General features: G+C 41.7%; 1 long non-coding RNA gene across 1 annotated transcript; it reads left to right on the top strand.

The window, feature by feature from the left end:
• The first annotated feature begins 67,184 nt into the window (after positions 1–67,184).
• On the top strand, positions 67,185–277,061 carry LOC149474372 (uncharacterized). Its single transcript, XR_016309172.1, has 3 exons — positions 67,185–67,418; positions 195,773–195,860; positions 276,986–277,061. It is a non-coding gene; the product is annotated as an uncharacterized LOC149474372 (long non-coding RNA).
• Positions 277,062–288,358: the final 11,297 nt, after the last annotated feature.

Below are 288,358 nucleotides of genomic sequence, written 5' to 3'. Positions count from 1 at the left end.
CTTTTGTTGTGATTAACTGTGATTGGCCAAAGCTCATCACATGTTACAGATGGGCTGTGATTGGTCCTGTCTGTACCATGTGACCAATCACAGCTAATAACACAATTGTATACAATAGATGGCATGAAAAGAAGCTATCCATTGTTTACAATTGTCATGTGATCTTCTGTGATCACAGTGATCACATGACACTGGCAGCGGGCATGTAGTGATCATTCATCAGCTTTGCCCGGTGGACATAGCGGGTGACAGATCACGCTGCTGCGCTGCCCCATGGCCGCATGTACTGCACTTTCTGAGATGATCTCATATGACATCCACTCAGAAGGAGGAGTATCCAGCCTGGCCTATAGCAGATTGAGTGTTAAAGAGTAACTCCACTTTTGTTGAGAAAAACACAATCCCAACTAGGTGATCAATGCACTTGCAGGGATTTAAACAAACTTAGTTGCAGATATCTACCTGTTTTTACTCAAAAAGAAAAATAGCTGTTTGTTTGACCATTTCCTTTGGATACTGATTCTGAATGGGAGTGACTATTTCATTATAATGAGCTTGTGCACTCACAATGTTCTGATGGGAAAATTTGCAGTGTCTGCATCCCTTCAGAAATAATTAACCTTTGGGGAGTATCTCAATAAAAAAAATGTATTTCTGTTGCAGAGAATACCTAAAATCTGACTTGCATCTTAGTGCACACTGCTGAGAAAATCAGTGAGCCAATCACACAAACAGGAAGTGACATTTTTGGAGATGTTCTGTACATCAACTTTGTTCAGCATGCCTCCAGGTTTCCTTAATGCACTGAATTTTAAAGAAAATAACAGCTCTGGAGATTGAAAAGGAGAGGTATTTCTAATAATATCATATTACAATATGGCTTGTGAAACAATGGTATATTCTATTTTTTTGTATTTACTATTTTTTCCCCACTAAAATGAATTTATCCTTTAAATCTGATTAAAAAAAAAAAATAATGAACTTTGTGCGATTTCAATTTGATAATTCTAAGACAAGCTGTATGCAGATGTAATTCACAGTTCTTTTGAAAAGTCTTCTTCTTTTCATAAATGACACAAATGAAAAGAGAATCTTACATGTTTTATTCAAAGCTCCAGCCAATGATTTGTCTCATTAAATTATTCAGTAATATTTAATCTGGGAGCTCACTGTTTCTTCTTCTTTGCAAGGCCCCGTGATAGGTCACCTATATTATATTTTCCTAAATCAATATTCTGTGACTACCATGAATAGAGGAAATATGTAGAATAGCAAACACTCTGAAGAGAGACCCTAAAAAAGTTTCAAAACCTTTAAACCAGTATCCATGCTTTGGTTGCCACCACCTTTCTAAGAAAATGCTGCAACTGTGTCATATCCAAGCCTTGTAAACCGGATTATATTAGGGGATGGAGTACAGTGAAATTTATTGTCACATATGTTCTTTCTTGGCTGCAGTGTGAACATTGGAGTCTCAAATAAACCTGTAAGAGAAGCTCAGTACATGTTGGAACAAGAAGGCTCAATGCAAAATGGGCATTGGCATGCACGCACAAACATATTAGCTTGCGCAAAAAAACTATATGAGCACAATCACTTCCTGTGCAGGCACTGGTGCCAAACACTCTAAGCTGGACTATGACAGAAATGGATTGCTGAGTGGTCTTCAGCTAGTTCCTGCTTAACCTGAGCCTTGACTTGTCTTTCCTGCTTGCCCATGTTTGACTCCTGATCTACCTTTCTCCAGACCTGTCTTTGGATTCCTGGCTGCCTGCTGTGAACTCAGCTTGTATTCTGACTCTACTTCTATCTTGAGCTCCTGTATCTTGCTGCCTGACCATGTACTGATCCCAGCTTGTTACATAGTTACTTAGTTACATAGTTAGTCTGGATGTAAAAAGACAAAATCCATGCAGTTCAACCAAAAAAATAAATAAATTATAGTCTGTAAGGGAATCCCGGTGAGACGATTGGCAAGTAGAAGTGTGCATGCGCAAAGAAATGCGCAATCGCGCAAACACACGCACGTGCACACGCACGGCGAAGATTGGCGCCAGATGGACTATTTAAAAGGTGCCTGTGCTGAGTACTGACTGGTCTTCAGCTGTTCCCCGTTTCCTGCTCGTTCCTGTGTGATTTCCTTGTTGCTGACCCGGCTTGTTCCTGACCTGACTCTGATTACTATCTTGCTTGATACGTGTTCCTGACTTTGGCTCTGCTCCTGACTTTGGCTTGCTTATGATTTGGTACCTCGCTGTCTGCCCGTTGATGACCCCGGCTATTCCTATGACATTGCTCCTGTCTCCCATCCCAGCTTCCTGCCTTGCTCTGGTGCACACCTGGAGACCTACCATACCAGCTCTGCATATCACTACTGTTCCTGAATCAGTCTTTCAAAGTCTCCAGCTGCAAGAGCTGCAAACAATATCTGCTAGCACTCTTGTCCCCTTGGTCCCTAGACACCCTCTGTTCCACTTCCAGTGGGGTCAGGGTTAGTGAAACAAGTGAGGACGACCTTGTCATTTCAGTCTCCAATCCGGTACGTGACATAATCCTATACCCACAGTTGATTCAAAGGAAGGCAAAAAACCCAGCAAAACATGATCCAATTTGCTCCTGCAGGGGAAAAAATTCCTTCCTGATCCCATGAGAGGCAATCAGATATTCCCTGGATCAACTTTACCTATAAATGTTAGTATCCAGTTATATTATGTGCATCTAGGAAAGAATCCAGGCCTTTTTTAAAGCTATCCACTGAGCTGGCCAGAACCAACTCTTGAGGGAGTCTATCCCACAGTTTCACAGCTCTAACTGTGAAGAAACCTTTTCCATATTTGGAGATGAAATCTCTTTTCCTCCTGATGCAAAGAGTGCCCCCTTGTCCTCTGTGATGATCTAAGGGTGAATAACTCTACACCGAGTGTAGAAATTCAGTTCTTCTAATCTTTCCTCATAGCTGAGCTCTTCAATGCCTCTTATCAGTTTGGTTGCCCTTCTTTGCACTTTCTACAGTTCCCCAATATTCTTTTTGTGAATCAGTGCCCAAAACTGAACTGCATATTCCAGATGAGGTGTTACTAATGATTGGAAAGGGGTAAAATGATATCTCTCTCTCTGGAGTTTATACCTCTTAACACGAGAGGATTTTGCTTGCTTTAGAAACCGCAGCTTGGCATTGTATACCATTATTAAGCTTGTGATCTACTAGAGCTCCCAGATCCTTCTCCACCATTGATTCCCCCAGTTGTACTCCCCCTAGTATGTATGATGCATGCATATTCTTAGCCCCCAAGTGCATAATCTTACATTTACCAACATTAAACCTCATTTGCCACATAGTTGTCCAATTAAATACTGCATTGAGGTTGGCTTGTAAGTTGGAGACATCCTGTAAGGACGTTATTCCACTGCAAAGCTTGGTGTCATCTGCAAAGTCTGAAATTGGATTTTTTTTTATCCCAGACCCTATATCTTTTTAAAATATGTTAAAAAGCAAGGGTCCCAGCACTTAACCTTGGGGTACACCACTAACAACCCTAGACCATTCAGAGTATGAATCATTAACCACTACTCTCTGAACACAATCTTTTAGCCAGTTTTCTATCCATTTACATGCTGATTTTACCAAGCCCGTAGACTTTACCTTACACATTAGCCATGTGTGGGGAACTGTGTCAAACGCTTTTGCAAAATCCAAGTATACCATGTCCACCGCCACCCCTCTTGTCCAAGGTTTTGCTCACCTCCTCATAAAAAGAAATCTGATTTGTGAATTTCATGAATCCATGCTGTCTGTCGCTTAAAATATTTTTTCCAGCAAGAACTCATCTATGTGGTCTTTAATTAAACTGTCCAGTATCTTCCCAACTATAGATGTTAAACTAACAGGTCTATAATTACTTGGTAAAGATTTTGATCCCTTTTTAAATATAGGCATCACATTGGCCTTGCACCAATCCAGTGATACTATGATAGTCATTAAAGAGTTCCTAAAAATTAGAAATAGAGATGAGCGAATCGAACTAGGCGAAGTGGAATTCATTTTGAATATTAGGAAAATTTCGATTCGCGACGAATCCGAAAATTAGCATACTTCGGATGCGCGAATCGAAATTTTTCCTAAAATGGCGGCGACATGTGCGGCGACGGAGCGGGGATGTCTGGAAAGGCGCGCAGACAAGGCGCGCTGACCCATAATGCATTCATTCATGACATGTGATCGCATTAGCCAATCAGCAGCCAGCCAGCCAGCACTGTGTAATGGTCGAGCTATAAATGGCGGCCATTTTAGAATTCTCCATTTGCCTCCAGTCATTCAACAGAGGCAGACCTGGCTGTATTCAGGGAGAGAGTTAGGGACACAGAAACGTTACTTAGGGACACGGAAACGTTAGTTAGGGACACAGAAACGTTACTTAGGGCCACAGAAACGTTACTTAGGGCCACAGAAACGTTACTTAGGGACACAGAATCGTTACTTAGGGCCACAGATTCGTTACTTAGGGCCACAGAAACGTTACTTAGGGCCACAGAATCGTTACTTAGAGCCACAGAAACGTTACTTAGGGCCACAGAATCGTTACTTAGGGCCACAGAAATGTTACTTAGGGCCACAGAAACGTTACTTAGGGCCACAGAATTGTTACTTAGGGACAGACACAGAATTGTTACTGAGGGCCACAGAATTGTTACTGAGGGACACAGAATTGTTACTGAGGGCCACAGAACCGTTACTTAGGGCCACAGAATCATTACTTAGGGCCACAGAAACGTTACTTAGGGTCACAGAATTGTTACTTGGGGACAGACACAGAATTGTTACTGAGGGACACAGAATTGTTACTGAGGGCCACAGAACCGTTACTTAGGGCCACAGAACCGTTACTTAGGGCCACAGAAACGTTACTTAGGGACACAGAATTGTTACTGAGGGACAGACACAGAATTGTTACTGAGGGACACAGAATTGTTACTGAGGGACACAGAACCGTTACTTAGGGCCACAGAAACGTTACTTAGGGACACAGAATTGTTACTCAGGGACAGACACAGAATTGTTACTGAGGGACACAGAATTGTTACTGAGGGACACAGAACCGTTACTTAGGGCCACAGAAACGTTACTTAGGGCCACAGAAACGTTACTTAGGGCTACAGAAACGTTACTTAGGGCCACAGAACCGTTACTTAGGGCCACAGAAACGTTACTTAGGGACACAGAATTGTTACTCAGGGACAGACACAGAATTGTTACTGAGGGACACAGAATTGTTGCTGAGGGACACATAACCGTTACTTAGGGCCACAGAAACGTTACTTAGGGACACAGAATTGTTACTCAGGGACAGACACAGAATTGTTACTGAGGGACACAGAACCGTTACTTAGGGCCACAGAAACGTTACTTAGGGACACAGAATTGTTACTCAGGGACAGACACAGAATTGTTACTGAGGGACACAGAATTGTTACTGAGGGACACAGAATTGTTACTCAGGGACAGACACAGAATTGTTACTCAGGGACAGACACAGAATTGTTACTCAGGGACAGACACAGAATTGTTACTCAGGGAAACAGAACCGTTACTTAGGGCCACAGAAACGTTACTTAGGGACACAGAATTGTTACTGAGGGACACAGAACCGTTACTTAGGGCCACAGAAACGTTACTTAGGGACACAGAATTGTTACTCAGGGACAGACACAGAATTGTTACTGAGGGACACAGAACCGTTACTTAGGGCCACAGAAACGTTACTTAGGGACACAGAATTGTTACTGAGGGACAGACACAGAATTGTTACTGAGGGACACATAATTGTTACTGAGGGACACAGAATTGTTACTCAGGGACAGACACAGAATTGTTACTCAGGGACAGACACAGAATTGTTACTCAGGGACAGACACAGAATTGTTACTGAGGGACACAGAATTGTTACTGAGGGACACAGAATTGTTACTGAGGGACACAGAATTGTTACTGAGGGACACAGAATTGTTACTCAGGGACAGACACAGAATTGTTACTGAGGGACACAGAATTGTTACTGAGGGACACAGAATTGTTACTCAGGGACAGACACAGAATTGTTACTCAGGGACAGACACAGAATTCTTACAGAGGGACACAGAATTGTTACTGAGGGACACAGAATTGTTACTCAGGGACACAGAATTGTTACTGAGGGACACAGAATTGTTACTCAGGGACAGACACAGAATTGTTACTCAGGGACAGACACAGAATTGTTACTGAGGGACACAGAATTGTTACTCAGGGACAGACACAGAATTGTTACTCAGGGACAGACACAGAATTGTTACTGAGGGACACAGAATTGTTACTGAGGGACACAGAATTGTTACTCAGGGACAGACACAGAATTGTTACTCAGGGACAGACACAGAATTGTTACTCAGGGACAGACACAGAATTGTTACTGAGGGACACAGAATTGTTACTGAGGGACACAGATTTGTTACTCAGGGACAGACACAGAATTGTTACTCAGGGACAGACACAGAATTGTTACTGAGGGACACAGAATTGTTACTGAGGGACACAGAATTGTTACTGAGGGACACAGAATTGTTACTCAGGGACAGACACAGAATTGTTACTCAGGGACAGACACAGAATTCTTACAGAGGGACACAGAATTGTTACTGAGGGACACAGAATTGTTACTCAGGGACACAGAATTGTTACTGAGGGACACAGAATTGTTACTGAGGGACACAGAATTGTTACTCAGGGACAGACACAGAATTGTTACTCAGGGACAGACACAGAATTGTTACTGAGGGACACAGAATTGTTACTGAGGGACACAGAATTGTTACTGAGGGACACAGAATTGTTACTGAGGGACACAGAATTGTTACTGAGGGACACAGAATTGTTACTGAGGGACACAGAATTGTTACTGAGGGACACAGAATTGTTACTCAGGGACAGACACAGAATTGTTACTGAGGGACACATAATTGTTACTCAGGGACACAGAATTGTTACTGAGGGACACAGAATTGTTACTGAGGGACACAGAATTGTTACTCAGGGACACAGAATTGTTACTCAGGGACACAGAATTGTTACTCAGGGACAGACACAGAATTGTTACTCAGGGACAAAGAATTGTTACTCAGGGACACAGAATAGTTTAATTAAAGAGTATGTCAGACAACATGCAGAGGAGTGGCAGAGGAGGCAATGTTTTAGGAGCTAGCAGACGTGGCAGCAGAGGAAGGGGTCGAGGCAGCACTAGTCGCAGCCAGAGGCCATTGCTCCCGGTGTCATCCAGCGGTCGTGTCTCCACCGACAACCCTGCCGTCATCGATTGGTTGGCTCGGTCGTCTTCCTCTTCCCAGGTCACCTCTGACACCTACAGCCAACGGTCGGTGGGTACGTCAGACACAACCGTTAGTTGGCATGGCCCGGGAGCAAGCCCACTGAAATCACGTGTCCTCGACCTGCCCCTGTCCTTTGGTGTTCCCTCACCAAGCGAAGTATCGCATGCTGTGGGCTCAGCCCCACTGTACAGTGAGGAAGAGCTAACAGAGGGCGGTCAGGAACGGGGGGAGACATCTGCCTCTTCAGCAGCCAGGCGAAGAAGTAGTGGCGAGGAGAGTGGCTCGGTAGCCGGTCTAGAGACAGGTCTGTCTCCTGACCCACACGCAGCCGAGGGGGCTAGTAGTGACGCGGAGACCCTAATTGATGATGATAAGGCTGATCGCACTTGGCAGCCTCGTCGTCATCAGGCTATTGCTTCCGCATCATCAGGAGAAGAGGGTGCCAACTTGGCAGCGAGCAAAACAGTCGGTGGGTTGCCCAGGAGGCAGCAGGGTCGCAGCAGTGTCAGTGGAGGCAAACGGCCACGGAGTAGAGCACCAGCTCCACTGCAGCCTACCACCACGGCCAGTAGTGGTGCCGGTGTGCACGGAGGAAGTAGCAGTCAGCCAGTGAGGAGTATCGGGGGCAAAGTTTCCTACTCGGCGGTGTGGCAATTTTTCGTCAAGCCGCCCGAGGAAGTAAACGTAGCCGTATGTCGACTATGTGGCCAGAAAGTCAAGCGTGGCCAGGGGGCCCATGTTGGGACTACAGCATTGCGGCAGCATATGCAGCGTCGCCATTTGGTGGCCTGGGAAAACCATGATAAAGATACGGCGGTTCTGCCTGCCCCAGCCCCTGCTCCATCACCCGCTCCGTTACTTGCTCCGTCACCCGATGTCAATCGCCCTCTATCAGCCAGTCAAGGCTCCAACACCTCTGCTGAGGGGAGTTGTCGCTCGTTGGCATCTTCCGCTCGTTCAGATGCTCCTTCTCCTGCTACTCCTCTTCACGGATTCCGTCAGCAGTCTTTCTTGGAATCCGTTTCCAAGAGACAACAGTTTGCGAGCACGCACCCGACGGTGCAAAAGCTGAACGTCCTCCTCTCCAAGTTGCTGGTGCTGCAGTCCCTCCCTTTCCAAGTGGTGGACTCAGCACCTTTCCGAGAAATGATGGCTTGTGCCGAGCCGCGGTGGAGAGTGCCAAGCCATCATTTCTTCGCCAAAAAGGCAGTGCCAGCCCTGCATTCACATGTAGAAGAGATGGTGGGCCAGTCTTTGAGCATGTCGGTCTCTGCCAAAGTGCACGGCAGCGCCGACGTGTGGAGCTGTAACTACGGTAAGGGACAGTACATGTCATTTACGGCCCACTGGGTGAACGTGGTGCCGTCACAGCCGCACCAGCAACTTGGACAGGTCACGCCGCTTTTGCCTCCACGTTTGCACGTCCTTGGTCCACAAAAGATGTCCGCCTCTACCACCTCTTCTTCCTTCGTGTCCTCAGCCGCCACCCCAGTGCCAAGTCCCATTACCCGACCGGCATATCACATGTGCAGGGCGCAACGGTGTCACGCTGTGCTGCACCTAGTATGCCTTGGCGAACGTAGTCACACAGGGGAGGAACTTCTCAGTGTAATGAACAGAGAAATCGACAGATGGCTGTCTCCGCGCAAACTGAAAATCAGAACCATGTTGACCGACAACGGAAAGAACATGGTGTCTGCTCTGCGTCAAGGAAGGTTGTGCCATGCGCCATGCATGGCTCACGTGTTCAATCTGGTTGTCAAGCGGTTCCTAAAATCCACCATCCCACTGCAAGACATCCTTAAAATGTCACGTAAACTTTGCATGCATTTCAGCCATTCCTACACCGCAAAGCACACCCTCCTTGAGCTGCAGCGGCAGAACGGAATTCCACAGCATCGCCTGATCTGCGACGTTGCAACAAGGTGGAATTCAACCCTACACATGGTAGACCGCCTTTACGAACAGCGAAAGGCCATCACCGATTTCCTGATGTTACAAGCGGATAAAGGTACTCCCCTGTGTAACTTAGATGTCAGCCACTGGCAGCTCATGCGTGACACCTGCCGCTTGCTCAGGCCCTTTGAGGAGGCCACGCTATTCGTGAGTCGGCAGGACTATGGGATGAACGACGTCATTCCTCTGTTGCACGTCCTGGAACAAATGCTGTTAACAATGGCTGGTCAGGATGCGGTAGACGTGGCGCACAGATCTCAACGCCACATGACCCCTGTGGGGGCAGGACAGGAAGAAAAGGAGGAGGAAGAGGAGGACATTTGTGCTCAGGAATTATTGAGTGAAATGGGTGGTTTTTCCACTCAGCGGACAGGAGTGGAGGAGCAGGAGCATCTGGTAGAGGAGGAGGAGGAGGAGACAGAGGACCCAGACGCACCGTGGCAGTATGCTGTGGAGATGGAGGCAGGGAGTCCCTCGCATTCCTTGGCACAAATGGCCCATAGCATGCTCGGTTGCTTGCGTAGCGACAGCCGAATAATAACCATCAGACAGAGGGATGACTTTTGGCTGTCCACCTTGTTGGACCCTCGCTACCGTTCAAAAATGGTGGCCTTTTTCACACCTGCTGAGAGGGAGGCCAAAATAACGTACTATAAAAACCACCTATGTAGTCAGTTGGTCTCTGCCTTTGTGCGCCAACGTCCATCCTCAGACACTGTGGGCCCTGTGCGCTCGCGTTCCGCTGCCATGGCAGCAGGGGAGGGGTGGGGTGGTAGGAGCAGTGGCAGCTCCACCAGCAGCGGCTGCCTCAGTCTGCAGTCGATGATGAGTAGCTTTCTTCACCAGCGCAGTGAGGAAACTACTAACCAGCCGCAGCAGCAGCAGCATCAGGTGGACCTGGAGCAGGACCTCAAACAACAGGCTTGGGCCTACTTGGACAGCACCCTGCCAACCGAGGTAGACAATCCCCTTGACTACTGGGCAACGAAACTTGACCTTTGGCCCCAACTAGCTGAATTTGCCCTTGAAAGGCTGTCATGCCCGGCCAGTAGCGTAGCATCGGAGCGCGTGTTTAGTGCGGCAGGAGGTATTGTAACTCCGCGGAGGACACGACTGTCCACCCAAAGTGTGGAGAGACTCACGTTTGAGAAAATGAATCAGGTGTGGATTAGTCTGGATTTCAAACCACCAGTTCCTGACACAACTGACTAAATCCGCCATGAATCATGCCCCAAACATGTGCCACTTTCAGGTCTCCTCACACTGCTGGTGTGTTCCATTTTTTGTCATAGGGTGCTGGCAGATTACGGGCCTCCCATAGCTGCTGCCAGGCCCCTAATCTGCCATGGGCCCCTGTACCGCCTCTTCATGCTGCTGCCAGGTCCAGAGTGTCTCATGGGTCCCTGTACGGCCTCCCATTGCTGCTGTCTCCATCGCCACACTCTGCCATGTGCCACTTTCAGGTCTCCTCACACTGCCGGTGTGTTCCATTTTTTGTCATAGGGTGCTGGCAGATTACGGGCCTCCCATAGCTGCTGCCAGGCCCCTAATCTGCCATGGGCCCCTGTACCGCCTCCTCATGCTGCTGCCAGGTCCAGAGTCTGTCATGGGTCCCTGTACGGCCTCCCATTGCTGCTGTCTCCATCGCCACACTCTGCCATGTGCCACTTTCAGGTCTCCTCACACACTGCTGGTGTGTTCCATTTTTTGTCATAGGGTGCTGGCAGATTACGGGCCTCCCAATGCTGCTGCCAGGCCCCTAATCTGCCATGGGCCCCTTTACCGCCTCCTCATGCTGCTGCCAGGTCCACAGTGTCTCATGCCATGTGCCACTTTCAGGTCTCCTCACACTGCTGGTGTGTTCCATTTTTTGTCATAGGGTGCTGGCAGATTACGGGCCTCCCATTGCTGCTGCCAGGCCCCTAATCTGCCATGGGCCCCAGTACCGCCTCCTCATGCTGCTGCCAGGTCCAGAGTCTCTCATGGGTCCCTGTATGGCCTCCCATTGCTGCTGTCTCCATCGCCACACTCTGCCATGTGCCACTTTCAGGTCTCCTCACACTGCCGGTGTGTTCCATTTTTTGTCATAGGGTGCTGGCAGATTACGGGCCTCCCATAGCTGCTGCCAGGCCCCTAATCTGCCATGGGCCCCTGTACCGCCTCCTCATGCTGCTGCCAGGTCCAGAGTCTCTCATGGGTCCCTGTACGGCCTCCCATTGCTGCTGTCTCCATCGTCACACTCTGCCATGTGCCACTTTCAGGTCTCCTCACACACTGCTGGTGTGTTCCATTTTTTGTCATAGGGTGCTGGCAGATTACGGGCCTCCCATTGCTGCTGCCAGGCCCCTAATCTGCCATGGGCCCCTGTACTGCCTCCTCATGTTGCTGCCAGGTCCAGAGTCTCTCATGGGTCCCTGTACGGCCTCCCATTGCTGCTGTCTCCATCGCCACACTCTGCCATGTGCCACTTTCAGGTCTCCTCACACACTGCTGGTGTGTTCCATTTTTTGTCATAGGGTGCTGGCAGATTACGGGCCTCCCATAGCTGCTGCCAGGCCCCTAATCTGCCATGGGCCCCTTTACCGCCTCCTCATGCTGCTACCAGGTCCACAGTGTCTCATGGGTCCCTGTACGGCCTCCCATTGCTGCTGTCTCCATCGCCACACTCTGCCATGTTCCACTTTCAGGTCTCCTCACACACTGCTGGTGTGTTCCATTTTTTGTCATAGGGTGCTGGCAGATTACGGGCCTCCCATAGCTGCTGCCAGGCCCCTAATCTGCCATGGGCCCCTTTACCGCCTCCTCATGCTGCTGCCAGGTCCACAGTGTCTCATGCCATGTGCCACTTTCAGGTCTCCTCACACTGCTGGTGTGTTCCATTTTTTGTCATAGGGTGCTGGCAGATTACGGGCCTCCCATTGCTGCTGCCAGGCCCGTAATCTGCCATGGGCCCCAGTACCGCCTCCTCATGCTGCTGCCAGGTCCAGAGTCTCTCATGGGTCCCTGTACGGCCTCCCATTGCTGCTGTCTCAATCGCCACACTCTGCCATGTGCCACTTTCAGGTCTCCTCACACTGCCGGTGTGTTCCATTTTTTGTCATAGGGTGCTGGCAGATTACGGGCCTCCCATAGCTGCAGCCAGGCCCCTAATCTGCCATGGGCCCCTGTACCGCCTCCTCATGCTGCTGCCAGGTCCAGAGTCTCTCATGGGTCCCTGTACGGCCTCCCATTGCTGCTGTCTCCATCGCCACACTCTGCCATGTGCCACTTTCAGGTCTCCTCACACACTGCTGGTGTGTTCCATTTTTTGTCATAGGGTGCTGGCAGATTACGGGCCTCCCATTGCTGCTGCCAGGCCCCTAATCTGCCATGGGCCCCTGTACCGCCTCCTCATGCTGCTGCCAGGTCCAGAGTCTCTCATGGGTCCCTGTACGGCCTCCCATTGCTGCTGTCTCCATCGCCACACTCTGCCATGTGCCACTTTCAGGTCTCCTCACACACTGCTGGTGTGTTCCATTTTTTGTCATAGGGTGCTGGCAGATTACGGGCCTCCCATAGCTGCTGCCAGGCCCCTAATCTGCCATGGGCCCCTGTACCGCCTCCTCATGCTGCTACCAGGTCCACAGTGTCTCATGGGTCCCTGTACGGCCTCCCATTGCTGCTGTCTCCATCGCCACACTCTGCCATGTTCCACTTTCAGGTCTCCTCACACACTGCTGGTGTGTTCCATTTTTTATCATAGGGTGCTGGCAGATTACGGGCCTCCCATAGCTGCTGCCAGGCCCCTAATCTGCCATGGGCCCCTTTACCGCCTCCTCATGCTGCTGCCAGGTCCACAGTGTCTCATGCCATGTGCCACTTTCAGGTCTCCTCACACTGCTGGTGTGTTCCATTTTTTGTCATAGGGTGCTGGCAGATTACGGGCCTCCCATTGCTGCTGCCAGGCCCGTAATCTGCCATGGGCCCCCGTACCGACTCCTCATGCTGTGACGTTGCAACAAGGTGGAATTCAACCCTACATATGTTAGACCGCCTTTACGAACAGCGAAAGGCCATCACAGATTTCCTGATGTTACAAGCGGATAAAGGTACTCCCTGTGTAACTTAGATGTCAGCCATTGGCAGCTCATGCGTGACACCTGCCGCTTGCTCAGGCCCTTTGAGGAGGCCACGCTATTCGTGAGTCGGCAGGACTATGGGATGAACGACGTCATTCCTCTGTTGCACGTCCTGGAACAAATGCTGTTAACAATGGCTGGTCAGGGTGCGGTAGACGTGGCGCACAAATCTCAACGCCACATGACCCCTGTGGGGGCAGGACAGGAAGAAGAGGAGGAGGTAGAGGAAAACATTGGTGCTCAGGAATTATTGAGTGAAATGGGTGGTTTTTCCACTCAGCGGACAGGAGTGGAGGAGCAGGAGCATCTGGTAGAGGAGGAGGAGGAGGAGACAGAGGACCCAGACGCACCATGGCAGTATGCTGTGGAGATGGAGGCAGGGAGTCCCTCGCATTCCTTGGCACAAATGGCCCATAGCATGCTCGGTTGCTTGCGTAGCGACAGCCGAATAATAACCATCAGACAGAGGGATGACTTTTGGCTGTCCACCTTGTTGGACCCTCGCTACCGTTCAAAAATGGTGGCCTTTTTCACACCTGCTGAGAGGGAGGCCAAAATAACGTACTATAAAAACCACCTATGTAGTCAGTTGGTCTCTGCCTTTGTGCGCCAACGTCCATCCTCAGACACTGTGGGCCCTGTGCGCTCGCGTTCCGCTGCCATGGCAGCAGGGGAGGGGTGGGGTGGTAGGAGCAGTGGCAGCTCCACCAGCAGCGGCTGCCTCAGTCTGCAGTCGATGATGAGTAGCTTTCTTCACCAGCGCAGTGAGGAAACTACTAACCAGCCGCAGCAGCAGCAGCATCAGGTGGACCTGGAGCAGGACCTCAAACAACAGGCTTGGGCCTACTTGGACAGCACCCTGCCAACCGAGGTAGACAATCCCCTTGACTACTGGGCAACGAAACTTGACCTTTGGCCCCAACTAGCTGAATTTGCCCTTGAAAGGCTGTCATGCCCGGCCAGTAGCGTAGCATCGGAGCGCGTGTTTAGTGCGGCAGGAGGTATTGTAACTCCGCGGAGGACACGACTGTCCACCCAAAGTGTGGAGAGAATCACGTTTGTGAAAATGAATCAGGTGTGCATTAGTCTGGATTTCAAACCACCAGTTCCTGACACAACTGACTAAATCCGCCATGAATCATGCCCCAAACATGTGCCACTTTCAGGTCTCCTCACACTGCTGGTGTGTTCCATTTTTTGTCATAGGGTGCTGGCAGATTACGGGCCTCCCATAGCTGCTGCCAGGCCCCTAATCTGCCATGGGCCCCTGTACCGCCTCTTCATGCTGCTGCCAGGTCCAGAGTGTCTCATGGGTCCCTGTACGGCCTCCCATTGCTGCTGTCTCTATCGCCACACTCTGCCATGTGCCACTTTCAGGTCTCCTCACACACTGCTGCTGTGTTCCATTTTTTGTCATAGGGTGCTGGCAGATTACGGGCCTCCCATTGCTGCTGCCAGGCCCCTAATCTGCCATGGGCCCCTGTACCGCCTCCTCATGCTGCTGCCAGGTCCAGAGTGTGTCATGGGTCCCTGTACGGCCTCCCATTGCTGCTGCCAGGAGGCAGCAGGGTCGCAGCAGTGTCAGTGGAGGCAAACGGCCACGGAGTAGAGCACCAGCTCCACTGCAGCCTACCACCACGGCCAGTAGTGGTGCCGGTGTGCACGGAGGAAGTAGCAGTCAGCCAGTGAGGAGTAGCGGGGGCAAAGTTTCCTACTCGGCGGTGTGGCAATTTTTCGTCAAGCCGCCCGAGGAAGTAAACGTAGCCGTATGTCGACTATGTGGCCAGAAAGTCAAGCGTGGCCAGGGGGCCCATGTTGGGACTACAGCGTTGCGTCAGCATATGCAGCGTCGCCATTTGGTGGCCTGGGAAAACCGTGATAAAGATACGGCGGTTCTGCCTGCCCCAGCCCAGGGTTCCATTTTGTCATAGGGTGCTGGCAGATTACGGGCCTCCCATTGCTGCTGCCAGGCCTTAATCTGCCATGGGCCCCTGTACCGCCTCCTCATGCTGCTGCCAGGTCCACAGTGTCTCATGGGTCCCTGAACCGCCTCCCATTGCTGCTGTCTCCATCGCCACACTCTGCCATGTGCCACTTTCAGGTCTCCTCACACTGCTGGTGTGTTCCATTTTTTGTCATAGGGTGCTGGCAGATTACAGGCCTCCCATTGCTGCTGCCAGGCCCCTAATCTGCCATGGGCCCCAGTACCGCCTCCTCATGCTGCTGCCAGGTCCACAGTCTCTCATGGGTCCCTGTACGGCCTCCCATTGCTGCTGTCTCCATCGCCACACTCTGCCATGTGCCACTTTCAGGTCTCCTCACACTGCTGGTGGGTTCCATTTTTTGTCATAGGGTGCTGGCAGATTACGGGCCTCCCATTGCTGCTGCCAGGCCCGTAATCTGCCATGGGCCCCAGTACCGCCTCCTCATGCTGTTGCCAGGCCCGTAATCTGTCATGGGCCCCTGTTGTCGCTTGTTGGCATATTCCGCTCGTTCAGATGCTCCTTCTCCTGCTACTCCTCTTCACGGATTCCGTCAGCAGTCTTTCTTGGAATCCGTTTCCAAGAGACAACAGTTTGCGAGCACGCACCCGAAGGTGCAGAAGCTGAACGTCCTCCTGTCCAAGTTGCTGCTGCCAGGCTCGTAATCTGTCATGCGCCCCTGTACCGCCTCCTCATGCTTCTGCCAGGTCCAGAGTGTGTCATGGACCCCCGTACCGACTCCTCATGCTGCTGCCAGGCCCGTAATCTGTCATGGGCCCCTGTACCGCCTCCTCTTGCTGCTGCCAGGTCCAGAGTGTGTCATGGGTCCCTGTACGGCCTCCCATTGCTGCTGCCAGGCCCGTAATCTGCCATGGGCCCCTGTACCAACTCCTCATGCTGCTGCTAGGCCCGTAATCTGTCATGGGCCCCTGTACCGCCTCCTCATGCTGCTGCCAGGTCCAGAGTCTCTCATGGGTCCCTGTACGGCCTCCCATTGCTGCTGTCTCCATCGCCACACTCTGCCATGTGCCACTTTCAGGTCTCCTCACACTGCTGGTGGGTTCCATTTTTTCATAGGGTGCTGTATGGCCTCCCATTGCTGCTGCCTCCACCGCCACACTGTGGCTCCACACTCTGGTTTTGGCCCCGTGACTGCCCAAATGAGTGAAGTGTGCGGTGATTCTAAGATCGACGGCACTCATCTGCATGTCATACTGACTGACAGTATTATTTCTCTTCCCCAGCAGACTCCAAGGGCATTTAAATTAAAGGTACAGTGTTCTGCACTAATATAAAGGCTCTCTGAAGCCTAAAAACACCCTTTTATAAGTTAAATTCGCAGCGAATATATTCGACTCGAATCGAAATTTTTTCACGAATTCGCCGAATCAGTCGAATCGAATTTTTGAATAATTCGCTCATCTCTAATTAGAAACAATGGTTTTGAAATGACAGAGCTCAATTTCTTAAGGACCTGTGGGTGTATGCCATTCAGTCCAGGTGCTTTATTTATCTTTATTCTGTCTAAACATTTCTAGATCATAGCAGCTATGAGCCAATGTGGATCATCTGGGGCTGTGTCAATACCATGCCCATTATGGACAAGAGCTCCCCCATGCTCCTTTTGTATACACAGACCTGAAGAAGGTATTTAATAAATTTGCCTTCTCTTTGTCTCCAGTCATCCATTCTAGATTATTTTGTAATGGGCCTACATGGTCAGACCTTACCTTTTTACTGTTAATATATTTGAAGAATATGGGGGTTTGTCCTACTATCTTTTGTAATCTGTCGTTCATTTTCAATTTTTGCGGCCTTAATTTCCCTTTTACATATTCTGCTATATTCTTTGTAATATTTAAATGATGATAGTGTTTATTCACTTTTATATTTAATAACAGCTCTTTTCTGATTATTTATAGCTTTTTTAACTTTGGTCGTAAGCCACATAGGTTTGATTTTTAGCCTTTTAAACTTGTTGCCCATTGGAATATATTTTGCAGTGTGTTCACATACAGTCTTTTTGAAGAACTAACATTTCTGTGTTGTGTTCATCGATGCCAATATTCTCACCCAGTCTAAGTCTTGGAGAGCAGCTCTCAGCATTAGAAAATTAGCTCTCTTAAAGCTGAGCAGTTTTATTTTTGCCATATGTGCTTGTTGTTTACAGCTAACAATAAATGAAATCATATTATGGTCACTGATATCCAGATGTTCTTTTATATGGACATTAGTAATAAACTCTGCATGATCTGAGATTAACAGGCCCAGCAGAGCATTATTCTTAGTTGGAGCCTATATGAACTGTACCATAAATTGTACTGTAGTAGGTTTATACATGTTTGCCCTTTAACTGTTCCTGCAGTGCCGTTACCCCAGTTAATTTCTAGGTAGTTAAAAACCCCCATTATTATCACTGTCCCAACCATTGTAGCCCTTTTGACCTGTGCAAGGAGCTGAGTCTCCACCTCCTCATTAACACTGGGTGGCCTATAACAAATTCCAGCAATTACCTTTGTAGTACGCACCCCCATGTGCAGTTTCACCCATAATGCTTCAGCTTCATTACACTCTCCATCAGCTAGGTTCTCTTTCACACTTGCTCTGAGATCACTTCTCACATAGAGACAAGCACCACTACCTTTCCTTTTTACCATGTCTGGCCGAAAGAGAACATAGCCAGAAAGATTATTGGCCCAGTCATGTGATGAATAAAGCCAAAATTCAGCAATACCAATGAAATCATAGTTCTCTTCATGCACCAAAGCTTCCAACTCACCTATTTTGCTTAGCAGACTTCTGACATTGGTGAACAAACACTTTAATTCATTGACACCTTGTGCACACGTATTTTGCATATTTTTTATTTTCGTACAAATAGTACCAATTCCAATGGTTGTTTGTAACATGGACACCTTCTTATCACCTTCCATATCCCTCCCCCTATCTTTCCCTATTCCACCCACCAATAAGGACTGACCCTGTCTAATCTGTCTGTGCCATTATAATCTAATTCTACCTACCCCCTCGGGCCTAGTTTAAATACCTCCAGCCGTACCTCCAGCCGTACCATATACAGTCAGGTCCATAAGTATTGGGACATCGACACAATTCTAACATTTTTGGCTCTATACACCACCACAATGGATTTGAAATGAAACGAACAAGATGTGCTTTAACTGCAGACTGTCAGCTTTAATTTGAGGGTATTTACATCCAAATCAGGTGAATGGTGTAGGAATTACAACAGTTTGCATATGTGCCTCCCACTTGTTAAGGGACCAAAAGTAATGGGACAGAATAATAGTCATAAATCAAACTTTCACTTTTTAATACTTGGTTGCAAATCCTTTGCAGTCAATTACAGCCTGAAGTCTGGAACGCATAGACATCACCAGATGCTGGGTTTCATCCCTGGTGATGCTCTGCCAGGCCTCTACTGCAACTGTCTTCAGTTCCTGCTTGTTCTTGGGGCATTTCCCTTCAGGTTTGTCTTCAGCAAGTGAAATGCATGCTCAATCGGATTCAGGTCAGGTGATTGACTTGGCCATTGCATAACATTCCACTTCTTTCCCTTAAAAAACTCTTTGGTTGCTTTTGCAGTATGCTTTGGGTCATTGTCCATCTGCACTGTGAAGCGGCGTCCAATGAGTTGTGAAGCATTTGGCTGAATATGAGCAGATAATATTGCCCGAAACACTTCAGAATTCATCCTGCTGCTTTTGTCAGCAGTCACATCATCAATAAATACAAGAGAACCAGTTCCATTGGCAGCCATACATGCCCACTCCATGACACTACCACCACCATGCTTCACTGATGAGGTGGTATGCTTAGGATCATGAGCAGTTCCTTTCCTTCTCCATACTCTTCTCTTCCCATCACTCTGGTACAAGTTGATCTTGGTCTCATCTGTCCATAGGATGTTGTTCCAGAACTGTGAAGGCTTTTTTAGATGTCGTTTGGCAAACTCTAATCTGGCCTTCCTGTTTTTGAGGCTCAACAATGGTTTATATCTTGTGGTGAACCCTCTGTATTCACTCTGGTGAAGTCTTCTCTTGATTGTTGACTTTGACACACATACACCTACCTCCTGGAGAGTGTTCTTGATCTGGCCAACTGTTGTGAAGGGTGTTTTCTTCACCAGGGAAAGAATTCTTCGGTCATCCACCACAGTTGTTTTCCGTGGTCTTCCGGGTCTTTTGGTGTTGCTGAGCTCACCGGTGCGTTCCTTCTTTTTAAGAATGTTCCAAACAGTTGTTTTGGCCACGCCTAATGTTTTTGCTATCTCTCTGATGGGTTTGTTTTGTTTTTTCAGCCTAATGATGGCTTGCTTCACTGATAGTGACAGCTCTTTGGATCTCATCTTGAGAGTTGACAGCAACAGATTCCAAATGCAAATAGCACACTTGAAATTAACTCTGGACCTTTCATCTGCTCACTGTAATTGGGATAATGAGGGAATAACACCCACCTGGCCATGGAACAGCTGAGAATCTAATTGTCCCATTACTTTTGGTCCCTTAACAAGTGGGAGGCACATATGCACACTGTTGTAATTCCTACACCGTTCACCTGATTTGGATGTAAACACCCTCAAATTAAAGCTGACAGTCTGCAGTTAAAGCACATCTTGTTTGTTTCATTTCAAATCCATTGTGGTGGTGTATAGAGCCACAAATGTTAGAATTGTGTTGATGTCCCAATATTTATGGACCTGACTGTACCTCTCCCCCAGCACAGCAGATCCCTTTCCATTTAGGTGCAATCCATCTCTAGCATATAAGTTGCACCCCAATGAAAAATCAGCCCAGTGCTCTAGAAACCCAATTCCTTCCCTTTTACACCAGGTCTTTAGCCATTCATTTATTTCTCTAATCTCCCCCTGTCTTTCCTGAGTTGCGTATGGCACAGGTAATATTTCAGAGAATATCACCTCGGAGGTCCTTTCCTTCAACTTGCATCCTAGTTTTTTAAATTGATTCTTAAGGAGTCTTCACCTTCCATGTATTCTGTCATTGATTCCAACATAGATCAAGACAGCTGGGTCATGCCCAGTCCCTCCCAGTAATTTATCAACTTGGTCCAGCACATCCCAAACCCTGGCACCAGGGAGACAGCAAACCATTTGGTTGAGGTGATCTTGGCGACAAATTATTCTATCAGTCCTTCTGATAATAGGATCCCCTATTACCACCAACTGTTTAGGCCTTCCTGCACTACCCTCATCACCCATCCCAGATGGTCTGCCCTCCCGATTGTTAGGGATAGCTGTGACATCCAGGGCTGCCACCACCTGAGCTTGCCACTCCCACATATTCACCCAACTTGACAAATCTGTTTGAGTGCTCAAACCCAGGGCAGGCTTGTATCCTGACTCTGCCTCTCCCTGATTTTCCTGTACCTTGCTGCCTGTCTGTTGATGACATTTTTACTTGTGTCCTGGCTTTGCTTCTATTTACCAATCATGTGTCACCAAGTTCCAGTTCCTGGTTCCTGCCTAATGCTCTATGGTCTTCTGCTTCCTGCTTGCACTGCCTGTTACACCAGCCCTAGTGCAACTCTGGGGTGTGGGACAAGAGGTGCAAGAAAAGCCCCTCTCCAGCTCAATCTCCACCAGGTACGTGATAAAAGCTCTGAAGATGAAGAACTTTCCAATGTGACTAATATTGTTTCTTTGTTTTTTTTTGACAAGCTAATGGTGCACTCTGTCTTTCTGATACTGATTTAAAACATGTCCTATCAATCATCTTATTATAGTACATAACTGTGTGGTAATATGTACTCTATAACAAAAGTTATAACAGTTGCTAAAAATTAAACTTCGTCCCCTAAAGCTTTATAAAATCCTATTTGATATTCACCCCAAAAATACAGCAATATGATTTTGGAATAAAAAGATGCCACATAAAAAATAGTTTAAAAGTCATATATAACATTCAGCCAAAGCAATTGCACGTTGCTCTAAAAGCTCTAATCTAAAATCGTTAAAGATTGAGTCATCTAGAATTACATATTGCTTTTTAAATCAATACACTTCATTATCAATCTTCTCATTAAGTGGATAATTCATGACCCCACTAATTCAATGTGAAATCCAGTGTCAGATACATATATAACAAAATGATGATTTCTCTCTTTGCAGGTTCAATGCACTGCAATACTTTAGAAAGGCATACCAGTAATGTGACATAAAGACAATTCAGTACACTCAAATATGAACAACAGATGCTATATTTAAAAGCAAGCTTGATATATAGATGATAAAAATTGTAATGAAATTGGATATTTAATTAAATCTGGTTAGTAGAAGCTGGTTTACAAGAAAAGTTTAATCATAAGGTTGAATAGGCATATTTAGTCAATTTTATTTCATATCTGAACAGACAGTGTAAGCCTTTGAGCAGAATGGAATTTTTGTTTTTACTTATCTTGTTTTAAAATAAATATCTAGACTTTTACAACTATATTTGAAAGCAGAGAGGAGACATTAAGACTACTATGGTGTTTATGACCTTGACAGCTGCCTTATGTCATTTCAGTTTCTGCATGCAGATTCTCATGTTGTATACTGCAGACATAAATGTAACCTCCTAAAAGAGGAGAAACAAAACAATCTTCTGTTTCTGAGAAGTCGATTGTGCTTTTCGGCTTACAGAAGTTCTTGTTATTAAATTAAAGAGGAGATATAACATTGTAAAGTTAAAGTATTGCTAACATTGGGGTTGATTTCACTAAAGGCAAATAGTCTCTGCATTGCAAGTGCACTTGCTCTAGATATGAGGGGAACAAGCAAGGAATATAAAAAAAACTGCACATGATTGGATGAAAAAAATTAGCAGAGCTTCTCCACATTTCAGAGCTTCCCCTCAGATATAAAGCAGCAACTGCTCTTGCAGTGAGCTTGAAGTGCACTTGCAGTCCACTTGCAGTGCACAGTATATTTACCTTTAGTAAATTAAACCCATTGTTTTCCAATCATGGTTGGATTTAACATTAGGCACATTAGGCCTGTTCCTATTGGACAAGGAAGCAGCTCTTCCGCATGCAGTTATTGCACCAGTAATACCCAAAAATGCTGCTTATCATAGAGGTGATTCTAGTACAGGGCTGATGTATTGGCTGTCAAAGAGTTTGTGTTTATAGGCTACAAAGATGGAAACCCCTCCCTGATTTCAGTATATGTTTGTATTATACTTAAAGTGATTTGAAATGTTTTTCTTTAAATAACAAACATGTTATACTTATCTGCTCTGTACAATGGTTTGCAAACAGCCCCAATCCTCCTCTGTTGGGCTTCTCCTCCTGCCGAGTGCCCTCATAGCAAGCTGCTTGCTATGGGGGCACTCATGCATGCTCACTCTGGCTGGCTCTGTGTGCAGAGAGAGCCGAGAGAGCTCTAGTGCACATTGCTGGATTGCGATTGCGATACCTTAAATTGATTTTAAACCCTAACCTTGTAAAACAGTCCATTTAGTTTAAAATAGAAATTAAAGGTAAAACATTTGTGTATCGATAAAAGAATACATTATGAATACCTTTTTTTCCCCTGTTTTATAAGTGATCACATACCCTCTGTGATCACATACCCACTGCATAGGAGCTGGGGGAGCCGAAACGGCAACACACTGGAAAGACTGTGCAGGTGGGGTGTCTCAGGACAAGTTTGATCACTGAAAGAGAGCAGGCTGAGTTCCAAGGAGAGCTAGAGAACTGACCATGGTGTGTTCTTCTGCTTAGTGTGATCAGTTTTAATAGGAAAGCAGAGTGAATGGATTTCACAGCACTACAAAGAGAACAGAATGCTTTTTCATTCAAGGACATGGTACAGCAGTCACAAGAAATGTTGGGTTTACATATTCTTTAATGCATAGAGTGCTTTTAAGGTAAAAAAAAACAACCTTGTACCTTTAGAACCACTTTAAAACTAAATTGTGATTTGCATTCACCAAAAATAGAAAATCATTAAAGAATAAGTATACTTTCAAATAATATACACTTATCCATCCTGCCTAACCTTAGCTATGATGCATTGCTTTTTCAGGCTCATACAGTTTTCTTTAGTTCAGTTGTCTTTAAGATGTGGCATAAAGTTACGAAAGGTCAGATTTCCTACTTGAACTGAGAGCTGACCTTGCTGTGAGCTGTACAGACTTGACAGTATAATTACTACAGGTTAGTTTTATGAAACATAAAAAGGGTACAAAAAAGTTTTATTCAATGTAACAAAGAAAATTAAGAATTCCCAAGAAAAAAAATGAGAAAATAATCTAAAAGTAAACTTGTACTTTAAAGCCCTGTGTCAGTGGGTTCTGGGCTTGTGTTGATGGCATTGGTTTGACATCATTAATGACGAAAAGACAACCTAAAACGGGTAATGCCCAAAAGCCCCAGTAGATTTTTCCAGCCAGCTGTGTATGCTGCTTTCAGAGATGCAGGTCAGGCTAATCAGACTCAATTAGGATTACAGAACAGTGAGGCTCTGGGCTTGTGTTGATGACATCCATTTGAAACTTCTCTAAGATCAGTAAACAGTTATTAACAATTTCCATTTTGTCTTGCTCTGCTTACAAACATTAAAGAGTAACTAAAGCCCCCCCCCCCTTTTTTTTTTTAATAGAATGGTGAGTGTTTACAATCTCTGGCAGTTATTTTATTTATATATAAGGTTGGTCTTGATGTTCGAGTTGAACATAAGCTCGACTCGAACATTGGGTGTTCGTGTGTTCGGCAAACACACAAATGGTAACGGCATTCAGGTGGGCTGTTCGTCCGCCGTACCCCATGATGCATTGCGCTCTCACAGTTCCTTGTGATTGGCAAAGGCAATGTACCTGACCACAATGCACTGTGAGAGGCATGATTGGCCCAAGTCTTAGTGACTTTGGCCAATCATGCATCACGGGCTACGTCCATGCACCACACTATATAAGGCTGCTAACAACGCAGCCTTGTGTAGTGTGTTAGTGCGGTTTAGTGAAGTTAGTAGTGTGTTAGGAGACAGTGTAGTGTTGGTGTCAGTGAAGTGTCAGTGTTTTTGTACAGCACTTCTTCATCACCGCTGTTCCCTTTTTTTCTTTGTTTATTTTTTTTTCAGCATCAGGTTCTGTTGCTGCATCATTAGTGGTCCTCCTTCTGTGTACCTCCTTCTGTGTCAGCAGTGTTTCCTTTTTTTATTATTTTTTTTATTTGTATTTTTTTTTTTATTTTAGTGCAGCACTAAAAGTGTTTAGGGCATAATTGCTGTTCCACCTTCTGCATCACAGGTGTTCCTCCTTCTGCATCAGCAGTGGTTCCCTTTTTTTTTTGAGGGGGGGGGGGGGGCCTTACTGAATTTTTTTTTCAGCAGCAAAAAAAAAATGTCTCCATAATTGTTGTTCCTCTTTCTACATCACAGATGTTCTTCCTTCTGTGTCACCAGTGTTTTCTGTTGGGCTTCCTTAATTTTTTTTACATTTATTTTATTTAAATTTTTTTTTTTTTGCAGCAGTAAAAACAATATTCTCCATAATTCCTTTTCTCCTCTATTTTCTTTATAAAAAAAAAAAACAATAATAAAACAGTTCATAGTGCACCAAGCTCAATAGTATTGCACCCAAGCACCAAATCCCCATCCCACACTCTAAAATAAAAAGTTATAAAAATCCTAGTAAAAAATCCCCTCGTCCAAAAGGCCAATAAGTAGACGCTCCGCCGACTTCCAAAAGTTCATTGGTGTGGGCTTTTTTCAACACATGTGCAGCAAAATACAGCATTGCTGTATGCAGTCTCTGTCTGAAGCAGATCGAGTGTGGCCAAAACACCAGTTGTTTGGGCATCACATGCTTGACAAGACATATGACAACCTGCCATGCAGCCTGTTAGCAACAGCACCTAAAAGACCCACATCATAAAATCATAAGATCAGTAGCATCATAAGATCATTAGCATTTTTTTACTTTAAGCAATGAAAAATGGCTGCCCCTTTAAAAACTGTACTTTTTGAAAACAAATGTTTCACTGATTCATGTCCTTCAGGGCAGTACCCGAGTCCATATACCCCTTTTATTTCCAATAACTTGCATATAAGCCTTCAAAATGGGCACTTTTGAATTTACAAGTTCAAGTCTCATAAACTTGCAATGAGTTCAAAGTTCGCGGTCGAACTTTTGTTAGGCTTGAATGTTCGACTGCGAACTGAACAGGGGCGTGTTCGTCCCATCACTATATATATATATATATATATATATATATATATATATATATATTTTGCTGAATGTCAGACTTACCTAAAAAACTAATCCCTCCAGCAGCGTGCTATCACTGCTGACAGGGATTCCATCTTCACTCTTCAGTCTTATTTCCTTGTTCGCTGGCCCTGGCCGTTTGAAAGGCTGAGCTGGATTGACATCACTCCTGCGAGCATGGGAGCCACAATCGCAGCACAGCACTATAATGCACCACTTGGCACCCCAACTGGGTGCCTCCTCCAAACGGTGCCTCCCGCCCTCCAAACCCTTACAGTAGACTGATAGCTAATGCCAGTCCTTTACCCCAAACATCATACATAGACAAGAGGTTGAGGTAAAACCAAAGGAATAACTGTTTATTAAAACCCAGACACATACTTTATACCCCCAGGAGGATATTCCCTTCTTGGGGGATATTAGACATACAACCAGAAAAACAAAACAATGCAACCAATAAACAATAAACCAATTAACAGCTAGGCACCTAGACAAGTCTTATCAGTATGGCAAGTAGTCACAGAAATTCCCCACTCTGCCTCCCTTGTCTATGTGCCCATGTTCACAATACGTCTTGATTAGCCAGGGTGTGCCCACCAGATGCCCAGAAACATTTCCACAGCTCCGTATACATAAAGTACATGACACCACTCATTTCTAAATGTCCCACCTCAGATCCATCTCAGATCTAGGTTACCAAGTGGCACATCTTTGGAGGAGATAGCATAAAAAGTTAATAATATAAAGTTGGTAGTAGCTGAGGCAATATGGGCAAATTATGCAGCTCTTGAGGTCCAGCCAGAGCAAGATAAGAAAGAGGAAAGAAGAGTTCCATATCCCCGGCTGGTGAAGGTGTGTCTAAACAATCTGTCCGACACAATTTCCCTGCAGATGCACCATTGTTCAGGGGACTTCCTGGCCGCATAATCCCGGTAGCCAGTAAAAGGGTTTCAGGACCTGGCTCTCCTCCATGCTCTGACCTGGAGAAGCAGCCAAAATCCCCAGTCTACTCCATGGGCCATAATCAATGAGTAGCAGGCTATCCCCTCCAAAAGCCCCTATCCCAGGTGGGTCTGTCACAAGCACTCATAATGGACAGCATACTCGAGTGTGCATGCACCGTAACATCGCCAGCTGCTACACTCCAGAATATCTCCTAAACGGTACACATTTAGAAGATATTTATTATATCTACAGGTAAAACTTATTATAGGCTAGGCTTACCTGTAGGTACAAGCTAAAAATCAGAGTTTGCTACTGCTTTTAAGTGATTATAGTTACAAGGTAATCTGAGCTCTGCAGGCTAGGACAGACCTACCAGAGTATCAGAGAATCCTCCAGTGGTCCCTGAGTATGTGTGGCAAGAATATGCTAAATATGTATGACAGCCTGTCAATCTACTTGCCTGCAGCTAGCCTCTCTGTGCCAGTCCCAGACTCCCATCCCATGTTTTATCAGTTAGTGTTAGCTCAGCACCAGGGAAACAGGAGTGATTGACGACTGCCTGCAATGCAAGTCATCAAACAAACACACAACTCACCCCTGACCTGCCCTCTTCCTTGTCTGCTGTGTGGCTGTGCAAAGAAAGGACAAACATTATAACACCATTCTACCTCCTCCAAGCAGTACCTGAAAACATTGTGAAAACGTCATGAAAACCGAGCAAATGTTTGTTCATCTAAGTAAAGTATCCAATGCAAAAAGAGATTTCAATATAATGTATCAAGGGGTTGTTGGTTGCTTTAGACCTGTCCTTATAATGCAAAATCCCTGCATGTAAGACTTTCTCATTGTAAGGTAGGGAGCCACTGTATGCCAAGTGGCAGCATTTACTGGGTGCTTGACTGCATATGTTCCTTCTCGATGGTATGTGTGTAGTTACTAAAAGGAATTACATTAAGAAGATAAATGACCATGCATGGATATTTTTTATTCCCACTGATGACCCTGGCATAATTTACTATCTCACTTACCCCTAACATGGGGACATTTTTTACTGTCATTAATGTAGGGGCAATATTACAATCACTAACTTCCAATGCCAGAACGATTTTTGTCCTTACTGACCACAGTGTGCCAGATAACTTTGTTTAAAAAGTTTTGGGACCCTTCATCTGATTGTACAGTCCCAACATGACAGTTAGGGAACCCTTCATCTGATTGTACAGTCCCAACATGACAGTTAGGGGACCCTTCGTCTGATTGTACAGTCCCAACATGACAGTTAGGGGACCCTTTGTCTGATTGTACAGTCCCAACATGACAGTTAGGGGACCCTTCGTCTGATTGTACAGTCCCAACATGACAGTTAGGGGACCCTTTGTCTGATTGTACAGTCCCAACATGACAGTTAGGGGACCCTTCGTCTGATTGTACAGTCCCAACATGACAGTTACATATAACATGTTGCAGTCTACGTTCTGGTAGTGTTTTGAAATTTTACCTAATTACCTGTAATTCTAGCAAGCAAGTGATCCATTAACCACTTCAAGTTCTGCAAAATTTTCACTTATGGGCCTATTGATTTGGCTATAATTTTCTCATTAAGATAACAAAGTAATACACACATGATCCCTATAAACTTTTTTCTTCAGAGAAGCCTATCCTGCCTCCACCTAACAACTGTACATGTAATTTCTCCATTGGCTCATTCCTCCCCAGTTATTACCTTTTGTATCACTTGACCCCCCCCCCCTTTTAGATTGTAAGCTCTAACGATCAGGGCCATCTGACTCCTGTATTGAATTGTACTGTAACTGTACTGTTGCCCTCACGTTGTAAAGCACTGCACGTAATGTTGGAACTATATAAATCCTGTATAATAATAATGTTTTTTTTGTACAAACAAAGCTTTCTCTTAGCATGGATGTGTTGTAAAAAAAGATTTCATTTTTCCATACAAACCAGTGTTAGCTTCAAACCAGTGTTAGTTTTAAATCAACTAGTGTGACTGATGATAAAAAGTAATGTGTCCCATTTAAAATTACATTATAATTATGTTTCTATTACAAAGCACAGTAAAACTATTTTCAAATTAAATTAAGGCTTTTTTTCTTATTTTTTTAATGCATCACTAAACAAATTAAGGAACAAAACTAATGGAAACAAAAAATGTTTAACCACTTGAGCTCCTGATGATTTACCCCCTTTAATGACCAGGCCTCTTTTTGCTACTCGGTGCTGCACTAATTCAACTGATAATTGCGCGATCATACAATGCTGCACCCAAACGAAATTTACGTCCTTTTTTTCACACAAATAGAGCTTTCTTTCAGTGTAGTTTGATCACCTGTGTGCTTTTTATTTTTCACGCTATAAACAAAAAAAGGCCAAAAATTTTGAAGAAAAACAATATTTTTTTATTTTCAGCTATAAAAAATATATAGTAAACTCAAAGTTGGTTATAAATTTAGGCCAAAATGTATTCTGCTACATGTTTTTGGTAAAAAAAATCCCAATAAGTGTATATTGATTGCTTTTTGTGGAAGTTATAGCGTCTACAAACTATGGTATAAATGCTGCAATTTACGCCATTTTTTTGCTATACAGCACTGCGCTAGTTTAATGGACAATTGTGCGCTCATGCAATATGGTACATAAATGAAATTTACATCCTTTTTTCCCCACAAATTGAGCTTTCTTTCGGTGGTATTTGATCGCCTGTGCGGTTTTTATTTTTTGCGCTATATAAAAAAAAATCTGACAATTTTGAGAAAAAAAAAACAATATTTTGGACTTTTTGCTATAAAACATGTCCAGTAAAAAAAAATGCAAAAATCAAATTTAGTCATAAATTTCTGCCAAAATGCATTCTGCAACATATCTTTGCTAAAAAAAAACCCAATACGTGTAAATTAATTGGTTTATGTGAAAGTTATAGCGTTTACAAATGACGGGAAAGATACTGGGATTTTTAGGTTTTTTTTATACTAATAATGGCAGCGATCAGCGAATTATGGCGGAGATCAGGGACTTATGGCAGCGACCAGCGACTTATGGCGGGACTGCGGCGGATATTTTGACATTGGGGGGTACTGACTTGGGGTCACTGACATCCCCAAAAACACTAATACAGTGATCAGTGCAAAAAAAAAAAAAACTGACACTGTACTAATGGCAATGGGGAGGAAGGGGTTAACTTTTATTTTTCAGGGAAGGGTTATAGGAGTGAGGGGGAGTGTTTTACTAGGGGGCGGGGGTGTGTACTGGGAGGGACAAGGCTGATTGAGAAAGAGAAACTGTTCTTTCTCGATCAGCTCATCCTCGAGCTGAGAAGGAAGTGACAGACAGCACAGCTACTGCAGCTGTGCTCTCTGTCACTGTTTGCCGCTAAGGAGCGGCTGTGACCCGGCAACTGACATCTGCGGCGGTGATCTGAGGTACAAATAGGACGGCGGCGCGCCTCGCGAGCACCCCCTATTTGTTTACAAAACACACGTCTTAAAACGTGGTTTTGCCTGTGAGTGCCGCCCTGCCGCCGTATATCTACAGTGGCTGGGCGGCATGCGGTTAAACACCAAAAAAAAAACCTAGAAATCATCAGCAAAATAATAGCTAAGAAAACATGGGGAGGTGAGAATTTATTGAAGCTGATTACAGTTTACGTCCTTTTTTCCCCACGAATTGAGCTTTCTTTTGGTGGTTTTTGATCTGCTGTGTGTTTTTTATTTTTTGCGCTATAAAAAAAAAGACTGACAATTTTGAGGAAAAAACAATATTTTTTTACTTTTTGCTATTAAACATGTTCAGTAAAAAAATTTTAAAAATCAAATTTCATCATAAATTTAGGCCACAATTTATTCTGCTACATGTCTTTGCTAAGATCAGAGGAGATAGGTAAGTGTTTAGGGGTGGGGCGTAGAAAAAGGTAATGAAATGTTTTTACCCTAATTCAGGAAATGATCCACTTTAACCGCTTCCCGTCCACTCTATAGCAGAAGTACTTCTACAGGGAGGCACGGGTGCACAAAATCACGTATACTGTATATACGTAATTTAGCAATTCCTGGTAGGGGGCGTGCCACCATTCCCAGCCTCAGCTGTCAATCAAGGTGATTACCTACCAGCACCCGGTGATTGCCGAGCATCTCCGACAGGGGGAGAACTGTTTGTAAACAATACAGTTCTCTCCCCTGTCAGTTCCTGCACACTGCTTACAGTGAAGCACTAACATAGGACACTATGTAAAATGGCACACAGCATACAGTTAACCCATTGATCGCCCCACATGTTAACCCCTTTCTGCCTAGTGCCATTAGTACAGTGTCAGTGCTTTTTATTAGCACTGATCACTGTATTGGTGTCACTGGGGATGTCAGTGACACCAAGTCAGTTCCCCCCAGTGTCAGAATGCCCACCACAGTCCCGCTATAAGTCGCTGATCGCCGCCATTACTAGCAAAAATAAAAAATTAACCAAAAAATCCCAGTATATATACCGCCAATTGTAAATGCTATAACTTTCACATAAACCAAATAATTTGCATGTTTTGGGATTATTTTTTTAGCAAAGACATAGGACATTTTGGTCTAAATTTATAACAGATTTATGATACTTTTTTTACTGGACATGTTTAATAGCAAAAAGTCAAAAATATTGTTTTTTCTCAAAATTGTCTGTCTTTTTTTTTTTGTAGCACAAAAAATAAAAACCATACAGGCAATCAAATACCACTGAAAGAAGGCTCTATTTGTGAGAAAAAAAGGATGTAAATTTAATTTGGGTGCAGCGTTGCATGACTGCGCAATTGTCAGTCAAAGTATTGCAGCGCCGTAATGCAAAAAATGGCCTGGTCAGGAAGGGAGGTAAATCCTCAGGAGGGCAATTGGTTAAGATAGAAAGATAAATTCACTTTAAGCCATCAATCAAAAAACATTTCAGCCCTAATCAATAGAGGGAAATTCAATCAATAGGCATTTCTGGCTAATAAATGTAATAGCAGGCATGTTGTGCTATCTGCTCATAGGCAGGACTTATACTTTTAAATGTTTAAAATTAATTAAAAGAATGTTATTAAATACAGTTTACAATCTAATCAAATAGAATTCCCCTGTGACAGGATTAACAGAATAATTAAGGAGGACACATGCCTGCTTTATATGTGTTGTTTCCTCATTGCAAAGTTCAGCCTTAAGGCTAGGTTCACATCTGTGCGGGTGGTGCCGCTGCGGATCCGCACAAAAATCCGTGCAGCCGCACCACAGAGGAATGCGGACCCACGGGCGAGTGCCATTAGTTCTAATGGCACATCGCCCACACTGGAAATCGCAATCGTACTGGAAACTGAGGTTCCCATGCGGACTGCGTTTTCCAAAGAAGTGCAAGGACTTCTTCCCTGCGTGTCCTGGGGCACGGGAGTCCATTCAAATGAATGTGCTCTTGTGCCAGCACAAAACGCGGCCCGCAGAAATGTGGAGATGTGAACCTATCCTTAAACTTCCAGTCGTTTTTGCATTTTTTTTCCACAGATAATGAAAAATCATTTTAGGCCTGAAGACTGCACAATCCCTAAAAGCAATTTTCTGAAAGAAGACATCCTAGAGAACAAAGTAGTGGTAGTTCAACTTTTATATTATACAATATTACCACAAAGGTCTAGGAAACTCAAAAATGCTGTAAAATATACACTAAAGTTAATTTTGGGGCACAAACAGGCAATACATTACCTCATTTTTGGTAACATATAAGAGATGAGATTGCACTGAGTAAATAGATACCCAACATGTCAAACTGTAAATTTGTGTGTGCCCATGAAATAGCAACAAACTTCAAAACCCTATATTTCCCAGAGGCAACACTTTAAAAGTCCCTTCAGGTCATCAGTTTAGCATTACAGAGGAGGTATGTGTGATAATGGTGCACATGGAGATCTGGACACTGGCATGCATTTTGTCTCCTGATCCTCCCTCCTCCCTTTTTTATGGAATGTGAGTCTGTAAGTGAATGGGGGTCAAAAGTGCATATGCACAGCTGGATAAGCTCCATGGCTGTAAATCCATAATTAGCCTGGTTCCAGAAGGTCTGCTGGAAAAACCACTTTCCTCTGCCATAACTCAGTTGGTCATGACCTGTTGGGCCATTAGAGCAGAGTGTGCCATAAAATGTACATTCCACATGAGTCATTTTTTATACATATTCATAAACTGGGCACATTGATATGAAGTATATATTCGGATAGGTCATTTTAATATGAGTCACATGACACCTTACATCCCTATGTAGCGCCTACAAGAGGGTAGAAAACAATATCTTTCATCCAGGGGGGCAGGACATGCTAAAGTTTGTTATCTGTGCGAGCGGAATATAATTCTAAATATTAATCTGCCAGTTGCTAGGATGCTACCTGTACCTATTGAAGGTTATTGACCATAATATGAACTTGTAAGGGATTTGGTCCTAACTTTGGTCACGGCCTAACACCCATACCCAAATGGGGTGATTGGCTATTTGTTCTCAGGAGACACGCCTTTGAGATAATAGAAAAAGACTAAACACAGACAAACACACGTGAGGGAATCAGGAGCAGCAAGGAGGAGCCTATTAATTTACAGGACATCCTAGTACGATCCACTACCACCAGAGGGAAGGAGCTCTGTATCCAGGCTGTGCACCCGTCCAACCTTAAGGGGACCTCTGGACCTAGCAGTTTAACTACAGATCACCAGGACAAGATTATCTATCCTCAGATGGAAGCTCACCCATTCCGCCTGCCTAAGTGACCTCCGTGGATACTGATTACATGCGCATTATTTATGTGATCACCTCTAGTGCATTAGCTGCTGACATGAGAGCGATCACTTTTATTTATTTATATTGAATAGAAAAAGACTGAAAGCCTGGAAAAAAGCTAGCTCTCCCTTTAACATCAATCAGGAACAATCTTGAAAGCAAAGGTAACTCTGCTCAAACCAAGGACTTTCACAAGTATTCTGCCTTCTGAAACTTTTTCCTTTTATTTCTCTGTTGTTTTATTACTCTCTTTTTATATATATATATATATATATATATATATATACATTTGTTACATCTTTTTCTGTAAATATTTTAATTGCACCATTTTGACCTTTTTAGTAATAAATCCTATTTTCTGAAAAGTGTTTAACTGTCTCTAAAGCTTTTTATGCAAACTAAAGAGTCCCTGTCTCTGAAGAGTGCAACTGTATGTGATAATCCTCTGAATACATCTGTCTGTGGTGACAGGGTGTATTACAGATGCTTATTCTGATATCATATTGTTACTGCTAAGATTTGTGAGTTTCCTCCTTCTCTGTAAAAAGGTGGTGGTGGCAGTGTGAAGGGTTAATTGCGTAATTAACCTGACCCAGTAACAATCACTCTCACCAGAGGATAGGATAAAGGGGAACAATACTGCCTGCATGGTTAACAGTGCAGGAGCCTTTACCAGTGTTTAGAGGAACCTTATCCTGAGCACTCCAACACCAGATCTGGGCTTTAATATGCTGGCCAGCAGGAGAAAGGGTTTAATGTGGACTGCCAGATCCCTAGTATAGTGTTTAGGTATTACTCTCTGTTCCTTTTTTGGCTTTTAACAATATTTTTTCTTTGACATTGTTTTACCTATTTGTTATGCAACTACTGCTGTTTCTATGCCTTTGGCTATTAGGGTGCTGTGTATAAAATTTTGTAATAAAAATCGCCCATCTCCCCTTCCCAGCTCAGGTGTTTCAGAGTGCGTGGTGTTACTTGCAGACTCCTGGGCATGGGAACAAGGGAACTGGGAAACAGAGACTCCTTCGAGACCAAGTGATACAATTACAATGTCCTCTTCTGCATCCAACCCTCTTTCCTTTATAGGGTTAATATAATGAATCTACTTTATAAGCCTGAAGTAAAGGAAAGTGTATATGTTGCCCACGGCATTCAGCTTTCAGTTAGACAATTGAAGTAGACATCTTATTTTATGCTATGTTTAACTCACACATTTTTCCTTTCATTCTGTGGATTCATTTAGAGCTTTGGCATTTAGTAAAACAATCTGATGTAACAGACAGATTCTTTGCCTATAACCCTGGATCTTGGCGCAACACTTCTTCCTATTGTTTTTATGGTTCACTAAACTATGCAAGTAGTGTTCCTGGAGCACACATTTGAATTTAGCTGCTTGGATGAAAGCAGAGCAAAGCCTGTGAACATGAGCTATTATAACTTCAAGCATTTGCGCTTAATGTTTTGTATACCTGAAAAAAAATGTACTGACTCTTTAATTTAGTTAAATGTGGTTTGTCAAGTCCCTACTTTATTGCTGCATGCCGGTGTCTCACCTGACCTTGTTGATCCTGCCTACATAAACTGACCATGGTAAGCATGGCAGCCAATCCATGCTAGCATAGTCAGTTTACATTTTGTGTCGTCCTGATAAAGAGACAGGTGTACTGTGCAAGAGTACAGTGACCTGTATCATCCATAGTCAGTACACAGACACCAATCCCCCCCCCCCAAGCCATCCCTCCTTTAATGATGTACATGCCTCAACACTGGGCATGCCCACCAGCAGGTCTGTGCCCCATTGTGGAAGCTAGGAAGCTAAAGCGACTACGTAAACTGCACTTCTGGAAATAGCTGTTATAGCAAGTTCTATTTTCAAAAAAACAAAAAAGCACACATTCAATATAGGCCTACATTTTTTAAAAATTATTTTATGATTACTAACCACTTCCATACCAGGCACTTTTACCCCCTTCCTGCCCAGGCCAGTTTTCAGATTTCAACACTCTCACACTTTGAATGACAATTGCGCGGTCATGCAACACTGTACCAAAACTAAAATTTTATCATTTTGTTCACATAACTATAGCTTTCTTTTGGTGATATTTAATCACCACTGGGGTTTATTCTTTTTTGCTAAATTAACAAAAACATTTGATTAGCCAAACATTTTGAAAAAAAAAACACGTTTTTCTTTGTTTCTGTTATAAACGTTTGCCAACAAATAATTGTTCATAAATTTAGGCCAAGATGTATTCTGCTACATTTCTTTGGTGAAAATAACCAAAATCAGTATTTATTATTTAGTCTGTAGGAAAGTTATAGAGTTCACAAACTATGGGATATATCTGAAAATTGATCAATCCTGAAGTACTGACAGCCAATCTAATTTCTTGAGGCTCAAAAATTTCAGAACAGTACAGATATCCCCCAAATTACCCCTTTTTACAAAATAGTAGACAGTCCGACGTATTTTTTTGAAGTTGTAATTTTTTTGTCATCATTTTTCAGGACATGAAGAAATAAAAAAAAATATTTTTTTATACATACAGCATCAACATATAACTGGTGTGGCGGTGATCAGGGACACTTACTGGCGACAGTACGAAAAATTTTATTTCAATTGTTTTATTTTTTTTTATTTTTTTATTTCATTTTTTTTTCATATTGCACTATGACCAAAGTAGTATAATGTTACCATAGTAACATTGTACTACTTCGGGGAAGTGATCAGTATTTTTTTTTTTTACACAATTTGATTGCTTATAGCAAAGAATTTCTTTGCTATAAGCAAGCATTTACTGAATGAAATCAAGTCATTCAGGTTTTTTTGTTGTGATTAGCTTTGATTGGCCTTGGCTAATCACATGACACAGATGGGCTGTGATTGGCCCAGCCTGTGCATATGATTGCTGTGACCATTCACAGCTAGACACAGTTGTATACAATGGATGGCATGAAAGGAAGCCATCCATTGTATACAACTGTCATGCTACCTGCTGGGATTGGTCACAGTAGGTCACATGGTACTGGCAATGGGGCCAGTACACAGATCTGTCATTGGCCGTGTCTGAGGTACATGGCCGGTGACAGATCTTGCCACAGCTCGGTCCTGCAGGCACATGCAATGCGCAATCCGGGAAAGATGGCATGTGACGCCCTCCCGGAGGGACGAAGTGCTCGCCCGGCTGTCATTTGACCAAAGGCCGGGCAGCAAGTGGTTAAGGTACCTAACTACTTTAACATGCTTAGAGAACCATTCTGAAACCTTTAAGGCTAGGTTGACATCTATGCAGATAGCGGTTGATGCATTTTCCGGGTGAATTTACCACTTTTTTCACACCCATTTTTGCAGTGTTTTTTTTTCTTTCATTTTTACGCATTTTGTGTTTTGTACTTTATGTGACTTTAGCTGGTTGTCCTTAATGACCAGTAAACAATATGGTCATTAAGTAGTGGGCAGCCGCCACATCCTCAACAAATGATGAGGCATCAGCTGTCAGCGGGGTTTACGTTGGCAGCTGAATGTTGAGAATTGCCAGCAATTAAAAATTCAGGAAAAAAACAGCTTTGGGTCCCCAACAATTTTTACCAGGCCCATGGGGAACCCCTGGTTGTTAAGGATGTGCCCGCTCCTTGACAACCATGTTGTTTACTGGTTGTTATGGACACTGGCAGCTACCCGCTCCTTAACAACCAGCTTAACGTCACACAAAGCGCAAAATACAACATGCAGAAAAAACACAAAAAACGCAACACTTGCGGTTTTGGTGCTGTTGCATTGAAGTCTATTGCACTCAAAATGCAATCTGCGTTTTCAATCTTACCCTTTCAAAAATCTGGACTCAAAACACACAGATAGTAAATAGATCCATAGGAAATTATGTTAAATGGACTGTAGTGTGTTTTTGCAAACCAGAAAACTCGCTGAAATCCACCTAAGTGAGAAACTAGCCTAAAGCAGACCTAGTATGAAAATGCAAGGTCTGCTTTATTGACAGCTCCACCCTCCCATGTGAGAAACATTAAAAAGGAAACCAAAAAGACAGTGCAGGAAGACATTCTTTCAGGATCCTGAGCAAACAGCAGGCAGGGGTGATTCAAGGTGATGACAACAGCACTTCTAGGAGGTGTGGACAAAGGCAAATACTTCCTACCTTTTTTCTAATGGTGACACATTTTTTTGTTTTACTTTAGGGTTGGAGGACTGTAATTAAAGCAGATGTTGCATTTTTATGAAAAGTTTATTTATTTATTTCAGGTACTTATATAGCGCCGTCATTTAATGGGAAAGTATAGAACTTTAAGCTTTTTAAATAAACAGGTAAAGAAATAAACATGATGAAAATAGTAAAGATATCTGTTGATTTTGTAAAAAGCCTTATCAGTTTACAATTAAGCCGGACATACATGGGTCGAATTCTGAAAGAATTTTCTTTCAGAAGTCTTTTCTAAGAATTTTTGTTTGAATTTTGCACCTTTAATAGGTCACTGAAATGGCCGATGTTCGTGTGACCATCGAATTTGAGTGGTCAGGCATGCTGGAAATTTCTGGAAAAATGAACGAATTTCGAATCAATGATGGGAGAATCGTGTAAGAATTATAAAGCTGTGACCTGGAAAGAAAAGAAAATTCTTGGCCACAAAAGTTCTTTTCTGTAGCAACATGAAGAGAAATTGAAGGCTTGGTTGGGTGAATTTCGAAATCAATGGTGGCACCATCGCATTACAAAACGTATAAAATTTCAGATTTTTCTAAAGAAAATTAGTTCAGAATTCAACTCATGGATGGCCTGCATTATACTAGGAGCCAGCCATTTCTGCTGTTTATGTATGAGGGTTCTCCTTCCTATTTTACAGTGCTAGAAAATGTTTGAGCGTTACTCTTTCTTCCCACAATATAAGTCTATTCGTAAGTTATAATAAATAAACAACCTTTGCTCCAACTGAAACCAAAAAGTTTAAATTCAGTAAAGTGATTTTATATAAATAACTGCCTCATCCCAATAAAGTGTATGTACACTTTCAAAACAAATTACTTTAAAAGACAGGGGAGCTATGTATTAAACACATTAATAACCAATCAATCCTCAATAATCAAATACATGCATCAACAAATAAATAATAAAGTGAACAATTGGTGAATTAATTCAAGTTCCCACCAAATCCCACGTGAATGCTGTATTCACCAAACAGTCTTTAGTGAACAATCATATCAAAGAATATTGACACGTGTCCAAAAACTGCTTCTTCTTCTTCACTTTGGTGCAACAAATTACAACAGGTTCCATTTGTGAACAAAAAGCGTAATAAGCCTATCTGTTAGACTTATAAAGAGGTGAACGCAGAACTTTACCATAATAAGGATTCACAAAAAGTCACAATTATCGTTTTGGATCACACAAACACTATGTTTTTGGGACTATCACTTATTCATTGATCAAAGAGACGTTCCTATATACAGTATATATTTATTTTGGATCACATTACTTAAAATATTTTTGGGATTATCATTAGTTCCATTATTCACTCATATTAAGTATATAACCTAATTAATATTTATTAGGTGGCACGTATTGATTTTGTTTTTCTATGGATATTTAAAAGTTGTATTGTGGGAATTGTTTTATCACTGCATGATTTATGTAATATTTGCTTTATATTGGGAGCGCGACATATATGTTTTATACACTTTCTACTCCATGTTATTCTTTTTTCTTGGTAGCCCAGGCTCTCCATAGTTAACAGTGGACACCACCAACACCATCAACAAGCCGACACACTTCAGCTCCTCCGAAATGCCATCACCCTAGGGTGTCGGAATCCCTTTCTGGTGGTGTGGCCCCGGCACAGCTCCCCTCAGCACCCTCAGAGTCCCGGCCAGAATCCAATTACACAGCAGCTCTCTTTCTGATTGTGACACTTGAAGGAAGTCTCCACCCTGCCAGCTCAGTCAAGGCTTAAATTATGATTTGTTTATTATAGTGATGATCACTATTATAAGCAATCATAAATAGTAAGTTGATTGTACATCAACATTGATGATCACCTCCATGTTCTTCCATTCACTTCCAGATGAATGCATGTGCTTTTAGCTTTAGCTGCATTTGCTGCACTGCATTTCTAGTTTCTAATGCTGACAACAATGGACCATGTCTGTGCAATGTGCATCTCTAATGAGAGATTATGTGACAATGTAAGAAGACAAATGGAGGCAGGGACAGAATATTGCCACTCAGGAAGTGTCTGCACGAGGATCATAAAGAGTTGAGAATGACTTTTGTAGTTCCTGTACCATGTTAAACTCCTAGGCTGGAGCTCTATGGTGCTTTCTAAATGCTTGATTAATACAATGAATTCCAGACTAGTATTTACTAGCTCAAATTAAACAACACCATGTATAGGGCACAATGAAAGCATAAACCGAAATACACAAGGCTTACTTAAAACAGAGGCGTGAAGCCTGTTGGAAATAGTAAATCTTCTTCTGCTACATAAGTCAAGTCAATACCCAGTGTAGGTCTCTGTGTTTTCTTGTGAAATATTCTTGATAAGGAAAAGATTATGGTTAAGTGACATTTTCTGACTGTTGGTCATATTGTATGGTATATTTTATGATGGTCTTATTGTGGTGTTGTTGGCTATTATAGAAAAACAAAAAACAAATCTACAGTTTCCGGGAAAGGGGGTGTCCAGGCTAGTCTAGGTCAGGGTTAAGTGAGCACTTGTCCTTTAATTAATTTAATTTTTCCTCATCTGACAGTGTAAAATGTACATGAGAAAGGTCCTACACACGTCCAGATATGCAAATTGGATTTTTGTGCATTCAGATACAGCAAAAAGTAATATGTGAATTGTAGAATCCATAGCAATTCATTGGGATTTCAGTTTCAGTGGCCTGACATCTGACTGGCTGGTTTTAACAGCTGCAGGCAAAGTTTACACTTGCAGTTGGGGGGTCCAAAAAAAAAGGTGGCTGAGCTGCATTTTGCTTGCCCCAACAACTCCCCCCCCCCCCCCCCCCACACACACACACTTTTCCTTAAGCTCCTAAGGCAGCCAGATAGGGGTGTACACATGCTGCAGGTACAATGTTTTGCATCATGGTGTAGAAAAAATTATCAACCCCGTCATGTTTGGAAGGCTACTGCCTCACTGATGGACAAGTGAATGGGACTTGTAAGAAGCAACCACAAGTTAAAAGCTATGTTCATGGTTGCAGCATGGTTTTACCATTCAAACAGCTCGTTGAGCTGTCAAAAAAACCCCAGGCATTTAGGATTCAGTAGTATCTCCTCCTGAATAGCTGTCAGTAGTGCCTGCATCGCTCCTTGAAACACAATCCATCACTCTTCACAAAACAACGCATGTGCAAACGAGCCATGTTCTTTGGACTGGTTTATTATACAAATTTATAAGAATGATCCAAATATTTAGTAACCATTTACTGATGTCAAGAGAAATATTTTGCTGATTAAGATGATTATAATAATTTACAGTTTTCAAATCTTGAATTATGACATAGGAATCATAAATGTATAGCGTTTCCCATTTTATTCCAATCACGTCTCTTCACTTTCTTTTGGAGCCATAATGCTGTAAATCTAATTTTAGGCTTCCTGTCACTTGGTCCTAAATATCCTATTTTTACAGTTCAGTGAGGTATTATTCCTTTATATTAATCTCTATTCTATAGACTAGGAAAGAAAGGAAAAAGACAAATGTTCTACTTGTGTGAATTTTTTCACTTTAATTCATTCATGGTTTTTTCTTTTCTCTTTTTTTTTTTGACAGAAGAAAAGATTAAATTCTATAGATCACTGAACTCTTTCTGCACAAAACTGCTAAGCATGATTATTTTATAGCATGAGAAACTTCTTTCACTGTTTATAAAATAAACTCTCTTAAAACATAAATCCTTATACAGTATCTTTCCTAATTCAATTTAAGAAATTTAAATAAACCAAACAGCTTTTCTTAAAAGTAGTCATGACTTCCTTGGAAAATACACCGCTGATGTAGATCTATCAAATAAGTGAACACCAGCCAGCTTTCAGATAGGAGAAGACAAGTATCAGCAAGTTCAAGAATATTCATTTTTCCACTACAGCAGGAGACAAGTTTGTAAAGTCTCGGTGCTTTGATATGATTTGTAATTGAAAAATAGGATTCTCAGCGCTCTAGACAAATAACCTGATGAAAAGGGGCAAATAGAACTGTACTGGCACTAATTTATAAAAGTGAAAATAAATTGGGACCATCACCCATAGTAAATGGCCAAGCACAAAATAAAAATCTCAGTTGGTCAGTTGACCAATGACCTGATATTTTAGTTTGCATGGATGCTATAGAGTTTGAAAACCTCCTGGTTGTCTCTGAAAAAAATAGACAGGCCAGGCAACTGGCTTCTTCAGCTGAGTAATCAGATGATGTAATGACAGCCTCCTTATTGTTCTCATTACAGGTTTCTGTAAAAGCCATCCAAAGTCATAAAGTAATTATAGGCATATTATGTCTTCACCTCCCTTATTCTGCACATTAACCCCCACATCTCATAAATAAATTATGAGTACATTAGGTATATTGTACCTTCTTCTCCCTTTTTCTGCACATTAAAGTGGTTCTAAAGCAGAACATTTTTTACCTTTATGCATTCTTTGCATTAAGGTAAAAAAAAACCTTCAGAGTGCAATTCCCCCAGCCTCCCTCTTATACTTATCTGAGCCTCATCTCAATCCAGTGATGTGCACAAGAGCTGCAGCTCCCTCCTTTCTCTCCTTCCTCATTGGCTCAGACACAGCAGTGTCTTATAGACACACACAGCCAGCTCATCAGCAAGCTTACACGAGTGCTGCCATATCATCCGGCACTCACCGATTGGGGGAACCAGGAGCACTAGAGGGAGACCCGACAACCAATTCACAAAAAGAACATTGGGGAACTGGAGAAAGTACAGAGAAGGGCAACCCAACTGACAAGAGGCATGGAGGAGCTCAGCTATGAGGAAAGATTAGAGGAACTGAATTGATTCTCTCTTGTGAAGAGGAGATTAAGGGGGGATATGATCAACATGTATAAATACATCAGTGGTTCATATAGTGAACTCGGTGTATAGCTTTTCACTCTGAGGTCAACACAGAAGACAAGGGGGCACTCTTTATGTTTGGAGGAAAAGAGATTTAATCTCCAAACACAGAAAGGTTTCTTCACAGTGAGAGCTGTGAAAATGTGGAATAAACTCCCTCCAGCGTTGGTTCTGGCCAGCTCAGTGGATAGCTTTAAAAAAGGTATGGATTCTTTCCCAGATAAACATAATATAACTGGATACTAAGATTTATAGGTAAAGTTGATCCAGGGAATATCCGATTACCTCTCGGGGGATCAGGAAGGAATCTTTGTCCCTGCAGGAGCAAATTGGATCATGCTTTGCTGGGTTTTTTTGCCTTCTTCTGGATCAGCTGTGGGCATAGGATTATAATTTTTTTTTTTTTTTAATGTTTGAACTGGATGTCTTTTTTCAGCCGGACTAACTATGTAACTATTTAACAGGAGGGTCGGGGTTGCTCTGTGCAAAATCATTGCACAGAGCAGGTGAGAAAAAACCTGTTTGTCATTAAAAACATTATCCTTTACAATCACTTTAACCCCTCATCTCTATCCTCCTACTGTATATGACATGTACACTAAAATAGTAGCTAGCAGAGCTGAATGGCAGACCTGTGCCTTCTGCCCAAACTAATATGTCAGGATCTCATGCCCCCGGGGCTAAATGCCCTTTGAGCCTTCTGCCCAAACTAAAATGATAGGATCTCATGCTTCATAGGCTAAATGTCCATTGTGCATGAGGCCTAAATGCTGCTAAGGACTGCAAACAGCTTACATTAAGGTAAATTAAGTAGCTATACTAGTTAAATTAAAAAATGCTTGACTGATTTGTATTTAAATTTATTCAGATTGTAACATACTAAAAAGAATTCCATACTACATCTTGTTTTAATGCTCTCAAGGAACAAGCGACAAACAAGACCAATTTTTGGGAAATCCGTTCAGTTGCTACCCAAGTTCGAACACTTGCTCACTGTGGATGGATAGATAGATAGATAGACAGACAGGGGTGTAGATAATGGGGGGGTCAGGGGGGTTCAACTGACCCCCCCTCCCCAGAGCATCAATCAAAGGCACAGCAGCTTGGCTAGTGTAGCCTTTCAGCAGCTAGAGGCGCACAACCTGTCTCCTCCACACTGAATACTAAAAAAATAAGCCATTGGGACATGGGAGAGGTGATATCTGGAGGAAGGGAGCTTCAGCTACCCACTTGCTGAGGAGGCAGGGGAGTGGGACAACCTGTAGCGTACAGGCTGCCCCCTCCTCCCACCTGCCTCCTCAGCGAATGGATACATATAGTTCTTTGTCCATCACTGCAACTAAATATTCATTCCGCAGGCTCCCTATATTAGTGCTGGTGCAAGATGGATTGGGCTGGAGTGGTGGCTCTGTTAAGGGGACAAGCCTGCACACAAGTTCCTGTACTGTCAGCAAGTGAAGTTGCAGGCAATGACTAAGGTGAAAGTGGAGAGAGCAAGAAAGTGTTTTCCCCAGTAAAAGCAAAAGAAAAAAAAAAAGTACCTGTGCCCCCTTTAATAACAGCCATTGCAATACCACCCATAATATTGTCCTTTTTACCAGGATGACAGCAACCTGACACTTGTGCAGCATAGATGTCACCTTACCGTCACCATGTTAAACGGACAGGAACATGGGTAGCATTACAACTGTTATTAGGCTGGTTTTACGCTAGCCAAAGCTCTGAACAGCGAACCATGATGGATCACTATTCATTGAGCAGATGAGTGGCTTCTGTAAGGTGTTCAGGAGGCAGTGTTGTTGCTCCCCAAATGCCTGTTTTTTTTTCAAAATTGCATTTTATAATGGTGCTAATTTGCTGCAACCATGAGCCAAATTTTTAGAACACAGTTGTGGCATGGCCCCCCATTAACTTGGATGGCCGAGTTTGATAGTCAGCTCAACATGTCACATTACATTTTTTACAGCCATAATTACAAAGTTACATAGTTAGTGGTTGAAAAAAGACACAAGTCCATCTAGTTCAACCAAAAAAAGGAAAAAAAATATACAATCCCATACGCACAAAACTATACCCACAGTTGATTCAGAGGAAGGGAAAAAAAACCCAGCAAAGCATGAACCAACTTGCTGCAGCAGGGGAAAAAATTCCTTCCTGATCCCCCAAGAGGCAATCAGATATTCCCTGGATAAACTGTACCTATAAATATGAGTATCCAGTTATATTATGTACATTTAGGAAAGAATCCAGGCCTTTTTTGAAGCAATCTACTGAACTTGACAGAACCAGCTTTTGAGTCTATTGCACATTTTCACAGCTCTTCCTGTGAAAAAGCCTTTCTGTATTTGAGTATGCAAAGCATCGCAGCCACAGCATGTGAACAGCCTCCTGCAGCTGTATTTTAGTCTGTAGGTGGGTGACTAGGGGGCAGTAAAACTGGGACTCAGTCACCTGTTTTTACTGCCTCCAGACAACCCATGTGGAAGAGGCCTTAAAAGGGCAAAATTATATGTGTGGAAGCAATGACCCTTTAAAGACCAGTAGATAACCATGCAATTTGTACTTTACAGTATACTCTCCTGACCCCTGATCTCTGTATATTACGTATTCCTGACCCATGCACTTCCTGAGATATGCACTCATGAGTCATAAACTCTGTGCATTACATACACCTGGCACTTGCACTCTATATATTACATATGTCTAATCCCTTCACTAAGTTTAAGCCCCTCCCACTGTTATCACAATTTTTCCACATCCACATGCCATCTCATAATTCTCCTCTGGGTGCCCAAGAGGGAGCACTGCCAAATAGTCTGTACAGGGCCCCAATGATTTCTAATTGAGGCCCTTCCGATAGAAAATTGCAGGAGAGTAGAACTTTGATTCACTGCAAAGACAGCTTAAATTGGCCCCTCCCACTGGCAAGCAGAACATGCAGGGGTCAGTTTGAGAAAGTAGAGGTTATTGATGGGATCCATGCAAGAGAATGCTGCAGAGAGATCCAGCAGGTACTGGGGAGCAAGTGGCCTACAGTACAGGTTGGTGGAGAAAGAAGCCTGCAGCAGAGAGTGCTGTGTACAGAGGCATGAGGAATGTGAGCCAGGGAAGACAGCAGCTGTGCAGGGAAAACACAAAACACCTTTAAGGAGCAGCAGAACCTGAGAACACACAGAGGCAAAGCATCTATGTCTGTACACATTCTGGACACCCAAATTACCCACTTCCCGACCACCCTATAGCAGAACTACTGCTACAGGGCGGCACATTTGCGCAAAATCATATATATATATGTGATTTTGCATTTCCGGGTAGGGGGCGCGCGCCATTCGCGGCCATGGCTGTCAATCACCAGGTCCCGGCTGGTGATTACTCACCGGCGCCCGGTGATTACCGAGGATCTCTGATAGGGAGGAGAACTGTTTTGTTTATTACAGTTCTCCAGTGTTTACAGTGAAGCACACAGACACCACCCCCTAGTAGAACACACCCAACACACAGTTAACCCTTTGATCGCCCCTTGTGTTAACCCCTTCCTGCTCAGTTCCATTAGTATAGCGTCAGTGCTTCTTTTTAGCACTGATCACTGTATTGGTGTCCCTAGGGATGTCAGTGACACCAAGTCAGTTCCCCCAGTGTCAGAATGTCCGCCGTAGTCGTGCTATAAGTCGCTGATCGCCGCCATTACTAGTAAAAATAAAAATTTAAAAATCCCAGTATATATACTGCCATTTGTAAATGCTATAACTCATAAACCAATTAATTTATGGGTATTGGGATTTTTTTTAGCAAAGACATGTAGCAGAATACATTTAGGCCTAAATTTATGACAAAATTTGTTTTTAAAATTTTTTCACTCGACACGTTTAATAGCAAAAAGTCAGAAACATAGTTTTTTTCTCAAAATTGTCTGTCTTTTTTTTTATAGCGCAAAAAATAAAAAACACACAGGTGATCAAATACCACAGAAAGAAAGCTCAATTTGTGGGAAAAAAAGGATGTAAATTTAATATGGATGCAGCGTTACATGACCGTGCAATTGTCAGTTAAAGTAATGCAGCGCCGTAACGCAAAAAATAGCCTGGTCAGTAAGGGGAGTAAATCCTCAGGAGGGTTAAGTGGTTAACCAGCAGCCTGTAGCTCAACCCAGAATATAAAGAGGAGCCCTTCTGTAAAGAGTCTAACAAACTACAACCAAACATTGTAGGCTTTACTATTTGCTTTACTAACAGATTTGCCTGCTGGTGGCGCTGTATAAACTGCATATAGCATCAGGTACATACAATGTACAGCACTATGTTCCAGCAGTGGTACAGGGACTCCCTGTCCTGCTCCTTGCACAAAATCAAGTTAGATTTTATCCACGAATACAAAACTTTCTCTGATTGGCTAAGGTGGGTGGATAACATCACCATCTCCGCCTCATCTCATCAGATTCATTGATGGAATACAAGGCTTCCTGTGAATGGCTGATCAGCAGACGGCTGGACTCGATTCTGTGGCGGCAACAAGTGGTAAGTCCCTGTCCCACTCCTGGAATACAGTGCTCTATACTTTATGCAGCTAATGGTACACACAGTTTGTAGAGCTGACAGCGCATTTGTTCAGAAAGGAAATAGTTCATGTGGAACAGTTTGACCCAAACAAACTATTTAAAGTTGCTCTAAACACTAAACCAGTCTTTAACCCCTCCACTGTGCTATAGGGATAATGGGACCTGCTTATCCCCCTCCATCCAGCCTACAGGATTGCCCATCAGATTTTGCCAGCTGAGCCAGAGGACCAGGTAGATGCTGGGTTTGAGAGGTAGACCCAAAGCATTGGTAGCTACCTCTTGCTTGCTTAGGACAGAGTATGTCAGATTGATCACCATCAGGAGGACATCTGGAGCATCGATGTGGTGAGAGGCCTTTGGCCACCCTTACTGGTTTCATACTTGTTTGCTGCCCCAGGGATTTGTTGCCACCAGTAGAGTTCTGCCTAAAGGGGACTGCATACGCTAGGTTGTATATGACATACTCCTGACCCCTATACTATTTATGCCATATTGTTCAACAGATGCTGGCTGCTCAGTAGTCATTGTGCAGAAAAGCATGCAGTATGCAATAGTAGAATTTCATATCTTACAAATCAATGTTCTGAGGTTTTGATATGTCTGTTAGACTCTTGTTTGTTTCAGTCGCTTTTTGGGTACAAGCACTGTGGCTTATGTTACTGTGTACACTTTGAGTAGGATCAAGTTTTAAGCCCCTCCCACAATTTTGCCACACCAACAATTTGGCCACAACGTGGCCGGCGCGCTGCCTAATTTTTGTCCTCTGGGTACCCAAGCTTTAAACCCCTTCCCCCCCCCCCCACCCCAGGAAAAAAAATATTTACGGCCCTGTAGATAGATAAATAGATAATATTTTTCTATACCCTGAACCCTTTCATGGTTGATAATATACAAATGGGGTCAGATAATGAGTAAGTCAGGCAAGGAGTACAGGTACTGTAGTACTTTCTATCAGATACCACTTGGATATTAAAAGCCAGAAGCTTCTCTCCTTTTCTAGATACAGAAAGTCTAGCTGACAGTAGTAGGGAGTCCTAGCACCCCTTTCCTCAACCCCCAGCTATCAGTTAGCGGAGCTCTAATTTCCACAAGACCCTTGTGTAGTTGCACAGGGTGCACCAATGATATCGCTACACCTGCAGGTAACTTACTTATTGAATTTCAACACAGGGCAACTGACATACATACCCAAATTGTTCGAGGAAGAAAATCTGTGCAATGAACTGGTAACTTAAACTATTAGTTAGTGAGAACAACCATCATCAGTTTGATTTTGCCTTCAAGAATAATTGGGTTTCTTCTAGAATATGTAGTATTTATTATGCCAAGCATACAGAAGATTAGGCCTAGCACTTGTTATTTTAGTTATTTAGTTCATCGCATCATTATCATATCTTTATTATTGTTTAGAACAGGAGAGGTCTGGGCTGTCAAAACTTCCCACGCCTATAGGTAAATTGTTATTAAGACCTATGCTAAATTTGCTTATATTATAAGGCACCAAAGATTTGAATTACAAATTGATTCTCAGTGTGTACAAAGAAAGAAATACATTAAGCAACAATTAAAGTGGACCGTGAATAAAAAAAAAAATATTCAAGTAATGAAATGCACATTCTGCCTTAGATGTGCAAAGTAATTTGGATATGCATAAACATTAACTGTTTCACATGGGGAGGTGAAAAGTTTAGTATCACCCACTCCAGGCTGCCATCTGCGTCTCAGAAAAATTGTATATCAACAAATAGAAAAAACAGAGCTCTTGAACTGCTCATGTAATACCTGATCTCCGCAATATCTCTTATCCTCAGATTTTGTCACACACATTGTCAGCATGAATAGCTTACAGTATATCCTATATTGACCTTGTGTGGATGCAGGAAATCTTTTTTTTTTTTTTTTTTTAACCTGCTGGTTGAATGAGAAAAAATTAAATGTGTAATCCTAGCTTTACTTTTTCAGCAGCTGAATTTAATCAGTTACAGTATGTGGTTTATTTAACTTTTAATCCTTGCCTGTGTTCCAGTTTAGCTGGTGCTATGACAACTGCTTCAGGTTTCCTGTTTAAGGGTAGCTCCCTTCTCTTGCAGCATCCTATGGGGCCACCCTTGTATGCAGGCACTAGAGCTGCGTCTCCCTGCACTGCATAGATCAATAGAACAACACAGCCCCATAGGCTAGGATGGCAAGGCATCCTCCCTCCTCCTACCCTTTCTCTTCTCCAAGCTAACAGGCTGGTTCCAGACTGCACTGTTCACTTGAGTCCTATGGTCACAGCATACACTTTCATTGTAAACCATCATAATTGTAATAGCAATTCAAATGTAGCACCCTATCCTACACAGGAGTTATTGCCCATCTTGTAGATCTTGTGAAGTTTATTCCATAAACTGAGAGAATCTTACAACAATGAACATCTGATAGGTCAAAAGATCATAATGTGACCTGCTTCATGACATGAGGCTAGAAGCTGCAATGCATTACTGGGAAGGGGGTGGGCTATCTATACAACATTAACTAAACCAGAGGAAAGGGAGGAGCAGACACAAAATATAGAGAATACTTAAAGGCATATGACAGTTGTGTGAAACATGACAATCAAAAATATGTTTTTTTCATCCAAATTGTTGGTCTTTTTTGTGTTTAAAAATGCACAGGCGATCAAATACCACCAAAAGAAAGCTCTATTTGCATGACTGCGCAATTGTCAGTTAAAGTAACGTATTGCAAAAAATGGCCTGATCAAGAAGGGGGGGTAAATCCTCTGGAGAGCAAGTGGTTAAACTCAATGCAGCTGTGGATTCTTTCTGCTGCCAGTAGGTATCACTGCTACCTCTGACAATAGTATGAGGTGCCACAGTAAAATTGAATATTTATATTTCCTCCAGCCAACCAGTAGGACGTCTATTGCCACTGGTGCATACTGAGGGATGATATAAATATTTGGGGTGGCCACATGAGCTCTCTCTTCCCTGGGCTGCAGCCTGGGGAGGTGCTTCTGAGAGATTTGATCTGTTAAGCCCAAAGCCTGTGTGGGGCCTAGCATATGCTCTGTAGTGGAAGATAGGCCATAGGTCATCCTGGAAGCTGTACTGCTTGAATGAGGTGAAAGTGTTGCCAAGAAGAAGGATCATCCTGGAGAAGGAAGCCAGAATGAAGGCTGATTTTCTAGCAGGGGCCTGACGACTCTACTGGGGAGGGTGCATGGAAGCTTTTTTGGCCATACTTCTCTTGTGGGTCCAAGGAGGAGCTTACTTTTGCACTCCTGTGACCCAGAATCATCCGACAGCAGGCTAAAGTCCAATGTCGAATGATGTCACAGAGCGGGTCTAGGCTTTGGAAAAATCCCAACAGCAAAATGTCCGAATCCACCCAGCAGCTGGTTCAGCCTCTCAGCAAGCCTGACCCAGCCACTCCCATCCCTTCCACAGCCAGGCACTACAGTGAAAGCTGGGGGGGCAGACTAGAGAGCCGGTGACTGACAGTCACAGCTGTGTGCTCAGAGCAGGCCGAGAACTGAGTGATCTGCAATCATGTGACTGCTCAATATTCTTCCTCCCAGCACCTCTGTAGTTCAGAAGGCAGGCTCTGTGAAATGTGTGAAACAGCAGTGAATACTGGCAATGCATAGTGAATATGTGTCTGTTAGAGATTCTGTATAGAACAGACAGTGCACAGTCCACATGTGTATATCAGCTGCTTCACTGCAAACAAGAAACAGGAACTTTATTAGAGAAAATACAATGAGTTATATCATAGATGCAGCTACAAACTTATAAACACTGCCATCTACTTGTTGATGTAGTTGTTGCACAAAAATACATGATAATTGTATGCCAACACCCCCACTCAACAACTACTCCTTATATTAGTTCCAATTTGGATCTCAATTCTAAAAATCTGTTTCTTGTAAGTGGTTTTGCCAAATGCTCTGATCCACTTTTCTTTCTCATGGGTTGGAAGTCTTTACATCTCCATGAATCTGGCTCTTGTTTTAATGCTATGCGAGTAACATAGGGCAGCCAATTTGGCTGGGATGCCTTGCTTGCTTGTGGTGGATTTCCTGATTGAAGCCTCTTGTGGCCTGGTTTCTTCTTTTACAGTATTTGGATTCTCTGCATTAATTTTTATTTCTGTGCTTATCTTCATGTGACACTGATATAGAACTTCCCTCAGTTTGAAGCATTTGTGTTAGTTTATGAAATTTTTAACACACTGGAGTTTCATCAACAGTTACACTTCTACTGATGGTAACTTGTTTGTGTCTCAGTGTAGAATTCTGTATTCCTTTTTAGATTCACTGTACCACACAAGTACACCTTCCTTTACGTGAGCATCCCATTTTGTATGATTTTTGGGATGTGCACATAGACTTTGCTTCCAAAATTTTCTAGGTGGTTCAAACTCAGGTCTTTTCCATTCCACAATTCATATGGAGTTTTCGAACTTTCTCAGTTGATTTACCTGGTAGTTGATTTTGGAGATCGCATGCCATAATAATTGCCTCCCCCCAGTGTGTGGTTGGCATAGCTGCCTCAAACAGCATGGTTCTTCAACTCTCACAAAGAGTACGGTTCATTATTTCTGCAACCCTGTTTTGTTCTGGGTTCTGGGTTGTATGGTACAGTAGTTTGAAATATTATGCCATGCTTTCTGAGAAAAACCTGTGTGTTATCCCCTGTATATTCAGTTCCATTGTCTGTGCGCAATACACTCGGAATTTTGCCAGATTTGTTTCTTACTTGCGCCAAATACTGTTCAAGTTTAAAATTGAGAAAAATACCTCTTATTCTTCCTGGAGTCAATTTTTTTCATTGGACCGCAAAGATCTGAATGAATTAAGATCAGAGAGGTTTTTTTTAGCTCTGCTGTTACTCTGCTTTGGAAGGCATTTATTGTCCTTTTTTCTGTTTATACAGCTGATGCATTGCATTGTTTGATCACATGGACTAATTTTTATTCTACTTGCATAGTCCATCTCAGTTTCTTTATTATGTTGTCAGGACTTCTGTGCCCAAATCATCTGAGCAATGTGTGCAATTTTAATATTTTAACCACCTCATTGCAGTTCAGCTGACATAGTCCATCTGTAATTTTAGTTTTTGCAAGTAAGATATCCCCTTTTGTGATGGCACAACTTTCATCTTGGAAGGTCACTATATTGCCTTGTTTTGTGAGCTTCTTCATTGATAAAAGATTAGTTTCAAGAGCAGGGACATACAGGACATTTTTCACAGCTATCTTTCTGGTGACACTCTGGGAAATAGGACAGTAAAACAAAATCTCCAATTTCTTCTGATTCCATTATTCGCCCATTAGCTGTGGTGATTTTTCCTGTTTTCCCTGGTCAAGGTGAATAAAGGAATTTCTGTCATTTGTCATGTATCTCATAGTTCCCGAATCAACACACCATGCCTGAAAAGATAAGGTCCAACTTGTGGTTTGAAAAACATATTCATTATCTGAAGAAAAATCAGTTTCTTCCTTCACACTTTTGGCCGTTTGTATTTTAGTTTGTTTTTGCATTCTAGCTTTCCAGATACTGCAATTTGCCTTCAAATGGCTTTGTTTCTTGCATGCAAAATGTTCACGTTTCTTGTTGCATGTTATTGTTTTTATGCTTATTTTTCATCTTTGAAGCAGACTTTTAGTACTCTTTGTTTTACACCTATATTCATCCACAAGTTTGCCCTTAAGATATTCCAATGTCATTTCATCATCTGGAAGTGCATCACGTGCTGTGACAAGTGTTTCATTATTTCCTGGTAAACCAATAGTGCTGCAACATGAAAATCATTTATTTCTTCTCCTATAGCTCTCAGGCATTCAACCATTTCCAAGGTGCACCTTATGTAATCCTGCGAATCCTGGCCTTTCAACAGCTTGGTTTGGTATAGCTTTCTAATCAAATACAGTTTATTGCTGAGATTAGCTCTTTCATGCACCTTTTGTAATCCTTTCCACAGTTCCATAGCAGTTTCACACTTACATATGTATGATTTGATCATCTTCTATGCTAAGAGAGATTGTGATCTGAACTTTCTGATATTTCTCTATCCAGTCATCTGAAGGGTGTTCTGGCCTGACTTTATTTATACATTTCTATTTACCTTTTCTTATTAGCAGCATTTTCATCTTGAATTTCCAAAACTAGTAGTTCCAGTTTGTCAGATTTGCAATTTAAAGTTTTGTTGCAGCTGTGTTGCTGAACATTTTTCCTCTGTTCTGTTGCAATCTTCTTTCTGTTGCTGTATCTTGCACTTTTTTTGCAGACTATTACTGGGTGTCTGGGTAGGTGTTTGAGCTATGCCTATAACCTGTTAGGGATTCTGTTTATAGCCCTACAGAACAGACAGTGCACAGTCCACATTATCTTGTTTATCTGCTGCTTCACTGCAAACAGGAAACAGGAACTTTATTACAGAGAAAAGACATAGAGTTGTATCATAGATGCAGCTACAAATCTATAAACCTTGACATCTTCTGGTTGACGTAGTTGTTGCACAAAAATATATAGACAATGTATTCCAACAGTGTCACAATATTTTAAGAAAGTGAATGTGGGAGGATCTACACAAAGTAAGTTTATAAACATAAAGATCATTCAGAGTAATAGGCGTAAACTAGAAATAACTGGAATATGATGTGGAAATTAATATATGATTTTACATTTTGACCATAGATATAAGTGCTCAGGGAAGCATTACTAAGTGAGCAGAAGCCAGAAACACTAAAAGTTGTAAACTACAAGCTCTGGGGTAAGAAATGTAACAATTTATTGAGGAATGTGGTGAGCTTCAGAGCAGGTGTGTTGGCTGCTACTGTATTAGTGCGTTGGCATGGCACCACAACACACTGCGATGTGAATGGACCCAGATGTATTAACTATTAAAGAGCTACATTAATTTGTGTGATTTTAGACTTCATTCGCAAGGACATACTGCGTTTTGCAGCATAATATGGAGAATTTTGCTGGCAACAATTGCCTACACATTTAAGTTGTCCAAACACTGTAATTATGTAATGTTTGTGTAAGGTGTCATGCATGCAAGTGCACATAGTTAATATGACATATAGGTTGCTAAGTTGTATTCAGCTTCTGCCACCCAGCGTCCTTGCTTGCTAAGAAGCAGACAGCCATTCAGGGCCAACATGTAAATAGCAAGTGTGGTGCTGACTACACTTTGGTATCATTTACATGTCGGCTAGCAGAGGCCAGTAGGCTGCACTAGTGCCATATGCTGGTACACATGTAAATGCTAGCACAAATGTTTACAGCATTAGCCACTAACTGATTGCCAGCAGTACATTTACAGCTGTTGGGCATCTCCTCTAGGCACTGTGGCATACCCATCTGTGGACCAATCACAGCATCACAATAGTAAACGAGTCATGAATGAAAGCCATTCATGACAGTTAAACGACTGCTGTTACAGTGATCATCACTGTAAAAAAAAATCCCGAATCATGCCCAGAGTAGTACAGTATCTGTGTATTTAGTTTTTTTCATTTTTTTTAGGGCATTTTAGGGCCACATGAAATGAGATAGGCTGTCAACACATCAGGACTGATTGATAAAAGAACTGTGCAGCTTTGACTAAAGTTCTCCTCTCCCTCCTGCTGGCTTTCTTCTGTTGCAGAGAGAGCCATACATGGGATTGATTCCACTAATTCACCCCCGCTGCACCCATCACCCTCCCTGTGCACCATAAATTCCCCTTTGCTGCCCAGGGCCCCTGTGTGCCCCCACCCCTGCAGTGCTGCCGGCTTCCCTCCACTCCTTTTCACCGGCAACTGCAGTCATGCAAAAGGTTCCTTCAGGATGGAGACTGAGGAAAGGGTCCAGTAAATATGTCACATTTACCAGCCCCTTACTTTCCTGATTGAATGCAATGAGGGATTGGTACAAATCCCTCATTGTGTTCATTTATAACTGAAGCATAGTAAACTGTGTGTGTTTTTTTTTAGGGGGCCCAGTCAGGTTGGCTGTATGGGGCACCGTGGTTTCTAACAGCAGCCCTGCCTGTACACTATACGGCCTCTAGCAGTGGTGTGAATATGATCTAAAGCTGAACATATACTGTAAATCAGACCATAAAATTTCCTTTATTGTCACTATACATTTTACAACCTGAATGTACAAGTTTTGATACAACCAACTTTAGACTTACCAACTGTAATTTGAGGGCTGACTCAAACTATCCAATCAATTCAGGCAGGACCAAGCACTACATATTTGTTGGTACAGCTAAAGGAAATTGTACGATCAGATTGTAAATGTGTGGTGAGCTTTAAAATAACCAAAACTATGTAATATGATGTAATCAGGTGCTCGCTATATCATTATGCCATTCAGGGACAGTTACAGATGAAACTATGATTAATCTTTTTCCCCTAGTGCCCAGTACTGGGACTGCTACATTACTTCCTGTTAGCAGAGTGGATCCTGGGATCTGTTGTCCTATAGCAAATACATCCTGTGTATTCTGAGTGCTGATTGAACTACAACTACGAGCAGATATATATTCTATAGCAAGGAACTGGCTCACTCTCTTGGTGCAGAATTCACAACTGAACTCAAGGGGACTGCTGTTCTACTCCAAAGACAGATTGCTGGCTACTACTGCGGGACTTTGCGCATCAGTTCCACACAGCAGTGATGCTGATAGCTATACTGGGATCACATCAACTTCTCTGCATCAGGACTATCACTATCAAGTCTTCAGTCAGTCATCTCTGCTTGCCACATTGACGGGCTGTCAGGCAGTAACTCTGCACTTCTTTGTGAACAGCCAAGAGCCTGTGCAAGAACTCTGTTCCTAGGAGGCCATCCATGGGATTCATGGGCAGATGCCGAACCTATTTCTGATAATATTCTAGATACATTGCATGGGAACACCTGTACACCTCAATACCAAGGGATCTTTGCTTTGAGCATTTACCATAGCCTATCTGTTATCTTCATTGAATTACCATTACCCACTACTTCATAATATCACATCAGGAACTTTAAACATCTCAGGACTCAAGTTGCTGTTTCTAGTTAAAGGGACCTCTTTGCATTTAAGCAAATGTTATACAAGTTGAGGTATCTATACCCATTTATGCCAGAGTATATATATATATATATATATATATATATATATATATATATTTATATAATTCTTTGCATTCACCAGTGGCCCAGAGGAAACTGCTGAGTCAACAAACCTTTTTTCCCTCCTGCTGCTGGTATTGTAGTTACATAGTTATAATGCAACATTTGTGACCAAAAAATCTGTTACCCATTGCTATTTGGTTATTTAAACTTTATAAGTGTTTTTCTTTTATGCATTAACTGGGGTTGTGTATCCTAAACCTATGACTGCGGAAGAGCATATGCCCAAACCTTAATACCATGTCTTTTCCCCTCAAACTTACCCAATAATGACACTCAGATGTGTTAAGTTGGAAGGGCAAAGCCACAGCTTTATTGAATTTCACTTAAGCAGTTTCCAACATAAATATTAAACAATAACTTTAAACCTGTGCCAGTCACAGTTAGACTGTGAGCACTCCCAAAAGCGTAACTTGACCTAGTCTAAAGGCCTTTTCACTGGCAAGGTAAAACTGACGGAAAAAGCTGTGATAACCGACCTAAATGAAAAAAAAATAGGGACGGGCGGGCAGGCAACTCTTCCTCCTGCTGCTTCCACAGTGAGTGAGATTTTACTTCATGACATAACTTTTGACAGAATTCAGGCACCGCCCACTCAGTCTCTGCCACCAACTGATCAACCACCTTCAGCCATTTGGGGCTCATCCACTAGCACTGCCTTTGTCACTAGGCCATACTCTCCGCAGTCAAGGCTCCCTTTCCCTATGGGATCAAGGGGTCGGCATGACTGCGGAAGAGCATATGCCCAAACCTTAATACCATGTTTTTTCCCCTCGACCTTACCCAATAACGACACTCAGACGTGTTAAGTTGGAAGGGCAAGGTCACAGCTTTATTAAATTTCACTTAAGCAGTTTCAAACATAAATATGAAACCTGAAATATTAAATAAAAAATATGTAGAACAGTGACAATATGTAAAACAAATAAACCAAATAAAATTGAAATTATGATCAAACTAATAGAGTCGCTGAATCCACTGATAAGTGATCCCACACCCCCAAGAATATGTTTTATTGAGTAGCGCAACACTTTATTATTACATCCTAAATATTAAACATCAACCTTAAAACCGTGTGAAAGTTAGACTGTGAGCACTCCCAAAAACATAACTTGACCTAGTCTAAAGTCTTGTTGTTACCTTCAGTTCCGGACTTCCACTGAAGGGCATAGCCCTTTAAAGGAAAGCTTTTCGCTGGCAAGGTAAAACAGCCACCAGTGAGTCAGTACTTAGCCACCACAGTCAGCGCCTTATCAACACCTCCTTGAAGGCCAAGGTTAAAGATGTCAAGGCCAATGTCATTCAAATGGACACCATCAGGGCATAGTAGATTGGTATTGTCACCTTTGTTGCCCACATAGATGTGGAAAGGGAAGCCCGGAGAGGTTCTAGAAGGAGTTGCAAATGAGGAACCACAAACATTTCAGGCAGGGAGTACCCTAGTGCACAGCCGCTGGAGTAAGGGAGAAGGAAGACAAGAGCAGTGAGCATTAGCCACCATCCACTGGGCCCACAAAAAGGAATTCATCCAGATAATGCAGTAACGAGCGGATGCCAGAAACTTCACTGACCACCCATTGAAGGAAACTACTAAATAGCTCAAAGTAATAACATGAAATTGCACATCCCATGGGTAGGCACATATCTACATAATAATGATCATGAAAATAGCAGCCGAACAAATGGAAGCAATCAGAGTGAACGTGGAGAATGTGGAAAGCGGAATCAATATCAGCCTTTGCTAGACATGCTTCACAACCCGCGGCTCTAATCACTTGAAGAGCTCTGTCAAAAGATGCATATTTGACACAGGATTGTTCACGGCCAATACCATCATTGACAGATGAGCCAGAAGGGAAGGAAAGGTGGTGTATGAGCTGGTATTTTCCCAACTCCTTCTTGGGCACCAAACCCAGAGGAGAAACCCTCAAATTGCTGTATGGAGGGGTATTGAAGAGTCAGGCCATACGCCCCAATTCCAGTTCACTCTGGAGCTTGTCTGCAACGACATCCTCATGCTGCAAAGCAAATTTTAGATTGGCTACCATAGTGGGGTCTTCCAACGGCTTAAAGGGAATCCAAAAATCGCAAGCAAATTTGTATCTCAGTATTAGAGCCTCCCTATGAGAGGGGTACTGATCTAGCCAATGAAACATCCTTGTGATGTTCTCTGGAGTCCTCAGCTTTAGGAAGTTCGAGCTTTGTAGCGGGCCTGGTGATTGGCTGCTTACCTTTCTTAAAGCAGCGAACCGCTGGGTGAGCGCCCCCACAAAGGGAACACTTGCGCTTGAACCGGCACACAGTGTACCACTTATAGTGGCTCTTATTGAACAACCAACAGACACCCCTCCTAGACACTGCTGGCACTCCGGTGAAAATGTCAACAATGAACTGAAAGGACACCGGCCTATGAGAACACATAAGGAGCAGCCAGAGGCTGCCATCCTGGCAGTCAAAACGAAGTTCTTTTCGCACTGCCATTTTTTGCCTAAACTGGGTATCATAAATACACAAGCATTGGCCCCCATAAATTTTGTAAGCCCCCCATATCCAATCTAGGTAACAAAATAAGGACAGGGCCAAATCTGGACACCGTTCGCAAAGTACGCTGGCATACACACAGAAACCCTGCAACCAGCTCCCAAATGTGCGAGGAAGCTGCTTTGGTTTCTCACTTTGTTTTTTGTATTTAAATATTTATTAGTAATTTGCACAGAAATAACAATAGAAAAAAAAATAACAAAAAGACATTTTCATCTCTATCATCATAAATATACGATTATTTCTTATAGTTTCAATAACCCCCCTCTTAAAACCTTGACCCCTCCCCCCCCCCCCGCTCTGCATTTCCTTGTCTTGTATCCAAAGCAAGCATATCCTACACGATTATTCTCTATGACGTTCTACTTTTCACTTTCTCCTACTTGTTACAAAATTTTCCCATTTTTCCCATCTCGCGAGATATATCTCCAGCTTATCTTCCTGTATATAATATATCCTCTCCATCTCCCTAGTTCAGTTTACTCTCTCTATCCATTCCTCCTCTGTCGGTATTTCTTTTTTCTTCCAATATTTGGGGATCAGGCTTTCTGCTGCGTTCAAATAGTACCCTAAACTTAATTTCTTATATTTACTAATTGATATTTCTGAACTATGTAACAGGCATATCCCAGGGTCTAACCTGATGTTCATTTCAATGATGTTCTCTATTAAATATATTATTTTTTTCCAGAATATTTGAATCTTTGGACATTCCCACCAAATATGATAAACTGTCTCCACTTCCCCAAACTCTCGCCAACACCACTGTGATTTCTCCGCGCTTATCTTACCCTCCACACTCGGAACAATGTGCCATCTTGTCAAACATTTATAATTTAATTCCACATCCCTCAAACTTACATTTCCGTGAACTAAACTATTTATTTTCTTCTGTTTTCCTTCATCTAGTACCACCCCCATGTCTCTTTCCCAATTCACAATGTGCAATGGTTTAATATTTGTGCCTAAATCTGTGAGAATTCCATATACTTTGGCTATTCCATGTTTCCCATCACGCCGTGTATCCAACAACCTTTCAAACAAATTCCAATCCTCTTTCATTCTCAGGGGTTTTTTAAGATTTCCCCAAAAACGTTTTAATTGATAGTATCGCCACTCATCCAGCCTAGTGAAAATATTTCCCTTTTCCTTTTCCAGCTCTTTAAAGGTCTTCAATTTCCCATCCCCCATTATATCTCTGAGTTGGACATCCTCCTTTATAAACCATCTACCTGTTATCTCTTCTCTACCTGGTGGAAAAAATTCTGTATTTCTTAGTGGCATAAGTATAGAATTAAATTCCCATCTCATATATTTGTGCATTTTATCCCATTCCCTTAATACATTTACAGTGTACAAACTTAAATCCTCCTTCAGTCCTCTATATTGTGTCGGTAACCATATTATGCTATTCAATTTAGTTCCACTAAGTGTATTCTCAATTTTTACCCAACTTTTCCCCTCTACATTGAACGTCCAATCAAAGATTCTACCTAATATTACTGCTTTATAATATCTCTTTATATCTGGAACTCCCAGACCACCCTTCTCTTTATCTCTACTTAATACCTCATGGGACACCCTCGGTATTTTCTTCCTCCAGATATATCCCGTTATCATTTTTTTTATCACTTTAAAAAAAGCTTCCGGGAGTTTAATTGGTATCATTTGGAATCTGTATAAAATTTTTGGTACAATTATCATTTTTACCAAATTTATACGTCCTAACCACGATGGGGTTCCTCTCTCTAACGCTTTTAATTCCCCTTTTACTTCATTCAATAGTGAAATATAGTTTAGCTTATACAAGTTTTTATACGACGCGCTGAGCCTTACTCCCAAGTACTTTATATCTCTTTCTTTCCAAATAAAGGGAAATTCTTCTTGTATTTTTTCTTGTTCACTTTTTGGGATATTTATGTTTAAGATCTCAGTTTTTGTTGGATTGATTTTTAAATTTGATAATTCTCCATATTCCTTCAACAATTTCATTAGATTTGGGAGTGTTATCCTGGGATTCCCCACATAAAACAGCAGATCATCAGCAAAAGCTGCCACTTTATGTTCTACACTTCCTATCTGAATTCCCCTTATATCTCCATTTTTCCTTATTGTTGATAAAAGAGGCTCTAATGACAAAACATATAATAAGGGGGACAAAGGGCAGCCCTGCCTTGTTCCATTTGACATCCCAATGGGCTCTGTTTTTTCCCCATTTACTATTACCACTGCAGAGGGTTTACTATACAGTTTTCCAATCCATTCCCTCATTCTACCTCCAATTCCTAGGTCTTCTAAGGTGTCCATCATGAAGCCCCAGTCTACTCTATCAAATGCCTTTTCTGCGTCAATTGAAAGGGCCACCGCTGGTACCTCCCCATTTTTACTTCTCTGTATCAGCATCAGGGATCTCAGCCCATTGTCCCTGCCCTCTCTTCCTGGGACAAAGCCCACCTGATCTCTATGTATCCATTTAAGGCATAAACTCCTTCAACCTATTCGCTAGGACCTTTGCATATATCTTGGTGTCTAAATTCAACAGTGAAATGGGCCTATAACTTGAACATTGCGAGACATCTTTCCCTTCTTTATGTAACAGTACCACATGAGCCTGCAAAGATTCTCCCCTCATGTCCATCTCTCCTCCCAGGGCATTCATATATTTTTCCAATTTGGGGTTTAATATTTCACTAAATTTTTTATAGTACCCTGCTGTATAACCATCTGGTCCTGGACTCTTCCCCATCTCCATACTTTTTACTACTATCTTTATCTCTTCTTGTGTAATCTCTGCTTCAAGGGAGTTTAGTTGGTCCTCTTTTATTTTTGGTAATCCCGCATTTTTTAGATAAATCTTCCTTTTTTCCCTTTTTTCCTTATCCATATTATTTACTTCATCGTATGGAGTGATATTATATAACTTCCTGTAGTAGTCCACGAACGTCTTTGCAATTTCTTTATTTGAGTGGACCATTTCTCCCTTAGGGCTTTTTATTTTATCTATATAATTCCTATTTTTTTTTTCCTTAAGGTTCTCATTAAATATTTTCCTGGCCTATCTCCCCATTTATAGTTTTCACTTAACACTTTGTTATACACTCTCCTTCTCTCCTCTTCCATCAGAGTTTCCAGTTCCTCTTTCTTTTTTATTATCTTCTGCTTAATTTCTTTTAGCATTCTATTTTTGTATAGTTGTTCTAACTCCGATATATCCTTTAAGAACCCACTAATTTTTTCTCTTCTTTCTCTTTTTTTTCTTGCCCCAATTGCAATCAAAATTCCTCTTATATATGACTTGTGAGCCTCCCATACTGTTGCCTTAGACACATCCTCCGTCTCATTCTCTTTAAAGAATCTCTCAATTTCCTTCCCAATCCTCTGTGCATTATCCTTGTCCATGAGAAGTGCTTCATTCAGCCTCCAACCTACCCCTTCTGTTCTCCTCTTTCCCCATCCCATCCTCAATACAACAGGGGCATGATCCGAAAGCGTCATTACTCCTATATCTGCTTTAACCATTGAGTCTATAAAGTGATGTTCTATCAATATATAGTCCAACCTTGAATATATCTGATGTGCATTTGAAAAGAATGTGTAGTCTCTATCTTTCATATGCAAGATTCTCCATGAATCTACCAATTGGCATTCATGGATCACCTTCTTTAATAGTCTCAGAGATCTACTCCCCCCTCGTTGCACCTTAGAATTTGTATCAATTTGTGGATCCATACAAAAATAAAATCTCCCGCCACTATTATACAACCCTCTTTAAAATCCATCAACTTTTTTAACACACCCTTCAAGTACTCCTCTGGTTTTTTATTTGGACAGTATATATTAGCTACTGTGCACTCCACCCCTTGTATTTTACCCTTCAAAAACAGATATCTCCCCTCTGGGTCCACTTTTCTGTCCTTCAGTTCAAATCTTATATTTTTTCTGAACCCTATTGCCACCCCTTTAGCTCTCTTAATCGGGGAATCTGCAAAATACCATATTGGGTAATCTCTAGATTTCAGCTTCACCTTAGATTCTATCTCAAGATGTGTCTCCTGCAAAAAAAACACCGAAACTGCTTGATGATGTAATTCCTTAAATAACCTAAATCTCTTCCCAGGACAATTTAACCCCTTTACATTATAAGTGATGACTTGTAAATCTTCCATCTTTTTTAAATCCTTCTTTTTTCCCTTCTAACTAGAGATCACATAACTATCCTCCTTCTCTTTACCCTTGCTTTTAATACCTCTCTCTATCCTGCAGAGTATTTCCCTTATTATCCTTTTCCCTCCCACCCCCAGCTCTCCCCAGCCCCCACCCTTCCTAACCCTCCCCCCCTGCCAGCTCCTCCCCCCCCCTCCCTCCCGCCTCCCCACCCCCCCAGGCTTCCCATGCCTTTGGATCATATTCCACTTTTGATCTCTCTATAGGGGTTCGACTCTGCCCATGACCGCTTACCTCCCCCCCCTCCTCCCCAATGTCCCCTTATCTGTTGATTCTCTATTTCCTCTTTTAACCAGCTGCCACTTTCCTGACCCACAAGTATCCAACTCTCCCTCCTCCACTTCCCAACCAGGTATCATTTGTCTCTGCAGTCCAAGTTTGTCACAAAATTCCTCCATGTCTTCCGGGAATCTTAAGATAGCTGTAGTTCCATCCCTCCACCCAATTAAACTTAAGTCACGACCCCATCTGTATTTCACACTTTGTTTTTTCATCTCTTCTAATAGGGGTTTCAGTGATCTCTTCCTTCTCAGAGTCTCTGCTGTCAAATCTGCAAAAATTTGGATATTTTTCCCTCCATATATGATATTTGATATTTGTTCTTCCTTTGATCTTTTTCCATATCTCTTCTCTATCTCCATAGTTATGAAATTTAACAATTATATCTCTTGGTTTTTCTACCCCTTTTCCTTGTTGATACTTCCCAATCCTGTATACTTCATCCAGTTTGAACATCTCCTCATCCGAGTTGTCCATTATGAAGTTCAAGATTTTGCCAGATAATTCTTTTAGGTCTTCCCCCTTTGTCAGTTCCGGGACTCCTCTTACTCTGATATTATTTCTCCTTTCTCTATTTTCTTGTTCTTCCATCCTATAAAGCAATCTCTTATATTCTTTTCTATCTTCAATTATCCATTTCTCTAATTTTGGGATGGTCTGAGCCTGGGCTTGTACCTTCTCCTCCACTTCCTCCACCCTAGTTAACAGTTGTCCCAGATCTTCCCGGATCATCCCCATCTCTTGCTTTATTGAGTTTTCCAAACCTTTAAACATCTCCGCCATTTCTTTTTTGTTAGGTATTTGCATATCTCTTTCCAACTCTCTCGGTTCAATACCTTCCATCTGATTATTATATACTGGGCCCAGGGAAAGTCTCGGACTATTATCCACATTTATATCCAATTCACTTTTTTCACTTATTCCCTGAGTTCTTTCTGGAGTAACATTTCCTTGTGACACATATTTCTTAATCGTACCAGTTTGGGTGTTCTTAGGCCCGCTCCCTTTGATATTTTTACCTTTCATGTTGTTATTGAAATTTTTACTCTTGTTTCATGAAACTTCGGTTCTCTTACTCCTCCCGATCTTCAGACCTATCCTAGGAATCCCCTAATTCTTTTATTATCAGGATGAATTTTTAAGGCACTGTCTTATTCTGGGCACTTAGGAAACTTCTGGTTTCTCACTTTGGGTGCCAACGTCTATACGCTGGGATTTATCAACAGTTTCCCTGTCAGGGGAAATCAGGGAAATCAAGCCAAATTCCCATTTATAAAATTGTATCCTTAAGCTCTGTATGCAAATGTGTACCGATAGGGGAAACGGCCCATAAAGGACCACCAGAGTAGGATGGGCGAGAAAAGCTCATGCTGGATAACACAGATTTAATTGCCTCAACTATGTGCAGCAAAACTGAGGTGCTGGCATCTGAAACTCTACCCTATACCCCATTACTTTCATACTCACTGAGTGGGGGCTGCGTGCGAGGTCCATGATCTTGATGAACAGCTGAAAAGTCTTGAGTGTGTGATGCAGCAGCATCTTGCATCCGACTCTCCTGTGCAGAAGTTCCATTGCGCACAGCAGTTATAGATGACGATGATAGGGCCGACCACGTGGATGTCAGAGGCGGCCAGTGGGAAGCAACTGGTTGAAGATTCTGTGGAGACTACACTTTAAAGCGGTAGTAAACCAAGAAAAAAATCTCTAAAAAAGCATAATGCGATGCATACTAGCACATTATGAATGAAAATGAAGCCCTCCAGCGGAGCGCTGTCACTGCTCCATGAGGCTTCCACCTTCACCTGGTCTTCCGTCTGAGTTTGCGAGTTGCAGCCATCTCTTTAATAAAACATACTACACTACGATACTGTCTCCGGGCTCGGTCTATGAGCTTGCCCTCTAGGAGGAATACATTTCCTTGGTTCACCGTGGGCTGCAAATGGAGACTTGACTACTCTACTTTTGATTGTTCATTTGGTGTATCACTGGCTTCTGGAGAGATCCCACCTTCAACCAGGTCACCAGCAGGAGGAACAAGCAGAAACACCCCTTAGTGTCATTCCACTCTGGGATTGCTTGTTACTTACTTCTGGTGAGTGCATTATGGTGGAGGTGCAGTGCGGAAGTCACAGAAGTTACTACATTTTATTGATTTGATCACATCACTATTTTTGGGACTATTATGATATTTAGAGGACTTATATATTTTTATTTGTTATACCGTTCATTTTGTTTCTTCATTGGAGTATTCACTATTCTCTATTTCTTTTTTATGATGTTTCCTTTCTCTTTTACTATCACACTGGTCATCATTGATTATAACACACATTTTTATTAGTGCTGCACATTGATATTATATTGTTTTGTTTTGGTGGAGACAGAGGGTTTGCCACGTTGTGCTAGCTGCTTTACTTTTTCCTTTTCTGTCTTGCGCTCACCATTTATTCTTTGATTATAGAGTTGCGGCCATCTGATTGGCCGGGCCGCAATGTTGACACTCCTGCATGCGTAAAGGGAGTTTTGCACACACGCGGGACGGCTCTCTAAATGAATAGCTTCCACCTTCACCCAGTCTTCCTTCTGGGTTTGCGAGTTCCGGCCATCTGATTGGCAGGGCCACGATGTTGTCACTCCCGCATGCATGAAGGGAGTTTTGCACATGGCACGGTTCTCTAAATAGACGGCACGCCGTCCATTAAGAGAGCAGCGTGCATGCGCCGGGGACATCACCAGAGCTTTTAGAATAAATATCTCCTAAACAGTGCATGTTTAGGAAATATTTACAGTACCTATAGGTAAGCCTTATTAAAGGCTTACCTTTAGGCAAAATATGAAAAAAGGAGTTTACTTACACTTTAACTGCTTCCCGACTGCCATATAGTAGAACTACTGCTACAGGGTGGCAGGGCAATACAAAGCAGCATGTTGTAAAACACACACAGCACAGTATGCAAAACAGCACACAGCTAACCCTTTGATTGCCCCAGATGTTAACCCCTTTCTGCCCAGTGTCATTAGTACAGTGTCAGTGTTTTTTATTAGCAGTGACCACTGTATTAGTGTCTCTGGGGATGTCAGTGGCAGTTAGTTAGTTCCCTCCCAGTGTCAGAATGCGCACCGCAGTCCTGCTATAAGTCGCTGATAATTACTAGTATAAAAAAAAATTCCAGTATATATACCGCCAATTGTAAACGCTATAACTTTCACGTAAACCGATTCAATTACACATATTTTTTTTTAGCAAAGACATGTAGCAGAATACATTTTGGCCTAAATCTATGACAACATTAGATTTTTTAAATTTTTTTACTGGATATGTTTTATAGCAAAAAGTCAAAAATATTGTTTTTTTTTTCAAAATTATCGGTCTGATTTTGTTTATAGTGCAAAAAATAAAAAAAATGCAGACCAACAAAAATCTCCATTTGTGGGAAAAAAAACATAAATTTCTTTTAGGTGCAGCATTGCATGACAGTTAAAGAAACGCAGCGCTGTTTAGCAAAAAAAAAAATGGCCTAGTTAGGGAAGGGGGTAAATCTTCTGGTTAAAAAGGTGCACAAGCTTCTATTGTCATGGGCTGGGCAGCCCATTGAAATGAATGAGTTTTCCTATGTGTGTAAATGTGACAGCACAAAATAAAAATACATGTATGTGTGATGCCTGGCATTGCGTGTCATAGTGCGAATGGGGCCGTATCTCCTATTTAACAGTAGAGCACTCATCAAGAAGCATTCCTGCCATTTCGCGCTGTCACCCTTCTATAGAGCACAATATATAGCATTGTGTGAGCTGAGCAGAATGCATCAGGGCACATAACACAGCCTACTCTCTGTCTTTACAATGACATTATACAGCAGACTGGGACAGCTAGGTGTGGATTTCAGATTTACAATCTCCTCCCATTTGCTAAGTAAACTTTAAAAGCCATTGCGAAATTCAACTTGTCTTCCTAAACTTTTCAGTTGTGTGTCATTCCGGCTGGCAGGGAGGGGCCTAAGCTCAGCACAGGGAAAAGTTTCATTCTAACCAGTCTGATAGGTTTGCAGTGACAACTCTGGATGTTTTTAAAGAAATCTCTGCTAAGGTGGATTGGATATTAAAGGCGATTGCTGTTTTAAAGTCAACATTTAATGGAGTGACCGCACCTCTGAATCACGTTATAGGAAATTGAAGCCTGGACTGAATGGACATTTTAACCTTTAAATACAGTAAGTAAACAGAAAACTGCTTGGACTCTGTATGGCGTGACTTTTATTATGTGACATTTTCTGTAATTTAAAAATGAATGTAGAAGCTTTGTAGGGAAATCGATTGTCTAATATATAGAAATACCTTATAAAATGCATAAGATCATTGGAAGTGTTCAATGTGTTTACTTCTTATTTGTTTTTATTGCTGTGTTTTGAAACAAGTGCATCTGTCTAAGAGCAAGATCACACCACAATGCGGTATGGGAAATCCACATCCCGTGTACGTTTCCTGCACCGCATTCAAGACGCAAGCTGCAGCCGGTGTCACTGCAATGCTAACGACACCCCAAATACAGTGAGTTTGCCTGCACCAGATCACATGATAGGATCGCATGGTACAGAAGTACTGTGCAATCCAGTTGCTCTGCACTTCATAAGGTAGTGTATGCCTTATGTGAATGCTCAGGAAAGCACATTGGGGTTTATTTACTAAAGCTGGAGAGTGCAAAATAAGGCTCAATTCTGCATAGAAACCAATCAGCTTCTATCCTCAGCTTGTTTAATTAAGCTTTCGTAATAAAACCTGGAAGCAATCTATGCAGATGTGCACCTGATTTTGCTGGCGATCGCCGAGTATCACTGTCTAGGGAGAGGTCTGAATGTAAACAATACAGATCTCTCCTCTGTCAGCTCCAGCATGCTGCTTTGTATGGATCTGCATAGCAGAGCCATACAAAGCAGTGTTCTTACATAGTAAAGCACAGCACACAGTAAAACACACAGTTAACCCTTTGATTGTCCCAGATGTTAACCCCTTCCTGCTCAGTGCCATTAGTACAGTGTCAGTGCTTTTTATTAGCACTGATCATTGTATTAGGGTCACTGGGGATGTCAGTGGCAGTTAGTCAGTTCCCCTCTTAGTGTCAGAATGCTTGCCATAGTGCCACCAATTGTCGCTGATTGCCGCCATTAATGGTATAAAAAATAAATAAATAAACATTCCAGTATATATACTGCCATTTGTAGGTGCTATAACTTTCACATAACGTTCAGGTCCCTCTCCTGCCCGCAATAACATGCTGCTGTGTATTTCTCTGCACAGCAGTAGAACACACTCACACACAGTTAACCCTCTGATCGCCCAAGATGTTAACCCCTTCCTGTCCAGTGTCATTAGTACAGTGTCAGTGCTTTTTATTCGCACTGATCACTGTATTAGTGTCACTGGGGATTCCAGTGACAGTTAGTCCATTCCCACCCAGTGTCAGAATGCCCGCTGCAGTACCGCTATAAGTCGCTGATCGCCGCCATTACTAGTATAAAAAAAAGGTTCCAGTGTATAGACCTTCATTTTGTACATGCTATAATTTTCACGTAAACCAATTAATTTACATGTATTGGGATTTTGTATAGCAAAGACATGTAGCAGAATACATTTTGGCCTAAATTTATGACGCAATTTGATTTTTTTTTAAATTTTTACTGGACATGTTTAATGGCAAAAAGTAAAAAAAATTGTTTTTTTATCAAAATAGTTGGTCTTTTTTTTGTTTATAGCGCAAACAAATAAAAATACAGGCGATCAAATACCACCGAAAGAGAGATCCTTTTATGGGCGAAAAAGAATTGGGTGCAGTGTTGCATGACCACACAATTGTCAGTTAAAATAATGCAGTGCCATATCGCAAAAAATGGCCTAGTCAGGAAGAGGGGTAAAGCCTCTGGAGGGCAAGTGGTTAAGCTCACCACACACATTACAATCTTCATTAGGTCTTGTTTGATTGGATACAGATTGATTGCATAGTCTAGGTAGGTGCTCATATTACATAGTTTTGGTCACTCCAAGGGCTTGCCCTCTGAGAAGCGATCTGCGGTGGGCTTGCGATATGTCACCTCATCACCTGCTTTAACCCTTGAAGCCTGCACCACTGTGCAGCAACTGCCTTCATTGCACGTGGTTGCAGGGCAGTTATGACACAACGCCATTCAGTTGAATAGTTTGAGTTCGGCAGTACTGGTCACTGAATGCAACAGGGTATGAAGCAAAGCAAGTATACAGCTCCGTCCAGCTGTCTTTGCAGCTTAAGGGGTGGGGGTAAAAAAATGCATCTCAACCACTTTTTTTTTTTGTAATACGGGTCCCACCCTCCTCTTGATTGTAACATGTGTTGTGACCAGGGGTGAACTGACCATTTGGAAACTCAGGCACTGCCCGAGGGCCCTGGGTCAGAAGGGGGTCCCATGAGATGCCCCTGGTACCTTTTTCATAGGCTTTTTTGAGTTTGGACACAGGGGCCCCATGATCCCCTATTGCCCGGGAGCCCCATGAGTTGTCAGTCCGCCCCTGGTTCTGACCTATAGCAACGAAGAGAACTGCATGTGACATGCATCCATTGTCACCCACCTGATTCTCTGCTATTCAGACAGACATGCATTGAAATATTTAGGTGAATTAGAGATTTGAAATCCCAAAAGTTTCTGATCACCTGGATATTTCCATGCAGGGCTGTTTGATCTGCAGAGCTTTGCACAGTTCAGGAATCCAAGCAACTGTGATTCATGAATGCTTTGAAAATTGGATGAGCCTGCAGTATACGAATATGTTTAGTGACACAAATATAAGCAATTCACTGATTAGCCTAATTTTGGAATCAGTTTTTTGCTTTAGATAATTTTGGTTTAGATTTATATAAAACCATGTAATATGAGGTCAAAAATAAACAACACTTTCAATTGTATCCAATCAGGCACACCCTTGCACTACATAGTTGAAGGTGAATCTAAAGGAAAGTGGGCAAAAATTGGACAGAAAATTGTATAATGTATGGCCAGCCTAAGGCTACATTAACAGAGGTGACTAGCGCTGGGGTACAGTAGCAGGCATCTGCTGATTTCTGCAACCGGTTTTCCCACCTGTGACTGGCTAGTGAACTTTGTGTACCTCCAGCAGTGATCACCACAGTCAGGATGGCAAGCAGAGAGAGATCAAGAAATCTCCCCTGTGATCAACGAACCCGAAAGTGCTCAGCTCTGAGTGCCTCCAGGTTCAGGGCTTTTAGAACCTGGTTGGCTATTGCCAGTGCACAACATATCAGGACTCTGTGTCCTCTATTTGCTTACCCTTCAATGCAGGGAGACATCAATGGTCTAATAGACCTATCATGTGTACACAAAGTGGACCTATCATGTTGTATTTACTATTACTTGATATGAACTAATAACATAAAATAAATAAACTATAATAAAACACAAAAAAGTTTGAGGTGGTATCAAAATGTTTTGAGACTAGTTTTGTAGCACACCAACAGATGGAAGCATGCACAGTCACATGGAGCGCCAACCTTCATAAGTCAGTGCTCCAAAAGTCCTGTGTACATCAGGAGCTGTGCAACCGGTGCTTTTCTGACCATGTGAATGACCACGTCTGCTATTTCATCATGGAGAGCAAGTTAGAACAAAGAGTAAGCATGAAATTCTGTATGAAACTGGGCACATCACTGGATATCTGCAATGTTGTTAAAATGGTGACCTTTGAACTGGGTTGTCATCTTTTGGAAGAGGGCATTTTCGGGGGTTGAGCTGGGTGAAGGTCTTCATGATCTCTTGTTGTCTTCCAGTGATGTTCTTTCACTCTTGAAGCATGTGTGCCACTCAAAACCCCTCTTAACGACTCATTGCAGCATTGCTGTAAACTTGCCGAATCATTCCAAATTTCTCTGTGGAAAATTTGCACAGTTTCACATTTGCCCTTTTGTTCTAATTTGCTCTCCATGATGAACTAGCAGACGTGGCAACGCACACGGTCAGAATAGCACCAGTTGTGCAGCCCCCGATGTACACAGGATAATGTCTTTTGGCTTACTGAATTATGAAGGTTAGTGCTCCCTGTGACTGTGCGTGCAGCCTTATGCTGCCATCTGTTCGCATGTTTCAAAACTAGTCTCGAAACCTTTGGTTAACAGCTCATATAGTTAACTGTAATCTGATGAGCTGTAAAGGCTTTTAAAGTGTTCCCTATGGACAAGTTTGGACATCAGTTTTTTGTTGTTTCACAGGAGTACAGAATGTTTAAGCTTGACATATTTGGTACCTATTTTCTTGAAGCAGTGGTATCTTTTATATTTATTGTAATATTTGAAGATAATGTGTTTGTGGGTACTATAAGAGTTTCAGTTTTGTTGAGAAAAAACATTCCCCTCTGGGTGACCTATGTACATTGCAGGGGTTTTAACAAGCTTTGTAGCAGATTCCTACCTTTTGCTATTCTGAAGAAATAGCTGTTTGTTTGGCTGTGTCCATGTGCAAAATGATTGTGAATGGGAGTGACCGTATAGTTATCAATCAGCTGCTGCACTGTGCAGAGTTAAATGACGGTATGAATCCCTTTAAACGTGTTTTTCCCTTTTGGAGTATCTCAAAAGTTACAAGTGATGCCCAAAATCTGATTTGTATATTGGTGCAGACTTCTGGGAAAATTTGTAAGCCAATTACACAATCAGGAAATGATGTCTCTGGGGGCGTTCTGTACACAAAGTGTGTATAGTGCTCTTCCAGTTTGTCAAATTGCATTGCATTTTACAGAAAATGACAGCTCTGCAGATTGCAAAGGAAAGGTAATTTTTAATACCATTCATTTACACTATGACTTATGTTGCAATTGTAATGGTTATATAATTTTTTTTTTTTTTGCTATTTTCTTTCCCACAAAAATGGAGTTACCTTTTTAATTTGTACTACAATTTTGGATTTGATACAGGTATGGAAAAATATGAAATAAAAAAATTGCACTTACCATTTATTTTATTCTATGGGTTCATCAGCAAAAGGATTTAAGGCCCATGATCTTGAAAAATATTGTACTCTGGCAACTGTATGTGATTAATATCTGTAATGATAGTGTATTCAGTATATGGATTACCTTTTTATTGTACAGGTCTTTTATTTTTATATTTATGGTGTGGGGATGATATCTCTGCAGTTGGACTTTGCATTTGATTGCAACATCTGTCATTTCACTGCAGCACCCAAGTTTGCGACAAATACACGCAGTTAGGAGCCACATGCAGTTTTTCACTCTGAAACCTATAATGAAGCTGCAAGATAGCTGGGATGTAGTTGTTATGGCAACATTATTTGACCCAAGCCTCCATTTTTCTATATGAGGCCCATGGCATTTCTTTAGAGTATTGACCTCTTTCAGTTATTTAAAAAGAACCTCCAGTCCTAGTTCACCCTTGCACCTTTTATTGACCTAACAGCATCAATCGTACATAATTAAAGCCCAACTGGTCTAGCAGCGCAAAGGATCCTGTGAGAATGGAAAATCAGGTAAGTAAAACGTCTTTACTCGGTCTACTAGATATAAACAAGCATTCAACCCTTGCAGTGTAGGCGCAGCAGTGCAGCAAGGAAAGATTTTTAATTTTCATGGCGTTTAGCTTTATTTTTATACAGTATTAGAACATATATAATGTAATACAGTATATTTAAAGTGTTACTAAATCCAGGACCCTGCATTCCCCATATCTGGTCTCCCATAGTATACAGAACATGGAAAGGCAATTATTTTAGTAAATATAAACTGCTAAATACCTCTTCTAATCAGCAGTTAGAGCAGTCTTGTGACTTCTATCAGTGTCTAGCTGTGCACTGGTTAAAGCTTGTAGGAGGAGTTTTCATTAAACTCTGACTGCCCTATGAGATTGCATAACCCCTGACTCTTTATCTGGACAGTGCTGATTGGCCCTGTGCTAATTACTTGCACCCTCCCAAGAAAAAGTAAAAACTCTCTAGCAATGCACACCAAACTGAGCATGTGCAGAGTGTCCCCGAGGCTCTGGTCTGTCAGGAGATGTAATGGGGAATGTGGAAGAAGGGTAAGATCAGAGAAGTCAGGATCAAACATCCTTTTAACACAATGCAGAGGATTAACCCCTTAAGTTCCACAGTGAGTATAACGAGCATGCTTTACTGTATATACAGACTGATTTTACAGTTGTGGGTTTAGTAACACTCTAAGGCCTAATAAAGGACGTTGTTTTTCTTTCCTGTAGTAACCACTCATATTCTACCCTTTATTTTCTTCATAATGCATTTATAGAAACAAGACTAGCATTTGATGTGAAGAAATGGTATTCCTTAACAAACGTTTGAAGCTTGAAGTCCTACTTATTACTGTATACGTTTCCTGTGTATAATAATTTACAACCCATTCCTATCCAAAGATTGGGAGATAAGAGTCTGTGTATTTGTTAAAGTGCTGATCTACAGTATGTAAGGCTTGTGGTTAGTCATATGATGGGATCATACCTAAGGGTTATTGGAGATGACATAACATATGACTTCCCTTTTTTACTTTTGTTTTGCCTTAATGAAACATGAAATAAGGATGTAAATTGTGCACAGTCATGTGTATTGTAATTTGTTTATTACATTGAATTGTACTATTTTTTTTTTTTGTTAGAGTAAGCCCCCGTTCACACCAATGCAATTTGTTCAAAATCGCATGACAAGTCGCACCCTATCTGTGCCTATGGAACCATTGAAACTGGTGCTACTCAGACTTTGCTGTGTGGCACCGATTTTTTAAAAATGCTTCCTGCGCTATTTTGGACAATTTCATGTGCGACTTGCATAGACATCTGTGCATGAAGTCACACAGATGTCAGGCAAGCCGCACATGAAGTCAAAATGACTAGTGGCTTTGAATTCATGCTACTTCAAGTGAAGTAGCGCAATTTCAATGTCGCATTCAGCCTGGGTTCACACTGATGCAGTGCGGATTCGCACAGGTTTTTGTGCGAATTCCGCATCATAATCGCACACCGCTGCGGGTGTGTATGTTAAGTTAACAACACCCCAAAATTGGTTCGCAAAATGTGGTGCAATGTGCAGAATAGGCTGTGAATACCCATGTGATTCAATTCTAGTGCAGCCAAAAAAAGGGTCCTGCGCCTTTTTGGTTCAAATTGCATGTGCGATGTTCCTCACCGCAGAGGTGCGAACCCAGGCTTAGTGTGAACCAGGGCTAAAGGAGAGTTGTAACTTCTGTCATTGTTTTGTTTTTGACATCTGTATCCTATTGGGGAGATTTGTGTTCACGTTATATCCCATAGCCTACACAAGAAGAAAGAGGAAACCCCCCAAAGTGAGGGAAGTCCCTAGTAGTCACAAGTGTCACCAGACCTAGTGTCACAATTTAGGATTTCCCCTCTATGTGATGACTATTCAAAATTTGGGATTTTTTTTCACTTTTTGTCGATAACAGTCACCAGAACAAATAGTGAGCGTGAATCTTTGTAAAGGGACACCATCAGCAATAAAAACCTGCCATTTATAATCTCACTCCACTCTGTCCAGAACTAGAAACATGTTTAGCCTCCAGTTACACTTTAAGATATAGAATATACTGTACTTAAGATAGTACACACTTATTATATTCAGTGATCTGTCACTTTAAAGCAGACCTTCACTAAAAAAAAATAAAACATAAAATAAACACTCTGACTTTTAACATCATTCTAATCCCCCCCCCCCCGCTTCCCTGTTTGTGGGGGGGGGGGTACCTGTTTTTTTACAGTAAAAACACAATATAAACCCTTAGGCCTCTTTCACACAGTCTGTCCGCTGATCCGCTGCTGAGTAGAGCAGGGCTGGTTTATGACAGATCTGTGTCTGCTCAGTTTATACAGAGCAGACACAGACATGGCCTGCTCTATGGGCAGACTGCCCTTCAATAATATCCACCTAGGTGGGAGGGGAATGGATCCCCTTCCATTTTCTTTTTCTAGTGGACCTCATCGGATTGGAGGTAAGCTCGTGAAAACGGACACAAGTCAATTTACACCATCCGGTCCATAAAAACTGACAGACCTGATCAGATCACAACTGTGAAAGGGGCTTTGCTTTGTAAAACAACCCATTCAGTTGAAATTTGAAATGCAAGGCAAAATGTTTGTGTAAATGTATATTTTCTTTCCCCCCCATTTTTTTAACCACTTCCCACCCACAGGAGATCATATGACATCCTGTTCCTTGAACGGAGATACTGGGATGATGCCAGCGATGCTTTGTAATGTAAAAGCAATCCTAGTGGCCAATTAGTCACTGGATTGATTTTATGAGTGGTGGGAGGGGTGACCCCCCTCCCACCACTCTCTGGTGCTTTCACAGGCTCTCCTGTCCAATCGTAGAGTCTAGGACTAAAGCCAGCGTTTCCACTGACTTACCACAGAGTTAAACGGGGACTGAAACATCCCTGATCAGCTCTATGATTTAGGAAGCTGAAAGCGAGGAGTATTTTGTAATTTTAGTTTTTTTTGGATGTAAATAAAGCCAAATTTGGCTTGGGAAAGCATCCGATTATGCTGCTCCATCCCAACGAGCTCAAATGGGACCGCCTGCATAGGGATGTATAGCAAACCTGTGCATCCCCATGCAGGAAAACACGGCCCTTGTATGAGTATATGCTGTAGTACACCCTTGTGAATGAGGTTACCATTTCAAGAGTAAAGCACTGCAGTTTATATAGGTTGTTGTTGTTGTTAATGCTGCCAAGTGTCCTACAGGACTAGCCCAGGTATTTAACCAACTTCTGCCCAGCCTCATCATCCCATTAACAGGCTTTTAGCACAGGGGCCAAGAAGGACGGCTGATTACGTGCCCACAATTATGATTAACTGTTACAGTGGTCACACGATCAGGAGGAAATGTGTGACCCAAGGGTCCCAATTGTTAGTAGAGACTGAGAGCTGTCTTTGACAGCCTGGTCTCTGTGCAGGGAGCACTCAAAGAATGCTCTAGGCATAGAAAGCTTTGCCGCTCATGGATGTATATGTGTGGCATGTGGGCATTAAGGCCCACCCTCTTTGCTATCGCATATATTTGTTACGTGGGCAGCTTAAGACATAGGCTCTTATTGCTTTCCCAGTTTTGGCATTCTGGATTTAAGCAAGTTTCCCACAGTCTGTTACTTTTTTGGTTTACAGGTTATCCTATGCAATAACAAAACCATCTATCTACCTATCGAGCCAAAAGTAAGGGAATCAAAGATAATGTTTAGAACTTTTTTGTATATCTTTATTATTTCTTTAAGTATTTTATGGTAAAAAAAATAAAGTATGTTTCAGCACCTAAATATATCATATAATAAATATATCATATTTGCCACTGCAGCTACAGTCATGGCCAAAAATATTGACACCTGCATTACTGTCAGATAATGCACCACTCCACCCAGAAAATTGTTGCAATTACAAATGTTTAGGCATTCTCCTGTTTATTTCTTAAAGTGGACAAAATCATTGGCATCTTCTCAAAATTATAAGAAATAACCAAATTCCAAGTTTGTGATGCTTCTGTAATTTGTAATTAAACTCACCTGTATTAAATAACTGGTGCTGACAATATAGGAATCACACTACTCAACCTTTCTGTTGTGTGTGTCTCTGTGTGCCACATGGAGCATGGAGAAAAGAAAGAGCAGCAAAAGAATTGTCTGAGGATTTGAGAACAAAAATTGTGGAAAAGCATGGACAATCTCAAGGTTACAAGTCCATCTCCAGAGATCTTCGTGTTCCTGTGTCCACTATGTGCAACATTGTCAAGAAGTTTATAGCCCATGGTTTCTGTAGCTAGTCTCTCTGGACATGGACCAAGGAGAAAAAATTATCAAATATTACAATGAAGGATTGTTCAAATGATGGCCAAAGAACCTTGATCAGCTTCCAGACAAATCCAAGCTGACCTTCAGGCACAGGGTACAACTGTCAGCTCATACTATACGTTCCCATCTGAACAATTATGAAGAGGGATGCTATAGTAGGAGACCCAGGAGAACCCCCCTGCTAACACAGAAACCTAAAAAAAGCTAGATTGGGGTTTGCTAAAACTCACCTGAGGAAGGCAGAATCCATTTGGGAGAATCTGCTGTGAACAGACAAAACAAAATTAGAGCTTTTTAGTAAAGCCCATCATTCCACTATTTTCAGAAAAAGCAATGAGACCTTTAAAGAAAGGAATACAGTCCCTACAGTCAAACATGGTGGAGGTTCACTGGTGTTTTAGGGTTGTTTTGCTGCTTTGGGCACTGGATGTCTTGACCATGTGCCTGGCATTATGAAATCTGAAGACTACCAAAGAATTTTGGGGTGCAAAATTCTCCCACCACTCGTAAAATCAATCCAGTGGCTAATTGGCCACTAGGATTGCTTTTACATTACAAAGCATTGCTGGCATCATCCCAGTATCTCCGTTCAAGGAACAGGATGTCATATGATGTTCTGTGGGTGGGAAGTGGTTAAAAAAATGGGGGGAAAAGAAAATATACATTTTTAGACAAACATTTTGCCTTGTATTTCAAATTTCAACTGAATGGGTTGTTTTACAAAGCAAAGCCCCTTTCACAGTTGTGATCTGATTAGGTCTGTCAGTTTTTATGGACTGGATGGTGTAAATTGACTTGTGTCCATTTTCACGCGCTTACCTCCAATCCGATGAGGTCCACTAGAAAAAAAAAAATGGAAGGGGATCCATTCCCCTCCACCTAGGTGGATATTATTGAAGGGCAGTCTGCCCATAGAGCAGCCCATGTCTGTGTCTGCTCTGTATAAACTGAGCAGACACAGATATGTCATCCACCAGCTTTGCTCTACTCAGCAGGGGATCAGCGGACAGACCGTGCGAGAGGGGCCTAAGGGTTTATATTGTGTTTTTACTGTAAATCTCTATTACAGATGCCATAGCCTGAGTAGAAAAATGTGTCCCCTGCCAGCATGCTGCAGAGGAGGACTCTTGCTATGTTTGAAAACAGTGCTCTCCTTGCAAAGGTCTGAGTCAGAATTAGAGCAGTCCAATCAGTGGGGAGCTTGCTCAGCAGAGTAGCGTCTGACCTTTGAGTTGAGGTAACTGCTTCTACACAGAGAGCAAAGGTCCATTTTTGCTGTATGTTGGCAGGGGAAAGACTTTCCTATCAGACTGTGGCTGCACAAAGTTGTGGCTGACAAAATTCTATATCCACCATATCTAGTTTTATAAATGGTTTTTGTGCGCCTGTCAATTATAAATCTTTATGTGACATATTTCAGGTCACGTCTTTTTTGTTATAAACAATAACATAGCTTGTGTTATTTTTCTCTAGATATATGAGGTGTGTGTTTTTGTTTTTTGTTTTGTTTTTTTATTTTGCTGTAGTAAGAAGCATCCTTGAAATTTCAAGTAACATGCATACTTTTGTTGTCACTGCAACAAACCAGAGAAACAGGTTTGGCACTAATGAAGGGAATTACTGTATGTAGGCTCAGAAGCCTGCAAAATATATACTGCATTGTTCCTTTAGACATATTAGATTGGGATCTGTACCATTCTAGAAAAAAATAACAAGTTAGGTTTCTTTTTAAGACTAGCTCAAGCCATAACATTCAATTTGTTTTTTTTTTTCTTTGATTAAAATGACTTTCATAACTGACATAAGCAACAAATGTATGCACGTTTCCCATTACCTTTGCTCTTTGCCTTTTATGCTCTTCAGGCAGTGCATAACTAAAGACACATTGTAGTAGTGATGTCCTAGGACAGTGGTGGGCAACCTTTTTTTTCAACTGAGCCAAATCTCGCCAAAACCACGATTGAAATTTATTTTGAGAGCCACATTTTTATATTCAAATGGTTTTTATCGAAAAATTTTGTCAACATACAAAAGGGTAAACATATTAACATATTATCATGAAACTAGAAGGGTTCACTCGAAGGATCATAATGCATGAGTAAAGAAGTAGGAGTGGAAGATCCCCACCAATAGGCCGGGGATACTTTAGGTTCCAATTGTGTACATGAGAGGTATGCTCATTGTCATGTGAACCAGTCTAGAGAACGAAAGATTATAAGTAGGGGGGGGAAGTGGAAAATGGGGAGGGAAGGGAAAGGGAGGGAGAGGGCACCAGTGGATGACGGGTTACTTGTATTACAATGGGTATAATTAGTAATCATTTTACAGAACAGTTTGGGTTTTTTAGCCATCGAGACCATTGGGTATTAAATTTGTGAGAAGTGGAGTTTTGTAAGGCGATCCTTCTTTCCATTTCACTTTGAAGGTTGAGATCGGAAAAGAGGCGAGACAAAGGGGGAGTGGTGGTAGAGCGCCATAGTCTGGTAATATTGGTTTTTGCTGCTGCTAAAGTATGTATAACAATGGTACGTGTATTTGTAGGAAAATTATCTACGCCAATATGCAGGAGAGCTAAAGCGGGGTTTGGTGTTACTAACGTACCTGTAATTGAGGAAATTATTTGAAAAATTTTGTTCCAGTAAGATTTAATTGACCTTCAATTCCAGAGTATATGTAATAGCGTACCAGACTCTCCGCAGTGTCTCCAGCAGGCTCGCGAGTGTTGTGGATAAAATAGTGATAATTTAGTGGGAGTTAAGTACCATTCATGTAAGATTTTTAAATATGTTTCCCAGTGGGAGGAACATTTCGAGGCCTTGTACGTAATGGTAAATGTTTTTTCCCACATGCTTGGGGATATTGATTGGTGGAAATTTTTCTCCCAGTTGGTTAAAGAGGAAGTATATGTTGTAAATTGCCTCTCGGTTATAAGTGTGTAAAAGACAGAGATTCCTTTTTTTGGGTATTTGGTTCTATGAAAGAAATGATGCGCAGTTGCAGGAATTTCTGTTGTGTGCGGGATACTTGTTTTGTGGAGTGCATGGGCTATGCGCATATATGTAATTGTTCATTGTCAGGAAGGTGAAATTTGCTTTGAGTGGTGTAGAAGGAGTCCAATTTGTCTTGAATGTGACGTATGCCAAGGGTCGTCCACTTTGTTAAATTTAGATGAGGTATGATGTGATGCAAGGACGAAAGTGGGGTAGGGGTTTGAACATTGTTTTTCCCTAATTTATTGTAGTCAACAAAATCGTGCCATACCATTAAGGAGGCCTGTATGCATAGGTGTTTGTGAAGCTCTTGAATCTGAGCCGCTCGAGGTAGACATAGTATGTCCGTTATCGTGTATGGAAGGTACAAAGATGTTTCCAAGGTGGTCCATATTTTTTCCAGGGAGGGGTGCCACCAGAAGAAGAGCTGGTCTAATAGAACAGCTTGGTAGTAGGATTTCATATGTGGGAGGCCTGCTCCACCTCTGGCGGTTGGACGTATTAGGAGATTCGTGGTGCATCTGTGTTTTTTTGAGTTCCATAGGAATTTGTTTAATATGGCCTGGAGTTTAGTGAAGAAAGAATATGGGACTGGGATGGGGAGTGTTCGGAAAATGTATAGTATCTTAGGAAGTATACACATTTTTAGTGTTGCTATTCTACCTAATGTCGATAGATTAGATGTGCGAAAGCTCTTGAGATCCCGTGGGATAGTTTCAAGTAGCGATCTGTAATTAGTTGGGTAAAGGTGAGTAGTAGTAGGGGTGAGTCTAATCCCCAAATAAGGAATGCTGTGTTTTTCCCAGGTAAAAGGGAACTGTTTAGAGAGTAAGTCCTGGGTAATAGAAGGCGTATATAAATTTAATATTGATGATTTGGATTCATTAAGTTTGTAATATGAGACCGCTGAGTAGTCTTGAATGTGTGTACGAATCGTCTGGAGTGATTTATATGGATTTGTAACCATCAGTATAATGTCGTCTGCGAAGAGACTGATTTTGTGTTCAGTGGTGAGGTATTTGACTCCCGTGAAGTTTGGATCGTTTCTAAGGTTAGTCGCTAGTGGTTCTAAAGGTAAGGCAAAAATGATGGGGGACAGAGGGCAACCTTGTCTGGTTCCATTGGATATACAAAAGGGCTGTGAAAGCGTGCCATTAGTTAAGACTCTAGCAGAGGGTTTAGAGTAAAGGGCGAGGATCACCGACAAGATCCAATCCGTAAAGCCAAACTTTTGTAATGTAAGTGTCATAAATTTCCAGTGAATTCGGTCGAAAGCCTTTTCCGCGTCTAGTGATAAAAAAAGGGAGGGACGTTTGTCAGTTTCAAGGTGGTGGAGTAGAGAAATAATTCGCCTGGTGGCGTCAGGAGCCTGTCTACCAGGTATAAAACCCACTTGGTCTGGATGGATCAATGTAGGTAGGAATGGGAGTAATCTTTGAGCAATTATCTTGGCGTATGTTTTTATGTCTGTATTAAGTAGCGAGATTGGTCTGTAATTTTGAGCGAGTTGGGGGTCTTTACCTGATTTCGGGATGGTTGTGATAATTGATTGTAGCATGTCAGGGGGAAATTCCCCGTCAGATGCCACGTGATTGTAGAGGGCAGAGAGATGTGTCTTAAGGTCGGATGTAAATGTTTTGTAGTATTCATTAGTGAAGCCATCGTTCCCTGGTGATTTATTTAAAGGTAGAGTGGTTATGACTTTTTCAATTTCTAAGGCTGAGATTGGTACCGATAGAGATTCGAGTTGAGAAGGGGTGACGTTGGCGAGATTGGTTTTATGCAGGAAGCGTTCAATGGAGGGGATCGTTGGTTGGGTTGTATTAGAGTCGTCTTTTATGTTATATAGCTTCTGATAGTATGTTGCAAAAGCGTTAGCAATATCTAGTGGATTTGTAAGAGGAGAACGTGTGATTGGATGCTGGATCGTAGATATTTTGGTCTTAAGTCGTTTTTGTTTAATAGTCTTAGCAAGAAGAGAGCTAGCTTTATTTCCGAGCGCATAAAATTTGGTCTTTGTTTTTTGGAGGTTGGTGTCATAAGAGTGGAGTAAAAGGGTGCGTAATTTGTTTCTATCTTGGTTTAGAATTGCCGAAATAGCAGGGTTAGGGTATTTTTTGTTAATTTCCTCATTTAGGTTAATGGAGGTTAGAAGCTGGTCAATTTGTTGAGTGCGCTGTCTATTTATACGGGAGTTTAATTGTATGAGGATACCTCTCATTTAGGCCTTGTAAGTTTGCCAAAGTGTAGTAATTGAGATATCCGGAGTAGTGTTGGTAGCAAAAAACAATTTGTGGGCTTCTAAAATATGTTTCTGATTGTCCGGATGTTTCAGGAGCGAAGAGTTGAGTCTCCAAATCGGTGGAAGCGCCGAGCGTCGATCGTCATTTAGGGATATACTGATTGGTGCGTGGTCTGACCAGGAAATGGTTCCAATGTTAGAGGAAGTCACTTGTTGTAATGTCCATTTGTCAGTGATAAACATATCTATTCTAGAGTATGAGAGATGCGCTGGGGAGTAGTAGGTATATCTATTCTAGAGTATGAGAGATGCGCTGGGGAGTAGTAGGTATATCTATTCTAGAGTATGAGAGATGCGCTGGGGAGTAGTAGGTATAGTCTCTCTCAGAGCCATGTTGGCATCTCCATATGTCATACAAGTCGTGATCATGTAGAAATTGATTGAAGGTATATTTAGTGGGTGGCTTCTTAGAGGTTGAGTCCACGAGTGGGTTGCTCATAACGTTGAGGTCTCCGCCAATTATGAGTTTGCCTTGTTTATGATCCGAGATGGTCTTATAGAGCATTCGAAAAAATTGCATTTGGTTGTTGTTTGGGCCATATACATTCACCAATGTGTGGGTTATGTCATTTATCTGGCAAATGAGGATATAAAAGCGTCCATGTGGGTCGGCCATTTTCGAGATGAGTCGGAAAGGGAGAGAGTCATTAATGGCTATAATTACTCCGTTTTTCTTTTTGAGATTGGTTGCCATAAATATTTGTGAGAAATGGTGCAGGTGTAGTTTAGGAGTTTTTTACGTGGCGAAGTGAGTCTCTTGTATAAAGAGAATGTCGGCTCGGGATTTTCGGGTTTCTTTAAGGAGCAGCGATCTCTTGAAAGGAGAGTTTAGGCCTCTAACGTTAAGAGATGTTATATTAATCATTTTTATAAGTTTCTGCGTTGAAAATATAATGTCGGGTTGTTGTTTCGGTAATCTCCTGAGAAAGGATAGTAATAGGATAGTCATGGTACCCGTAAGGCTCGAGTGAAGGTTTAGAGGAAGTGGTCCATGTAGCCTCAAAGACAAGACGATTGGAAGTAAGGAGGGTTAGCTGACGGTGCCGTAGGAAAAAAGGAGAGGAAGCACAAGGGATACTAAAAATAGTTTTGCAAAAAATGCAAATAGGCCAAGTAGCCAACATCGCTACTTTAGAGCTGGGGGGTATAAACAGGCTTTGACCGCCGAGAGGGTCATGCCACACGTAAACTTGAAGGGCGAACTTCATTATATGTAGGCCGATCGCCAGAAGTGTAAGCATTGAAAAATAACCCCCGGGGGGGAAAGGAAAGATGTCAGCACCTGGAATGCTCTATGTAACAGCTTGAGATGTCTCCATGCGTTGGGCAGAGTTAGAGGTGGTGTCATGCGTATCTGCAGGGAGAATGTTCCATGTCCTGAGCAGGTCTAAGCCTGCTTCCAGGTTCCTGACGGTGAATATTCTGCCTTGTCGTCGCACTATTAATTTAGTTGGGAAGCCCCATTGGTAGGCTATGCCATGATTCCTTAGGGCCTTAGTGATGGAAATCATTTTTTTTCTATTAAGGAGCGTGGCTTTGGATAGGTCCGCATAGAGGCGTAGATTTGCGTGTGATGGCGGGAGAGGTGGTGGGTTTCTAGCCGCAATCATAATTTTTTCTTTAATGTGGTAAAAATGCACCCGTATCAGCACATCTCTTGGAATAGAAGCTGGCAGAAACGCCGGTTTAGGCAGTCGGTGGGCTCGATCAATCGCGAGCTCTAGATCTGGAAGTGTTGGTAGGAGTAGTTTGAAGTATTGCTGTATGTAGGGTAGCAGATTTTCACTCGGCACTGATTCAGGGATCCCTCTGAATTTAATGTTGTTGCGACACGAGCGATCTTCTAAGTCTGCTAATTTTAAATTGATTTGCTCGATATCAGTCGAGTGATCTGCATGGGCGTCAATCAAATCGTTATGCGCGGTTATGATGTCACCTAGACTGCTTTCAATATGGCAAATTCTACGTTCTTGGTGCTGTACCACATTAGTTATTTGGTTTAAAGACGCAAAAATGTCATTTTGTAGAAATTGACAGAGTGACGTCAGCAGGTGTTTCATGGACACCTCTGTTAGCGGCTGATCTGCTGCTGGGAATGCGTCTATATCTGGCAGGTTTAAAGTAGCGGGTGGAGGTGTGATATTTAGGGCTTGGTAGGATGTGTTAGGGTCCTGGTCCAAACGTGGCCTAGATTTGGCAGGGCTGCTAGTTGTGGATGACAGAGGGGGTGAGAACTCACCAGGGTCCCCTGGGTAAAGCGATTCTTGCAGCCTCGGATCCCTGTGCTGAGCCCTGTAGTCCTCCTCGTGGCTGCTGTCTCCCTGTGTGTCTCTGCTGCGGCCGCCATCTTGGATTCCCTGCACAATAGCAGGGAAGAAGTTAGTGAGCTTCCCTGGATGATCAGGGGCTCTCCTCCTGCGGGGCATGGTGGTCGGGATGCGGGCAGAGGTCGGTGACACTGTGGGGTGATTTATGTCCCCCGGGGCCGGTGAGTGCCTCGTAGGTGGCGGGTGGACGGAGCTGTATTCAAAGCGCGTCCATCCCGTAGCCGGCCGCGCATGCGCCCCCGAGAGCCACATTTTTAAAACTGAAAATACATCCCCCATATAGTAATTCATCCCCCATATAGTAATTCATCCCCCATAGTAATTCATCCCCCATAGTAATTCATCCCCCATATAGTAATTCATCCCCCATAGTAATTCATCCCCCCTATAGTAATTCATCCCCCCTATAGTAATTCATTCCCCATATTGTGTCAATTCACTTACCTTTGCTCCGCGCGTTCCTCTCGCTGTGTTCCCGCGCTGTTCCGGTCTTCAGGGCAGACTGTGAGAGGAGAGGAGTTCGTCACGCTGCCCCGCCTACATCCTGACAGCCAATGTTTGCCACGCTCCGCGGGATTAAAAGGTCCGCCGGGCCGTATACGGCCCATTGCTGGGCTAACTGCAGAGTCCTGACTTTTGGGGCGGCCGCCCGAGAGGAGGGAGGGGAGCGGGCGCCTGGCACACAGAAGAGCCACATTAAAATGTGTAAAGAGCCGCATGTGGCTCGCGAGCCGCGGCTTGCCGACCACTGTCCTAGGAGATTGTTACACAGTTGCTAGTAGCAGTACCATTGCATGTACATATCTTTCTACTGTGATGGACAAACAGTATATTGTGTGAAACTGAACAGAGTAAGGCATCGCAAAGCTAGGCATATACTAAGTTTCCCATTTGTATGGAAGAGCAGTTTCAATCCTGTACACCTGTAGGCAGGTCCCAAAACATGACTGAATCATCCATATGCAGTGAACCAGGTACTTCCTATAGCAGGGCTTTTTCAGGCATAGCATTATACATACCCCACAGTACCCCCCCCCCAGTACTCCATTTCACTCCCATACCTGCATACCTGCATGTATGGTATGTCTAGGACATACTGTGCCCTATGCACACACTTGCCATGCACTTGGTCACTCTTGACAGCACCATTCCTGGCTAGGGACACTTGCTGCACTGAACCTGGTGTCTTTCAAATTGTTTAAGGATAGAGGTTCTACTCCCTTATCCACCATACCCCAGCCCGATCAATCTTGCACACACTTGGCTTCACCAAGATCCTGTTTCCATGTGTGTATTTCATGAGATGCACAGTCTAGCATAGGCATTATAGGGCACTATCTCAGTTCACAATAGCAAGGGTAGTAAAGGATCAACTTCAGACACTGGAGGCAGCTATGGCTCTGTCCAACTTTTATTTGAAATAGTCACATACTCTTCAAATAATTGTCTTCTTGTTCAGTAAATCAAATCACGTCATGAATTGTGATGCCCCAAGCCAAATCCAAATTTTAATTCTATGTTTGTTAGTTCAGAGTCTTTAAAGGCTCCAAGAAGAAATGGACCAAAGACTGCTCTATTAGCTGTTGCTGCCTTATCTCTGTTTCTGCTGTTGCTTGGTCACCCTTAGCTTGACTGCAAGTACCACCAAGTTTTACCCATTTATGTTAGTATCTCTCATTCTTGTTCAAGGATTTTATTGGATGTTTTAACAACAGCAAATATAGGAAAGGGAAATAAAAGCCCCCACAATGCTCACAGGTTAACCTAAGCCTCCATGCAGGCAGGGCAAACAGGTCATATATGTGTATAGGAAAAATAATTCCGTTGATTTTTGATACGGTCATCAGAAAACATTCCACTTCCTACTAAAGCAATATAAAAGAAAACTGCATTAATTACAGCAAATGCTGAAAAGGGGAAATATAAAGGGACTAAGATGACTGGGATACAGTGAACATTAAAAAGAGGAAGAAAGAAGTTGTTAAGGAGGGGGGAAGGGATGAAACCAGGAAAAGAAGGGAAAGAACATCCCAGGGGTCATGTTAGCTTTGGAATTTGGCCAGATTGGCATCACTAGATGGCTCCTAAGAGGTTTGAGCAGTGAAGAGCTGAAATGTGAAGGACAACAATGGTCCGCCCAGGTTGGTTGCCAAATGTTGGTATATTTGTGTACTCTATCTTGTAGGGTTACCTCTACCAAGCAATGGACCATGGCTTATATAATTCTGTTCTTAGTAGCAAGGTGACAAAGCTCTGGCTATCATTTGCTTAGAAGATGTGATTTGAAGTAATAGCTGGAATTTCATCAGCTCTACTTGGTGCATGTTTAGCAAAACTACCCAGGGATCTGGTTGAAACTCAACATTTAAAAGCTGTGAGAGAAAGTGGAAAATTTCAGACCAGAATGATTTTACTATCAGGCAGGTCCACCAAATAAAAGGATGTGTTTCTGGGGCCCTGCAAGGGTGGAAGCAAGTAGAGAGATAGCCTGGGACATACTTGTCTATTCTTGCTGGGGCTAAATACCATCTGGAGAGCACTTTATAGGTGGTTTCAGGAGCCGATATATATTCTAAGAAGCCATATGTGTGGCTTGGCAAATCTCTGTCCAATCAACCATCTCCAACGTCAAGTCCAGATTTGTGGCCCAGCGGCTCACACATGTTGGCGCGGGGGGTTTGAAAAAAAAATAAAGATAACCCTTAGATATTGCTCCCCTTGCATGGAGATCAGAAGAGCATGGATCAGGGGTAACAGGGGTGCCCATCCATGGGATGACCTAGAGAAGAATAACTTCTTAGCCAATCTCTGTCTTCGCTCTTCTCTTCCCATCAGCCAGGCAGGTCTGCTCTGAGCAAATCTCCATCCCAAGCTTATATATGATATTGCCAGGAAGGAAATGAAATCCTGGAAGGATTTCAAGAGGAAGCTTTCTTAAAGGAGCAAACAAGTAACCCCTGCCTTCACAAAAAAAAAACACAATTTGGAGCCTCTGTTGTCCTGCACTGTGTTCTCTGCATAATGCTACAAATAACACTTGACCTGTTTTAAGGCCATGTGACAGGTTTGCTTCTCTTCCCAACACATTTCATCACCACCATTCAAGGAAGCAAAGTGCAAACTGCATTTATAAGGGTTTGTGCATACATCATGGGGAACTAAAATGAGTGGCAGTTAACAGAAAAAAAAACCCCAAAAAACAATGCTAATGCTTACACATGCACACGTCTTTGTGTTAAGATCTGAAAATACTTCTTGTATTCAACTAGCTTCCATAATTTATTTCCAGAATACTCAGTGTAATCATAAATTATAAATAAATTACTTTTGATATCTTTTTTCTTTCTGTTTGCTGCTCCCTCCATTAAGAGAGGTGTGCAGACTTTCTCAGAAGTATGTATCTTGACAGATATTATGGACCCCATTGATCTGATCGATTAGGCAGTCTTGTTGGTTGTGTTGAGGAGAAGAAGGTTAAGGGAGCTACAGGACAAAATATCCAGGCACTGCAACTGGGCACATTTTTTATGTCTCAGTGGCAGACAGCTGTTTCTCTTTTCTTTTTTTTTTTCTTTGCAGTGTACAAAGATTACCTTTTTTACATGGTTGTCTATCTTTACTGCAACCACAACCCAATTATGCGGAAGAGAACCTATTGGTCACACTCCAGTTCAAACCCTATAATGCGAATGTAAATAGTACCTATATGAATGTATTTATCATTTATTGATGGTATATAGTGTCTTATATTGTACAGTATAGTATACAGTGTATAAATTACTATATATATATACTATACTGTTGCTTACAGAATAAAAAATAGATATGTTTTTCCAAATGGACAGCACATAAGATCTTACAGAATGCCATGTGCATATTCTACATACCATAGGCTATATATAGTGTGTCAAAAAAATCATCAGAACAAATATCATCAGAACAATCATCTTCTAGATTTAGTTTTAAATTTGCATTGAAAAAAATGAGTCTGGTCTGAATTCTGTTCAACTATGTGTGTATACAATATATGTGCTTGTGTGCTGTTTTCTTATTTCGCACAGATCATTGTCTCTTTGCACTTCATGTTTGTTTCAGGTTTTTGTTGACTGGTCAGACCTTTTATTCTCTGCATTACTATTTGCTCTTGGGTGTGAGTATGGTAGTTAAAAGGAATAGGGCTTGTATGATTATTGGATCATGCAGAACGGAGCAAGATTTGTGTTGCAAGTAATTTGTAGGAAAGGCCCTGCTTGTAAAGAGCTCAAGAGGAGAGAAGCATACTAAACCAGTTATAGTTGAGGTGGGGGTGGCTGTATTAATGTGCATTCTAAGAGGTGGAATGTCTCTCTATTGAGTAAACATGCAAGCCATAACACAAGGTCTCTCTTGGCCTGCATCTTGTGCTCATGAGAGAGACGTTCCACCAGTGGTAGAATACTGTAGCAATATGATACATGGATTGTTACTATTATGAAACACAACAGTGTCTGGTACAGTTGTTTGCCGCTCTCTAACATTCAAGCAGTAGCCATAGTCTTTGGTCATCAGAAGCCTATTGCTGATGGGCTTGCTGGCTTTCCTCTAACTTTGCGCGTCCTTAGATTTGAGGGTCCAGGATCACTGCCCTGCTTTTCCAGGTCAAAGTTGAATATTGTCCTAATATTATTATTTTACAAAGTATTTTATTGAGTGTTCAGTATTTTATAGAAAGGCAGTATAAAACGGACAAGTACATTTGAAATCTACATACAAGGAGCATCGGAGGCAAGAAAAGTGATTATACTCCATCAAACAAAAGCCAGTAGCATGTAAGAGTCTTGGTTTTAAATGAGGATGCTGAGGATTAATGAAAGACCAGTATGACTACAAAGGAAAAAAAGAAAAATGGTCTGGTGGCAATAAAGGCTACCAGCATAAACTTGGCCTTGCCCCATAAAAGGGGAGAGGGAAAAGAGGGGAGAAGGGGGAAAGATGGGGTGTTACAGGGCCTGGGTAGGAGCCCAGTGAGAAAGAGAAGGGGAAGGGAATAGATAAGAGCCATCCAGACTCCTTAAAGGGCAGTTGAAGAGGGAGAAAGGAAGGAGGGAAAGGTTGCCTGGGAAAGGGAGAGGGGAGAGGGAAAGTTCCCTTGCAGTCCACCTGCTTACGTGGCTTGGGAGTGAGCCTAAACTATGTTCACAAACAAAGCAAATAACAATCAAGATTCAGATGGTCATTGTAAGTTATCCATGGGTCCCAAATCTTCAGGAATTTAGCATGGGTATCTTAAAGGACTGAGATGAGTTTCTTGTGGATCAAGGTTGCTGCTGCTTAACATCAACAAAATTACAGAATGGTTGGCGCCAAGTCTTGGCCAAAGTTTGCCAGGCACCAAGAAATGCAAATTCCACCAGTCTCCTCTGAGCCTTGGTAAAGACTGGATCGACTTATACAGCAGGGATTCCCAGGTGTTATATGCAAGCTCTAGCTTAAAGACTGATCTAATCTGCAGTTATCCCCTAGTCCAGAAATATGGCTTTTTGACAGGACCACCAGATATGGAATAGGTTGCCTGGCTCCCTACATCCCCGGAAGCACAAAGGGGACAAATTTGGCAACCCGTACTGGAGTCGTGTACCAAGGCGATAATAATTTTGTAATCGATCTCTTGTGCCTAAATATTCCAACAGCATTTAGATGTGACTAGCCAGATTTGACTCCAAGTGGGTTGCTCTACGGTTCTGCCTAAATTGGCTTCCCACTTCGCTACATAAGAGTGTGTGGGGGCCCGTGGCATCTATGAGTGAAGCATATAGATCACACACTAATGCAGGCTATATATGGGTTGAATCTTGAATTCATTTTCATATGAAAATTGGCCATTTTGTGCATTTTATAATCCAATGGTGGCACCAATGATTTTGAAATTTGACCAACCAAACCTTCAATTTCACAGCTGCACCAGATTCTGAGTGCACCAGTTTTAGTAAATCTCCCCTTAAGCCTTTCAAAACATGATCCTTTTAGCAATGGTTTTCAAATAGTTAATCATTTGGGGAAGTCTGGCTGGAATTTAAGGAGGGTATGAATATGATGGCGTATTTGAGTATAACGGAAAATCTCATTGGCCGGAAGTTTCCAGTGTTCTCGTAAATAGTCAAAAGATTTGATACCGCTGAGTGCCAAAAATTCATTTCATAAACATACCTACTTACGGGGTGGTATCAAAATGTTTTGAGACTAGTTTTGTAACACGTTGACAGATGGCAGCACAAGGCTGCACGCACAGTCACAGGAATCACTGTGCAAAAAGACTTCATCCTGTGTACATCAAATGCTGTGCAACTAGTGCTATTCTGACCACTTGCATTACCACATCTGCTATTTCATCATGGGCAGCAAGTTAGAACAAAGCGTTTTGTCACCGGTAATGATCCTCTTCATGAAGGATGGGCTTTCCTCGGCACGCTGACAGAGTTCTAGGCAGACTTTGATGCAGTGTTCCTTCTGCTCCTGGGTCAGCAACCTGAGGAAGAACTTGGCAGCAACACTGCGCATGTTCAGCTTACATGTGAGGATTGCCTGGACTGTTCTGTATGACACACCAACAATGGCAGCAATGTTGTGGATTGTGTACAAATAAACTGCACCGCTTAAACATTCTAAACAAAATAAAGTTCAAAAGTGATTCAAAATGTTCATAAGTGAAATATCGAATGATGAAATCAAAGCAGAACAGCTCCCAAATGCCGTGATGTGATAGGAAGACTTCCAAAGATAGCCAATGTGACACCAACCACTTGCATGCAAGGCTGACCAGAAAGTGTGTGACCCCTTATTTAAGAGTGGTCAATCACACTTTTTTAAAGACCTCCAGGGAAATGGACACCCAAAGAAGAGAGATTGGTAATCCTCCCAAGCCAATCCCTATCTGTGGGGACTCCAACCACTCCAAGCAAGTAGTAGAAGACCAGAACTCGTGGCGTTAAAAATGTAATAAAAGATTTCTACACAGTAAAACCCTCAAATAACGCAATTTATTGTAGTAAAAATACACTCACATGATGAAAGACATACATCAGTGTGTAACAGCACTAAGATAAGATCTTCCAGCATCCAAAAAGGCTGCCGGCCGGTTGCGCATGCATGGTAGCGTGTGTGCGTGGCTCTGCCCTACTCGATTCATCATAAATGACGTGATCAGGGGCTAAAGTTGTGGATTGCTCTCCGACGATCATCATGCCAAAGTTGCTGAATTGTTTCAACATTTTTGGGGTTCAGCTCGCTAAAGGTCTTCCTGATCTCGTCATCTTCCAGTGATGTTCTTCCTCTCTTGAAGCACTGTGCCACTCAAATCACCTCGAACGACTCATTGCAGCATCACCATAAACTTGCCGAATTCATATCAAACGACTCTGTGGCAGATTTGCCCAGTTTCACACAGAATTTCATGTTTGCTCTTTGTTCTAACTTGCTGTCCATGATGAAATGGCAGACATGGTAATGCATGTGGTTAGAATAGCACCAGTTGCACAGCTCCCGATGTACACAGGATGATGTCTTTTGGCACACTGACTTATGAAGGCAAGTGCTCCTTGTGACTGTGAGTGTAGCCTTGTGCTGCCATCTGTTGGCATGTTACAAAACTAGTCTCGACACCTTTTGAAGCCACCTTGTATCTAATTTCCCTTGGCTCACCACCAAAAAATTGCCAATGGGTTGTCATACGCAGGAGGGAATTAAGGAGTGTCCAGGATCCCCCAAAAGGGCAGATGGAGAGAGATCAAGTGAATGAAGAATTTGTGTTGTCCTAATAACAAAAAAAAATTATTTGTAAATATCTCAGAAACTGGGTCATCTATAAACATTGGAGAGAAATACATTTTCCTCCCCTTACTACTTAAGACATAATAATGGGGCTTAACAATGGTGCATTTTATGAATGCCTAATACAACTATGGGACAGGCCACATCCTAGTGCTCTCCTCTTTCTGAAGTTACTGTATGTGGGCTGATCTTCAGTGTCATCTTGTACAATACAGTGGCATTGTAGCTTGGGGAGGCTGGAGTGCAACCAGAGCCAATTGCAACTGACAGACCAGGTCTCTGGGGCTCTGTCAAAATGCTGGAGAGACCCTGTTGGAGCGTGGAGTAAAGTACATACGGTATTTGCTCCTTAAAGTGGAACTAAAATCTAAACTTTTTTTTTTACCTTTAATGCATTCTTTGCATTAAGGTAGAAAGCGCCCTCTACCTGTCCTACCTCTTTGTCCCCAAACACTTATCTAAATCCATGTCACCACTCCAGCACCTTTCCCCTCACTTCCTGTTTTCACAGAGTAAACTGAGGACAGCGGAGCCAAAGACTCTAGCTGCTCTCAGCCAAACTCCTGTGAGGAGCAGGAGTAGAAGCACAGCTTACCAATGCTTTGAGTGTCTATATATGCACACATCCTGGCTTGGGACCCAATGGGAACTCGCACGGGTGCATTCCTACAAACCAGCTTGCTGAAGGAGATACCCGAAGGAGGGAGGAGTCGACCGTTCTGGCAGGACTGCCAGAAGAGGAGGAAAGTGACTTAGACTAAACAAGCATTTTAACACTTGCATTGAAGGGGGAGGGACATTGCAAGAGTGGTTTTCTTTTTTGGAGATGGGCTTTACAAATACAGTAGGTGTACATGGGCAGATATCTCCAGAATCTGCCTATCCTCACAAAAGTTGCATGAATGAAGATTAATTGTAAACCTGGCCTGTCAATGACAGCAGCAGAGGCACAGTACTTTCTATCCTTTTCCTCTAATTCACAGATGCGGGAAATTCCCCTGGTCTGATAAAGTGTACTTCACTCTGCCCTAGGTAGCTTATATTATCTTAACAAATCAATATGTAGTTGTACATTTAGCATTACTCTTATAAGGACCGCTGGATTTGATTGGGTCCCCCGAAGTTTTGCATGGCCAGGCAACATTCATTTTTGAGAGTCAGTAAAACAGTACTTGAGCTGTTTTTTTTTTTTTTTAGTTTTTATTATGGGATTAATAACTTGGATGGGGTCTAGGTGTACAGTGAGGAACAGAAGTATTTGAACACCCTGCAATTTTGTAAGTTCTCCCACTTAGAAATCATGGAGGGGTCTGAAATTCACATTGTAGGTGCATTCCCACTCTGAGAGACAGAATTTAAAAAAAAAAAAAAAAAAAAAATAATCACATTGTATGATTTTTAATGAATTTATTTGTCTTGCACTGCTGAACATAAGTATTTGAACACCTGAGAAAATCAGTGTTAATATTTGGTACAGAAGCCTTTGTTTGCAATTACAGAGGTCAAACGTTTCCTGTAGTTCTTGACCAGGTTTGCACACACTGCAACAGGGATTTTGGCCCACTCCTCCACACAGATCACTGGCTTCCTCACTGTATATAGGATGCCCAAGGATTTTGAGTATGAAAATCTTAGCAACTATGTACAAAAAAGGTGGGTTACCAAAAATATAGTACTGTCCCTTTTTGGTGTATCTCCTCAGACCCCAGATGAATTCTCCTCTTCATCCAGCTGTTCTGATTGTATCTCTGAGCAAGATGTCCCAAGAGCTTGCAGTTAGGCTGTCCTGGGTGAAGACTAATTGGGTACTGCGCCTGATCGTCCTCTCCCCTTATCCAGGCCAAGGGGTGTAGGAGTACTTACATTGTCCTCACCTGCTAGCGTGGTGTGTTGATGGCTGCTTTCAGGCCTTACACAGGGCTGGCTTCTTCCCTGCTAACAGGTTGTCCTCCCAAGGAGATGTAGAGATCCTCCCATCCAGCACCCTGCCTGTAGGTAGGCTCCTCTCCCTGGGGGCCTCTCCCAGGTTCCACAGTTCAGCCTTCTCTTAATCCATCTTCCACCCGACTCCACTCTCTCCCCAGGCTGTCATATTTGAGGGTTGCCCTGGTCATCATGCCCAGCCTCTTGACAGGGGATTGGCCAAGGTCCCTCAAACATGCAGATCTCGGCTTCGTCCCCTCCTCCTCCCCTGTTCCATAACGTTATTCAGTTTCTGGAAGGGTGGGAGGGCTCCAGAAGCCCTGACCTGTGGAACCTCCCAGCCTGTCTTAAGGTGAACTCCTGCATCACTCCTAGGCTGACTCATCCCAGGCTGCTTCTCAACCTCTATCCAAAAAAAAGAAAACAAATCCTATCTAGCTAACCAGGTGGGTGTTACATACAGAATTACCTTTAAAGTGTATGTATAGCCATAATGGTAAGTTTTTGAACAGAGCTTGAAAAGTTTAAAACCCCTCTCAGTTTACTTTTATTCTTCTGTATGTGTCCTAGTAGGAATATTTCACCTTCCTTCCTGTTCTGGAGATGTAACAGAAAGTTTGAGTAAAAATCCTTTTACTTTATAGAGAATTCCTGAGCTGCCAGGAAAAAAAAACATTTCCCATTACCTCCTGTGCTGGTGGTTCTGTAAAATTTGGAATTGCCCACATTTTTTTGTCTGTGACAGGGGTCATCAGTACAAATAGAGGATGAAATGACCTAGCATGCTAAAGATAGCAATAAAACCTGACAGGCATTGTAATCCTTTCCCAGTTTATCAGAAAAGAAAACGTTTGGGCTGTATGTGCACATTAATTCTTTGTTCTCTTCATTTGAGTTATCTCTTTGCTAATGCCCTAAGAATGAGAATATTGGACAAATGATCATCCGTTTTTTTTTTTCACATGCTAGTCTCTTATCGAAAATGAAGAGGTTGCAAACATTACAAAAATTCTTGTATGATAGAAAGAAAATTCGAAAGTGATGTAATGTATTTTGTAATGTATTTTCGGATGAAAACTACTGATTAAACAAAAATTGTACGATCTGGTATTGTACGAGAAACATTTTGTGCTTGTCCCATCAAATAATTTTGGACAAAAGCTGTGTACTAACGATCAGATTATCGTATGATTGCTTCGAAATTGGTATTTTTCGTACGATTTTCTGATCGAGTGCATTAGGCTTAAAGTGTTAATAAACCCACAACAGTAAAATCAGTCTGTATATGCAGTAAAGCATGCTTGTTATACTCACTGTGGAATCTAAATGGTTAATCCTCTGCATTGTTTAAAAAGGCTGTTTGATCCTGATGTTTCTGATCCTCCCCTTCTTCCAGTGGCCCCCTCTTATCTCCTGCTAAGACATATCAGGTGGAGTCACTTTGCACATGCTCAGTTTGGTGTGTATTGCTAGAGAGGGTTTTTTTTTTCTTGGGAGAGTGCATGTGATCAGCACAAGGGCTATTCAGCACTGTCCAGACAGAGGTCAGGAGTTCTGCATCCTCCTACAGCAGAATGAAAACTCTTCCTACAAGCTTTAACCAGTACTGTGCTGGACACTGTTAGAAGTCACAAGACTGCTCTATCTGCTGATGAGAAAAGGTATTTAGCAGTTTAAATTTAATAAAATAATTGTACTTTCATGTTCTTTGTACTGTGGGAGATCAGATATAGTACTCCTCACTCACAGCCATTCCTGTCATTTATACCGTGGGCACAGTGCACAGCCAGCATGGCAATGCCCCTACTTCCTTTTCAGCGCTTTGGGTCACCCATCTGACCTTGTGAGATATAAAAATCCGACAGAGTCGGTCCTTCCCGTGTTGTCTGTTTGCAGTAATATTCCTAGATGAACTTTATACCCTAAGCCTTATATTGTGTCTGGTATGCAGCTTATCGCGGCTGTGTAACTTGCTTAAAAAAAATTTTTTTTTTGACAATTTGCTGATAACTTTGTTCTGTTACAGAAATACATTTTGAGCACCATATTGTTATCACTAATGTTCATCATGCATGTTCCATCTGACCGCACAATCTTTGTATAATCTCTGACTGAGGACCTTCTATAACAGTAATTTAATTTTTTCTTAACTTTAACTCTTAAACTACATAGCTGTTGGTAGCCAGATTGTTACTGGCGTGGTGAGCTTAAAAGCTATGAATTACAATGTTGTGGTTTAACCACATAATACAATTTTGTTTTATTGTGATATAGGGACTCTGTCATTAGCCAAAGTGTTCTTAGTCTAAATTTAGTGTTTACATCATTCTGGGCTTCTTGGGTTTCCTTTAAGACCAAGGACACAGTTTGTGTCTACCTGTTACTGTAATTTGTTACTAAAGGCTTTTTTTTTTTCCATTTTGGATAGAGTACATTTTTTGCTATCTGTGTCCTTTTGAGGAGATATCTCTTTACTTGTCCCATAGCCAAAACAAGAAGTGAGAGGAAATCCCAGAATCCCTGAATGTCACCAGGGACACCACAGTTAGTGACCCCATTGGATGATTTCCCCTCTTAGTGTACTGATTTCAACACAAAATTTGAAATTTTCTTTTACTTTCAAGTTTGATGATAACAGAAAAAAGGACAAATAGGGCAAATCTTCCCAAAGGGGGAACAGAGAGCAATACAAGCTGACAGGTGTGCTAATCTCTCTACTCCAAAATAAAACAAAAAGTTTTTTTTTCCTTTAGCTACACTTTAAGTGCGCTCAATAGCTAGAGCAAGAAGATGCATTATGCACAGTGGCTTAGTGGTTAGCACGTCTGCCTTGCAGTAAATGGGTCATGGGTTCAATTCCTGACCATGGCACCTCCTGCATGGAGTTTGCATGTTCTCCCTGTGCTTGTGTGGGTTTCGTCTGGGTGTTCTGGTTTCCTCCCACACCTCAAAGACATGCTGGTAAGTTAATTGGATCCTGTCTAAATTGGCCCTAATATGTGTATATATGAATGTGAGTTAGGGACCTTAGATTGTACGCCCCCTTGAGGGTTAGGGGCTGGTGTGAATGTACAATATATATGTGTAAAGCGCTGCATAAATTAACAGTGCTATATAAGTACCTGAAATAAATAAATAAATATTATAAATGTGTATTTCACACTACCAAACAATGAGGGGTTTATGCCAGTGATGTGGGTTTTGGGGAAGGGAATAAATATTTGAAGAGATTTTCTAAAAGGCATCTGCCTCCCAGGTTTTGCTTGGGCAGGATGTGAGGCTTAAGTGTCCATAAATGGACTTTGAAAGGGTCTGAAGATATATAATGGTAGCATTTGGCCTACTAAAAGTGTATTAGCCTGTGGCAAAGGTTAAAGATTCTAATGAGCAGAGGAAATTGCTGTTTTGGGGTACCTAGCTCACCCAACATTCTTTCTTTTGGGAAGTAAAATAGCAGGTTACTGGTGTATCCATAATGTGTGCAGTGCTCCACACCAGGTACCACCACATACAGGGTGAAAAAATGCAGAGTGGCAGCTGTGTGCAACTTGCTGCAATTTGGTACTGGAAGAAAAATGATGTCACTTAGTCCAGCAATCAATCAGGAACTGAGGTGGGCACTGGAAGCTCTGTGTTCCACGATGGTCCTATTGGCAAACTTTGCAGATTAGTCATCATAGCTGTTACAGTCTACTTCTGATACCAAGAACTCTCATAGGATGATGAGTGTCAGCTCTGCACAGGGTTCTAAGTGTTATAAGAGAACTGCAGCCAGACACTGACCACCAATGCTTGGGTGGGGCGATTATTACAGCCAGCCAGACCCTCACTATGGGAACAGGCAGAGGTGTGGGCAGGATTAACAGCTGCCCTGGGTGTAGTGATAGTTGTGGTAGGCACCCACATACTCCAGATCAATGGCTTTTAACCAGAGGGCTGTGGCTTCATGCACAAGTAGCTGCTAGAAAGCAAGCAATTGACCAGGCATGTGCAATTTGCACTCTATGCCTACCTTGGGTAGCCAGAGCAAGTGGGTGGAGAATGGCTACAGGGCGGTACAATCATTCTACATCATACATTAGTAGCAGGCGAAGGCACAGTTACACTGGACCAACCTGTTCTTGTACTGCTCTCAATGTTAGCACAATGTGGCCACACCCAAATTTCTTTGTATAAGGGGGGATGTTTAAAAAAAGGTATGAATAGAGGTGGCTGAAGTGTGCCATGGCTTTCTCTTGTTGAGTCCCCCTGGGGGGCCTACTTTATAATCTTTCAAATGGGCCTACATTCATTCAGAAAATTCCCTTGGTGCCTATACAAGACAAACACCATTAGGAAGACTGAAAGGGCCCATTTAAATCCTGTAGCTCATTCAGAGGTCATTGCTACAATGACATACCACCAAAGAATGCACAGTTTTCCTATTAAAAACAACCATCTAATGAAATGTAATGTTATGTTTCAGGTATGACCATAGAATACAGTGCTCTTTTATGTTGTGATATGGCCATGAAATGCTGTGCAATTTGTTACTGAATGACAACCATGATATGAAAGGTTCTTTTATATTTATGTATGACCATAGATTGCAGTGCTCTTTTATGCTGAGATATGACCATAGCATTAAGTGCTCTTTTATTTGGAAGTATGGCCATGTAATAGAATGTTATTTTATGTTTTAGATATGACCATAGCTTGCAGTCCTCTTTTATTATGAAGTACAGTATAACCATGGAATGCAATGGTATATTCTGTTACAGATTACCATAGAATGAAGTGCTGTTCTTTTCTTTTTTTCTTCAGTGAATGGACTTCAGGTCTTTTGCTCCTCTGAATGGTAACTCTTTTGAGTGTTTCCACTGTTAACAGGCACCAAAACTATCTAGACATTCTTTTTTTACCAGGAATTCTCTGTTTGCCCTTAATTGATTTATGCTAATCTTAGTTTTGGGGGATACTGCATATGCACTGGTTTGCTACCACCTTTCTATAGGCTGCTGAAACATTTCCTTTGTGCTTGGCCTTTTTTCTGAGACACACGGGAGATGCTTTCAGAATAAACAAGGTATTTGGTGGCACTTCTGGTTCCTGCTATTTGCCAAATAAAGAAGTTTATCTTTTTCTAGCGACAGATCTACTTTAGCATTTCTGAAAGGTATGCTTATTTTCTGGGGTTAAAGTTCATTTTAATGAGAGATTAAACAAGACCACACGTTTGTTTGCCTATACTGCAGTAAGTATTTACTTTAAGCTGAAAGACAACTATTAAACGTTGTGGTTTTAGAGGTTTACAGTGTTGAAACAGAGATTTAGTTTAAGACGACCTGTAAGAGGAAAAGTGCTTAGGTATTTTATCTGATGGTTCACAAATTCCTATAGGAGCCGCAGGAATAAGTATGCCACCTTTTCTTCAAGTCAGACCCGAAAACTTTAGTGTTAGCATTTTTTTTATAGTATACGCTATAGCAGGGGTCTCCAAACTTTTTAAACAAAGGGCCAGGCATCAGTGAGAATAAACATTGCCTTAGGGTTGGTGGTTAGTAAGAGGAAGAGTAATGCTCCATCAGGAAAGGAGTGTGGAATGTATAGCTGTATATGCAGGTGTGAAGTGTATGATGTTATGTGTAGGAAAGGAGTGCTAAGTGTATGACATTATGTGCAGCAAATTAGTGCAGAAGGTTTGTCACAAGGTAGTATTTGCAGGAGAGGAGTGAGGAGAGTGTAACAGTGGCCATTATATACAGGAGAGGAGTGTGGAGTGTGTGGGTTGCTTGTGCTGAAAAGAAATGTGGAGTGTATGGTAGTACATGCAGCAGAGGAGTGTGGAGGGTATGATGGCAGTTATGTGTGGGAGAGAAGTGTGGAGGGTATGAGGGAGGTTAGTTTGTACAGGAGAGGAGTGCGAAAGGGTATGATGGCAGTTGAGGGGCAGTAAAACATCTTTTACCACCCCCAATTACTCCCCATTTAGCTGCAGAGGCAGCGTCTGTGGGTATATACTGTACATGTTGCAGCCGCAATGGTTTGCTTTGCTTTTAAGTTAATAGGGCCACTCTGCAACCTCGCTAGTGTGGGGTTAAAGCAGGTGGTGAGGAGGTGATACAATGCCTCCTCCCAGCCTGTCAAATGCTCTCCAAAGAGAGATCCAAATACAGATCTTTCCTCATAGAGCACTGCTAGTGTGAAAGAGCCCTCAGAGGGTGGCAAACACTACCGTTTGTCTTAAAGGGCTTGTTCTTACTAGTGCCGGTGTCTGAAAAACAATCTGCATTTGGATCTTACTTCAGAGGTGGTGAGGAGGCACTGTAATGCATTGTGTGCTAAGCCCACTGGAAGCCAAAGGTGATCTACCAACAATGCAGAGGTCACTGGAAAGTAGCACGTACAGAGCAACTGAAGCTGGCAAGCTTAACACCCTCCTCACAAACTCATCCTGCTCTCAATTTCTCCCATTTGCTATCCGTGACCCTTCCGGCCACCTTAACATCCTTTGCTCAGTCCCTGACATGCCACATAATGCCACATAAGCTCCAACAACTTACTATGCAACTTAATCTCCCAGTGTGATATCCGAGGCTGAACAATGAACTTCTATCATAGTTACATAGTTATTCTGGTTGAAAAAAGACAAAAGTACATCCAGTTCAACCACTTATAAGAAAAAAAGTTATAATCCTATGCCCAAAGTTGATCCAAAGAAAGGCAAAAAACCCAGCAAAGCATGATCCAATTTGCTCCTGCTGGGAAAAAAAATTCCTTTCTGATCCCCGAGAGGCAATCGGATATTCCCTGGATCAACTTTACCTATAAATGTTAGTATCCAGTTATATTCTGTGTATCTAAAAAAGAATCCAGGCCTTTTTTGAAGCAATCCACTGTGCTGGCCAGAACCAACTCTTGAGGGAGTCTATTCCACATTTTCACAGCTCTCACTGTGAAGAAACCTTTCTGTGTTAGCAGATTACATATCTTTCCCTCCAGATGTAAAGAGTGCCCCCTTGTCCTCTGTGATGACCTCAGGGTGAATAGCTCTACACCGAGTTCACTATATGAACCACTGATATATTTATACATGTTGATCATATCCCCCCTTAATCTCCTCTTCTCAAGAGAGAATACATTCAGTTCCTCTAATCTTTCCTCATCGCTGATCTTCTCCATGCCTCTTATCAGTTTGGTTGCCCTTCTCTGTACTTTCTCCAGTTCCCCAATGTTCTTTTTGTGAATTGGTGCCCAAAACTGAACTGCATAATCCAGATGAGGTCTTACTAATGATTTGTACAGGGGTAATATGATATCTCTCTCTCTGGAGTCTATACCTCTTTTAATACAAGAGATGATTTTGCTTGCTTTAGAACCCACAGCTTGGCATTGCATGCCATTATTAAGCTTGTGATCTACCAGAACTCCCAGATCCTTCTCCACCATTGATTCCCCCAGTTGTACCCCCCCTAGTATGTATGATGCATGCATATTCTTAGCCCCCAAGTGCATAACCTTACATTTATCAACATTAAACTTCATATGCCACATAGTTGCCCAATTAAACAGTGCATTGAGGTCGTCTTGTAAATTGAAGACATCCTGTAAGGACGTTATTCCACTGCACAGCTTGGTGTCATCTGCAAAGACTGAAATGGTATTTTTAATCCCAGACCCTATATCGATTATCCCGCCCACAGTTGTCAACAGAGCAACCAAAAACATGGAAATTCCACCTCCACCACCACCTCTGTTTCCCTTCTGCAGCCAATCAGAGCAGCACAACATGGATGCTTTACTTCCGCCTCTGTGTCACATTTGCAGCCACATCTGGAATGTATTGAGGCAACACACTTTTGTTGGGGGAGACAGGGAAGGGAGAACCATGGCAGGAGCAAAGACACATTGCGAGACAGATTAGGAACAGTGTGTCGCAGCCCAGTCTGAATAATGTGTCCGAGTTTCAGGCGGATTGAAACCCGAACACATGATTCAAAACTCGGATTGTCCGGGTGAATCTCAGACAGGTGGCAACCCTACGCAGGAATACTGTCCAGGTCTTCCCCACAAGCTTTGCCCTGCACATAGGCTCATTCACACATTTCTTCAGTGACCAGTCTAGGGGTGTTTTTGTTTTTATTCTTTGAGATCTTGGATAGGGTTGAGGGAATTAGGTGGGATACTCTAAAAACAAGAACTGTGCACAACTTGAGGACTTAGGTATTCTTCGGGAAAAACTTTAACAAAGACCCTGCTTGCAACAAACATTAAACTTTAGCTTAGTAGTAATGACTGAGATATTTCTTGTAGCCCCAGCGATTTCCTACAAAGGAAAAGTAATTTGAGTGGCTAATGAGCCCCTGGATTACTTTTACAGGCAGCGGAAGGGGGTCCCACCCCTCTCCTGCTGCTCCTGTGTGATTGGGGAGCCCGGCAAGGACACGTCCAACAGCATCCAACACACAGTGAGAAAAACAAATGTCATTCCTTGCACTGTGTGACATCCGGAACAGGAAGTTACAACAATTTCATCACTTCCTATTCCATTCCTTTGTTTACCTGGTCGATAACGGCCAGGGAAGCAGCTGATCTGTGTCTGAGAGGCTGCACTGGAGGCCTCTAAAAGGTTCTAAAAGACCCCCCCATCTCTCCATAAAGAGAACCTCTGACAGTCCATGCTACTACAAGGGATATTATTTATCTCTTGTAATAGCAAAAAAAGTAAGTTACAGTGCAAAAATAAACTTTTTATAAATTAAAAAACAAACAAAAAATTTTTTTTTAAAGCGAGGTATTTGCCAAGGTGTGGGCTATTGCTACGAACATCAGAGCAAGAGCAATCACTTTAGCAGCAGACCTCCTGTGTAACTCTAAACTGGTAGGCTTTTAAAGCATTGCCTGTGGAGATTTTTAGGTACCATAATTTGGAGCCGTTCCACAGGCAGACACAATTTTAAAGCATGACATGCTTGGTATGTATTTATTTGGTGTAATATCATCTTTTAGATTCTACTACACAATTAGGTATTATGCAGTATTGTGGTTTTGTGCATTAAAATCCATGAAAGTGTATGTTTTAAAAAACATTTGAAAGTTTAAAAAAAAGCTGTGCAAATATCATGTGCCGTAAAACTTTGCAAAGCCCACCATTTTATTCTCTAGGGTCCCTGCTAAAATATATATATAATTTTTGGGGGGTTCCAAGTCGTTTTCAAGCAAAAAAATGTTTTTTACATATAGGAGAGGAATACCAGAATTGACCAGACTGCAAGTGATTAAGCTAGACCCGCCACTGTCTTCCTAGCACCAGATGGGTTTCAGCAGCACAAAGTCTCTAAGATTTTTTAGAGTTGGCTATATTCACAAGGCCCAAGAACAGCTGGTTGCCTTCCTCCGTGCTACCAAACCAGATCTTCAGACTGCCCCTCAGTCAGCTTTAGCAGAAACCAGGTCTCCACATTCAATCCCTCAGGTCGCCCACCTGAGTCCGTAAGGCAGCAATTGACTGAGAGGACAGCATGCCCACTCCAGGCTGGACCAAGGATCAGGCTTTCCCTTCTCAGTGGTTTGCACCATTTCAGTGCAAACAATTTTGTGTCAGATAGGGAAGGGTTTATAGCTCTGTGTACAATCTTACCTAATGGACTTGGCACTTACTGGGCTTCTTTACTTGACTCTGCCAGACAAATGGGCAAAGTACCTTTTCTTGGTTTTCTCAATGGCCCTTTTGCCATTATTTTCTCATCTAGTGACATAGGGGCCAGATAGAGTAACCACAGGGTGTAATTGGGGACTAGGAAACACTAAAAGGAAAGATTCTGCAAGGCAATTCTTCAGGCAGCATTATCTTCTACTACTTCTAAGACTTGGGGCATGGGCAACAGGAGCTGTGAATTCATTTTATTTAAGAGTTTAAAGTGGTTTTAAGCCTGAAGGTTTTTTGCCATCATAAATTCTATACATCAAGGTAAAAAGGAAAACTTTCAGTATGCAGCTCCCCCAGCAGCCCCCCTTCCTTATACTCACTTGAGTCCAATCCCGATCCAGCAATATGCATGAGAGCACAACCTCTCTTGGGTTTCTGTCTCCTCATTGGCTGAGACACAGCAGTGGTTTCTGCTGCTGTCAATCGCAGCCGGTGAGGAGCAAGTGGGGCTGGGGCCAAGTTGTGCTCTCTGTGTCTCCATAAACACACACAGGTGGCTCGGGAGCGAGCATGCATGAGTGCCCCCAGAGCAAGCAGCTTGGGGGGGGGGCTGGAGTTCCATCTAGGGGGGGGACCTTTAAATCACTTTAATTTTAGAGGCAGTCACTATATTTGAACACCTATAGTATGTGTTTGCTGTTTACCTTAAGTAACAGAATGTTTGTTTTGCTGTTCCCCTTTCATGTGTCTTGATATCCAAGTTCAAGTCTATATAATGATCAAAATTTCAGTTCTGCTTTCTATTGATCTGCGCTTTGTAGTGTTCCATCTTTAAATCTATCTCATGAATATTGCCACATTCAAACTAAAACTTAAAGCTGAGTACAACTTATTGACATTAATTAGGAATTCACACTGTAGAATGATTTGAAGAAACTTTGGCAGTTTTGCCAACTTGCTAAATTTCTGATCAATGGCTCCCATTTGTTGACTGGGGAAAAGTGTTATGTTTATTCCTCATTAAGACAAAATAATTTCATAGATTTATGGTAAGATTTTTAAAGTATATCTAAAGACAAAAGGTTTTTGGATAGCATAGGGAAGGGTTAATTCATTCTAAACCTTCTTTATTGTCTCGAAAATAAATGCTTGGGCTTTAGATATACTTTTACTTTGAAATTGTCACTTTTACTGAACTGGGACAAAGTGGGCTTTGTTTTGGTTACATTAAAGCCCAATTGAAGCCTCATGATTTAGCACTGTATTTTAGTCAGGCTTCATATACAGTAGTAAATCTGCTTTTCTTTTACTTTTAAATTGCCAAGTGCTGACAGCACTTAGGGAAGTTGGACTGCAGCTCTTACACAAGCAGTTTGGCTCTCTGGTTGTATGCAGGTGCAGTTCAGCCTCCTTGCACAGGTGGCTCTGTTGCAGCAGCTACCATGCAGGGAGACCTAAGGACAGGAGGAACGTATGTTCCTCTGAGGCGTCTGTAGATGCCTTCAAAAGAGCAGCTGTCTTACTGGACGCTGCTGCCCTAGGTGACCTCGGCGACTATCTTTGGTGTGGACAGTGCTTATAAATAGCCCTGTCCCAATGCAGTTGGCACACTCTTGCAAAGTGGCTAAGTTCTTCCCACCTTGTTAGTGTCTCATTGTAAGACTGCCTTCCAGCTGCCTCCATTGTCGGATGTTCCCGAGCATTGAAAGCTATCTCGAGTACCTTCTGTAATATTGAACTTTGTCTGCAGTACTGTTGTGCTGGGTTCAACCTTGTTAAAGACCCTGCTATGTTACTGCTTCTTCAGTACTGTCGTGTTAACACACTTTGCTGCGTTCCTTGGTTTTCACGTGCATAAATAAAGATAAATATATTAAGTATTGACAATAACTCCAAACTGGAAATTAAATGGCCACAGCTTTTTTTATTATTGCTTTCAAAAAAATATTATAGATAACCAAACATATAACAATATATATACCATTAAATTATTAATTTATTCCACAACAACGTGACCAGTAAAAAACCCAGATTAAATGCACATATTCGCCAGCACACCATGGATCGTCTAATAACATCCAATTTTTTATTGAAGAATGATCACATCCCAGAAAACATAGTGCAAAGTTTCAGAGCTGGACAGGACCCCTTCGTCACATGCGCAGCTCCAAAACGTTGGGGTCCTGCGCAGCTCCAAAACGTTGCACTATGTTTTCTGTGATGTAATCATTCTTCAATAAAGGTTTGGATGCTAGTAGATGACTTGTGGTGTGCATTTGATCTAGGATGTCTCCAGTTCCAGTTGGTTGTTGCTACAGCACCCACTACTGCTAAAGCCTTATCCAGGAAAGTGTGCGATGGGAATATCAGTGTTACAGTAAACAACCCAGTCACCACGACTTGTGTTACAAATTAGCATAAAACCAACTTTCTGAACTGTCCCGCTTTAGTAAAAGTGACCATACCACATAAATATATTTATGTGGTATGGTCACAATATTATAAATTTTGGCAGTGACAAAGGGTGAGGGGGAAGTGGGATCTTGCTGACAGGAGGTCTTGCACACTGGGTTTATATAGGGCCCAGTTCCCTTCCAGAAAATTCCAAAAGGTCAGGTGACTTGACCTTCCAGAAGTTTTCCAAAGGTCAGCTGATTTTCAGATTGCCTCAGCCAGTCCAGAGTGAGAGTCCCTGGAGAAGCGAGGCTCCCGTGAACATTGTTTAATCAGGATGAGGCTCAGGTAAGTGTTAGGGTGGGCTGGGGGGTTGCTACACACAGATTTTTCACCTTCATGCATAAAATGCATGAAGGTAAAAAAAAACCTTGAGCCTTTAGAACCACTTTAACAGTTTAAAAAAAAAAAAAGTTCCCCCTATATTTACTATTTTTATGTAGTCTGACTTCCTTAGTGTAATACATCATGAGGGGATTATTGGACTTTAAGGAGATCTGCATGTAAAAAATGGTGAACATGTTGTTGTATACTTGATTTCTATATGTTGTTTGTTTATACTTGTTTGCAATTCTTCTGCTATTTTTCCCTTTCCCTGGAACTTCAACTGGACATAGATCATGTTGCATAAATGATCAAATTCAGTGATCCAGAACAGAAGTCTCCAAACTTTTCCATAGAAGGACCCCTTTGTATATTTTACAATTATTCATAGGCTGAAAAAAAATCAGTTTTTTATAAATGAATGAATACAATTTTAAAGCAATTTTTGAGTAGCTTCTGGCGGAAATCTCCCATCTCATCTCTGATATCACTGGTGTAATAATACACTCCAACCCATCTCTGGCATTGGTAAATTTAGATATTGAGAGATTCTAGCCAAATTCTTGTACCATAGTTACCGATATCCACTTACCGTATATACTCGAGTATAAGCCGAGTTTTTCAGCACATTTTTTGTGCTGAAAAACGGCCCCCTCGGCTTATACTCGAGTCAACGTCTGCAGGGGGCTGCTGTCTCTTACCTGGCTCCGGTCCCACGACGATCCGGTCCAGGAAGCGCGGCTGCTCCTTCATTCGGTTCGTCCACTGGATGTTCGCGCGGCTGCTCGGCTCCGCTTTCTCACCGGTGATTGGCCGCCAGAACTGTAGCTCAGGAAAGGCACACAGGCGGCCAATCACCGGCGAGGAGGCGGAGCTGAGCGGCCCCGCGAAAATCGAGTGAAGGAGATGCAGGTAAGTGTGCCGTGCTTAGGTGCTGCTGCAACCACATATGCTGGCTGCAGCAGCACCATACTGGAACAGGGGTCAGCAAGTGTCAGTGGAAGGAATAGTGCCCCATCATTGGTGTCACTGATACCAATGATGGGGCATTATTCCTCCCACTGACACCAACGATGGGGTACTTTTCCTCCCCCCCACTGACACCAACGATTGGGCACTATTCCCCCCCCCTCCCCACTGACACCAATGATGGGGCACTATTCCACCCCCCACTGACACCAATCATGGAGTACTATTCCACCCTCCACTGACACCAATCATGGGATACTATTCCTCCCCCCCACTGACACCAACGATGGGGCACTTTTCCTCCCCCCCACTGACACCAACGATGGGGCACTATTCCTCCACCCCCCCACTGACACCAATGATGGGATACTATTCCTCCCACTGACACCAATGTTGGGACACTATTCCTCCCACTGACACCAATGATGGGACACTATTCCTCCCACTGACACCAAAGATGGGGCACTATTCCACTGACACCAATAATGGGGTGCTATTCCCCCCACTGATACTAATGATGGGGCACTATTCCTGCCACTGATACCAATGATGGGGCACTATTCCTCCCACTGACACCAATGAAGGGGCGCTATTCCTCCCACTGACACCAATGATGGGGCGCTATTCCTCCCACTGATACCAATGATGGGGCACTATTCCTCCCACTGATACCAATGATGGGGCACTATTCCTCCCACTGACACCAATGATGGGGCACTATTCCTCCCACTGACACCAATGATGGGGCACTATTCCTCCCACTGACACCAATGATGAGGCACGATTCTTCCCACTGGTGTTCCCACCCTCGGCTTATACTCGAGTCAATAGTTTTTCCCAGTTTTTTGTGGTAAAATTAGGTACCTCGGCTTATATTCGGGTCGGCTTATACTCGAGTACATACGGTAAATTCCCAACCTGTTCTGACACTTTTTGTTTACAAGTAAAAAATCAGCATTTGTTTGCTAGAAAATTACTTAGAACCCCCAAACATTATATATTTTTTTAAGCAGAGGCCCTAGAGCAGGGATATTGAATTAAAATGCATGAAGGTCCGATTTAACAAAATTTTCTTCCAGCAGAGGAAAAGAATCCCATTTTTGTGCGATTACTCAAATTCTATACATCACAGCGCAGGTGCTCAAGCACGGCAGCCCATTCATTTCAATGATGATGGGAAAAGGTCCTCTCACCTTTTTTAACAGCTTGCCCACTGCCGTATAATAGAAGTACTTGTACAGGGCGGCAGGGCTGTATAAAATTACATGTATATACTGTATACTTGATTTGCATTTCCGGGTAGAGGGCGCACGTGCTGCCCTACCTGCGCTGCCAATGGTGGCTAGAGATATCAATCACTGGGTCCTGGCCGGCGATTCCCCGCTGGCACTCGGTGATCATTGGGGAGATCTGACAGGGAAGAGACCTGTGTCTAAACAACACAGGTCTCTTTCCTGTCAACAAGGACATGCTGCTTTGTATTTCTCTGCACAGCACACAGAACATATGGTGTGCTGTGTCTCTGGGACATGGTAGATCACCGATCAACGGAAAGAACCGAAGATGTCGGCTCTGTCATGTAATCAGCTGTGTCCAATCACAGCTGATCGCATGTAAATAAGGAAATGCCGTTTATCTGCATTTCTCTCCTCACAAGCTGTCACGCTGACAGCTCGTGAGGAGAGGAGAGCCAGTAATCGGCATTCCTCAGAGGGGAAATGCACACTGATCATCAGGGCACTGATGATCAGTGTGTCCTGATAATCAGTGTAGCCCCATCAGTGCCACCTGTCAGTGTCCATCAATGCCAGCTGCTAGTGCCCATCAGTGCCACATCAATGCCACATATCAGTGCCTACCAGTGCACATCAATGCCACATATCAGTGCCCATCTGAGCTGCCTTTCAGTGCCACCTATCAGTGTCAGTCAGTGCCACCTATCAATGCCAGTCAATGCCACCTATCAGTGCTGCCAATCAGTGCCAGTCAGTGCCGCCTACCAGTGCCACCTATCAGTACCGCCTATCAGTGCCATATATGAGTGCTGCTTTTCGGTGCCCATCAGTGATGCCTGTCAATGCCCATCAGTGTCACCTACCAGTGCCTCATCAGTGCCCATCAGTGCAACCTATCAGTGCCTATCACTGCAGCCTCATTAGCCCACATCAATGAAGGAGAAAAATCCCTTATTTACAAAATTTTATAACAGAAACTAAGAAAAAACTTTATTTTTTCCAAATTTTCAGTTGTTTTTGTTTTTTTTAGCAAAAGATAAAAACCGCAGAGGTGATTAAATACCACCAAAAGAATGCTCTATCTGTCTCATAAAATTATAAAAATTTAATATGGGTACAGTGTCGCATGACCACGCAATTGTCATTCAAAGTGTGACAGCACTGTAAGCTGAAAATTGGCCTGGGCAGGAACAGGGTATATTGTAAGTGCCCAGAAGACAAGTGGTTAAATAAAGGTTATTTTGAGTGGCAATATTACACTATATGGAGCATTTTTTTCACATGTGGAGCGATCTGAAGATATTTAAAAGTGCTGGCTAAGAGTGGTGAAGATCTATGTACCAGTGTACCCTCCCGGGTTAAAGGGGAAAGCGTAGTTTGACCTGTCATTACGGGTCAAACTTGGAGGTGAGCGCAACTGAGTGTTGGAAGCGGATGAGCACTAAGGGGTGACACAGGAGCACTGTACATGTGTATGCAGTAGTGCGGTACACTGGTTGATTTTGAAGTACAGTGGATTTAAAGGGACAGTTCAACTATTTTTGTGACTATATTCTAATGACACTTATAGTTAGTGTATGTGGATCACTATTTATGGGATATATACCACACAAGTCCACGTGCTGATATTCAAGATTTAAAGGGACAATTCACTATTAAGGACAATTATTAGTTATCTGTGTGTATAATTCGTGTATAGCCCTGGTTATGTGCGGTCTATGGAGTCGTATATGCATGTATTGATTAAACGTCTGGTATAGCACACATTTATTCTCACAAGCATAGTCGTTTGTTTTGTGCACGTATTCATTATATAAATATTTTATATAATATTTTGCATTTATATTGTTGTGCTGCATTTTTGATTTGTTTATTTTTGGTGGTATTTAACCCCCCTGGCGAGTGTATTTTGGGGTTAACTTTCAGTACCAGAAGTAGTAACCCCGAGCTACACTCGGGATTACCCTGCAGCGTTGCTCTGGGATCCCTCCAACACTTACCTTGTCCTGCGCTCCCACAATGTCCCCCCTGCAGCGTCCCTGGCCATGTCCTCTGGCCGATGCCAGCATCTGTCTTCCGGGTTCCGTTCCCTGCGAGCGTAAAGACGCACAGGGAATGGAACTGGCAGGAATTTCAAAAATTTCAAAATTTTACAAACACATGATACACTAAAATCTGATAGTATTTCACATACATTTTGTCCCTAGTGCTTTGTCCTGTGCCCTGCCTGCATTTTTATCATTCTTTCTGCCTAGAAACTGAGAAATGTCCATGGCATCCAAACAGTGTCCCTTTAGGTCAAAAGTGGCTAGAGAACAGCGATAGTAAATTAAAAGCACTTGCAGAATTGGGTGATAATGATTTGTGGGGAAATTCATCATCAGACATTAAATTTATTATTATTATATTATTATTTTTGTGGTTATTTATTATATTATAATTTATGATTTTGTGTTTCAATATTTATCATACCCGGAATGTTTACTAGACATTGGTTGGACAGATTTCAGTAAGTTATTCCTAAGAATTACAGGCCTACAATAAAAAAAACAACATATTTCCATTGAAAACAATGTACCGCTTTGAGCACAGAAATACTGACATAATCAGACCGCTAGGGAGGTTAATCACCACTGGGTTGTTTATTTTTTGCACTATAAATGAAAAAAGAAAGAAAATCTGTAGGAAAAAAATGCGTTTTTCTTCGTTTCGGTTATAAAATTTGGCAAAAAAAAAATGTAAAGTGCCCCCGTACTCGCAAGCATGGTGAACGCATACTTAGGCCATGCCCACATTTATAAACTGTGTTCAAACCACACACATGAGGTATCGCCACGAACGTCTGCGCAGAGCAATAATTCTAGCACTAGACTTCTCTGTAACATTACACTGCTAACCTGTAGAAATTTTAAAGCGTGACATGTTGGGTATCTATTTACTCGCCATAACATCCTCTTTCATATTTTGCAAACAAATTGGGGTATATATTGTTTTTATTTAGTTTTTTTAATCAAAGTGTATTTTTTTTAAAAATATATATATTCATTTTTAAAAACTGCTCGTTTCGGTTTCGGTTTTCGGGCAAGTGCATTTTGATCGTTTTAGTTTTTCTTTTCTGTGCACCACTAGTCATACTTTTCTGTGCTGCCTCTGCTCTCAGGTGTAGTCTTGCACATTTTGGTGCAAAAAGTGTGCTGCAAAATCCTGATACTAGAGGAATGTGTGGGCCTATGGGTGAAGCACAATGGGCTGCTTCTGGGTGCACCTTGCCGACCAAGATACAAAAGTAGCATCCCCACTTATGTTTTGCATTATCCTGAATATGAGCCTATGAGAACCATGCTGATATTACTTAAGAAAACCCTCTCTCTGGGCCTGGTGGCGCATAATGGGGAGACTGCACAGTAAATGTGTAATAGTAAATTGGGATCAAAATCCCTGCAAAAAAAACTTATGGTCTGGTCAAAATAAATTAAATAATCTTATAGAAAACAAGTCCTTTTTTGGTGGACACCAACATTTCTTGCAAAACATGAGCAGATTGATTTTGCTTGTTGGTGTCTCTTCAAGCTTTTTAAGGTAAATAAATTGGGAATGGGTAGATGTACATATTTATTTGTCTTCAAATTTTCGACCAAAGAACATCTAGTAGCCAGTGACCACAAGTGTTATCAAAATTATTTTAAATATCCAGTGTGCACATAATCATTTTTAGTGTTTTAATTTAATTTTAAATAATACACGTTTCTGTGTCTCATCTGATAAATATAATTTCAAATAAGAAATAGTAAACGTTAAACTTGCAAACGATTGTCCTCTGTGGACTATTTTACATTCCTGTTCTCAAACAAGTGCTTATACTGATATAGCATAATTAGCTGTAGCTGATGTAGTAAAGTTGTTGATTGATCAAATATGAAAGCTTGTCTTATTACTCAGCACAAATCTATTAGCTCTATGTGATGATTATCATGTGGAAACATGACTGTCTCTTGATTAAAAAGCATATTTTTGTTTCTTAGTGAAATAGGACAAAGAAATAGAAGCAATGTAGCTCATGTCCTTTTCAAAGGAGTGTAATCAGCAAGCGTATGGTAATATGAGCCCAGAATTTGGTTCCCTAATCCCAAGTATGAGTACTTCTCTGCCCAAGCTTCTATCGCTTGATCAACCAGCCAATGCTTGCTCCATGGAGACCTAAAATATGCCTGTGCTTTGCCCTACACAAAGCAGTCTTGCTGATAGGAATTAATTTCAGGTCTTGGTCAACCTTAAGTCTGACCTGAACTCAGTCTGCTTTCCATTCACTGAGTAGGTGAACTAAATGGCCGGACTTGGTCCAAAACTTTGGCTTCTGAAGCTTGGAGCCATTAATTTTCTGATGGTGCCACTAAATGACAACTTCCCAATTAGGGCTGCCTCCACTTTCTGTCATTGGTTACTAAGATGCTGGTGGCCTCCTACACCATATTGATCTATGAGGTTGTGTGGCCCCAGCCACTTGCATCCTAGCAGCCAATAAGAGAGCTGCAAGTGTCATTGGATGCTAGCTGGCTTGATTCAAGATTGCTGCGAACAATCTGGCAGGTATCCCGGGGGATGTCATTCACCAGATATTCTCATTGTGACCAATTTTTATTCAATGACATCATACAACATCCCTTCACTATTTGTTTACATTCAGCTGCTGGCCACATGGGTTATGTTTGAGCTGGTGGCTCATTATTTATCATTATTGACAAATGATCTATATCACTGGATGATATAACTGACTTTTTATCTATATTATAAGATATTATTTGGAGTTTTATTTTTAATTAAGAAATTTGGAAGGGGTCTATGGTTTTTATTTACTGCTGAATGTCTGGTCAAAGGTCTGTTATGGATTTTGGTGTGGGCATCTTTTTCTGGGGCCCCCCTCTAAGTACATTTCAGACTCTTATTAGTATTACAGGTCTGGTATGAATTTTGGGTGGCCACTTGCAGGGTTTTTTTTGTTTTTGGTTTTTTTTGGGTGGAGTTCACCCTTAAAATATATACCAAACCCTTACAAAGGATTATGGTCTGGTATAGATTTTGAGGGGGACCCTACACAATTTTTTTTGAAGTTTCGCCTTTAAAGGGTTACCCCAACATTTCCCATTCCTGATATGTATTTGTTATACCATGTACTTGTGTTTGAAAAGTATTCTGTTCTCTTTGTATCTGTCAGGAATTATGAACCAGGCGGAGACAGAAAGTGCAGTTAAAATCATGCCAAAAAACAGGAGCCAGGGTTTTGGATGCCATAGCAGGTAATCAGACAAGCCAGAGTCCGGAAACAAGAAGTCAGCGTAGTCAGGAGCCAAAAATGAGGAACAGGAATCGGAAGAAAAGTCAGCCAAACTGAGCTATACGCAGGAACACACTGGAGATCATAGACCACGCAAGGACCAGGAGGAAATTAGCTAAGCTGCTAAAATAGCCAAAAAGGGCTGGCTGTAGGGTGGACTAATGAGGCAAGTAATGGTAGGTGAGTCACTGTGAAGACAAGTGGCTGGAAATTAACTGTCAGGGATCTCCGCGGCGTAGGGCCCAGCGCAGGCGCAGTGTGCCGACTCGCACTGGTGTGCAGGCACTAGGTCCTGGCCGGCTGCAGCGATGGAGCTCACGCATGCACACTGGGGACTGCGGGTGCACGCCTGGCACCAATGACAGCGCAGGGCGCGGTATTTAAATCCCCCCTGTGCTGTCACTGGTTGCCGTATGGTCTTCCTTGTGTCCTGCTCCTGAACCTGTGTATATTGTGATAGTTGCTGACCCAGATTGCTCTGACCTTGCTGATTTCTCCTGTCCTGACCCCTGGCTTACCTGACCTCGCTCCTGGATGCCCCCTTGTGGATCTGATCTCTTGTTGCTGACCTGGCATGTGACCCGACCATTCTCTGCCCGCTGCTTTGTATCGCACCGACCCCATGGCTACCGACTCGGCTTGTCTGACCTCGCACCTGCTCATCCATCCATCCGTCCACCTTGTTGGGTTATCCCTTCCCTCCTCACATCAGACTGTCACCCCGCAGGAACCTCTGGCGAGCTCCTCTACCACTGGTGGGTATACCCAGGGGCCGCGATCTGGTCTCGGTTCGCTCCAAGTCCATCCCCACCATCAGGGGCCCTGGTGAACAAGGGAACCGGGACTTAGACTCCGCGCTCTGGGGAAGCCTGACCAGTGAATTGCTAGGGGCGCCGTCAGACGGTTCTTTACGTTAACCGACTGCTGAGCAGTTTCTGAGCACTGAAAGAAAAGAGCTTGTAAGTAGCAGGAGCCCAGCCTGACAGTATCTTTTCTTTTGTGTGAAATATCTAGTGCTCCTGACAGTCCCTCACCTACCTATTTTAAACTGACCACACTCCTCTTTTTGAGGAGGAGAGGAGCCTTACTGGAAGAGTCTTGCTACTGCTTATTCTGTCCCACTGAGCTGGGGAAAGCACTGTTTGACCTCCTATAACCCAGAGGTCTAATTGTTTGGTAAGAGGCTTGATATATAGTGGTGGAAGAGAATATCACCAGCTGCATTTTGGATCACCTTGGTTGAAACTGGAATTTCACCATTCTCTCTTCACAATTTATGGACTTTTATATATACTGTAGATTTATTTGTAGTATTTGAGCACATGTCACATTTTTGCACTATTTCTGCACAATTGCACTACTTATCATTTATTAGGGAGGCAATTTTTTGTCAATGATCAGTAAACAGAAACTTCACACATACAGTATCCAGTGTCATTCTGTCCTTTTAAAAATGTCTTCATCGTTCCCTGACATGCTCAGACAGGAATTAAACCATATTTACGCTATGGTAGCTTCTACAGAGAGGTAGAGTTCCTAATTTCTATTTAGAACATTTAGAGATTCAAAGTTGCAAGAAAGTTTTACAAAATGGATTAGTAAAGATATTAGCAACAATAAAAATAAGTGTCTAAAAGCGGAAACAATCTTTTGCCATCCTTTAATAGTTACAAATGTAAAAACAGAGAACTGACCAGCAGCTCCTGCAGATATATTGTTCCTGGTGTGTCAGAGGTATCCCCACCCTATCAAAAGTTCTGAAGGGTGTGTTATATGTTTGCTGTGAGTTTTTTTGTTTTACTATGAACAGTGCGGACACCCTAAATGCCCACTATCCTGGGTAAGCCTCTATTTCCACACAACAATGCTCCGAAAAACAGCATACCCTTCATTTGTATGACATTTTGAGTTATTAGAGACTAAACCTGATATACACTTCACGTCAATTTCTCCTATGAAATCAAATGTTTCTTAGCCTTGTAATATAGTCATGTTTGGTATTGAAGTGTTCTTTTATTCTACATTAATGTAAACAATTTTTAGGAAGATAACTTCATTACAGTAACAATTATGGTGAATATATGGAACCCAAATTGGTATTAAACCCAACAACAAACATAGTATTAAATTGCGGTTTACCAATTCTCTGAGTTTTTTTTATTTTCTAAAGTGATAACAAACATGCACTGTTTTAATTTACATTATCCATTCTCTTTCTGTAAGTGGATGATGGTACTGTGTAATTATTTTAATTAAAAATAAAATTAGATGCCTTTTTACCTAATTGATCTACAGCTATCACATGACCCAGCTTCTCAGCCTGTCTGCAGGGAAACATGAGTAGGAGGAGCTTCTAGTCCTCTGCTGTTGGTCGCATGTTCAAATAAAAAGACAGCCTTTGGAGTACAGGGGAAAATAAAGAATTAATATCACACTGTTTTAAATCATCATACAAATCTTTATTTGAAATACATTTGTTATGATTTTTTTGGCAATAACATGGTGTGGGTGGATTTATGCCCATCACTGGCTGTTTCATGCCCCTCCAGCCTGTGCCTTAGAATAACAGGAAGGTGACACCTCCATCAATCAAGATGTAATATCCCGCCCCCATACTGTTTAGCTAGTTAGTGGGCATGGAGGAGGGAGGGAGGGAGTGGGCTGTCATTTACCACTGTGTATATGCCCACATGTAGTATTCTATAGTCACATGGGCTGCTCAGATATGATAGGGAGGAAATGCTCAGGGTAGAATTACACTGAAACTGAGCATGTGCACTAGCTTCCTAAACTGCTCTGCAAAATCCCCAACTGCATTGGGAACATGGACAGGAGGGGAGAGACAGAGAACAGCATGATCAAGCAGATTTTTTGCAGAATACAGAAAGCGAATCCCATAGTGACTGAGTGAATATGAACAGCATGTAATACAGTATTTATTGATAGTTTTTATTGATGCAAGTTTTATGACACTTTAAAGTGGGGTTCCACCCAAAAGGGGAAGTTCCGCTTTAAAGATTGGTCCCCTGCTCCCCATTAAGAATTGGCACCTTTGGGAGCGGGGGGGGGGAATGGAAGTTGTCCTTCTACCCTCCCTCCTTGAAATCTTGTGGGACACATGACAGGTCCCAGAAGACATTGGGGCCATTCAGGAAGTGTATCGCTACTCACGCATGTGCAGTAGTCACCCGGCTGTGAAGCCGCAAGCTGTCACAGCCGGCTGCCCACACTGAAGGTGCCGGCCTCCTGGAATACAGGATGGCTGGTGAAACGGGCTGCGGCGGGGGCAACATGGGATCGTGGGACAGGTGAATAGCTGTTTTTTAAAAGTCAGTAACTACAGTTTTTGTAGTTGCTGATGTTTATTTTTTTACAGAGTAAATGGAACTCCACTTTAAGCTAATTTCATCTGGCGATGTGGTCAGTAAATCTGCTATTTTTCAATTTCCTTCAACAGACCAAACTGCCCAGCAAAAGTGGCAGTTAAAGGCCTGAGACAAATCATTTAACAATGGCAAAGGTGGAAAAATAATACATTTTTGTTTTGGAGCTTATTCTAATTTTTTTTCCTGGATTCATCTAGGCCAGGCATCACTAAATGGGGTCCGGATGCGGACCGAGTTACTGTCCCACCTAGACCCATGCAATCCTGAGAGCCTTTTCTTCCCCAAGTAGTTTCACAGTCATCCTCACAGAACTGAGGACAGTAATGTGGGGGCTGAGGACAGTAACATGGAGGGAGGCTAAGGACAGTAACATGGAAGGGGCCTGCGGATAGTAACACGGGGGGGCTGAAGACAGTAATGTGGGGGCTGAGGACAGTAGCATGGGGGGGTCTGGGGACAGTAATGTGGGGGAATGATGTAGAAAGGGGCAGAGTTCTCTCCAGTGAAGGGGGCAGAGGACAGTACTGTTGGGGGGGGGGGTTGATGTCAAGGAAGTGTGAGAACACTACTGTGAAAGGGGTGGAGGGGAGTGATGTAAAGGGGGAGCTGAGGACATTCATCAAGAGGGATCTTGCTGTGAATGAGGAAGAGACTGTGATATGCAGTGGGGATTGAGGACACTGATCTGAGAACAGTTTCAGATCTGTACATGTGCAGGTCAGCAATACCTGCTATAAACCTGAAGAAGTCCCCGACCCTTTTTTTTTTCTTCAAAATCGCACCGCAGCAACACGTGGTTTGGCACACATGAAAGTGCACCACAGGGGTCTACATGAGATTCGGACCTCTGATGCATGCAAATTTTACTGCCCAGTCCTTGGTGAATTTTAATTCAATACCCCTGATCTAGGCCATGTAAGACTTTACCATTGACAATAGAGTCTTTTCAGAAGTGTTTTGAAGACCCTGAACTAGTGGAGTTTGTGATACCTCTCCATTTCTTCTAACTGGACTGTGTTTGTTGTTTTTTTTTTTGTCAAGTCTGCCATCTACCATGACTGCCTAACACAGACAGGAGAATTTAATGTGACCGCTTCGTTACTGACACCTGAATTTTGGGGAAAATAATGGTGGCTTTGTATTTTAGTCTCACTACCCAATTCCTTACAAACAGTTTAGGGTTCACTTTGCCATTCTGGACTTGTGAACCCAACCATAAATGAAAACGGCTTTGCTTGTCACAATCTGGCTATTTAGTGGATAACTGGAGAGCAAAATAATGTCCTTTGATTAGAAGTACTTGCTATAAGGATTTTTCTACATGCTGGAAAATCTGAGATCTGTTTGTTAGTAAACTGATCTTATATATATATAAATATATACATTTTATATATAAAAAAATCGTAAACCTGTTATTGCATGTGTTGCATATTTGCTGCAACTGTCAGCTTCTGTAGTTGTACAAAAATGCACATTAGAAATAGAATACAAGCTAGTTTTGGGAAGTTTTTGGTATTTTTACATTCACAGCCGTATTTGTTGGACAGCATTTTGCACACTTAGTTGACAGGGATTTTGGCTATAAAATTTGACTGTTCTTTTTATGTTTACTTCTATCTATGCTTGAGTGGTAGTGTGATAGAAGACTCAAGAACAGTAGTGCCATCTACAGTAAAAAGAAATGCAATTGTTCAATTTTTTCTGAAGGTCAAGCAGATAATTATTTTTATACATTTATCCTTCTATTTTTGCAATGCTTTTTCTGAATTAAGCACTTTATTGCTTTAGTGTATGTACAATGGGATACTTTGTAAATACCAATAGATCAGTGCAAATATAAAGAGAAACAGCAGACCATTAACCTTCTCTGTGTCCAGCGAAGCATCTTTTCAATGTCATTAGAACTACACTACTCTAAATCAATAAATTGCTTCCTTTAATAACAAAATGGACAAACTAATAATATTGTCTAAGGAAAAGCGGGCATTGCTCTCTGATGGCTTCAATTACTTTAATCACATTTGTTTGAAACCGTATCAAAGCAATATGACTTTAGATAAAATACTGTTATGTTCTACCACTGTATACTTTTCCAACAGACATCCCCTTGAAAGGTATATTTTAAGGCAAATGAGTGCTGAAAACCCATGTAAAGGAGCTTTCCATTTCCACAGATAAATGGGTATATTTTGTAGAGTTCAATCCTAGCCATGTAAGTGGGAGGCCTTCTCCTTTTGGTACTGTCTCCAAGTGATTGCAAAGAGAAAATACAAAACCCAATCTGTCAATGAGATATTCTGAGGTAGGGTTTTTTTGTTTTTTTTAACCTGATCAGGTAATTTTGTGAAATGTTTGTCATGTCGTAACTGCTATTTTTCCTGTTTGATCATTTTCACTATTCTTATTGAAGGTTTACAAAATAAAGAATGAAACTAAAACTGTATGTATAAAAAAACCAAACTGAGGAGGGACATTGGCATATGCTACGATTAGGAATTTTGTACTTATTAGGCTCAATTCATAAAGCTTTAACACAAGGATAAGGAGATTTTAATTTAGCCATGTGATTTAAAATTAAAAATTTAATTGGACGGTCAGTTTTTCCCTCTATCCTAGTGTGTTCAATTATTGAACTGAGCCTGCTGTGTACAGAGAGATTACTTTTTTAATGGACATTTCAAACAAGATACCAAGCTTGATTTACTAGAGTAGAATAATTTCATGTTCAAAGTGAATTTACACTTATCTTGCTGAATAAGATGAAACAAAGTACAAATTTACTTTGCAAAGAATACCCAATCATGTGCTAGGAAATAAAAGAATCAGGAGTTATGCTTGCTTGTGATTGGATGATTGAAGTCAGGGCAACTTCACCTCATTCACAAGTTAAAATAATTTTTTTTTTTTTTTTTGCAAAGTGAATCACCCAGTCACGTTCAAGAAAAAATCTGACTCTTTTTTTCCTGGTTGTATAATCTTTGCAAAGTAGATTTACAGTTTTTTCCTTTATTCATAAACATAAGTAAAACTTAATTTTGAAAATAAACATGCTCTACTCCCTACTAGTAAATTGGGGTAATTGTGTAAGGTTTCTTATATAAATTTTATGAACGTTTTTTATGTCCATTATCCTTTCCTACTCAGGGAATTTTTCACTCAAAAAGAATATGTGCTCATGCGGCAGTTCACAAATGCCTTAAATTAACATATTTCCTTCCAATCTAGTTTCGTTACTGTAGATTTAGCACAAATGTTGGTGGTTTTTAAAAACTGTCGTTTCCAGGCATGTGTTCAAGAGCATCTGAAATTAGGCAGGTATGTGCTGTGGACTGTGAAGAAGTATCAAAAGTACTAATTATGCAGCAACAGCAAAATTATTCTAAGGCTCCATGCACACTGGGCATTTTAATAATGCTGGAAGTGTTAGTTGTGTAAAGGCATGTTAAAAACACAATTTTTTCAGTGTTTTTGCATTGGCGTTTGGCCACGTTTTTCCTCATATGCGTTTTTTAGCATTTTTTTTTGCTCAAAAACAGTCCAAAAACTCTGTTTGCCACGTTTTACCATGTTTTTCAGCATTAGAGCATTTTTACAGCTAAAAAACTCCTCTAGAAACCCACTAGTTCTGGGTTTTTTTCCAGCCAAAAAATGCCCCTGCCAAAAATCGCTGATTACAGCCTATGTGTGCATGGACACATAGGATAACATGCTGGGGAGTTTACTGGCTGTAGAAAAAAACGCCAAAATCCAAAAACAGCCGCAGTAAAAACGTCCAGTGTGCATGAGGACTAAAAGTAATTTCCACATTGCTTCATGTTATTCTCAACCACTGTAAGATAACTTTTTTACTTACCATTAACAATTATTTGGTGTGTTAATGCACATGATGTCTCACATTAGCGTGCTTTGCATTAAAACAGCCCATTAAAATCAATGGGCTGCAAGGCCTAAAATGAGATCACGGAATACCCTCTCTTCGTTTGAGTCTATATGTATATGAAACTTTCAGACTCTAGCCACCTCCTCTCCTACATGTACAAACTTGACGCATGCACTTGACATCTACCCTGTATCATGTCAGAGAATGGGGAAAATAAACTTGGATTGGATTTACTCCTCCTCAAATCCCGCAAATACTTAAATTGACACATATGTCCTCCATTTGCATTCTTATCCTGGAGTCCTTTTTCTAGAGTTCTCTCTAGGTGGTATAAAATGCCTTCTCGTTTAGCTCCGATGTTCCCAAATGTTGACCCCAATGTTGGCGGGGTTTTGACCAATGGGGGTATGTTCCTTTTACCCCTGGTAGACTTTCCAGGAGATTAGGACCTTTTGGGAGGCAACTACCCCGTGGATCAAAAAGACAACCCTTAGGCTGTAAACCAGTACTTCCCTACAATTCCTGTTCCATGACATCCCTTCCTCTATCAAATCCTGTAAGAAAAGTGTTACTCACTATCTGCTAAATGCAGAAAAATAATTCCACACTTTTAGAAACCAGCCACTTGCTCTTTGTTAGCTGATTGGAAACGAGAGTTCAACACTATAATGGAAGCAGAATGCTGGAAACACATAGTCAAAAATCAACCGGATAAATTTAGTGCTGTGTGGGCAGGTTAGATGTATTATTCAGCCCAGATACCTGATGCCTAACTGTATGCTTGCTGTCATTGAGCAACATTATATTATATGTATATTTACATGTACATATGCTAGTTTAAGTTCTATTTTTAATAAGTTAGTTGTCTTACCGTTTATTCTTATTGAGAGTCGTATTGTGCCTGAAAAGCTTGGATGATACCTATGCACAGGCTGTGCTGCTGACCTTTTTTTTGTTTGTTTGTTTTTTTGTTTACTTTTATGTTCGGGTCATTACTCCAATGCCTGGTACTGTCACTATGTAATATTCTTGGATGTGTACTTAGACTTTTTTTTTTCATGAAGGCTTTATTATATTCTGATTTTGTTCAATACTGACCTTTGTGCAATACTGGCTCCTTTCTATGTGAGTTTTGTATTGTTTATTTACTCTGCAATGTAAAACCTAATAAAAATGTAATTATTATAAAAAAAAAAAAATCAATGGGCTGCCTACGCACCAAAACATCTAAACAACCAAACACAATTTCAAATCATTAATGCAATGCACTACAGTGCCCTAATTCCTTACACTGCATGCGGAAGACTGGGAAACGAATTGATAGTACTATTGGCCAATCAGAATCTGATGCATACCCCGGAACAGACTTTTAATCCTAGATCCCGTCAGTGCGTTGCTGGTCCAGCCACAGGCTCCAGCAGGTACTAGACAAGGCTGTATTTTGGTAAAGCACTGTCAAGTGTCCAGGATCTGACTGTGCTTCCATTTTTTTTTTAAGAAGGTTGGGGATAGATCTTTGACCAATCTGTATTGCCTAACTGCAGCAGTGGAAATTGAGGTATCTAACCTGACTATGATGCCTGTCAGATGTGCCTATAGCACTAGCTTGATTAAGTAGAATTCCGAATCTTTGACAAATAATAAAAGGCACGTTTTAAGTATTTCAGCTCTGTGCTTGAGAATTTCCTCGTTGTTACACTTTAAAGACCAGATATAATTGTCTAAAATTTTATTGAAATTGTTATTTTACTCTGGGCATTTTTTAATGTCTGTTTTAAATGGTTGCTGTGCAGTGTGAAAGTTTAATTACGCATTGTGCTCAAAGTGTAGTGAAATAGAAATGCTTCATTAGAAGAGGTCCTTGAGACAAAGAGCAGTGTGACAATGATAAATGCTTTGGTCATACAAATGTAGATCACATTACTTAAAGAGCATTCCCCTACTTGAGTTGGCTGTGGAGGCAGGAATGCTGTTGCTGCTGAGAAAATAATAAAGGTTATTTGTTATAAGTACACAAGGAACTCCACAATACAATATAGCACCATCGGCTATCAATACATGGGATGGTGTTCCTGCTGGAATAGGCTGCTCAGTTTAATTGTGAATAATAGTTTGGGTGGCACACATACATAAAACAGGAATAAAAGGTATTTCCTACATTAGCTTTTATTAAAAATGGATATTACTGCAGCATATGGATTAGATGCATGTATTTTCTCTCAAACACATTTTGGTTAGTCTGTCAAAAAAGAAAAAAAAATAAATAACATTGGGATTATGGATTCCTTTTTTCCCCCCAAAATGACAGTCACTAAAAACAAAAAAGGTAAATCTACCTAGCAGGGAAATAGACAACAGTGGATAATACCTAAAGGAATGTAATACTTAAATACTCCATCCAAAATAGAACAAATTTCCTATGAATGCACTTTAATACAGAATGCACCCATGAAACTAGTGTTACAAGACATTGTGGGGGATTTACTAAACCTGGAGCATGCAAAATCTGGTGCAGCTCTGCACAGAAAATAATTAGCTGCCAGGTTTTATTGTTAATGATCAAAGGATAAGTTCTCCTTTGGGAACATGTTACATGTTCCACCTGTTTATAGGGTGTAACATGTTCCCATAGCCGAAGCCGCCCGCCCGCCTTTCCCCCTTTTCTCTCCATGCTATCTGTCAAATTTGAAAACAGTGGAGCTGTGCAGGGCTCCGCCCATACGGCTGCGTCATTCATTCAAGGACTTCCATGAATGAATGAACTGCAAGTCCCGACAGCTAATTAGCCACTAGAATTGCTTCTACATGGAAGCCGGTCGCCGGCTGAAAAAACGATACAGGATGATGCCTGAAGCTGTAGCCATCATCCTGATATAACCATTCAAACTCCAGTGATATACCAGTATGTCGCTGGTCCTTGTTGGGTATATATGCTAAAGTTTAAGGTTAAGCCGATTTACGAGGGGCCGAATTTTGTGGAGCCGGTCAAATTCAGGGTAACCTCGATGACGACAGAGGAGTGTATTGTCATTGAAATGCATAAAACACATTATACTCTCAAAAGCCATCCACAACTCTGCCCCCAGCTACATCACCAAACTGGTCTCAAAATTTCAACCAAACCGCTCTCTTCGATCCTCCCAAGACATTCTGCTCTCTAGTTCCCGTGTCACCTCCTCCCATGCTCGCCTCCAGTACTTCTCCCGAGCTTCTCCCATCCTATGGAACTCCCTACCCCAATTTGTCCTGCTATCTCCTAATCTATCCACCTTTAGACGATCCCTGAAAACCTTTCTCTTTAAAGAAGTCTATCCTGCTTCTACCTAGTAAACCGCCATTTATTTCCTCCATCAGCTCATCTCCCCTACAGCTATTACCTTTTGTATCTCTCAACCCTTCCTCCTAGATTGTAAGCTCTAACGAGCAGGGCCCTCTATTTCCACTTGTACCAAATTGTATTGTAACTGTAATGTCTACCTTCATTTTGTAAAGCACTGCACAAACTGTTGGCGCTATATAAATCCTGTATAATAATAATAATAATATCTATGCCTTGCCATGGCAGTAGAAAACACAGGCATATGATGAATGGGGTCTGTGGACCAATACAAACGCAATTCATTTTTTTTTAGTAATCCCCATGTTGAGGGTTAGGCCTAAAAAAAACTTTAAATTCAGAAACCGTTTTGAGTTTCCATGCAAATGGTCTGGCATGGTTTGAATTTGGGTTGGTGGCGTTAAATTGTTGTGCATATAAATTGGTTTGATCCACAATCAATGCATACAGATCTTCCATGAAAAACAGCTCCAAAAAATCAAGGGGAGTAGGTAAATTTGCTGTTTCCACCTGAATTCCGGGTTGGGCAGGGAATGGGGGAAGTACGGGTGCTGCAGAATCTGTCGCCTGCCAATCAGGATTTGCAAGCACATCCGGAAGGATACTAGGGGCTCTACGGGATTTTTGGTGGTTGTGGGACAATACTTGTGCTCACCACCGCACCAGCTTGTATTGCACTTATGAGACTCGCCATGTCACCAAGTGATACTGCAGTGCTGATATGTGAAAGACCAGGATGCCCTAGGACGCTGGTGCTCGCCAGTTCACTAAAAGGTAGAGCGGCACTAGTACTGTCATTCTTCTGCAAAATGTACCGGCAAGTGCTAAAAGAGATCAGGCCTGATTCTGTGAACACTGTTGTTTTGTGTACAATGTATCAAGTGACAGTGACCTACTGACACTGCACTTGCTGGGGGAGAAGGGGGGGGGGGGTAAGCATAGTGGCTAAATGCAGGTGTCGGGGCCGATCCCGCTAACGCTGTGTTTTTGGGGACACTATACTAATGTGAACGCTGGTATAGTGCTGATCTGGTCAAAGATATTGATCCGTTCAGACACTATACTAGCAATGGAGGTTTATTGTGTATGAGCGTGTTCCTGGCAATCAAGGGGTTAAATATGTTTACTGGTGTACTGACGTGCAATCTGGGAGGGGCACGAATCACACATATATATACATATATATATATATGTGATTTTGTGCACCCGTGCCACCCTGTACCACCCTGCAATAGGGCGGTCAGGAAGCAGTTTGCGTTACAGCACTGTGTTAATTTAACTGACAATTGCGCAGTCATGCAATGCTGCACCCAAATGAGATTTACGTCCTTCTTTTCCCACTAATTGAGTTTTCTTTTGGTGGTATTTGATCGCTTGATTTTTTTTTTTTTTTTTGTGCTATAAAAAATGAAAAGTGACAATTTTGTGAAAAAAACAATATTTTGGACTTTTTGCTATAAAACATGTCCAGTAACAATATTTAAAAATCCGATTTTGTCATACATTTAGGCCAAAATGTATTTTGCGACGTCTTTGCTAAAAAAAAAAATCCCAATACGTGTAAATTAATTGGTTTATGTGTAAGATATAGCGTTTACAAATGACGGTATAGATACTGGAATTTTTTTTATACTAATAATGGTGGCGATCAGCGACTTGTAGCGAGAATGCGGTGGGCATTCTGATACTGGAGGGAACTGACTTGGTGCCACTGACATCCCCAGTGACACCAATACAGTGATAAGTGCTAAAAAAAAGCATTGACACTGTACTAATGGCACTGGGCAGGAATGAGTTAACATGAGGGGCAATCAAAGGGATAACTGTGTGATGTGAGTGTTTTACTAGGGGGTGGGGGTGTGCTTCACTGTAAGCACACTGCTCTGGATGGCTCTGCTCAGCCATCCAGAGCAGTGTGCCCAAACTGACAGGGAGGAGGAGTGTTGGTAAACAATGCAGCCCTCCTCCCTGTCATTGATCGCTGGTAACCACCGGGCACTGGCAGGTAATCACCAACCGGGACCTGGTGATTGATACCCTCTGGGTAAACAAACTCCAAGACCTCAGCTGGCTTTGACTTGTGTAATGGAGTCTGTATTTGGGATATTTACTTTGTTCTGTTCCATTTTTAGGTACAGAAATTTACTTAAAAGTTATTTTCTATATAATTTATCTGTGTGCTGTTGGTGTTTCAGCAGGATGGTCCTACCTTGTGTTGCTGTTTGCTTGAATCTGTCAGGCCTTTGATGCTCTCTGATGCTTGGTTCTTTTCTGAGGGATGGTCTTGTCGTTGTATCTTTATTTTCCTGTTTTGTCTCAATTATCCTGGTTTTGGCTTTTTAGTTTTGTTTATTTCAAGGTTTAAAGTGATGAAGTTTCTGAAGCTCGTGCTTAGTGCTGCTTTCTCTCTCTCTCTCTCTCTCTCTCTCTCTCTCCCTCTCTTTTCTGAGGGATGGTCTTGCCGTTTTATCTTTATTTTCCTGTTTTGTTGAATTATCTCTTCGTGTTCATCTCTGCCTTGTGTGTTATCTCAATTATCCTGGTTTTGGCTTTTTAGTTTTGTTCATCTCAAGGTATGAAGTGATGAAGTTTCTGAAACTCATGCTTGGTGCTTTCTCTCTCTCACTCTTTCTCTCTCTCTCTCTCTCTCTTTTCTCCTTTTCTCTCTCTCTTTCTCTCTCTCTCTTTTCTATCTTTTTCGCTCTTTCTTGCTCTCTTGTTGTCCCTTTCTCTCTCTTTCTCTCTCTTTTCTGAGGGATGGTCTTGTCATTTTTATCTTTATTTTCCTGTTGTGTTGAATTATCTTTTCTTGTTCATCTCTATCTTGTGTGTTGTCTTACTTTTCCTGGTTTCAGCTTTTCAATTTCTCTCTCTCACTCTCTCTCTTTCTCTCTTTTTCTCTCTCTTCTCCCCCCTCCCTCCATTCTCTCTCTCTCCCCTCTCTCCCTCCCTACCCCCCTCTCCTTACCCCCCTCTCTGCCCCCCCTCTCTCCCTCTCTCTCTTACCCCCTCTCTCTTCTCACTCTCTTTCTCTCCCACTCTCCCTCTCTCTACCTCTCCCTCTCTTTCTCCCTCTCCCTCTTTTTCTCCCTCTCCCTCTCTCCCCCCCCCCTCTCTTACTCTTTCTCCCACTCTCTTTCTCTCTGCCTCTGTTCCTCTGTCTTTCTCTCTCTCTTGCTCCCTGCCTCTCTCTCTTTCTCTCTCTCTCTCTCTCTCTCTCTCTCTCTCTCTGTTTTTTTCTTTCTCTTTTTCTTTCTCTCTCCAGCACAGGCAGATGGGGAGGGAATATGAGTCATTTGTTTGGCTCAGTTAGCTGTGTGTGTAACTTTGACCTTGGACTATAGAGCTCTGTTTCTCTCTCTTGCTCTCTTTTTCTCTCTTTTTCTTTTTCTCTCTCTTTCTCGCTTTCTCACTCTTGCTCTCACTCCCGCTGTCTCTCTCTCTTTTCTGAGGGATGGTCTTGTCGTTTTTATCTTTATTTTCCTGTTGTGTTGAATTATCTCTTCTTGTTCAACTCTGTCTTATGTTTTGTCTCAATTTTCCTGGTTTCGGCTTTTCAATTTTGCTCATTTTAAAGTATAAAGTGATGAAGTTTCAGGAGCTCATGCTTAGTGCTGCTGCTGATGCTCCTCCTGCTCTCTCTCCTCTTTCTTCTCTTCTTCTCTCTCTCTCCCTACCCCCTCTCTCTCTCCTCTCTCCCTCCCTACCCATATCTCTAACCCCTCTCTCTCTCCCTTTCTCCCCCCTCCTATCTCTCTCTCTCTCTCCCTCCCTCTCTCTTTCTCTCCCCCTCTTTTTCTTTCTCTCCCTCTCTCCCTCTCCTTTTCTCTCTTTCTCCCCCTCTGTCTTTCTCCCTTTCCCTCTCTTTCTCTCTCTTTTTTCCTCTCCCTTTCTTTCTCCCTCTTTCTCCCTCTTTCTCCCTCTCTTTCTCCCTCTCCCTTTCTTTCTCCCCCTCCTCCCTCTCTTTCTCCCTCTCCTTCTCCCTCTCCTCCCTTTCCTTCTCCCTCTCCTCCCTTTCTTTCTCCCTCTCCTTCTCCCTCTCTCTTTCTCCCCCCTCTCTTTCTCCCGCTCCATTTCTTTCCCCCTCTCCTTTTCTTTCTCCCTCTCCTCCCTCTCCCCCCCCTCTCTCTCTCCATATCTTTCTCTCTCTTTCTCCTCTTCTCTCTTTTTCTCTCTTTCTCCCTCTCCCCTCTCTTTCTCTCTCTACCCCCCCCCCCTCTACCTCTCTTTCTCTGTCTGTGTCTCTCTCTCTCTTTCTCTTTTTTGTATTTCTCATTTTCTTTCTCTCCATCACAGGCAGGTGGGGAGGGAATATGAGTCATTTATTTGGCTCAGTTAGCTGTGTGTATAAGTTTGACCTTGGACTATAGAGCTCTGTTGTTGGTTTTTTTTTTTTTTTTACAGGTTTTTTTGTTTTTAGAAAAAGCTGTTAAAGCATATTGTATACAATATATGGCTAAAGTTGTTTTTTATTTTTCTTGTTTAGTTCAAGAATAGTTAGAACCTTTGTTGGGTTTTTCTTATCATTTGTCTGTATTATGGGTGATAGATTCACCCTCTCCATTTGTCCCAGAAGCTAGTGTCACCAGAAAAAAGTATTGGGAACTCTACCATTTTAGACCTGTCACCAGCGCAAGAAAGTGAGGGGAAATCTTCCAGTAGGAAAGTTGTTCCAGTGACAATGGGTTAAATGGGAATTTATTAATTTCCTTTTGTGTCTGAGACAGGAAATTAAGGGAAATCTCCCCAGTAGAATACAGACAGCAAAAAATAAACTGGTAACAGCTTTGGAGGCTGCACCCTGACCCCTGTGTGGACCAAAGATTGCAGGGCTAGCTTATAATGTAACTTGTGGGCACTGGGCTCCACAATATAGTGATTTCCAGAATTTGGTGTATTGTGTTAGCCACAGAGTGTTCTCAAGATCCAGAGCCATAGCACAGCCTCTAGTGTGACACAATCTCTCTGAGGACTCATGTAGCAATGAGTTTGTGAATACACAAGGCCCTGCCTCGCCTCACTATGTTCCAAGTTGTTTTATACCATGCTGTGCAATATGTCTTTTTAAAGATGCACAGAGGATTGTTCTCCTGCTACACGTGACATCAGTCTATACTCCCCTACTTCTTATTCTCTGTTACAGGTACTTGTATAGCGCCGTCAATTAACGCAGCACTTTACATATACAACGTACAATCTAAGGTCCCTAACTCACATTCATACATACACATACTCCACCATATATAAAGATACTATGTTGTGGGGGGGGGGGGGTTTGACGCAAATTCCATATGACTCAAGAGAGAGATTTACAAGAGGTGCTTCTAACTGAAAAAGACCTTCCTAATACACTTGTTTAAAGCATTCCTTTACAAGGACTTGAAACAACTTAAAACATCCTGAGCTCCTCTTGACAATGTGAAGAAGCTTTTGTTACTTTGAAAAGGAATATTGCAAACGTGTTTCTACTTGTTGTCAGTTATCTAGTGAACCACCTTAACAAGCATACAGCTAAACAGATTAATGATGTTCTTTCCTTTTGGGATTTCATTGACAGTTAGGGTTGACTTACTAAAAGCAAATAGTCTGTTCCTTTTGCAAGGGAATTTTCCCTTACCTTAGTGAATGCAGTGAAAATTCACTTTGCAAGGAATACCCACTCTCATGAAAGGAAAAAGTAGTTTTGCCTACACATACCTAGATGAAGGATGTCAATAGAGCTTCACCTCATTCACTAAGTGAACAGCCTATTTGCCTTTAGATTAAGAATGTGCTATTGCATTTCAGTTGTGTAACCGCCTATTTCAACAACTGCACTACACAGAAACTGCCAAGGGCAGCACTTAACATATACTCCTTCTCTCCAATCCTACAACTATTCATTATCCTGCTGTAGGAAGGGACCTACTCGCCTCCTTCCTTGTGTGTCATGAGGACACCTGGCTATGACTAATACATGTGCATTATGTGCTAAAATCATATCCATACTAAACCGGGTTTTATTTGGCTTTTTCTCTCTTATCGAACTGTATGTATGACATTGAAACATGGATGTCTCACAATTTCCTAAACTGTGACCAGACTAAAGTCAGTGTTTATTGGCATCTTCCATCCCCCCCCCCCCATCAACTTTGTAAGACCAGTCCTCTAATGTTATCTGTTGAAGATACTGTACTTGAGCTGCAGTCTAAACTGAAAATTCTGGGAGTTGTGTTTAATACTAGCTTAAAATTTCATCCACATGTACAAAATGTTGTCAGAACATCTTTATTCCAATTGAAAAACATCACTTAACTATGCCCTATGCGGTTATACACTGTGGCTGAAAAGCTGATTAATATATGTGTGTCCAGACTTGACCTCTGTAAAGCTCTACTTGCTGGGATACCTAATTCAACTAATTCAATAAAAGGCTACAATATGCCCACAATTTGGCTGCTAGAATCCTGACTAGTTCTGGTACAAGTCATGATATTACTCCTATCCTTTGGGTCCTTGCAATGGCTACCTATCAGGTTTTACATTGACTTCAAAATCCTTATGCTCACTTCTAAGGCTCTGCACAACATAAAACCCCATACTCTGTCTAAACGTTTATCACTCTACTCCCCCCACCTCCATGACCTTCACTGCTCTAAATATGGTCTCCTGTGAAGAGCTCGTCCTTGGCCCTTGACAGTGTCGTTCCTTATGCCACTAGTGGGGTGTGCACCTGCCTCAGCAAAGAACAGTAGATGCAGTGCACCCTCTTAACTGACTAAAGTCTACCTTCTACTCGAGCTACAGTGAAGGAAATAAGGATTTGATCCCATGCTGATTTTGAATGTTTGCCTACTCACAAAGAAATGATCAGTCTAAAAACTGAATGGTAGGTGTATTGTAACACTGAAAGACAGAATAGCAACACAAAATTTCAAAAGAAATGCATATCTAACAAATTATGCACTGATTTGCATGACTTAGTACTTGGTGGCAAATCTCTTGTTGGCAATCACAGAGGTCAGCCGTTTCCTGTAGTTGACCACCAGGTTTGCACATATCTCAGGAGGGATTTTGGCCCACTCCTCTTGGCAGATCCTCTCCAAGTCATTAAGGTTTGGTGGCTAACATTTGGCAACTCTAACTTTCAGCTCCCTTCACAGATTTTCAATCAGATTAAGGTCCTGAGACTGGCTAGGCCACTCCAGGACCTTAATGTGCTTCTTCTTGATCCACTTCTTTGTTACCTTGGCCATGTGTTTTGGGTCATTATCTTGCTGGAACACCCATCCACGACCCATTTTCAAGTTGAGGGAAGAAGGTTCGTTTTTTAGTTGAGGGAAGAAAGTTCTCACCCAAGATTTGATGGTACATTGTCCCGTCCATCGTTCCTTTGATGCGGTGCAGTTGTCCCGTCCCCTTAGCAGAAAAACACCCCCAAAGCAGAATGTTTCCACCACCATGTTTGACAGTTGGGATGGTGTTCTTGGGGTCATAAGCAGCATCCCTCCTCCTCCAAACACAGGTGTTGAGTTGATGCCAAAAGAGCTCTATTTTGGTCTCATCTGACCACAACACTTTCAACCAATCCTCCTCTGCATCATTCAGATGTTCAGTGGCAAACTTCAGACGGGCTTGGACATGTGATTTCTTGAGCAGAGGGACCTTGCAGGCACTGCAGGATTTCAATCCTTGTCGGCGTACTGTGTTACCAATTGTTTTCTTGGTGACTGTGGTCCCAGCTGCCTGGAGATCATTGACAAGATCCTCACGTGTAGTTCTGGGATGATTCCTCACTGTTCTCATGATCATTGACACTCACTCCAGGTGAGATCTTGCATGGTGCACCAGACCTAGGGAGACTGACAGTTGTTTTGTTTCTTCCATTTGCGAATGATTGCACCACCTGTTGTCACCTTCTCACCAAGCTGCTTGGCAATAGTTTGGTAGCTCAGTCCAGCCTTGTGTAGGTCTACAATCTTGTCCCTGACATCCTTGGACAGCTCTTTGGTCTTTGCCATGGTGGAGAGTTTGGAATCTGATTGTTTGATTGCTCCTGTGGACAGGTGTCTTTTATACAGATAACAAAATCAGATTAGCAGCACTCCCTTTAAGAGACTGCTTCTAATCTCAGCTTGTTACCTGTATGAAAGACACCTGGTAACCAGAAATCCTGCTGAATGATAGGGGATCAAATATGTATTTCCCTCATGAACATGCAAATCAGTGCATAATTTGTTAGACATGCATTTCTTTTGAATTTTTTTGTTGCTATTCTGTTTCTCAGTGTTACAATACACCTACCATTCAATTTTTAGACTGATTATTTCTTTGTGAGTGGGCAAACATTTAAAATCAGAAGGGGATCAAATACTTATTTCCTTCACTGTATATGTCATAATGGGGATGTTCATTCTGCTGGGTCCCTTAGTAGTTTACCTCCTCTCACAGTTTGGAGGCTCAGGTTTCCTCTCTTTTAGTCGTCACTCTAGAACCTTGAGTCAGGTACCTCCTCCAGTTTACGCTCCTCACCCTTCTTACTGCACCTCATTATGCATCTTTTCAGGTTTGTGTTTCCCTCACCCTGACACTTCTGAACCTATTCTTTTAGGATCCTATTCTCTTGTGAATGGTAACCCACTCAAGCTCACTCTTTCCACAAAGGCATCCTTTTCCTCCTTGGATTTATGCATCCCTTGCAGTGCTTTACTCTTCTCAGCCCCATCTCTCATCTGAAGTACCTGAAACCTCTTGAACTGCACAGTTGACAGGATCAGTCCCTGTTGCTTCCTTCCCTATTCCTAGATTCTTGCAGTTTTGCAGTACAGAGGCTTCTAATATCTGAAAACATTTTCTAGATACAATTTCTTTAAGTGTGGCTTTCTGGTTCAGGTCCTCACTAAAAAACATACTTCCTGTGTACCATTGACCCTTTTTTTTTGTGTGCTGTAGACATTCCTGTTAACCTATTTTGCGGTTTATAGTATTGATGGCCCATGTGTCCCATGTCCTCCTCAAGTCCTTTTGGTCACTCCCAAAGAACTTGGGGAGGGAGAGTGGAATATGGAAAGTCATCAAGCTGGTCTCTTTGGACCAGAAATCCAAGATTCTATTCATCAAACTCTGGCAAGGGAGGGGATTCTCCTTTACATCCCCTTCCAATCTGAGAGGACCTAATGGACATATCCTCTTGCTTGTCCATTGAGTCTGGTTCCTAAAAACAGATAGCTCCTAAGCCATCAGGAGATCCTTCTGCCAGTCTATCTTTCAGTCCCCTGGACATAATCTGGATGCTACTACAAGTCCTTCAACTCCAGAAAGGGTTGGCAACTCCCACTGCAACAGATCAAGTCACCTTCTCCCTTGGCTCAACAACATTGAGTGTGTTATTCATGATCTTACATTCTTTCTAGAGTCAGGGTTTTGTCTTTTGGATCTTCCCATCTGAGGATCCCTACTTTGAAAGGTAAGGGTTCTGCGCATGAGTGCCCCTCCTTTTTTTTTCCTTGCAAGGAAACTTGTTACTGGAAGGAGATTGTAGATTTCCCTTAAGAAGCAAGTCCAGTACTTTCATGCCTGATCTCATAAAGATCGATCTTCTGTTTGTGGCTGACCTGTCATCTTCTGAGGAAGGTTCCTTAGATCCCTTTCCCTTCCCCTATCCTTGGTAGGTAAATATTCCTGGTACTATGATTCATACCCATCAATCTTTGGTGGAGAGTTTTGCTTTTAACAGGGGTAGATTGGATAATTCCTTATTAATTTTGTTACCCTTTACTGAACTCTAATTCAAGGACATCTTTGGTTGATTGGTGACCAAAACTGTACTGTATACTCAAGCTGAGGCCAAAGCAGTGTGTAGGGGAAGCTGTATCATTTTATCCCTTGAACATATACCCTTTTTAGTTAATGATTGTATTGCATGCTATTGCTTAGTCTGTGGTTAACCTGGACATCCAAGTCTCTGGTTCCCTTAGTGTAACACCTTCAGGTGAATATTTTGCCTGCACATTTTCAGTACCCAGATGCTTTGCATTTTTTAGTATTAAACCTTTCCTGCTAAGTAGTCACCCATGCTCCTGTTTTATCAAGGTCTTTCAGTAATGTTGTATCGTACGATGTAATATTGAAAACTGAACTCCCAATTTTAATGTTATTATAAACAAGTTAAGCAACGCTGGTCCCAATACAGAACCAAGGGGCACACCCTTTGCAACCCCAGGCCACTCAGATCCTGCATATTTTACCATTATTTCTCTGCCCTTTCCTGAAGCCAGCTTTCTATCAATGTACATAGGTTTGGCTTCACTTCAATAGATCTTAATTTGTAAATTGAGTGTTTCTGGTGTACGGTGTCAAATGCCTTTGCAAAATCCACATATATTACATTTACTGCCCTTACATCTGAATGTTTCTTCATATAATATGTTTTCCTCTGACAAATTCTTCAATAGAGTCTCTTAGTATTCCATCAAACATTCTGTCATTCCTGCAAACACCAGTATTCCTTCAAACAAGCAAACATACTATTGATGTTAGGCTGACTGGTTTGTATTTTCCTGGAATGCATCTAAATTCTTACTTGAATATCTGTATCATATACACTTTATGTCAACCAATTTGTACCATGCCAGCCAATATAGAGTTGGGAATAGTGGATTTGCTATAAATAAGCTAAGCTCTCTGAGGATTTGTGGGTGTAAACCATCAGCTCCTTGCATTTTTTTTTTTGCATTAACTTTTTCTAGTCTGCTTTAGACCAAATGTTTATCTTTTTATGCTTATTAACTGAAGAAGCAACAAATTGAAGAAAAAAATTGTAGTTGACAAGTTTGCATTTTTCTTGTGATTTGTGACCAGGTGCCCATATTCCTCCAATGTGTATTTAAATTAACAACTTGCTCACATCTTACACAGCAGTTATTTACCCTCCAACGGTTGCTTAAAAAGCACAGAGCAGGATGTGCCTGGATTGCATTGCCACTCATGAAAGAGATAACTGCCTCTAGCTTGTGGGGATGTTTACATTGTTTTTTTTAGAGCCCTGTGTCAATACCATAGTAGACCATCTGCAGATAGAACTACAGTACCATCTAATGTCTCTGGGTTTATTAAACCATGCAGTGATTATGTGCTTTGTTTCCTGCTAACCTGGGTTCAGGAATATCTTACCTTCTTCTATGGCATAGATCTCTTGCTGGCCAGACCAAGTTGTTGCTCCGTCATCTTCCTCTATCCACAGATATCAATTAGGTCAAGTGTAGTTGAACTTTGGTGATTCTGCCACTGGTTGAGGTGTTGCTTGTACCAGTATGACTAGTGTGGTATTAGACTAAGCTGCTCAAGGGGTAACTGATCATCTTGGTATTCTAAGCCATAGCTGTCTCTCTGGGAATCCATATGCTTTTGTTTTGGCGGTCCTTTGACCACCTATCCTCCCCCCTTTCTTGTTCAGGTTCTTAAATACAAAAGTCAAGAAAACATGATTGATGAACATTATTTCTATGTTACATTGTTGAGAAAATCACACAGGTCTGTAAGATCATAGACCACAGTTGCTAAGCCTGAGGCTACCTGATGTAATTGCAGGATAGCGTTGTTACATTAGTTATTTTGCTTGAAGGAAAACCACATATTCATGGAAGAGCAAATATTGAACTATTCTTTGATGAGCCATCTACTCGCACAGCTAGGAGTGGAAAGTGCTGTGAGCTTTTTAAACCTCCAAATAAGTTTTGAAAAGAAGTAAAAAAGGGATTTATTAATATTTTAAAACCTTCTGAAATTACTGAAAATATGTAAGGATAATTTTTAAAAGACTCCTCTTTTTAAAAATAAAATTAGGTCTTAGATGCCCTATTAAATTCTTAAATGTAGATACAAATTGGATCGCAAATTAAGCTGGCCCTGCTCATAACCTCTCCTGCTTTTCTGGGCCCATGCTTCTTTATAAAAGGTACTGGCTTTATGAGCTCATTAATTTCTCAGCGTTAATACATTTTGCTTATCTCCTAATTAGCTATTGCTTCCAGCATATTTATGATGGCTTTTTTTCCCTTTTGCTTGGAAAATTTCAGGTTCAGTAATGTGAATGCGGTTTGGCTGCAGTTATCTGCCTAGTTGAAGCTCTGAAGCATTCCTTGGTGTCTTCCACTATCTCTCTCTACTCTTTTATTGTCTTTTGATAATTACACGTAGTTTGTTCTGTGTGGATGGCTATCTTAAGGAAAAGAGAGAAATATATTTCCTAGTTTCTCACTAATTTAGCAAATGTATTACAAAACAGTTTATGATTAGGTCACTTTCTTGGCTATCCATTAAAACATATCACATGTAGATGCAGAACATGCATCTGGGGTATGATTTATGTCTATCAGACAATCAACAAGTTGCTTTCACCTAGCTGTTTTTTTTTTTATGGCTGAAGCAAGTATCTGGCTCAATTGCTTGGCAAAACAAAGAGAATTTTGCAAATGTTGGTCATCCATTGTGACCAATGCAGATGCTTGATACCTGCACCAAATATCCATTTTGTCAGGCCAGTAAAATTGTAGGTTTTAGGTTGCACAACCACATAAACTAACCTTTGGAAACATCACGTAAATGCATATTCCCAGATATTTAGTATCAAGGGGATATTTGTTAGCCCTGAAAGTTAGTGGCTGATTTTTGAATAAATCAGAAACATTTCTCGCCAATAACTGGCCTGTGTATTGCTTTAATGGTTATAATGTGAGATTGTGCGAGTGCAGGATCAATGATTTTTGAAATATTAAAGTAGTGTTAAAACCAAAAGCACACATTTATTATAGTGCAGCTTACCAATACTTAGCCATGTGATGGCTGCATTAGTTTTTGTTTTTTGGCTTTCTTTTATTTTCACCTGGTGATCTAGCCAGTAAGTCAGTGAATAAGCTGTTCTGTGGATGTAGCAGTTACGGAGATGAGACAAACCATTTAACATTGACAGGGGTACTTACAATGTTCAGGTTTTATTTATATGAAACCTTTATCCCAAAAGGAAAAAAAAACTGTAAATGCTTATAAAGTATTAACTGGCGGCGTGCTTCAAATTGTTAGTATATGTAAATCTGCTAGTACATCTAACACTCCCCCTCCACCCAGACTAACAATGCTGTCCAAAAGTGCCCCTTTGCTCTTTTATATAGAAAGGGGGCACATGAGGTGTGTTACTGGCTGGATCACCAGTTGAAAACAGAGAGAGCCTAAAAAAAAGAAAACTAATGCAGCCACCATGTATAATGATCAGTAAGCTGTAATATATTGTATTGTATACAATGGGGCAGCACAGAGGCTAAATGGTTAGCACTTCCGCCTGGCAGTACTAGAGTCGTTGGTTTGAATTCCAACCACGGCACCACCTGCCTGGAGTTTGCATGTTCTCCCTGTGCCTGTGTGTGTTTCCTCTGGGTACTCCGGTTTCCTGCCACACGCCAAAGACCTGCCGGTAGGTTAATTGGATCCTGTCTAAATTGGCCCTAGTATGTGTATGTATGAATGTGAGTTAGGGACCTTAGATTATACGCCCCTTGAGGGCTAGGGACTGATGTGAATGTACAATATATATGTAAAAGCGCTGCCTAAATTGACGGCGCTATATAAGTACCTGAAATAATAATAAATAAATAATAATTACATGTTTGGGTTTAATACCACTTTAACCAAGTTTCATTTCTACTGGTAATGCAGCAAAGAACATTCAGAGAAAATACATATATATATATGTATTGAAAAAAACAATAACAAACCCAAAGTTTGGTCAGCTTTGTTTGGTACATACTGTCTCGTATTTTACTGGCATGATACAGTTTTGAGATTAGCTTGAAATAGCTGGACACTGAATACGTAATGAATCCCTGGCAAAGATTGATATCCTTTATTTCTGAGTACTTGCATGCACAACTTTTAGAGCAAAAAAAGTTACAATATACTTGATCATTCTAGGTCACAAATTTTATTTGTCATATATCTTAGTAAGTAGGGGAGGGAGCATACCACATAAGAAATAATTTCAAAAAACAAAAAAGGAAAAATGGATTTAGCTCAATACCTCTACCCAAATCACTTTTTCAACCATTGTATAGAAGTAAGAAAAATCTACAGGTATCATTAACATACAAAGTACTTAATTTATTTTAACCCCTTAATGCCGAGCACACACAAATATGCGGCCTCTCGGTGTCTGGGCCTTGACTCCGAGCAGCCACATATTTGCGTACCATTTGAAAATACATATGTGCTGAGAGAGCGCACCCTGCACGCTCCCAGCACATATGTCCGTGGCTCACGGAAAGGTCCCGATCTCCCCTTGTGATCGGGGACCTTTTCCGATCATGTGACCGCCATGACAGCAAATGACGGCAGTCACATGACCCTAAAACCCTGCCCCGCCTCCCAACTTCTGAAACCTCTTAAACGGCTGGGAGGTGCCGGCCCAAAGGGGTTAACATTACAAAGAAACACACTCAGAACAAAACAAACCCCACTAAAAACCCATGTCTCTGATGCAGCTGGTTGGGTCCGGCAAAACCAGTCAGGCTGTGCAAATCATGACTGGACCTATTATGGATTTCTTACAAGACAGAGGAAGGCCTGGATCTGGAGGCAAAGCTTAAGTGAAAGGCCGACATGCCTAGGTTTGCAGTAGGATGTGTCAAGTGAAGGGTTAATATTACAATTTGTCTAAAGTTGCAGGAGCTTACCTGATTGGAGAGAGAAGATGTGGGGTAGGGTGGACAGGGTGGGATCAAGCTGGAGTAGTAGGGGTGGTGACTTTGCCTCACGGTCAGTTGGAGAGTTGACTGGACAGTGAGGGACAAGCTTTCCCGCCCCCCCTTCCTAAGTATATGGGTAACTTGGCCCATTTCTTTGTTGGTTTCTTCTTTTGCCATTTTTCTCTTTGTTTCCTTTTGGTATCATGCTTATTATTGTTCTGTGTTGACCATGGTGCTCTTTGGAACTTGCTCTGAGTGCTTGTCATAGCAGCTGGCTGGGGTCGCAGGGTCTCCGAAGGCTGTAGAGGTTTGGTAAATTTGGAAAATAATTGGGTTGGGCCCATCACATGCATGGGTGTACCTTCCCTATTTAAGCTAAGGCACTAAGGTACTAATGGTTGTGGGGCTGTATTGAGGATGGATTGATAGTTAAAGCAGAGCTCCAGTCCCCGTAAAAAATTTTTGTTAGAAGCAGATCCACGATGACCTTACAAATAGCATTAGCAATTGGAATAATTCAATATTAAAAACATTGTAATTACTTAGAACATCGTAAACATTTACCAGGATCTCAGAAGCAGGCAGGTTCCATGATGACTGTGGGCATCTGAAGCCCGCAGGTATTTATTTCCTGGAATTGTGCTGCTGGCTATCCCAGCATGCACCACTTGTTCTTGTGCATGCGCAGTACAGACACTGCTCAGCGCGACGTGTGCAGTACAGGTTGCCATAACAATGGTGGGGATGGATGAAGTTCCCGCCCCCTGCCCCCATCAGGAAACCTGTACAGCACTGTACTACAAGGAAGGGAATATACCATATATAAAATGGCGCGAAACACCTCCCATTCGCGTAATTTCTGGTTTTCAAGTCCTGCGATTACAGGAAACCAAAGGACTCCTGGGATACAGGAAATTACATCTCAGGAGACCTTGCAAATCGGTTTACGCCGTCATTGCCTAGGCGGTCTGGACCGGAACTGCAGGCTTGCAGTGGATTAAAAGATATGTATAATAATAAAAAAAATATCCAACTTGTGCTTTATTTCACAGGGCTTACTAAGGTAAAGTATTAAAAATGGGTGGAACTCCGCTTTAAATTGTCCTCAAGCCGGTGTAGTTGTGGCTAAGGGCCTTTAGATGGAATTGTAGCAAATACAGCCGGATGGTATAAATAAAGGTGCCTTCCAAGATCCTAGACCTAAAAGAGGTCAGTCTTTGATAGGATGGTTGGAATAATTTCTAGAAAGAAAAATGTTTGAAAAAACGGTTGTATTTTGTAAGTTTGTATGTTGTTATTTAATAAATGGTGGCTATGGCCTTTCAAACCCAAATCCAATGTTTCTAGTGGTTTTGTTTTAAGAAAAAGGAGAATTTGGGTGGGTGGGGGAAGGGCTTGGTAAAGTCCACACAGCTGCAATACATAGCAATACCTTAGTCATGATAAGTATCACTCTCATGGTATTATGGGACATTATGTTAACTTTGGTTGGGTACGGTTACAAGTAGTAGAAAGCCACGTGTGCTATTTTATATGCCCCTGTTTCACAGTTGGGCTAAAGTGTGTGTGTGTGTGTGTGTGTGTGTGTGTGTGTGAGATCAAGCTAAAGAATCAGTATGGATACCTTTTGAATGACACAAATTGCCAGTGTGAGGGAGGTCAACAATCATACGGAGTGAACCTTGGGCTACACACGTCCATATGAGTCTGTTACTACCATTATTGTTTCCTTCTCTGGACCACATTGTGTTGTTTTTGGATCTACTTGCTTGATTACAGCCACTTTGTTTAATTTTGTCTATGTATGGAATCTAGGATGCAAATGCAATTGAACAGCCCCTAAACAGGACAGATTTAATCAGACCTGTTATTCAAATGGAGTGTACCTGTTGAGGAAAATCTGTGCACAAAAGTCTACATACATATCTTTGATAACCAGATACTGTTTATGGTGGACTTTGAAACAACTATCCAGCATGCTGTAAAATATATATTCTGTGTGGTCACCTTTCTAACTTCTATCTATTTCTGTCTATCACTGTCCCTGTTTTCTTAAGAGCTCTCAGTAGGAAGTTTTAGAATTTAAAATACAATATATGAATCCTATAGGTTCCTGAACATGGTTGTGTAAGGGTCTTTAGTGGGGTTTGTTTTGTTCTGAGTGTGTTTCTTTGTAACTTTAATTAATAAATTAAGAATTTTGTATGTCAATGATATCTGTCGATGTTTTTCTTACTTCTATACGGTTGAAAAAGTGATTTGGGTAGAGGTATTGAGCTAAATCCATTTTTCCTTTTTTTTGTTTTTTGAAATTGCAACTTTAAGAGCAGCATGTTTAAATAAGTTTATATAGAAACTTCTATTCGTGCAAAATGTTCTTAAAACCATGCTTGTACATCTTGCTTCTTTGTTTCTCTACCTTTTTAGAGTCTCTGATTTCCATTTGAGTTGTAGGGAGATGCCCTTCCTCTCGGTTTCATTACCTCTTTAGGCTGTGACTTTAATTACCACCTTTTATATACAGTATTGATCTGGTGGTGTCCTAAGTGGGCTTATTCCCTAGTTACCTATAGACACTGAAAACAGTGCTATTGTAAAATTCCCCAGATTATTTCCTTCAAGAACTTTTTTTCTCAACCATTTACAATTATTGTATAATCGAATGAAGAGCAAGATCAGACTTATGAGGATGGTTGTTAAAGGATACTGTAATTTTACCTTTGGGAACATGTTACATTCTCTACCCATTTTTAAGGTGGAACATGTAACATGTTCCTATTGCTGCCCCCCATCCCCGTGACAGAAATACAGGGAGAAGTTCCCAGTACTAGCTGTCAGTATTTAAAAACCATGCAGCTATGCAGGGCTCTGCCCACAAAGCCACATCGTTAATTCATGGTGTTCTTTGAATTAATTAACGACCATGGTGCTGTGGAGCGCTGTGGTAGTTCATTGAATATTACTCTCAGTATATCTGCTTGCTTGTACATCCCATAAGGGCAAGCAGATATACTGGCAAATCTGCAATAGACCTGCATGGCACCAACGTTCTGCAAAAGTGCGACATTTTTATCTGCAAAAAGTGCATTTATTATTTTTGTGCAAAAGGTGAATTTATCCTTTAAATTAGTGGCCCAAATTCCTAAACAATTTACTTGGCCATTTTTATAATCAGGTTGTTCAAGGTTTGTGAACCTGAGGAACGAATGCTGCAAATTACCTGCCTGAATTCATTATAATGATAATGCACTGCAAAAACCTTGAACTCTTGTAAGCAGGCATAGAAGGGCCGATAATAGGGCATTATGTGCCAGCCTCCTTACTTTAAAAGTTGCAGAGCAGCTACTGTGACAGGGTTCTGAAAGCTGTTGCCTGGAAAGGAATAATCGGGTTAATCAGGATACTATACTTAAACTCTGGTTGATAGCATTTTGAGTAAAAAAATCCTTTGCTGTAATTTATGCATCATATTTCTTTTCAAGATTGCCTTGAGATCAGCAGTCACTTTTATTTATTTATTTATTTCAGGTACTTATATAGCGCCATCAATTTACGGAGCGCTTTACATATATATATATTGTACATTCAGATCAGTCCCTAACCCTCAAGGGGCGTACAATCTACGGTACCTAACTCCCATTCATACATACACATACTAGGGCTAATTTAGGCAGGAACCAATTACCCTATCAGTGTGTCTTTGGCGTGTGAGAGGAAACCGGAGTACCTGGAGAAAACCCACGCAGGCCCACACAGGGAAGAAAATGCAAACTCCAGGCAGGTGGTGCTGTTGGTGGGATTCAAACCAACTAACCTAATACTGCCAGGCAGAAGTTCTAACCATTTAGCCACTGTGCTGCCCACTTTTAGCACATGGTCCCATCCATAGCAACCTTTTTTTTAGTTCTCTTTTTTCTTGTAAGGCTTACCTTAAAAAAAAAAAAAAAAAAGGGTGTTTGTTTTAGGGGGCAATATTTGGAGGTGTTCATTCATTTCAGGATTGCTGCTGCTTCTCCTGCTTCTGAATACCATTGTGGAACCTCTGGTTCCAGTCACCTTCTATTGCTGGCCTACAGCGACTCGGTCACCTCCAGTTGTCTGCGACCTTCATCAGCACCAACTGTTTGGGTTTGTGAGTATGCAAGGCCTTGTTCACTTTGGACAGGGCCTCTGCAATGGGTGACCTCGGTCTGTACTCATCTGTTGCTTTTAGGGGCAATTGCTTGGTATCCCCAGAAGGAGCCTAAATCCTTGGACCCCTATTACTATAGGATCATCCTCTCCTGAGACCACGTCTGTGTCCGCAAAGCCAAGTTTGTCCCCTTCTAATTTTTTTTTCTTTTTGTCAACTTGTGCACAATTACTGGAGCAATCTGCTCATAAAGGTACTAAGCTTGCATCCACAGTAAAGTCTCATTATGTCTTTGATCTTGAAGTGTCTAAGGATCCTGTTACCATCACTTATTCAGACTCAGTCCTCTATTCCTGAAAAGCCAGTTGCATATGACTCAGATTTACAAGGATTTTTGTCTAACCTAATGGAGTACATTCCACCCTGCATTTTATAAGAGCAGCCTATTTTTTAGATCTAGAGCTCCTACAGCTGCAAAGACTTTGCAATACAATCAGGATTTTAAACATTTCTCTACAAGGAGTGGAAGCAACCTATAGAATCATGGACCCCTTTTGACAAGAAGCCTTTTTCCTGTTTGAAAGAGAATTTTTTTGCTAAGTGGTCTGTGCCTACTATAGAAATTACACTTTTACAGCAATTCACCAAACTGATTGAAGGTGTTCATATTTTTAGGGATTTCAATGACATGGACTCCATACTTTGATCTCAGTTTGAATTAACTGGAGTAACTATCTGTCTTCTATTAGCAGTGACAGATGATAAATCCATGTCACCATGGATCAAATTCCTTAATGCGGATCCCTCAATCTTAAGGACAATTATCTGGAGCCCTGTGCTTCAGCCGTGATGCCCTCTTACAAAATCTAAGCTTGTGTCTTGCATGGGGGTGATGTCTGTATCTCTGTGTAGGATACTTTGGCTACATGCCTGTGGTATCAAACATACACCTGAGGATCATCTAATTCACTTTTTACAATGTCATTCGTAATGCTACTGATGATCAAACTGTGCACATGTCTTATCATGGGAGATCTGAGCATGGGGCTGAGGAACCCCCAACCCACATCCTGGCATCTCTAATTTCTACTGTGGTAAGAGTATATACTTGGAAATAGTATTCCATGTCAGTTTTCTTTTGCCATTGAGAATGTCTGCACCTTTTGTGGTGTTTGACTTGTCTTAAACCCCTTTTTTTTTGTCAGAATTTTTTTGAAAGACTGCAAGAAATACAATCAAGCATAAAAGTACAAAAGTGCATAGTAAAACATGTAAGAACAATGATGTGGTACTGTAGATTCACAAGAAAAGACGTTGAGCATAATATGTAGTACAATGTATGGTACCCACACAGGGCAGCACCATGTACCCAATAGAGCATAGGGAAGAGACTCGGCCATCAGCAAGGAGGAAGAGAACAAGAAAAAATAAGGAGAGGTGGGGAGGTGGAGAAACGAGGGGAAAAATTAGTAGTTGTTATAATCTGTTAGAAAACCCACAGTTTGAAACCAAAGGGAGTAGCTTAATAAAGACAGAGATTAAACACCCTGTGCATCCATCCAACATCTCCAGATCTTATCCAACTTATGAGGACAATTCCTGCTCACGTAGGTCAGTTTATACAAAGGTAAGGTTCCATTTATTGCTGCCTTCCAGTCACTCACAGTAGGGGGGTAGGAGACTTCCAACACAGAAGGAGTTCTCTCTGCTCACAATAATCGGAATAGACCACAAAATGTCTTTCATGTTTAGTGGGCACCATACCCTCCACTAGACCCATTAACCAGGGCGGGGTCCAGTAGAAGAGAGCTTGCTCACTGCATTAACGGGTGTCCACCACACCTTTCTAGTAGTGTTGTATTTCAGGGCAGAGCCAGAAATCATCACAGCACTGATCTTTATGTCCATCCTGGCATTCCATTTTACCTGACATCCCCATTGTGGAACACTTAAGAAACCTTCTCTGAAGAGTCAGCTGAATAGATTTTCACAGTTCTTGCAAAGCTGAGGGCCCTATTGTCTGTATTCTTTAGCTAAATTTGAATTAACAACTACCTAGTGCTGGTACTCTTGTGTCACATTTGCATAGGACTGTTTGGCTTAAATGCGCACTAAAAAAATGCACTTTCCCTTCTTTTTTTTCTTCCTTTCTTTTCTGTTCATCTCTTCAGGGTTTGTGGGATTTTTTGTGAATTCCTTCCTTTTTAATGTGTGTGTGTGTTGTTGTTTTTTTTTTTTTTTTTTAATTTTTCCCAGTGTTTCAACCTCATGTAGGCAGCAGGAATTTCTACAATTCCTCTGCTCTTGACTTCAAGAAAATGATATTATGGTAACTACAAAAATTGTTTTTTAATATGGTATGTGTGTGTTCTTTTTAACTTTTTATTGGAATAGGTAAGGGGGAACAGGTAATACCAACCAGTTATTAACAGAGCTAATATACCCCTGTACTCATTTAGGAAGGGGAAAATATCTGTTTACCCCCTTATTTCCCATATCTCCTTCTTGGGTCATTGGAAGTGGAGAAGAGATCTTGTCCATACTTTGGGACAAGGGTACTCTCCAAAGGTAAACTTGGGGGGCTACCATTAAAAAGCACTCTTATTCAATATTGAAAGGCATGTAGCCTGGCCTGGTATGGGAGAGGGAGCTCACACACCCTGCATGGCTGGATAAGGGTCTGGGTACTTTTATGGGGAATCCGATGTCACTTTTGTTCTCTTTTGTTTTGTTCTTGATTTTATTTACCAATATCTGTGAAAATCATACTGCTCAATAACATGGCTAATGACACATGTTCCCTGTGGCAGGGCCACTCTCTATGCCCTTTTTCAACAATAGCTCACCTATTAGCCTTGATAATTGTTAAAATGCAAGACTTCAGTGGGGGTTCAGGGCCACGTTCTGGGCTGCAGACTTCACGTTAGTCACACCAACCATCTTGCAAATGAAGCTAGGGCAGATTCACCCATCCCTAAACCTAATGGGTAATTATTGAGCATTTAAAACCAATTTAATTCTCTATCTTTGTGGTCTCAAAACTGTGGTCCAGCGTCTGGAGGTGCCCCTTTTCTTGCCTTTTTCAGGTTCTCGGGGCACTGTTCCACTCTCTAACACAATGAGGGGGCACTATTCCTCCTGCTGATAACAACAATGTGGTGCTATTCCTCCCACTGATACCAACAACGGGGTGCTATTCCTTCCACTGATATCAACAATGGGGCACTTTTCCTCCCACTGATGCCAACAATAGGGCTCTAATCTTCTCACTGATACCAACAATGAGACACGATTCCCCCCCATTAAAACCAACAATTGGGTTTGCTTGCTCCTAGTGATGACAGGGCATTATCTACTCCCATCAGCCAGTCTGCCACCCTAAACAATGAAGGACAGTAAATTGGCCCTTCATTAGGAGAGTTAGGAAACCCCTGCTCTAGTATCTTGGATAATCTATTTACAAGCTACAGCAATGCGGAGCCTAGTGGGTAAAAGAACAGGCAGGTATCTCCGTTTATTTCTTTTGAAGCATCTATCTATCTATGGCTAAACTTGGTTACTTATGGCATCTGTAGAAATATACCCAAGACAAGGGACAAAGCAGTTTTCCTTTGTATGCAATCATTTTATTTAAAAACCCTGGTTGTTTAAATTTTAAATCAAATAAATTAAGGACACTACATTTATATTGTTTATTTGCAAAATACGAAGTATAATCTACTTTTATTATTATTATATAAGAAAGGAAATTACTGATACTATAAGATTCGCAGACTAGATTATTATGAGGTTAATTAAAATATGAAAAAAATTAATAAAAGCAGCTGTGAGTAGATTTATCTCTGGCAGCTTTCAGGACCTACAGTTATTTTCCTTGCAGAAAGTGCAGACTTTACTGGTCTTATTGTGTGTAAAGCCTTTGAAGTAATTTTCATATCACTCTAAATATCTAGCTCAATACTCTACTTCAAATTAATGCCATGACAGCCTGCATTGCAGCTTCTGACTCTTAAAACCTGTTGATGTCCAACTGTTATTCACAGGCATTGCCAAGATACAAAGGTTTATAAATTCAGGTTATCATCAGAAAAATCACATTGAAGGGATTAGAACTCTTTGCTGAACATTTTCATTACAAGGTCATTATTTTTCAAATCAAGGAAAGTAAATGTAGTATAAAGCAAGGTTCTGTCTGTATCACATACAGTGAAACATGGCCTGGGTAATGTCTGTCTTTATTGCTTTTGCATGCAATTTGTGTCCTTTAAAAAAAAATACATTTAACAGCTTCTTGCCCAGCCTATAGACAAATGACAGCCAGAGGGAGCTTTCTTTCTGGGTGGGCATCATATGATGGTATACTGTATTGATCTTGTCACAGTATGGAAAAAAAAAATAATTTTTTTAAATGTTTTCATTTTTATCCTTTTTTATTAAAGTTTTTTCTTCTGACATATTGTTACCAGTCAGTGTCCCTGATCACACCAGTTATATGATTATGCTGTACTGCACTGGCGACAGTATGTAAAAAAAAAAACAACTCACCATGCCTCTTACTAAATACCTTACACTGTCAACTTTCCAAAAAGGGGTCATTTGTGGGATATCTGTGCTGTCCTGGCATTTTTGGGCCTCAAAAAATGAGATCGCCCAATAGTACATCAGCACTGATCGATATTCATATCTATACCGTAGTTTGTATAACTTTCCTAAACACGATAGAACATTAAACTGATTTGGGCTATTTTCAATAAAGAAATGTAGCAGAATACATGTTGGCCTAAATTTATTAGGAAAGATTATTCATATGCAAAATTTTATAACCGCAACAAAAAAAAATGTTTTTTTCCCCCAAAATTGTTGGTCTTTTTTCATTTATTTAGCAAGAAATAAAAACCCAGCAGTGATTAAATCCCACCAAAAGAAAGCTCTATTTGTGTACCAAAACAAAATTTGTATAATTTTTTTCATAGTGTTGTATGATCGTGCAATTGTCACTCAAAGTGTGAAGCGCTGAAAGCTGAAAATTGGCCTGGGCAGAAAGCGGACAAAAATGTGTCCGGTATTGAAGTAGTAAAGGAAGTACTCTGCATTAGGGCAATAATTAAAATGCATGTTTAAAAAATCGGCTTAAAGCTGAACTCCATCTTTTGTTCCACTTTACATAGTCAGTTTTGAGTCAGAGGTTGTGACATTATCAGCCTGCCTCTCTGACTGAGGAAGCTTTGTATTCATTGATAGAATACATGGCTTGACTCTATTGTGTTCCAGGTCTGAGACAGGAAGGTCTCGGTTTGGACTGGAACACAGTGCTGTATGCTGTATGTAGCCTCTGCTACATACAGTTTATACAGCACATGCAGTGGCCTCAGATGTTAGTGAGGTACATGGTTCGTACCAAGCTGGCCCAAACCAACCATGTAAATGGAGTTCAGCTTTAAAGCCAGTTAAAGAATATATTCTCATTTTTTAATCCTATGAAGACTGGTAAGTGCATGTATCATCTGTAAATAAATCCAATTATTTCATGAATTTTAACAGCAGACTCTTTTTAGACTGTGTTTCATGGATCGTACTTGGTTGCATTTTGTTTTGGGCAGTAGTTCTTGTTCAATTAGCTGCAGTTTTGCTACAAATACTCTTAAATGAGTAGCTAGTTTGCTACAAGGGATAAGATTACATCTGTTGCCAGTAATGGCTGCTGTAGGTCAAGATTTTTCCATCTGCTCCCACGTGTCCTCATTCACCACCCTGTCAATTCAGCCCTGCAGAGGGTTCTTTAGGTCAACTCAAGTACAGCACTACATCCTTGCTGATCCCATTGCCTAAGTACACTGGGCCCCACCCACAGCTAGCAAATAAAGTAGCACTATCTCCACCCATTACACCACTAAAGGAGGAATAACAAAGAGTAATTACACCTGCAAACACCAACCTACACCTGCCTCTCCACCCACTAGATGAGGACATGTGTCATTTTTTTCAGTGCATCTGAGTGAAATTTGTTTAGACAGAGATGATCACAAGGTGATAGGTTTATTTTGAAATATTGCCTTTGGAAACCTAATTTTTATTTTAAAGAGAAGTAGGAGATTACTTTTTTTCCCAATTATACTTACCTAGGTGGATGCAGCATTGGTCCGATGCTGCATCTGTTCCCTGTCGGCTCTAAGTGTGAGAACTCACATGACCGCTGATCGCTGAGTTCTCACAGCTGCTCTGAGCAGAGAATGGTGACTGTCAGTCACTGCTGTCTGCTCTGCCCCCCCACGCCCACCGGAGCACTGGGCTGTGGAGGAGGAGGGAGCAGCTGGCTCAGGCTCTCAGCTGCTCATTGAGAGGCTGAGCCAGGAGCTGCTCCACACTCTGGGTGGATCCTAATTTTAAAGTCAGAATCTGGACCAGCTGAGTGATGTCAGCCAACAGTGGACTTCAGCCAGAACAAACTGCACTCCTGTGATCCACAAGAGAAATACATCCAAAAAAAGCTTTGGCTGTATTTCCCCTTTAAGAGAAGAAGTTCTTTAAAACAATAGTTGTATGCTGAAACTCCCTGCTACTGCCAACCACCGAAGCTTTACCACCAGTAATGGTAGTGTTGCACTTTAATAGTCAATACCTAGTCTTATGGTTCCTTCATTTACAAAAGAAAACTTTATTCAAAAATATATATTTTTTTCTTAATGAGGTAAATATGAAACATTGCAAATGATTTTGTAGTCTTTAACCCAGCCAGCAAATGGACCCCTTTTCATTGGCTGTTTAAGGGACTGGATGAGTAAGAGCAATGACTCGCCCTGTATTAGACAGCCTAGTTTCAGTTAGAGACAGCTGTGCCTGTAAGCGAGCTTCTTCTGCTGTGTCTCTTTGGCAAACCCATTGTACTTTGCAAATAAACATTAAATACCTGAATAAGAATTCCCAAAGTACTGTTTGAATGCATGTAGCACAACACATTGCAGGGAATGCATTAAAGTAAAAAAATGTATGACTTTAGAACTACTTTAAACTCTCTACACATCAGTTTGCAACTTTGTCTGATCAGACCATAACAGTCAAAATATAGTTTCAGCTTCAGACTAGTCTGGCTGCAAAAGGTAAAAATAAAATATTCATATCCAGTATTTCATATTTACCTGATTATCATATTTTCCTGATTAAAAAGGAATTCAAAAACTTAAAAAACACATTTTTATAGTCCTGAATATAATAAATGCATTATATATAAAGCAATATACATTCAATTTAAGTTTTGCTTTATTCCTTTTCTTTTTTGAAGGCCAATTATTTTTACAAGATTAAATGTTGGAAGTGTGACAAAGATAGAAGAAAATAAAAGCCACAATGCTATTAAAATTTCCTTTTCTTCAAGGGATTGCAGTGTTAAATATTTGTTTACCTTTTTTCCCATTTCCTGTCTCTCAGATAACCTAAAATGCGCAGCCCAAGTAAAACTTGCTTTTGCAGGCAATTATAGGTTCTTGTACTAAAAAATCACCTTAGATAAACCTCCAACAGCAGCTTATTGATTCCTAATTTATATTCTGCTAAAATAAGACTCTTGCCTGGAGAGACACGTTTAGAATACCCTATTGTGAGATGAAACGCTGATGGAATTAATGAGTGCAAAATCCAAAATAGGGCTGGCAATTGCAAACCTTAATCACTCAACCAGATTGGTACTTTTAAAGATGCATCTTGTTTGGGAAACTTTATAGGCAATTTGGGAATGTGTCATAACAGTACAATAAAGAAGTCTGAATAATATTCAGAGAAAAAAAAAACAGTCACGTAAACTTTTTATGAACGGAAATGGTGTTTATTGGAAGACTGAATTTTTGCACAGGTGTAAATGGATAAATATGCACAATCACAATTCCTAAGTACACTACAACTGGATTTTGTTTAATACAATACTGAAGAGGGTGTGAGGGGCTGAATACATAATTGTATTCATTTCTGACTGGGCTGTTTTATTCATTGTTTTGCATTTTGAGTACAAATGTTGAAGAACACTAAAAGACCCTACATCAGAGTGAACAGGTGTCATGTAATTAAATATTAAAGTTGGCCATACAATATTTTGTCTGTTGACCTCTCTGAACTGAACCACTCAGATTTGTGCATTTGCTATTTGTAGTGCATCATGATTGTTTGTTCTTGCAACCATACCGTTACTGTTCTTTGGTTGTGACGGTTATGCCATATGTAATGATACAGAAATCCTTGCTTTAGATAACAAAAATTGACCAGACACAACATTTTTTCCTTGCAATCTTTTGGAATTGTTGTAGCCATGAATTTCATCTCTTAGAAACAGTCATTGAATCTCACACCCTAAATATTATGACTGAAAGATAACAATTTTCCATCTCTTCTGATCATACGTCATTCAGTTTAAAGGCTAAATTTCTGCAAAAAGTCTTTCTTTCAAACTTTCCAGCAGAAGCAGGGTTACCTTTAATGTGTAACTGTGCACAGGCTATGGATATTCAAATATTTATATTTTCTTAATAAGCAGTAAATGAGCTTTAAAATCAGCTCTAGTTGATCGTAGCTGCCGGGACCATGGGGCAATTTTTTTCCTCAAAGTTCACCTTAAAAGCACTGTAGTCATTAAAATCATACTGCCAGCTCAGTTCACCATGTTCCACCCTCCCAGAACATCTTCTCTAGATTTATATTAGAGATGAGAAGCCTACCAAGTCATTGCTGAGAGCTGGGTAAGTTGAGCTGGTTTAGACAATAACTCCAGTGTTTCTGCTGTGACATTTTAAGATGAATAGCTCTACAGTGCATGCAGCAAGGGGGATCAGTGATAGTTTGTTTTGTATTTTAATGTTTTTTTTATTATTTTTAAACGTTTTAAACAAAAAAAGAACTGAAGCAAAAGGCACGCCCACACAGAGGCTGTCAATGGCACTTAGGGTACAAAAGGAACAATGCTACAACACCAGCAATGCAAAAGGCACGCTCATGCAGGGGCTATCAATGGCACAAAAAATGTGAAAAATATAGTGTTATAACTCCAACAGCGAAGTAAACCAAAGGCAGATCTCAACCGCCTCACAAAAGTCAGACAAAGACAAAAAGGAAAGAAAAGAAAGGAAAGAAGAAGAAGACAAGACCAACAGCAGGGATCCCGGAACGCCTAATACCAATCAACAACCTAGACCCAGACTAGCCGGGGGGGAGCATTGGAAAAGCATATGTCAACTGCTTACGGCTTCCAGATTTTAAAAAATTTGTGTTGTGAGTCAATGTTCAACAAAGCTTGATGTGATTTTTACTCATTTTGGTGATGCCTTTAAAGTCCCATGTAGGGGGGTTGTTTCTCCTATACAATTCTGTACTTTAGGGATGTTGGCATCTATTAGATATACCTCAGAATCATTTCTCTTAAATACCAACGGAACAGTAGTTTGTATATCGCCTCCAGCGTGTTTGAGTTGAGTGAATTAGCTGTAAACGAGCAGGCCTTAGTCCAGTCCACCGGATCTACGACCACCCCCAAGTCGCGCTCCCATTGAGCGACATATGATAGGGAAGTATGCGTTGAACGCCTATTCAAAGATGCATAGAGTAGGGAAACAAGGCCCGGGGCACCAGGACACTGTTGGCAAAGCTGTTCAAAGGCAAATTTCTTATATGGAAATGCGGAGGTGCCACGCAATGAGGTCAGCCAATGCCGCAATTGAAGATAACAAAAAAAGTCCGCCTGGGGAACATCCCGCAATTTCCGAAGAGAATTCCAGCTGGGAAAAGACTGAGAAGTCAAGAAGTGTTGCACCTGCGAAAAACCATTGGCCACCTACCAAGAGAATGCCCCAGGTTGATCTAAACCTGGTGGGAAGAGAGGATTATTAGTAATTAAGAGCAAAGGTAGAAAGGGTGGCATCAAGCCACTGGAGAGGCAAACCGAGTCCCGTACATGCAGGCTATGGAGCTAAATTAGACTCAATGTCGTCGGGCATAGAGCAGGGGGGAGCCATAGAAGTGTTGATGTCACAATAGGGGCACAATTAGGCAGTTCCAAGAGAACCCAGAGAGGGACATTAGAGGAAGTGTGCAACATAGACAGTGGGGCTATCTGGCTTGCCTGATAATACTTGGCTACATAAAGCACCCCCAGACGTCCTTGCAGCCTATGAACAAAAAGCATATTTCTGGAGACTCTGGGGTGCCGGTCAGTCCAGATAAATCGCATAATCCTTGCCTGAATCAGCCGAAGGAAATAAGAGGGAACCTGCACTGGGAGGGTGCAAAAATAATATAACAATTTCAGCAGGATAGTCATTTTCACCGAATGAATTCATCCTATCCAAGACAAAAACGGGAATTGCCAAGAGTACATAAGAGGGGACATGGAGCAAAGCAATGGAAAATATTTGGCAGCAAACAAGTGCCATAGGTGGGTGTCAGGTGAATTCCCAAGTATTCAAGTGAGGATGGAAGCCCATTTGTAAGGAAAATGGGACTTCGGGCGCAAACCAAATCCGTGGCCAAGGTAATATTGAGAGCGACAGTCTTATCTAAATTTATATGAAGGCCCGAAATCGAGGAGAAACGCGCAAGCACCTGTTGCAAGTTTTGGGAGTGTCGTCAATGGCTTAGTGAGAGTCAAGAGGGCATCTTCCACAAAAGGACTGAACTTAAATTCCTATCCCACGTATGGGACCCCCGATATGTTACAATCAGCCTGGAGCATCAAGGCCAACGGCTCAATCGCCAAGACAAAGAGTGGATGACCGTAAGGATTTGATAGCTTGAAGTACTTACGAGACAGATACACCTGCATTAAGGGCTATCTGCGCCGCTTCAGACAATCCAGGGAGCTGAAATCCTGAAAGAACGCTTCCACTTGAGCTACAGGAAAGGGATCTGGTTTGATGTACAAATGTGAAAGGAAGCCTACGAAACACAAGACGATCTTCTGGTGATTGGAAGTACAACCCCCTGCAGGGAGCCGCAGCTGGACCGGCTTATAGGGTTTCCCCACAGAATTGAGTTTCCTAGCCAGCATCGGACATGGCTTATTGGCACAGGTATAAAACTTATGTTTGGTCCAACGTAGGGCCCATTCAGCCTCCGAAGAAGCAAGTAAGTCCAGTTCTGCAGCCAGGGTGTCTCGCATACTTTTATGGGCTGCGGGCAAGTGCGACTTCCAACGAGCCTCTGCCAAGGCCAGAAGAGAATGAAGTTCCGAAAGGTGCCACTCCCACTCCCCTTTCCGAGCCACAGCCAGCTGTATAATGTGGCCCTGCACCGTAGCTTTATGCGCTTCCCACGGGGGCACTGCCGAAGAAACAGATCCTGAGTTGTCCACAAAATATGTCCTTATGAAGGATTCAATTTGCTGACAGGTGACCTGAGTGGTCAATAAAGACTCATTAATACGCTAATGAAAAGGGCGTCGTGACACACCCGGGAATGTAAGAAGTAGGACCAGGGGATCATGGCCCGACCAGGGTGAGGAGGAGATAGATATTTGCCTGACTAAAGGAAGCTGTAGCACCTGCATAATTATGTGGCAAAAACTGTCATGAGGATTGGAGTAGAACATGAAGTCACACTCAGTAGGGTGAAGTTCTCTCCAAACATCTACCAGCCCTGCAGACTGCAGGAGCGAGCGCATGCATTTCTCCTGCGCCAAGTTGTGAGAAGGGGCTACCCCCCCGAGCATAGCACCTATCTAGAGCGGAATCCAAGGTAACATTTGAATCCCCGAAAAGGAGAAGAAGACCCTTAGAGTGACGGGAAATGATAGAACAAAGATGTGAGAAAAATTTGTGCTGAAAGCAATTAGGGGCATAATAGGAGACAAAGGTGACCTCCTGATCCCAGAGGGTGCACTGCAAGAGTAGATACCTGCCCACGGGGTCCGCTATATTCTGGACACAGGTGAAGGGGAGATTGCGTTTGATGGCTATCAGAACACCCTGTCATTTTTCAGGAGCTGTGGCCGTGTAAAAAGTGGGATAATGAGGCGAAAGATACCGTGGGGTGGAGGACTGGGAAAACCTGGTTTCCTGCAGGCATACCACGTCAATGTGCTGCGATTTAAGGTGATGGAAGACTTTAGACCGTTTATGAGGCAAATTAAAATCTTGTACATTTTGTGAATGTACTTTCAAGAGGGACAAAGCCATGGTGGGATCGGTGTAATCTGTTCAGCAGAAAAGGCATAGGTCGGCCAAACATTTCCACTCCTGAGGACAGCCAGTCCATGGCATCCCGAAACCCTGCAGAAAACAAGAACGGCCAGAAAAGAGGGAAAGATAGGAAAAGCAGGAAAAAAAAGAACACAAACAGTATGTACAATGGTATAGACATATCACACCTATGGTAAAATGCATCCTACACTCATAGGATACCAGTTTGGGGTGACTCTACCACCGGACATATGGCTGCAAATGGACACATCAATAACATAGGCCCCCAGGGAGCAAAGGGCAACAAACATAAAACATGAAACGGTCAATAATATAACTAAATCCCACGTCAATAGGAATAAGGGTGCACAGGAAGTGAGACACACCCGTGGAAGCCCTCCCGTTGGAAACCCAACTAAGCTTAGGGACCCAACCCCCTACAGGGGGATGACTACAGGTCACAGCGGAACCCAACCAACTCAGCCCAGGTGGTCCCCTGCCCCAGTACCCCAACAAGACCATCAGCATGGTACCGAATAAGGGCCCACTCAAACCAGCCACCCCCACTAACACCCTCGCTCAGGACCCCTGATATTCTGTAGTGGTGGAAAGTCTCAGAGCTCAAGTCCATTCGGTGACCCCCTACCCAAGGAGGGACTCATGGGAAACAGTTGAACAGAACCTAACCCTAAACCAGGACCAAAACCAGGAAAGCCCAGGAGGCCAAACTCATGGTCCCATCAAAAGGATTCAACAATAAGGCACAATGGAGGAAGGTTGGACTGGAACGTAGAGGATTTCGAGGGAGGGCCCTTTTCCGGTTGGAAGTCTTCTCCCAGAGGTGACCCAGAGGAAGCATCCCCACCTGGGATCCAGATGAATGCGCCGGGCTCTGCGCAGCGCCTCCCAGCTGGATAAGATGTTAGGATTCCGGAAGAGAGTGAGCTTCCTCCGGCGTGGCAACGGAGTGTCTACGGCCTTGGTAGTCGAAGGTGAGGCAGAACGGAAAGCCCCATGCATATTTAATTCTATGATTTACCAGGACTGAAGTGAAGAGTTTCAACTGGCGACATTTCTGTAGAGCGAGCTGGGAGATCCAAGAAAAGCTGGTAGCGATGGAAACTGAGGTCTGAGTTATTCCTGGCCACCAAGAGAATAGTTTCCTTAGTGCGATAATACATGAATTTGATAATAATGTCTCTTGGGGGCCTCCATGCTCGATGTATGCGGTCAAACTCGAGTCGGTTGATGGGAATGCCGGGGACCAGCCCCTGGAACTGGTGGCGGTTGAAGTGAGATCCGTAACAGTTTCAGGAATACCCCACAGGCGTAAGTTGCCACGACGGGAATGGTTCTCGAAATCTTCAAGCCGGAGCAGCGTGTCCGCCAATTCTTTCTTAAGGTCGCTCAGATCCTGCTCATGACTGCAGCATCCATGTTATCCTCAAGATCGTTCGTACGATTGCCCAGCTCCCTGATTTCTCTAGAGAGCTGCTCTGCCAGCCTGGCAGTAGTGAAAGATACTATCTACAGCATGGATTTAAAGTGATCCAGGAGCTCAGCATCCCAAAGGGCCGGTGCAGGGGGGTGCAGGTGCGCCCCTGAAGCAGTATCCATGTCAAAGGCGGGATCCGATTCACCCTCAGGTAGCAATCCGGGTGGGTCCGAAATTGAGGCCGGGGCTTCAGGAGGAACCGCTGGTGAGTAGGCCGCAAGCTCCGTCGCGGACTGCCGGGCACTGGAAGCGCAAGTGGCCCCCATTTTTTTCCCCATAGATGCGGGTGTGCGGTAGTGATCTGGAGGAGGGTAGCGGGTGAACAGCTTACCCTCCTGGGAGCCAGCGGATCGGCCTATGTGTCCGGTGGGCCATCTATGCAGCCATCTTCAGTAGCTGGTCACAAACGCCCCCCCCCCAGTGATAGTTTGTTTTAAAGCTTGTTCACCGCTTGTTAAGACTATGTAAATCTTTGAATGTCTGTAGCCTGGCCACAGTTACTTATAACAACTTGCATATCAAATTAGAATTTTTAATGTTAGACCTGGTTAAGGAGGTGTAATGCATAAAACCGACTGTATTTAAATTCACTAATGTGTTCTGTCACTTCACATATCAATTAGACTGCAGGATGAAGCCAGATCTTTATGATTTGCCTCCTATACATAGTTAGTCTGGTTGAAAAAAGACACAATTCCATCTAATACAACCAATAAAAGGGAAAAAATACACACTGCTATATGCACAATCCTATGCACGAAGTTGATCCAGAGGAATGCAAAAAAACCCAGCAAAGCGTGATCCAATTTCTTCTAGCAGGGGAAACAATTTGTCCTGATCCCCCAAGAGGCAATCTGATATTTCCCGGATCATCTATATCTATAAATATAAAGTAAGTAGTTATATTGTGTACATTTAGAAAAGAATCCAGGCCTTTTTTAAAGCAATCTACTGAGCTGGCCAGAACCAACTCTTGAGGAAATCTTTTCCACATTTTGACAGCTCTTCTGTGAAGAAACATCACTCCATATTTGGAGATTAAATCCCTTTTCATCTAGATATAGAGTGCCCTCTTGTCCTCTCTGATAACCTTAAAGTGAATAACTGAACGTCAAGTTCACTATATGAATCATTTATGTATTTATACATGCTGATCTTATCACCCCTTAATCTCCTCTTCTGAAGAGAGAATAACTTCAGTTCCTCTAATCTTTCCTCATAACTGAGCTCTTCCATTCCTCTTATCATTTTGGTTGCCCTTCTCTGCATTTTCTCCAGTTCCCCAATATCTTTTTTGTGAATTGGTGGCAAAAACTGAACTGCAAATTCCAGATGAGGTCTTACCAATGATTCATAAAGGGCTAAAATTATATATCTCTCTCTCGTCTATACCTCTTTTATTACACAAAAGGTTTGTTCACTTTGAAAACTGCAGCTTGGCATTGCGTGCCATTAATAAGCTTATGATCTACCAGAACAACCAGATCCTTCTACACCATTGACTCCCCCAGTTGTACTCCCCCCTAGTATGTATGATGCATGCATATTCTTAGCCCCCAAGTGCATAACCTTACATTTATCAACATTAAACCTCATTTGCCACACAGTTGCCCAATTAAACAGTGCATTGAAGTTGGCTTGTTGGAGTTGGAGACATCCTGTAAGGACGTTTTTCCACTGCATAGATTGGTGTCATCTGCAAATACTGAAATGGTACTTTTAATCCCAGACCCTGTATCATTTTTAAATATATTAGAAAGTAAGGGTCCCAACACCCTGGACCATTCAGAGTATTTACTGTAGTCAATAACCACAACTCTCCGAATACAGTCTTTTAGCCAGTTTTCTATGCAGACACAAATAGCTTTTTTAAAGCCTGTAGACTTTACCTTACACATTAGCTGTGTGTGGGGAACTGTGTCAAACACTTTTGCAAAATACAAGTATACCATGCCCACAAGCCACCCCTCTGCCCAAGGTTTTGCTCACCTCCTCATAAAAAGAAATCATATTTGTTTGACAACTTCTGTCTTTCATGCATCCATGCTGCCTGTTACCTAAAATATTTTTTTTACATCAGGAACTCATCTATGTGGTCTTTTATTAAACTCTCCAGTATCTTCCCAATTATAGAAGTTAAACTAAGCGGTCTATAGTTACTTGGTAAAGACTTTGATCCCTTTTTAAATATAGGCACCACATTGGCCTTATGCCAATTCATTGGCACTATGCCAGTAATTAAAGAGTGCCTAAAAATTAGAAACCATGGCTTTGAAATGATAGACTTCAACTCATTTAGAACCCGTGGGTGTATGCCATCTGGCCCAGGTGCTTTATTCACCTTATATTCTGTCTAAATATTTATTTCACTGTGGATCATTTGGGGCTGTGTCAGTTACCATCCCCATTACGGATATGAGCTCTGCCTTGCTCCTTCATATACACAGAGCTAAAGAAGGTATTCAATAGATTTGCCTCCTTTGACCCTGGTCACCCACTGATTATTTTGTAAAGGGCCTACATGCTCAGAACTGACCTTTTTACTGTTCATATATTTGAAGAATTTTGGGGGGGTTTGTCCTACTTTCTTTTGCAATCTGTTATTCATTTTGAATTTTTGTAGCCTTGATTTTCCTTTATACATATTCTGTTATATTCTTTGTAACATTTTATACAGTTTTTCATGACAGAATTCCTTTTAAACAAAGTATCTCATGGTTTGTCAGCTCTAGTGAGCTCAGATTAGCTCCTTTGTAGCCTCAAAATAGCAGCTTCTTTACTTCTGTACTTGCGAGTCTTTTTTTGGAGATCTTGCCCTGGTGGGTCTAAGGCAAATATTTTTTTTCTCCTTGAGCTGATTGACAGTTATTGCAATGGAAAACTGACCTCAGACTACACATATTGTTTAATGAATACTAAAGAGGCATATGATTGTTATACAACTGTTTTTATAATTCGAAAAAGGAACTCCCTCCATAGAGATATGAAGGCTGCCATTCTGAAAATTCTAGACATCTGGGCATAAATTCAATGACATGGAACAGGTATGCAGATCAGGAAAGCTGGTAAAACATCCATAGATATCAGAATACCTGAACAATGATTGCAGACTCTTAAATGTTAACTTCCCAGATAACTCTTTTGCTTGATCTACAACCTCAGGCAGAATCCTTATTACAAAAATGTTTGTAAGGATGTTTGGGAGGAACGCACAGTTAAGGGGCAGGCATCCATCACATGCAGGACCAGGCACCTGGCACATGCAGAATGCTGAAGATCCTTTAGCCACTGTAGCTCTTGAATGGACCAACACATCGGTTTTACGCCCCCACCAGAGATGTAAGTATTAAAAGTTGACTTTTGTCGCCATTCACAAAATGCTGAGCAAGTTCTCCCCTGTGATGAGTGGGACAGCGGGTTGGCACAAGACCCCAAAAATTGCTGTAGTAGTGCTAAATACTACAGTGATTTTCCACTTCCATGGAGGTCACATACTTACATTGATCCAAGCTAGACCAATGTAACTCTGAAATTAAAATCATACCTGGAGTTCAGCTTTAAGCACATTACCAAAAACAAATCAGCTTCCAAAACAAAATCCAATATGTTCCATTACTGCTTGTGTGATAACACAGAGAAGAAGTTTCACCTTTTTCAGCAGTATCTTCTCCTGGTGTTCATTTTGTTGCAACAATAAGATAATATAGGCAAAGTTTGGTGGGTTTTGGTGGGGCCATCTGTGTCCCAGTTTTTTCATTTTTGAAAAGTTGATGTATGAATCGAGAATCCTCAGTGAGAAACTTTCAGGCTTACCATTACTAGAAAAAGGCTTTGGCATACTAGTCTATCTATAAGTCTTCATACACTTGGCCCTATAGGGCAGTATAGCATGCAGAGTCTGCATATTCACTCTTTCGGGACCTACAACTGTTGTGTAAAGCTGTTCATTGAGATGAAGTAGAAGATGTAGCTGTATGCCGTTATGAGCTGGAGGTTGCACAGTAATAACAATATTCTTATAAGACAGGTTCTTGGAATAGGCATAAAGAATATTGGGTCCTGCAACAAAAACTAGCTGGAGGCTTCACATATCAATGTACATATTTGCCAGCACACCATGGATCTTTGAATAATGTAAAAAAGTTGTATGCAAAGCGATCACATCACCTCAAAAGAGTGCAATATTTCATAGCCATGCAGGACCCCTTAGATTACATGCTTGACGAAGAGGTTCTGAATGGCCCTGAAATACTGCACTCTTTAGCTGTGATGTGATGGCTTTGAATAAAACATTTGGACATTATTCGAAGATCCATGGTGTACTGGCAAATATGTAAATTGAAAACATGCATAGTGGAGGTATGCTCTGAGTGCAAATAGTGTGCATTCAGAGCATTTGTCCATGTGAGTGCTTTACACAACCCCTGGCCAAATCTAATTCCTCTCAAAGGGTTGCAGTACATGGTAGCTGTGGATCTCTGGAGAGTGATTACAAAGGTTCTGCACACTGTAGGGTCCCCGTATGAAGGCTAATGCATGATTGTGCTGATATCATGTTCAGTAATATGCTGCTCATTTTGGATAGCTTTTTAAAGGCAATTAAGTGCAATTTACATTTTTTCTACAGCTGTTATGTTTTGAACAACACATAAAATAAAAATTGGTTAATGTGCAGGGTGAAAATACTCAGTAAATAGTGTATGCTTAATGAACTTTCATAAAAAGTAAATTTAAGCTCATTGTATTACTGAAACTGAGCTGTTTGCTTATTAGAAAGAGCAAGGCAAATGGACATAACATGGGCAGCATCCCAATGGTAATTAAGACCATATGGTAACAGAAGTAGGTTGATTTGCAATGCCCTTTAAATGGCAGTGCACTTGTAGAGCATGATAATATGAATTGACAGGTGAGATCTTATCCATTCTCACAAGCAGAAGGTTGGTGCTGCAGTTCTTTTGATTCTTTAACCCAATGAGGTGAAGGACAGCTAATCTAGTAGCACACAGATGATTTTCACTGTATAACAATTGATTCAACTTCAATAATTAAATCAATGTACTAGCAGAGAAGAACCTAAAACAAACCTGTGGGAGGCCAAAACCAGTAATTAGGCAGCATGATCTGACAGCATAAGCTGTCAGCACATAACAATATAAACACATAACGTTATCTCCCCCTCTGTCCATCCAGCACTTTTAGCAGTAGCTCCACTGATTTTCACCTTCCTTAGGGTGGAAAATATGCTTTCTCTGTGCAACAATGTTAAGGCCACTACATGAGAAACCTATTGGCAGCTCCAAGAGAATTGTCACATGGCATCATGTATATCTTAAAGCAAATATTTATCATCAAAAAGTACCTCTTTGCATATTAACTTTTGGAACACTTATGCTGACAATGAAAGGACAGATGTGCAAATAAGTGATATTTCCTGATAACTTATACTGTCTACTGTCAGATCATGTTGCCTGATGCTGGCTCCATCCACCCAGGTAAGCTCTGACATTGGATCTTATCCAGGATGGATACCTGCAGCTGGGAGATGGCAAGGGAGCATGGCTCAGTCACTTTACAGACTCCTGAAAATCAAAGGCAAAGAAAATTTCTAAATATTTTGGCTCTAGTTGTCAGTGTTCAGCTTGACGTAGAAAAGGGTTTCCAAGGTATCCCTTTGGTCTGGGTGGAACAGTAGAAAAATACTTTTGCTGAATTGTTTATGTATGTTTCCTATGTTTTAAGGAGACTTACACTGAAATGCATACATTTCCCTGTGCAGTATTTTACTGTCTTAAAGCTCTTTTCATATAGGCAGTATATAGCCTCACATTTGAGAGAAAACCACTACTTTTGCATACAGTGCAGTTGCAAGGCAAAATGTGCCCAGAAAAAGAGGACCTCTACGTTCTACTCCTGCACAAAGTGTATCAGGTGCAATCTAAAGGGCAGTTTTGCTTAAAAGTGATCATTGCACCTGTTATTAAGAAATAAACCTTTTGCTTTAAAAGGATATACAGTTGTGACCAAAATTATTCAACCCCCACTGAAATTGAGTGTTTTGGCCAGTTTGACATTGCTTTTGATCATTCAGTCATCTTGCTTACATTTACATTAAAGAGGCACTTGTAGGTCAGACAAATATAACATAACAGTTATAATGAAATAACCACAAATGTCTTTTCTGTGCTCACAGCATTATCAGTTTTATTCAACCCCCAAGTGACATTCAATCTTAGTACTTAGTACAGCATCCTTTTACAGTTATAACAGCTTTTAAACGTGAAGCATAGCTTGACACAAGTGTCTTGCAGCGATCTACGGGTATCTTCGCCCATTCTTCATGGGCAAAGGCCTCCAGTTCAGTCACATTCTTAGGCTTGCGCACTGCAACTGCTTTCTTTAAGTCCCACCAGAGGTTCTCAATCGGATTTAAGTCTGGTGACTGCGATGGCCACTCCAAAATGTTCCAGCCTTTCCTCTGCAACCATGCTCTAGTGGACTTGGAGGTATGCTTGGGATCATTGTCCTGTTGAAAGGTCCAACGTCTCCCAAGCCTCAGGTGTGTGACGGACTGCATCACGTTTCCATCCAATATCTCCTGGTACTGAAGAGAATTCATGGTACCTTGCACACGCTGAAGCTTCCCTGTACCTGCAGAAGCAAAACAGCCCCAAAGCATGATTGACCCTCCACCATGCTTCACAGTAGGCAAGGTGTTCTTTTCATCATAGGCCTTGTTCTTCCTCCTCCAAACATAGCGTTGATCCATGGGCCCAAACAGTTCTAATTTTGTTTCATCAGTCCACAGAACACTATCCCACAACTTTTGTGGTTTGTCCACATGGCTTTTGGCATACTGCAGTCGACTCTTCTTATTCTTTGGAGACAGCAAGGGGGTACGCCTGGGAGTTCTGGCACGGAGGCCTTCATTACGCAGTGTGCGTCTTATTGTCTGGGCTGAAACTTCTGTACCCACATCTGACAAATCTTTTCTCAGTTCCTCAGCAGTCACACGGGGACTTCTCTCCACTCTACGCTTCAGGTAGCGCACAGCAGTCGAAGTCAGCATCTTCTTTCTGCCACGACCAGGTAGCGTTTCAACAGTGCCCTTTGCCTTGAATTTGCGAATGATGCTTCCTAAGGTGTCTCTTGGTATGTTTAACATCTTTGCAATCTTCTTATAGCCATTGCCCTTCCTGTGAAGAGAAATCACCTCTTCTCTTGTCTTCCTGGACCATTCTCTTGCCTTCACCATGTTTGTAACCACACCAGTAAATGTCTAGAAGGAGCTGAGTATCACAGTCATTTTAAAGCTGCCTAATTGGTGCTTATTATGCTTGATTGCTGCTCGGTGACATCCACAGGTGTTTTCAATACCTGATGGAAAGCACCTGTATGAACCTCTGTTCTTCAGAGTGGTAGTCTTTAAGGGGTTGAATAATTGTGGCAATGAAGAAACCACATAAGAACCATTTACTACTGTATTACATAAACAATTGATGTCATTTTAGTTGCATTTGGGTAGTTACAACGTCCTTGTAGGATTTGATTCTGAATACAATTCCAAATGTACACTATAGTCCCTAAACCCCTTTACAGCATTGGGGGTTGAATAATTTTGGTCACAACTGTAGTAGAGCAGGTTGTTGCTGTACTTGGCTGTATGAGTGAAGATGATTATAGAGTGTTCTGCAAGTGTCTTGTTTGTATTAATACAAGGGGCGGACTGCCAACTCATGGGGCCCCTGGGCAATAGGGGATCAGGGGGCCCTGTGTCCTTGCCCACACTCAAAGGACACCCAAAAAAGCCTATAAAAGGTACCAGGGGCATTTCATGGGACCCCCTACTGAAACCCGGGCCCTCGGGCAGTGTCCGAGTGCTTGAATGGTCAGTCCGCCCCTAAATAATACACAGGGTGCAATGTTTTAAATGGTCGCAACACAAGAATGCTGGCTGCCATTTTTTTCCCTGCAGTCTGCCAGATCAGACACCACTATGCCTGTGTGTCCTTGTCTTCTGTTTGGTTTTCTGTGCATATGCGCAACAATTTCTTCTTTCAAGCTTTTCTTGCTCAGCACCTAAGCCTGGGTTTACCAGTCTGTTGTGCTTGGTGCAGAAGACTTTACCCTTCCCTCAATAAGGCTGCAGACATTATAAGTACCCCTACAGGGACATTTAAACTGCACAAGGCAGATAAGTGCAGGGGCAAATGGTCCGATAGCCTTGATAGCTCAGAATGAGTACAAGGCCCCATGGGGGTTGTAGTCTCTGTCCACAGGTCCCTTCCTTAAACCTTCTATTTGGACATTTGCTCCCAGTCTGACTCCTTGCCTTCTGCTGTTGGCTATTCAACACCACAGCCTTCCTCCTACTTATCTAGGGAAGAGTTTTTCTTCTGATTTCATAGCAAAATGTTGATCCTTTTAAAGGCTATGGATAATGGGTCACAAGCAAGCCCCTTCAATCTCCCCTCCTGAGTCAGTCAGTAGACACAATGCCCCCCCCCCCACCGAGGAATCGTAAAAGGATGAGATGCCTTTGGCTGAAATTGTATCCAATGTATAAAGTACATACCATCGATACCCTTATGGGCACTGTATGCTCTTGCTCGAAATGCTCACCACAAGATTTTAAGCATGGAGTCCCTAAAATTGCCAAAACCTGCAGGATCTTTCTAGTGCATTTGCTCCAAGGGTCTTGTACAGGTGACAGGTATCACACTCAAAAGTTATTTGCTCTTCCAAATCATTTGTTCAGCAATATCCTATTGAGGAGGTTTCCCAGAAAAATTGTCAGTACCCTGTGGTTGCCTTTGCCATTTCTTGTCTTAGAGGCTCACGGACCCTGTGGAGGATAATACCATGCTCAAGAGCTCAGTAGACAAAAGATAAGAGGCCCCTTTTCCCTTTGTGGATCCCATAGTGCAGTTACCTCCATGGTCATTTTTGCAGTCTCTTACTTTCTGGACTGACATACAAAATCTGAGAGCATAGTCCAATCCTAACTGATCTTTGTTCACCACCCATCTAGAGTTTTTACATATGGCAGTAAGCTACTGTATGAATGACTTGGAGAATAAACTTCTTCAAATCTCCAGAATAAGCCTGCTCTGCCCATATGGGGAGGATTCTTTGGAGTTGTTTTACTAAAGGTAAATTGGCTGTGAATTCGGTGAAGTTTCGCTTTCATCCCAATCATGTACAATGAAAATAAATGTTTTTGCTTGCATGTGATTTGGATGAGGGAAGTCCGCAAAGCTTTATCTTGTTCACCAAGCTATGGAGAAAATTTTCATGCAACGTTTAACTTCCCTTGGAAAGTGAACTGCGTATTTGATTTTTGTAAATTAACCCCTTTGGCTTATATGCTAGTCAGAGGAACTCCCATGCAAGAAATATCTTGAGCAGCTGTCCTTTGTGGAATAAAGCCTCCTTGATGTGGTTACCCAAGTAGAGACCAAAGAGACCAGGACAGTAATCTTATCCAAAACAAAAAAGTGGCACTTCTGCAGGTAAGCCTTCTACCCCTAAAGCTAGGTTCACATCTCTGCAGATTATGGTTGATACATTTTCCATGTGCATTTAGCATTTTTCGCACCTGTTTTTGATGCATTTTTTTACGCATTTGGCATTTTGTGCATTGTGTGACTTTAAGCTGGTCATCAAGGAGCAGACAACTGTCACATCCTTAACCATTTGCACTCCAGAGGATTTACCCCCCTTCGTGACCAGGCCATTTTTTGTGATGCGGCGCTGCGTTACTTTAACTGAAAATTGCACAGTCATGCAACACTGCACCCAAATGAAATGTATGTCCTTTTTTCCCCACAAATAGAGCTTTCTTTTGGTAGTATTTGATCACCTCCGTTTTTTTTTATTTTTTGCGCTATAAACAAAAAAAGACTGACAATTTCGAAAAAAAACCAAACAATATTTTTTACTTTTTGCTATAAAACCCAAACTCAAAAAAGCCTATGAAAAAGGTACCAGGGGCATCTCATGGGGGCCCCCTACTGACCCCGGGCCCTCGGGCAGTGCCCGAGTTTCCAAGTGGTCAGTCCGCCCCTGTTATAGCGTCTACAAATGGTGGTATATATACTGGAATTTTTTATGCTAGTAATGGCAGCAAACAGCGACTTATAGCAGGACTACAGGACTGTGGCGGGCATTCTGATACTTGGGGGAACTGTCACTGACATCCCCAGTGACACTAATACAGTGATCAGTGCTAATAAAAAGCATTGACACTGTACTAATGACACTAGGCAGGAAGGGGTTAACATCTGGGATGATTAAAGGGTTAACTGTGTAATGTTTTAGTATGTGTGCTGTATGTGATTTATTATGTAAGCACGCTGCTTTGCATTGCTCTGATATGCAGAGCAAAACAAAGCACCATGCTGGAGCTGACATGAGATAGATCTGTATTGTTTACATACAGACCTCTCCCCTGTCAGTGTTCTTTGGCGATCACCAGGTACTGGCAGGAAATCTCTGGCCGGAACCCAATGATTGACAGCCATAGCCACCAATGGTGGCGCAGGTAGGGCAGCTCACACGTGCGCCCCCTACCCAGAAATGCAAAATCACATATGTATATATATCACGGGCGGACTGACCATTTGGAAACTCGGGCACTGCCCGAGGGCCCGGGGTCAGTAGGGGGCCCCATGAGATGCCCCTGGTACCTTTTTCATAGGCTTTTTTGTGTTTGGGCAAGGACACAGGGGCCCCATGATCCCCTATTGCCCGGGGGCCCCATGAGTTGTCAGTCCGCCCCTGATACACACACACACACACACACACTTTGTGCTATAGGGCAGCAGGGAAGCAGTTAAAGTGATACTAAACCTTTTTTTTTTCTTTATCACAAACCTGTCATGTTTTGGAAACCTGCTTACCCTGGGGGCACCACTACATGCTCATTCCTGAGCCGACGCATAGAGTCATGGCTCAGCTCCGTCCCTGTTATCTCTTCATAGGCTCACAAGCTGTGATTGACGGCAGCGGGAGTCAATGGGCTCCCACTTTGTCTCAGCCAATGAGGAGGGAGAGTCCCCATACTGCTGACACTATTGTGAACATTGCTGGATAGTGGGGGGCTGCTGCACACAGAAGGTTGACCTTGAGCTTTTAGAATCACTTTGACAATCGATGAGTCATCAGCTGTCAGTGGCATTCCCCGCTGACACCTGAATGTAAGCAAATCGATTGTCAGTATTTAAAAATGCAGGAAAAACAGCATGTGGTTCCCCCCTCAAAACATACCAGGACCTTTGGGTCTGTTATTGATTTAAAAAAAAAATTATTTTTAATCAATCATGATGGACACCACCGCTGACCTTGAAAAAAAAAAAAGAAAACAAGAACTCCGCAACTTACACTCGGTCCTGCTGTCCGAGAGCCTCTATATAAACTAGGGGGAGGGGCCACCTGATGACGACACCGAGAGACCCTGCAACTTTGTGACATCATCAACCCAGCATGCCCCGAAGGGTCTAACATGAATTGGGGGGGTACCCCCACATTGTTCTTTTCCTGAATTTTTTATTGCCGATAGTTGTTTTATTTACGGTCAGCTGTCAGCATGGAACCCCGCAAAACCCTTTTTGGTGCGGTTCCATTGAAGTCTATTACACACAAAATGCGATCTGCTGTGGGAAAAAAGTCCCCGATTCTTCCAAAAATCTGCATCAGCTCAAAATGCACAGATGTGAACTAGATCCATAGGAAATCATGTTAAATGGACTGTAATGTATTTCTGCAAACTGGGAAATGCACTGAAATCAACATGTAAGAATCTAGGGTAAGGCTATAAAAAGTTCCTTTCATCCCTCTCAGGCCTCCAGCTCTAAGTTCAAGTCTGGAACACATTTTTGTCTTACACATTCATTTAAAAAAGGTAAATGTACTTATACATGCACACATCCACATGCACAAGGTCATCTGCGTGTGTAATTGATTGCTCTCACAAGAGCATCTTTCACCAATGCTGGTGCCAGGTGGGCTATTTGAATTGAGCTAGTGCTCTGGTTTAGTGCGGTCTTGTCTACAGTGTTTCCCATGCGATAAATGACAGAGGAGGCATCTTGCATGCTGGTATGTCCTTCCAGACAAGTATCCTCAAAGGGCGAAACCCGAAATGGTCTTCTCTCTTTCAGAGACTATTCGATTCTCATTCCTTGTTGTTCAGAGTGTTGCACAAATCTCTCCCCTCATGTTTTCCCATGACTCAATGGGACCCTAACCATCATGATCTCTGCATTGGTTGCTACCAACTCAGGCTATTTGGGATTGGGAGGGGATATATAGGGGATGCCCTTGCAGCTTTCTTTTTTGCCAGTGTCCAATCACCTGAAGGTAGCTGCATATACCCATGGTTAAAGACTAATGCAGGGCCCCAGTTCAAGGATGGCTTTTTTATAATTCCTGGGCACAAAAAAAACCCTTGCTATGGGGCTCCCTTGCATTGCAAGGGGTAAATTTTTCCAAAGTCTATGTTTTAGGTGGCTATACTACTTACTCTCACTCCTCACTCCAGCAGTGACACTGACCTCCCTCAATATCTCCAGCTCTCTCCTGTGTCTTTTTCCCTCCCCCTACTCTTCCTTTACCCCCTTGTCTCTCCATTGCCCCCTCCCTCTTCTCTCCCCTTACTCTCATGTCCTTCCGTTGCACCCTCCCCCCCCCCCCCACACACACACCTTTTTCCCCTCCTCTCTATTTCCTTCTCACACCCTATTTGCTTTCTCTTTCTTTCTTTCCTTCACTCTCTCTTGACCCCCCTGCTCTTTCATCTCTTTTGTGTTTGTGTTTTTGTGTTTGGAAGATTTAATGGGGTTTATTGTGCTGAGAGAAGGGGCGGACTGACAAATCATGGGGCCCCCGGGCAGTAAGAGATATTGGGGCCCCCTGTCACACTACACTCAAGCCACACCCACACAACACCCTACCTACATATTGCAGCTCAGAGCATAGAAGGGGCAACCATTTTGCTCCAACCTCCATCTTGGCGAAGGATCATCCATCTTGTATAAACATATCTTTCCTCATTTTCCCCCTCCCTCTCTGAGAGCCACAGTGACATTTGGTCGGTGTGTGTGTTGGAAGTATCACAGGCAGGCCAGGGCACAGCAGAAGCTCCGAGCTATAAAACATCTCTGAGCTGGGTGCCGGGCTGGCTGGGAAGCTGTGCAATCTGGCACCTCATAAAAGGATAACCCAAGCCTTCCCCTGAGTTTAAAGACATTCCAGAGGAGTAAGAAAATAGATAACACTTTTAAAATCCATTTTCCCCTATGTCTCATATCTTGGAATATGAGAGACTTACAGGCATATCTTCAGATTGCTCACGATCAGACAAATTGTTTGATAGGTCACACTCCCTGGCTGGAATACATAGGAAAGCAGAACATTACATCTCTTGAACCATTCAGGTATGTATTTCATATTTCATATCTAACCGTTCCTCAGATGCGTCTACATATTAACTTACCCGCGGGTGGAATGTTACTTGTGCCTAGGAAAAGTTATGAGCCAAAATATGAGCTAGGAGAGATTTTGGTTCTAGTTTGGGTCTCCGCCCAGACAACTCCTCCCCAAATGAGGCATTGGTCCTTGGCTTCAGAGACACCCCCTGCTGGGGGACCACAAAATAGGCTGTCAGGCCTAAGAGTGTAAGTTGAAGAATTCTCCCATTTAACATCAGAATCAACTTGGGAGACGGTGCCCTTTTGCTCTGAAACTTGATCTGCTTAACTCAGGACTTTTTGGCAAGTACTTATCTACCTAACTTTCTTTCTGTTATGTTTTTGCTGTGCTGTTGTTCTCTGTATATTTATATATATATTGGTTGCATCTTTTTTCTGTAAATATTTTTATTGCACCCTTTTGACCTTTTAGTAATAAATCTTTCTTTCTGAAAGTGTTGAACTGTTTCTAAAGCTCCTTATTGCAACTTACGAATTCCTGCCTCTAAAAGAGCGCTACTGTGTGTGTTTAACCCTCTGTATAACCTGTTTGCGGTGACAGTGCTATACAGACGATTATCTCAACCATCATAGTGTTACTGCTGATATTGCTGAGTTTCCTCTTTCTCTGTACAAAAAGGAGGTGGTAGCAGTGTGAAGGATTAAGTGCGTAATTAACTTGACCCAGTAACAATCGCTCCCAGGCTGCTGGTACATCGATTTGTGGTCCATTAGCTGGAAAATCGTTGTGCAGGGAGCAGCTGGGTGTGGCATTGTTACGCATGTGACATCGCGGTTTTAGATTGGCTAGTCCTTCGGTCACGAGTTTGGTGAGAATGGCTGGAGTCTGACGCACGATCGTCACAGGGAGGAAGGAAGGAATTTAAAGGATGGGATTAAGGAAAGAATGAAGGGAGGATGTGGAGGAAGGAAGGAAGGCAGGGAAGAAAAAAGGGAGGGATGGAGGAGGGAAAAAAAGGGAGGGAGGGAATGGACGGAAGAAGAAATGAAGGAAGGAAGAAAAGGGAGGGAGGGAATGGATGAAGGAAGGAAGGAATGGATGGAGGAAGGGATGAAGGAAGGGGAGGGAAGGAAGGAATGAAGGAAGGAAGGAGGGGAGGGAAGAAGGAAGTAAGAAAAGGGAATGGATATAGAAAGAAAGGGAAGGAATGGATGGAGGAAGGAAGGAAATGGATGGAGGAAAGAATGAAGGAAATGGAGGGAAGGATGGGAGGGAGGAAGGAAGGAAATGAAAGGAGGGGAGGGAGGCAGGAAGGAAGGAAGGAAGCAAGGAAGGAAATGAAAGGAGGGGAGGGAGGGAGGAAAGCATGAAGGAAGGGAGGGGATAGAGGAATGAAGGAAGGGAGAAAGGAAAGAAGGGGAGGGAAGGGTGAAAGAAGGAAGGAATGATTAAAGGATGAGGAGGGAGAGAAGGAAAAAATGAAGCGGAAGGGATAGAGGAAGAAATAAAGGTAAGGAAGAAATGGGAGGGAGGGAATGGAGGATGGAAGGAAAGAAGAAAATGGATGGATGGAAGGAATGAGGGAAGGAAGGAAGGGGAGAGAGGGAGGGAGAGCAAAAGGAAGGAAGGGAGAGTGGGTGGAGGGAAGGAAAAAATGAAGGGAGGGTATGGAGGATGGAAGAAAAGGGAGGGAGGGAATGGATGAAGGAAGGAAGGAAAGAAGGGAGGGAAAGAATGGATAGAGGAAGGGAAGAAGGAAAGAATGAAGGAAATGAAAGGAGGATGGGAGGAAAGAATGAAAGTGGGGGAGGGAGGAAAGAATGACGGGAGGGGATGGAGGAAGGAAGAAAAGGGAGGGAGGGAATGGATGGAGGAAGGAAGGAAGGAGGGAATGGGTGGGAGGGAGGGAGGGAGAGAGAGAGAGGAGGGAGTGAGAGACAGAGAGAGGGGAGGGAGAGAGAGGGGAGAGAGAGCGAGAGGGGGGGAGAAGGAGGGAGGGGGAGAGAGGGAGAGAGAGAGGGAGGGAGGGAGTGAAAGGGAGAGAGAGCAAAGAAGGGAAGAAGAGAGAGAGAGTGAGGGAGAGAGACAGAGATGGGGGGGCAGAAAGAGGAAGGGAGAGAGAGAGGGGGGGAGGAGGAGGGAGAGCGAGAGGGGGTAGAGAGGGAGAGAGAGGGAGGGAGTGAGAGGGAGAGCGAGAGGAAGGGAAGAAGGAATGAAGGAAATGAAAGGAGCGATGGGAGGAAAAAAATGAAAGGAGGGGAGGGATGAAAGAATGAAGGGAGGGGATGGAGGAAGGAACAAAAGGGAGGGAGGGAATGGATGGAGGAAAAAAGTAAGGAATGGATGGGAGAGAGAGGGGAGAGAGGGAGGGAGAGATAGAGAGGGGAGAGAGAGAGATGGGGTGATAGAGGTGGAGGGGGAGGGGAGAGAGGGAGAGTGAGGGGGGTAGGGAGAGAGAGAGGGGGGGAAGGGAGAGAGAGAGAGAGGGAGGGGGCGAGGGAGAGAGAAGGATGGAGGAGGAGAGAGAGAGGGGGAGGGAGAAAGAGAGGGGGGAGAGGGGGGAGGGGGGAGGAGAGGGGGAGAGAGAGAGTGAGAGAGTACAGTCAGAAGCATCATAGAGCTGCCGGCTGATCTGGACAGTGGAGTCAGAGCAGATCCTCTCTCCTCTGCTGTGGAGGATGGGGGGAGGGGCTGGATACTGTCAGAGAAGATGAGGCATCAGAGACCTGGGGAGGATGAGGAACACAGAGGGGGGCCCAGGAGGGAAATCTGATGCACAGTCAGGGATGATCGGTGCAGTGGAGGGACAGTGACAGCACTGATCTCCCTGCATGGATTTCAACAAGGCAGCTGGAAGCCTTCCCTCCCATCACCCGACTCACTCTGCCACCACGTGAAGTGACAAGTGAGCTACTTTTGGGTTGGGATCTGAGACTGCCTCCTCCTCCACTCCCCACACTGTCACTGGACAGTGATCCTCTCACGGGCCCCTTCTGACCCTGGGCCCTCGGGCAATGCCCGAATGGACAGTCCGCCCCTGACTGAGAGAGATTGCTTGCCTTGACACTTGCTGGGGGTTATTGCAGACCCAGACTTGCTTGGGAGTTATTGTTTTCCCTAACACTTTTTGGGAGTTATTGACTCAAGCTGGGGATTATTTTTACTGCCACTGACACCAACAATTGGGCTTATATTACTCCCACAATCTCGTTAGAGTACCCCCAGACTCTATTTTGTCTTAATCATAGCAATGCAAAGGGAAAAGTGGCACACTACATGCCATATACTGAATCATCAAGTAACCTCCAATTATTTGACAACATCCACTTATTGGCCACTTCATATTTTGGCAACTGGGGCTTACAGCTATAAAATTTGTTGTTGCATTTGCTGACCAGCAATACAAGGGACACTTCTACATATTGACCACAGCACTCTGTAATCTTCAGCATGCCTAAAAAGGGCTATAGCCTGTGTTCTTATTAGACCGTAAATGGTTTCCATAAGATATTGCATTGTCATTTTCAGACTAAGCATTGCTCAATATGTTGTGTTTGCTTTTATTATACCATAAGATTAAGGACTTTTAAGGACTTGGCTTTCCTACTTACTCTTGGCACCGCACCCCCCCCCCCCCCCCCCCCCAAAAAAAAAAAAAATTGTCTAGAGTTGCTTTTAAAAATGCATTGCAGCACAATGCAGCCATAACATGCATAGCAGCATTTGTGTATTAGGAGCATGCTAATGCATATACTATGCTGTGAATGAACAAGCTCTAGTGGAGTTAGTAGGGTTATATCATTACTGTTTGACTTTTATAGATGATTTTTTACTGCTAACTCTCATGCAGACCATTCAGTGGAAACCACATATTGTACAGAGATTTTTTTTTTTTTTGTCTTCGTGATGCATAGATTTTGTTCCCAAACTACAAAGCAGCCTGGGTCTTCTCTGTTTAATATTTGCATAACTCTGTTATAAAACCTGCAGGCTTTGACTGAAAATATCTTTTTAAGTTGTCGTTCAGTGAAATCTGGCTAGTAACAATAGGTGGCACAAAAAAGGAATCTATTTCTCTTTCTTCCTTTGCTCAGACTGTCGGATGTGCTTTTTTGTCTTGGATAAATGATTTCCTTTAAAATATGTAGAAATCTGCTAGCTAACCAAGGTAAAAAATGCCGAGGTCTGATAAACGCAGCTTGACATTTGCTTGGTAATCTTAATTTGCACTCAGACATATGTCCACAATATGCGACATCTTGCATAATTGGCAGCCTTGTCACAAATGAACGCTAGACTGACACTGTACTTCTGCTGTTATATCTAAATCCTGACCCACAACAAAGTAAGATGAGCCCTTGTAGCATTTTCAAACTGTCTACCAAGTGACAACGGAAATCATTTTCTGCCCATCCAAACAAAATGGATGAAGCATTACTTGATGACATTTATTGAATGTGACATCATTAACATGGACTGATAGCTTTATAGGCATAATTAGCATCTTGTGTTTTGAATGACCTCATACACAACACTGTGGAGGGGATAGTGCGTGAAGCTGCCAGCAAAGTTTCCTTTGAAGTCTGACTTTGATAGAAATAAATAGGTTTGAACTGTCCAAACATCCTGTAGAGAACCAGGTTGAATCCACTAAAGAATGATCATATCCATCTTTCCACAAAGCAGGTACTGTGCATCCTGTGTCCTAAACATATCTGCTAATGTATATGGCTACCAGTATTCAGTGCCATTTATATAAGAAATGATCAAAGGCATTGATTGACTGCATAGGCATAAAAGCACACTTGGCCCCAAATGTACACATTAAATTTAATTACCCAAAGAACCCTATTATTGATAGAAACTGTTAATTTAGCAAAGTCACATTTTGCAAAGAATAATCATATTTGGTTAATGAATCAAGTGATTGTAAGCTCCGAAGAGCAGGGCCCTCCTAACCCTCTTGTATTGAACTGTATTGTCTCCCATTATATTGTAAAGTGCTGAGCAAACTGTTGGCACTATATAAATCCTCCATAATAATAATAATAATAATATGCAAGAAAAAAAAACATATATTTTATATTTTCCCTTGCTATGACACCACTTACCTTATTCACTAAGCTAAGCACAAATTAAGTTTGATTTACTAAAACTGGAGCGTGCAAAATCTGGTGCAGCTCTGCATTGAAAACAATCCACTTTCAGGTTTGTTTTTCTTGTCATAGCTTAAAGTGTTACTAAACCCACAACAGTAAAATCAGTCTGTATATGCAGTAAAGCATGCTTGTTATACTCATTGTGGAACCTAAGGGGTTAATCCTCTGCATTGTGTAAAAAGGCAGTTTGATCCTTTCTTCTCTGTTCCTCCCCTTTTTCAAACGACCACCCCCTGTTAAGACAGACTGAACCGTAGGCATTTGCACATGCTCAGTTTGGTGTGTATTGCTAGAGAGAGTGCATGTGATCAGTACAGGGTCAATCAGCACTGTCCAGACAGAGGTCAGGGGTTTTGCATCCTCCTAGAACAGAAAGAAAACTCCTCCTACAAGCTAGTGCTGGGCTGAACACTGATAGAAGCCACAAGACTTCTCTAACTGCTGATGAGAAAAGGTATTTAGCAGTTTATATTTACTAAAATAATTGCATTTCCATGTTCTGTGTACTGTGGGAGACCAGATATAGTGGATGCAGAGTCCTGGGTTTAGTAACACTTTAATTGAACAAGCTGAAGTTAGAAGCTTTTTGGCTACCATGTACAGCTGCACCAGATTTTGCACTCTCCAATTTTAGTAAATTAACCCCAATCATTTTGTTCACTGGGGAAATGTAATGTTCATTTTGTAGTCTCTCCTATTTAAGTAAATCAACTCCAGTGTATTGTTGGGAGTCAATTGAAGTTTACAATATAGCCTCAAGGATAATTTACACTGGGCAGCATATAATAGCTGCAAATAAGGACACATAAACAGGCATCACATAGTGAATAAAGGGGAGAGAACAATATTCTTGGACAACTTGCCAGCCAGCTTGCTAACAACCGAATTAACCTGTCTAACAGTATGCGTTTATAACAGGGGTTTAGTTAGCACACATTTGCAAATACATACGTAAGCCACAGAGCCACGTCATGGCACCCTGATATTCTGTGGTCCTAACTCTACAATTAGAGAGTCCCCATAGTAGAGGCACATGCATTTAATGGATAAATCAAGGGCAGGTGAACCTGAGGGAGCCCACCCCTCTTAAAGGCAAAGGAGTGCACAGGACCCCAGCATGTAGCACAATGGCAGCCAGGGTCCAAGTGCACCCACGTACCAAAACTCCAACATGCAAATAAAAATGGCCACCTCCCCAAGTCTATAACTGGCTTATGAAGCAAGGACACATAAACAGGCATCACATAGTGAATAAAGGGGAGAGAACAATGTTCTTGGACAACTTGCCAGCCAGCTTGCTAACAACCGAATTAACCTAACAGTATGCGTTTATAACAGGGGTTTAGTTAGCACACATTTGCAAATACATACGTAAGCCACAGAGCTACGTCACGGCACCCTGATAATCTGTGGTCCTAACTCTACAGTTTGAGTTGTCCAAGAACATTGTTCTCTCCCCTTTATTCACTATGTGATGCCTGTTTATGTGTCCTTGCTTCATAAGCCAGTTATAGACTTGGGGAGGTGGCCATTTTTATTTGCATGTTGGAGTTTTGGTAGATGGGTGCACTTGGACCCTGGCTACCATTGTGCTACATGCTGGGGTCCTGTGCACTCCTTTGCCTTTAAGAGGGGTGGGCTCCCTCAGGTTCACCTGCCCTTGATCTATCCATTAAATGCATGTGCCTCTACTATGGGGACTCTCAAATTGTAGAGTTAGGACCACAGAATATCAGGGTGCTGTGATGTGGCTTACGTATGCATTTGCAAATGTGTTCTAACTAAACCCCTGTTATAAACGCATACTGTTAGACAGGTTAATTCGGTTGTTAGCAAGCTGGCTGGCAAGTTGTCCAAGAACATTGTTCTCTCCCCTTTATTCACAGCATATAATAACTGGCCTACAAAAGGCTACTAGATTGGAAAACGATGTCTGGTAGAATGCACGCCTGTTCATTGCATGAAGTTGCTACCAAACAGGCTAATCCGCTACAAAACTCAATTACTGCTGTTTTTTCTTGTTTGCAGAGGCCTCGCCCAGCTTGTTTCCCAGGAGGTTGTTGAAAGTTAAGCTGGAATTATAAACCACTCCTGGGGGGATTGGTACGGAGGCCGCTGTGGATAACTGATGGATGCAGCTTATTAATTGGGATTAGCTATAGTTGCCCCAGGGACCTAATGTTTTTTGTATTTTTTTTGCCTTTAGTCAAATCCTATGTAAAATGTACTGGAAGAAATGAAAAATATGAGGGTACTTTGAAATTATTAGAAACAAATGTATTACAATTCGTAAGAACAATTTTTTTTTTAGTACTGTGCATACCCTATACAGTACATATACAAAAAGATATTTGATGGCTTCTCAAGGAATGCTTGGAATACTTGGTGAGCCAGTTTTTTCAGTTCTAGGAGTCCATTGTTTACTCTGGCTTTGCCAGTTACAATGTTTTTTTGGCGGAGGGACAAAATAAGGTGATGAAGCAAGTTGTATCATATGTTACTTTTACTAGAAGCTGCTGGGGTACCTTGACAAGATCCAATCAGTTGGGTTTTTTTTTTTTTATATCAAAATCTTGCTGAAACAAAACTATGTACATACTATGGTTTACCATAACAAAGAACAAATGTTTCCTTAAAATAGCGTCTTGTTTTTCAGTATTGTTAATTGAAAGTGCAACTTCAGGCAACAAATAAAACAAGTGACCACTAATGCTGACTGATCTTTTTATAATGGTACTTCACATGAACTGATAGGGTACATCTCCTCATTCACAAAGAACGTTACATGTGTTAACTGAATTAAAAAATAAAATCAGTGTCTGGACAACATGTAAACAGCTTGATTAGGTCTCAATGTAAGATAAAAACCTGTTTTTATCAGGTTACAGTGGGTGGACTGTATGTAAGCTGCTTGGTTAGGTTGAGCACAAGAGAGAGATGAGGCAAGTCTTATCTTTAATGAAACATTAGAGTGTATGATTTCCGACAATAGCTTTATATATTTTAAAGTTGCTGGACATTTGTTAGAAAATTCTGATGGCCACAATATAAGAGAAGTAGGCAAGGCAATTTTTATCCTAGAGAAAAAATAGAGTATTATTTTTGAGACAATATCCACAAATATTATACTTTCATTGGAACGTATGTAAGTATGTGAGCAGCTTTATTAGGATGTAATGTAGGAGTAATAGACCAGGCAGGCTTTATCTTGACATAAACCTGAGAGTGTACTATTCCAGAGTGATAATAGCCACAATTCTTGATTGCCATAAAACTATAATAGGCTGCAAACTAGGAGAGAACAGAATTTACCCTGCTCAAATATTAGAAATGTTGCAGCAGAAAACATTAAGTGGCATCTTTACACTGTTGGAGCATTGGAATAAGGCAGGAGAGGCGCCAGGGGCTGGCAATGTTTGTAGGCCAGAAGAGGTGGCAGAAGTTGGTAACGGTGGCAGTGGCAGACCAGGAAGCTGGCAGGATGATGGTAATGATGGAGGTTTTTTTTTTTTTTTGGTGGGGGGGGGGGGGGGCTGGGTGATTAAGAAAGATGTTGTTGTTGGCATTTCAGGCATTAGATATATCGGGTGATTGGCAGGTAATTTCTGTTGCCATTGTATTTCGCCAGGTGAACACTTGCTGGGTATGATCACCTAAAGTGGCTGCACACACTTTGCGCCCTGTGCAGGACATCATAGAAGCTAGTGTGTCTAATCAGGCTGCACTGGGAGATTCCAGCTCCAGCCAGGGTAAAGGGGCCCTCAGTAAGCAGTCCATTACCTATTCCCCACCTATTAGCTGCTATGGTGGGGTGCAGGAGGATCCCTCTTGGTGGCTAGGGGAGGGGGGACAAGGGTCCCTAGTGGTGGTGGCCCTAAGTGTTTGCCAGGTGTGGTTCTCAGTGTGCTGGTGGAGGGGTGAGAAGGGGGGGCGCAGGGACACTCACTTAAAGGCCCTTGATGTTTTGTGTAATGTGGGGCAAAGCTTCAGACAAGTCAAAGCCCTCTTACAGCTCTAAGAATAAATGCCCCTCTTGTCAAACCACCTTAAAGGACTCTTGTCCCAAAGTGTTATGTAAGGAGTGCATTGATGCACTTGTAACGGTACAGTCCACAGAGCAGTGTAGTGACCTTGCAGCCTCTGTTAAAGAGCTTTCTACCACTTTCCAGTTCTTTAAAATGCTTTTTGCAGGGTTTTAAGCCCTGTGGCCTCAGGCTTCTCCTAAGTCAGTGCAGCATGATCCAGAACTGACACCACCGGTCATCCCTTCCACAAGTGGAGTGACTCCAGAGGTTTCCAGGGAGGAAGCTGAGGAGGAACCAGACAGTGCAGTGTCAGTCTCCCAGGCAGAGTCAGAAGGGGAAGGGTTGGATGGCGAGTCCATTATGAACTTTTCTTTGAGGAAGTGGAAGATCTCCTGGGAGCCATTTATACTACATTAGGGATCCAAGCAAACAAAAAGCCATTATTACTCCACAACCAAATGTATCAAGGCTTGGGGGAACAGAAGAGGAAAGTGTTCCCAGTCCATGAGGTTTTGGTGAAGGTGGTTAAAAAAGAATGGAATGATCCCGTAAGGAAATCCTTCTTCTCGAGGTCTCCTTTTTAGAGGACGCGGTATCCGTTTGCAATAAAAGTCCAAAACTGGACGCAGCTTTTTTCCAGGTATCAATGCATTCTGACATTGTCTTTGAAGATATGGGGGCGTTATCAGATTCTATGGACAAAAGTATGGATTCCCTATTGAAGCATTGGGATTCCACTGTTGTAAATCTGAAACCAGCAATGGCGGTTACAGTCATGGCCCACAATCTAGAATATTAGTTGTCTCAGTTGCAGGCACACATTGAAGCGGGGACTTCTAAGGAGACAGTCCTTGCTTCTGTTCCTATGCTCCTTCAGTGTATAGCTTATATCATGGCTGCATCGCCGGAGTCCGTCCATATGTCAGCTAGATCCTCATTCCCCATACAGAGGACTTCTTTTTTGGTCCTGGGCTGCAGGCTGTGCTAGATCGCATTGCAGACCAGAAGTTGTCTTTCCCAATAACGCAAGTCAATGGAACAGTCAAAGGAGAGATCGTGCACTCAAAACCAGAGAGCCAAAAGAGGTTCTTGGGACAGAAGTTCAAGAGCAAAGGAGGTGCAATTTTCACTCTCCTGACCAGCACCATAAGACACAATGACAGATTGCCTGCAATGGGGGAAAGACTGGGGGCCTTCCTCCCACAGTGGGAGGCGGTCTCCTTCAGTTGATTCGTCCTGGGAATCGTAAGGAGGGGGTAAGGTCTGAAATTTTCAAGACCTCCCCTGTGCAGACTTCTCATCACCAATCTGCCCAGGTGCACAGAGAAGTCCGCAGCCCTAATTGGAGCCCTGAGAGAACTGGAGGAACAGAACGTTGTCAGCCGGGTTCCAGCAGAGGTAGTAGGCAGGGGATTCTACTCCCATGTTTTCATCATTTGAAAACCCTTGGAATTTCAGGTTAATTCTACATCTAAAGCCCCTGAACTTGTCAGTAACTTACAAAATGTTCTGCATGGACTGTATCTTTTTGGCGAGAGCACTTCCTCCTCCACACTGTTACACAATGTTCATAGACTTAAGAGATGCCTACTTGCATATTCCTGTTGCAGAGAACTACTAACAATTTCTCAGGTTGGTAGTGAGGACAGAAAAAGAAAGATCCACCTTCAGTTTCAAGTTCTGCCATTTGGCCTATCCTCCTCACCCAGGATCTTTACCAAGGTTGTGCTAGAGGTCCTAGCAGTTCTTCGCCTCAGTGGCTTCTCCATAGTCTCCTGCCTAGACAACTTGCTCCACTTTGCGCCTTCTCAAGAGAAATTAACTCGAGATCTGGATCTGACAAAGGGCTTCCTGGAGGGCCTAGGGTGGCTCCTGAACCTGGAGAAGTCCAATTTTGTTCCCTCCCAGTGGTTCACTTACCCGATTTATGTGTAGGACTCCACATAGCAGAAAATATTCCTGCCCCAGGAGAAGATACAGAAAATAACGCAATACAACTGCTTCATGTGAACCAGCCAGTCTCCGTAAGGAGGGCAATGTCGGCTTTGGGGCTGTGGACTTCTGCTAATCCAGTGGGCAGGGACTGTATTTTCTTCCCCTACAGTTCTTCATCCTGAAAATATGGGACCGCAGCCAGTCCTTAAATGCTCTGGTATTCCAACACAAGTGAAAAGATCTCTGTGGTGGAGGAGCATGGTGAACCTGTCCCAGGGGCTGCTGTGGGTCTTACCGGTCACCAAGGTGGTGATAATGAACACAAGCAACTCAGGATGGGAGGGTGCACCAGATCCCGGTTAGAGCAGGGCTCCTGGAGAAAGGTGGTTATGAGGAGGTCAATGTGAGGAGGTTGTTGAACTGGAAGGAGCTAAGAGCAGTCTCTTTAGCACTCATAATATTTCAAGAGGAGCTGCGGGGACATCACATTAAGGTCTGTTCAAACAATTCCTTTACTGTCGCCTACATCAACAAGCAGGGGTGGAACCCTTCTGTCTCTGGCAACAGGAATCCTGGGATGGGTAGAGGCCAACACGCTGTCCCTCTTGGCCAATCAGCTAAAAGGGGAAACAAATGTAGTGGCTAACTTCCACAGCAGTAAGACGCTGATAGAAGCTGAAGGTCCTCAACATGAAGTCTTCGATATGATAGTCTGGAGATGGGAGGTCCCGTGTGTGAATCTGTTTACATTGAGGGAGAACACAAAGGTTTTGTCATTCTTCTACCTGGCATTTCTCCAGGCGCTATGCCTTCCCCCCTGCCTGCCCTAATGCCGGAAGTCCTAAGGAAGTTCCAGACAGAGAACACTTCTCTGATTCTTATTGCACCACACTGGCTCAAAAGACCATGGTTTTCTATTCTGAAGGGACTGGCAGAGGTACCTATGTGGATGCTGCTGATCTGTGTGGACCTCCTCTTTCAGGGCCCTGTGGTCTGTCCCCAGGTGGAGAGCTGGAACCTCGCTGCCTGGCTATGGAGAAGGAGTTTCTTTAAACTAAGGGTTTCTCAGATCAGTTGATGTCCATGCTATAAAGTAGGAGAAGGGAGACCCATTATATATCAGAAAGTATGTAAGCATTTCACTACATGGTTTATAGAAAGGCACATAGTCCGATTGCGGTCTTGGATTTTTTACAGTGCGGAGCAGACAAGTGTTTAATGTTTAGCACCTTGAAAGACTGTGTGTCAGCTCTTAGTGTATTTCTAGAAAAGCCTTTGGCATCCAACCCCTGGGTGGCTAGATTCCTTAGGGCTTTAGGCAGGCAGAGACCGATTCAGGGTCCTCCATTCCCTAAATGGGACCTGTCCTTGGTCTTACAGACCCTCATAGGATCACAGTTTGAGCCTTTGGAAGAATGTTGTGTGAAGTTCTTAACTCCAAAAACAGTTTTTTTTCTGGCAGTTACGACCGCCAATGAGCTGGAAGGTCTGTCTATTAGACCTCCTCCTCCTTTGATGTTTTCCCGGATCATGTAGTCTTCAAGACTGATCTGACTTTTTTGCCAAAAGTAGCCTTGAAGTTTCACAGAGACCAGGAGCTTAAGTTTTTCATATGCTGAACATCTGGAGTTGCATCCTTCAATACTTAGAAAACTGAAAAAGGAATCCGTCTTTCTAAATGTTTTCATTCTATTTTGAAGAGTGGGAAAAGGGGCTAGGGCCTCCAGACACACTTTAGCGAAGTGGCTGAGGCTAGTCATTGGTCAGGCCTTCACTTTAGGGAATATGGAAGTTTTTGCTGGCATTAAAGCACACTCCACTAGACCTATGCAGCATCGCAGGAAGAAAGGGCTGGAGCTACGCCAGAGCAGATCTTTAGGGAAACGTGGTCTGGTTTTGTTGTCAGCAGGCTTTTGGTCCTGCAAGCCATTGTCCCACCCTAAGAGTAAGTGCTCATTTATGCTCTCAAGGTGGCTGTCCTGAGACTCTGTTGGGAAAACCAAAGTTATACTTACCAGTAACATCTTTTCCTGGAGTCTTTCAGGACAGCACTGGTTCCCACCCTGGTCTGTGGTGTTTTGTTCTCTGATTCTCAACACAGGAGCTACTATAATATTCGTTGTGTTATTTGGTGTGTTGTTGTGTCTCCTCAGCTGGCTGGTGTGCCTCTTGAAAACTGAGCAGCTAGCAAGGGAGTTTGCTTTTAAAGGGGGCTGACGTGGTGTTTCCAACCACCTTGGAGCCAAGGTCTCTCAAGGCTGTTGTCCTGAAAGACTCCAAGAAAAGATGTTACCTGTAAGAGTAACTTTGTTTCTTGTTTTTTTTTTTTTGTTGTTTTTTAAAGGGTTTTCAAAGCTTCTATAAAAGTGCTGAATACAATACGAATTGTAATGAAATTTATTTTCATTTTCACATTTTTTCCCTACAAATATACATAGATGTACATTTCAGGAAGAAATATAGGTCTGAAATTAAATGGGTTATTTATCGATTTAATTGCAAGCTTACAGTTTCTTAAAATATAAATTACTTTGCTCTTTGTGAATTGCAGCATTCTCTAATCCATCCTACTAATTCATTATTGATTCACATTAATTGTTATTCTAAAGGATCCCAGTCTGTAGTGTTGTGACCTTCTAATGATTTGCAAAAACATAATTGTAGTTGTTGCTTTTAACCATCTTATTTTCATCTACTGAAAGTCATGTATTTAACATATTATCAGGTTTTGTTGGCATATGAAGAATTTGACAGCTTAAAAATGTCAATCTAATTTTAAAGAAATGACATACATCAATCTTTAAATATAAGTAACCTTTCTTGTAGTAGGATAGTAACTTTTATATGCAAAGAATTGTGCTTATACAGTCACTACTGGTTTCATATACTGGTTTAATTTGCGTTTCCAGAAATAATAATTTGTGCCATTGCAATCTTGCATGCACAGGTGTATACAATGAAGTGCCTAGGCATTCAGACTGCTTCTACAAACATTTGTGAAAGAATGGGTCGCTCTCAGGAGCTCCGTGAATTCAAGCGTAGTACCATGATAGGTTGCCACCTGTGCATCCATCCATCCAAGTCCATCCATGAAATTTCCTTGCTACTATATATTCCACGGTCAACTGTTAGTGATATTATAACAAAGTGGAAGCAACTGGGAACAGTAACTCAGCCGCAAAGTGGTAGGCCATGTAAAATGACAGAGCGGGGTCAGCGCATGCTGAAGTGCACAGTGTGCAGAAGTCTCCAACTATCTGCAGAGTCAATAGCTAAAGGCCTCCAAACTTCATGTGGCCTTCAGATTAGCACAACAACAGTGCATAGGGAGTTAAATGGAATGGGTATCCATGGCCAATCAGTTGCATCCAAGCCTTACATTATAGGCAGTTTCTTTGTAAAGGTGAACTAACTCTAAAAAATTTGCTGGGGTTTTTTCAGCAATAAAATTAAGTGATCAATGAAAAATATCTTCACTTTATAATATAAATGTAATATTATAAGAGTTAAAATTTGACTAAATATGGTAGTAGTATAAAAGTACTTAAGGATACACAAAGTAGATATAAAAGTATAATTTTAAGAATAGCATAGTATAATTAGTGGATAAAATCTTTTACAATAACCTTTTTGGTAGCTGTTGGTGGAGAAGCAAAATTGAATACACTGTCACTTGAGTAACCTGTCTTGGTCTGCTAGGGCTGCTGACTTCACATGCAAGATGGCTGTACTGAGCAGCAGTCTCTGGGCTTTTGGATGTGTATACAAAAGAGGCTTTTACAGGTAAATAACATGCATAAAATGTAATTGCACGTATGATCTTATGTGAAGATGTATGTTGAGATGAATGATCTGACAAAAGGGACTTTTTAAAGTAACACTTTCAATCTTCAAACTAAAATATAGATGTTACCTGGAAAGGTAAATACCTATGATACCTACTGCTAACTATGTTACTGATGTTACTCCGTTGTTGGGAAACCTACATATTTGGAAATGTCCATCTCTTGTGTCCCCTGCAGCTCCACACTGTGCCCTGTAGTGACATGAAGGTCATTAGGAGGAACAAGTGGGCATTGCAGTGGACATAGCAGATCGACACTTCCAGAAGTGTCAGTTTCCCAGCAGGGGATGATTACTCAGCAAAACAGTAGTGTTGAATGTCAGCAAATGTGAGTGTTTACTTCCCTTTAAAAAACATTTTTCATGCAAGCAAGAAGGGAAATTGCAGTATGCCATGCCATGTTATACAACAATTATTGCTGGTTACTGTTTAACCACTTTTTTGCAAGCAATATAGTAGTAAAGGGTAGAATACTACATGAGAAAAGCTATTAAAGAAACCAAACCTAAGACATTAAAGTAGATACAGTACCTAAGAACAGCATATTTTCACTTATTTTCAATACGCACTACTTGCTTATTTATGCTGTAGTGTAACATGAAAATAAAATCAAATAATTTTAGTAGCAGTCCAAAAATAACATTAAAAAATACATTACTGTCTATTTAATGCTACACCACTTGTAGTTAATGCCATGCAAAGAAAACCAATCACAGCAATCTGAAGGATCTTGTTCTGTTGACGAAAACACTCTACAGAGAGATGAGATGCAGAAAATGAAATGCATTTGAAGGAATGTTTTAAATGTTAAGTGAAATGAGAAAAAAGTGTCAGCAGAGCGATTTGTGCAAACATGCTTCAGAAGAGATGTTAAGGTTCTGATTTACAAAGCATAATGTAACCCCTTTCATTTGCTGCGCTCTTGTGACAGTATATCAAATTTAGATATTTCGGTCGGAACAAAGCTCTGGTAAAATGCTAATCTGCGTAGCTGTAGACTGATTCTTGTTAATATGTTTTGCAGTACCTGTTCCAGTGTAAAACATTTGCAATACTTAAAGGTATGAAATGATTGTCTGAATTATTTAGCTTTGTGTGTATCTGAATTTTTATGCCTGAGTGTTTTTTCCTACCTCTTGTTAATTTCAGGCCATATTTGGGCAAGGTACACCCAGTATAAAACTCCATCTTTTTTTTATACAAAAAAGGAACATCTTTCCTACTCAAAATTTAATTAAAGGGAAAGCATGTATAAGGTGCAGCTGAAAAGTATACTTTTTAGTATCATGGGCTGAACAGCTTCATAATATCAAAAATCACTGCAGCCTTTTTTTGGCCAGACATACAGAGAAATATACATATACCTTTTTTCTGTAAACCATTAATTGCTTTTGCAGGCTGTAAAGATTACTTGATCTTCTTTAGGGAAATCTGTAGTCCTAAATTTTCCCAGGATAAGAGGTGCTTCCCTCATGTTGCTTCAATGTACTAATTTCAAGCACTGTCAGTACTCTTGTATGTAAGCAAGGCCAGATTTTGCTTTTAATGAATTCTAGGTGCTGTTCGCCACTGGGGCACCTCTCAGTAGCATCCATTGAAAACCTACTATCCTCCACTGTGACTCTCTATTGGGTGCTCCCCAATACCTTGTGCCCTGACATTATTGGTTCCTGTGAAGAAAAAAAAATGTCCTGGCACTGTTGGAAGGAAGAAGATGCCCAATGTTTATGGAAGAAAAAAATGTTCATAATCAGTGATTAGCACCAGGGAAAATATCTATTATTGGTGGTCAGTAAAAAGAAATACATGCCTGGCATCCGTGTCTGTGTAAGGAAAATTGCCACGATGTTGGCCAGTAAGGACTTGGGGGGGAGAGAAGCTTTCAAAAAATCTACATTAGAACCACTCCTATGTCTGGCAGTCTGAGCCTCACAGTGTCCAAATTATTTGCCCTGCAACCCCTCCTCTATGTATCCTAGTATACATTTCCTGGCCTGAGTTGCCTCATAGTGGAAATTTATTTTTTTTTCTTCTTTTTTTTCCTTTTATTTTCCAATGTCTTTATTTTTTTTTCTAGTTTTTATTAGTTTTACAAAATTTAGAATAATACAATAAAATATTGCAAAAGAGAGTTAATAGACACATGACCTATTGTGTATACTAAAGGCTGGTCAGCATACCTTGATGAATCTAGTAACATAAACAATTTAAACAAAACCAACAGGTCTGAGCTGGTCACTACAAGTCAAAACCTCTAACTTCCCTAAAATTATACAAAATAAATACAGATATGTGAATGGAGGCATGGATAAGTGTTTTCCTTCTGCAGGAAACACCAGTTTAATCAGAAGAAAAAGGCTAGATATATTCTTGTAAATGTGGGTGGCATGGAGCTCCACAACCTTCCCAGACAGATATGCAGTTGCCCTAGTTGGATGAAAGGGACAAAAGAATAAATTATAATGTTAATAACAATATTGTAAGAAAATTGAATAGAAAAAAACAAACAAAAAACAGTAATCTCACTTTCACAGTATACCCAGAAAGAGAACTTGGTAAGGAAGCCAGCAAAGTTAGACCCCCAATTTCCCTGATATAGAACATTTGGGGTGAGACAGCTCACTAGAAGGACATAGTAAAATATTATAAACACTTATACCACTCAGTCAGTCAACCAACCACTACCATAAGGACTGTACAAGTTAGCATGTAAAATATCTAATAGTCTGTATCACTTCGTAACAACAGGGGTTTCAGAAGTAGTAGTTGCAACCTGGCCCCTGTTCAAGGGGGCCCTGGGGACTGTCTGTCAACTCCTGTTCTTTAAAGCAGAAGCAGATTCCTCCCATATATCACAATGTGCTGTTTTCCTTCTACTTTGCAGAAAGAATTAACATCCACCCCTTAGTCATCCTGTCAAGAAGCCTTATCTAATGAAATATATTATCTTCCTCTGCCCAGCCCCCTCCTCTGCCCTGTGATCTCTTACCAAAGGCTCAATGCACACAGGGTGTTTTGATAATGCTGATAAGGTTAGCTATATAAAGTCACATTAAAAACATGAGTTTTTCAGCTTTTTGTAGCGTTTTTGCATTAGCATTTAGCGACGTTTTCCCACGTTTTTCCGCATTTGCGGGTTTTATCAGTTTTTAGCGTTTTTTTTTTAACAAAAAAAGTCCAAAAATGCTTGTTTGCTGAGGCTTTCCATGTTATACCATTGTTTTTAGAATTAGAGCATTTTTACAGCTAAAAAACTCCTCTAGAAACCCACTAGTCCTGTTTTTTTTTTCATACAAAAACGACCCTGCCAAAAAACATTGATTAGAGTCTGTGTGCATGGACACATACAGTTGCAATAAAAAGTATGTGAACCCCTTGGGATTACGTGGAGTTTTGCATGAATTGGGCATAAAATGTGCTCTGAACGTCATCTAAGTCACAAGAATAGAAGAACACAGTCTGCTGAACATAATACTACACAAACATTAGATGTTGCCATGGATTAATTGCACATAACATGTAAACATTCACAGTGCAGGGAGGAAAAAGTATGTGAACCTTTGGACTTAATAACTGGTTGACCCTCCTTTTGCAGCAATAACCTCAACCAAACGTTTCCTGTAGTTGCAGATCAGACCTGCACAACGATCTGGAGTAATTTTGGACCACTCCTCTTCACAAAACTGTTTCAGTGTAGCAATATTCTTGGGATGTCTGGTGTGAATCGCTCTCTTAAGGTCATGCCACAGCATTTCAATCGGGTTGAGGTCAGGACTCTGACTGGGCCACTCCAGAAGGCGTATTCTGTGCTGTTGCAGCCATTGTTTTGTCGAATTACATGTATGCTTTGGGTCATTGTCCTGTTGCATCACCCATCCTCTGCAGAGCTTCAGTTGGCGGACAGATGGTCGTACGTTTTCCTGCAAAATGTCTTGATAAACTCTGGATTTCATTTTCCCATCAATGACAACAATCCGTCCAGGCAGCAAAGCAACCCCAAACCATGATGCTCCCTCCACCATGTTTTACAGTGGGGATGAGGTTTTGATGTTGGTGTGCTGTGCCTTTTTTTCTCCACACATAGTGTTGTGTGTTCTTCCCAAACAACTCAATCTTGGTTTCATCTGTCCACAGTATATTTTGCCAGTAGTGCTGTGGAACATCCAGGTGCTCTTTTGCAAACTTCAAACGTGCTGCAATATTCTTTTTGGACAGCAATGGCTTCCTCCGTGGTGTCCTCCCATGTACTCCATTCTTGTTTAATGTTTTCCTTATTGTAGATGTGTCAACAAAAATGTTAGCATGTGCCAGAGATTTCTGTAGGTCTTTAGCTGACACTCTGGGATTCTTCTTTACCTCATGCAGCATTCTGCGCTGTGCTCTTGCAGTCATTTTTACAGGACGACCACGCCTAGGGAGAGTAGCAACAGTGCTAAACTTTCTCCATTTGTAGACAGTACACTGCCCCCTACTGCAGTCTGAAAAAGACAGCTTTCGGGGAGGTAAAGCCCTCCGACAGTTGTTCATTGTAGTGTGAATGTGCCCATGTAATTTGCCATCTGGTGCTTGGAGTTGCTGTATATGACAGCAGCCCAGTATATTACAGCAGGATAAGCCAAGGTGAATTTGATTTGTCATTGGTACAGAACTGAGCAATGTTGGGTAAATGTTTTATGTTTTTGTGTACCCTCCACAGAATAATTTGTCAGCATAATTTAAATACTTCATTATCGCTGGTCTAGGCATGTCCCTGTTGTCAGGCTGTGGACCTATGAAAATGGCTCTTTCCTTTAAATAGGTAGTTTCAAGACCTGGTGCTCTGGAGATGCACACAGAGCATATGTTCATGGGAGAGTTCCCCTGGAAGGATTCAGAGAAACCGATGATCCTAGGATTGTTCCTATAAAAATGGCTCTTCAGAATAGATCCCCCAACTTTTCTATTAATACTCGCTGAATTTATGTATGTTGTTAAATGACAAGTGTTAAATATAAGTGTTGACATTCGATAATTCATCCTCCAGAGAGGATAACCATAGTCCTGCCTCTGTCCCCTGCTCTCTAACCCCCCCTCGAATTTTATGCTGGGCATCACTTCTTTGTCTCGTGCAGCCATGCTTGTTGGGGTCAGCAGCATGGCCACTGCCTGGGTGATGCTGTCGTAAGTGGCTTCATTCACTGTATCAGGAGAGCCTGGGGAGTGAGAACACTCCCTTGTTTGTCTTACATCACGGATGTCAAACTGGTGGCCCTTCAGCTGTTGCCAAACTACAAGTCCTATGAGGCATTGCAAGGTTGACAGTTACAAGCATGACTTCCAAAGGTAGAGGCATGATGGGACTTGTGGTTTTGCAACAGCTGGAGGGCCACCAGTTTGACACCCCTGTCTTACATCTAGCACCTGTCTGATGTTGAGACAGAAAGCAGCACTCCATCGTTTAGGAAGGGGAACCTGTGGGTCAAGGCTGCTGGCTCAAATATATATGCAGGAGTGTACAGGGCTCAGTGGTAGCTAGTGAATTTTTCCACTATTTCATGTAGTGCTGGAACTGGAAGTCCTGTATTTTTCGTATGGATGTGGTAGTTGGGCTGCGTACAGCAGAGATCAGACGTATTCCAGGAACGTCTACAGTTCTCTGCTTTTGTCAACATAATCTTTCTCAGCAACCAGTTGTATATTTTTTATATTTATTCATCATAGTCTGGGCACAAGTGGAGGCATAGATGCTGTAGGAGGGGGAGTTAGCATTAAAGGCGAGGTGAGGGGGTGGGGGGGGGGGGGGGCGTAGGAGAAGAAAAAATTAAGTGGAAAATCTTACATCCATAGGCAGTCTGCCCTTTTACAAATCAGGTTTATGTTTTGGGGAGATATATATTTTATCTTCTTCTTGATGTTTTACATCAGTGAAAGACGATTACAGACACAGGGGCAGCTTTCAGAACTGGAGGAAGTAGCCATCCTGATCCATCCATCCATCCTGACAGCACTGTCCCATGGTTACAGGCCACTGTTATCCCAGGGTCAGCCAAAGAGTTCTGCATCATGAGCCAACATATGTGCTGTCAGCAGAAACAAATGTCCAAAAATCAATCCTCATGCCTAGTGTCTTGATGCCAGTTTGACAAAACTACTGTCTTTACAGCTATTCCTGCTCCATTTTGTGGAATTAGCCCCCTTCTGCAAATTTATGGCATATGCTATTCCACATGGTGGTTACCCAGCCACAATTGTTCTATCCAGAAAACTATCCCTGCACTCCACCAGCATGTGGATCATAACTTTGTCTGCGTTGCTAATTATGCTGTCATCAGCAGGGTACAAATGTTCACAGAAAACGGATCCAGTAAGCATGGGCAGGGAAGCTACATATCTTTCAGAGCACACTGGGTCAATCTTTTGGAGGCTGGAAAGGATGCAGGAAAGGGCACACAGCTGGAGCTGGTGGTACAACCATGTGTATTATTCGATGGTGATAATGTATTTATCTGTACTCCCTCCTTCTCATTAGCTGAATCCTCTGACTCCTTGTAACCAGCAGTGCCCCCTCCCCACAAGCACCTACAGTATATGCAACATCTCAGGTTAAACACTGCCACGCTGTGTGGCAACTCATATGTGGGACAGCGGTCACATTGGGAGAGCTGCTGGCAGCGTGGCTGACCCTATCATCCTCACCCAGGCAGGGTTGTGTGTGACAATGGCAAGTTGTGGGGTCACCCTTTGCTATCACACATATAAAAAATGGCCACTGCCCAGTCTATAACTGGTCTTCACAGCAAGGAGCACATGGAAGGGTGACGCATGTCAAACAACAAAAAAGAAAAATTCCCAGCTCTAACTTGCCAGCCAGCCTGCAAACAAATGGAATTAATCTGTCTAACAGTATGCGTTAAAAACAGGGGTTTAGTTAGCACACATTTGCAAATACATGTGTAAGCTACAGAGCCTCATCACGGAAGCCAGTATTCTGTAGTTCTTCATGTATTTTGCCTGGCACATGTCCTTAACCTGGTCATGTAGTGGTTCATCATTGGGCCCCCTGGTTTCCAGAAGGTCCTTTGTTAAGCCCAGAAGGGCATGTGGCCACTTCTGGCAATCATACTTAACCAGTGTGAGAGAAATACATTGCCAAGATCAGCTGCCTGTGAAACCCCATGTGTTAGAAATCAACACTGACCATGCGCAGAGGTTGCTCCTCTCCTCCCTTATCTCCTCCCTCCACTTCTCTATCCTTCCTCATTTATCTCAACCTCCTCCTTCCCATCCCCTTCCTCCTTTACAGCTCTCTCTCCTACCTCCTCCTCTTTCTATGTGCCCCTGAATATTACATGTTAAAAAAAATTGTGGTGGCACAGCGCAATATTCACAGTAACAGTCCTAGTTATTATTATTATTACACAGCATTTATATAGCTCCAACAGTTTGCTCAGTGCTGTACATTATAATGGGAGACCATACATGAGACAGTACAGTAACAATACAATAAAATACACGAGGGGTTCGAGGGCCCTGCTCCTTGGAGCTTACAATCTAGGAGGGAGGACCTAGTTGACCTTCTCCTATGATTCTTTCAGCAGGGACCAGAGGGGAAGGACAGGCAGCAGAAAAAGTGAAGCTTTGATACTCCAAGCATTTCTTGCCAACACCTACCTATTATGTTCACTAACAACGTTCCCATGTCAGGTATTTGCTGTAGCAAAAGAAAAGAATGTCCCAAGATCCCCCATACACCCAGCTCCTGCATGCTAGCTTGGCACATCAGCTGAAAAAGTCTCCTTCTAGATGGCCTCAGGATATCTCTTATGAACACTTTCCAAACCACCATCATTATTTGAGACCCAAAAGCAGAAAAATGGGTGCTGCTCAGGTATGAGGTGAAATCCAAGCTAAACCGCTGTGAGGGCTGGCTGGAAAAGGAGCTCGTCCAGGCTCAAAGTTGCAGCATGTCAAGAGAAGTCCATAAACCGCACATCAGATGGCATACCTATGTTGAAGAGTGAATAGCAGCCTTCGCCTGGGTTCCATCCAGGCCACGCCCCCAACGTGTTTTGCTATGCACCTTGGAGCTTAATCATGGGGTGTGGCCTGGCCAGAGCCCAGCCTGAGGCTGCCATTCCCTCTTCCACAGGGATCTGCTATCTGATGTGCGGTTTATGGACTTCTTCTCTTGGCATACATCATCATTATTTGTTTACGCATTTTGTTTTGTTAGACCTTGTTTACCTATTTTCATTATTAACCATTTTTTTGCGCACATGTACAAATCTGCATTTTGACTATAAAATTACTTAACACCCCCCAGAACATTATATATTTTCTGAAAGCAGAAAACCTGTGGAATAAAAAGATAGTTGTAAATTTTTTGTCACACAACTGTTTATTAATCGCTTATTTTCAATATAAAAGATGAGGTCTTGTTGCATAATTAAATGGTACCACACTTTAAGAGGTGCTAAAATTATTGTTCTCATTCTGATGTTTGCAACAACACCTCATGTGTGGTGTGATCGCAGTTTACATACACGTGCACACTCTGTGCTGCGTTTGCATTTACAGGTGTGTGCAGGGCAGCTGGGGATACATTTAAAACAGATCATGTATGTCCAAAGAGGGGGGAGAGAGAGAGAGAGATTTTGTAAGCTATTTTTTATTTCATTTCATTCATTATGTTATTTTGGTAACTTGCTTGCTACCTCCATGCAACTTTGGCTAGTTATAACACCAGAATGTAAACAATAGAGGCATTGGAGAAAAAAAACACACAGCGTGGGGGTTCCCCACCCCCCCAACCTACCAGGCCACATGCTCTCAACATGAGGAGGTGCTTTGAGGAGGGGGGATGAGGACAAGGGCCTCATCCCCACAACCCTGGCTGGGTGGTTGTGGGGGTGCAGGGGAGGTAGTACTCATTCACCCCAAAAATAATGCCAGTAGTAAATAAAAACAGTTTCTGACAAAAAATAAATATGCCCCCTGGTGTAAATCCAGCATCAATCACGATGAATGCCAACCTGCACAAAAAAAAAAAGAGAGCCCGTCAAACATGACCAGTCCCATCAAGAGACACTCACCGATTGACAGCTGATTCTCCCCCATTACTAAGCTGAGTAAACATGGGAGGGAAGGTTCACAGGTGACCAAGGTTCAAGGTGACGTCACTTGGAGACCCCAGCCATGATGTAATGAGGGCGAGATTACAAGGTGCTTTGGAGGGGAGCACCACTCCCCCAAAGCAATCCCTCATGTTGAGGGAATGTGGCCTTATATGGTTCAGGAAGAGGGGGGGCGCTCACTTGTTCCCACCCCCCTTTACTGGCCTGCTGGGCTGCATGTTCAGATAAGGGTATAGTATGGATTTGGGGGGGCCTCACACCATTTTTTTTTATTTTACTGTGGGGTTTCCCTAAAATCCATAGTAGATCCATATGGCCTGGTATGGATTGGCAGGATGGGGGGGCCCTACAATGTTTTGTTTTTTGTTTTTTTTTTAATGCTGGCTCCTCTTTTGTTTACATCTGTCAGCGGAGAATTCCACCAACAGAAAATGAGTCAGGGTTTTTAAGGACTTGATGGCTGCTCTCTGACAACTCTATTAACAAATCAATTTAGATCATTTGTTGTTTCAGGTGCTTCAAACAGCTGAATAAAATTAATTCCGTTGTTATGTTATAGTATATTTTGGATTGGTTGAGATTGGTTGCTGTTTTTGTATCCGAATCTCCAAATAACGAACATTTTGTCCGAATTTCGATTCATAACTAAACGAATGTACATGTCTACTTTGGATAAAGATTTTTTAGGTGACTGGCTCATTATAATCAACTGCTGCACTCTTCTCTTCTGATGATAAAAGCTGCATTGTCTGTGTCCCTTTTGAAGTAATTAACCCTTGTAAAGTATCTCACCAAAACTAAATTTTCTATTGCAGACAGCCACGGTGTGCAAAAAGCCTCCAGACTGCCATATTGCATTGAATTTTACTGAAAATTACAGCAGCTGAAGATTGAAAAGGAAAGGTAATTATTAACAACATTAAATTACAATATAGATTGTATAGCAATTGTATGATATAAACTGTACAGTGTGTGTAGGGTTGTGGATAAGGGGGTACCACCTGTCCTCCTGTATGGGGCCCAGGCAAGCAGGAGGGCCCAGTCAGCTAGGTGAATCTGATGTGGGTAGGGAGTGTGATAGCCATAGTAGGGGGGCAATTACTGGAACTGACCCCCTGTATGGCTCTTTCTGCAGCAGCTGAAAGCTGGCATCTTCTCCACTCCCTCCTGCTGGCTCTCAGCTTCTGCATAGAGAGCCATACAGGGGATATGTTCACATAATTGCCCCCCTGCCACACCCATCACCCTCCCTGTGCACCATACAGTTTCCCCTGCTGCCCAGGTCCCCCCATGAGCCCCCACCCCCACAGTGCTGGCGGGTTTCTCTCCTCTCCTTCCACAGGTCTCTGCAGCACACAATAGGATCCTTCAGAATGGAGAGTGGGGGAAGGGTCCAGTATATATGTCACATTTACTAGCTCCTTCCTTTCCTGAATGAAAACAATGAGTAATCGGTACTGATCACTCACTGTGTTCATTCATATTTGAAGCATAGTGAACTTTGTTTTTGTTGTGGGGGGGGCTGTTAGGTTGGCTGTATGGGGCCCCGTGGTTTCTAACAGCAGCCTTGTGTGTGTGTGTGTGTGTGTGTGTGTGTGTATATATATTATAATTTTTATATTTGTTTATGTGTAAATATAAGAAAAGATGAAATGGGATAAAAAACCTTTACCTCTCCACACCATGAAGTTCTCCAAGAAGCATAACCTTTTGCTTTGGTAAGGGCTTACATATACTTTAACAGGCCTGCCAGTGTCTACAAGACTAAAAATAAAATTCCCTATTCAGTTTATCAGCAACACTTTCCCTATCACAGCCAAAATGCATTGTAAATAGGACTGCTGTGACCTCCTCTTTCATAATGAGGGGGCTGGATTATAAGTCCCCTTATTAGCCCTTCTAAGCCAACTGACCTAAGTTCTAAGACCAGACAGTGCATTATGGTTACAAAGAATTTGGTCAGGCAAACTCCCACAGTTATTCGCTGGGACTATGAACCGCAAACAAACAGAGTTTGCTGCAAACTCATGGTAGCGTCAAACCAAAACCTCATCACTAAAAGGGACATTGTTTCTAAAACTGTAAACTTTTGTTTTTCCTAATCAATTTGATATATATTGTATAGTCTGATGTACACCTAAGCATTGAGCATGATTGATCACACTTGCACTCTTTTGCACGCTTGTAAGTCAAGCAATCAATAACCACCATGGCTGCTTGACAGTCAAGCAACTGAGCACAATTTTGTTTATAAAAAAAAAATCTAAGTAAAAGGACCATCCATTACATTAGTTCACTGGATAGATAGGAGCATACGCTTTGCTTCAAGGTCAAAATTCAAAATGAGGCTTGGAAGTGGAGTGTTTCATTTTGATGCATGTTCAATAATCTGTCATATTAAAATGCCTTAAAACCATCGGTTTAAAGTATTTCCCTTTAATTGCTCATCATTTATTCTTGGTATAGCAAATGTATGCAGAAGGCTGTAGCATAAGACGTTTTATTCCCACGCAAACCTTTGGGAAAATGAAGTGCAGAGAGAATTGTAGAACAGTGTTCTTGGATGATATAAATAACTGTGCTGTATACCAGGTACCTGTATTTTATGAGGAGCAGCATACAATCTAACATACTATTTTGGTGCATTGCATCACGTTAGAGTGCATCATATATATCTTAGTTGCAAATATCACAATTTTTTCTTCTTCCCTAAAATATGCATCATTGTGTTCTTAGAAGTATAAAAACGACAGTTAGTAGATCTGAAACCTGTAATGGGCATATATGTGACCTTCAGATTTAAAGAGGTAAACACAATAACTAAAACATCATATGAGCTTCATTAATTAAAAGTTTTCTATTTTTTCTGCAGCCTTATTAAAATTATACCTGGTAACTCTACCATGAAGGTCCTTGTTTGGGACTATAAGATGATGATGGCAGTCTTAAATGTGTGCTCCTGTGTTGCCATTCTCAAGCTCACACACATTGTGCAGGCATGGTCAACTGTTGTCACTATTAGAAAATCAGATCCAGAGCACTTATGTTCATCTGATGCTGGAGCAAAAGATTACAAAAAAAGTAGCAATTGGTTATGATACACAGTGCTTTTGCAACCAAAATATTCTCCAGTTTAGATCTACTTTAACAAATAGTTTGAAGCTACTCTAAAGGGCATATTTTTAAAGCAGTAAATTCAATTTTGTTCTATTTTATGCTTAGGAAATGACTGGTCTTCAGTGAAGACCCGCAGCTTCTGTACATTTGATTCTGTTTTTAATTTTTGGCCAATTGCCGAATTTCTTTCAGACGTGCCCAAAAATTATGCTTAGTGCGTTCATCATTGTAGGTGGTGGATGTGTGTTTTTAATAGGTTTAGAAGAAAATGTACTTTGGAAAATTGCCAATTCACCACTCTTTTTCTACAGTATTTGCATAGATACTGATAAGCTGCCCATTTATTTATAGAATTTTAAGCTTTGCAGGGCACAGAAAGAAGTCAGAATTTTACATTGTACCCCCAAAATGGACCCATGTGCTTGGGGGCCTATGAATAGAATTGGTCCACAGTGACATACAGCTGCACACAGCCATTCATTGTGTGTAGTGCCTGAGCTTTCCACGCATGGGAAAAAAAAGCAAGAATTTTATGTTGTACCCTAAGGCACCTGTGTGGATGAGGCCTTTGGAGTAATCAAACACTTGTGCCAGATTTCTCCTATATATAAACACCACGGTTGCCATATTATGAACTATGTGTGGTTGTGGGAACACAATTTCATTGCTAGCAGCTACTCCCTTTAGGCACAGACACTATATGGGTTATAATATAATATCAGTGCACACATTGGATTGAATTAATATATTTGCATTGATTCTATTAATAGAGGCGCAGGATATATTCACGTTATCATATATTATGAACTAGTGATTGTTGGTGGCCAATGCAAACATATCAAGACTGGCAAATTTGTTGGAGTTTGCCTAGGTTTTGTTCCTAAAGAAGATAATTTATTTTATTTATTGTATTTATATAGCACTGACAATTTATGCAGCACCTGTACATTCAAATTAGTCCCTGTCTTCAAGGATCTTACAGTCCAAGGTCCCTACCTCACATGTGTACATACATAACCTAGGGCCTATTTAGACAGGAGCTAATTAACCTACCAGTGTTTCTTGAGTGTGGGAGGAAACCAGAGTACTTGTAGCAAATCCCAATGCAAACATAGGGAAATCATGCAAGCTCCACGCAGGTACTGTACTGGTCGGGATTCAATTTGAGGACCTAGGAGCACTAACCACTATGGAGACACAATGCTTGCCATTTTCCAAAAAGGCTTTCTGGTTGTCTGAATGCAACACAAAGGAGTTGATTTATGAAAGGCAAATAAACTGTGTTTCCAATTTAATGTTCTCTTAGTTTACTAAATAAAATAAAGCTCTGCTGACTCCCATCATCCAATTATGTGCTGGGAAAAATATATTTTTTTTATGCGTGTTATTTGGTGTTCTTTGCTAATTGAATTTTCATGCATTAACTTAGCTAAAGGAAAATTTTGTTTGATAAAAATGATATCAAATTCATAATTCGGCACTTATATTATATTGATGGGAAGCTTGAAAAATATTTGGTTTTTATGATTAATCATAATTAATATTAATATGTGTGAATGGCCTTGGACAAGTGATAGTGTTAAGTTCTTCAGATATAAGCTGAGACTGGAGATAGCTAGCTAACCAGATTAGAGCGGAGTATTCTATAATAAGGCATAGCTGGTTACAGGACTCTGGTGTAAAATGTCAAGGGTGTTAGAAGTGACTCATAATAGAATAAGTATTACATTATGTATTCTAATAGTATCTGTGTGTATTTAGTTTGATTTATAAGTTGGTAATATTGTTGCATACGTAGATTTGTGGTTATACAACATTATTGTGATGTTGTAAAGATACGTTCTTAATTTATATTATCATTTAAATATGAGGTTACATCACCAGCTTATTATGGTCGTTACATATGTACCTGTCAATCAAAGCACCATATATGTAGCGTCCCCTCCCTTCAATGAAATTGATCTGTTGATCTGATCACAAGTTATGATGCTTACTTGCTTCATAAAATGACCATAAGGGACAGTCTCTGGGTCACACGCTCACACTCATACACAATCACACACACACACGGCTGTCCAAACAGACATGCATAAGAACATTCTGAGAAGCTGGAACAGGTGCATGCTGTAAGACAAGAATAGTCACTTCCGTCTACTTCCGGCTTCTTCCCAAAGACTCCGGAAGGACAAAACAGAACATGAAAGATGCATATGGCCAGACAGCCATGACAATAATGGTGACTTATCTTTAAACTTCTGCCTTGATATTTCTGGTTTTATCTACATGGAACTGATCATGATACGCGTTACATTGTTATTTTAAGCCATTGTGTGATAGAATAAAATCACACTTTCTTTTTTATTTCAATGGCTCTTTCATTCATAATCACCTCAAGACACTAAAGAAGTATTATATGTGTCTCAAAAATCCAACATTGTTGCAAAGTGAATAGCCTATTTGCCTTTCATAAATCAACCCCATTGGCCCCTTGGTCATGTAATGGTAAAATAACCTATATTACCATTCATGTCTATTTGGTTGTTTTGAAACATGTTTTATGCATTAAATAGTGCTCAGTTTTTCGAAAAGGTTCGCATAAAAATGCATTTCAACAGCCCAGAGATTCAAGTGCCAATATCCCTGCACAATACATAGTTTGTAAGCTGTAAAGGGAAAGTGTTGCACCATTGATGATCCTTCTATGAGAAGAGGTGAGCACCTATCCTCAGGCTGTTGTCTCTAGTGGGTCCTCGGAAGTGATTAATTTCAACTGCTGCCTCTCCCTTGCTCCTCTCTCTCTCATTGAGCAGCAGGTGAGAAGATGTTGATGAATGTATTGAAGAAATCCTCCAGAGTGCTCAGCAGGCCATGGCAATAGGCAACATAATTTACTGGTACAAGAGGAGGCTTTACTTTCTCTCTAGCTGAAGAGTAGGGAAAGAGGAAGCAAAAAGTTGTAAGACATTCTCAAGCACCTGCAATGAAAACTGTGTACTTGAAAATACAAATAACTCTTTCACTCACTGCTATCTCTAAAATCTGTGTTAATTCCCCACCTTTGTATGATATCTGCCTACCCTGCTTTCTGCAGTGATAACGAAGTAACCCCAGGACATGTAAGAGGGGTGATGTTGATATATTTTTAGGGCTCTCTATAAATTAAGGAGGGGTGCAGATATCGTACAATGGTTTGTAAGGAGTAATGCAGGCCATAGATGGGTCGAAAATCGGCCGATTTTTCGGCCGAAAATAAAATCGGCCTATTTTTGGATCGTTAGTGGGCTATTTGTTCGGCCGTTTTTCGGTATTTTGGCCGCTTTTTTTTTTTTTTGGTAAAGTTGGAAAAAAATCGTCCAATTTTGCCGATCGGCCGATTTTTGCGGCAATTAGTGGGCAACTCAGCCGATTTTTTACCGATAAAAAATCTGCGCATGAGCAGTGACCTGCAAGAGGAAGACAAAAAGAAGAAGAGGATGAAGAAGAAGAAGAAGAGGATGAGGATGAAGAAGAAGAAGAAGAAGAGGATGCGGATGAGGATGATGAAGAAGAAGAAGGAGAAGAAGAGGATGAGGATGAATATGAGGATGAGGATGAAGAAGAAGAAAAAGAGGATGAGGATGAAGAAGAAGAGGATGAGGATGAAGAAGAAGAAGAAGAGGATGAGGATGATGAAGAAGAAGAAGAAGAGGATGAGGATGAAGAAGAAGAAGAAGAGGACGAGGATGATGAAGAAGAAGAGGATGAGGATGAAGAAGAAGAGGATGAGGATGAAGAAGAAGAAGTAGGATGAAAATAAGAGGAATTCCAGTCCAGCAAAAAGTGTCCCTGCAGAGAGCTCCACTATTTCTTTGACAGTTCTCTGACAGTTCCTTGACATTTACAGCGGTTGCAACATTGTATCTATTTGTTTCCGAATAAAAACATCTGTATCCTAAATGGAAACAAATAGATACATTGTTGCAACCTCTATAAATGTCAAGGAACTGTCAGAGAACTGTCAAAGAAATAGCGGAGCTCTCTGCAGGGACACTTTTTGCCAGCTGTAGAAGGGATGAAAATCGGCCGATTTATTTTTTTTTACCATTGATGGTAACGTCGGCCGCTTGAACGACCGATTTTTCGTTTTTTAAAAGAAAAATCTGCCGTTTTTCGACCCATCTATGGCCTGCATAAGAGCATAAAAAAAAAAAAAAAGCTTATAATGCATTATATACAAGTAAGTGAATGTTAATAAGTATCAAAAAAGTGTATTATTGCCAATGAGTATTTACTGAGGAGAGGAAATGTAACTAAACCAATTGAAGGATTACCCAGCATTAACATCTATACTGCATTTACTTCTGACCCATGTTCCTTATTCTGCTGCTTATTTCCCCCCAGATAGAGCCAATAGAGGCCTTTGTATGCTAACTGACAAACTACAGTATCTGATTACCATTTATCGGTGCTGTGGGTGATATGACACTGTAATTCCAGGTAAACATAGGTTTCTGTGGGTCTTCCAGACAAAACCCTGTAGTGGTGACCAGGAAAAAAAATATTAACAGCAAATACGTTGGTTGAACTGAATGGACTTTTGTCTTTTTTTTCAACCAGACTAACGATGTATCTATGTAAGCAAAGAAACATAAGGGTTGATTTACTAAAGGCAAACAGACTGTTCCCTTTACAAGAAAAATTGCATCTTGCAAGGAAATGTTCCCCAAAGCTTAGTGAATGAAGTGTAGATCTGCTGACTTTCATCATCCAGTCATTTCCAAGCAAAAATGCTGTGTTTTTTGTTTTGTTTTGTTTTTTTTCCTTGCACATGATTGGATATTCTTTGCAAAGTGAAATTGCATCACATTCACTAAGGTCTCAAAAAAATTCCCTTTGCGAAGTACAACCTCTCTTGCTATGTGAACTATTTGTCCTTTGTAAATTATACACTATAATTCATATTCAGAAACCCATCATATTGCCATTTTTCACAGACTATAGACACAAGTGCAAAGGCAGAATGTTTAGTGACAGTGCAGTTATACCTTACTTAAGCTATATAAAAAAGATATGCTTTGCATTGAATTTTATAATACTCAGGTTGAACTCCTTCTTCAATGCATGACTGAAGTCAATTTGAACAGGCTTATGCTTGTACCATGGAACGCTCGTCTACATTTTTGCGGTGTCAGATTTATCCCCATTCCATTAGATGAAAATGATGATTATATGGATTTTCATTGCAGAAAAAGCCATGTGTTCCACAGAAAGTCAAATCTACCCCAGAATGTATTTTTTTTGGGACAATGATGGTGCATTTTAATGTACTGCTTGAGATGCCAGCATAGGGAAAAAAAAAAACACTAAACAGGCAGTGATAATAATTCTTATTTTTCATGCCTGACACATATTCTATTGCTGAAAGTAAATAAGCTTCATCAAAGCCTAATATATCACATTTATCGGCAGAAGCTGCAAAATATTAAATTGCAAAGCCATTCAAAGAATCAATGTTTTGTGATACTGAGAAAATATATTCCTGTGGGCCTCTTGATCCTTTTTTTTTTTCCCCTTTTTTTTCCTGAATTAGTCGCACGTTGCAGCTTGCCTGTTGAATAGCAGTTTGTCCTCTGCTGTCAGAAAGGCTCGATAATAACAGAGAACTTGAATGAATTCAATCAAAATGCTGCTGTTTCCCTTGAGATCATGGTAGCAAGTTACATATTTTCTAGCGTTGTTGTTTTTTCTTGCACATGAAAAAAGTACCTGTAATCTTAGCGGGATGAATGTGATACATGCTTCAAGGCTGCTCAAATGTTTATTTTGATGTGCTATTAATTGCCTGGGCCACTTGAGTCAGTGGTGTTTTATTACTAAGGTGGATGGATGGTAGAATGAAAACTGCAGTACATCAGGGAACTGAGGTCTGATGTCTGATCTTTAATCTAATTAAAATGACAATTAAAAAGTAGGATGATAATATAAAATAGGAGCTGTTGCTGTGAATAAATCCAGCCAGTTATCACTAACAACACATTCCACTGCAATATGCAGTCTGAGGCCAGATTCACATTGTTAGTGCACGCATGGTAATATGTGTTGCAGTAAAGCAGCCAATTAATTTTGAATGGTTTGCCAATGAACTGCAATGTGTTAATGTTTTTTTTTTTTTTTTCTTTTTTTTTTATTTGTTGACTTTATTATTGTCCAAGAGGTCATACATATACATAGTCAGTATAGAACTGTTCTCCAACAAGTATAACAGAAATGGATAAAGAACAGATATGTACTAATCAAAAAATTAGTGTATGACTGGAGGGACAGTTGCCACTCGGGTAAACATCAAATGGCAGTATCCTTTATCGAAATGACATGAAACTGCTGTAAAACATCCAATGCGTTGCAGACACCAGGCCTTAGTCGTGGCTGCCTGCTACCCTAGGCCCATGCCCTGTGTTGGCTATGGAGAAATGCAGTTCTGTGCGTGGCAATACACAGATCTGGCAGCACTGACATTTTAAGTGCAGGTATTTATATTTTGTCTGTTTTTAAACTATTTTTGGGAAGGTGGGGGGATCTGAGTTTCTATTTTAACTGTAAGAGCCAAGAGGATGAAGAATGGTTTCACACTTTTTATTTTTCTTCTTGGTTTTTGCCCTTTTCCCTCAGACCTAAAATATTGTACAATATATTCTTTATCTTTCCTAGATCAGTCTTGGCCTCCCTACCACACACAACCCTGTGCCTCCCCAGTCATCCAGCCCCATGAGCTATAACCTCACACTAAAAGGGCTGATAGCTAATGGCTATTCATCCCTGATTACTTAAGAGCAAATCTAATGTGGTGTTCTGCTATGGTTTATCTAATCCTTTGTTATAAACAGCCTAGATAACTTTGTTTCCAGGTCCAATCCTCCAAATTATCTGATGAGGTTCAGCTCTGTACATGAAGGCTTGAAACCTCTTCGCCCAAAATAAATTTGTCTCTTCCCATCAACAACTATAGTTCAGTGCCTCTTTTGTTCACTCAGCTGCATTAAGCAATAATATTTAAACTTTTAATTAAATGCTTCAGTTCACAAGTATTTTAATTAGTGAATGCAGGACTAATTTACAGTAATTAGCTGTAAACTGTGTCTAAATATCTGTAACTAAACAATACTGTCATAGAGAAAATGATCTATGTACTGACTTTTCTGTAGAGCTATATACTAATGGGCCAGAGTTTGTATTTTAGATAGTCCCACCCAAGTAAGGCACCACACACACTCCGGTTAAGTCTAATTTCCCCCTTGGCCTGTGGTAACACTATATATTATAAAACATCAAGAAATGGGATGCTTGAGTAGGTATGCATTCCAGCATCTGCATCATTTTTGATGTCACTAGTGTTTCAGGAAGGGAGTCACAGGCCTCTAAATAAATAGGCTTTGGAAATTGGCTGTAGATCAACAAAATACTCATAACTCCTGTCCATCCCTGCCCATCACTCTTCTTGTTTAAAGTGCATGTTGTATTTGCCTTTGCATGAAAAAGCAACAAGTTGGAGCTTACACAGTAGTTTGCACTAGATTGGGACTCTTTCCTTGTCCCAATTTGAGAGTGTAGCGTGATCCCCAGAGGAGGCGCTGAATTGTTTTTGTGATTTCTCTGCACATCTGAACATGACATACCTCACTCACCTAGCACTTACCAAACACCTTAGGATATTTAAAATAATTTATTAGCCCAAGCATAGTCTAAAAGAAGCAAGGATTAGCAAGTGTACTATTAGAAGCAAACATAAGACGATAACATAACTCTGGTAGACATGGTTAAACACCCGCAGTATTCTGATGAACAGTAATAACAGAACAGAATTGCATTTACCTAGAAACTGTATATATATATAGTCCTAACTAGCTATATTAGTCCTTGTTTTATCCCACTGGCCAGTGAATGATGAACAAAATGTTGGGCCCTTGAAGAAAGTACAACTGTTCACAGCACACAACAGATCAGTTAGATAGTCTCTTACCAAACCCAGGGTTTCCTCTTCTGGGTCTCTGGACATGTACTCCAATTCAGTTCAAGTCCTAAGACAGGGATAGGATGTCCTGTGATGTTCCTCTTTTCCTTCCTTCCTTTCTCTCTAGTACAGTCTGATCTCACAAGGCATCCTAATAACACCTTTCCAGGGAGAAAGTTCCTGTCAGAGGCAAGATCCTGTGCCATGAGCAGTCCTCCCTTTCAGCAGCCTGCAGACAACCCTCTCTTTGCTTTATTGCATCAGCCAATCACCATCCACCAGGATCGATCCAGGCCCAGCCAAGATGGCTGCCTACTGCACTGGAGACGCTCCATAGATGAGCATTGCAAAGAGGTCTCCTTAAAGATGGCTGTTGCACTTCTGCGTTAATATTTAGTTTAACCCTGTCCACACTGCAGAAGCATAATACAGCTGCAACAAAGAAAGAAGTTCCACAGCAGTTATCAGTCACAATCCACGTTACAATATTATTAGGTGTCTGAGTGGCCAATCACTGCCACATGAAAGGAGACTGAGTTGCATGCTTCAAATAACAAAAAGCATCCGGTATTTCTCTTGGCTTCAGCTGGCAGACTGAAGTGACAGGGGGAAAGTAGATTAAAGGTAAGTAGAAGCAGCTGCTAAGGCCACCATTAAAGCAAACTTGCTGCTTTGGCTTGAATGGGCAAAGCATAGGGTTTTTTTTACGTTAAAGCTGAACTCCAGGTTTTTTTTTTTGTTTTTGCCCAAGGTCTAGCAATCCCATTGATTTGACTTGCAGAAAGACCTTAGTCTGAGTCGCATCTCTGCTGTCATCTCTGAAACATCCACATAACTAATCCATCCTGTCCTTCTGGTGCCCCCTTCATTTCCATCCTGAATGATTTACTATGGATTAAGCTTCACAACACATTGATCTTTGCACGTTTCAATATCTAAAAAGAGAATGAGCTTTGTGGGCATGCTTATTCTGGCTGGGTCATTTGTGGGTGTGTTTTTGCATGAAATCTGCAGAAGCTAAAACCCACAATGCCCACAGATCCACCCTTTGCTGTGCCCTAAATTGCAATAAACATGCCCATAATTCTACACCCTGTTTTGGAGGACACTAGCAAGGCAAGGATATGACATTTTACAGCTCCTCCCACTGAACAGAACTATGCGCTGCAAGAACCAGCAGCAGAGACCAGAGATAAAATTTTCAAAGAGGTACAACATACAATATACAAACTCTGTCCCACACTAGTTATTTACACACTTGTCCACACTTGCGCAATCTGTATAACAGGATTGTGATACAGCTAAAAACCGTGCCAATAGAAAGAGGTCAGGGTTATTGTCTTTTGTAGCCTTAGCTTAAACAACTGTATGATTTTTTTTTTTAATTTCAGCTTGACAGCTGTGACCTACCTGCTCCTTCAGTTAATCTGAAACTTACTCAAGCAAGGTAGTGAATACTGTAGAGGTTGATTTATGAACTGCGACTCGGGTGTCACTTTCTCCTTTTTTTTTTTATTCAGTACACACTTTAAGGGTCTACATGAAACAGCACAGAAAAGAACAAATGCCTATACTATTACAAAAAGAAAATTGGCAGACGTGCACTGCCTGTCTAGCTATGGTTGACTATCTCTGCACCTATAGCATATAAGATTGCACTGCTGTTCAGGGATTTCCCTTACAGTCACAGTGATGTGACAGAAAGTCTGCAACATGGACACGGACTGCAAGAAAAAACTAACAGGGATTTTAGATTTTCCCTAATTGTATAGCTTGCTACATAGGCAGCTATTTGTTTGGCAATCATTTGCTATTACTAGCTATTATAGTAGCAGGATTGAGCTACTAAAATCTCCTGTATAGCTCCAAGGTGATTGCCAACAAACAGTTAAAGCCTCATTCACATGTCTTCAGTTGAGTTGTGTGAATTCCAGGGAATACGGGAATACGCGCCATGTACACATCACAATACTGCCTTGTGGTGAATTGCAGTTTGTTGCATAAAAATGCCAACATGCATTTCGCAATGCACCACACCTAACCTCATGTTAGCTGCAGTGCATATTTTATGAATATTTAATAATATTTTTAAAAATATGTACAGTATCTACTCTGCCTAAACAGGAGTTATTCTCTAAATTTAGTGCTGCTAGGCTGTAATCAGCCCAAGGTAACTTAGTTTGGTATTCACTTGATCTCTCCTAAGTCTAATGGTATTTGCTTCTGCCTTCTGGCAATAGTGCTAGAAGATGCAAAAATTCTAAGCTATTAATTTTTATTTCCCCCTGGATACCCACTAAGTGTAACCTAATCCTCTTCCTCTAATGATCCTGCCTTGGGGGATGGTGTGTATTGCAATGTACTTGGCATCTGAAATGTGGTGGTCTAATGGGGTTGAAACGATATGGACCTCTGGTGTGGCTCGTAGTGTACACCGGAAAAGAAAAGAGGGAGGAACCTTATAGTGTAGTGTAGTAAATTATAACAATAATAGTTAGGATGCTTAAAAGAAGGTATGTGACTAGAAATTAGTTACACAGTGGGAAGGAAATAGATATATAATGACTTACAACTGTTGAGGCTGCGGTCACCCGACTTTGTAGAAAACACGCAACCTTCCAGTAAGTAGGTGAAGAAAACTTGTCTCCACACAGGGTTGAGGTGGTCGCAGTCCATGATTTGAGGGTTCCCATCCTGGGTCCTGGAGTTTTTCATGCTAGTGGGTTTCTGAGAACCCTTGACATACCCTCACCACAATCAACGTCATTGTTATCACCTTGAACTGTTGAAGTGACAACTTAATCCAGGTAAGCGTTTTATTGCGTGAAATAAAGAAACGTTTTTACAATGTAATCAGGACAATCAGACAACAGATGAACTTTTTGTTGCAAACTCCATTTGCACAGTTCATCTACAGGAAGTCTTGTCCTCCTAGGCCTGCTGCCTAGGTAGGGCACTCATGTGTTTGTGAGACAAGGCCAGGGTCTTGGGACTAGGATCACCCTGCCCTGCTTATGGTGGTTTACTAGAAGGAATGAGTCCAAACCTGGGAGAAGCACCAGGGAGAAACCTTGGCTAAAAGTGTATGACAAACTGAAATTTTGGCTTAGAATTCACAAGGATTTTGGTGCCTCACCCAGGGAGTCTGTACTTCATCTACTCTGCAATCAGGTTGTTGAGAATCACAAGATGCCAGTCTGGCTTAAAGGTACTTTTACCTAAGGCCGTGTATGACTTTTCCTGAAGCCTGCAGTGTTCTCTGGTTGTCTTGTGCACTAACTCTATGTTCTAGATTTTATTGTGGCAATCAAGCTCTAAATTTTGACTCTAAAACAATTGGCGTGCATCTGTTTACAAGACCACTAAAAGTTAGGAACTCTTGAGGTGAAATGTCAGCCTGACTGACCTCTAGGGGTCCCTAATAGCCTCTAGGGGGGAAAAAGGAAACCATGGCTTGTGTTTTAACTGCTCCTCACTGCTGCTACACAACACCAGCCAGCAACTATTTTAGCATTCAGTCTGGTGTGGACGAGCTCTAAATCATCAGTAGTAAGCAAATAGCAAAAGAAGCAGTGTCTATTGTTTGTTTTGGTCTTCATAACTACAAAATCCCAGGAATGTTGTCTCATGCTCAAACCGCCTGCAGTTGTTTTAATAAAGTGAATATCACACAGCTTTGGAACCACAATTCCCAGAAAGCACTCAAAACCACCAGAAGCAAAGGTTGTGTATCTATAAAAAGATGTGAAATGGAGCTGTAAAAGATGGAAGGTCAGAAGAAATATGAACAAGTACATTATATATCATTTTGTTGCAGGTGGAATAAAATTGCACCTATAATGGCACATGCTAGAACATTTTCTACATTTAGAAAACATTTTGGATGTAAATTTGTTCTCAACGACTGAGTCTATTCAGATTTTATGACAATTGAAGAGTGTAGGAGTGTAAGGTTGGTGAAAATAAATGGGTGAGGAGGAGTTCCTTTTAAATGCATGTTCAGAAATAACTTTCAGATGTTCTCCCACGTTACAATCAACTAATCATATTTCTCTTCACTTAAACACTTTCCATTTCATAACAAGTCATAAAAATTCAGATATATAGGAAAAGAACATTGTAGGCCTGACACACAGTATTTTATTAGCACTGAAAGACTAGGGTCAGCATGGACATCAGCTCAGTACATGGGTTTGCTAAGAAGAATTCTAAAAAATGTTTGTTATAGGCACAATAATTTGTAAGCAATAAACCTCTTTGTAATGATAATTTTTTTATTAATGTTATGACAATTCTAAAAGGATGACCGAAAACTAAAATTTTAGCTAGCTACAGTAAGGTTAAAGTGAACATCTTGATGGGTTGTATGGTATAAAACGGTCATTGTTTTTATTATCATCTCCGCTGTTTCTCAAGACAAGTTAACTGCTATGCACCTGTTAATTAATGACCTGAAGACACCTTCGTTAGGAAGTAGAAAAGTTATATAAATGAGGCCAGGTGGTCAAACAAAATACAGAACATTGAATGTAATTAATTTTCTGCATGCTTGGCTTCTCGGCTAATCATAACTTTATAGCTTTACAATGGCTTTTTTGGCAACTTTTGTTTAGCATTTTTTTTTAACTGTGCTTGTAAGCACATAATGCTGTGCAGGAAAGAGGTAACAAAGATAGACATTATTCTTAGTTTTTGTAATGGAGGTGCTTGTATATTTTGGACATTTACCCCCAGACCTCGTTATTCCCTTCTAGAACATGTCCAGGCATTCATTTTATTTCTTTTACCTTGTTCCTGTAGGGAAAGTCCACTTTTAATATTTCCTGTGGCATCATCATCTTCTTGTAAATTCTTGTAGGGGAAGCTAGTGAGAGGAGGGATACGCCTCTACGTCTGTTTCTATGGATGTAGGCAACCCCAGAACTACAACTATCAAGAGCCTTTTTCTTAAATTACACAATGTGTGCACAGGCTCTTAGAAGTCAAGGTCACGTTGTTTTACTGGGAAAAAATATCAATGCATACACTGTGACCATAGTACTGGCTGTTAAGTGATAAAAAAGGTTCCAATTTTTTTTTTATAACAAACATGTTATACTTCTCTGCTCTGTGTAATGGTTTTGCACAGAGCAGCCCCAATCCTCCTCTTCTCGGGTCCCCCCCACCAGAGCTCTGGGCCCCTCCCTCCCGTTGAGAGCCCCAGCAGCAAGATACTTGCTCTGGGGGCAATTATGTGTGCTCACTCCCAAGCCAACTGTGTTTGTAGAAGCAACTCAGAGTGTGGATCGGCCCCTCCCCACTGGCTGCGATTACAGCGGTCAATGACTCCCGCTGCTGTGTCTCAGCCAATGTGGAGGGAGAGACCTGGGAGAGCTGGGGCTCTTGTGCACAATGTTAGATCAAGATCAGGCTCACATAAGTATTGGTGGGGGGAGCAGCATACTGAAGATTTTTTACCTTCATGCATACTGTAGAAGGTGAAAAAAACTTAAGCCTTCAAATCCATTTTAAAGCTAAAATGTATAGACTTTTTTTTTTTTAACAGCACTAGCGGCACTATTAAGAATGTTCCATGTGCTGGTGGCTGCTGTTTACAGCTGTATCCTCTAATCCTGGATATCCCTACAGAGGTGATCTTCTGGTGCAGCAAGGGTTAATATCAGCAACTGCACCTCGGACAGGCACATGTCAAAAGTGTTGACTATACCTGCTCTTTCTGCCCCCATGCCCCTTTCGTAACACCCCCATGCTATAGGTTTTCACAATGCACAGCGTTCCATGATTGGAGAAGGCAGGCCTTTCATTCATCTGCCTATCCTCTAATTAGAGTGCTTTACAATGTGGGAACTGATAGTTCTATGAATACAACATGGGGGCAGAAAGGGCAGGCATATCCGGCAGTTTTGACAAATGCTTGTCACAGGTACAACTGTTGATATTAACCCCCACAGCACTTCACCGCTGGAAAGGTCTCTGGGGATTTCTACTGTAAACCAGTGAAGGGGACACACTTCAGTGCTGGACCTTACTAATTTTTGCTTTGGGAAACTTTAGATTTGATATTCAGCCAAAAAAACTGCTAGCACTTTGTGTGGGAAATGTGATGAAAATGTAAACAAGGTGGGGCAATGGAGATGATGGGGGAGTTGTGTAGTCCAGAAGAGGAAAACTCAGGCAGAGCTAACAATAAAATATATAACTTTTTTCCTCATAACTGGGTTTTATCCAGTGTAATGTCTTTTGAAACCTCAAATTAGTCTGCGAACCTGGCCTGATGATTGGTGCCCCATATTCCTATCCCTGAAGCCTGTGGCATCACTTGGAGTATATGACTTGAGATAAAGGCACTTAAGTTTGCTTGGACTTGTAGTTCCTCAAGTAATTCTTGAAACATCTGTGCCTTTGTTCTTTTCATATTTGATTTTTAACCACTTGCTCTCTGGAAGATTTACCCCCCTCAACTTGTAATTGTGTGGTCATGCAATGCTGTACCCAAACAAAATTTATGTCCTTTTTTCACACAAATAGAGCTTTCTTTTGGTGGTATTTGATCACCAATGCATTTTTTAATTTTTTGTGATATCAACGAAAAAAGACCAAAAATTAAAAAAAAAATGTTTTACTGTGTTAATAAAAAATATATAGTAAGCTCAAAGTTAGTCATAAATTTAGGCCAAAATGTATTCTGCTACATGTCTTTGGTAAAAACAAATCCCAATACATGTATATTATTTAGTTTGTGTGAAATTTATAGCATCTACAAACTATGGTATATACTGTATATTGGAACACAATATGCTTTTACTTTCTGACTGCCTATCACATTTCTTGAAGTGCTAAAATGCCTGGGCAGTGCTAACCAAATGACCCTTTTTTGGAAGGTAGACACCCCAAGGAATTTGCTGAGAGACATGTTGAATCCATGGAACACTTTATTTTTTGCCACAAATTTTTGGAAAATGATGAATATATATATATATATATATATATATATATATATATATTTTTTTTTTTTTTTTAAACAAAGTTGTCAGTTAAATTATATATTTCTCATGCATGCCATAGGTATATGTAGGAAAAAAAACCCAAAACACATTCTCCCGAGTATGGGGATACCACATGTAAGAGACTTTTTGGTGGCCTAGCCGCATACATGCCCCCAAAACTCAATGACTACCTCCAGGCTTTCAAAGGGCATATTTCCTCATATCAGTTCCTCACTACCTATCACAGTTTCGGAGGCCCTAAAATGCCAGGATAGTACAGACACCTCTTCAAAATGACCCCTTTTTGGAAAGTAGACACCCCAAGGTATTTGATAAGAAGCATGGTGAGTATTTTACAGATATCATTTTTGTCACAGGGTTTTGAAAAAGAATTAAAAAAAAGGAAAACATTTTTGTTTTCTCTCTTCATTTTCCAAAAACTGTCAACATACGAGATCTTCAAAATACTCCCCATGCCTCTTAGCAAATACCTTGGAGTGTCTACTTTCCAAAAAGGGGGTCATTTGGGGGTGGAAGGGGGGGTGCTTCTACTATCCTGGCATCTCAAGGCAAACATTAGAAGCTTATGCCAGACAGCACTCACTTTTCTAACCACTTGAAGACCAAGTCTTTTCTGACACTTTTTGTTTACTTGAAAAACTTTTTTTGCTGGAAAATTACTTTGAACCCCCAAACATTATCTGTTTTCTTTAAAGCAGAGGCCCTAGAGAATAAAACGGTGGGTGTTGAAATTTTTTATGTCACACAGCATTCGCGCAGTGATTTTTCAAACGCACATTTTTTGGAAAATATACACTTTTTAGTGCACAAAACACAATATATTGCCCAATTGTTTGATAAAATATAAAAAATGTTACACTGAGTAAATGGATACCAAACATGACATGCTTTAAAATTGTGCATGCCTGTGCAATGGCTGCAAATTATGTAAATTTGTAATATCTATAGGCAACGCTTTAAAAGCCTTTACAGGTCACCACTTTAGATTTATACAGGAAGTCTAGTGCTAGAATTACTGCCTTCGATTTGACGTTCACGGTGATACCTCACATGTATGGTGCAATATCTGTTTATATACCACCATGGGACCGCCATTTTCGTTTGCCTTTACACACAAGCATGGGGGTGGGGGTGATTTTTTTTATTTTCAAATTATTTATTTTGCTTTTTCTAATTATTTTTACACTGTCCATTTCATTTTTTGCAATAGGCAGTGACAGGTACTCTTTTCTGAGAAATCTGGGATCTATTAGACTCTAGATGTCTCCTCTGCCCTTTCCCAATTTCGCAGTTTATATCTGGTGAAACAGAAATTGAAATGCTCGTAGCTTCCGGTCTCTTAAACCATAGAGATGATTGGAGGCATTCCAGTCTCTGGTCTGCTCTATTTATCAGCCAGCGGAATTACCCGCTGCATTTTTGGGTTCCCCGGTAGGATGGGAGAGCCCAAGAAAACCTTGGAAGGCAGTGGGAGAGGAGGTTAGTCCCTTTCATCTGCTTGTAAAAGGGATCCAGTGGCTAATTAGTGGCTAGAATTGTTTTTACCAGAAATCCGACCACCAGCTGAAAAAATGATACCAGGATGATGCCTGTATCTTCAGGCATCCTGTTATAACCACTCAAAGTGCAGTGAAGTACCAGTATGTTACTGGTCCATGTTGGGCATATATGTAACAGCAGAGAACACGGGCATATGACGGGTCTGTGGACCAATATGACCGCAATTCATTCTTTTTTGTAATGCCCATGTTGAGGGTTAGGCCCAAAAAAGTTTTAAATTCAGAAATTGTGATAGAGTTACATGCAAATTGGCAAAAGCTGAATTTGGGTGGGTGGTGATGTTGTTGTTGTGCATATAAATTGCATTGGCCCACAATAAATTGATACAAATCATCCATGAAAAACAGAGGGGCTAAACACTAGTCCTGACAGCAAACGGGGCCGATCCCACTAACACTACATTTTTGGGGACACTATACAAAGCAGGCACAAATATAGTTCTGTTCATGATCAATATATTGATCCGTACAAACACTATGCTAGTAATGGCGGTGATCAGTGACCTATAGCTGAGTATGATAGTGTGCAGGAAATCTAACACTAGCTGACCCTGGCTGGGAGGGGCACTAACTGACCCTGATGCTATCTGATGTTACTAGTGGCAGTAATAGAGTGATCAGTGAAACATTGTATATACTGACACTGTACTAATGGCACTGGCTGAGTGACGGTGATCAAAGGGTTAACAGGGGCAACCAAAGAGTTAAATGTGCAAACCTAACATGTGCGTGTAAAATTTACACATGCCGTGTTCGTTCTTCTTTCCCTGGATGGCATAGGGGGCAGCAAGGGGCGCAGGCATGCACACACACCTGGAAATAGAAAGCAACAAGATTATGTCGCTTTGCTGAGAGCCGCCGCTCGCCCGCACATTGTTGGTGGGCGTTGGCAAGTAGTTTTAAAAAAAAACTTTCTGTCAATATATTTTTTAAACATTTTTTCTTTAAATGTTCTTTTTCTTTTTTTTTAATACTTTCATCAGAGTAGAGCAATGTTACCATAGTAACATTTTATTACTCTGGGGGGGTGATCATGGATTTTTTTTTTTTTTTACACTTTGCATTGCATGAGCAATGAAGCTTGCTTTGAGCTGTCACGAATGTGTTAAGTTCATGACAGTTCAATATAATAGTGATCTGTGATCGGTTCCAGCTGGTCACATGGTACAGAGTGCTGTGATTGGCCCCATGTGTCATGTGAGAGCTGTGGACCAATCACAGCTCACCAGGAACAAAAGCAAAGCTTTTATGAATCAGATTGATTCATAAAAGCTTTGTTGTCATTGTGATCATGTTATCACTGGGTCTCGATTACCGGGATTCTCAGTCTGCTGTGTCCTGTGGACGTTTTGTGCGTCCACTAGGGCCCCCTGTATTGGCAAAAGACCAGCGACGTATGGGTATGTCGCTTGTCCTGTAGCTGCTGCCTGCGGGCGGGAACCCTTCAGTGTAACTAAATGTAACACTTGGTAAACTATCATTTTCATTTGCTAGTTTTTAATCTTTTGATGTTTCATAATCTTCATCTTTGTAAATGTTAGCTTTGTGAGAATGGATAAAAAGATGTGATACATTACTGCAAACATTTATATTTACAGGAGACAGGAAAGGTAATTTAGTTTGTTTTGACAAAATAGTTTGTGGATCCACTCTTACATCTTTGACATTTTATTAATGGTGAGAGAGACAATATCTTACATTTCAGGTACAGTAAAGCCTTGCCTCAATTAGATTAGCAAGTCTCTTAGATTGTAAGCTCCATGGAGCAGGGCCCTCCTAACCCTCTTGTATTGAACTGTATTGTTGCTGTATTGTCTCCCTTTATTTTGTAAAGCGCTGAGCAAACTGTTGGCGCTATATAAATCCTGTATAATAATAATAAGTTGTTTATCCATTGATTTCATACCGAGGATTAAAGTGGAACTCAGGAGTCAAAAAGTTACCTCTAATGATGACTATCCTATGGCCAGATCACTGCTATTTACTGAACACATCTGTTTCATTCCTCCCAGATACTACACACAGTGCTTTTTTTCTAGATCAGCCACAGAGAGTTCCCTCTCTTATATGGTGGAGCTCCGTTCACACCAGTGCGTTTTTTAGTGCTTTTTGCAGAAACACACTACAGTCCATTTAACATGGTTTCCTATGGAACATGTTCACACCTATGATTTTTTTGAGCTGCTAAGTTTTTGGAAAGGGTCAGGGACTTTTTTAAAATCAAAAAGCAGTGTTTTGCTACAATGGAGTTCAATGGAGAATCTGCTGAAATGCATGATAGTGCATTTTTATTCTGCCCAAACAAAAAAAAAAAAAAATTCCAAGAGCTGAACAAAACGTGGTAAAAACGTGTATAGAAAAACGCAAAATGAACTGTGAAAAGCACTGCAAAAGGGACAAAAAGCTAACTGCATAGGTGGGAATGGAGCCTAACTGAAACATACAAGGACATGACAGTAATTTTCAGTTAGGTGCTGGCAGGGCTGTCCAGAATTGCGGTCTCCATCTCATGAAAATTTGTATTTAAGAATTAGGGTGATTACATTTGTAATGTTTAATTTGAGATGTGTGTGTAGTTGTATATGTTTTCCTAAATAGAGTTGTGGACTATGTGTGTCATGGTTCTGTCTGTAGAGTCATACAGTTTTAAATTATAGATGGTGTCCTATAGCTTTGACCACTTCCGGACTGCTTTCAATGTACTGCGGAAAGGCAGCCCATGCAGGCACAGCAACTCAATGGTATGTCTTTGCTTGCTTCCTGGTTTATGGCGCGTGCATGCCTGCACCCACCCCCCCCTCCCGACACCCTCTGTGATTGTACACACTGGTAGTCTGTCAGCAAGTCCCAGCCAATGAGCAAACAGGGATGTGAAACAAAGAAATCTATTAGCAAAAGCAGCACATAACACACACATAACACATTGTCATGCACACATTTAACCCTTTGATTCCCCTAGATGTTAACCCCTTCCCAGCCAGTGTCATTAGTACAATGACCGTGTACAGGCTGTCCCCGGGTTATGAACATAAGGTCTGTATATTTTTTCTTAAGTTGAATTTGTATGTAAGTTGGAACAGGTACATTTTTTATGTGCCCAAAAAAACATATTTTAAAGTTTTTTGGATAGCATAAGGAAGGGTTAACACATCTGTAATATTTGTTTTGCTGTCTGTGCCCCTGTCCAGAAGATTTCACCTAACTTTCTGTCCCTGTGATGACTGAATTTTTCAAATTTTGGGTTGGCGTGGATTGGTGATAAACTTTCAGTGGAGACCCTTTTTCCCATGATAACTCTTAAGTGAATTTCCCTTCCTAGGGGTAGATTTCCTCCCACTACTTTTTTTCTCCCTCTACTCATAAGTACGAGTCATTCGTAACTCAAATGTTTATAACTCAGGGACTGCCTGTATAGTATTATCACTGATTACTGTATTGGTGTCACTGGTGATATCAAAGGCAGTTAGTGTCAGATTGCCCACCGCACTATCACTGTCTTATTATAAGTTGCTGATCACCGCCAGGAAGGAATTTCTTCCCTTGCAGGAACGAATTGGATCATGTTGTGCTGGTGTTTTTTAGCCTTCCTCTGGATCAACTGTGGGTATAGGATTATAACTATTTTTTTTTGTATGGTTGAACTGGATGGACGTTTTGTTTTTTGTCAGCCAGGCTAACTATGTAACTATGTAACAGCCATTAATAATATTGGATTTTTTTTTATACATATTCCATACTTTATAAATGATATAGCATTCACACAAATCAATCAATATATGTTTATTGGGATTTTCTTTTTTTACCACAGACATGTAGTAATACACATTTTGACCAAAATATATGAAGAAATTTGATGTTATTAGATATGTTTTTATAACAAAGTAAAAAAATATATATATTTAATTACATTTTTGGTCTTTTTTATATTGTGGTTTATATTGGTTTATATTGCAAAAAAAAAAAAACCTAGTGTTGATCAAATACTGCCAAAAGGAAGCTCTATTTGTGTGAAAATTTTTTTTAAATTTTGTCTGGGTACAGCGTTGCATGACCATGCAATTACCAGTTAAAGTAGCCCAGTGATAAATAGGAAACAATGACCTGGTCATAAATGGGGTAAAACCTTCCGGAGCTCAAGTGGTTAATTTGGGCATCCAGTTGAGGGTGATGTGGGTGACACACATGTTGACTAATGAGATTGTCACTTCTAATAATGCTTGATATTTATTTAAGGCACAGGGAGAACATGGAATCTCCAGGCAGGTAGTGCCCTGGTGGGGATTCCATAGGTCACTCCTACTTCCTGGCCACCCCTATCCTTACAACTAAGCCTGCTACATTGAAAATAATTAAGAAGGAGAGGTCCTTGAGCAGGAGCACTTTGTATGCTTCTGTGTCATTTGTGGTTGATTAAAGTGCCCAGGAGTTGACATTGGTGTGTGGCTTGTACTGTGTTCACCCATTCCTCAGGTTGTGGCTGTACTGGGCACCAAATGAGATCCAGTAGAAGATGGTTTGGGCATGTGGATCAGTGTGCTATTAGTGCATCGTAGTGTCTGCCCTTCTAAACCCTCAAGACTGCAATTTTACAATCTTTTTTAGACATGGGCTTCTAGGCTTGTAGATATGCATCTAAACCAGAATGCGTTTTTATATTAATTGGGGCAGCACAGTGGCTAAATGGTTAGCACTTCTGCCTGGCAGTACTAGGGTCATTGATTCAAATCCCACCCATGGCACCACCTGTCTGGAGTTTTCATGTTCTCCCTGTGCCTGTGTGGGTTTCCTCCGGGTGTTCCGGTTTCCTCCCAGACTCCAAAGACATGCTGGTAAGTGAATTGGCTCCTGTCTAAATTGGCCCTAGTATGTGTATGTATGAATGTGAGTTAGGGACCTTAGACTGTACACCCCTTGAGGGTTAGGGACTGATGTGAATGTACAATATATGTAAAGCGTTCCATAAATTGATGGCGCTATATAAGTACCTAAAATAAATAAAAATAAATAAAATTTCAGCCGAATGTATCCTCCAATAAAAGGACCAATGGGCCCCTAGAAAGGGGTACCATAAGGATATCAGCTATCCTGCTAGTCTGGAATTAGAATAAATGAAGTATTTCGATGTCCTGAAATGTGTATCTGCCTTTATTACAAATCCTATTAATTATGCTGAATTTGAAAGCATCATACATGTTTGACAACAAAGGAATTAAGATAAATAAATGTATGCTTGCACATGGAGATTGCAAATGTTCTTTAAATGTATTTGAAATGATCACTTGAGATTCCAGGTGAAAAGGAATAGAAATAAATCAATGTTTTCTGATTGTAAATATTGATTGGTAGGGGTCTTGGTGAATTAGAATATGTACCTTTTGTAGTGAGTAACCTAAGCGTTTCAATATAATGATTTGTTCAATGACTCCTGCCCTGTAAAACCCAGTCTTGCTGGTGCTATGCCTGTACTCCATCCATACTACCTAGTTAGTAAATGCTCCCATGCATGACAAGAGAAATTGCTCCCTCTAGTGTCAAATTTATATTCGTACATTTTGGTAATAGCTAATTTCTTGCTTTTCTGCAATGTTTAACTTTATTTTTTCCATTTGTGACAGCAAAAGGTCTGTTTTTATTAACTCTCTCCATTGCTGTATTTTGCTAAATAGATTTCTCAGAAAGGTTCCATTGTGCTGCAAAAGTTCAATGCCCCCCTCTATTTTCTATCTACAAACACACAGATCCCTGATAATAATAGACCTGTAAGTCACCCCCCATCCCCAACATCTGTACCATTAGAAAAAAAGGTGCATTTTGGTCACAGATGTGGGTGATTGTTTTAGTTCAGTTTTTTGCCTTGACATTTTCTTACTGCTGTAAGCAGTGCTGGGATTGCTGTTGAATAAGATATAGGGTGATTTGCAAATGGTCATACAGCACCTGGTTAGTGCTGGTCACCAGTAAATCTGTTGCAGTGATTGTCACATAAACGATTGCATGGTTTATTGGTGACGTCAAATCTCTTTTTTTAACATCTTTGACAGCCTTTGGGTTGTATAAATATGCCAAAATAAATAGATAATTTATTTCTTAATAAAGCGGCTTCCCTCAGGTCAAATATCACCCCACTGTTACTGAAAACTGAAGATTTAATGTAGAAACATAAATAGTTATTCCCACAAACTGCAGAACAGATTGAGAAATCAGGCCCTCTAGAGCATCCATCATTAACAATGCAGTTCATGTGATGGAAGATGCAGCACTGACTCATATGAGAAGGAGAGAGATGCAGAAAAGGTAGCCTCCTGCTGTACTGACGGCTATATATGGCTCAGGAATACAAAACAGACACATTCTATTGGCTTTTTTTATAACATACATCTGTGGCGTTCTGAAAATTGTATTTAAATTATACACATTTTCTAGGTCTGATGTAATACACTAGACTAGGTTAGCAAAATCAATCTAGAATTGGCAGAGTGAGAGAATCTTCTTTTTCCTGGCACATTGCAATCCTCCTGAATGTGTACATGATGATTTGTCCTTTCTGCTAATCGTGTTCATGAATCCTGATTTGTGAACGGTCTAAGCTGTCATAACTCCAGGTTCATAGTAAGAAGAGTCATGAAAGCATCCTGATCATCTAAATTCATGAATTGTACGAGTGTCCAAAGATCTGACATATCTGCTTGGATGTGCTCGTGGGACTGCACATGTCACCACCCCCACAAAACACAACATAACGAAGGCAATACATTTTAAAACTGAAGTTTAGTTATGGCTTTTTAAAATATTAACATTGATGCCATACCTGTGGGATCCTGGAAATCACTGAAGTAGACTCCGCTAATATAGCTATCTCTACTAGCTTTCTGGTCCTGTGCAAAGTGGCTGCCCTGCTGCATAGTGAACATAGAAGGTCACTCACCTGGTACGGGCACCATTCAAGGAACACTTTGCATTTTCTTAATAAATACAAAGCCTTCTCTGATTGTACAACAAATGAAAAATTAGCAATAATCATACAAGGTTCAGGATAGCAAAGAATATGCATACACCGCAGCATTATCACTAAAGCTGTGCAAGCATGGGCTAATCACAGCAAAGTCTCTGTGGCTCAGTCAGGTTGACACGTGGCTGTATAGCATATTCTGTAAGACTCTCTGAGAACGGAGTGTAGCTGAGAATCACTGCTTCAGTAGAACCATTCAAAACCTAAAATACTACTGGCACTTTTCTTCATGAACAACGTCCCTTTTGGTGAAGTCCAAGGCAGCCATGTTAACACAGGCAAACAGGAGGGAGCGGATGACATGAGGGCTGGGGGGAAGCACCCCACTGGAACTAGAGTACATTATAGCAATTTAGGAGGTGCTTCTGCTACAAAGCTGACAGGAATAGTTTTAGCAGCATCACTACTCCTGTCAGAACAGTGCTGGAAGTGGTGAGGACAGAGCTGGGAGGAGGTGCGGGCTGTGCTCTATATCCCCCCTCCTTCCTGCCAGTGCAGCAGTCCTATATAAACAAGATGGCAGCAGTATTCATAGGAAATATAGGAGTGCTGCTGTGGAAGGAAGGAGGAACTGTGAGGGGAAGGTGCACAGCTGAATGCAGAAGCGTCCATAAGAGAAGAGAACCAGGAGGAAACCAGGGTGGAGTTCCTGTATTACTGTGAACACAGATGCCAGCTTCCTAATACTGGAGCACTGTCAGATCAGGACTTTGCTGGGTTTCTTACCTACCTACTACCCACATCCTCTATTGTGATGCACCCTCTGGCCTCTACTTCCCTACTCCGGCAGCAGAAATTGTGACTAGGGGACAGATAAACAAACCGTGCAAAGTCCCAATCTTACAGTGCAACTGTACTAATACAAGGGCAGTACTGTCCCCAATGCTGCCCTGATCTCAGAGCAGTCTCTGGGGATCAAAGGTATGATTGGCTTTGAATACAATCAGAGCCATTGATTATGTATGAATGGGTTTGAAGATAAACAAAGCTGTTCATATGGATGTAGAAAGTGAGGACAATGGCGACTGACTACTGTACTAACTTAAAGCCAGCCATACATGGATCAAAAGTCGACCAGTTCACCAGCTGAATTTCGATCCACATATGGTCCCTGTTTTTGTATAGAACTTGAGCTACTGATTGAATGGGGAAAATTCTACAAGGCGGTTGTACAGAAGTCGATCAAGGTTGCAGACTAGCCAGCAACATGTTTTCTGACTGTAGGGACATCCTCCCCGCTGTCAGAATACAATAGCTCAGTGGTAAGGATTCACGCAAATCCATTCATAAATACGAAAAAAATACATTCTAAAAACAGAAGCCTAAAAGACCTTCTTTATGACCTTTAGGGTACATTCACACCAGCGGCTGCATTAGAATATAGTGGCTGGTGTTTGGTGGGATGACAGCCATGCTGATGCACTGATCACAATGCATTGCAGTGTTCACTTTTTTTCTTTTAAAACAAATTTTCAAAGTTTGTAAGTGCAATTTTAACTAAATAAATGGCCCAATTCCTACTATTGCCTACTACACTATATTAATTTGTTCTGATATATGTTATGATGCCATTGGAGATCATATATACTCTGGAATGAGAGGAACCTATGTCTATTCAATGCTGGTGGATTTTTACCATCTGGTAAGGTGCATGATATATGAGGTGGCAGTTAGTGTGTTCACATACACTGGTGATTTGTGGAGACGTGAGGGGAGCACAAGAGAGTGTATATTGTTTTGAGAATATTACACTATATCTAGGATAAAAAAGAGAAACGAAGTGAGCGCCAAGACAAACTAGCAGCTGATACACCAAAGGCAACTATAAAATACCTCAACGGATAAAATTCAACATAGGGGGTACAGCGCTCAGTCAATATATAAGAACCAGAAATTGACTAGATAAGTAAAGTGCCCATAAATAGTGACAAAATGCAATACACATACAATAGATAAGGTGCCGTGCATGTGGTGGTAAGGATAATGAATTTATACCATAAAACTCTCCTATGAGTATAAAACAGTTCAGACAATGATGGTAACTGATGTGATCAGAGTAGTCTCTAGTAGGTGACTTCTTAACTCTAGTGGGTGATCCGTATGTTCCCGGATAATCTCTCAGGTGACGTGTCAAAAGGAATGTTTAAAGTGCACACTCAGTGCATATGCAGTGCAGTGTATATGGTATTTGGCCGGAGGTCCCCCTTAAAAGGTAGTCAGCAATCTGGTCAGGTCCAAGAGATCTCCTTCCTCCCTGGTAATCTGCCACACCACTGATGTCCTCCAGGAATGGGTTGCCTTACTCCACAGCTTTCAGAGGACACACAGGTAGGCCAGAGTGATTGCAGAACCCTGCAGGCTCCCCCGGCTCCGTCCTATATGTGCCCGCCGCCTCACAAGTCACAAGGACTGAGGAAGGAGCGCTGGAGGCGGCGGGCACATATAGGACGGAGCCGGGGGAGCCTGCAGGGTTCTGCAATCACTCTGGCCAACCTGCTTTGGCATCTGGTGAGTGTGCACTTTAAACATTCCTTTTGACACATCACCTGAGAGATTATCCAGGAACATACAGATCACACACTAGAGTTAAGAAGTCACCTACTAGAGACTGCTCTGATCACATCAGTTACCATCATTGTCTGAACTGTTTTATACTCCCTCATAGGAGAGTTTTATGGGATATATTCATTATCCTTACCACCACATGCATGGCACTTTATCTATTGTATGTGTATTGCATTTTGTCACTATTTATGGGCACTTTACTTATCTAGTCAATTTCTGGTTCTTATATATTGATTGAGCGCTGCACCCCCTATGTTGAATTACACTATATCTGATTTATTTGGAGGTGCATCTCCTTCGTAGAGGATGACAGATTTGGGAAGTTGAACCACGGAGTGATTTGAAAGTGGAATTGGTTAAAGCTTTTTTCAAGTTCACATAGGGTAAGAGTAAGGATGATAGTTGTTTAGAAATGGACACACGGTGGAGTTTTGCATGATTTGTTACTAGTTTGGAAGTGCGTTTCTGTGAATCATATCACATATTGTAAATAATGTGCGAATATAATTTTTCTTTTGAGGTTTAATTGGAGTAAGAAGAATTTTCACATTTTTGGAGGAAGAATATTAAGGAAGAAGATAATCACATCCACGAGTGTTTAGGACATTTTGAAAGATTTGAACTGCATATTTTGAACTTTTGGGGGAGAAAGTATATTATGTTAGCGTCTGGGGTTTTGTGTAGCTTTTGTATAGACATTATTAGCACACCTATATATTCACTTATTTTGACATTTCATTAAGGTCTATTGACCATGGTATGGTGCGAGGCAATTCATTGCCTTGCACTGCACTGTGTTTAAAAAAAAGTAGCGCATGCAGTACCTTTTTCAGAACACCACCACCAATGCAATGGTGTGAATCAGCCAGATAGGAGACGAGGCTTTTTGTCTCGTCTTGCGGTGGGACTGAGTGGGAATAGGGTAGGACCCAGCACAGTCCTAACACACCTGGTGTGAATCTACCCTCACAAATGTTGCATATTTTTGTTGCATTTTATCATTTAAGCTATTGTAAGCAAAAAGAAAACAGTCCAGTGTTATAACTGCAAAAGTGAGTGTTTTCCTCCCTTTTTTCCCCTAACATATTCGCTATTATATACTTAATTCATAGCTAGGTGATCTGACATGAACAGCCCATTTTTTCTCCCTAACCTGTGCAACTACATACATGCTGTGACTGGCATGCATGCTCTCCCTTTTGTTTTTCTCTGGCGCAAGAAGACCAGCAGGGAGAGAGAACACAGCAGAAGATCCCACAATATCACTGCGCACATCCAAGCCGACGTGAAAGCTGATTGACAAATCTAGAGCTGAGCAGTGATTTTGAGAAAAACAGGTGACTGCTGAGAATGGGATCCCCTAAGCACACATATAATGGGGGGTGCAGTTTGGCGTCTTTATCCTGAGCACTGGATGACCTTGTCCCAGCATGGTGTCCAGAAAACCAGGTAATTGTGGAAAATGGAGATAATGGCCTGTGCCTGCATCTTAGTTGGGTGAGTAAATGAGCACTCCTCTACTGGGCTTCTTTAACCACTTGGCAACCGCGCTATAGCCAAATGACGGCTACAGTACGGTTGTTCAGTTCTGGGAGGGCGTCACATGACATTCTCCCAGAACGCGCACTCCCATGCGCCCTCCGCTGCGTGCATCCGGTTATCTCCATGATGGCTGTGTCCTACAGACACAGCTGATCACATGATGTGGTAAAAGGCCAATCACAGTGGCCTTTTACCATGTGATCAGCTGTGTTCAATGACACAGCAGATCACAATGTAAATACAGTTGCTCTCACAGCGTGAGGAAAGTAGTGCCGATAACTGACAATTGTCAGACAACAGATCGGCATTGATCTCAGGGCACAGATGATCAGTGCCACCCAGCAGTTCCCCCCATCAATGCTGCCCAGCAGTGCCCCCATCAGTGCCCAGCAATGCTATCAGTCAGTGCCACCTATCAGTGCCCATCATTGCTGCATATCAGTGCAGCATCATCAATGCCCATCAGTGCTGCCTATCCTTGCCACCTCATCAGTGCCCATCAGTACTGCCTATCAGTGCAGCCTCATCAACGCACATCAGTGAAGGAGAAAAATGACCTGTTTGCAAAATGTTATAATAGAAACAAAGAAAACATATTTTTTTTTGCTATTTTTTATTTATAGTGCAAAAAGTAAAACCCCCTCAGTGGTGAATAAATACCATCAAAACAAAGCTGTATGTGTGTGAAAAAAATGATAAAAATTTCATATGGGTACAGTGTTGCATGACTACGCAATTGTCATTCAAAGCGTGACAGTGCTGAAAGCTGAAAATTGGCCTGGGCACAAAGGGGGTATAAGTGCCCGGTAGGAAAGTGGGTAAAAAATAATGTACCAATGGTAGCTTCTGAATCTTTGGCTCACAGATTCACTTTTGAAAACGCATGGCTGTAGACTGTAGAGGTTATTTTAGACAAGGTTATTATTTCCTGTAAAATATCTAAATATTACGTATTCCCTATTCTGTTGCTTGGTGTACAGTTCCTAATTAGACATTTTAATGTGATGCTATTTTTGCTCTATTTTCAGTAATACTTTTTTTTTTAAGTTTTAAAATAACAATTCGTAATAAAACTTTTCAGAAGGAAATATTCAAGCAGCACTTACACAGCAGGAGAATATTCCTCTTTTACTTTAATTCCACTAAATGATGTACGCAGCTACCTCTTCTGGGAAAGTCAAATGCCTGCTGGGTAGCAATTTTACATGCGCATCCAGTTCATGCATGTTAGCCTACCTTATGTTCTGATAACATATTAGCTTTCATGAGCATGCACAAGCTAATTCACAGCACAACTTTTCCTGAGGACAATTTGCAGAGAAGGACAAGCGTTTAGCTGGCTTGGTTTGTATGCATGAATTATGAACGAGCATTCCAGCAAATAATTCTCTGCATTATCTTTGCATTGGTGCACACTCAAAGGTACAATTCACAGTCGTCCTGCTGCATGCTAATGGACCGTCTGTTATTGAAAGCCTGGCAAGAGTTCTAGTTTAATATTATATTAAAAAGCATGTATTCTTTACAAAAATAAATGAATCATAGCAACATTTTAAGGCATCAATTATATTTCATTACTGCAATAGATCTATAAAAATTAGCAACAGCGGTGAATTAGGCAGAATAGTTTTAACTACTTGAGTACCAGCCTGTACAGGCAGTCCCCAGGTTACAAACAAGATAGGTTCTGTAGGTTTGTTCTTAAGGTGAATTTGTATGCAAGTTGAAGAGGTTAATTTTTTAAGTTTAACTCCAGCCAAAAAAATATTTTTAGGTTTTGGATAGGATAGGAAAGGTTAACTGGCCATGCAGTGATGTGGGATTGCTGACAGATCTGCTGGACAGTAGGTGGCAGCATTCGGTGAGCAGCAAGATGGCCACCCGGAGGTTCCTGGGACCAGCGTGATGCAACGCTACCTCTGTTCTTAAGTATGAGTTGGATGTAAGTAGGATGTTTATAACATGGGTACTGCCTGCATATACCCCTTCAGAGGCAGGCCATTTGTTCAGTTTCCAGTGCTGTGATACTGACTATTACTCGGTCACGTAACACTGCTCCCAAATTCATTTTCTATATTATTTTTTAGATGGAAGGAGCTTTTGTTTAAAAGACCTTGTTTGTTTTTTGTTTTCTTTAACTGTGTAGGAAAATTTGTTGAATACCAAGTTTCCTCTATCCAGCTATCCAAAGCCAGGATATTACCAACACTTCCCAATGTATGCAAATGCAATTCTGATGTGAACCAGTCCTAAATGTGGTAGGGAAGTAGATACCATTCTGTTTTAAATGTTTGTGTGTGTGTGTGTGTGTGGGGGGGGGGGGGTTGAATGAGTTTCCACTTATCACCATCAATTTAGCCATATGTTAAATCTTTCTAAGAAATAACATTGCTATTGCAAAGAACTATATACTAAATGTATTTATTATTTCAATCAATATTGTTGTTTAGTGCATTCTGGATCATCTTAGCTCTGATGCAGAGTGAATGTGGGATGGGGGGTAGATAGCATAAGAGGTTATCTTAGTATATCTTAGGGGTTCCATGTACATAATTGTTAGGGGAACATGGGAGTTAGTTTTTCTGTCAGGTATTAGGGGAGAACATGAAGTGTTGGAGGAGGGGTTTACTACTTACCAGTACATTTGACATTTGTTTAGAAGAAACCTTTCCTAGGAGAAATATTATGACTGCCATGATTTAGCACTTGACTTACTAAGCTGATCAAGTATGGAGGTCAGAATTTCTGACTTTCCTGATTTGCCAGAGGTTCATCATAACAGGCAGGCAATCACCATGTTCAGCAATGGCAGCCTCCATATTTATCTTGGAAAAGGTTTATTTTAGGTGTTGGGAACAGGTTGTTTATTGGTACCTATTCATACCACTGTGTGACCTAATATTTTGGTATCACCACTGCGTATATTCTAGGGAGGTATAATACATATGTCTGCCGTAGTCCTGTGTTTGTTGCTATGTCCATATGCAGTATTGTTTAGGGACATTTTTGGACAGGTATCCAGCTGATATGTTTGCCTCATTCTGCATTGTTAGCATAAATAAGACACATCTTGACTACTGCTTGTGATTCCCCTCCCCTCCTGAATATTTTCACTAGAAATTGTTGTCTCACATTTCTTGTATCTTCTGTATTAGCTTAAATTTAGGCCCTTTATTATCCTTGTTTGGGGCTGTTCACTTAACAGCTGCTGTATGCTGGATTTTAGATGGTTGTGTAGCACTAACCCCTTAGGAGTCGTTGAAGTTTTGGGTCCCCCTATAGTCCTGCACAGCCAGGCAACACTCATCTTCCATTCAGAATTGCGTCCAGGAGTCAATAACCAGTCCTTGAGCTTGCTTTTTGGATTTTATAAGGAGAATTTAAACTTGGACAGGGTAAGGGGTGTATGGGATGCCCAGGGGTATGGCAGCAGAGGACATACTTCCTGAATTATGTACAAGTCCCTTTAACTGCAAAGAACAGATCCTCTTTCTTGGAGAGCTAACCAGCATCTCCTATAGTACTACCCCACACTCCAGATACTCCTTATCCAGCTGCCTGAAGGGATCACTGGGCAGGGGATCCAGTGCTTGTCACTTATCTCGATTAGGCAGCTAATTCAGTTTCCCACTAGAGTGCTCCTTCCCCTTACTGGCCCAGGGGGTCTAGGTCTACTCACTCAGTCCTCTGTGAACGGATGGGTAGGTGGCTGCTACCAGGGTGCTCCTTCCCTGCTGCACAGGTGCTCTTCTCTCTGGGGGCTAATGAGGTGGTTGAGCTTTCCTCCTTTTCAGCTTCCCTGCCTGGAGGTGTGCCCCATTCCCATCTGGGTTCACTCCCAGGCTCCCGCTCTCTAGCCTTACTTTTCCATCTTCCACCCGAACACTTCTCTCCTCCAGCTCCTCCAGCATGCTCAGTCCACTCTTAAGGGCTGTCCTGGTCGCAAGCCAAACCTCCTGTTAGGGATTGGCAAGGATCCCTTTATAGTGCAAGACAGCCACTCCTCACTCCCTCCCACTGCTTCTAGAACTTTCTGCAAAGATCTAGTGCAGGGGGAAATCCCAGAGAGCTGATCTGCAGAACCTCTCAGATCATAATCGAAATTTGACCCCTCTATTACACCTGTGCTGCTACTCAGCCCTTCTAACTGAAAATTAGACTCTAGCTCCCCCTAGCTAATTAGAGGGGTGCTACATTTGTTATTGGTTACTGTCATGAGAATATATTAATATACAACCTTTTGTGCTGCTAGTTGGGCGGAATCGCACTCCAGTGGAGGTGGGATATACTTGTATAGCACGTGTAAATATAAACATGTTAAAAGCCATCACAACTTGTGATCTATTTGTAGTACTACACCATTAGACATTGCTGATGAATTTGGGTCCCCCCCATAATTCTGCACAGCTAGTCAGTTAGCATTTTCCACATAAGTTTTCATCCATAGATAGAAATCAAGCCTTGAGCATTGGTTTTGTTATTTTATTGGGGGATTAAACTTGGATAGGATAAGGGGTGTATAGGATGCCCAAGGGAATCAAAATATGAGGACAACTTCCTGAACTATTCACAGCTTCTCTTCTCTGACACGGTCTGTTGGAGTGGTAGCCAGCATCTCCAGTTGTACTACCCCAGACCCTAGAGGAACTCCTTTTCACCCAGCAATCTGGAAACTTTCTTCCTGAACAGGGGATCTGGCTCCTATTCCTTTAAGTAAGGTGTACAGTCACTAGCCGAGGGCTAATATGGTTTCCCACCAGAGTTCTCCTTTCCCCAACTGCCAAGGGAGTGCAGGTGTACTCGCTCAGATCCTCTCCTGTACCATTTGCAGGACGGCTGCTACTGCCAGGTCTATAAGCTGGACTACTCCTTCCCTGCTATACAGGTGGTCCTCTCTCAGGGGGCCAGTGAATTATAAGTTTTCCTCCTTTCCAGCTCCAGGCTCGTAGGCAGGCCCCATACCACTAGGCCTCCTGGCAACCTTCAACCTCACATCTTCCTTTCTAATTCTTCTACACAAATCCCCTGCCACAGAGCAGGCTCCAAAACTTTTAAGGGAGTCCAGCCCCTTCCAAGCCTTCTGTTGGGGATTGGCCAAGGTCCATAAAAAGTGCAGCCAACCACTCCTCAAATCCACATACTGCCTCCAAGGCCCTCCTCTGGGTAGCAGAACAATGAAGCCAATACCATGATCAAATGGGTAAACCAACCAGTGTTTACATTGGGATGAAGCACCTCCCCCTAGAAGGAAGTCCTTCATTGGAAATTATACTCTTTGTTCTTCACATACAGGGAGACATCCGTCATGTAACCTGCAAAACCGTAAAGAGAACAATACACAAACATAACCAATTGCAATACCACAGTCCTATCTCTGACTGTCTATAGAGGCAATAAGGCACAACAGCAATGGAATTAGAACCATTTTTTTTAAGTCCTTGGTTAAGGAGGAGCCTGTCCTAAGCAAACAAGAGTTTGACAGTAGCTGTGTTCAATTGCAGTCCACTGGACCAGAATCTCAATATTTCCATGAACTGGGTTGACGGACTATGGAGACGTTGGTTCTCCAAATGGCCACAGAATAGCTAAGGCTTGGCTGTCCTTCTCTTACAACCACCACCCGATCTTTATGAATGGCCCGGCCCTTACTCCACTTTCTCTTGATGTCATGGAAGCGGGCCCAGGCTTCCCATGTGTCAGGGGATGTGTATGTGGTCTCAGATCAAGTCCTCCTCCCATTGTGTCCGGGACTCTTCCACTAGATTCATAATGTACTCGGGGACATAGGGGTAGTCCAGTTTCCATTCAACTGCCACCCTCCTTTGTGTCTCCCTGTGCAGCCAGGAGAAGCAGGACAGGTTCCTCTTGTCCCCCAACCCAAGCTGCATGCAGGACTGTGGTGACCGAATGACCCACTTTTGCACCTCAGTGTCTCTGACCATCATCCTAGGCCAGGGTGAAGCAGCAAACTTAAATGGTGGGATGAAATTGTGACTGGCTCTAACCGACAGGATCGTCCAGCAGAGTCTGGAGTGTATGGTGGTTCTGACAATCCCGTCTGCAAGTCAAGTTTAACTGTAGTGTCCCACTCCTCCTCTGTCTCCTCAGAGGTCCACTCATCCATCAGTAGTCTAAGCAGTTCCCAATCTACCTCTCCACCACTAATGCTCTCCACCGGCTCACTTGAGGACTGGTCATCCCCAGTCAAGTAGGAGTAGTCCAGCTTATAGACCTGGCAGTAGCAGCCGTCCTGCAAATGGTACAGGAGAGGATCTGAGCGAGTACACCTGCACTCCCTTGGCAGTTGGGGAAAGGAGAACTCTGGTGGGAAACCATATTAGCCCTCGGCTAGTGACTGTACACCTTACTTAAAGGAATAGGAGCCAGATCCCCTGTTCAGGAAGAAAGTTTCCAGATTGCTGGGTGAAAAGGAGTTCCTCTAGGGTCTGGGGTAGTACAACTGGAGATGCTGGCTACCACTCCAACAGACCGTGTCAGAGAAGAGAAGCTGTGAATAGTTCAGGAAGTTGTCCTCATATTTTGATTCCCTTGGGCATCCTATACACCCCTTATCCTATCCAAGTTTAATCCCCCAATAAAATAACAAAACCAATGCTCAAGGCTTGATTTCTATCTATGGATGAAAACTTATGTGGAAAATGCTAACTGACTAGCTGTGCAGAATTATGGGGGGGACCCAAATTCATCAGCAATGTCTAATGGTGTAGTACTACAAATAGATCACAAGTTGTGATGGCTTTTAACATGTTTATATTTACACGTGCTATACAAGTATATCCCACCTCCACTGGAGTGCGATTCCGCCCAACTAGCAGCACAAAAGGTTGTATATTAATATATTCTCATGACAGTAACCAATAACAAATGTAGCACCCCTCTAATTAGCTAGGGGGAGCTAGAGTCTAATTTTCAGTTAGAAGGGCTGAGTAGCAGCACAGGTGTAATAGAGGGGTCAAATTTCGATTATGATCTGAGAGGTTCTGCAGATCAGCTCTCTGGGATTTCCCCCTGCACTAGATCTTTGCAGAAAGTTCTAGAAGCAGTGGGAGGGAGTGAGGAGTGGCTGTCTTGCACTATAAAGGGATCCTTGCCAATCCCTAACAGGAGGTTTGGCTTGCGACCAGGACAGCCCTTAAGAGTGGACTGAGCATGCTGGAGGAGCTGGAGGAGAGAAGTGTTCGGGTGGAAGATGTGGTCTCAGATCAAGTCCTCCTCCCATTGTGTCCGGGACTCTTCCACTAGATTCATAATGTACTCGGGGACATAGGGGTAGTCCAGTTTCCATTCAACTGCCACCCTCCTTTGTGTCTCCCTGTGCAGCCAGGAGAAGCAGGACAGGTTCCTCTTGTCCCCCAACCCAAGCTGCATGCAGGACTGTGGTGACCGAATGACCCACTTTTGCACCTCAGTGTCTCTGACCATCATCCTAGGCCAGGGTGAAGCAGCAAACTTAAATGGTGGGATGAAATTGTGACTGGCTCTAACCATCAGGATCGTCCAGCAGAGTCTGGAGTGTATGGTGGTTCTGACAATCCCGTCTGCAAGTCAAGTTTAACTGTAGTGTCCCACTCCTCCTCTGTCTCCTCAGAGGTCCACTCATCCATCAGTAGTCTAAGCAGTTCCCAATCTACCTCTCCACCACTAATGCTCTCCACTGGCTCACTTGAGGACTGGTCATCCCCAGTCAAGTAGAGAGGTCAGGGCAGGGGATTGAGGCTGGCTGTTTCAATATGTTGGCCGTCTCCTGCTGTACAGTAGCTGTACTGTAGACTCTGGCCCTCCGGCATCTTTTGGCAAGCAGGGAGTGGCGGTATGTGACTCTTCTCTGCTAGGTGTGTCAGCAATGATGGTGCAATCAGGACAAACGAGGCATAATCTTTCGGTGCCCACGATAATCTCCAGAGCAAAGCAGCCACGATGCTCAAAGCGGACCCCCGTATCCACTAGGGTCAGTTCCAGATGGTACATTTTTTAAAAGACCGGCAAAGTGCCCTCAAAAGAGCAGCCAACCACTCCTCAGATCCACACACTGCCTCCAAGGCTCTCCTCCAAAAGCCTCATGGCAGGGGGAAAACCCAGAGGCCCCTCTGGCTAACTCACCTGAGCTATTAATCTGCTCCTCACTAGCTATCGGGGTTTAGCTCCCCCTAGCTAAACTAGGAGGGTGCTACATATTATTGACAGAGGGCCAGTGGTCTGAGGATTTTCTGAATTCTAAATGTTTTTGTTTAACGTGTCTTGAGTCTACAATTCAGTATGTTTTTATGGATGCACATATTGATTCATAAACCGTTCCAATATTTGACCCTTTTAGGCCTCGAGTCAGCTTATATTGTATTGAGTTAATTTGCCTTACATTAAGGAAACCTTTTTTTAAAGAGAGACTCTGCAATGCACTGCTTGTTCATAACTGTGTGCTGTAGTGCAGTACAATGCAAGTGTGTTGTGCTGTGCTACTTTGGTGTATTGGGGTTCCCCTTTATTTAAAATTGCTCCACATACTGGGGTTGATTTACTATGGGGAGTGCAAAATCTGGTGCAGCTATTCAGCTTCTAACTTCAGCTAGTTTAATTAAGCTTTGGCAAAAAAAAAAATCTGGAAGCTGATTGCTGTCTATGCAGAGCTGCACCAGATTTTGCACTCTCCAGTTTTAGTAAATCAACCCCAATGAGTACTCAGAAATATTGGACATATCCACATAAAATCAATATGTCTACATGCACATTTATCTATCTACATAACACACCACCTTGCGCTTTATTGTTGTTGTTTTTTTTTAAATCTGAAATGTTAGCTTAAAATGAACTGGCAAACTTTTGATCCTATTACTGTTGGAAGAAACAGCACCCAAATGGCTTCTACAGCAATTTGACTGAACATTTAGAAACGTGAGCAAATGTCCAAATTAGAACAAATGCAAGGCTAAACATTTCATCAATGCACCTATGTTTTTTTACATGTTTAACCAAGTAAACAATACTTTGTTGTTAATGAAATATTCCCTTTAGATGGCAAATCCTACATCTTGTTTTGCAATCTTGACTCTGGGAAGCTCTAGATTGCTGTAATTTAAGATTCCCATGGCAAAATAGCTTTCAAGGCTTATCTTATTACATTGATGTATGGAACTCATTTGTAGCTATGTATTGGCTCCTATGCAGCACTGTTTTGTGTTGCCTTATTTGTGTCTTTTAGGACTGTAATGCTTTACATCTAGATAATAATGATACAGTTGTGTATTTCGCCTACAACTGATTGTCTTAAAAGGCAGGAATTAAGAATTAGTGCCTTATTTCTCTTTTTGGTGTATGTTAAAGTAACATAATAATAATATATCTGTATGAGAAAGTATGCTTTACAACTTCCTCCACAAAATTAACTATAATATATGGGTAATTATACAGGCCAATAAAAACCCAAGGCATTGCACAGGATCCTCTGACTGTAAGCCCCAGTTAAAACTTTACAAGCAAGGCTTGTTCTTAACTTCCGAGGAATTGGTAAACTGAGAAATCTGGGATACAGATTTGCCATTGTCATTCTTTCTGAATACTGAATCACTGTTTTCTTATGCTAGTCAGCCATAAATAGACATCTCTCATTCAGCCCATAGGATGAGTAGGAGAAAACTAATAGATTCCTCCACCTACACTAAATAACATGGACAGAGGAATTTCCATCGCCAGATATTGTTTTCAAGTAGCCATGACACTCTTGTGTCACTGTTTGGCTGATGATTTTCTACCAGCGCCTTCGATTTTTGGTAGGCTATATTTTTTTTCATTGCTTTTATGAAAAGTAATACCCTGAAAAATTGTTTCTGAAAAATCCTGGGCAAACAGTTGAAATACATAATACATATATTTACTGATTAACCCAGAAAAAGATTTATAATTCTTTGTCACCAGTCTCATTTATATACACACCTCTGGTTCAACAATGCATCTTCTTCCATCACCCTCTTCCCCTCCAGCCTGCTTATTGAACAATGAGAAAATGAAAAAATGTATTTCACAGCACAGTCACCAGCTAGCCAGCTGAAAAAAAAAATAGGCAATTTGCAGTATAAAACGGAGGTGTTACTTGCACAATATTTGCAAATATATGTGGAAGCTGGCATACCATGTCAAGGACCCTCTGTATAGTGCGGTCCTAACTCTAGTCTGTAAGAGTCTGTGTTGGAGCATATATACAAATTATACAAATCCTGTAGCTGCTGACTTTTAATTTAAGGGTGCTTACATGTCCAGGGATCCAGCAAAGTCCTCACCCAAGCCAATTCTGCAATCGGCTTCGGGAACAGGGCCTGGCATCTTAAGTAAGAGATACAGGCAGTGAAGCCTTGCAGCTTTACAGCTGGTCTCCTGCTGCGCATGCACAAGTCGTGATGTGCTTTGTGACTGGTCCCATAGTCTTCTGGGACCTGTGAAGTGTCCCAAAAGGTTGCAGGGAAAGGAGGGGGACTTAACTTCCGGCTCAGATCACCATGGCAATCTGACCCTAAAGTGGGAATGGGTACCTGTCAAAATCAGGTACCTGCTCCCCCCAAAAGTGCCAAATGGGGCAGGTGAGGATACAAAAAACTGGAACTTCCCTTTTTGGGCGAATTTAAGGGCAGTTATTCCTGGAGAGAGCTCACTCCACCTTAAAAGCTCAGGGACACACCAGAAGCCCAGTAGGGGATAAAGGCAGCTGAAGGCATCCAGTGTGTACTCACGCTATACCCATATGAGAAAAAAATGTAAATAAAATCCTATAATGTTGCGCTCCCAAAACACTCCAATTTATATATGGAATCACTTTATCTATGTCCTAAGAACCATATGCAGAAAAAATAAAAAATATATATATAGTAGATCAAATGACATGAAAAATATACTGAATTGATATTAAAAGAAACCTCCGTGATTATACTAAAATAATACCTGTGATTGAAAAATGAATATAACTTCACTTATAAAAAATTATTCAAATGATCAATGTGCATAAATTAATAAATGCATATGTGAAAACAGTGTCCCATATAATAAAAGTGACTATGTGCTGTTAATTAATCTTCAATCCATATTGCATGTGAATCCGTGACTGATTGTGAATCCTCCCATTAGTGCAGATATACGCTCACCTCCTTCTCTGCCTATAATTAGGCTATATGCGCTTTTGGTTCTCCTCCTATGGAACCTACTTGACTAGGACTCCCTCCTTTGGAACAATGGATATCCGCCGCTATTAGCATATGCTGTGGGATTGATCCCGTCTCCAGAGGATACAACTCCTCTATACTCTCATCTCCATACGGCTCTCCACATAGGAAAAAGATCTCAACATGGTGTTTTATCCTTTATAAAGATTGGCTTTATTGACTCCAAGTATAACACTCACATGTGTTGTATTCAAAATCCTTATCACAGTATGAACCGAGTCCTCCGCTGACTGTCAGAGGCATGTACCCGTGGTCCGGCAAACGAACTGACTCCCTCCGAGTGACGTTACAGTCCCACCCCTACGCGTTACGCCACTGGTCACGTGGCTTCATCAGGGGGATTTGATCAAACTCGGTTCATACTGTGATACGGATTTTGAATACAACACATGTGAGTGTTATACTTGGAGTCAATAAAGCCAATCTTTATAAAGGATAAAACACCATGTTGAGATCTTTTTCCTATGTGGAGAGCCGTATGGAGATGAGAGTATAGAGGAGTTGTATCCTCTGGAGACGGGATCAATCCCACAGCATATGCTAATAGCGGCGGATATCCATTGTTCCAAAGGAGGGAGTCCTAGTCAAGTAGGTTCCATAGGAGGAGAACCAAAAGCGCATATAGCCTAATTATAGGCAGAGAAGGAGGTGAGCGTACATCTGCACTAATGGGAGGATTCACAATCAGTCACGGATTCACATGCAATATGGATTGAAGATTAATTAACAGCACATAGTCACTTTTATTATATGGGACACTGTTTTCACATATGCATTTATTAATTTATGCACATTGATCATTTGAATAATTTTTTATAAGTGAAGTTATATTCATTTTTCAATCACAGGTATTATTTTAGTATAATCACGGAGGTTTCTTTTAATATCAATTCAGTATATTTTTTATGTCATTTGATCTACTATATATATATTTTTTATTTTTTCTGCATATGGTTCTTAGGACATAGATAAAGTGATTCCATATATAAATTGGAGTGTTTTGGGAGCGCAACATTATAGGATTTTATTCACATTTTTTTCACATTGGTAGTTATGTGTTAGATGTTTGCGATCCGACTATATAGAGGACATATATTTTATGTTGTATATTAAGGAGACCTTTTTTTGTTTTCTGGCTCGCAAGACACTTTAAATATTTCACGCTATACCCAGCAAGCTAAACAAAAATGGCAACACCCCCATTTTAAAACTTTGAGAGCAAGGTGTACATGGGAGGTCTTTGCAAAGCAAACAAAACTGTAGTAGAGTAGGACCAGGAAGGTAGAGTGATTATCGTAGCTGTGAAGTGTGGCAGATGTGTGTGCATCACGAGAATGGCTAAACCCATTTTTAAAACCTTTGTCAATCAGTACTGTAAAATATAAATATATAGCTATAGCGCCGTCTAGTGTAGTACTGGAATAGTGTAGTGTATTGTAGGCAAAATCATTGTGTGTGACTCATGGTAGTTGTGTGAGTCATGTGATTAAGGTTGGGTTATTGCAGGTCAGCTGAATCACTCAACAGGTTGCGGCTCTATCACCTCCTGCTGACTTTGGAGGACCATATGACCTTCCAGAAGTCAGTAAGCAGAGAGGGATGGAGGCGTAATCTGCATATTCATGGGGGGTCCAGTAAATCCCAGGTTTGGAGGCCCTTGTAGAGTGGTGGACTGGCCTATGAATATAGTAGAGTCAAGCTGACTCAGGTGGAAGATGGAGTGCTGAGAAGACTACCGTGTCTAGGAGGGATCCCCCAGGTCTGGGAAAGGGGGGCAGCCTTCAGTCTGGGCTCGGGCTGGCTCAGTGGAGAGGTGTGAATGGGATCAAGGCCTGAAGCAGCAGGGAGCAAAGAGGACAGCGAGTACAGCAGCACACTCTGGGATCTACAAGGGGAAAGACTGCCACACGTAGCAAGCTTTCTAAGGACAGCTCTGGACTCAATCCTTAAATCCTTGTCCCTGGAGATCTTTCGAGGAGCCAGAAGGACTGGTAGTGCTTGCAGGCTGTGGAGCTGGATGTAGTTCTATAGGTGGAGAGAAGACGTCTCTGCATGTAGCTATGAGAAGCAACATGATTTTTGAGGGGCTGCTAGTTCCTTGCCCATAAAGGGCAACTGCTACTAATCCGCAAATACTGACGGCTTTCAGGAAAAGAACAGTTGGTGTGAGAAATACCTGTTGCCTGGTTGTGCGGTGAGAGACTTAGGGATACTCACAACACAGCAGCCCTCACGTGGGTAGCACTATATATAATTTATAAATATATATTTCAGTTGTTTGCTTGGGGGTTCCACTGTATTAAACTTTCTAGGGAATGGTGTTATTTTAATAAACCTTGACCTGGAACATAACGTATTTTTAATTCAAGCTATACATTGTTATCTTTGGTCAATTCATGTTTTTTTTTATTTCAAATGTCATTGTTGGCTTACTGATTGATTGATACAGAATATATTCACAGAATTTTTATGCTTTACAATGGAGCCAGTTATTGATTACATTCAGAACACTCTGGCTCCTAACTGATTATATCTAAAAGAAAACTTCTGGGAAGATCAATCCTTTTACTAGAAGCACCCTCCTTTCACACAGCTGATTGGAGAGCCATCTGCCAGTGCTTTGTAGCCTTTCGCTCAATTCAGGCTGATGTGCAAAATACTTTCATATTCACTGTAAAAATTATTAACTCCTTCTTCCCAGTTGTCTTATATAATGCTTGGGGTTCTTTCATTTTAAAGTGGTAATAAACTCAAAAGCAAACATTTATTATATTGCAGCTTATCAATTCTTAGATCTGACAGTGTAAGATTTCTTTCTTTTTTTTCAACTGGTGATCTGCCCAGAAATCTGTTTTTCAAAAGAACAAGCTATCCTGCAGATGTAACAGTTAGAGGGATGAAACAAACCACTTAACACTGACAGGGGTGCTTACAATGGCCATCTTGTATTTATTTATATAAAACTTTTATCCCAAAAGGAAGAAAAAAATGTTTGCTGTAACTGATTATAAAGTGTTAGCTGTAGTTTTTAGTTTCAATTTGTTAGTGCATCTAAAACTTCTAATAAATCTAACACTCTCATCCCCCCAAACTGATAATGCTGCTGTCCAAGGGTGCCCCCGTCGTCCTTCATCCAGAGTTGGGGCACTCTAATACAGGAGGTATGTTACTGACCAGATCAAAGGATGAAAACAAAGGAAAGAAAGCCTCAAAAAGAAAACTAATGCACCCACCACATCTAATGATTGGTAAGCTGTACCATATTACATTTTGGTCATGGGTTTAATACCACTTTAACATTCAGACCAAATTAGTAGATAGTTTGGACTTGCATACTCCCTTCATATGAATGGAAAGCATATACAGAGTCCCAAAACAAAATGACAAAAAATGGGAGAAAAAAGTGGCTGTATTCTCCTTCTTTTTAAATTAAAATGGGTAATATTTATGCACATGGGGATGCATAGGTGTTCCCATTCAGGCAGCTCCATTGATGTTAATTGGGACAGCGGCTGCACGGACACAGATATTGGTATAATTTGACGGCCCTGAACACACACTGTCTGCTTTTGGGGCCATGCACCCATGCTGATGTCAGATAAGAAGTAGCGTCTGTGTCTGTACATCCCATTTGAGATCAAAGTGACTGCCTACACGGAGATACTTCAGTGCATCCCTATGTTGGTAAACATGGTCCTTCATGAGTGCACACTTTAGTATGCCCTGTCTGCATGAACACTAACTGAACCCAAACTTAAAAAAAAAAAGGTTCAGTATTTTCATGTGGAACAAGTGCAATCGGATCCAAAGGGCTGCACATTTGAAAACTGCATCCACCTTACTGGTAATCTTTAAAATGTCATATACAGCTACAGTAGACACCATTGGAGCAAGAAAGCACAGTCAACCCGTTTAGTGCTACTAGCGCTTATTCATGACTTGCAGAACACAGAAGAAGCTGCTCCTGTTGGTACTTACATGTTGATTTATTACCGACCCTTGTAATGCCACTATGGGAACATAGTGTATCTTCAACAGAATACCTTTCAATTCTCCTGTGTTTCAACCTCCTTTCTGAGAGTGGCTACATTTGTTCTACATGGTCCCACTGTGTGTGGAAATATAGCCACCCTCCTTTGCTTCCTGCTGATACAGACAATTTGACATGCTCACATAGCCAGCTTCTTTGTTAACTGGTCCTCTTGCTGTACTATACTTCCTGATCTTTGGTGGCTACGCTCATTTCTCCATTGTTTCTGTGAAGGGAGCCATGCTGGTCACCGAGGAACTTCAAAATTATCTGCCTTTAATCATCCCCATTGCATTAGGGCTGATAGGATTGGTATCTTACAGAACAAAGATAAAATTGTTTTCCTTTCTTTTATGCTCAAGGACACTGTATTTCTCAACTGGAATTTCTGTACTTCCCAAAAAAGTTTATAGTCTATAAGAAAACAAATTCAGCCACTGCATCTAAAATGGGTAAACTGCAATATATTACATTTTTGGGTTTAGTAATCCTTTAAAACAGTTCATATCTAGGTTACAAAAAAACTGAAAAAGTGTTCTTATATGTCATCATATCATGAGTCATAAGATTGCTTTTTGAATTGCACATCCTTCCTGGTCACATTATATTACATGTGCTCTGTTGATAAGTGTGCTCTGTAGATAAGCGGAGTTTGGGGCACATAAATATAGACATTCAAATATATTCCGTGTACATCTCTAATAACTTATACTCCTCGCAACGAGAATAGTAATTGTGCCATGATTATTTACATGACCGTTTATGATGAGCCTGTTTATTTATACCTCCCCGTAGTGCCATAGGCGGCACTGAAGTCAGTAAGACCCTGCAGTTTATTTTCCCTGAAGGCACAAATTACCAGATGCTCAAGCAGCACTTGCAGGTTCATGGAAGACATAAACTGCTGGAGTAATGTGCTCCCTTCCCTACTTCCACAAGGCACCAAATGCTCATTTTGTAAATGATTATGTCTAATAAATGTTTTTCTTATTCTGCAGGAGAGCTGAGATTTGTTTTATGCTTCCCTAAAATGACTGCATTTCCGATCAGTGAATTTCTTTTTTTCCATGTTTCATTGTATCCACATTTTACCTAAGATTAAAACTGTGATGTAATGTGTTTTAATAAGATTCACAGAGTACATAAAGTCAGTGTTAAATTGGATGTTTAGCAGTAAAGTAGACCGATAGTCAGATGCTGGTTATGTTGAAGGTTTCACTGGCATTGATAGAAAGAGATTAACACTCTGAAACACTTATCTTCCCTGAAAAAATGCTGCTCCAGGCTCCCTCCTGTGCTGACAACATCAGTATGTTAGGTCTCAGCTCTGACAGCTGTGCGCTGGTAGTTTTATGCAGAAAACAAGTGTCTATATCGCACCTTCCCTATCATTCTGTTGTAATGTGTTCCTAATATTCACCCCTTTCCCTCCACACACAGCACTTAACCCTATCTGAAGTCTCATACTCAGACTAAACATAAAAATAATTATTTTATAATACTCCACCCCAAACACTTGAACCCATTGCCTATGCCTTAAGACTCAAAGTAGACCTAAACCAATCTATAAATATATAGGTGGCAAAAGATGGAAACACCTATTACACACAATGTACTACATGAATACACTAGTTATCCTAATGTAATATAAGACAACAGCACAGTGCGCAATGGAGGACAACAGCATCCAACAATCCCCTTGGTGTTAAATGCTAAGGATTCACATGAACACTGCAGAAAAGATTAGATCAAAACAAAGTTAAGAAACAGAAGCAGCCAGAATGATGAATACAATTGCTGTACTATTGGGTGGAACTACCATTTAGACTTTTTTAGGTGACTGACAACGTTGCTTTAGTTCCACTTTAACTGAAAGTGGACCTAGACTTGGGCAACCTCATTCAGACAGGGCGAAAATCAGTTGTGAGCAATATATCACATAGGCTAGGCTTACATCTGAGCGGGTGCAGGAAGGCGTGTAATCACACACCTTCCTGCAACTGCTGTAGAAAAAAAAAAAGGCTGCTGTTTAGCAAATGCATGTGAGTTCCATTAATCCTGATGGCACCCCCACAAACCACAGCATGGTTTCTAGTGCTAGGAACCACATGGCACTGTACATTTTCCCTGCGGCTGCGTTTTTAGAAAAAGTGCTGGGACCTTTTCGCTGTGTGAATTGGCTGCTGTGCCCAAGAAAATGTGGCTACTGGGAAACCAGCACAGTATGACTCTGTTCTTTTGCCTTGGGCCACTTTGTCATTGCTTGAACAGTGCTGTGAGGCTGCTGCCATATTTGGGGAGCTATAAACTATCACCCGACACCTATTCCTGTTCAAAGATCTGTCCCTTGATGACCTCATCAATGTAACAGGCAGTAGTGAGTGCAATATGTGTTTGATGATGTCAGACTCCTGATAGGCACTTTAGAATATAAAGAGGGGTACATTGACGCTCTAACATGTGCAGAATTGCTTTGCAGCTTCTATTGGTCAACAATATGTTAACAATGAACAATTTTACAGACTATTTAGACAGTTAAACTTTATATGGTAAGCTAGAAATAAGGTTTTACAAAAAAAGTACTTAAAGCTGAACTGCAGCAATGTACATTATTATCTTACCTCCACCCCTTCCTCCTTCCCCCCCACACATGCGCACACATCTTACCCTTATTTTAACATGTATCCAAAGTTTTTACCCAAAAAAAAGGGTGACCTGATCGCCTTTCTTGCTTCTTTTTCCTTCTACAGTTCCCTGGCTGGTGGTGGGAGCCAGCACATCACTGTGATAATGCCCACAGCAACAGTGTTTAGTATTATACAGACAATGTGCTTGTCAAGCTAGTACACACGGGTTTGCCAAAATGTTAATAATAATAGATCGTAATCCAGATTCAGTGTGTTACATACATAGGACACTGGTCTGATCTGCCCTTCCATACTCCATACCACTGCATAAATAGGTTACACAGTACCTATTATCACTGAATACATTAAGGGGCACAGCAAGTCAGTTGTACATGTAGCACTAATTTTACACTCTTTGCGGCTACTGCGGTATGATGGTGCCACCTGTATAGTATTTAGGAGCAGAGTCATTATAATCTGTGTGATCAGGACAAGATCTCTAACAAGCGCTAGTGCCTCCACTCAATTGGGGCTTGTGGATAACAAGTGAAATCCCAACTGAGAAATGTATTATCCACATAGACAGTAATCCACCCAGCATTGTATATGAAAGTCCATGTTTTGAAGAAATAACATTCAGTGAACCATCCAACATAAAGTATCTTCCAAACAGGAACATTACTTCTCAGAAAAGAAGGCAGCCTGACCCTTTATTAGGGGAGTAGTATGGGGTAAAAGAGCAAAACTGTTCTCCAACAAGACTCTTCCTTAGAAGCAGCTGACCTGTGAGAAAAGTGAAAATGTGATCCGCTTAGCTTAGCAAAACAGATCACTCCCTTAGTCGTGCCCATGGCACTAGCCAAGTAAGAAACTGATAATGTTTATGGAGAAAAGAGGGTTTGTAGGAAATTGGGAAATGCATTTTCTGTAGTAAGAGTACATCAGTTTGTTGTGAATAATAGTATTAAAAGGACCAACTGTTGTTTAATTGGGAGTTAAGTCATTGGGCATTATGTGAAATGATATGACAAGGTATAGGTTTAGACTCAGCCATAGCTATGGGCCAAGGGAAGGATATTCAAATCTAACAGGGCAGTACTCACCAACCCCCATGGTTGCACCATGATGGCACTTGAGGTAATAATTCATCCACCTGCAAGAGGGGGGATCATCTAGGTCCAAAGAAAATAGAGGTGAAAAGAAGAAAAGCACAGAGGAAATCAGGCATTGGCCCAGGGACAGCAAAAGTGTGAGCTTGGCCATGAACATAAAGGCATTTTGAATTTTTGGGGGGTATGGCTTGAGCTTCCAAGCATCGGATTAAGAGGGAAGGCACAACACCCATTGTAAGCTAAAACTAGAGAAAAAGGGACCAAGCATGCTAGGTCGGGTGCCCCACTACAATGCAACATTCAGTAAATTGTTGCCTATCAGAAGCATGTAAATATCAAATACATGTACCAGAGGGGTATATAAATATAAACATGCAGTTAAGTCAGAACCATTAAACATGTTGGTAGAAACATTAAATCTCAGAAGGACCAGGCAGATATAAATAGTGAAACATAATGGACGTTCCAGAGAGTTCAGGGCAGACGAGAGAATGTCGAGCTTAAGCAAGTGTCAGGGAGTGAAGTCCCAGCCAAATGTTGGGGTGGAGAGGAACATGGATCAGCATTTTTGCAATATTATGCCCAGCTGCAGATACAGGTACAGGAGGCAAAAAATGTTTTGTTACTGTAGGAGAAGATGAGTTGCCGAGGGAATGCCTATTTATATTTGATCTTTCTACGTGAGGGAAGTAGGGGTTTAAGAGCTCAGCGCTTATGAATGATAAATGGTGAAATTTTTTGTTGCCATACTAATGGGGATTTGCAATACTGTACCTGGCTGGACCAGCAGGACAAGTTAATTTTAGAGCTTGATTAACCCTATGCAGCTCCAACTTGTGATCTGTGATATTAGGGATAAGATCTTTAAATAAAAACTGCACCTCAAGACGCACTTCCTTACTGCATTTCTGGAGTCCAGAATTCTAAAATATACTGTTTTCAATTTCATCTAACTTGTCCAGAACCTGGTCTAGTTCTTGCTGCAAATACTCAATTCTCTAGGTATTTTGATGGAAAGTGAGATAGTTGCATTCAACTTACGGTCTATAGTTTCAATTTGTGTGTCTGTCTAGCTCCCTGATGTCAGTCTTGATGTCTGTAGTAAGCTATATAGCTTTTTAGCCAATTCTTCATCTAAAAGAGCATAGATTTTGTGGAAAAGTAACTGATGCCCTATATCAGGGGTCTCCAAACTTTTTAAACCAAGGGTCAGTTTTACGGTTTTACAGACTTTGGGTGGGCTAGTCTGTCAGTGTGAATAGAAAATGCCCTGGTGTCATTGGGAATAAACAATAACCCATTGTCAGTGTCACTAAGAGGAATTTTGCCCCATCGTTGGTATTAGGGGAAGGAATAACGCCCTGTTGTTGGTGTCAGAGGAATTGTGCCACATTGTTGATGTCAGTGGGTGGAATAGTGCCACATTGTTGATGTCAGTGGGTGGAATAGTGCCCCATTGTTGATATCATTGGGAGGAATAGTGCCCCATCATTGGTATCAGTGAGAGGAATAATGCACCATCTTTGGTGCCAGTGGGAGGAATTGTGCCCCATCCTTGATGTCAGTGGGAGGAATTGTGCCCCATTTTTGGTGTCAGTGGGAAAATAATGCTCCATTGTTGGCATTAGTGGGAGGAATTGTGCCCCATTTTTGGTGTCAGTGTAAGGAATAATGCCCTACTGTTGGTGTCAGTGAGAGAAATAGTGCCCCATTGGTGGAATTGGAGGAAGGAATACTGCTCCATCATTGGTGTAAGTGGGATAATTTATTTGTTGGTGTTATTAGGAGTAATAGTGCTCCAAGGGCTGGATATAGGCAGGCAAAGGGCCACATTTGGCCCCCAGGCCACAGTTGGGAGACCACTGCCCTATATTATCAGGGAGGGGTAAGCTAATGGCTGACTCTAATATACTAGGAATATGAGGAGATTCAGCAGACTGTGGTGAAAATGCAGTATATCATCTAATGTTTTCTCTATCAGGTACTCAGTGGAGGCTGGAAAATTCCTCCTTGGGAAGGTTTTACTTTCAGGAGATGAGCTCTCAAATTGAAAAGGCGGTATCGGTGCACAGCCCTGTGACCCCTCTGCAGCTTTCAGGCCATGTGTCTGTGGTGGAGCTGCAGCCCTCATCTTTCTTGCAGGTGCTGTGGAGTGGGATGCCGACAGAGATCTGGAGTGGGCTTTCCTTTCCATTCCTCCAGGCATCTAACAGGGCAGGGGGATATGTGAGAGCTCCTCACCCCTCCAGTAGGTCTGTCAGAACTGGATAAATTCAGCCAGATTGGTGGCTAAGTGGCCATAATTGGCAAGCCGTGCACGTGTCCCCTAGTGGTTCTAAACCTCAAGCATGAAAAATTAACAAAGCATACCATTCTATAGTGTGTACTATTCTGGATCTAAAGTACCTACTCTGATATCCGATTCCTCTATCTGCCCGAGTCACAGATAGGACTTTAAGTTGATACAAAAGCCTCCTGGAAGATGTCCTGCCCCCCTCCAGCACACAGCAGACGTTTCCCAGCCTCAACTCTGTATGTTTTTCTAGGAGTCTGTGTACAGGGGATGTGTTCCTTCCCTCCACTCAGCTATGGAATTACAGGGTGTTCTGTGCTTTAGCTCTGCAGTGTGTGTGTTTGTGTGTGTATGTGCGTGCGCGTGTGTGCATGTGTGCGCATGTGTGTGTGTGTGCCCCTTGCTTTCTGCTGCTGTGAAAAATCCCTTGATCTGTGTGTTTTAGAAGGGTCTACAGGAGAAATTGCTGCAAATAAACAGGTACAACTTATGTAGGAGGATTTGTTTCTCTGTGTATCACCTGAGGCTAGTCGCTTCACTGGGTATATTACCCTTTTTTATATATATATATATATATATATACATACCCTTATATATAAAGCTTTATATATATAAGGCTTTACAGCCACTTTAAATCCTTTGGCTCAACATGACAGCCAGACCTGCAAGTGAATTAGAGATTGAGCAGACCAATCAAATAAACCATAAACAGTTTACTTGGACAAAACTCTAATTTTTTTACTAATTTTTTTAAATAAATTATTTTACTAATTTTCTGAATATAAACATTTAGATTAAACACAGGATGGAGGTACTATGTTATTACTGCCAGTGTGCCCCCTTAGATCCTCCAGATTGCTCTCTTTCATCTTCACTACTAAGGGGGCACTCTTGAGGATGTAAGGGGCCACTCTGGAGAATGTAAGGGGAGGATTTACTACTAAGGGTTCACTCTGGAGAATGTAAAGGGGCACTCTGGAAGATGATACGCGGCTCTCTGGAGGATGTAAGGGGGCACTCTAGAAGATGTTAGAGGGCACTCTGGAGCCACAGATGTAAGGGGGACTTTAGAGACACTGATGTAAGGGGGTCCTGATGTAGGGGTGCACTCTGGGGGCACTTATGCAGAAGTGCAGATAAAAAATGTGCTTTATTAGTACATTTTTCATGCTTTGTCAGTAAAAAGAAAGTCATCAGGGGTTGGCAATACCTCACAGGAGTAAAGGACCCTGGGATCAGTGGGAAGGGCCTCAGGCTCGGAGGGGGGTCAGGGGGGCCTTCATTTTTTTTTTTTTTACACCAGGGACCTGAAGATTCTAGTTATGCCTGCAACAGTAGTCAGTAACAAGAAAAAAAAAATTAAAACCGCTTGGAACCTTGGTCATCAGTAGAGACAAAAATGCTTTGGCCAGGGGCATATTTGCTGCAAGGCAAACAAGGCATTTGGCTAGGGTGGTATTTTTAAAGGGAGCAGCTCTGCCCCCTGGCAGAAGTGACACAGTCACAGCCAGTGACTGGGAAGTTGTGGAGGCAGAGGAACAGCAGGAGCTGGGATCCATGAGAGGCGACTGGATGGTCTGACCTTCCCGGTCCTCATTGTGGCTTTGGCGGTGCCTGGTAGATGTCATTTTGCAAGCTGTGCTGGAACGGAGGAGGATGGAATAGAGCAGATGAGTCATCTATGACAGGCTGGGGGCTGGTGTCCTTTTGTCCTGGGGAGGGGGGGGGAGTGGTTGATTTTTGTGTTGCCTCCCCAACTAAATACACCAAACTAAATACAACACTGGCCTTGGCATCTGTGAAACGGAGGAAAAACTGCACCAATGTTGGTGGTCAGTAGGAGCAAGAAATGCCCTGATATTAGGGTCAGTGGGAGGAAAAATATTAGGGACTCTGAAGGGGGCTGGGGCGGAGCTGTGGAGATTTGGAAACTATGGAGACTGGGGGCACTTTGAGGGGCTTTTCAGTATGCTAGGGCTCTGCAACAAGCTAAAGGAGAGTGTGCAGGGCTAAAGGGTCTTGTGGGTGTTTGGGTGCCCTGGGGCAGTCTTTGAGACACTATGGTGTGCTTGGGGGTTCCAAAGAAAGGCAGTGAGGGGGGATGCTGTGAATTGCATAGGGCATAGTGCAGAGAAGGGGGGCTCTGGAGGGGAACTGAAAGGTTGGCACTATGTGGCGCTTGTAGCACTGCATTTTACGGGACTGTAGAGGAGGAATGGAACTTGCTTGGGACAGTTCAAACAGAATACCCCCCCCCCCGACCTGCTATTAGCATAGGAGCTTAATGGGAAGTGGAAGTGATATTTCCGCTTCATCCTCAATGCATGACGGGAGGCAATAATCTACAATGCCACCCTGTGGAGCTTGATGGAGCGGTGCAATCCGGCATCAGGCACCTGTTGCAGCTTTGCGGAGTCCTGTATCGTAGGACACACACTGCTTTGGAAATGGTTCCTCCTGTGAAAATGGTTAAACTCTAGTATTCATTTCATATATTAGCTTATCCACATATTTAATCTGCAAGTATTTTATTTCTTGTGACAAAGAAGATCTGAAATTGTATGAATAGGATAGAAGTTATTTAATTAATCTATATAACAAAAATAACAGCTGGAAGTCACAATTCACAAAAATGGAACAGTTTCCTATTAAACCCAACACAGGGTTCAGTAAATAATTGAAAATAAACTGTCATTAATATCCTACCATTCATATTCATGAGGTTTATTTAATCTCCTATTAGTTCACTTGTATTTCAGAATTCATGCTAAAACTGTCTATCTTTATAACGTTTCTTTTCTGTAACTAACACTAACTTGAACCTTATTTTTACTGCACCAATAATCAGTCACTGCTCCCAATCTAACAGCCGTGCGGGTCTCTGAAAGCAGACAGTGTTTGTTTGGAGACCTAAAGGGCTGTCAAAATGTGAGCAGTGACTGTGTCCATGCAGTTGCTGCATCTCAATTAAAAAAATGGGACTGTCTGTACGGGGGTGCTTGGAACACCTGTACATCCATGTGCAGGGAAGCGCCTTAGCACTGGCATACATTTAAGTGTGCCCCAGGGGTGGACTGACCATTTGAGCACTCGGGCACTGCCTGAGGGCCCGGGGTCAGTAGGGTGCCCCATGAGATGCCCCTGGTACCTTTCATTGGCTTTTTCATAGGCTTTTTTGGGTGTGGACGAGGACACAGGGGCCCCATTATCCCCTATTGCCCGGGGGCCCCATGAGTTGTCAGTCCGCCCCTGGTATGCCCATGTGAATGAGACCAAATGGTTACAACCTGTGTGTTTTTTTTTTTTTGCTGTCTGTGTGCCCTTAGGGGAAATATATTGCAAAGGCCAGAGCTCCATTACAGTATTAAACATAAAAACAAATATTAATTATATTGCAGCTTAGCAATTCTTATATGTGATGGCTGCGTTAGTTTTCTTTTTTAGACATTCATTCTGGTGATCTGGCTGTTAAGTCTGTTTGCTTGTTGTTGTTTTTTTGTTGTTGTTTGTTTATTTGTTTTTTTTCTTTCAGTGGTGCAAGCTGGAGTTTGGCTTCAGTTTGTTGGTGTATCTAAATATGCTAGTAAATCTACCACTGCCCTACCCTTAGACTGACAATGCTGTTGTCCTAAAGAGTCTCTGTTGCTCCTTCATCCAGAGTAGGGGCACTCTAATAAAGAAGGTGTGTTACTGCCAGGATCACCCTGTAAAAGCAGAGGGGAAAAAAACCTAAGAAAATGAATGCAGCCACCACATCTAACAAAAAAGCTGCAAAATGCTACATTTTTAGTTTGGGGTTTAGTACCACTTAATGTTCAATCAAGTATCACTATTACAGACATACCTACCAGCTTTGGAACTAGGGAAAGAGAAGCTTGTGCTGCAGCAATAAATGGGTGTTGCTCTTCATATTGAAGGTTGCTTCAAGGGTATCATTATACAGGGTCAGCAACTTCTTCCTATGAATACATTGTATAGCTTGTATATGCTGTACACATACAGTGAGTGGCAGTGCTTGTACCCACACAATACACCTTAGGTACTGTCCTAGTAACAGTCTTACAGACACTCATTTACCTCAGCACAAAGGATCTGTTTTAAAAAAGGAAACATTTCCATTATACAAACCTTTTTCAACATAAATCTGAGCTTTATTAACCGCCTCCCGCCCGCAGTATAAGAAAATGATGACTGGACGGGAGCTCTTGTTCTGAGAGGATGTCATATGATGTCCTCCCACTCTAGCAGCACATGTGCTCCCCCAGGGCTTGTGACCCGGCGATCGGGGGTGCTTTGTGTCCTTAGGACACTGCTGATCACCGATCACGGTAAAGAGCCGAAGGCATAGGCTGTGTACAATCACAACTGATCACATGTAAAGAGGAAATGTCAGTTGTTGGCAGTCCTCTCCTCACACTGACAGTTTATGAAGAGAGGAGAGCCGATAAGCACCATTCCTCAGAGGGGACATCTACACTGATAATCAGGACACTGATCATCAGTGCCTTGATTATCAGTGCTGCCTTTCAGTGCCCATCATTGCCACCGATCAGTGCACATCAATGCAACGTATCAGTGCCCATCAATGCCACATATCGGTGCCCATCAGTGATGCCTATCAATGCCCAACTGTGCAGTCTATCAATACCCATCAGTGCCACCTATCCATGCCAATCAGTGCCCATCAGTTGCGCCTATCAGTGCCAGTCAGTGCCGCCTATCAGTGCCCATCAGTGATGCCTGTCAGTACCCATCAGTGCTGCCTACTGGTGCCCATCAGTGCTGCCTATCAGTGCAGCCTCATCAGCACACATCAGTGAAGGTGAAAAATTACTTATTCACAATATTTTACAACAGAAACGAAAAGAAAACGTTTTTTTTTAAATTTTGTCTTTTTTAGTTTGTTTAGCAAACAAAAAAAAAAAAAAACAGTGATGATTAAATACCACCAAAAGAAAGCTCTATCTGTCTAAAAAAAATGATAAAAATTTGGTTTGGGTACAGTGTTGCATGACCGCATAATTGTCATTCAAAGTGCGACAGATCTGAAAATTTAGCCTGGGCAGGAAGGGGATGAAAGTGTCCAGTAGGCAAGTGGTTAAAATACATGGTAACTACTTGGCAAACAAGTTAAGACAATAAAATGATGTTATGTACAACATAGCATATGAACTGCAGTGTTCAGAGTATGTAACCTACAGCATAGTGCATTGAGTGCAAAGCAAAAAGCCCCAAATCATTAATGACCAGTGTATGGGTGGGTGCCCCTGGATGTGAACTGTAAGCAGGTGGTAGAGCAGGTTCCCCTTTGAGGTGCCTCCTTTCCCTGGGAGAAGATTGCTCGTCTACACAGGACCAGAGAGGAAGGTAGATCAGACTGCAGAGGAAGAGAAAGCAGCAACATCCCTCTGCTGTTGTTCTGCTCTGCCCCCTCCTGGGGGAGGGCAAGGCGCCCTGGGGTTCCACATACTAGTTCCAGGAGAGAGAAGAGAGAGCCATGGAGCTAGTACCATTCTGTTCCCCCATTCTGGGTCATGAAGAACATGCAGATGTAGGGACTAGAGCAGCCACTGGCAGGGCCTGGGACCATGAGTCCATTGCATGATTGAACTGTGTTGTTCTGTTGGATCCATGATCAATTGAGGCATTCAGTGAACTAACGTTAAACATACCCAGCTTTGCGGTGCCTTATTTCATAAAAATGCTGCTCTGAAGAGTGGGAGTGTGAGTTCTACTGGTTTCCCCTGGTTTTCGGGCCTGGAGAAGGTGCCCAGTGTTTGGAACCCCTTGGAGTGAGGGGGATGAAGGACACAGTGGATCAGTGGTGGGTCTCTGCCCGCCACCCACACATAGGGGATAGTCATCGGGCAAAATCCTGTATTGCCCAGAGGGTCAGTTGTACATTGGGGGGTCAGCTCGGCTGCTCACTATTGCCATGCACAAAGTAGCACGTCTACATGTGTACATGTTCCTTTCCAACTGCAGTTAATCATTCCTGTCTATTTGCAAACAGCTGTGGACAGCCAATTACAGTGTCTGTTGGCCATTGATTTGAAAAAAAGCTTCTTGTCTGCAGCTGATCAGAACCACAGAAACCCACTGATCTGGGAAGTGCACCATCCTAGTCAGTCACGTGCATGACCCCTAAATGCAACTTTACTAATCACTCACCCAAAGTAGAATACCCAATAAATGATTATTAATGCAGAAAAAAAAATAATCCTGTTTTTGATATATAAGTCTGGTTACATCATTAACTTGAATAATATAGCCTAGGAAGCTCCGAATTTCTTCTTTTTTTTGTTCGTCTTTATCAATAGATCTTTTTTCACCACTGCCTAAGTTCTTTTTTTTCACTGAGAACTTTATCAAGCCAGTTATCTGAACTCTGCTATAAAATGGGACTTTTACTTTATCACTTCATTATCTGCTGAAAGAACATCGAAGGACCCAACACACTTGCTGTGTATTGCAATATAAAAAGTTAATTTTAGTTTTCACAGCACAGTATATTTTTTTGTTTAAAAGTCATATATGTGTAACACCATTGCTAACTTGCTTTTAACCGAAAATAAAAAAATCCAAAATGGCACTATTGATAATTGGGCCTATTCCAAAAAAATACAACTACTGTGGCTAGTGATACATGTAGCAACACATGCACTTCAACAGACTGCCTACAACAAAATACTCCTATTTTATTTTCATTCTGCATTTCATCTACTTTTGTCTGCTATAAAATGTTATGCTGTTGTGCAATTTTTATTTTTACTCGTTGCGTAGCACAGTATTTATAACCCCACATAACACAAAATCTGTGCAATCTGTATAATGGAGTGAACACTGCGGTTTAACGTTTGTAAAGTTGAATAAATTGCTTCCTATACTTTGCCTGTGTGAATTCATGTTTATTTCCTTCCAATTTGCAACTGCTGTTGTTCAGCTAAAAAAATAAGATAATTGAGAATGGAAATGATCAGAATCGATGGAATACACTTCCCACTGAACTACAGGGGTTCAGGGGGTGATGCAGCTGTCCCTCAGCAGAACATTAAAGGAAAACTCTGCAGGCATCTGATTTTCTAAACCTGATAAAAATTCAGATGCTGCTTTCATGTTACCATGGCAATGCTGAGGATGCTCTGTAATCTGTGTAAAAATGCAAATAAGGTACAGATTTTATTGTTCAATTTAATTAGTTTTTAGAAAATCACCAATGCTTTAAAATACATCCCACCTGTAAGACTGTCGCACCTATATTTAGGGTGTAACATGAAACATGGTCACACTATCCAACCCCCAACTCTTACATCGCCCCCCCAACTTACCCGGTTGTCTGGGTACTTCTCCATGCAGCCTGGTTCTGCCCTCACAGCCTCATTATGTATTAACCACTTGACCTCCAGAGGATTTACCCCCCTTAATGACCAGGCCTCTTTTTGCTGCACTAATTCAACTGATAATTGCGCGGTCATGCAATGCTGCACCCAAACAAAATTTACGTCCCTTTTTTCACACAAATAGAGCTTTCTTTCAGTGGTATTTGATCACCTGTGCGCTTTTTATTTTTCACGCTATAAACAAAAAAAGGCCAAAAAATTTGAAGAAAAACAATATTTGTTACTTTCAGCTATAAAAAATATATAGTAAGCTCAAAGTTAGTTATAAATTTAGGCCAAAATGTTTTCTGCTCCATGTTTTTGGTAAAAAAAAATCCCAATAAGTGTATATTGATTGCTTTGTGTGAAAGTTATAGTGTCTACAAACTATGGTATAGATACTGCAATTTACGCCATTTTTTTGCTATTCAGCGCTGCGCTAGTTTAACGGACAATTGCGCGGTCATGCAATACGGTACATAAAATTTACATCCTTTTCTTTTCCCACAAATTGAGCTTTCTTTCGGTGGTATTTGATCGCCTGTGCGGTTTTTATTTTTTGCGCTATAAAAAAAAAGGCTGACAATTTTGAGGAAAAAAACAATATTTTGTAGTTTTTGCTATAAAACATGTCCAGTAAAAAAAAATTTTAAAATCAAATTTAGTCATAAATTTCTGCCAATATGCATTCTGCGACATGTCTTTGCTACAAAAAAAACCCAATACATATAAATTAATTGGTTTACGTGAAAGTTATAGCGTTTACAAATGGCAGGAAAGATACTGGGATTTTTAGGTTTTTTTTATACTAATAATGGCGGTGATCAGCGACATATGGTGGGACTGCGGCGGACATTCTGACATTGGGGGGTACTGACTTGGGGTCACTGACATCCCCAGTGACACCAATACAGTGATCAGTGCAAAAAAAAAACAACACTGACACTGTATTAATGGCACTGGGGAGGAAGGGGTTAAGTTTATTATTCAAGGAAAGGGTTAACTGTGTGAGGGGAGTGTTTTACTAGGGGGCGGGGGTGTGTGCTGCAGGGAACACCGCTGATCGCGAGAAAGAAACTCTTCTGTCCCGATCAGCGTGTCCTGGAGCTGTCAGGGAACTGAAAGAAAGCACAGCTACTGCAGCTGTGCTCTCTGTCAGCGATTGCCGCCGATCGCCGGGACATAGCCGGTAATGACCGGCTGTGACCCGGCGACTGACATCCGCGGCTGTGACCGGCGGGACAGGTAGGGCGGTGGCGTGCCTCGCGCCCCCTACCTGTTTTAAAAACACACGTTTTAAAACGTGGTTTTGCCCAACCGTGCCGCCCTGACGCCGTATTTCTACAGTGGCCGGGCAGCATGTGGTTAACAGGGATCAGTGAAAGGGAATATGTCCCATATTCCACCGCAGCAGAGAGGCTCACAGATCTCAGTAGAGCATATGTGTATTGATGTTTTTCTTTAAAGTGGTAGGAAACCGTGAAAGACAAAACAAAAAAAAAGCTTCTCCCTGCAAGTTTGCATACTAGCAAACTATGAAAGGTTCTCCTGAAAATGAAGCCCTACAGTGGAGCACTGTCATGGCTCCCCGGGGCTTCGATCTTCACCTTGTCTTTCCGGGTTCATGGGCTGTAGCCATTTCACTGGCCGAACAACCATAATGTCACTCCTGTGCATGTGTGTAGGAGTTTAGTCCATTGAGAGCACAGTGCATGTGTGTAGGAGTCTAGTCCATTGAGAGCACAGTGTATATGCGCCTGTGACATTACCAGCAGAGGACTTCAGCCTATTCACAAAGCACAGCACAATAGGACACCGGCTGTGAAGCCGCAAGGCTTCACTGCCGGTTTCCCTCATTCAAGATGTCCGCACCTGCACCCGACAGCTGATTGAAGAATTGGCTTGGAGTGAGAACACCACTGGGTCCCTGCACAGGTAAGTGCCCTATTATTAAAAGTCAGCATCTACAGTATTTGTGAAATATAAAACACAGCGCAAAAATAATACAAACAATATAACCAAATAAAAAAAAATATAAATAAATGTGTCACAAAATAAAAAGTGAAAAAGTCCCAATCCAAAAAAATTTAATTTAAAAAAATGTCCAATTCCAATGTGCTCCAATTTTATACTCAACGGTGCTGTATATCAAGATTTCAGTGTGTTTACACTACTAGTGACGTTCAACACATACTGCACTCACCAGATGTATTGGACTCTTAAACATTAAGAGTCAAACAAGCTTTGTGAATATTACATATTCTCCATGATAAAGGTTCTCACTGCTTCAGAACAGACTTCAACCGAGGGATTTCCCACACATATCGATGGGTATAAAGAAGAAAAAAAAACTAATAGTGTAATACTGCAAAAAGTTTTAATTACTGAAATCAAATGCGTGCTATGCACTCACATGTTTATTACACAGCAAACGCCTTTATCTCATTCTCACAAGACAGAACTTTCTATCTGTCAGGTGCAGAGCTCATATAGTTTATACACTGGCAGCAATCCACATCAGACCTCAGCAAAGATGGCTTCTGGAGCGCAGCGTCCGATGTGCGCTCCACTCACCGGATATGACATCATAGAGTAGCCAACGGAACCGGAAGTTATATTGACCCCTCCTCCAGGGTGTTATCAAAGACGAGCAGTATTTGTAGCTGCTGACTTTTAAATTTTCTTTTGGGGGGGGGGGGGGCTGGAACTCTGCTTTAAGCTTGAGCCTAGGGACAGTTGCATCAACCTCTGCACTCCCCTTTGTGTAGGATAATATGGATATTTCAGCACACAGAAATGACAATTGTCCCCAAATAATCACATTCTTGTAATTTTTAATTCTGTTAAAGTGTTACTAAACCCAAGACCCTGCATTCACTGTATCTGGTCTCCCGCAGTACACAGAACATGGAAATGCAATTATTTCAGTAAATCTCAACTCTTAAATACCTTTTTTTTAGCAGTTAGAGTAGTCTGAGCAAACTGAGCATGTGCAGAGTGTCTCCACACGATATGTCTTATCAGGAGATAAAAGGGGGACACTGGAAGAAGAAGAGGATCAGAGAAGTTTTTTTTACAAAATGCAGAGGATTAACCCCTTAGGTTCCACAGTGAGTATGTTAAAGTGTTACTAAACCCGTAATAGTAAAATCAGTCTGTATATGCAGTAAAGCATGCTTGTTATACTCACTGTGGAACCTAAGAGGTTAATCCTCTGCATTGTGTAAAAAGGCTGTTTGATCCTTTCTTTTCTGCCCCTCCTCTTGTTCAAATTACCACATGATACAGACTGAACCTGTGGTCACATGCACATGCTCAGTTTGGTGTGTATTTCTTGAGTGTTTTTTTTTTTTTGCATGCTTTTCTGCATATACACACTTTAAAAATAGTGCATTGATGACTGTTTTTCATGGTTCTCTGTTACTGAATTATGAAGCATACCCTTGTAGGAATCTGCTACCCTCTTCTGTTTGTGTTTGTTAAATAAGCACTTGTAATCCGGAAGATTTTACCCTTTACATGACCAGGGCATTTTTGCTATTCAGTGCTGCACTATTTTAACTGGAAATTGCTTGGTTATGCAACACTGTACCCAAATAAAATTAATCTGATTTCTTTCACACAAATAGAGCTTTCTTTTGGTGGTGTTTAATCATCACTGGGGTTTCTATGTTTGCTATACAAACAAAGGAATACCAACATTTTTGAGGAAAACTGTTTCTTAGCTTCTGTTTTAAAATGTAAACAAATATTCTTCCTTCATAACTTTAGGCCAAAATGTAGTCTGCTACATTTCTTTGGAAAAAATAACCCACTTCAGTATATATTATTTAGTCTGTGTGAAAATTAGTCTACAAAGTATGGTGTTTTATACAGTATATTTGATAATTGATCAGTCCCGATGTACAGACTGCCTATCTCATTTCTTGAGGTCCTAAAATGCCAGGACAGTACAATACCCCCCAAATTACCCTTTTTGGAAAATAGACAGTCCATAGTATTTTTTTGTCAAAATGTTTTGGAAAATAAGAAATTAGAAAAAAAAATCCCTTTTTTCCCCCCCCAAATGTCTTTTAGGACAGCACCTGAGGGATCCTAGCTCCTCCAACCAGGCTATAGGAAACGTCTCACAAACAAAATGTTTAAAGGGAGGCCTCCACCCACTCCTCTTCATATTCTGTGTTTTCTCCAGCCTGGCAGGAACATGTTTGGGAGCTAAGGATCTCTCAGGACTGTCCTGAGAAACATAAGTTCCCTTGCCTCATTTCTTTTGTTTTTCTGTGAGGCTCTGGTCCTCCCAGTAACATAAGTTGCAGATTATCTCTGCAATCACCAGGTATACAAAGCAGAGTGGTCACTAAACCCAGAGGTTTTCCATCTGATCATGAAGAAATGGGGACGGCCGTGGGTGGACCACCTTGTGACTCAAGAAAATGCACAGGTGCCTCTATTCTTTTCTCTGGATGGGAACAATCTTTCCCTGGGACTGGATGCTGTAGCTCAAACATGGGAATTTCACCATCTGGAGAAGGGCATTGTTTTCATCCCTTCTCTAGATGCAAGTCGAATCTTACTGACACCTCCTGCTGAGACAGGATCTGGTAGTTCAGGGTCCCTTGGTCTCTTGGTTAGTCAAGCTAACTCACTGCTTGGTTTCTGAAGAGCAACTTTTGAAATCTAAAGGGTTTTCACATTGTCTGGTTGCAACCTTCTAGCAAGTATAAAAAAGGTTACTAGATAAAATTTCTCCAAGGTTTGGAAGGTTTACAATTCTTGGTGCAGTGCATCAGGTTGAAACCCTCAGGAAGTTTCTTCAGTGCTGGAATTTCTGCAAGATGGGGCACACAAAGGTTTGACAGTGAGTACCCTTAGCGCTCATCCTACGAGAGCTCTTGTCATTAGCTGGGTAGAAAAAGGGAACAATAGAAGAGGAATTTCATATGTTAAATATAAAAAGAACAGTTCTAAATTACCTTGAAACTACCAAAGACTTTAGACGTTCAGATTCCTTGTTCATTTTATATGCTGGTGGGAAGGAATGAACGCAAGCTACCAAGGGGTCTATTGCCGGATGGTTAAGAATGTCTATTGTAGAAGCTTTTACCCTCAGTGGTCAAGATGCTCCAGTCAGTATTTGCGCTCATCCTACGAGAGCTCTTGTCATTAGTTGGGCAGAAAAAGCTAGTGCTACTCCCAAACAAATTTGTAAGATAGCTACATTGTGGCCAGCTGAAGTTTAGTAGTTAAAAAAAATGCACTCTGTGTCTGTATGTATGTATATAAAATTGATAGATATACAGTATGTATGTGTGTATGGTATATTTATGTTAGCAAGTAAGGTTTCATATTTAGGAAAATGTTCGAGCAGACTACTGTTTTGCTTGATCTATGCAAAACACATGCATGTATGAGCTGCTATTCACTGTGACTAATTTTTAAAAAGTATTGCATGTCTATTTTTTGAAAATGTAATCTTGTGGCTTTGAAAAGATGTCATGACTTGGATGTGTGTATGTCACTATTTTTACACATTATTTTTTGAGTGTCTGATTAGGTCTTTCTGTGAGCTCTCTTACACATGGAGCTGGTTGTGACATACAGTATTTCCCAAAGATGCACAAAACAAGGTTGTAAAATGTAGATAAATACATTTATTGAAGGAATTTCAGCATTGTTAAATTCATCTAATAGCTTGGCTTTGCTATCTGCTGTGTGAGATAGTGACACGACTGGTGAATGAAGGGAGGTATATCTCCCTGAGAATGATTATAAATTCTGACATTCTTCTTTTATGTAACTTGACTGGGCTAAGAAAAACTCAGAGCCAGGACACAGTCCATTTTAACTTGGTGCCAGTCTGGCTGAAATAATTCATTTAACGTTTGGGAAGATATACAGTACCTCTCTTCATCCACAAGTTTGATTTCCTGATTGTTTGGTTATAGCTGCAACTAGCCAAAATATTTCCAGAATTCTGGGATTTTCAGACAAATCTTTTCTGGAGTTAGGTTGGGTATGGAAGCTAATACATTTAGAGGCTTTTAACTTAGGAGGAAGCACAGCTAGACTGAAAAAGGGGCCAGTGAGACAGCACTGTTTAGGATATTTAGCATGGAAGGGGAGAAGCCTAGGTACTACCAATGTTAACTTGTGTTTTTAAGGTGTAGGTTCCATATTAGTCATGGCTATCCTTGATTCACTGCTTAAAGAGTCCCTGATATGGACCATGCATGAATCCAGTGACGTGGGTATGTTGCTTTACATCACAACAAATTATAGCAGACAAAATAAGCCAATGCATTTTTACTGTCTAAAGGTGGTCACACACTTTAAAGTTTGAATTGCAACACATAGTCAGTATTGTAATCACCCACAGTACTCAGTGGGGCCCTCAAAGACATAAAGGCAGACCCCCTGGGCCACTACCTCTTTGTAAAAGGGATTTTGAAGGGGACAAAAGTGACCTTGGCAAACCTCTATGTTCCCAACACTGATCAAATATCTTTTCTTTAAAAGTGTCTGGAGAAACTGACTTCTTTGCAGAGGGAGTTCTCAATCTGGGAGGGAATATGAACATTGCACTGGATCCCTTGATTTTGCATTGGTCCTCACATCTCTCTTACACATTTATAAGATGCTTCAAACCTCTTCTGCATTCTGAAATGCTAGTCAATGTGTGGTGAACATTTCATTACAATGAGAAAGACTATACATTTTTCTCAGCAGCACATCAAACATATTCCCGTATTCAATATTTCTTCCTTCACCAATCTGACCTCACTCGGGTTCATAGGTCATTTGTAGACACCTGCACTGTGTCTGATCATGCAGCTGTTGTGCTAGAACTTTCTCTTGCGAGCTTTAGAACGCCTTTACAACTTGGCAATGGAAATTAAATGCTTACCTAATCCAGGATGCTAAAATCAAAGATAAAATCAAGTGAACTCTTGATGATTTTATGTTTCATCAGAGGACTTCTTATTGTACATGGATTGAGACAGAAGAAAAAGCACTTAGAACAGGTGGTGTTCTTGCTTTCTCAAATTCGAGCTCTTGACTTACATCACAAAAGGTCATTGGCACAAACAACATACTCCAAGATAGGCTTCGGGCCCTTCTCTCTGATAAGATGAAGGCTCACTTTGTGAAACTGAAATCCCACTTTTTTGAGTGGGGCAACAAGCCAGGGAAGGTGCTGGCTAGGGCCCTCAGAGAATCTTGTCTGAAGATGTATTCCCCACACATGATGGGGAAACTTTTACATCTATCATCATCTGTGTCTTTCTATGAAGATTTATACAACTCGTCACCATCTTCCTTGGCCCTCTTGGAGAGGACCACATTGGCAATATCAATACCTATCGGAGTCTGGCCTACTCATGCTCTTGACCGCAGAAGAGCTTTTTCTGGCTCTGAAGGACTCCAAGCTGCATAAATCCCCAGGCCCTGTTGGCTTCTTCCTGCTGTATTAGAAGACTTTTGTACAGATTCTGACTCTGCCCATTCTCATGGCATTCAATGCTCTCTGAGAAGAACACTACTTCTCAAATTATTTGCTAAGTGCATCTATCGTTGTCAAAGTAAGCTTCAATCCCATATTCAATGACTAATCCATCCTGACCAAGTGGGCTTCCTTCCCCACAGGGAAGCTAAAGACAATACAAGAGCCCTGAATGTGATCCATATGGCACACGCTACCAGCACCTCAACCGTACTGCTTTTCACTGACAGCAAGAATTTGATTGGGTGGACTGGGCATTCATACGGCAAGTACTTTGGCATCTGGTTCTAGGAACCAACTTCAGAAAATAGATCAATGAGATTTACTTGCTCCCATTTGCCAGAGTCAGAGTGAAGGTGTTATTGAACTTTCAATGTGCAACAAGACCAGACAAGGCTGTCCTTTGTGCCTGCTCATTTTTCTCCTCACATTGAAGCCATTTTTAGGCCATATCAGAGCTAACTAGAACATGTTCGATCTCCGCACACCCCAAGGTAGAGAACAACAGGAGATCACCCCACTGGTATAGGAAGAGGGAGCAGCATCCTTGAATGATTCCAGTGACATCTATAGTGGCGAAATGGACGCTGCTCAGACCAGTCCAGGGAGTCCAGTCTGTAGGACAGCCTCAGCGGCGGCTGATACCATCCTACAAACTGGACTCCCGGGACCTGCGACAATGATCCACTAAATACTTCTTGTGGTTTGGCTGAAACAATGTTCTCAAGGTGAATGTCCTCCTGCACCGACTTTATTTGTTACAGGCTTTACCCATTGGGATCCCTAAAGCCTTTCTTAGGCAAATTTGTGGAGAAATTTTTTTTTCTCTGGGAGCAAAACTCCCATCAATTATTGCACCTTATCCTATCCCTCCATAAATGTAGAGGAAACCTGAGTTTCCCAGACCAACTGAACTACCACAGAGCTGTACATCTTGCATGAGCTCTGGATTTGTGCATGCAAACGGATAGCAAACGCTGGATCCAATTAGAGGAGATCATAGCGGGTATCCCACTTCGAGGTATTCCCTGGCTAAGAACTGTCCTGCCTCCATCAGTTGCACTTTGTTGGGATACACTGCCAAGATGGTCCCTGCTGAGGGCAACAATATTTTCATGAACGTCTACCCCTCACGTCTAATGACTGTGATCGACCATTCTAATTTTGTTCCAGGCTGGACTAATGAACTGTTTCAACTTTTGACTGTAGCAAATCTCGTTTTTGAGGTTTTCCTTTCTGTGTCAGGTGTTTAAATCTACAACAGCTTCAAAACATGACTGCCCCCCCCCCCCCCCCCCCCTCCTTGATGCAGCATTTTCTCACAAGTCTTGGAAAATCACCTTCCCACTGCCTCTCCGCACTAGCTTTGAAAAGCCATGCATTTCATCATCTCCTATTAGACATGACCTATCCATGGCCTATAAGATGCTTGCCCTTCCTGCTGCCAACCAGACCCCACCTTATATCTCTAGCCAGAAAGCTGACCTTGGCACCAGCCTATTGGAAAAACAAAAGAAGCGTATTATTCGATTCACACATACGGCATCCATCTCCAATGCCATACAAAAAACTGGCTTTAAAACCTTGTCTAGTTGGTACAAGGTTCCTTCATCACTTTACAAGATCTTTCCTCGAATCCTGCTCAAGTGTTAAAGATGCTTAACCCAAGAAGGCACTTACCTCCATATCTTTTGAACCTCCTGGTTTTACAATGATTTTGGACACAGCTCCGCAAACCGATCTACAAATGAACTGATGTGCAACTAGGGGACAACCCTGCAGCATACTTGCTTCACCTGGCTCTCATGTCATTCAGAATAAACAAATACTCTATCACTATTCATCTGCTTCATGCAGCCAAAGCCTGCATTCTGTTATTCTGGAAACAGACAATACCACCCCCTATGGGTATTGGCTTTGAAAAATTCAGGAAATGTGTACAATGGAAAACATTCTGGCCTTTTCTGATCACAAAGAAGAACAATTCTGTAAAATTTGGGTTTTATTGGTTTGACTATGCACTGCTCTGAAAATAATTAATTTAGCTCATTGACTGCCTCCCCCAGATGTGGAGGCCCTTGGGTCCTAAGCACCTGGGAAACATCTGGTCATCCTCATTCTCTGTTTAACCAAGACACTGGAGACCTACCCAGCAATCCACTATATCAGGTACCTGCCATCCCCTCATCCTTTTTATTTTCTAGAACAGAGAAACACTGCCACCCCATATAAACATGGGTCTGACTCTGCTCCTTTTGATAGAGTGTATGTTATCCTCCACTAAGTGGCTGCTCTTAGGATACTCATAAGAGCATACCCCCCCCCTCACATATTCCTGTTAATACTATTTATATGGTGTGGAGACACCGTCAGTCCACAGGGGGCCTTTGCCCCATTACTAGTTCTTGTTTACAGTATGTATGCACAAATTGTGTACATGTAGCTCACTGCCTATTTGTCATTTTTTTCTTCTCAATCCTGATGATTTGATTTTTGTCTGTATCATGAAAACTTTAAAAAAGGAATTTAAAAAAAAAAGTTTGAATTTCAATCTAATTTAGGGCCTGTATTAATAAACTTTGGGCTTGCATCAATGGCATCAGTATGAGATACTTGAGTGATTATTCAGAATTCATTGACATATTCAGTTGACCTCCTTCTGACCTGCTTTTTGCCTACTTTTAGGGGAATACAAGACCTGTCTGCTTAAAAAAAACATGTTTTATATTTGCCAGGAGGTGCAGCTGTATATAGGCCTACAATCTGTGAAGTTTCTTCCTTGTATTAATTACTCAGGTTTATTTTTCAGTACAGAAGCCCAACGAACACAGCCACCACAAGTTGTAAAATAAGATAGCATTTTACTAGTGGACAGAAAGCATGACAAAAGGTACTTGGCTTTGTTAATTGAAAGCCAAGCATGCTTGTCAAATAAAAGACCTTTTATTGTTTCCGTAATACATTTTTGTAAACCAATAAAGAAAAAAAATAAATAAAATTGACTAAAGCTTGTGAAAGTTTCCTTTTATAGCCCATTACTCTTCCTCATAGGGCCTCTGTGTGAATTTTTTTTCCACATACTTCTATTGCCCAATTCTATGGAGATCTGAAGTTGGGCAGTTCTGGATGCAGTAATATTGGTAGCACTGCTCTCTACATCATTGTACTTGAAAGTGCAGGGTGCATAGTGGGGAAGGGTCCATGATGCCCTGCACTCTCAGCATGTCATCTGTCTTCGGGGCTAAATGGCAATGGGACTTATTTCCCCTGGAAGACTGAGGACATTTTTAGAATTACTGTGGTGCACAGCACTGGAGAAGATGTGATTATTGCTGCCAGAGCCATTTACTTAACTTACTGATGCCAGGGGGACCTTTAAAAAATAGATATGAACTTTCTTGCTGGCCTTTACTGTAGAAGAGATCCAGTGCTTTTGTATCATTAATGAGTTATTTGGTAAGTTTTAATATTTTGCTGTGCAATTTACATTAGGAAGAAAGCATTATAATGGAGTGTATATGCAGCCAAAATACAATACTTCTCACATCACTTCAGGCACATCCCTTGAGGATGGCTTGTCAGTGAAGGTATGACATATTGGCCCTGCACATAGAAGCTACTGACTTTCCAGTCACATCAATTCTTTTCATAAATGGATTTGGCTCCCGTGGTGATAGACTTTACACTCCTTTGTCAAACTTTCTTGAAAGAAGTAGAAGAAAAAGAAAAGTGCATTTTAAAAATAAGAGTTGAGAAATCTTCCTTGTTCTGTGAGCCAATGCTGTAAACAGTGTGCGCACTTATGGATGTACGCATTTAAAGACACCTAAAGTTCAATCCACAATAAAGTACTGCAGACATTTTGCTTATTCTGTACAGTGTTGTCACATAGTTAAATGGCCAGAGAAAGCATCATGTTATAAAAGCCTAAAAGGAAACTAGCATGTGTTTGTACTTATAGTAAGTACTTATTTCATTAATATAATACAGCATATCTGAAATGTTTTATGTTTAACATTTTTACTATTCCTCACCCTGTTGGCCAAATTTTATATGGAAATGACCTAAATCATGCTTCACTGGCTATTATTATGCCAGATGGCACAGTCCTCCTGCTTGCTGGGAAACTGCTGCAAGAAATTAAATTACAGTATAAGCCATCCCAAGACTGTATTGTGTCATAACAATCTATTTACAGAGTTTTCTCTATACCAGGATTTCTCAGCCACCCTAGAGTTCCTCCAGAGGTTGGTAGGAGTTCCTTAAGCAATGAGTAATTTCTCCCTCTCAGATAAATTCCCACTGACACCATTGATATTTTTAGCTGTAAGGTGGTAATTCTTCCTAAGGAACACAAGTGTAAGGAGCATTCTTCCCACTGACCATCACACTAATGTATCATGTGTTGTAGATATAGTAATTTTTAGCAGGGGTTCCCTGAGATCAGAAAGTTATTTCAAGGGTTTATCTGTGTTGAAAAGGCTGTTCTAAATGCTTGCTTTGAGAGAAGAGAAACAATAAAGCATAATCACTGTGCTGTAAAGACAAAACCCTTGATTTGTCTGTTCTACTGATTTCAAAGAAATGCTGTTAATCATCATTACTTTGTTGGGAAGATAACCTAATGTTGTTGAATACCATCTCTGTATTCCTCAAACACTGAAAGAGGCTGGAACTGTCAGGCAGAGTGATCCCGTACTGACAGTAAAAGTATAGTCCCGGCCAATGGGGAGAGAGGCAGCACATCGATAGGGTGGGCTCAGGTAAGTAATACACTGACCACCAGTACTTGTGGGGGTTTATTATCACAGCCTGCCGTTGGCTACCAGTGCTGGGGTTTTGCTTTATTATGTCAACCTACCTCTCAACACCAATGCTGGGTAGTGGATATTATGAAACCCTGCCACTGAACATCTATGCTGGGGGGGATGGGTTATTACAGCTTGTCACTGACCACTAATGTGGGTAGGTTATTATTATAGCCTGCCACTGATTGCCAAAGCTGGAAGTTTAATATTATTGACACTGACCAGCCCAACGATTAAGGGGGGTTGTTGCAGCCATTTAAACCAATACCGGAGGTTATTATTGCTGCCAGTGACTCCAATGATGGGGGTTATTTTACACTCACACTAAAAGTCATACACTGTGATGCAAAAGCCACTTTAATGGCCGTGCCTCTAAGTTTTCAGCAGGTGCTGCATTTTTCTTCTTTGTCCCTTCAACGCATCCCTTCCAACTATTTTCAAATGTTGATAAATATGCAGGAGATAGTCACCTGAACTCTCGCGAGTCAGGTGAAACAATATGCTAAATTCAATATTTCTACATTAAGTAACAGCTGTATCTACAGCTTCTGCTGTCTACCCTCTACTAGCCCATTCTGCTCCCACCTCCAACGTGCATGATGATATAATTGTATGATTATTATCGAAAATAGTTTTGATAAATGGGGGGGGTGTTAAACCAAACATGTGCTAGTTATACTATTGTCTGGTATCATCCTCTTGCAGTAACTAACGTGTGAGAGGAACAAGCCAGTCCGTTCTGTACTGACAATAAACATGCTGATAGCAAGGGAAAGCTGAGTGACAGAAATGAGTTTGTCACTGTGGTGCTTCTTCTTGGTGTGTTTATTTTGTCTTTTAATGGACTATTCATTTGCAACACATTGTCTTTTGCTGAAGGCTATGATTTAATCATCACATGCTTGTAGAAAAAAAAGTCTGCTATGACTTCTCAGCAGACCAACATATTTTTCCTTTTATTTCGTAAGCAGAAATTTCAAGATGTGAGGCATTATAAAAATAGGAGAATACATTTAAGGATCAGTTTTATTAATGTTTTTGCTGAAGATTTATACAGTTGTCACCCATGATTCACCCATTTTTCTAATTTAATAATATGTGAAAATGGGTGACCCTTGGGTGAAAACATCGATAAATAGAACTTTTAGTACACTGTACAGATCTAAAATCTTTCCCTTCTGACTAAACTTCTTTCAGATACTGCATTTGATGTTGACCTCAATGAATTCATCTACTTTCTAAAATGTGCTGGCTCACTATGGGTCAGATCCAACGAACTGCATGCCAACTCATGAGCTTATCTCTTTGATTTACAATTGATACTTTTACTCAGGGTTGGGAGCATAGCTATTGCTATACTTCTGGTGTTCCAATGTTGGTCCTTCTGGTCTCAGCTGCTGCAACTGCAAAGTCATATGCAGCTGCTCTGCCTGCCCCTCCCCTCTTCCTGTGCAATCACAGAGTACCTTGTATTTTATGTACTCATTCACAAAATAAAAAGCCTACAGTGAATTGGCAGCATCTCTCCTGAGTATAGTACTCCTGGTACTCCATGAAACTGACACTTGTAAATAAAAAGATAAATCCACGTGGTGGGATGCACCTCATTGGACTTAACGTATTGTATGCAAGTACATTTTAGAAACTGGCTGAATTCCTGGAGTTTAGCTTTGACATCACTACTGAACAGCTGTTGGAGTAAAATCCAGTACTGAGTGCCAACTAGAGACTGTGTCTGAGCTAACCTGTATACTTGCATGGAGAAAAGCAGATCAATAAAGCACAACTGCAATACTATAAAGCAGAAAATATAGTAAACATAGGTAGCGCTACCCCCAGAGGATCCACTTGATAATACTTGTCCCTAGTGGTTGCCCTGACCTTGCAAGCCTCCTGACACCTATGACACTCTGGGTCCAGATATATTTCAGCAATCAAAGAATAATAATGTAAGCGACACAATTCTTTAGTAATACCTCCTATATTAGACTTGTTCATAAGAGCAGAACACCGGAATATAGGTTTAGGATATATAGCCCCAGTTAACGCATAAAACAGAACACTGGTAAAATAGAAATAATCAGCAACGTTAAGAAATTATATAGTCATGAGAAGTTTCAACTATTGTGTAAAAGGAGAGTGTAGCGCTAAAAATAATAAAATAATAAGATTCTATTATAAAGGTGTATATAGTCCATATAATGAATAAAAACAACATATAAGGTATAGATGATTAGCAGTTCAAAAGTGACTTTCCATGTTCCTAAAATGCCAATTTCCTTGATAAGCCAGTGCTTGTGCATTTAGTTATAGAAGAAATGCATACTCACCAGACGCGCAGTATAAATGTGCATATAGATAAATATCCAGATGTCATCAAGGATCAGGAACAGGTCAGGTGTAGGAGTAACTTCACTCTAAAGGTGGATGGATCCTGGGGCTTTAAATGATGATCCAGGGATAGCCAGAGCTCCTCTTAAGGGATGAGTGGGTGCAGCTCACAGGGTGTATAGGAGGCTCCCTCTCTGATTACTGGAAGTTAGGTGGTCATGGGCATCTGAAAATCAATACCGGATCTGGAGGGGCCTTGTTCACTCTCACTATTGCAACACCAGCAGCAAGAGGGCTTGGTGACTTATCAGCTTCTTTTAGGCCTCCGGCACTGCAATGAAGGATGCAGATAATTATATAAATGTATACTCCGGCACAAATAGATATAAGTACCTGAATTTGAATAAAAATGTCCTTAGAAGAGAAGAGGTTCCTTTAAGTAGAGATTGCAGTTTGAGTCCTGTGTTGTTTAAAGTTCTTGATATGGTGGTATCCATCTTCTTCTAGCAATAGTGGGGCCCATGAACATTAGTGAATACTGGTAATTTAATGAAGTTAAACAGGCTGTGGTACTGCTCAAAATAGAGATCTCCTGATACTGAGGTCTAACAGCGTCTGCATGCAGTGTCTCTAGAGTGATGACAAAAAGAGGTTGGGCATCTGCCCGCTCACCAATCCCATGGATAGCATGGACTCCTAGGAACAGAGTTCTTGCACAGCCTCTTGGCTGTTTGCAGTTGCCACCTGACAGTGACCGGTACAGAGAACACTGATGCAACCCCTGCAGTCCTGCAGCAGTAGGCCCACAGTCTCTTTAGGAGAATGGCAGTCCCTTTGTATTCAGCTCTAAATCCCATGTCAAGAGAGGGAGAGTCAGTCCTTTGCTAATGAATATATCTGCTCTCCCAGCATTCTTCTTTCTCCAGCTCTCTGGTAGTTGTAGTTCAATCAGCACTCAAGAATACAGTATCTATTGTGTATAAGACTACAGGTCCCAAGATCCTCTCAGAAAAATGGGATCCACTCTGCTTTCTGTAATGTAGCAGTCCCAGTACTGGGCACTAGGGAAAATAGGATTAAGAAAAGTCTCATCTGTAAATGTCCCTGAAAGCCTGCAATTTTTGTTTGGATTAAAGCAACCGCTCCCCTGTACCTCTTTTGCTCCTTTTTGGTGAGCTATATTGGCCGGCAACCATGACAAAAAAAGAACAGAGAAAATGTGGTGGCCGCAGACCATCCTTCCTAAGATGGTGCTGGCTCACAGTCCCAACACTCACTGAAGGAGAAGCTTTGGAATACTGCTGTCCACCTGGAATGCTTTGCCCAAACACCAGTCAAGGAATCCAGTGGAGCTGATACTGCACTGGCACCACTACCATTGGTGGCTGGGTCGGAACCCTGTACTATGGGTTCACCGGTCTGGAAGGAAGACGCTACCACGTGGGGCCCAAAAGATGGCACAGTGAATAGTCCAGTCCTCCCATCTGAACAATCGCCGACGGCTTCCCCTGCCTTAGATCCTGAACCTACTCTGAAAGACGTTATGAAAGCATTTACCTCATGCATTAGTTCCCTATCCAGCATTAACAGGGTATTTGAGGGCATGCAAGAGGACATAACACTGATAAGGCAGGACCTGAGCAATTTTAACCACTTGCCCTCCAGAGTAATTTTCTCCCTTCCAGACCAGGCCATTTTTTGAGTTACCAGGCCATTTTTTAGTTACGGCGCTACGTTGCTTTAGCTGACAATTACGCTGTCATGCAATGCTACACCCAAATAAAATTTTCGTCCTTTTTTTCCCCCACAAATAGATCTTTCTTTTGGTGGTATTTGATCACCTGTGCTTTTTTTTTTTTTTTTTTTTTTTGCACTATAAAGAAAAAAAGTGACAATTTTGAGAAAAAAAACAATATTTTTGACTTTTTGCTATTAAACATGTCCAATAAAATTTTTTTTAAAAATCAAATTTCATAACTTTTTACTAGTAATAGAGGCAATCAGTGACTTATAGTGAGATTGCGAGTCTACGGCGGGCATTCTGACACTGGGGGTAACTTGGTGTCACTGACATCCCCAGTGTCTCCAATACAGTGATCAGTGCTAATAAAAAGCATTGACACTGTACTAATGGCACTGGGCAGGAAGGGGTTAACATCTGGGGCCATCAGAGGGTTAACTGTGTGCTGTGTGTGTTTTACTATGAGGCTGTGTCTGTGCTTTCCACTGTAGGCACACTGCTTTGCGTGGCTCTGCTATGCAGAGCCATACAAAGCAGTGTGCTGGAGCTGACAGGGGAGATAACTGTATTGTTTACATACAGCTCTCTCCCCCATCGATCATACTCGGCAATCACCGAGTGCCGGCAAATAATCACTGCTCGGGACCCAGTGATTGACAGCCGAGGCAGCGAATGACGGCACGACCCAGAAATGCAAAATCGTGTATGTATGCATGTACCGTATGTGTGTGTGTGTATATATATATATATATAAAATGTGATTTTGTTCACCCGTGCCGCCCTGTACAGTATTTCTGCTATAGGGTGGCGAAAGTGGTTAAAAAGTGTGTATTTGCAGTAGAGGAATGGATAAGTAATTTGGAAGATTCCATATACCCTCTACAACAATCCTCCAAAACTATGTCTCAACAGTTGGCTGCACATGACACCCAACTGGAGGATCTGGAAAACCAGCTCCACTGGAACAACATCAGAATTGTGGATTTGCCAGAACAAGGGAGGGTAAGATGCCAGTGGAGTTCATAGAATGCTGGCTGAAGTCCATATTTGGGGCTGAGAGTTTTACTTCCCTGTTTTCTGTGGAGAACGGAACACCAGGTCCTGGCTTGGCCACCTCCTGCTGGGTCAGCCCCCAGAACCTTCCTGCTAAGAATGCTGAATTACCACAAAAGAGATATCATTCTGCAAAAAGCCAGACAACACGCTGATCTCAAGATGGATGGCTCAAAAATGTTCCTGTCTCCAGATTTCTCAGCGGACGTTCAGCATCAAAGAACTAAATATTCAGTTGTGAAGCACCGACTGCATCAACTAGACCTCACCTACTCTACATTGTATCCTGCCTGATTGCAGGTGGTGGCACAAGGTATCACTCCTTTCTTTGAGTCACCTGCAGCGGCTGCACATTGGCTGGATACCTATCAGCAATCAGGCCACTCTCCTGCACCAACCTGATCTCCTAGGTTACAGGGGCTAATGTGGTCCGATACAAGCTTTTCTTGTGTTTACAGTTAAATTTGATGGAGCTCTGCCCTGCTCGGCAGTAAGGGGAAACATATGTTTTTGCTGTATGCCTACATTCAGGCATTATTTTTGTCTACTCTGTGGATCCTGTCTTGTGTCTAACATTGGCGGCTTTATGGTTTTTTTCCTGGTCACATGGCACACCAGGTAGTAGCTCCCGTGGGGAGCACGTGTTTGTCTCTGTTAAGCTACTTACTTGTTCACCCTTCATACAGTATTAAGGATGTTTTTGTTTCCTTTTTACATTTTTCTTTTCTTGTTTTGGTATCTGTACACTTCACGGATATATAGATCATGCAAGTCAAAGACCTTCATAACCAACCTATTGGTGGCCATACATGGCTGGACATTTTTGAGTTCCTGTCCTACACTATTTATTGGGATGACTGTTACTTTCCCCACTCTGTGTTTATAAATGTATGGTGCAGACTGACCATTTGGAAACTTGGGCACTGCCCGAGGGCCCAGGGTCAGTAGGGGGCCCCATGAGATGCCCCTGGTACCTTTTTCATAGGGTTTTTTGAGTTTGGGCAAGGACACAGGGGCCCCATGATCCCCTATTGCCCGGGAGCCCCATGAGTTGTCAGTCCACCCATGGTATGGTGCTAGTTGTTATGTGTTCAGATGGGAAGCAGAAAATGGTAAATGGTTTATATTTCTTTACTGTGCACTGTTCAAAGTCTGATGTTCCATGGATGCTAGTAGGAGATTTCAATAACTATATGGATCCCTCCTTGAACAAATACAATATCATCCTGGTGTTAGCATGATTGCCTCTTCTTGCACTGCTTTTGCCAATTATATCCAGGAGATTGGGCTGATTGATATTTGGAGGCTATGTCAACTGGATGTTAAACACTGTTAAGGTTTTTCCCGAACTCATAGGGCCTTGTCTAGAATAGACTTGGCTCTTGGCATACCACCAATCTTACCTTTTGTCCTGGATATAGAGTATGCAGCATGGGGACTTTCAGATCACTCCACACTGGTTTTAAAGTTTTCTTTACAATCCAATATTGGTTAGAACTTTTTCCCTCTCTCTGGAAGGGGTGTTAATAGACCTGTCAATCTATGGTACAGCCAACAAATCATTTACAGCTTTGCCCATTTACTGGGATTCTCTTAAAGCCTATTTAGGGGCACTCTTATTTCTGAAATCTCAAAAGTTAAAAACATTCTAGATGGTGGGAGAAATTTTTAGCTGATAATGTGAAGCAAGTAGAATTGCGATATACTGTATTTCTAATCTCAATGCAGAAACTAGCCATGATTGGTTGCAGCGCTAACAGGACTATGCATCTATCCCTAAAGAAGGTGGAAATGAAACGGTTCTTCCTTCAACAACCACATTTTGAGGAAGGGCATCTTCTAGCTACTATAGTGAAAGCTCAGAGGCCATCAGCTTATGTCTCAGGGCTCTGGACTCAAACCTCTGTACTAGCTCATACCACCCAGGATATATCTTCTGTTTTCTGTGACTTCTTTACAACATTGCATAGCAGTAAGACATCATATCTGGATTAGGATTTGATCAGGTTTCTAGATGCCATAAACTTACTGGTGCTATCTTCTGTTGATAGACAAACCTTGGATAAGCCACTGACACTGCAAAAATTACAAACCGCTGTGGACAGTCTCCCCAATAATAAGGCCTCAGCGGCAGATGGCTTTCCAGGGGAAATTTATAAAACATATGGGGATATTTTATTAACAGAGCTTTTGGAAGTATTTAATAACATTTTCGAAAAGGCATCCCTCCCACCATTTATGAACAAGGCTGCTATTATTGTTCTGCTGAAACTGGGAAAGAATCCATGCATCCCAGAGTCATATCGCTCAATTTCCTTTTCCAATTCTCAAAATGTATTGCTACTTCAATCCACCCAGACCAATTTGGGTTTATCCCAAATAGAACTACAGCTCTAAGTATCAGGTGTTTATTTCTAAATTTGCAAGTCCCTGCAAATAATACTGCCAGTAGGGCTATTTTGCCGCTTGACTTGGCAAAATCTTTTGACAGTATAGAGTGGAATTTTCTATGGTGATGCCTGGTCAATGACCATCTATCGAATCCATTCCCATTACATTGAGGAACAAGACAGGATTGTACCTTATCACCTCTTTTATTTGCACTGGTTCTGGAGACTTTAGCAGCAGCCATTTGCAAATCCCCTGATTATAGTTTTTTGTAGATGCACAGGCGAAGATAAAATAGCATTGTACGCTAATGATATCTTGTTATATTCGGGAGACACCTTTTCCTCACTAGTCTCTGTTATTTCCCTAATAACTACATATGGCTCATTTTCAGGCTGTACTATCAACAGGGATAAGCCAGTTTTTATTACCGCTTGACTCTGGCCCATCAGAATTGCCAACAGCTGCCTCTCAAATAGGGATAGTGATCTCTTTTAAATATTTAGAAGTAGTGGTCACAGCCCAGGTCAGTGACTATGTAGATAGAAACTTGGTCCCTTTTACTCAGTAGATTTAAACAGGTCGGTAAAACTTGGAGTAAATTACCCTTAACAGTTATTGGTAGAACTAATCTGGTGAAAATGGGTTGGATGCCACAATTATTATATATTCTCCATAATTGTTCTGTGTGGATTCCACAATGTTGGTTTTATACTATACCCTAGAATCTGCCTCTCTACCCTGCAGCTGCCTAAGGATGGTAGAGGACTGATGATACCTAATGCTAGATTGTTCTTTATAGCATCCCAACTACAGCACAGGTATGAATGGAATGAATTAAATCTCAAAGATCCCATTCAAACTATAGTTCTCTCCCAATTCTCTGTACTCCCTGTAGTCCAACTTATAGTTGCGCATCATTTTTACACCAAGCGCAATCTCCCTACATTTTATCTGATACATAGGCTGTGGGAAACAGTGCGGAATCTTACTAATCATGAGGGTTATACTAAACATGCCAATTTGAGATAACCCCTCCTTACCTGAGCTAGGGAAATTAGAAGGCTTTGACCCCTAGAAGAGGGATGGTCTCAGATTCCTTTATCAACTATATGATCAGGATGTTCTGTTGCTTAATGCTCTTACAGAATGCTATCAGTTGTCCAATAAATATTGTTTCCAATATCTCCAGTTATATCATGCTTTACAGGCTCAAGCCTCCACCTTTTAGTTGAAATTTAGGTTATCTACGATTTTGTCCATGGCTATTTCTACATCTTGTACTTGGTGAGGACTATTAGTGATAGAACACAGGTACAGATGGTGGATGATGAGGAGTGGAGTCATTGGAACCATTACCAAAGGTCCCTTTCACAGTGTCTGACCTAGCTTTTCATAGTCCATAGAGCGCTTCACACTCTGCTGAAGCTTCATATTTGGGGGGGAAACATGCTCCTCAGCCACAAGATCCCTCATACACATGCTGTGGTGTTGCCCTAAGCTTCACCGCTACTGGGCGAACACCTTTAAGTCCCTTAATTCACTCTGCTCAACTCTGGTTCAGATGGACCCCAAAATTAGCCCTGAACATTGTCTCAGAGGTGTCAACCCCCACCCCGATATGCACTCATTATGGATAGGATCCTTAGAATTGTCTAATAAAATCATCCTACAAAAGTGGATCTCCTCCACACCTTCTACATTTGATCAGTGGTGGAACGCACTTCATTTTATGTTAAGGAGAGAGGAGTTGACATGCATAAACATAAGGGCTGTCCAAAAATATTTTAAAAAATTTGGCCATGGTGGCTGGATTCTAGTTATTCATCCCGCTCACCCCCTTCTAGGGGTGTGGACAGTGCAACTCAGTAGAGGCGATTTGATATTCATCTATTTTTTTCTGCTGTCTGATGCAGGATTTGGCATAAATTATCTGAACTGTCAATCCTGATGCACCTATTTGGACATTTAGAATGTTACTTGTAGCGCTGTGAGCGATCAACCCATTTCTTCAGGAATATGATATCAATTACTTTGTTTGACATGATCTGTAATTACAGTATATTATGCATAATCAGGTTTCTTGAATCTGTTTAACACTAGACTGAACAACCAATCATTGGTGCGTGAAGTTTCTTTTGTTCTTCTTTTGTTCCTCTTTTTATGTTGTATGTTCATACTGTATACTTTTTATTGTTAAAATTGTATATGTGAAACTTTTTGTTTTGTTATTCCGAAGTAAACGTTTAATAAAAATTACCTATTTTAAAAAAAACATCATTTGAATACCCAAAAGTAACATAATAGAAGCTACAGATTATAATGTAACATTATGAATTTTTCTCTACCATATGTATTATTTATTTAATGGTAAAGATACCTTTTTAATTTCCTTTAATGTCACACAAAGTTACCATTAAATGCAAATCATCAAGACTACATAAAAGGTTTTTCTGTTTGCAATACATTCACTTTCTGACAGCACTGCACTGCTCCAGCTTCTCTGCTGTAAATAAATATGCCTTCTTGTTAACAGGTCAATAAGTACATTGGTGTAAAACACTGATGAAACCAATTTACTTCTAAATTATTTATAGTACTTAAATGTAGGACATGCTGCCTCTCCATTAAATGCTTCATTCCCTATTATGTTAGACTACAAAACAACAGCAAAAATAATATGGGATAAAACTATAGGGGTTGTAGTTTTACAAATGTTTGCATATTTAATTTTATGACTTTTCTCCTTTTCAGATTTTTCACGCTGATTTTATCCCGATTAACGGATCTGTAAAAGACTAAACAGCTGGGACTTTAGCTTTAACTATTGTAAGTAAAGACCTACAACATTCAGTTTATATTTTTTTACTTTTGCTGTTATTAATTATCTGCATACTGTATCTGGTTTACTATTCAAATGCAGAGCGCTGAAGAACTTGAACTATTGAATGTCAATAAACCTGTCCAATATTTGGAACAATGACATGGAAACTTTAATGCATGAAGGGGTTAAAGACCAACCACTAATTAACGTGCAGGAGTGAAAGCAGAGATGAGCAAATTGATTATTAAACACCATGAATCAAAGCAGAACAGGCCAATCAGGATTTGCTGTATCTGTCAATGAATATTCATTTGCCAATTCAAAGTGTGAAGAATTCCACAGTGTTAAAACGATGTAACAAACTGTGCAATTCAAGTCAAAATATCAAAAATTGCATAGTCTGATTTGCAGTGAACCATGAATCGAATTATCTCTAGCTGTTATTTAGTGATCATTTCCTTTTCTCCACACAGAAGGAAATGATAATTTCACTGAACATGGAAAGGTACTCAGAGGGCAGATTTATATTCCAAGCTCCCATAGGCCAACTATCTTAAGCCGCATATTTTTCTCTTACCCTAGTCAAATTGATAATCTTACCATCACGCTTCATAGCCAGACAATGCATTCTATGAAAAGGGTTGGTGGTGGGGGGAGTTTGCGCACTCTGCACCCTTACACCTGGAAGCCATCACTAGGAGAGTAAGGTAAACCGTCTTATTCTGCTAATTGTTTGGTTCCTGGTGTATAGATACAGATTGGGGAAAATAACCAGCACACTGTTCCACTGACAAAAATGCATAAACTGCGCAGGGACAGCAACAATGAGGACACAGCCTGATTGCACTGGCAGTCCAGGAGACCATCTGAAACCTTGTGTACACTGCAATGTCAGATACCTGATGTGTGTGTAATTGAGTGCCACCCCATGACATAGTCTATGTTGGTTATACAAAATCTGACAATGTCAAAGGTGACTGTTTCTGAGAACTTATTTTGGGATCTCCGCAGCCAGGATAAATGATGGCTAGAACTCTTGGTGAGAAATGATCTTGTGTGTGGTCAAAGTTATTTCCAGTTATAATGGTAAAATAAAGAAACCTATCTTTATTACACTTTGCACTATAGTAACATTACCTCTTCATAAAAAGTAGTATTTTATTGCTTGATTAAAGCTATTTTATACCTACAAAGTTCCCAGGGAAATTGCAGCAGTCTGTCCCTATCTGCTTCTTGGAAATAAAAATGGACATGTGGATACACAGAATGGTTTTACTGCTGCTTTTCTCTCACTCTTATGAGCTCAAATTATTCAGCATATAATTGTGAGGCACAATGCAAGAGACAAATTGGAGCCTTCAAATTGTATATTAAATTGTTACAGAAGGTATTCCATCCCCACCCCTAGTGTATACACCCTGTTGTGGCACCACCTAGCAGGGGTCCTCAAACTTTAAAAAAAAATTGCTATTAGTAAAATACCAATATATATATATATATATATATATATATATATATATATATACAGTGGGGATCGAAAGTTTGGGCACCCCAGCTAAAAATTTGTATTAATGTGCATAAAGAAGCCAAGGAAAGATGGAAAAATCTCCAAAAGGCATCAAATTACAGATTAGACATTCGTATAATATGTCAACAAAAGTTAGATTTTATTTCCATCATTTACACTTTCAAAATAACAGAAAACAAAAAAATGGCATCTGCAAAAGTTTGGGCACCCTGCAGAGTTAATATCTTGTACTGCCCCCTTTGGCAAGTATCACAGCTTGTAAACGCTTTTTGTAGCCAGCCAAGAGTCTTTCAATTCTTGTTTGAGGTATCTTTGCCCTTTCTTCCTTACAAAAGTCTTCCAGTTCTTTGAGATTTCTGGGCTGTCTGTCACGCACTGCTCTTTTAAGGTCTATCCATAGATTTTCAATTATGTTGAGGTCAGGAGATTGTGAAGGCCATGGCAAAACCTTCAGTTTACGCCTCTTGATGTAATCCCCTGTGGATTTCGAGGTGTGTTTAGGATCATTATCCATTTGTAGAAGCCATCCTCTCTGTAACTTCAGCTTTTTCACAGATGGCATCAAGTTACCATCCAAAATTTGCTGAAATTTTATTGAATCTATTTTTCCTTCTATTCATGAGATGTTCCCTGTGCCACTGGCTGCAACACAATCCCAAAGCATGATTGATCCAACCCCATGCTTAACAGTTGGACAGAGGTTCTTTTCATTAAATTCTGTGCCCCTTCTTCTCCAAATGTACCTTTGCTCATTCCGGCCAAAAAGTTCAATTTTAACCTCATCGGTCCACAGAACTGGTTTCCAAAATGCATCAGGCTTGTCTATATGTTCATTTTCAAAGTTCAAACGATGATTTTTGTGGTGAGGACGTAGAAGAGGTTTTCTTCTGATGACTCTTCCATGAAGACCATATTTGTACAAGTATCTCTTTATAGTGGAATAGTGAACCACAACTCCAGTGTCTGCCAGATCTTTCTGGAGGGATCGTGCAGTCAAACTTGGGTTTAGAATTGTTTTTCTCACAATCCTGCAAGCTGTTCTGTCTGATATTTTTCTTGGTCTTGCAGATCTTACTTTAACTTCCTCTGTTCCTGATGACTGCCATTTCTTAATTACATTCCGAACAGAGGATATTGACATCTGAAAACGCTTTGCTATCTTCTTATAGCTTTCTCCAGCTTTGTGAGCGCCAACTATTTTCAGTTTCAGTTTTCTAGACAACTGCTTAGAAGAACCCATGGTGCTGATTGTTGGGGCAAGGTCTGATGAGTCTGGGCATTTAAAACCTTTGAGATTGACATCACCTGGTCTTCCCAGAGGATGATTGAGAACAATCCATGACACTGGCAGGTCTCAGCTTTGCAAAGGGGGCAGTGCATGCTATAAATTCTGCAGGGTGCCCAAACTTTTGCAGACGCCATTTTTTTGTTTTCTGTTATTTTGAAAGTGTAAATGATGGAAATAAAATCTAACTTTTGTTGACATATTATAAGAATGTCTAATCTGTAATTTGATGCCTTTTGGAGATTTTTCCATCTTTCCTTGGCTTCTTTATGCACATTAATACAAATTTTTAGCTGGGGTGCCCAAACTTTCGATCCCCACTGTATATATACATATATACACAGTGCTACAAAAACAATATACCAGCAATAGCTTTGCCCACACAGAGACATACAGACTGCACTGCGCATCAATGCAGTCTGATCAGTGCCCATCAATGCAGCCTCATCAGTGCCCATCAATGCAGCCTCACCAGTGCCCATCAATGCAGTCTCATCAGTGCCCATCAATGCAGTCTGATCAGTGCCCATCAATGCAGCCTCACCAGTGCCCATCAATGCAGTCTGATCAGTGCCCATCAATGCAGTCTGATCAGTGCCTATCAATGCAGCCTCACCAGTGCCCATTAATGCAGTCTGATCAGTGCCCATCAATGCATCCTCACCAGTGCCCATCAATGAAGCCTCACCAGTGCCCATCAATGCAGTCTGATCAGTGTCCATTAATGCAGCCTCACCAGTGTCCATCAATGCAGTATGATCAGTGTCCATCAATGCAGTATGATCAGTGTCCATTAATGCAGCCTCACCAATGCCCATCAATGCAGTCTGATCAGTGTCCATTAATGCAGCCTCACCAGTGTCCATCAATGCCATTGATGGACACTGGTGAGGCTGCATTAATGGACACTGATCAGACTGCATTGATGGGCATTGGTGAGGCTGCTTTAATGGACACTGATCAGACTGCATTGATTCAATGCAGTATGATCAGTGTCCATTAATGCAGCCTCACCAGTGTCCATCAATTCAATGGGGTCTGATCAGTGTCCTTCTCCTCGGCTGTCTGTCACTGCCCAGCGCAGGAGAACTGCAGGCAGCTTCTCCAGAGATCACAGACTCCACCCCTCTATCATTTACTCGCCGCGCCGGCCGGATCTACATCCCCAGCACACAGTACTATCACTGGGGGTGGAGCTGAGGGGCAGGTGAGGGAGCTGAGGGAGGGAGAGGCAGAGCCAGCCAGAACTGATGGAATGAAACTGAAAAGTATGCAGGGGATGCTGCCGTGAAAGTATGCAGGGGGATGCCAAATATTTCAAAACACCCTGCGGGACGGATAAATGTCCTCGGCGGGCCGCAGTTTGAGGACCCCTGACCTAGTGTTTACCACAGAGTCCATTTTTACCATAAAATATGCAACAAATGGACCAAATAATTGCAACTATAATTAATGAACTTATTATAGTGTATTTTAAGTACAAGAAACAAGATATTACAGTGGCTAAACTACTCAATCACATTTTGTAGTTTGTTTTCTAACTCCTGTGTATTGTTGTTTAGTTTTCCTTTTTAGTATTCAGGGGCAGAGTGATGTACTTGATGTTTCTATCACATTGCCTTTACTTATGTTTATGCAACATCAGCTGCTTTGCTTTAAAGTGAAATCAGAAACTTGAATAACTAATTTGCTTGTACCTCGGAGGAGTTTGTTTCAAACACAGATCTGTCACAGATCATTTCATCAATAATCAGTAACATAATCTCTGGTTTCTAGACTCTAGTTTCACAAACTGTTTTGTTGGTTCACTTACACTTGAAATCAAAATTGGAGTTGAATAATTACTGTATCTTTTGTAAAAAGCACTGAGCTTCTTGCACTCCCTTCCTCTGTAGACATGTCTTCCAATGCCTTTCTCCTTAAGAGAACCATTTAAGAAATCGTCATATTGTTGAAGACCTTTTTATTCCTTATTAGTGGTTTATACTTCACAAAGTTGATGCTGGGTGTCAATATATCAATAAGCTACATTTCTGATTAATGCAGTAGACTTCACTTTGTATTTACAGTTCTTGCTGCAAAGATCTCCATGCTTTGGTGTTATGTAATGTTCTGTTGTAGGGTTTTCTGCTTCTATAGTCAAGACTCAGGAGATGTGCCTGGTGCATCCAAACTGTGTACTGAACATCTTACATAACTAACGTAGCCTCAGTCCTACCACTTAATCGATACTACAATGATCATGGTGTATACCCCATTTTAATGTCCCCAGAGCAAGAAGAATTATATTTTCTATCAGGTATTTAAATAACACTGTTCAACAAATTTTTATTTTTTGCCAGTTTTGGAAACAAAAGGATCCATTTCTTAATGAATTTCACATTCTGAGTTCAAATATAACAATGAAATTTGTCAATTGGCTCTAGTTTTTCTGTAAACGGAAAGTTTTCTACTATAGGCGTAATGACTACATAATGCACAATAATTATATAGATAGATGTCTTTCCACAAATATAAAGCAAGTGATATTGACTACATAACAAAGCCTAAATGGCATAATATATTGCATAGGATTACCAAGAAAAATTATAGCCATAAGCTAAGTTGAATCATTTTAATACTTAGGATTCTCACTAGTTTTGTCTTCAGTTTGTGTCGGTTTTGCTTCTCTTGGCTTTTCTCTTGTATTCGAGGAAAGGGCTATCTCTTACAACTGCACGTGACTACACGCTTCAGGTTCTTCCTCACTTGACTCAACCACGAAGGATTCTGGTGCTTTAGGAATTGGTAGCCCCTCTCCATGAGGAACTGGACGTATTGCCGATGGAATATTTGGATAGTGCACAGATAACTTTTTCTTCTTATTTAGCCCTTTTACAATTGGAGGCACCATACAAAAGTAACAATTACTAACATGATCTGTTGGCTCTCTCCAAATCATTGGCACAGCGAAAGGCATAGATGCCTTTTTTCCATTCAACCATTGCTCCAGTGCCGTCCCACAAGAATTGCAGCATATATGTGGTGCCCAGCTCTTGTCCTGGTCTCCTATCTTGCAGCCAAAATACAAGTTGTAGGCTTTCTTAATCATTCCTGTTATCCTCCTTTTTTGTGAGATAAAAGTTATTTCACCGCAGATATAGCAGAAATTATCTGCTTTATTCACACAAGTTCGGGGCATTACTGAGTAGCCTATATAAGCATAAAACTAAATGTAAAGACGCTGTCGAACTACAATCAGCTACAGATACTGCAGCTTTTATGCAGTGAAGTGATGCAATTAAAGGCTAATATTGCATCATCTCAGTATACATGCAATTTTCTATTGGTCACCAGTATCAATTGCGCAATATGCAGCTGAAGTTGCATCATAATTTTGAATGGCTTACGTCATTAGATGGGTGAATATATCATGGAAACTAGAGCCAATCAACATTTTTTAGGGTCATTTTCGTTTTCAGCACCCCAAAATTATGTAAGATTAGCTAATTTTATGCCCAAAACTTTTTACCTGTTGAACAGTGTAATCAGTCACAGAGCTGTAGAAAGGATAATCTCTTGGTTCCTCTTGGAGTACTTCCTAAGATTTCTCTATTAGGGAGGTTTGGGTTTGTCACTTCCATGAGTTCCTGGAAAATCTATGGAATTTTCCAACTTTTTGGAATGAAAACCTATTTAGGGTTGCTGCCAAGAATTAGAAACAACCTATAATGGGGTGCATAGCTTTGATCAACCTCTGATCAGCTGAGTTACAAGAGCCAATAATTTGGAGGAATGGATAACTTTTTTCGTCTTTCTATGAAAACATGGTTTTCCTGCAGCCATATTGTCAGTGTGTGTTGGGAAGTGTTGACAACTCTGTCTGGGTAGACATAATGTTGTTTTTTTTTTTAATTTATTTTAGCCTTTTATTTTATTTTTTGGCTTTAGAACATGTTCACCATGTAGTTCTCAGCTTCCCTTGCCATATTTGATTATAGCTTCATCTTTAGCCCTAAAAATGCCCAGGATTGAATAACAAGCTTTACCCCTTAGCAAACTTTGAGCAAGATTCACAAAACATTTTGTGAACTGATCCCAGGCAAATTCACCATTTCTCTGAGGTTCTTTCTTCGGCAGGAAGATAAACCCCCATCCTCAATTTCTAAGAAAGGTAGATGTAGCTTATTATTTAATTATACTGTTTGTGATAAATGCTTGTGGAGTCTGGAGGGTAGTAACAATTTGCCAGCTTGAAGCAGGGCCATGTAATCTGCTTATAAACTTCTTCTAATTCCTACACATCTCTGCATGTTGGATATGGGAAATCTCACTCCCATCAGGAAAAAGCTGGTGCTTTAAGAGGGTGACCATTTTTAGGCTTCCTATTCTAGCACTAGTTTGGTGCTGAAAAACAGGTGTGGTAGTATCAGAATTGGAGGGAATATGCAATTCTTCTAGCTGTGCAGATACATGTTGAAAAGCCAAAATTACTGGCTGTCCTCTTTCAGGGAAAGGAAACACAGTGGGTATTCTATTTTACTTTTTGATATATATATTTTTTTAAGGTTGTTTTTAAAATGCTGGGTCAGCTGAAAATGAACTAGTTCTTGAACCTAGCAGTTCAGTTTACTAATTTCTACTGCCAAATGCTCTCGTTAGGTGTGAGTGTATACAAGCTCTAATGAGTTAAGAAAAAATTCCATATGAACTAGTGCTGGAAAAAGAAAAAAAAAAAGGGCAGCCTAAATATACATGAAGCTCCATTTCCTTTGGGAATTTCCACTGCTGTGAGCCAATAGCTGTCAATGGTAGGACAAAACAACTCATTTGAACAGAACTATAATGAGACGGTAATTAGGTGGCAAACACATTGCTGATTTCTTTTACCCTTGGGTTAAAAGGTTACATTTAGAACAGGAACCACAATTTTAATGCAAACATTCTTGTCTCGTTATTTCTAAAGCGACACAAATTTAGAGCACATTTGCTAGAATAATTGAACAATTCACTGCTATTAATAACCTTTTAAACAATGGACTGCAGGGTGAAAGCATTTCATCTCACATAGCACTGTCACAAAATGGTGTTTAAATACTAGGCATTGAAACTTCTATTCTAGATCCAGAAATTAAAATGCCAAGGGAAATGACTTGAACTTTCAAGAATCCTTAGCAAAATGTTATCTTGTGATCATGAACAGGGATGTTGAGGTTCTCCTTATGTCTAATAATCGTCCATGTGTTGGAGGACATGTCATGTCCCAGAATACAAAGGAGTTTTTGCTTGTTTACAACCACCATTGTACAGTAAATTGTTAATATGATGCCCTCAAGTACCTACATGTACATTTCATTATTTCCCAAAGCATCCTGGATAACCTCATAGCTTTACTGGGGCAAAGAATGAGGCAAGCCAGCTTGCAGATTTCCAGCCTACACACCAGTGTATACATATTAGAATGCCCTGTCTTTGAGGACTTCTGCAGCCCTTGAAACGTGCATGTAGGTACTTCATGGTGCCCAATTTCTATTTCTATGGAAACTGATTTGTTTATTTTTTGTATACTGCCATCCACAGAAGGAATTGGATGCTGGCCATCAAAAAAAATTGACCAGTTCTTCCCATTCCCATCATGCTTAAAGGACAAAAATAATAAATGCACATTTTTTTGCAGGTAAAAAATGTGCATTTATTATATTTGTCTGCAGGAGCCTGGAAAACATTGCACCAGCGATCAGTAGATCGCTGATGCCATGCAGGTCTCCTGCAGACCTGTCAGAATATCTGCTTACTGTACGAGATATAAAAGCAAGCAGATATTCTGACAGGAAGCTTCAGTGAACTACCACGGAGGTCCACAACAAACTAGTAGTTCATTCAAAACTACAAGTCAATGGCTGCTGTCGGGACTTTCAGTTCATTCATTCACAGAAGTCTGTGAATGAATAATAAATGATGCGGCGTGTGGGTGGAGGCCCGCAAGACCGCACTGTTTCAAATTTGACAGTATGGGGAGACTTCTCATACTATCAGTCAGAGGGAGAGGGACGGCAGGTGGTGGCTGCAGCTATGGGAACATGTTTAGGGTGGAACATGTAACCTGTTCCCAAATAAATAGATAGGAAAGTACAGTGGGGAAAATATATATTTGATCCCTTGCAGATTTTGTAAGTTTGCTTTCAAGGCAAACTGCATGGAGCTCAAGGGTGATTGATGGTTATTTTGCATTTCTTCCATTTGCAAATAATTGCTCCTGTCCCCTTCTCACCAAGATTCTTGCTGATGGTCTTGTAGCCCATTCCAGCCTTGTGCAGGTCTACAATCTTGTCCCTGATGTCCTTTGATAGCTCTTTGGTCTTCTCCATGGTGAGCAAGAATGAGATTCTGTGGACAGGTGGTTTTTATACACATAACTAGTTGTCGTTAGTAGGAGCACCTTTTAAATTGACAGGACTGATCTGTGTACCACATGAAAAAACAGCCAGTCTGTGGGAGCCAGAATTATTATTGGTTAGTAGGGGATGAAGTACTTACTTTAATCACTGAACTGCAACTCAATTTATAACATTTATATCATGTGTTTTGTTTCAGGATTTTTGGTTGATATTCTGTCTGTATCTTTTAAAATACACCTATGATAAAAAAATTATAGACCCTTCATTTCTCTGTAAGTGGGCAAAAGTAAAAAATCTGCAGGGGATCAAATTATTTCCCTACTGTATATTATATTTACTTGTGTTAAACTTTTTTTACATTTCTTTAGTTACTTACTGGTTTCCATGCCTAGACAAATTATGTCATACATGCCAGCAGTCTTCAGGAGGGGAGGGTTAGGTAGGGGCTTCCCTTAGCTCAGCCTATGCCTGAGCTAAGAGCAGATGGATTCCAGGAAGTAAATGATACATGAATCATCTGCCCTTACTCAAGATAGCCACTGCCATGTTGACATGTAGACATGGACGTATGGGTGAGTTTGCGTTAAATGTTGAAAATTAATTAAATAGCATATTTGGTTTGTGATGCTCAGATGCACTGCAGTTCCACTTTAAGCACCCACTGTGGATCTGCTTATATGCTGCCTTAAAAATAGACCTGACTAACAATGTACCTGTCTTATTTCCCAAATGAGTGTCCTGTCTGTAAATATGTGAGTGAAATATTGCTCAGCACTTGCTATACATGCCTTTTGAAGGTGAAGGTCTTTTTGGTTTTTAGACAGCTTCATAAAGAACATTACTAAAGGTAAGAATATTAATTTTCCACAGCTGAGGAAGCCTAGGCTTTGATCTGGGGAGATGTCTTCTGCTGAGGCCAAGAAGAGTTCCTTTTGTTTTTCCCATACCTCAGATTCCAATGCCCAAGCCAGAGGCTCAATTCAGTTCCAGACCCTGGGTCGCTAAACTTGCTGAAAGAACTCTTCATCATAAAGGGATGCCCCCTTTTTCCACAGTAAGAGGACATCTGTTGCTCTTTGTGGACATCTTGTCAGAAAGCATCTTGGATGTCCGGGTAAGAGACCTGATCTCTAGGGACTGCAAGCTAGATTTTTACTCAATGCTGCTCTAGCAGATCTTTTGAAACTTTGCTATTGTGACTACAGCAGAAAAGTATCAAGGCTTGCACTTGCACCTTTTCACTGTGCCAAAACATCCACCTCACCTTGCATCCGAAGGCTTTAAATGTAGCTATTCAAGTCCAAAAATTAGTATGCAATCCACCAGGTTAGACCTATTCCTCCTCCACCTAGGAGATTTTCTAGCCTTGGTGGACATCAAAGGTTTCCACCTATTTTCATATTTCGCATAATTGCTTATCACCATTTTTATCAACATTACCTCGTTTTTTTTTTGTGGACACACAACACTACCAGTTTGTAGCCCTTTCGTTTGGTATTAGCACCAGTGTTAGCCTCCCAAGGCTTCCAAGGCATTTTCATTGTGGGGTATCTGGATGATTTCCTATTGAAGGAACATTTGGTGGAAGCACTGACCTAAAATGTTAGACAGTCCAGACATTAAAAAGGCTGGTTAGATCCCAAACCTTCAGGAATCAGCATTGGAACTGGCACATTGCTTGAAGTATATGGGTCTCATTCTAGACACATCTCAAGCAAGAGTCATTCTTCCCCAGGAAAAGCTTCTGACTGGTCACCCAGATTTGGATCCAGCAGTCCGGAAGCAGTTCAACTGTGCTTCTGCATGAAAATCCTGCTTGCTTCCTTTTGAGGCAATCACATTTGCTACAGTTCCATTATAGACCCCTACAACATAATTTCTCATTTTGGGACAAATCTGTTCAGTCTCTAGACAAATGAACATGTCTGACACCGAGAACCAGTTTATCTTTGGCCTGGTAACTCACAAATCCATCTTTGGTGTTGGGGAAACTCCTTCTTCCACAGTGTTCTTAAAATATCCTAATAGTGGTTGCCAGTCTAGAGGGCTAGAAACCTTGTCAGTGCAGGAGTCTTGATCATTAGGAAATCTAGTCTCCCAATCAACATTCTGG

The sequence above is a fragment of the Staurois parvus genome, unplaced genomic scaffold (genome assembly GCF_062004578.1).
Source record: "Staurois parvus isolate SC_StPar_1 unplaced genomic scaffold, SC_StPar_1.0 ptg000006l, whole genome shotgun sequence".
Classification (NCBI taxonomy): domain Eukaryota; kingdom Metazoa; phylum Chordata; class Amphibia; order Anura; family Ranidae; genus Staurois; species Staurois parvus.
This window is presented reverse-complemented; position numbering and strand designations above follow the sequence as displayed.